At 32.0% G+C, this 288,358-nt stretch overlaps 1 protein-coding gene across 4 annotated transcripts; it reads right to left on the reverse strand.

Annotated features, from left to right (window-relative positions):
* Positions 1–1,367: 1,367 nt before the first annotated feature.
* Positions 1,368–209,262, reverse strand: ct (homeobox protein, cut). Of its 4 annotated transcripts, none has more exons than XM_036371098.2 (8): positions 209,049–209,262; positions 205,961–206,804; positions 99,453–100,745; positions 33,735–34,318; positions 33,383–33,534; positions 27,606–29,336; positions 6,073–6,481; positions 1,368–5,983 (listed from the first exon to the last, which is right to left on the reverse strand). In XM_036371098.2, exons 2-8 carry the CDS (start codon positions 206,078–206,080, stop codon positions 2,857–2,859), a joined length of 7,416 nt encoding a protein of 2,471 aa, XP_036226991.2. In that variant the 5' UTR covers positions 206,081–206,804; positions 209,049–209,262; the 3' UTR covers positions 1,368–2,856. The 4 variants fall into 4 exon arrangements, with proteins under 4 accessions (XP_036226991.2, XP_036226992.2, XP_036226990.2 ...); XM_036371099.2 differs by having other exon boundaries at positions 27,606–28,424; positions 33,383–33,537; XM_036371097.2 differs by having other exon boundaries at positions 33,383–33,537.
* Between the last annotated feature and the right edge of the window lie 79,096 nt (positions 209,263–288,358).

Consider the following 288,358-nt stretch of genomic DNA (forward strand, 5'->3'; position numbering starts at 1 on the left):
TGGTTTTTATTAATTTTTATACTTCTGTTTTTCTTCTTCAGTTTTTTTTTGTTAGTGATGTTATTTTTCGTTTATTTATTTATTTTATTTTTACTATTTATATTACCACTTTTGATTGAATTTTATCATATTTATTTTTTATTCATTATAAGTATTATTTTTTCAATAAAGTAATTTTTTTTTATTTATTAATATATTATTTATTTATTTATCTTTTTATCACCATTTTATTATTTTTCTTTGTTATTCAATAAATGATTTAAATAATTTGTCTTGTTAAAAATTGATTATTATTGTTTTTGTTTATTACTTTATTGTCTTTTTTGTTATTTTATTTCTTTTTTGTTTTATTATCATTATTATTATTTTTTTCTTGATTGCTACTATTATTTGGTAAGGCTGAGCTCAGGCTACTACCGGGGTCACAGCTGGCGGATAGTGGACGGCCTATGCTAAGCAGGTCAGCTGCGAATAGTAATACGCAGCCCCCGACCAAGAGCTGCAGGAGAGGAGAGCTTGGCTGAAAATGCCTCACGCGGCCAATGAACCTCCGGCGAAGAGCCGAACAGATGCCGCCATTAAATAAGCGTCCACAACCCCCATCGGGGCTGCACCGAGGGAGAACCTACCCACTAGAGGTTATTATTTTTATTTATTTTTAATTTTTACATTTCCATGATCGAAGGGGGAGTGTTTTACATCACTCACATATGATGACGATCCCTATATGGTGCAAAGGCATTTTAACCCTCCTTACGGCCAAAAAAACAAAAAAAATTTTTACTTAATTTTATTGTTTTTCCTATTAATATTTTATTTATTGTTTTTTTTTATGTAATATTTTATTATATTATTTATTATTATTTTTTATTTGTTACTTTAGTTGTTATGTCATTAATTATTTAACATTTTGTTACCATTAATATTTTTTTTTGTTATTTGATGTTATTAATAAGTTATTTAAAATTTTTTTTTTTATTATTTAATTGGTTTAATTAAATTTTGTTATTTTTTATTATATATTTTTATTATTATTTTATTTGTTATTTTTTACTATTAATAAATTCCTTCCTATTATAACAAATATTTTTTCTTATCAATTATTTATTATTACTACTAATATTTTATTTATCATTTTTATTTTTAATATTATTTTTATTTTTGTTATCATTATAATTAATTTTTTCATTATTATTATGTTATTTTTTATATTTATATATATATTAATTTATTTCTTATTATTGTTAAATTATTTTATTATTTATTTGAAACTTTTTTTTTAGTTATTTTATAACTAATTATTATTTTTTAATTTATTTTTATTAATTTTGTCATAAATTAAATAATAATAATAATTATTTTTTAAATAATTTTATTTTAAATTTTTTCTTAGCTTTTTTTTATTAATATTTTTTAAGTTTATTAATTATATTTTTAAATTTTTTATCAATATTTTTGTTAATTTTTCATTACTTAATAATTTTATCATTAATTAATAATTTTTTTTATATATCAGCTTTTTTCGTTCATTGTCCGCATAATTCTTTGAAAGTGCCAAGGTTTCTACTCAATTACGTATTTCATGTCTTAACCCTAATTCCTCACAACTACTTATGCTATTTTATTAATTATTTTTATTTCTTTATTATTGTTACGTGTTTATTTTAACTGCTACGCATAATTTATTTAATTTTTTTTCACATTATTTTTAATTTTTTATTTTTAACTCAAATGCCTAACTGTAATGCCTTTTAATGCCGTACATAATATTTAATTAATAAATGTATAGTTTTTATTTGTATATGTATTTATGCCTGTACCTTTTTTAATAGGCCAAATACCACTTTTTTTTATTTTCTACCTTCATGCTATTTTATTTATACCTATGTCTATATGTATATATATATTATATATTTAGCGTTATCTCTGTTAGTTTACATGCTATATTGTAATGCCATTTTTGGTTTGCTATACTCTGCCACTCGCTTAATACAAATACTTTTTGTGGCGTTCAACAAATATGTATTTTGTTGTTTTTGTTTGTTTATTTTAATTTTATTTTTATTAAACAATACTCAGCCTAAATGTTGAATAATAATGACGCAGGCTTTTCATGTTACTTAGCGCTATTTTTCGCGTGCAAGGTTTCTTCCCATTTCTTTTTGTTTTAATTTACTTTGATTTTACCATTGAGATCAAAAAGATGCTTCCACAAAAGCGTCTTTTACATTTGTAATCTCTTTATAATTGTATATAATTTTTACTAAATTTTAATGCTTGATTTAATGTATATTTTATATATATTTATGTGTATATATTTTTTTAATAACTATTTACAGTTGCGGTGGCAGGGCGTTCACTACTACGGTATGTTATAATGTTATTAACTATTTACATTTTAAACTAAGTATGTATGTATGAAGAGAAGTATGTGTTAAAAATGCGTTAAGCGAATAGAGTTTATAAACTAAGCAAAACCAAAAAAAAAAAAAAACAAGTAAAAAAAAACAGAAAAAGACAACAACTACTACTAAACCTGCTTACAGTCTTTGACCACAAATGAAATTCCAAAAAAAAACAAAGGAAATAAATAAAAAAAACCACAGCATTTAAATGCCATTCATTCAACACAACGCTTCATTGTCTTTCAAGTTTGTAAATGAATTACACATTTTCTAAGCAAAACGCTTTGAACAAACGAAATAACGCTCATTCGTTCTAGTTTTGATGCGTGTGAACGCGCTTTACACCACAGATTGCACAATTTTAAGTTACGCATGCGCGCCACACGTTTTAGCATCCGCAAAAGCTGGTTTAGCTTTAAAAACAAACGCCGCCGTAAGCGCACATATTGTATTAATAATTCCAAGCGTTTGCTGCGCCTGTTGTTGTCGGCGCTGTTGCGTTCGTTGTTGGCACGCCGAGCGCCGTGACTTCGTCTTCGTGACTGTGCCGCTGTAGGCGCACCATGCGCAACTTGTCTTCGCTGATTACTTTTAGCTTCTCTTCGCTTGTTGGCGACGTTGTTGAAAGCGGCGTTGCTTCAGTGTCGCTGTCACAATCTTCCTGCTCCTGTTTTATGCGAACCTCCGGTTCCAGGAAACGCTGCTGCTCCACGTCGGTCTCGCCTACTTCGACGTGTTTGTGCGCCTCCGGATTGGCATCGGCGTTTTCGTCAGCTTCACTGCGATTAAAATCGGACGGTTGCATAACGCAAACACCATTGATGATGCGTTCTTGTTCGGCTGCTGACTGTGGGATGCCAGTTGCTGTTGTCATTGTCGCGCACGCAATACCATTGGTATCTGTGCTTAGACTTGGACCGGCGGGGTTGACCCATTGTGGTGCGGCTGGTTTGCGTCGTGAACTACGCATATTTGCATTCAGTCCACCCAGTAAATAGCTGGCTGCGTTAGATAGTGGCGTAGTGCGGGGCGTGCTTGAGCCGCCATCTTTGTAATCGCCGCTGAGGGACTTGTCATCGCCAGTGCCATCAACACCGTCTAGCGACTCATTGTCGCTAAGATGACTCTCGTCGAGTTCGTCGTCATAGTCGACGCTGCGTTCACGTTTCATAGAACTCATTGAGAGATCAAGTCCGCGCATTTGTTCTTTGAAAGCCTGATTGAGCGCGTGTAGGTCAGGCTCGCCGCCAGCACTGGCTGCTGCAGCGGCTGCGGCGGCAGCGGCGGCTGGCATGCCAGCTAAGCTGCGTCCAAGTAGCGCTGCGGCAGCGAAATAGGGCGGGTATGGTAGCGTTGGTGCCCCACTCAGTCCCATGCGTTCTTTGTGCAGTTCAAGTAGACGCTGCTGTAGTAGAATGCGGAATTGGACGGGATCGAAAGGCGTTGAATTGGTGTTCTCGCGACTGGGTATTGGATTGTCGGCACCGGGCTGATTGTGTGGCACCTGCTGTTTAAGACGCATGCGGTGATTATGGAACCAATTCGTGATGGTGCGCGTGGCGAGACCGAGCTCATTGGCAAGAAATTCGATTGTGGCCACATTTGGATATGGATCGAGTTCGAAAGCTAAACGCAAAGCTTGCTTTTGCTCTTCGGAAAAGAGTACACGTTGCTTCTTATTCGGGGGTGCGCCACTAACGGATGAGCCGACTGAGCCAGGACCGGGCGAGCTGGTATAAAAGTCGTTGGTGTCATTGCTAGATGTATCCGAACTGTTATCCTGTTGGTTGGGCCCGGTTGAACGACGTCGCTTGCTAGCTTCACGTCTTTCGTTCTTAATCACCTGTAGGCGTTCAACATTATTAGCGTCGGATAGCCACAATTGCATACGTATGAACGGTTCACGACCCTTAATGGAGAGCATATGCCATGGCTTTGGTTTGCTGAGTAATTCTGAGACCGAGCCTTGCGATAGGCCGAGCACAGCTTCGCCAAAGATCTTTTGGCCGATATTGTTGGCGAGTAGAGCTTCTTTAATTTTCGTAGTTATCACTTGTGTATCAAGATCCTGAGTAAGCGCCGCCATTTCGTAAACGGTCGGCGACATATGTTGGTGCATGCTGCGCATTGCGTTTGCTTGATGCGGCGAATGTATTGGCATCATCATTGGTTTCTTATCGCTACCTGGTGTGCCCGGGCCAACAGCACTGCCAGCGGCGCCAGTTGGTGGCAGGCTGATGGCGTGCTGTGGTGGCAGTCCGGGTGAAGTCAACAACATGCTTTGGTGGTGTGCCGCTTGTGCTGCGGCAGCGGCCTGTGCAGCTTGTACTGCAGCAGCTGCAGCGTGCTGTTGTTGACTTTGTGCCTGCTGCTGGTGTTGTTGCATTGCGGCGGACATGGCAGCGGCTTGCATTTGTTGCATGATATGCTGGGCTTGTGTTGGTTCCTGAAGCTTCAATTCGTTCATCATTTTTTGCATTGGTAGCGAAGCGCCAATTTTACTGGCCAATCCTTGCGGTATCTGTGGTGTACCGCTATAACTGCCGGTACGCATCAACTTTTCGGGCGCAATCTTGTATTGGCTGGCGACTAATTTATGTACAGCATTCTCGTCTTCAAGGAACATCTTCATGCGTATGAAGGGTTCACGTCCCTTTTGTGTCAACATATGCCAAGGTTTGGGGCGTGCCAATAAATCAGAAACAGAGCCTTGTGAGAGACCGAGTACTGATTCGCCAAAGAGACGCTGCGAGATGGAGTACTGCGAAAGTGCCTCCTTAACGCGTCGCACTATGTCCTCCGTGTTAAGATTATTGAACATATCGAATTGTTGTTGTGTGATTGGTGGCAAGACGGCTTTGGTGGGACGCTGCGGTGGTGTGTGGTGTGGAGGGACGGGTGGCTGTGTGATCAACGAGTTCGTGATAGATGCCATGCGCTGCAAAGGGCTTGCGGTGGCGGAGAAATCATCATTAGATGTCATCGCGGGGGGCAAAATCGAATTGCTCAATGGACTGGGTGCGGTGGAGTTGCTAACGCCATGCATGGAAACAGCCGCGCTACTAGTTGTTGGCGGCACTGGTGTATGGCTACTGCCACTGCTCTCCAGCTTGCGCGTATGCAACGGCATACTGGCGCTAGAATGGCGATCCAAGCTGTCGGTGTTCAGCAAATCTTTGGCATTGTTGTTGCCACTGCCGATGTTATTACTACCCGGCATGGTGGCCGTATTGCTGTTGCTATTACCGCAGTGTGAATCCATAGAGTTGCTGGAGTGCTCGATGGCACGCTGTCCATTGACTTTTATAGCGTCTTTGGGATCCTTTGTCAGCGTAAGGTCCTGTGCGCCATTCAATACTTGCTGCTGCAATGCCATCAAATTGGAGAAATTGGGGAAGTTTGGCAAGCTGCTAGCGGCGGCTGCGGCTGCAGCAGTTTGCTGTTGTTGTTGCTGTTGCAATTTAGCCATTTCACGCTCATAAGTGAGGCGTAAATTCTCATCGGCAGCCATCATGTTGGGTAGCCCACAACCGCTGGGCATGCCACCGGCAGCGCTGAAAAAAGGCGAAAGTAGAAGACTAAAAAAATTAATTGGTTTAGCCAAACATTGCTCTTAGATCAGGAAAATCAGAATGTTAGATTAGTTAACTGTGCTATGGGTCCATACCTGGGGAAGGCGGCTTCGCGTGGCGTACGCATAAGAAACTCCTGATAGATGCGCGCCATTTTGTCGGGCGTCAACTCCTGTTCCTGACGCAAACGATGCTGTTGCTGTTGCGCAGCAGCTGCTGCGGCCGCCTCCTGCTCCTGCTTCAATTGGCTGTTGCTCTTATAGAATGGCGAGGTGCATAATGGATGTGGCGACTTGGAATCCTCATTGCTGTGTTGCGACTCGTCATGCGCCGAGCGTCGATGTTGCTCTTGTTGCAGCTGTCGCTGTTCGGCCTCTTTTAGTTGCTGCTGTAGTGAGCCCGGTGTGGAATTTTTGATCATGCTCGATGCTTCGTTGAGAATGTGTGCGATGCGATCATCCGATATGGAGTCTTCACGTCCACCATATGGCGGCAAACCAGAATCTGTAAAATCGATAAAAAAAAAGAAATAAATAATTTATACCCCAAGCGTACGTACTATACATAAGGTATCAACGCACTAGCGCGATCATAAACAGGCCATTAGTCGACATAAAATGCACACCGCAATAAAACTAAACAGAAAGTCTTAAAGTAAATTCAACAAAAGGTTCAAACAACCGCTAGTAAATGACATATTGATAGGCGCTGTCAATCCTGACGACCAATGGATTTATTGGTCCATTATCCGTACCAACACTGCACCGCTACAAACCGCACGCAAACAATAAAGTTGCGCTCGGCTGCGGCATGGAGTTAAATGCGGTTTTATGAGTGCCGCCTGCGTTTAAGGCGCCAAAATGCGCCGCCGCTGCCGCGTACCGATCTGTTTGTCAGCGCATTTATTGTATTTATTGATACGTTGCCGCGTCAAATCAAGTTTGCCAACATTTGTAGCAGTGCGCTGCAAATAATCCCGTTCAATAGGTGACGTGCGCTGTAGTGCATTAAGATTTAGTGTTGGAATTAAGCCATAAAATGTCAATAACCCACCACTTTCGGTATAATTTATTTTCTTTCATCTGTAGTCCTCTGAAATATTGATGCAAATTAAATATCATAAAAACGCAATTTGCTGCTTCCTGCGATTGATAACGTGCTACGCTAGAAGTGCCTTCAGCTAGCTAATAAATTCACAGGAATAGTTTTCGCAATACTTATAAGCTTTAGATATTTCATCGCTGATTCGGTAAGAAAAATAATTTGTGAAAAGAATCATTGAGCTAACTTACTATTAATCCCAGTCTAGAATTTTCACTAAATCGAAACATAGTTCTTTTCGTTAACGTACACTTTAAGGTTCTTAAAATATAAAAACAAAAAAAAATGCTTCCCATGAGTGCTAATACGTATACCCTGAACAGGGTATATTAAGTTTGTCCCGAAGTTTGTAACACTCGAAAAAAAAATGTCGGAGACCCTATTAAATACAACATTTTCTTTTATATAATTTATATATAAAATATTATTTGGCGCGGAAAGAAAACAACAAATTTGCACCGTAAGTGCTGTCAGTCTGTTTGAACAACAGGAATTGCTTGTTCGATTTGCTACACTCTAACGCTTTGCGAAACGCAGACAGCTTATATTTGTTTCTTATTTTAGCTTGAGGCGTGCAGTGTGTATAGCAAATTATGGTAACGCATTGCAACGGTTTCAGCTGTCAAATTTATATTGTGGTTTATTGTTAGCTATAAGTTTGCGTTGCGTCCCGTAACCGTAATCAACTGTTAAAGTTTGATAGTAATTGCAAATATATATACACTTTTGCTGTAAACGTGCAGAAATTCTAATTTAAAACAAATTTAATTTGCAATTCATTAAAATTAATTGCATTCCGCATGAATGCGCTCTTGTTATTTTTTTGTCAAAACTCTAACCCAGCTTTGGTGCTTTAAATAAATATGCTTTATGCTCAAATCGTTTTAAATGACCAATTAACGCAGCAAATCCAAACATTGTACCATTGCAAGTGCATGAAAGACCATGTATTTGTATGAAAAAAAAAATGCTGCGAATTTCGCGCTATTTTATTTAACATTTGCCACCACCCCACCTAATGCTGATTGACCAACAATGAGCCACAGGTCAGCCACTCAACTGGCCAATCGGCGGTGTAAGCGCGCAGTACGCGACCTGCAACCGTTATTTTTCCAAATAATATCATCATTGAAAGCCCGCTCAGTCAGGCGGCAATTGCATGTCGTCGATGTGCTCGAATAATATTTGAATTGCCTGCATAGCGCTCCAAGTGCAACAGCAAAAATGTTTGCAGCGCGCATTGCTAGCGCTTTGTTGGCATGTCGCGACCAATGGCTGCACTTAACGCTAAAAAAAAAGAAAGTAGTAGAAGTCCACATCAAAGCTTAAAGGGCGATCTATTGACGGCATTGATGAGCGCGCCAAGCTTCAGGTTGTAAAATAGCGATTTGTCGCTCGCTATTGGCTTTGTTTTCGTGGGGCGCAAGTGCAATTTGCAAACAAACGTGTTGCCAGCGCGCAAGCAATTCATGGCAAATGCTACAATAATCGATTGAATCATAGCCACCTGGTATAAAAGGCTGAAAGCTTGACGAAATTATGGGCGACTATTTGCTGGTTTAGATTGAATAGCCACAATGCCTTCGTTGGACTTGATAAATATTAGTGAGGAGTGCAATGCGTAGTTCTATGAAGAGTCAACTGAGTGGATCAATAAAGAGTCAAATAGTTCTTTGAGGAGTGTAATAAGTAGCTCAATGAGGAATCAAATCAATAGTTCAGTGAGTAGTTCAGTGAGGAGTACAATAAATAATTCTGTGAGGCATAAAACTAGTGGTTCAGTGAGTAGTTCTTTAAATCAGTTCAGTGAGGAGTTTCGTGAAGAGTAAAATGAGTAGTTCAGTTTGTTCTCAGTGAGCTAAAAGCTATAAGACTATGTTTAGGAAAATATGAAAGGTCCAAATATTCACACAATGCAAGAAAAACTCATTCGAAATTTTTTTATTTTCAGCGTACGACAATCAAGCAGTTAAGCCGAAAAGCGCAAAAAGCAACGCAAAAAAGGCGTAAGTAAACACAAAGATACTATTGTAGCTGCCTCAAGTTAGCACGTTATGTTTTTCTTTTCTTTATTAGCTGTCAATCAGCAAATGTCATCAATGTTGCACTTGTTAAGCTGTTAGTGAACTAACGTACGAGTATGTAGTTCCTGCACGCCAAAGGACTCAAGTGCCGCGGCGCAACAAATAAAAGCACAACGTAGAAGCAATGCAAGAAAAAATGAATAGAAAAAATAAAAAGAAGAACACTCGGATGCTTTGCATCAAAAATCAAACGAAATAAAACACGTGGTGCCGTATGAAAGCAAATAGCAACAAATGAAAAAAAAATAACACACAAAATGCAGACGAAAGGAAATCACTCGCTTGAATAATTGAAAATCGCTTTACAACGAGATATAGCTTAAACGACAAACGGTTGGCTGGCCAAAGGAGCAAACACTTGCCTCCACTGAGTGGCAAGCAATAAATACACGCAGTTAAAGCGTCCGACACAGCAACAGTCAGGTAGTATGATGGAGCAAGTTGAAGCGTTTAGCAAAACAATAGTGGCTGCAAACCGCTGGCCATAGCACATGAGGCGGAAATCAACACACAAATGACAAATGGCAGCATTTTTTATTTGGAACTTTTTTACAACATAACTGTGGCAACGCTTTGTTCTAAAGCTGATTTCAAAAAGAAAAAATAATCGCTATTGGCAATGGAATTCAATTGAAAGACATCATTCAAGCGCAAAGTATTGAATGACGATGATGCTTTCCTGCCACATGCGCCACATAGAGCGATAACGTTGGCACGGAAGTGAAGTTGGTTTGCGCAAAGTTTGGTAGGAAGAGTTTGTTTGGCAAGACCGCAGGCGTTATGGATGTGTGATTTTTTCTATGTTTTTAAATGTTTTCACAATTCTTTTATTTGGCCACAAGGGCAAGTGTTAAACTGTGTGTTGACAGTAGTGTTTGATTTGCTAGTTTTTCTCTGTTAGTGTTTGCAAAACTGATTTGTTGCCTTAGTATTGCGTTTTTTTTTGTCTTATTATGAGTAAGCGGCTAGAGTTGCTTCCTAACGAATGGCGTGTTTAGAAAAAAAAATTGCAAGCAAAGCACTAGAAAATTGACAAGTAGATTAAGTTGATGAACTTGAAGTTGATCGATAGTGAGCAAAAGGAGCAAAAAACGTGAATTTGCAGTAATCAGAAGTGGCATAAAAGTGTGTCAGTTTATAAGCGCACACATTTTGTTGGTATTTTGTGCATTGTCATAGCAGTAGCAAATTCTAAAATTTAGATTAGATTTTATAGTTGATTCGCAAGCTGGTTATCACACGAGTAGAGCTGATGACAGCGCTTTCTGCAGCCAAAAAAAAAACAGCTTTAGTTAGACCACATCAATCGAAAAAACGACTTGAACTCAACACAGACCTCCTTAGTCGGTTCATTTCCTCTAACTTAACTGTTACTGTATGAAGTTGTGATATTCGAAGTGTTGTAGGCTTGATCCCACAAGAGTGCAACTCGCAAGAAGCAAAATGTTTGATTGTTTCTATATCGTTTCTTTTCAAGCAGCTTCCATGACTGGCATCTTGTAAGATATTTTAAGGTTTCTTCAGGTTTACCTCGAGTCCGAGCGATGTATCTATAGACGGCGTAAGTACTCCTAGTTGACTAGTGCTGTAGAACTTATGTGACGGCAAGTTAACTAAAAGTTACTATTGAAAGTGTAACCAGGCATTCCTTAATAGTAGTTAGCGAGCGCACAGTCAGCGGACTCAAAGCTGACATGCTTCAGTGTAGCAAATCTAATGACAGCATTAATCACTGGTGAAACTGATACTGCCAACCAATAAATAAATGAAAGTAATATTATATACACAATTTTTCATATTGTCAACAACAATGTTCAATCATAAATGCGATAGACGGGCTTGTATAAGCAGTCCTACCAGTTTTTGGTATGCACAGTAGAAAAAGTTCCACATTTATACACACATACATAAATACATAGCATTCAATACCGAGCAGTCAATTGGCACACACAGCAATATTGCGAAGAAAAAAATGCATATTTCCACTGTCTTTTGTCTGCGATTGGCAAGGATTAATCGTCTGGCGTGCACATACCTATACTCTTTGACCGTCAGATAACTGTTGTTTGACTTGCTATGGAACATAAAATATTTGATTTGATTACTTGCAAAGAGCCAGCGAACTTTTATGGATATGTTCCTTTGAAAATTTTATTTAAAATTTTTTTTTTTAAAATTGTGAACATAGCGGTTTGATTACAATCGAGAAAAAAAGGCGAATTGGCTCACCAATTTTTTTAATCAATCGCGTAAACAATACTATCAAAACAATTAGGTTAACAATTTTTTTTATTTTTTAAAACAACTAAAGCAACTTTTGTGGGGTTAGGCCAGTCTATAGCCTTGAAAAAGGCTTAACTTTGACCATTTATTATAGGGTTAACAAAAAATTAATTGCATTTTTTTTCAGGCTAATAAAATTGTATATTGATTTTTGATACAAAATGATAACTAAAAGGCCAATCTTTGGATATAAACTATTTCCAGATGGTCTCTATGGGCGTTGGTCCATCTAGGAGCGTTATCTGAAGCAAAATAAAAAAATCAGCACCTTATTCCACATAAGACTTGCTATTGTAGTATGTACATACAGTTTTTGCAAAAGGGTGGACCAAAAAGGTTAAATTTTTTACCTAAATATGAGCAGTAATTTTCGTTTCCATTTTTTTTTAAATCCTAACTTGTCTAACCTTGTCAAGATTAAATATTTATCGTAAATTGCTACCACAATATATTTCGCGCAATATATAACTGTAAGTACGTAGCAAATGCCAGGTGACTCTTCACTTAAAGTCTAGCTGCAAATTTTACCGTTAATTGCAAAATTTCCAATTAAAATTTGAGTAGCATAAGCGCCTAATGTTATGCAATATTGCAATGAAATATGCACATATGTTATAAGCACACGTGCAACGAGTGCACTCGATAGCGCCAACGCGCTTAAAGACACCTACGAAACGCGCGTCAGTACTACTTAGTCGAAACCTTAGCTGTCACTTTGATCTTAAGGTTTTTTGCAATCGTTTGTTCGCTTGCTGCTCGTTATATCCACATTTTGTTATTAGCAATAGTGTCAATTTGTTGAGCGCGCACATTTTCTCGCTGAAATGCCGTGCAACGAAGCATGCAAATGTCAAGTTGACAGCTACAAGTGGCGCTGCAAAGACACGCAGCTGAAAATGTTTTGTTGTAAATTGCTTGAAAGTATTTCTGCATTCTAATCAACTTGTGGTATATGCTATTGGAAATGCATTTGCTGCTCGCCTCTCCCATTATTGCTTGTGGCTTTTCCCTGACATTTGTATGATAGCTTCAGCACTTGTGCGGATTTGACAGCCCGCACATGCAACGCTGCATTGATGTTTGATTTGACAGTGGCAATATTATTTGTGGTTTGTAGAGGAATACAGTTGAAAATTCTAGGTCTAAGTTGGGCTAATTTTTAAAGATTGTGCAAAATAATAACTATAATGTGTTAATGGTTATGCAGGCTTCAGTTGACTGTTATTGGTGGTTTGTAAAAGATAGTAGCGGAATGTAACTGTTGTATATGGCATATGTGTGCTGTTATGCATTTAACACTGCCTTGATGTTTGATTTGACGATTGGAATATTATTTGCGATTTTCAAAGGTAGTGAAATGTAACTATATATGTACTATATGGCGAACTTTTTAAAGTTTACGATTGCAACGTTGAATTGATGTTTAAAATGTTTGTAGAGGAATGAGTATAGCTGAACATTTTATGTGTTAAGTTCAAATTATTATTAATATTTGTGGAATGTAACTGCTATATGTGGAATATGATCTGGCTGTTTTCATAATATTTTTGACCTTCAGCGATTTTTAAAATTTTGTGGAATCTAACTTAAACTTTTATTATGTTTTTTTTTTAGTTTTAGAATATTTATTTATTTTCCGAAAATTAATAATTATAATTCCATAACTGTAAATTTTTGAAAGCAGCGCTCATATTCCACAATTTTGCCATTTCTCGTGCCACATCTACTATTTTCTTCATTGAGTAGTCTGTCTGCAGTTCGTACATAACAGTTGGAAAGAGTAATTTCTCTCGGCGTTCCTTGTGGCATGAGTAATTTTTGCTATCAGCTGCGCAACTAACGGCATATGCACATGCATGTGTCAGTGTACAAACTTACATATGTCCTGCGCCTTACCCATTCGCATCCCTTCCCTCACCTGCCATTGCAACATATTTTAATTGCCATTGTCGTTGCCATTGGCTGTGTGACTTTTGTTGTTTTCGCCACACACCCAGCTTCGCTTTTCGCCAAGCGAACTAATGTCGCAATACCCTTCATGCCGTACTTAATTACAAACTAATTAGCTCAAATAAAATATTTTCGTTTTTTTGTTTGTTTTTTTTCGACTTGTGGCAACACACGGCGAATATGGCGAAATGCGGCAAAAAAAAATTGCAAACAAATAACGGTAAAGACATGTATGCATGCTTTGGATAAGGCGTTCTGTATGGCGGGCGTGCGGTAAAGAATGTGCCGGGCAAATCATTGAAAATGTCGAAGACAAAGTTTTCGCTGCTGGCGGCTGATTTGGTTTGTGCGATTGTCTCAACGACTGCGGGGCTGTTGACAGGCGCATATATACACACATAGGTAAGTATGTATGTGCTAAAAGAAAAAGTTTTCCACACATACACAAATAAAGAGACTTATATATAATAATTGTACTGCAGCGAAAAAGTTATTGTTGTTGTCAGAAATTAACTATAAGTGAAATTTTTTCCCCGATATGTGTGCGTGGATGCAACATATGAGAGACACACATGCATGTTAACATAAAATTGAGCGAAATATAGAAGCTACCACGGCAAAAATTACGAGCGCAACTCCTATATACATACATACATATAACATACACATATATGCACATATACATATACACATTCCCAGATTATCGTTACTTAGCGGCTCAACAGTCGGTTACTTAAATGAATCTTCGTGTGGATCTGCATTTGTCTGTGATTTTTGTTTTTTTCTTGTTTTGTTTTTTGTTCGAAAAAACTTTGCGTCCAATAAGTTTTTATTTGCGCTGTAATGAGGTTTGCCAAAGTGATTTGCATGTGTGCGAATGCGGGCAAAAGAAAAGGAATGCGGTATTTAATTCTCTTAATGAAGGAATATAGTGGCCTTTTAGGGGCGAAAATTTGTGCAAATTTTAATTGGAAAGTCATTAAGTGAGTGTTGCATGCATGCGGCAAATTGCGGTATGTAAATGTCAAAGTGCAATAAAGTTTTTGCGCGAAAAGGTGCAGTTGTTTTTGTCGGTGCGCGAGATAAGAAATTAAATTTGAAAAAACGAAATTACTTAAGTTAAGAAAACTTAAGAAACAAAAAAATCTAATTAATGATTGTAAAACAAACAAAATTAAATATTATAAAAAAAAATATATTAAATTTTAAATAATAAAAATATACAAATTTAATAAAAATTTAAAAAAAAATGAAGCTCAATATTGAAATAAAAATTAAATAATAATAAAAAAAATAAAAAAAAACATATTTATTCAATCAACTTTTTTTTAATTTTTACTTGATAATATTTTATTTTTAATTTTATTAATTAAATTTAATTTTTAAATTTTTTTTTATAAAATTTTTACGAAATTACGAAATAAAACAAACACTAAAAGATTCAGATATAGAAAATAAATTTATTTTATAAAAAAAAATTAAAATGTATAAAGAACAAGTAAATATGAAAGTCGATTAAAACAAAAATATTTCTTTATAGTAATATTAAAATACTAATATTAAACAATATAAAAAGGGAATAAATGGATATTAAAAAGTTAAGATATTAAATATAAAAATGTTATAAAAAGATATAGAATAATTTTAATTAAAAAAAAAAATAAAAAAGTTATATTAATTAAAAGTATGTAATTTTGTAATGCTGAATTTAAAAACAAATATAACATGAAAAAAAACTAAAATTAAATAAAACAAAATTATAGAAATGAAAATTAAACAAATTACAATAAAATAAAACTAAAAAATAATTTTTTTTTAAATAGCGCGTATGTAAATTAAATCAAATAAGTTATAGCATAAAATTAAAAAAAAAGGTAAAATAATTAAATAATTTAAAAATTTTAAAATATAATAATAAATGGAATATAATAAGTCAAAAAATGGTCGACGGAAAAATATATTTAAAAAAATATTAAACAATTAAATAAAATTAAGCAAATAAAAAAATAATTAAAAAATATGGTAAATAATAGCCGAAAAAAATTAAAAAAGATTATTTACTAAAAAAATTAAATACTAGTAAATTATATTATAAAAATATATTATCAAATTAATTAATTAATACTCAAATAAAAAAAATTAATTAATAATAGTTACATTTAAAAGAATCGAATTAAGAAGCAAATAAACTTTAAAATATGAGATAATAATATTAGCAAAAATAATGTCTAATTTTAATAAACCAAATTATAAAATTGAATTGAATAAATAAAACATTAATAATTAATAAAAAAAAAACAAAAACAACAAGAAAAAAGGTTAAATGAAAAAATGTAAAAGTTAATATTGTATAATTCAGAAAAATAATTAGTAAATAACATATGTATATTAAAAATTAAAAAAAAAAATTTTATACAGCAGAACCAAAAACCATATAAAAATTAAACACATAAAACATAAAAATCAAAATAATACAAATTACATGAAATTGTGATATATAAAAACACAAAAGAAAATTAAATTAAATAAATTTCAAATTATTTCTAATAATTATAAGTTTAACTTAAAATCTAATAATGACATCCGCAAAATTTATTTATTCGAAATGTAAAGCTTTTTCAAAAAAACTTCCATACTCAACTGTTACTAATTCATAGCTAAAAAATACAAGTAGAAATATAAATATAGAAAACATTAATGGGAACAAAAGCAAAACTGCCTGCATAAATTTCATTTGCAATAAAATATAAAATTGTGTTAAATAAAGTATAAATCTTTCGAAAATCGCTAATAAATCAGGAACAAATGAGTCAACTCGGCCACAAAATTTATCAAAAACTTCAAACACTGACCGCAGCTAAGATATATATATTTTATAGAAATATTTATAATATTATATATACATATATACAACGAACGACTTAGCACTTTCGAAAAGAAACAATTTATTTATTTTTATTGCTTAAGTGCTCTTGAAACAACAAAAGTGAAAATTATAGCATAATAATAATAAAGAAAGCAAAAACAATCGAAATAGAGGAAAATCAAATCCAGCTAGAATAAAAACATTTTATTGAGAATTTCGATTACCTTGCCATCGTTTTGCCATTAAAATGCAAAATTAAATATTTAAATGGACTCAATGAATTTCATATACGAGCATGTATGCATGTCACTGGCATTGTCTTTGTCACTGTGGAGGCCGGCAGCGCGACAACCTGAGCATAACAAAACAAAACAAAAAAAAAAAGAATAAAAACGGCGAGAAAGTGAAATTGACAAGCGCATGATTTTATGACTGCTGCTGCTGCGGCGGCGGCTGACACCCACATGTCGCATTGGTTGGGGGCTCAATGTGGAATTTTAATGGCTCAGTTTGGAAAATATTTAAAAAAAAATCGACATGCAAAGACTTGTGTGGGAAATTAAGCAAGAAATATGTAGCATATTGTTTTTTTTGCTACAATGGGAAAATAAGATAGAAAATAAGAAATGAATAAGTGGATTACATAGTACATAAAAAGGAACTGTTACTGATAAAACTATGAGAGCTAAACTTTCAGTATTTCATGCCGTGTTGTCAATAAGGTATTTTTTCTCATACACACTAAAATTCTCTCTACAATTTTCTGAAATTTCGTTTTGCGGCGAATTCATTTTGTCGGTTTCTAAAACATATATGCATACGTTAGTAACAATCTTGCAAACTCATGCATATTTCTGTTAATTTACAGCAATATAATATTGTGGCGAATTCAAAATTTTTCTAATATAAGCTACCAAAAACTATTTTCTGTCACACTGTGCAACTAATATTTGCGAAATTCGCGTTTTTTTTAACATTTTTATTGCATTTTGTTTTTAATAAAAATCATTTATTATTAGATTTTGTACGAACTTCCACGCTTGTGCTAGTTTAAAGCACATTCATTCTATTGTTGCCGGCAGCATATATACAAATTGTTGCTGTTATTGTAATACGCATTCTTGTACGCGCTATTTTTACTTAGTTTTTTTTTTGTTGTAGCTACTGCGTATGTGTCATACTTACAGTGACTGCCGCCAACAATATTCGATTTTTCATTTTTATACACTGCTAAGCAAGAATCAGGCCAACAAAATTTATCTATGTACTAAGTCGACACATATTACATAGGTGTGTAGACATGTATGCGTCTTTGTTGCGTGTGCACTTTTGTTGCTTTAAGTGGCAATGTCTTGCAGACACACATCAACTGACACGCATGCAAAACTGCTAATTTCTCTATTAACTGTTGTTTTAAGTACTTATTTCTTTGTGTTAGTCATCCGACTTGTTATAGATGAAAGGCAGCTAAAGTAGCGTATTAAGAAATTAAAAAAAAAAACTGTTTAAAAAGCCGTGTGCCTAGCAGCTATGCATAGCCCTTCATCACCGACCGACTCGTCTGAAGTTCTTTCTAATTTGTGTAGGTGCTATATGCACGCGCGTATAGGTATCTCACTTTGATAGTCATATTTCTTCTTTGCATTGGGTATGCTGTAGGGGGTCAATACACTTGCAGACCACTAATGCGTTTGCTAATTTATTTGTCGTCTTTGGGTCTCCTTTGTTGTTTCTATTTAGTCTTTTTTATATGCGTCTGCTGTTAATAGGTGGATTTGTGTTTATTTATTAGTGTTGTTGTTTGCAATTGGTTTGGATTATATGATTTTCTTAGCGCGAGCAGTGTTGTTTTTTTGTTTTCAAAAACAGAAATAAACTAGTAGATTGTTAATAAATTTAATTTTGATGTATGAATTTCGCTAAAACACAGCGAATTCGCATATATATAAAAATACAATTGAAATGCTTAGATGCGTCTAAAATTTGAAATTAATGCAACATTTTTACATTTATAAATTTTTATCATACGGCGAATTCAAGTTACTGTAAAAAATTAGCCACAACTTTACTTGCTAGCTATAAAGTTTTAAATGAAGACAAAATTTTTGATTACTTGCAATATTTAGAATGCGGCGAATTCAAGTTGGTGGCAAAAATTAGCCACAACTTTGCTTGCTAGCTATAAAGTTTTAAATTTAGGCAACATTTTTAATTACTTGCAATATTTAGCATGCGGCGAATTCAAGTTGGTGGCAAAAATTAGTAAAAACTTTGATTGTAGCTATAAAAAGTGTACATTTGTCGTTATGGTGTCATTTAATAAATTTTATTGTGCGGCGAATTTATTTTACCTGCTTAAGTTGGTTTAAAATTGTTAAAATAATTTCGTCTTTTATTTAAATTTCAGCATATTTTTTAAAACAGTTTTATTGAAGCAACAGCAGCTTAATAGTCAAGTTTAAACATGTATTTCTTTTTATTTTAAATGCGGCGAATTAAGCACAAGCGTCATATGTATGTGTAAGTTGCTTTTAAAACCAATTAAGTTAAAAACATACAATACTTATATATTTTTATGTCTGAAGCAGTACAAAATATTATTAAAAAAACTTGTTTCTAACACTGCTTCTCACTAATTGCGAGCAAACACTTGCATTTAATTGCCAAATAAGTTGAGTGAAGCGAATGTACAAAAGTAAACATATGTTGCAATTATCCTTTATAGACACAGACGGTCAACAAGACAAAGGGATTGATTCTCTTATATTCGTACAGAGAATAGACAGAATGTCTGTACGTATGTATGTGCCGAAGATGATTGGCTAACCTTTTCACTTTGAACGCCGTAAAGTATACTTTTACATATAACTTAAGGCAAATGTCAATATTATTAACAAATGTTGGTGTTAATACAATAGAAAAGCAAGGATATAGGGTAATAAAAATGTAGCAAGCAACAGTTATATGAAGAGGGAGCGAATTGTATGGGAGCACAAACAGCTTCTCCTTACAAAATAATAGAAACAAGATCTCTTTTATATAAAAAATATAAAAAAATGCAATGAAGTGTAGAAATGTCTTTGGTGTAGAAAAGTGTGCAGCGAACGGGCAAAAACCCTCAAATATGACATTCTGGGTAGCAGCTAAAGCCGGGCAAACAATGCCGTGCAACACTTACGCAATTATGTAGGCGGTGACTATGCTGGGGGCACGGCATGTGGCATGCGACAAGTGGCAGAAGAAGCGTGAAGAGAGTCTGAAAAAAAGGGTTCATTACGTGCGTTTGCAACGAGGAAAGTAAAAGTAAGCGCTTGCACAAAAAAGAAAAAAAGTAAATATCAGACATTCTGCTAAGCAAACGAAAGGACAACGAAAATAGCTCGGTTGACCGACAGTGGTCAGTACGGCTGTGATGTGAGTGTGATGGCGCATAACTTTTACATCCCACGGCATTTTTCAGTGCGTATCCCACGCTAGCCTGTATTTATGCTACATACAGGACAGTAGCATTTATTGCATACATGCAGGCGCGGAGCAGACAAAGGACGTAACATTGCGTGGCGCAGCCACTTGAGAGCCTGAGTTAGTCGTCGCTAACAATTTGTGTGACCTTTTTTATTGTGAGTGCAACAGAGCAACCCTCATTTCGTAGAGTTGTGTTTGGACTTGAACTTTTACAAAAATGTAAGTAGTATGGGTAAAGCGCCCATATAATAACAGCATGAGTATTTGGTCTGACCAACTATCGAGACTTTTGCCCCGGTCGGTCGAGTTGCAGCTTATAATTTGATGTAGATTAACAGCACCCAGCAGCTGTGCAGAGCTAGCTGGCACTTATTTGGTCCTGCAAAAGATGAAAGCGAAAACTCTAATAATTTGTTAATGTGTTGTCACCGGCTAGTAGTGTGTGGGACTTTAAAAATTACGTTTTTCTAGCCGATAGAGGCATTAAAAAGCACATGTGCGCATTAAGTATGTTTAGGCATTTTGGGTTTTAAGGAAGAAAAATGTGAAAAATGATTTGCGACACAAAAAGGGTTTAATTACTTAAAAGCCTGACAAGCTCATATGTACATATGTATGTGTTTATATATAAGGTATGGCAATGGCAGCAAGTATTTATTTATACATGTAAGGGACTTTCAGGCAAATCTGTTAATTAAGTTAACACATGCAGTCATAAGTCTACGCTGCAACTGTGTGTGTAAAAATAAAAATTAAAAAGCGTGTTTCTTAATCAAGAAAAATGGCACAAAAAAGGAATTGCTCCCAAAAATACTGTGCGGCGTATTTGTTAACTAGTTTTTAAAAGCTCTTTATTGTTTTATTCTTAAATATTTTTGAAAAAATAAAATTTAAAAAATTGTTGCAACAAAACTTTCGGCGAGTTCATATTTTTATTTTTGACAATTGCGCTCAGAAAACACCAGTAATGTATGTTGCAATTTTGTTGAACAATTATTTGCGGCAAACGCACACTTTTATTTGTGAAACATATTTAACAGTAGTGCTTTGATACAGATAATGCTTGGAGCAATTTCGCGTTGTTTTGCGGTATATTTTTGCACGGCGAATTTATATTAGCTGGGAATTTTTTTTAAATTTAAATAGGCAAGTAAACTGACTTGAAAAATTGTTTCTTGTATTTGAAAAAGGTCTGAAGCGAATTCATATTTATACTATACTTTGGTCTATTTTTTTTTGTTTATTCGTTTAGTTTTAATAATTTTTTTATCTGCCGCATATAATATGTACATATGCATTTTACGTTTTAGTAATTCCCTTACCTTTGCTCATTAAGGACAAATTTACGAATGCTCACAACTGTATTTGCTTTAATCAATCGTTTCGAATTGTGCCGTCATTTGCACACCATTTTAACTTCCAACAACTCCCTCACTATTTTCCTCATCACTGTTGCAACTTTCCGTCTGACTGCATAACACCACTTTAAATTGTTCAACTCTTTTGCCATTATACACATACATAGTATATATGTAAATATTATACACATACATACTTATATTTTGTTAAAAAATTTGTACCCTTTGCTCTTACAACAATTGCTGCCTTTGAAGTTATTGTTGTTATTGTTAGGAGCGCGTGATTTTTTTCTTATTTGCTATAGTTGTTATTGCAACGGGTGGAGAGAAACGCCAACATCTCAGCGCCAAATGTTTTAAGCGTCAATGATTTTTTAATTGTAATTGTTAGAAATTATAACAGTAAAGGGATGAAATGTTGGAGTTTGGACGCTACAGTTTTAGAAAGGTATATTATAAGCGCAATTTCGTGCTTAGTTGAGAACGAGATGGAAACAAAAAACACAAAAAAACGGTAAAGTGTGCGTTACGTTGACGTATGCGCTGATGTATGCATAATTGGCGTCAGCTGCAATGCCTGAAATAATTTTACTTAACAAATTTTTTTTTTCGTTTGACTTGCCACTTGTTTCATCAATTTCGCCTACCACTTTGCCTGCTTTCAATCGCCGCTATTAAACATTGGAGAGTTTGCATTTCATACCACTTGGTCTTAGGTTAGACGCATTGCCTTTATTTAAAGTATACTTAAAGGTTTAACAGCGATGTTTGTTGCTGTTTTTTTTTCAATTTTATTTCAATTTCGATTGCAGTTTGTTAGCTTAAGTGTGCATACACAATGACTTATCGAATTTACAATTAACATCAAAGTAGCCGAGTTCAAAGCAGCTGCAGCGCATAATTTTAAGGTGCGAAAATTTAACTAATTGAAGGCTGTCAGGTGAATGCTAAGTCGAATTTTGCAAAAATATTAATTTTACATTTTTTAAAAATGTCGATCTATGAATGTTGAGTCTAAATTTGCAAGAATATTAATTTTACTTTCTTTAATAATGCTATATCTGCTTATGTGCCTAAAAATTTGCGAGAAAAAATTAAAATTCTCAGAAAAATTTTAGGTGTGTATATAACAAAGAAATTGTATATTGGTATTGAGCTTATTGATATTCTAATGTAATAATCATAGATAATTATTTTGAAAAATGTTCAAATATTTCTTTTGTTAGAAATTAATAAATTATTATTAAATAGTCTAGAAGTAAAAAAATATATTATATATAAACAATAAAAAATACGAAAAAATTAAAAAATATATATTGTAGCAAAAAATTATAGTAAAAATAAAATATTGAAAAGTAAAAAAAATCATTTAAAAATATATAATGTAATAAAAGAATAATTTAAAAAAAAAATTAAGTTGAACATTTTACATATTAAAAAAATAAAGCAAAATGAAAAGCATATAAAAATGCAGTTTAAAAATATATAAAAAAAATTATGATAAAAAGCTCATAGGAAACAAATAAATACAAAATAACAAAAATAAAATAAAAGAAATTCATAAAATTAAGTTTCATACACAATTTTTTTCCTTTTAAATGTGTTTTATTTTTCCTGTTCAAAATATATTGTTTTTATTTTCATTATTATAAAAGCAAAACTATATGACAAAAAAATAATTGAAACTTAATGATTAATTTTTTTTTATTATTTCCTTGAAAGTCCTTGGTATCCTTCTTTAAAAAGTAATTTCTAATTTTTAAAATATTTAGTTTTTTAATAATTTTTATTTGAAAAACAACAAGCCGCCTCTATTTGGCTTTTAATATCACATAAGTCACTCTCTCTCTTTCTCTCTCTCTCTCTCTCTCTCCATCTGTCTACTGTACTCCCTTGCCCCCCTTCCTGCTCATTTATACACCAAATACACGCTCATTGCGTACCAGCACTGCTAGGTAGCCATAAATCCACTGTCAACTGTCAAACTATTAACAAATTTAAATTATTTTCCTATAAATGCGTACAGCACATGCCACTTCGGCGTGCATAACAATAAATATTCGCAACAATTGACGACGACAAACGAAAGAGCTTGTCAAGTTGTTGCAATCGTAGCTATAAAAGGTTGTTCAGGGTGATTGGAGGTTTATTGTTGGTTGAAAAATTGCACATTTCCGTTTGGAATGTGAAGTTAGTGCAATGACAGACGGGTGCATGTATATGTGTGTGCTTGTCTGTGTGTATGTGCTCGTGTGGTGAAGCCCTAAGGAAATTACTTGAAATGATAAATTTTGGTTTGGTTTTTATTTATTAGTGCCTTTTTTTAACTAAAAATGGAAAGGGAAGCAAACTTTTAGGCGCTGTATGCTGTAGGTGCGTATTAGATATATGTATATACTATAACTGTTAACTAAATTTTTTATATAAAAAATTACTCAATTTAAGCTTAACATTTCGGCAAATCTGCAGCATATGAAAAAAAAAAATCTGAAATAAAATTTACTATTTGCTTACTACTTCAATACAGCCTATTTGTTTCAATCTTTTTAACGCCACGTAACGGTATTGCTATGCTTATCTGTAGACATATTTGCACACATCTGCGTCGCTACAAGCGTGTCAACGTTGGCTCAACGCCAATTATTGGGGTCAGCGTGTGAAAAATAAAAGATATTGATGTACACACACACACACACACTTGCATACATGTCCATATGAAAGTTTATGGTATATGCCTTTGGCGTTAAAATTGCTTTATGTAAAAATATGTATACATACAAGTGTCTACTAACAGCACATTGCCTCCACTATATTTATCGCCTTGGAACCGCTATATGAATGCACATACATGTACATGTGTAAATATATATATGCCTATCTAGGTATGCACGCTTTGACACAAAAGATCAGCGACAAGGTGTTAAGTGTTGGTAATTAATTTAATTTGCTGCTGCAGCCAGTGACAGTAAGGGTCTAAATATCAAAGCGAGAGTAATGCAGATAAATATAGATATGTATGTATGTATATATGTATAAGACACCTATGTACATATTTATATAATATAAGTATATCTGGGGATACTTAGAGCCTTTACACATAAAATGCAAGGTAATATTGAAAAGTATTTGAATAAAAAATAATTTATAAACCAAAATATTATTTATATATATAATATGTTAAAAAAAATTTTTTTTAATCGGAGTTATTTTTATGAAAACAAATCGTTGCAATTAGTATTAAGCTACATTTTTAAAAAAGAAAAAAATTACATTTTTAATGTGCAGGTTTGTTTTACTTTTCTTATTTTTTGTAAATGTATATTAATGAAAAAAAGTAAACCAAAAAATTATTAAAATTCCAAAAACCAAAAAAAAATTTATAATATATTTAAAAAAAAAAAAAAAAATCGATCTTTCGTAAAACAAAGCATGCATGATTTTTAATAAAACTAAATTTAAACCAATATAAAATTAAATGTTTGATTTTAAAATTCTTTTTATGCGAAAATGAAATTATTGAGGTACGTAAAATAAAATAAGATTTTGCTTTAAGAAAAGTTTTAAGAAATTAAGAAGGTTTTTTTTATAAACCTTTTTAATTATTATAAAATGCAATTTTTACTTGAACATTTTTTTAAAGAAAAATTAAATATTACAAATTTGGAAAAAGTTTTACCGCATCTTAAAGTGTTTGTTTTTCTTAAAATCGTTTTTAAAAATATTATAAAATATTTTGATAAAAACCTGAATATGAAAAATATATAAATTTTTTTATGTAATTAAAAAAAATTCTAAAATTAATAATTTTGTAAATGTTTTGATTTTAAAATTCTTTTTATGAGAAAATGAAATTATTGAGGTACGTAAAATAAAATAAGATTTTGCTTTAAGAAAAGTTTTAAGAAATTAAGAAGGTTTTTTTATAAACCTTTTAAATTAATATAAAATGCAATTTTTACTTGAAAATTTTTTTAAAGAAACATTAAATATTACAAATTTGGAAAAAGTTTTACAGCATCTTAAAGTGTTTGTTTTTCTTAAAATCGTTTTTAAAAATATTATAAAATATTTTGATAAAAACCTGAATATGAAAAATATATAAATTTTTTTATGTAATTAAAAAAAATTCTAAAATTAATAATTTTGTAAATGTTTTGATTTTAAAATTATTTTTATGCGAAAATGAAATTATTGAGGTACGTAAAATAAAATGAGATTTTGCTTTAAGAAAAGTTTTAAGATAAAATGCAATTTTTATTGAAAATTTTTTTTAAAGAAACATTAAATATTACAAATTTGGAAAAAGTTTTACAGCATCTTAAAGTGTTTGTTTTTCTTGAAATCGTTTTTAAAAATACTATAAAATATTTTGATAAAAACCTGAATATGAAAAATAATAATATTGTCCATAAATAACAACAATTACTTTAATTAAATTAGCTGAAGGGCTTGTATCTTGTTAAAAGGCCGGCTGTTCGATAAAAAAAAAATTATTTGCTTGCCATACATTTTCTGTATGTACAATGGTCTGTTTGTATGTATGCAATAAAAAATCAAAGATAATAAAAATTTGCACAATTTTATGTTGGCAAACTGGCATTTGGCCAAAGCGTAGCCAATCGGTGCAATGTGCAAAACAAGTGTGTGCGAAAGCAAATAAACAAATAACATAACGGTAGTGTAAAAGAATCGCGTAGTACGACACTGCTTGCAGGGTGTGTGTTTTTTTGGTGCATGACACTGGGCGAAAATTAGCTAACTAAATGTATAACAACAACAAACGCAAAGACTTTAACAACAAATGTGTTGATGTGTGTAAGAATAGTGTGAAAATTGGCAAAAAAAAAATGAAAGTAATTTAATAATTTTTTCTTTAAAACTAAAACTTTAATGAATATTTTAATAAAGCTATGAAAAAATTTTCATACAATTTTTTTTAATTTGCTTTTTAGTTGTTTAAATTTTTTTAAAAAGTAATAAACTTTTTTGTATTAAAAATATTACAAATAAAATTACACCAAAAAATTAAAAATTCAAAAAAATTAAATAATTAAAAAATTTCAACAATTTATATAATATAACAAAAAAAAATTTAATTATTGAAAAACTTTGTAAATTAAAAAAAAAAATTAAAATTAAAAAATAATACATAAAGCCGTTATTATTACTTTGCAAATATTTATGTCACTGGGTGACGTTGTTGGTATTTTTCGTTTGCGCTCGGCATTTGGAGGTGGTTCCCAGGCGATAATGTGTGTATTTTTCTACTTTTTGTTGTTAATTTCATTTTTCTATCGCCTGGCTCATTAGAAAATCCATTTGAAATTCTACATAAATTTTTGTGTAATTATTTATGTCGAAATATTTTCGAATAGCGCTCAATGCGGCGCAACGGTCACAAAAATACCGTATTGAAGGCGGCACAATGCTTGTGAGTTTTATTAGCTAGCTGGCCAGCTAGCTGCTAAAGCTGTGAAATGTTTCGGTGTATTAAATAAAATTTATTGCACAATATTTATTTAGCAAAATTCGCATTTGACAATTCTTTTTTTTTATTTGTTGCTACAATTCTCAATTTTGATTTTATTAAGCATTACTAATTTCATGTTTGATTCGTTTGAGGCACGCAGATACATGTGTCTTTTTATATATGTATATATGTATGCACATATGTATGTACATATGTGTATATAAGCTTGTCTGCTTTAATGATGCCTGACATTTGCATGTTGTTGGCCTTCACTGTGTGTGCTTGCGTTTATTTTTTTGATTTTCCGTTTGATTGCATTTGCAGCTAAATTAATTAAGTCGAATTTAGGGTATATAATAAATAAGGTTTAGGTTGAGAAATATTCATTAATTCGCTATGTCATTTTTGTGGCGATTTGATTGGATTACTGCGCTGACAAGGACGCCGATAGTGAGGAATTTTCGGTTGGAAAATTGTATGCGGAGAGTGTGCAGTGTGAAGTGCAGTATATTTTAGAATTATTTTTAATTAAAAAAAAAAAAAAAAATTTTTTTCAATACTTTTTTTTTTAGATTTTTTAGAGCGCTTAGAAACTTATTAAATTTTATCTTCTTTAATTATAAAATTTTAATTTAAACAAAACAATTATCAATGCTACTATTTTTATTTAAATAAAAAAAATTCATTATAATTACAAAAAATTTGAGATATTGAAATTTTACCCAATATTTTTTAAATATTTAGAATACATTTATTTCGCATATTAAAATGTCATGTCTGCTTTTCCGCAAAAAATTAGTCCTCCGCTTATCAGTAGTCGGACAGTCAAAAAATTGTTTTCACACGCGTGACATGAAAATACCTGCGTGCGGTTGACAGCTGCCATCAGCAACTACACAAACACTAGCCAAGACACCTACCAACCCTACCGAATATGCGCTTACATGTGCGACAGCCCTATGCTTAGTACCTGTCATCGCGCTGTTGCGCTTATAAAACTTTATGCCAAAAGTATTATTTAAAATTTTAAAAATATTTCTAATGAACTCACCTTTTTTCGGTATGAGCGATTTGAGAAGCATCACAGCGTTATCATCACATCCCCAGGCGTGCATTTTGCGATAGCTGTCACGTCCCTTCTCGGTCAGCTTATCCCACGGCTTCGGCTTGGACAACAACTCCGATACGGTGCCCTGCGACAGGCCAAGTATGTACTTGGCGAACAGCCGCTGTCCGATATTGTGCACTGACAACAGCTCGCGTATGCGTCGCGAGATATGCAATGTGTCCAGCGGCTGATTGGCATACTTATCCATATTGTAGCGTAGCATTTCCTGTAACTTAGCCTCCATTGGATCGCTTTTGGGTATAAGCGATTCACCGAGGCGGCCAGCCATCGAAGCGCCCGGCGGCAACTGTAAGTCGTCGGCGAAGCGGAAATGACCGCGATCCTGAAACTGGAATGGTAACGCATGCAAGTAACCGGGCGGCAGGTGTGGATGTTGTTGAGCGGCCATTGCGGCGGCCGCCATGGCTGCGGCGCTAGACGCATTCGCATTGGGTGTGACGCACAGTGTATTGTTGTTGTCCTCCAATAACGACTTACCGCTGCCATTAAGCGCGGCGTGTTGTTCATCGCGCGCATCCTGCGCGTGTGACGCGCTTGTATTGGCTGATAACTCGTGATTGCTATTGTTACCGCTGTGTAGTGCTTCCATGCCGGACTTGTGATGCGCCTCAGCGCTGAGGTGTGGCTGATGCAGGTGATGATGTGTCGGTATGGGTGGCGGCGGCGGTACTGACGCGCCGCGCGTGTCGCCCTGCTGCGCATGGTGGCCATGATGTAGATGATGTGGTGGTAGCAGGCTATCTGTACGTAGAGAAGAGGAAGAAGAAGAACAAGAAGTGGGTGGTGTTGATGAGAATGTGGAATTAACTAATTGGCTGAGCAGCGCGGTAGACGAAGGTCCATGCTGTTGCGTAGCGGCGGCATTTTGTTGCTGCTGCTGTTGTTGCTGTTGCTGCTGCTGTTGGTGTAGGTGGTGCTGTTGCATGTGATGTGGCATAAGTGTTGCGTGCTGGTGATGGTGCATGGCAAGGTGGTGCTGATGTGGTGGCAACGGCGGCGGCAAACGATGCGACAACTGATTGGCAAACATGTTATTAGCGTTTGGCATTTTATTGGCAACGGCAACGCCGCTGTTGCTGCTGCCGGTGCTACTGTTAGGCGTAGACGTGGGCATTTTGAAGCCGCGCCAATAAGAGCTCACCAGCTCTTCGCCGAGCAATGTGCCGAAAGCATCAACATTATCGTCGAAACAAGCGACAGCCGCAGCAGCGGCGGCGGCAGCAGCTGCAGTGGAGTCGGCAACATGTTGTTGCAGTGCTTGCAACTCAGATTTCTGCACGGCAGCGCTGACATCATTGCTGCCTGCAGTCTCCAAAGCGTCCACGTCGATTGTGGGCAGTTGCACGCTTTCATGCGCTTCGGCAGTTACATTGTCGTATGCCGTTTTTAGGTTATCGCGCTCAAGCAACTCATTGTCGACCTGCGCTGGCATGTCAACTCCAAGCGCTTCTGCATCATCGTCATCATCGACTATTTCAATTTTTGGTATTTTTGGCAATTCGGCAAGTTTCGTTGCAGACGACTTCTCGTCGTCGTCGTCGTTTGCTATGCTGTTGTTGCCACTGGCCGCGACATCGTCGACGTCGGCATCAGCGTCAGCGTCAACGTCGGCGTCTGCGTTGTTCATTGGTTGGCTGACTGGAACGGCTGCTCCTGTGGAGCACAGAGCAAACAGACACAGCACACAAAAATGTTGTTGTGAACAACAAATTTTAAATTCTTTACACAAATGGTTAATGTAGTGGTTAAAGCATAACGACAATTGTTTATGGTATCTTATGATGTTCGGATATAAAATATTATATTTGAAATACATTGGCTTTGGTTGATTGAAATATGTACATTAATTATTGGAATAACGGGGCTTATTTTAAAAAACAATTTCGTTGAGAAAAATAATGAAAAAAATTTCGAAAAAATTATTTTTTTTTATAAATGATTTTGGTTGAGCGGAGTGGATATTGGTTTGAAGTACGGAAGGCAAGGGGCGAAGTTTTTCAATTTTTCGGCTTGTGTTTCAATATTTTTTAAAATAAATTTGCTGAACTTCTTTAGGTTTTGAAGTTAAGCTCCTATATACTTTTTTAAATTTTATTCATTTGTTTTTTAATATTTAATTTTTTAATAATTTTTATATAAATAATATTTTTATAATTGTTTTTTTTGTATTAAATTTTTTCAAACTAATTATGAATTGTTAAAAACCTAATTTTGATATTTTTGATTTATTCAAAAGAGGTGAACTCGTCGCTAATTTTTTAATTTTTTTATTTTAGTTAAAAATTTTCTAGATAAATATGATAAATATTATATATACTTTTTTATTTTTTTATGTTATAACTTTTGAATTATTTTCTTTTGATTATTAATATTTTTTTATTTCAAATAATTTATGTATTTTTTGATTTTTTAATATACTTTTTTTTATTATATTTTATTATTATATTTCTTTTATTTATTTATTTAATTTAATTTTTTCTTCTTGTTTGTTTCAATCAAGCAAAGCTCAATAATATTTCATTTAAAATAAAAGAAATTAATATAAATTTAAAAATTTTTGAATTTTATTGCCAGTAAGGAACGCCAAATCATTGTAGTATGTTTGCCAAATTGTTTCGCCAATAATTAAAAATTTTCGCTGTTAATTTCGCTAGATTTTGCCAATTCATAAAATTTTGCCGAATTGAATATGTAACTCTTTGCAACATGTTGCAGAAATATTTTTTAACTGTTCAAATTGTTGCGAATTTCCGACTGCTGTTTCGATTTATTTTGTCGCTAGCTATTTTTACATATTTTATTTTAAAATTATTGTGTTTTTTTCGTTTCAGACGCGCCAAGGATGCTAAGAAAAATACATATCAGCAACAAGCATGCACCAACAGCCATAAACTTATTCGATTATATTTATGTGGTAAGTAAAAAAAAGACAGCATTTGTTGCTTTTGTTGTAGTTGTTGTTTTTTTTGTCAATACGAAAATAGGTTTGTATAATTATGTTTGTTTGTGAAGTAGTGAAAAAGCAAAGCAGAGGAGTAGGAGTTGTTAAGCGCATATGTTTCAATGGTTATTTACTATTGTTGTTGTTCGATTTGATTTTCTGTTCTTTTTTTTGCTGATAAACATGTTTGCCAATAACTGTATCGTTTTATTATTGTCATTACGCTGGTTGTTAGCGCCAAAGTGGGGAGACCACAAATGCGCCAGTGTTGACACAGCACATAGTGACGGGCAATAAAATGCTTGGCGCCACTTTTTCACCCTTTTTAGTTGTACCGCTCGCGCTTGCGGGCCTTCCATGCCAGCGTTACCGTATCGATGCGGTTATAGCTATTGGCAACGGGCGCCAATCGGTCTTCTTATGTGTGTGTTTATTTTTAATTTTTTTTAAATTTATTTTTTGTTTTTTTGCAAGCGCATACTATCAGCACACAAGCACTTCAACACATGCGCACGCAACACCTCTGGGCCACAATTGAATTTTTTGTTTTCTCTGTGCTAATCTTTTTTTAAATTTTTTTAATGTGTTTATATGACATTAATGATTATATTTATATTAATTGTCAGTTTTAAATATGTACGCCTGTGTTTGTTTAACTTTATATTACTTATGTTGTGCTTGTTGTTTGCAAATCTCAATTTAATTGTTGATTTTTTCATATTGAAAAACCATAAATGTGGAAAATATAAATTTGTGTGGCTCTTCAGTGATTTATTTTCTTATCTACACATATTTGGTGTAAGTGCGAGATTAGAGTTTGCATGAGAATAGATTTTAGTGTAGTTGCATGCTACAGTGGCGTTTAAAAATGGTGCGATATAAGTATAAAAATAAAGAAATATACTAATAAAAATATAAAAAAAAAAAAAAAATTACAGAGTTGAGCGTGAAGGAACGGATTCGGTTACAAGTAAATATGAGACTTTAAAAAAAAAAAAAATTTTCAAAATATAATAAAAGTTTTAATAAATAATAAAAATATTAGGTAGATAAAAAAATTTTTAACAATCTTTTCTAGCTAATGAACATATTTTTATGAAAATAAAAAAGTTTCACAATAAGCATAAATAAATATTTAAAATAAATTCCAAAATATAAAAAAGTTCTCTACCTCAAACAAAAAATTAAAAATTAATTTTAAAAACCAAAATATTTTGTAATAACACAAAAATAAAATGTGAAAATCGTTTAACAAAAATAATAACAAAAGTTGAATTCAAAAATAAAATAAAATAATATAATTTTTTTTAAATAATATAAAATAAAATAAAATATAATAAAATAAAGAAACATTGATTTTTAAATAATAAATATTTAAAAATATAAAATATTTAAATAAAACTAAAAATAATATTAAAAAACTAACCGAAATAAATATAACAAATCAAAAATTTTAAATGAAAAACAAAACTAGTAATTCAAACAAAAAAGCAAATAAATTAAGAAATAAATAATACAAAAAAAGGAAGGAAATTCTAAGAAGTAACGAAAAATAAAAAAAATTATAATAAATATAACTTCAAAAATTAAATAAAAACTGATATGAAAGCCTAATACATATATGAAAAATTACCAAAGAAAATTAAAGGTTAAGCATTAACAGGATAGACAAAATAAAAATTTATAAACAAAATTAAAATTAAAAAAAAATTAATAAAAATTATAAAGAATAATAAAAAACAGTTAACAATTTTTAATTTAAAATACTGATAAAAAATTATATAAAAAATATTAATTTAATCTGATTGAATAAATATTTTGCGCTACTTAATTAAGGTATCATAAAAATTCTGAAAATGTGTAAAAACTGCATTAAAATTGATAAAAAAAATTAAAAGATAATCGTTTAATTATATAATTTTCGTATATAGAAATATTTTAAAAGCATTAAAAACGTTAATTTATTTTGAATTTATTACAGAAAATACGAAATATCAATAAAAACTTACAAGTGGGAAGTATAAAAAAAAATTTTTTTAATAGAATTTTATGAATGTTTTTTCAACAAATTAAACAAAAATTAATAAATTATGTAAAAATTTTAGCAATATGAACTGCAAATTTATTAAATAAATTGAAAAAGTAAATATAATAATGAAAATAATGGTACCAGAGAGACCATTTATTTTTTATTTTATAATTAAATAAATTAATATATTATTATCAAAATATATATTTGCAGTAAATAATATAAATAAATGTACTGAATTTTTTAAATTTAAATTTTTAATAAAATAAAATATTATATTTTATATATGTATAGCTGATTATTTTATATATAAATGTTGTCAAAATATCACAATATATATATATATTAAACATACATATATTATTATTCCTGAAAAATGTTTTTTTAAATAAGTTTTAAAATTAATCAGTCAAAATAATTGTTAAAGGCATAGAAATTTAAGCCTTAGTCAAATTTAAGCCTAATGCAAGCAACAACAGCCGACAAATGTGTAGAGCTTACAAGTAAAACAAACACCCACATACACATTTGTTGTATTTAAAATATGTATGTACTTACACATACATATATTTAAAAAAAGTGTAGTTGAAAAATAGCAATAAATAATAAAATATGAATGTGCAACAGATATCACCGCAGATAAGCGCAAGTGAAGTGTTAAGCAAGCAGCACAATAAGAAAATGTGTTACCACCACACATACAAACAAATAATAGACATGTAAACTTACCCTCGGCAGCACTAGCGGCGGCCGCCAACGCTTTGGTGCCCTCGAGCAGCAATTCCTGGAATTTGTTCGGATCATTAGCGCAAGCGGCAGCGGCGGCGGCGGCTGCAGCAGCTATGGCCGATTGCTGACTAATCACGTCCAAATCGAGTGGGCTGCTGTGCAAGTGCGAGTAGTGAGAGAACAAAGATATAAATTATAGATAACGGTTTAGAAGTAATTTTTAATAGAAGAAATATTTTCCACTAAGCATTTGAAATGTTGTTTTTGTTTTTTGGCATTTGAACAATTACTTTGCTTAGAGACAAATATTGAACGATTGAGAAACGCTGTCATATCAAACTTTAAGACTCACTGATTTTCCTTTTTGATTTGAAGCTCGCTAGCTTGTTGAGACGTATGCTGTGTTGTTTCAAGTGCTGTTGCTGTTGTTGTGCTGCCATTGTTATGTGTCGCTGTTGCCGTTGTTGTTGTTGTTGTGCTTGTTGTTGCATTTGCTTCCTCCGTCGCCGCACCGAACTGCGCACATTCGCGATCAGCGGCGAAATCAGTTTTAGCGTCTGTGGCGTCATTCGACTCAGTTGTTGCTGTGGTTGTTGTTGTTGTTAAATCAATTTTATCAACCGCCGCATCAGCGTCAGCAGTGGTGTCAACAACTTCTTCATTATCCTCATCATCATCGTCAACATCGTGCACAACATCGCATGTCGCGGGCGCAGCTGCGCTAACTGTTGTTGCTGCTGCTGCTGTTGTGTTGTTAGCGGTAGATGCGAACGCTTCGTTGTGCGCATCATTGATTTGTTGGCTATCGAGACGCGCTTCTAGGCGCATAATATGCTGACGCTTCACTTCTAAGTGATCCTCAAGTCGTTGTATTTGTGTGAGTTGTGTTTGTTCGAGTGTGCGCAGGCGTTGTACCTCTTCGATAAGTGCTTTAATCTGGAAGTAATTGAGGGAGAACAATTAGAAAAGAATAATAACAGTGGGCGATTTATGGAGAGGCTTAAGTGTATATTTTAGAAGTCATAAAGAGAATTGTGGAAATTTATAATAATATATGTATATATTATAAAAATATGTATGTATAATTATTTTAAAAGTAATCATTATTAGTTTACATGTAATCATATTTGATTACAGTACAGTGAAATCAGCTGAAAATTATGGTGTATATTTATTATTTTCACGTATTTATAAAACGAGGATTGTAATCGTTGCATGTCAACAGGTTGTAATGAATATATTTTTGTTAAAGCTAACCAGGTCTCAAGTTTTTTCAGTATAAAACATTCTCGTTATATGCACTTAAATCCTTCTTTTGTAAATTTATTTTTACAATTGTACCTAGCATATAAAAACAAAATACTAACAAACTATTATTTTATAATAAAAATAAAAATAAAATACTTAAAAGCTAAATGTTAATGAAATAAATTTGCTGCTACTGTTGCCTTGCTAGGTCGGAAGAATACTTGCGTTTCAACCGGGTTTTTTCGCCCAGCAGTTTCAACGAGTCTGGCAGCCTTCTCATTAACATGCTGTCTAAGCCACAGCTCGTGAGACTTTGCAATTTTCATTATTTCATTTACAACTGATTTCACTCCTTCATCACGGTGTAGGTCAGAAGATCTAACGTACCAAGGAGCATTAACTGAAGTCCTAAGTACCTTACTTTGAAAGCGCTGAATGCATGCAATAGTGATTTGACATAAGCAACCCACATAGTTGGACTTAAATACTTGACAAATTTATGCTGCAGTTATTACTGTTTGAGCAGTAATTATATAGTAATCAAAGAGTTTTTTTAATATTATATATTAAAATATTATTTATTTAATAAATGCATTGATTCAAAACAAATAAGGTTTTCTGTAAATATATTTCATTATTTCATATCAAGTGAATAAAAAATACTTAAATAACAAATTGCTAGTAATTTTTCTTTTGAATTAGTAAAATTCGAGTATCAACACTGTAGTGTATAATTTTCTAAGAATTACAGACATATTAGTAATTTAATTATTATTAATTGTTGTAGCAAGAAAATTTTTGGTATAGCATTACTTACTTTGCGATTTCAATTCATTTATGGTGATAATATTTTACGTTGATAATAATGATAAAAATAACAGATATATTATCTTAATAATAAGAAAATTGTAATCTCTAAATCTAATCAAATTCAATCATTACAAGAAATTATAATGTAATCATTACAAATAATTTTAATGTTATCATTACAAGTAATCATTAACAATAGTTATAATGTAATCATTACAAGTAATCAATACAAATAATTATAATGTATCCGTTAAAAGTTATTGTTTTAGTTAATTATTAATTTTTATTTTGATTTACCCTAGCCTTATTTTTGCATTCTTATCGACACAGCTGCAATCAGCGCAAGCAAAACCCCAAAACAGCACCACAAACGCCAATTTTTGTTCATCAATTAAAAACCGCCCCAAAGTAAAATAAAATTAATTTCAAGTACATAATAACAATCAAACACAACTACATACATATACATTCGCGTTGTATATGAGTATGACACTGCGCTTGTCATTAAAAAATCATGCACGCCCCGAAAACAACTACAATAGCTAGAGCTACAGCAGGCGCATAACAAAAGCAATAACAAGCACATGTAGCTAACATTCTGGCAAGTCGTAAACTCTGGCACACATACATATGCATGTTTCTTATAGAAACCGTTAAAAACTTTGTCTTGTCTTTGACGTTATTCGAAAATTTTCAATATCGCAGCTAACATATATGCATGTATGATTAATTATATGTATATGTGTAAGGATATGTGTAGGCAAGTGTGAATGTGTGTGAATACCACGGAAAGTGCGCGTATGCCGAGAATTTACAAAATCACATACCTATGACAAATATACCCACATATTTAAGCGCCTTGGGGCTTGTTTGGTACATTGTTGTTGTTGCTATTGCCAACTGAAGAAAAATTCCCCTGTCAAATTTGCCAATTATCATATTTTCGTCAACACAAAACAGCGGCAATCTCATTTAATGTTGCAGTACAGGCAGTTGCACATATATGTACATACATTATGCACATATAATATTATATATATGTATGTGTGCTTGTGTGTTTCTGTGCAAAACTTTATGAAAATTGCATCAACAAACAACGCACAAAGATTGTGGTTGCTAGCAGCCAGCAAAAAGGTGTACAACGGTGGCAGCTTTGTGTTGAGTGAGGTTTTTACTAAACTGTGAAAAGCTTGAGTGAATTTAATATCTAACTAAAATATTGAAGTTGAATATTTTTTAAAAGCCTAAAATTATGCTTAATAGCTTACACTAGTTAATATTAAAATGTGTGTTAAAAACTGAGTGTCTGAGTCAAACTTTTGACTTTTGAGTTTGAGTCAAAAACTGATGAGATTTATTTTTAGCCAAAAATTTTTTGCGTAACTTGATTTTGACTTAAAATTAAAAAATGCGTATTTGCAAAGTTTGAGTTAAAAATTGAGTGACTTATTTTTTAACTCAAATCCTTTTATGTAACTTTTGTTCCACCTATTAGTGCGTAAATTTGAAAAATGTGTTTTCTAAAAGGTTGAGTTAAAAACTGAGTGATTTATTTTTCATACACATTTTTCTGAGCGACTTTGGTTAAATTTTTTATGCGTATATTTTTTAAATTTCTCAGTAATTGTAGACTATTTAAGTTAAAGCTGCTGAGTATTTTTGTTACAATGTTATTTTCGTTTTGATGTTGTGTGATTTTTACGTTTGGAGTTTATTTTGAAATTAAGTGGAATGTTATTTAAAGATAGTGATTATTAAATTATTATTTCATAAATTTTTAAAGTCGTATTCTACAGTCGTATTAGATTAAAATGTGGGCGTTTTAAGTTTAGTTTGTATACTAGAATGAATATTTTGCTTGAGTAAACTTTGAGTAAAAGTCAGGTGTTTGAAATTTGTTTCAAATTTTTTTGCATACTATAAAAGATATACATGTATTTTTATGCAATGGTGTTTTAAAAAAATGTGTGCCTCTTTTTCGTCTTATTCTCGCTCCAACTCTTGCTTTTTTACATAAACATACATATATGCGTCTCGCTCTAACGAAATTCACTTGTTGTTACAAAAATTGCAGAAAAAAAACAAACAAATAACAACAACAAATGCTTGCTAGCTAGCCACCTTTAGTTTAATATGTCTCTGCCACATGCAACAATGCTACGCATGCCCTTCCAGCATATTTATAGACTCGTAAATTTCATATTGAATTACACCGCAAGTGCTTATTATTTGTTCAAGCCATTTTTACTACACGCTACACATAAGATTCTTTACATATTTTCTTATAACTACCACTTCCTTACAAAATTGAATAATGTTGTTGCCTTTTGTAGAAAGCGTTTGGCGAATGTTATGAATATGCATGCTGCCAACCCTAGAAGTATGCTAAAAAATTTTGTAACCCAACGTAACGCCGAAAATAGGTGGTGAAATTTTAACCTTTTGCTATGGCTCATAAAAATCTCTTTGCAACCGAAGATGATTTGTTTGCTGCTGTTGGCTGCATATGATTTCGCCGTGATTGTATTATTTTATGTTCCCCCCACACACGCTATCAATGCTACACCCGCAAAAATTTCGTCGAAAATACAAAATCATAAATTCGCTACAAGCACACACACACTCATGCAAACATATAGCATTAATTCTACGTTGTTGTTTTTGCGCCTTTTGTGTAATGTGAGGATGTCTAATCAATTAATTTATTATGCCTGGCGGTTGTTTTTCTCTTATATGCTCTTACCTATACGTAGATATGTGCATTTGTATCTGCGGCACATGTAGTTTTCAGCTGTATTTGTTGTTTTAAGCACACGCATTTTATATTTGGCTGTGACTGTGTTTGGGCGCTTGTCGAAATTTAATATTTTTCAATTAAAACTTTTTTGCCCATTGTTAATTTATATGAATTTATGGCAGATATAACCCATTTCATAAAAAATTTTGCGTGCGCCTTTTTGTTATTGTTGTTATTAACCATATCGATGACATTGAGATATAGTATTTAGTGCTGATTGCATAGCAATTGAGACTATTGCTTGTAGGTGAGATAACTGTGTGTTGTTGAGGTTTTAAAATTAACGTTAAACGTTAACGTTAAAGTACACCTACACTATAAAAATGGATACTTTTATTGAAATAAATCAGTTTTAAAATGCATTCAAAGCGACCAAAATAAGTTTCAACCACACCAACGTTATACCAATAGTGCTGAAACCTGTTTTAATATGCATTTGAAGCAACTGAATTTTATTTTAACTGCACTAATGTTTCACCAATGGTGTCAAACCAAATATATATGATGCCAAATAAAGCTAAATATATTGTAAAATACTGTTTAAAGAACAAAAGTTTATTTCAAGCACACCAACATTTCAACAATGTTATTAAGAAACGCTATAATGTGAACTTTATAATTTGATGTGTGTTAGGGAAGTTAAGCGCTAAAAATATAATGTTTTTTAGTACACCAACATTTCACCAATGGTTTAAGAAAGCAAAATAACGAGCTAAAGTGTGTTTCGTGAGTTTGTAAGCTTTTTCGGAGCGAATTATACTCTTTGACATATACCAAGGATACAGCAATGTTTCACCAATGTTTGAACAAAAAATTTATTTTTTTTCTATGAATTATATTTGTATTCCTATATCTTTTTGCACGATGTTTTTCACCAATGTTTGCAAAAATTATATTTTTTAACATGTGTTATAGTTGTATATAAAATATTTGTATTCCTATAATTTGTTTAACTATACTTATGTCTTCGATTCTTTTTAATATTTTTGTACTTTTACTAATTGCATGCACTCCTTATATTGCCTATGAAGCCCACAAACGCTTACACATTAATATTGGTAAATTACTTAATTTTGTTTGCAAACTTCTTAAATCATCTTAATGTTGCGCAAACACACACGCATACAGCACAGACAACGTAGCATTTGGCTCTGCACTTTACATATTTTCCAATGTCCCACATATAGAAAGCTACACATTTATTTATTTATTTATTTTATTTTTTTTACTGCTTTCTTTTAATTGTGCACGCATGTTGCTCCACCCAATTTTCGGTGGGCTTTCGAAAAATTGAAAGGCTCAAATCTACGCAATGTGCCGTCTCTGTTTTTGTGCTGTCATTTATTTATTTATTCTAAAGGCGAAGATGTGTGTGTATGTATGTGTCTGCTGTAAGCCTTGAAAGGATTTTCACGACACTGACGCATATTATCTCTGCGTATGCATGACTGTATGGGCAAATAAAATTAACAACAACAACAGCAATAAATATGTGTCTTGCTGCTACTAAAGTGCATGCGTGTGTGTGCTCTCGTTTTCTCTTTGTATGCGATTTTTATTCAATTAATTAAAGCCTTTTCAAAAATTCCAAGGCACATGTCGAACAGCTCGTTGTTGGCGTATTTTGTCTACACTGTTTACGATTTTTCGCTTTTTATTTATGCATACACGCATATGAAAGCAATATATGCATATTTGTATGTATGTTTGCAGTCTTTTTTAAGTCTGAGTTTGTTTGTGTGTGTTAGTGTCATTTGCATGTGTGCTACTTCTTCTAACTCTGCTTTTTCTTTTAACCCTTTTGTTTGCGCTGTGTACTTTGACAAACTGTCAAATGCGTGACTGCTAAAGCTTCATGCGTTTGCTGGGTAGCGGGTAGTAAGGGCGTTAAGTAGCAACAGCAGCGACAGTTTTGTCTTTATAGATGTTACTCCTGAAACGGACACACACACGCACAACTCTCAGTCTGCAGTGTTCTTCTCTCCCACTCCGACTCCACTCAAACTGTTACTCGCTTATATGCTAATGAGTTCATTTGTTGGTTGTGTCTTATTAGTGTTGTTGTTTTTATGATAGTATATGTCCGTGTTGCGCCTTGAAGTATGCTACATATGCCTGTATGTCGCTTAGTTAAGCAAAATAAATAGCAATTTTGCCTACTCCACCGCCGCTTTCGGCCAATTGCCAGCGTTCGATGGCACAATCGCTTGAGATTTTTAATCATGTTGGCGCTATCGTCTACTTAATGTTACCGTTGTATTGTTACCGCCTACTGTCGGGCACGAAGTTGTCTTCCTTTTTTAACTCTGCTTATAGTGGATTACTAAAGTATAGCGCAAAATTTATATTTTTAATATTTTTTAAACATTTTTCCACAGCGTGTAACGTAAGTATAGCACAAAATTAAATTGTTTTAATATAATTTAACCCTTCTCTACAGTGCATTACTATAGTGTGTCACATTATACTTTTTTACTTTTTTTTTAATTTTTTCTACAGTGCGTTACTAAAGTATAGCGCAAATTTTATGATTAAAAATTTCTTTAACACTTCTCTGAAGTCATTACTAAACCATAACTAAACCTTCGCTACAGTGCATTACTAAAATGTAAACCAAATTAAATTATTTTTTCAGATTTTTTAAATTTCTTTTTACAGTGTCCTACAAGAGTAAAGTGGAAAATTTATATTTAAACTTTTTTTACCTTTCCCTACAGTGCATTACTAAATTATAACGCAATATTTAAATTTTTTTCTTTTCTTTTTCTTCTTGGGAAGGTCAGTGTATTACTAAAAAATATGCAAACTTAATATAATTTTTATTTCTCCTAACATTGTGTTAGGAATGTATAGCGCAAAATTAGTATTTAAATTTCTTTAACCATTTCCTATAGTGCAGTATTAGAGTATAATTCAAAATTTATTTATTTACTGTTTTGGTTTCTCCTTACTTAATGTTTTACTTAAGTATAGCGCCAAATTAGTATTAACATTTTTTTAACCTTTCCATACAGTGCGCAACGCAAACTTTTTATTTAAATTTTTTTAACCCTTTCATACAGTGTGTTACATAAATATAGTGCAATATTAATATTTTTTATTTTTTTTTCTCCTGCACTACAGTGCCTTACGAAAATATAGCGCCCAATTTAATTGTTTTTTTATTGATATGATTTTCTAATAACATTTCGACTTCTTTCAGCAATATTTACATAGTAATATATGCATTTATCAAATAGTTTTTGACAGCTCAACCATAAAACAATAAAAACAACTGCATAGTGTCTAGTTTCAGCGTAATTTTCTTGGAAAAAGTCGATAAGTAACAGGCAACGGCTTATTGTAATGCCTTTTCTATGCGCTTTAAGTGTCCTTTGTGCAGGCACACATGCTCAAATTAATATATGCACACATATAACATATATTGCCTGCTTGACTGCCATTCATGACGCAGCACATGTGTTTATTATGCGCTTTTAATGCCAACTAATTATGTTTTATAGTTTTAGTAACATTTTATTGCATATTGGTAATAATGGCACTGCTGCTAATAAATGCGACGCAAGTGTAGTTACACATTTCTAGCAAAAACAATAAATAAATCGTATGTGTGCAACAAATTATCATAAATAAATTCATGGTGATTAGTTTAAGTTTGATTTTTGGCGCACATTTGCATTTCATGTCTACTATACATACATACAAGTATGTACCATATATAGCAAAAAAACTACAGACAACAAAACTAACAAAACAAAAAAACACACACACAAATGTACAATCATTCACGGCAATAAATATTTATTTAGTTAGTTTGCTTACTAGTTGTTGCACATGCGTGATTATTGGTTTTCTGCGGCGACTTTTAACTAATGTTTTGCTGACACGCGAAATTCGCATACGCGCATATATTAAATGCATGACTGTTGCTACTGTTGACTGTTGCATGTTACAAATCGCGCATTGAACGGGTTACTTATTGCTTGTAAGTTGTTTACATGGCTCAAATATATTTGTCATTTGCCTACGAAATGCATGTGTAAATAATGTTTATTGTAAATGGCGTTGGAGCTGCGTTTTGCTCACTTTGTAGGTAAAAACATAAATTTCAAATAAACATTACTATGCTATTTTTTATGCTACCAAATAGCTTATAAATTGGAGTTGTTGAAGCGTTGGTGTGTTTCAGGAACAAAGTTTCATAATAAAATATCAATATATTGACATATTATATGTTTCTAAGAATTGTATAATAATTTTCAGCACGTTGTTGAAACGTTGGTGTACTTTAAAATAGAACTTTACTACTGATATGCAAGTGAATATGCCTACAATGCATTTCTATGTAGTTCGAAAATATTTCTGCAATATTGGTGAAACATTGGTGTGCTTTACAATACAATTTTAACACTAATTTGTAAGTGAGAATGACTATAATGTATTTTAATATAGTGAGCGGATATTTGCGTTGATGAAACGTTGGTGTACATTAAAATACAATTTAACTGCTAATTTGCAAGTGCGATTGTCTAACATGCATTTTTATGTAGTCAGCGAAGATTTGAGTAATATTGGTGGAACGTTGGTGTACTTAAAATACAGTTAAACTGCTAATATTGAAGTGTACATGTCTATCAAGAACTTATATGAAGTTAGAAAACATTTGCGTAACATTGGTTAAACGTTGGTGTACTTTTAAAACATTGTAGCCATGAAAATCTAAATATGGAGATCTTTAATTAATTATAACTAATAAGTGGTTATGTGCTTTTTATGAATCATTATTAAGATGCTATGCATTACAAACCATTTGCTTTGCCACAAATGCTATTTATGAAATAGTTTTATAAAATAAAATGTGTTGGTGAAATGTTTTTGAAGTACTAACAATATTTGATTAAATTTTAGATAATATTAAGCTACTTAGGCATCAGTTGCGAAAAGTTGGAGTAGTTTAAAACATTACTAAGTTACATTAATGATTAAAAATAAGCATTACAAACACTAGCTATGCATTTCAGACACCATTGGTGAAAATTGGTATGCCATAAATTTGGTTTAAACATTTTTTCTAACCACTGTTACTAACTTTTTTATGTAGCAAACTTGAGGCGCTGTGAAAATTGTCAACATTTTATGATATTCCTTATGCCACAAAGCACTCTATCGCATTTCCGCTTTGCAACACACATCCGTTGCTTTTAGCACATAAACTCAACAATCAAAAGCAGGCGAATTCAAAAATCAATAGCATTGGACAAAGTTTGGCAAAATGCTAACTAAATAGTCCAATTGTTTGCATTAATTTCGTTTACAAATCAAAGACAACCCTTGTGCCACGAAACTCATACCTCACTGTTGCCACGGCCTCATATTGACAAAGACAACGCTCAGTGTCGTCGAAAGTCGACTATCAACCCCATTGCTGTGCGCGGTGTCGCCTCAGCTACGAAAATTTTAATTACAAAACTTTTAATCCAACGGATGCCAACAACAGCAACAACAAAAACGGCAAGTATTGTAAAATGACAACAAGTTAAATATGACTAACAACAAATACAAATAATATTTTATGTATTTGCGCGTAGCAATCAATGATTTCACCTACAACAACAACAAGTAGAACACCGCTTCTCGCTTTGCTCTGTACAACAATGCTGCTTGCAATTACAATTGTAGTATACTATTAGCAACAATTGTTGTATAATTTCGAAGTTCGATAAATAAAGAAGTAAGACAGCAACAATAAGTAGATATTCAAGCAAGCGACAGCCGATCAATTCAGCCTGAAAGCATTCGTGTAAATATTAAAATTTTGACTGCTTTCAAAGAGGTAATTTCCAACACACATACATACATACATATGTACATACTTACAAGGCAACAGAGTACAATTGTAAAGTAAAATCAATGCGCAAAAATACGAAATATCTAACCCTTTCGTTAACGGTAGATGCGGTCGTGAGTGTGCGATGTGCGTGTGCGGTATCTCTTGAGTTAGCAAGCAAAGCGCAGAGAATCAAGACTGGCGTGGCGCTTGGGAGGCTGCTGGCGTTGCCTTGACTGTTGATGAAATGGAAAAAGGAAATTTGCGGCTTAGGCGACGACAGGTGTGGGTGCAGCGTCGTTGATGCGCAGTGAAGTGTAGGCGCTTGGGTGGTGAGGCGCTTAAAGAATTGGCTGGCATGCAACCACCTCTTTTTTTTTGGAGGTAAAAGATGGTGCTGAAAATTGGCTAGTGGAGAATGGGCGCGAACAGTTTGGTGGTTGGGTAAGGAAGGTGTTGTAAGCGCGGTAGGGGTACGCCATTGTTTTGCAACACCACATTCAGTAGTCTAACGAAATATTTTATTTTGAAGCATTTTGTTAATTAATGCACGTTCGACGAATTGCGAAATCAAGGGTGCAAATAAATCGATATTGCGTACACAAGGTGGGGATATTCTATGCATTTGCATGATTTATTGAAATATTGAGTTGTTAGATGAGAAGAAAATGAGGACCACACCACCATTATCAGTATTGGTGTGCGCAATATTGCATAATTTTCACTCGAAATTGTCTAATAAGCAATTTATTTTAGCTAAGATGAGCTTTCAAGTGCTTCATATAAAATTTAGACATCATTGGTGAAACCTTGGTGTACTTACAAATGCTACAAAAATTGTAAAAATGCACTTTCTTATTTAATTGAGCATATTGCAGCATATACATAAAATTACAACTTATTTGTGAAATGTTGGTGTGATTAAAATTGCTACAAAACCAATTTTTGTTCAACAATTTTTTTACTTTATTCTATAATTGAGCATATTGCAGCATATAAATGAAAATTATAACTAATTGGTGAAACGTTGGTGTATTAAAAACTATATCACACATATTAAAAATGCATAAGCTGCTCACGAGTATGTATATGAGTAATGTATAGCGTTCAAGTAGGTAATTTTGTTGCGTAAGACTTGTAAGGCGAGCATTGGTAAAGTGTTGGTGTGCACAAAAATGTTAAAAAATTTAGAAAATTACTGCTTGTTATATAAGACAGTAAATTGCAGTACTTGAAATCAAATTAACATTTATTGGTGAAACGATGGTGTTTTCTAAATGCATAAACCATACACCAGCGTAGTTAAACGCGTTCAAAATAACAATTTAAATGTTTAAAATATTCCATATTCTATATTCTAAACATTGGTGAAGTGTTGGTGTACTCAAAATTATATGCTGTATATGTAAAAGTGTTCCAATTGAATTGTGAGTAAGAAATAATAGTAAATATAGTATCTTATGTATGTATTTGTTTAAACACGATATTTTTTAAAAAGAATTCTTCCCTTTTTTGTCTTAACCAACTTTTTCATTGCACTCGTCGGCATTCATCCACATCAATTCGAGGTATTAGCTGGCATTCATGTTTCTAATCCATATACATACATGAATTCCTTCATTTATCCGCCAGCTTGATGCTTTATATTTCACGTTTTGTTATATTAAAACGATAAATCAACTTGGTTTGAATATTTAACCCTTTTTAATGTGCGCAGAGTATGTTCCAATGATTGCATGCTCAACTACTAACGAACAGCGACGCTCAAGACCATCTAACGGTGGTTGCCGAATAGTTTAGAGCTACTTGTTACATGTATACCATATATTGGTAGTAGAGTATTTGTAATGTGTATGTGCAAGAGAATTCATAAAATGATGTCAAAAGCAAACAAAGCACAGCTAGAGCGAAAGACAGCTTTTCAATACTGTGTGATATAGTTGTTACAGACTTTTAGGTGTATAACTATACAAACACTCGTGCATATTTTCACAAGTGTTTGTGTTATGTTACGTATTGGTGTCGAATATTTGCCAAAAATTATAAAACTGCTTTGGTAAAAATTTTCATATTCAACAACACTTGGTTGTTGTATCCCGAAATGATATAGCTACCAAGCCAGCATATTTGCAGAGCAATGTGTTTGTGTGTGTATATAGGTGTGTGTGTACGTTTATAATTACATTTCATCAACAAAGTTTGACTTTGTGTAGATTCAACTTTGACTGATTGGCTAGCTAGAGCGGCATGGTACGTTGTAGTAAATGTTGTTGTTGCTATTACTGTTGCTGTTTTATGTTATATATAATATTTGTTTTCTCCGCAACTTGAGTGTTGTCTGCTTAGTAGTTTAGAGCTTGAGTGTGTTGTTACAGCTGATTTTGCTGTAGCTGCATCGGTTATATAGCACATTTACGGGCGCGCTTAGCTGTACTGCTATTTTATTAATGTGCTGTTATATGGCGTTCATATTTTACCAATAAATTACAATTCAGAGTAGGATTTGCACATGTGGAACAATAAAATATTTGTTTATATGTGAAAAATATTGCATACTTTTAGGCGTTCAGACTTGCGAGTTAATTTTTAGTGATAAAAACTTTATTAATTCATATTTATGGCGAATGTGATAAAAAAAATTTACAAAAAGTGCGTGAGATGCTATTGTATACTTTTGGGTGTTAAGACGTACAATAAAATTAATGTTAATAGAGTAATGTTTTTAGGCTGTAGCACCTATTTAAAACCAGCTGTTGCCTACTTTTATGCGCTCATACTCATAATTTTGGTTAATCAAATCTTTTACTGGCGATAGACCTGCCAGCTAAAGGTTTTATAATATTCTAAACGTTTTCATTGTCTACTTTTGGGCGCTTTAAGCCACAAAACTGCCCATATGCTCGCTCATAAACAGCGCAGCCGTTATGTATCAGGTGTAAGCGCACCCACAATCGACATTTCGTTATCATTAATAACAAAATAAATGCCAAAGAGAAGTGAGCGCTGGCAGTGGGCGTGGTGTGTTGATTTTATAGCTTGAGTAAGAGTTAATGACAATTGTTTGGGATGTATGGGTGATGTGTGTGTGACTGCCTAAGACCTTCATTAAAATTTATGCAAAAATTATCAATTCTGCAGGCAATACAACAAACACTCGCACAGACATTAACGTAAAGACATAAGTTGTATAGCCAACTAACCGCCCTTAGCTATATGTTGAGAAGCACAAACCGAAAATATAATGATAAGTAGAGCAACTTCCCTGCCCCCACAGACGTCTGCACATTTTTATGCAAGCATTGTCATCAATAACTGGGCGTGTAAGTAAGCAGTTCTATGTATGTGTGCGTCCGCGTGTGTGTAGGCCAATACTTATACACATATCTTAATTAAGCTACGTCTACGGCTTCGCTTGCGCCATGCGAACTGCTTGAATATTTTGTAGCCGCTAACTCCCCACACGGTCACGCGCACCCCAGCCAATTGTATTAGGCAAAAAGGACACCAAATGCTGTTATGGCAGTGTGCGTTTGCGCGCCTTGTATGTCTGTGTTTGTTGTTGTGCGGCAAGGGCAGCAAATAACAACAATACGGCGCTAGCACGGCACATATCACACGCACGGCGCGTTCGCTATGCATCTTTGTTTGTGTGCCAACAATATATATTGCCTGCTTTTAGGCTTAGACATTAAAAATCATACACGCGTGTAGAGGCAAAAATCAATGGCATTGTCACGACGACTTTTGTCTTTAAACCCTTTTTTTTGCCTATGTGCGCTATGTGATGTGAGCGTGCGTGCACTTAAGATACACACATTAACTCAGCAGGCTGACGCCGGCACGTTTTGTGTGTGTGTGCCGCATATTGCTGCCCGCCTTTTTCAAGCCAGCCAGCAGTTATATTTTAAAATTTTTCTGCTCCAATGAATTTTAATTCCTTTGACATACGCTGCTGCTATTTGTTGTTGCTATATGCGTCGTGTACGTCGCTTTTGGCGACACATGACTTGTAGCTGGGACGCCGCGCATGTCGCTAGGAAATTTTTCGTCAGCGCCACACACCCTTTTGCATGACATTTGCTGCTTGACTATAAATTTATATTTTTGGTTTGTGGCTATATTTGGCGCGATGCCTTGAATGACTTCCTTGCGCGCCTTAAGTTATGTTTGCGCTTATCTTCATTGTGGCCGCGCTAAAGTGCGCGTCTTAGCATTCATCAATTGTTGCCGCGCTGTGATTAGGTGGGTGGTTAAGCGCGGCATTGGTGGTTGCGGCTTGACTCTTTGGGTCTTCGCCGAGGCTGCTTCTCATTCTTGCCAAAGCGCGTTTTACCTGCCGCGCTCTTTCTGTACTTCTCGCTGTCACGCGCCTTGCCGTATTGTGTCTTGCTTGTTGCCGCGCGTCTCTTGTTCTTTTTTGCTAGCGCTGCCGCTGCTGCTGCCGCCTGTCAGAGTTTCAGTTTCAGCTTCAACTCTTCGTTGCGCTCAAAACAGCTGGTGTGAGTTGGCTGCTTGGCAATTTTGTTAATTACAAATCGTTTGCGATTCAAGTTGCCCGCATGAGTGCGTATCCTTTTTCAATCAAATGTGTATGTGTGTATGCAAGCTTGTATTATTTGTATAGTGCTGGATTTGCATGCGCGCACATATTCTTTTTACCAAATTTTCATACTCATATGTCAAAAAAACCCCGGGCGCACAACAAGGCAGCAAGCGAAAAAAGCGATTTTAATAAATAAATAAATGTATCGCTATACAATGCATCGCAAAAGGAAGTTGTTGGCAAGAAAGGGTTACGCTGTCGTGGCAATAAATGAATTGCAGGTCGTGTCTGAGGCAAATCGAAGTATGTACCATACATAGCGCGCTGATTGCTCACACCCAGTGCTTGCGGTGGTCACTCATACGCAGTGGCACACACATACTCCGACAACATTCGTTTTGTTTCGTTTTTTCTCTGTTCTTCGTGCTCACAATCCAAATACTTCTTTGACAGCTACTTGTGCACATACATACTTCAAATACGTATCTGAAATGTGGTCACCAATAGCTTTTACTCCGCACATTGTCGCGTTATGTCAGTTGTAATATTTGTTGGCGTCGCTAAAAAAGGTTCAATTCGTAATATATTTCATACAAAAAATATCTACATAAGTATCTTTGCTACCTCTTTTTTTATTAATAATTTTATTTTCGGTTATTACAACGGTACTCTGATGTGGTTGCTTTGTGTTTGACGGCGCGCAGGCAGTGTGGGTATTCACAAGCGTGAAGAGGAGCAACCTTTTTCGAGCAGATAAAAGCAAATTGCAAATAAATCAATGATTTGCGCTTTTGTAACTGTAAAATAGCCAGTCGAAAAATTAATATGTATGCACATAAGTTTTTTTGTAACGTGCGTTGGTTTTTTGTTTTTTGTTTGGTTTGGTTCTTTTTTTATATTTAGTTATAATGCGCACGTTTGCAATTATTGCTTACACTTGAGGGCATCGCAGACAGTTGAGTGGTGGACGCGTGATGGTGAGCATCATGCTTTGAGCAAGTCAACTAATGAAAGTGGATTTTTGTTGTTTGCGAGCAATAGATGAAGCAAAGGAATGGTATTTTTTGAACTTGCGGCCGCAAAGCCGACTTGGTGACTTACAAAGTTTGAGTAAAAATTCACCAAAACAATATTTGGAGAACTTTGCGGGATATATAACGGTATAAACATTAATATGCAGGTTAACAGCTCACAGAAAACGACAATAGTTAATTTTTGTAGTAGTATCTGAAAGATACTTTTGTAGCTAAGAAACATATTGAAAATAAAGATGATTTGCTAATTTAAGCTAATATTGCATTTTTATAAACATTTCTGCTTACATTTAAATGTATCTTAAAGATGCAGTACAAATCTTTGCTGAAAACTACGGTTATATCATACAGATATCTTGTAATGTGCTTTTGAGCTAGTTAACTTATTATAGTAATGATTCTTTTAGCTGAAAATTACGTCAATATTATCTGAAAGACAATCTAGTTTTGCAGTTGTTGTGACAAATACTCGTATATGGCGGTATGTAAGCTAAACTGCGAAAACATGTACCCAAATAATATGATAAGGATTTTGCAATAAAACTATTTCAAAGGTACCAATAGTAGCTAACAGATGTAATACAATTTTATGTTATAGGTGTACATACTATGTACATATGTGCATATATAGTAGGCTAAGTTTCAAGTGTTAAAAAACTATGTTCCGGTGCAAAATATAAGTAATTTGTATTTAAAACATGTGCTAAATACGAAAAAAATAAGAGTTTTTCAAAAATAAAAAAATGTATCTGAAAGATACAAAAGTATCTCAAAGTTGAAAAGGTAACTCAAATAAGTAAAAAATTGGAATTATGCACTCTAAATAAGTTTTAAGCATATATATATATATATATAATATACATATATCTGAAAGTTGCAAAAAGTATCTGTAAGTTTAAAAATGTATCTCAAATATGCCATAACTTGACAATGTGCATTTTAAATATGTGCTTAGCACTTAGATACAAAAGTATTACAATGTTACGAAAAGAATCTCAAAGCTACAAAAGTATCTCAGAGTTGCACTTACAATTTTTGGTTGAAATATATATACAATCAAGACTTAAAAGCTAAAAATTGTAAAATACATAAATTTACACGAAAATATTTGTTTTCAATTCATACTAAGAAACGATTTTTGATAACTTAACGTTAGCGGTATATTACGTTTTGAATATTTGTTTTAGTACTTTTTTGTTGTTACAAGACAAATTTTTTTTTAAATTTCCTAAAAATAAATGCACAGCAGCCGCTTAAGCGGCATCACTTGCAATGCACGCGGCTAGGAGAGTATTGTTCGTATCAAGTGTACCCTTGAGAAAAATCTATAGAAGCAGAAACGCAAATATAAATACAAATACTGATATAATTTGCTACGGTAACAAATGATGACAACAACAAACATTGTTATTTTTTTCTTTGTTCTTTTTTCAAGTAATACAAAAATACATACAATGCAAAATACCCCAGATGACAATTGTCTATTAAAGAAGAAATACACAGAAGGTATTGCAAAACCGTTAGCTGTATGCTGAAATTCCAACAGGAACATTCTAGGACCAAACAACAAGCCTGACAAGTTTTTTCTGCTGCACACTCATTGATAGCATTTTTTTTTGAAGTATATATATTTATATGCCAGTATCTATGTACATATATTGAGCGAAAAATATGGGTACTAAAAAAATGCTGGCAAGAAAAAGTAGCATATTTGCTTATTATTTTATTATTTTGCAGCAAATAATTCCACAGAGATGCACAAGTAGATTCCTTTCATTTTTTATACCCACATATGTATGTATGTATGTATATATATGTATGTGCGACAAGTGATACTAGCGTAAGGGAGGGGTAGGCAGCAAGTCAGTCGTATTTGCATTCCAAAGGTAGCGAGCGAGCGCAACGTGCAAGCATTGAATGTATGCATGTCCTTTTGTTGTCCTGCTGCGGCGACTGACGACTAACTTGACATGACATTTCCGATATGGGCAAGGGAATGCATAAGAAATAAACAAATAAATAAATAAATGAAGGCATAACTGAAAGAATGAGTTGCTTGAATGAATGGCAAATAGCTGAGCACAGAGTGTGAGCACATAGCGGTGAGGTGGCGATGGCAAGAGTGGAGACATGCAAAGGAATGAGTGAGCTTAGTTGAAGAATGCAGCTTGCACGGTTTGGTGGTGGGACAGGTGGTGCATTGCGGAGCTTTATGTGTAAAAAATTGTGCAGAAAAATGAAAATCTCCAAAAAAAAAATAAATGAAATGTGAGGAAAATTCGAAGCGGAAACTTTTTTCGACATATCGAGTAGCTTGGCATGCATTGTAGGAGCTTAGAAATGCCTTGAATTTTTACAAACGACAATTTTAGGTCCAACTTAAGTGTTATCTTAAAGAATAAAAGCTCGACAGTTTGGCTAGTATTGCAACCGTTATTGTTTGTAGTTAAGCATTTTTTGCTATTATATTATTCAAAGCTACATTTATAAGCGACAGATACTTTCATATCCATGAGCTACTTTTTTAGTTAAAATTATTTTTAGCATTTTGCATTATAACCTTTAGTTTTAAGTCTGAAGTTCATTAAAAAAAAAAACGCTAAAAAATAGTATCCGCAAGACGCTTTTTAAATTTCGGTTACTTTTGTAAAATTTATTTTACTTTAAAAGTAGTGAAACGTATGTCGTTCTATGACTTATTACTTAAGGACACCACTTTTTAATTGCAATGTATTTTTTTTACTGTAGTATGTTTTTTATCTTTAAGAAATTTGTTTACCTTTAAGATATTTTTATATCTTTACACTTACATCGTTTTATTACTCAAAGGACCTTTTTTTAACAACCATATAGTTTTGTATCTATAAGATATTATTTCTAAATGTTAGCTACTTTTTTGTTATTTATGAGATACTTTTGTTTCGCTATACATGTTTCGTGTTATTACTCAAAATATGTTTTTTTTTGTTTAACTATAAGATATTTTTAATATGTAGAATGCTTTTTTATCTATTAGATGCTTTTGTATATTTACACATGCGTTGTTATATTATACAACGATACTTTTTTAACAACAATATATTTACTTTTGTTTCTCTACATATAATATATATTTTATATGATAGATATTTTTTTTATCTATAAGATATGTTGTATCCACATGTATCGTTCTATGACTCAAAGATACTTTTTTAACTAGAATAAATTTTTTGTTTATCTATAAGATATATTTTATATATGATAGATATTATTTTTATCTTTAAGATACTTTTGTGTCTCTAAACATGTGTCGTTCGGTGACATAAACATATTTTTTTAAACTACGGTATGATATTTCAACTACAAAACATATTTTTATTTATAAAATACTTTTGTATATTTAGGATATTTTTTTTATCTATAAGATACTTTTGTATCTTATAATATTTTTTGCTTTGCTTTACTTTTCTGACTGTTTTAAAAGTTTTCGATACATAACATTTGCTTATACCATTTACATAAGTCCGTAAATTCGATTCCACTTCAAGTAAAACTTATGCTTAAAAATTTCCTTTTCGAATTGTCTTGTATGACTTTTATAATTTCGCTGCTACGCCCACATTAACTCGCTTTATTAGAAACATAAATATTTTTAATAATATTGCAACCCCATGAACCAAGCGCCTACACCCGTTCCCTAGCGTAGTCTGTAAGTTTTAGTCAAAGTTGTTAGATACTACAAAATTTTATCCCACAAATGTCTGCATATTTTAATAAATTTCAAGCGTAAGGGTCTTTGTGCACCTGCACTGCTATACACATATATGTATATGTTTGTGTGTGCGTTTACGCGTATTGAATTTAATTTTTGCATTTCATGAATCGCTCTTTGATTGCGTTGCAACTCTTTTCGCCAGCGCACAGAAGCGTATTAATATATATATAGATTTACATAATATATGGTAAATTTGTTGCTTTTATTTTGTTGCTGCTACTGCCAGCAGTTTTTATTGTCGGTTTATAACTTGTTGGTTGTTCATTTTTTGGTTTGTTTGAGCAAAAATTTTTGCATTAGTTATTTTATAAATCAAAAAGTAAGCAGACAGTTCGACAGTTTTTGCGTATACTCCTGCTTCACGCAGGAGCGCTGATTGGTAGTCGTGCAGTAGTGGGGCAATGTGCCTGCCTTTGCCTGGGTAAAACAGCTGAAGGACGTTAGCTATGGAAGTGGGAGTGTCAGTCACCTTGAGTGTGGCTTGTGGTTGTGTGTATGTGTGTGTGTAAAATGTTCAAATGTTAAACCGCATTTAAATAGTTGAAGGTTGTATGCGGACTATAGTTTAGTAAATATTGAAAGCAATAATTAAGATATCATTTTAATAATTACATTCACAATAATTACAAAATATGTATTTAAATGTTATTTAAGTTGGTAGTAAAAAAATTGGGTTAACGTTGTTGCAAAAAAATTTTTGTTGGAAACCAACTAAACTTAAACTCTACCCAATAAATAACAAAATTTGACAGTTTTTAGTAAGGTTGAAGTAACATTGGTATAATCTAAATTGCTTCAATTGCTTCAATAAGTGAAATTACTTAAAATTTGAGTGTTTCAATGTACATAGTTGCTATTGGTGAAACATTGGTGTATTAAAAAATGCTTTATTTGCGCATTAAAATGTTTCAGTACCAGTAAATATGCTTAAACATTTACACTTTTTATATTTTGGAAGTCGTTGGTGAAATTTAAAATTTTTGCAATACACAGTAAAACGTTGAAAAGTCAGAAAATAAATGTAAACACTGAAATTACATATTTTTGTTATCATTAGTGAGACGTTGGTGAATTTGAATTTCTCTAACTGCTAAAATTTTAGTTTCTAAAATAAGTAGTAAATGAAATTAAGCGCATTTTTATAGTCTATTATAATTTCTGTCACCATTGGTGAAACGTTGGTGTAAAATATTTTGCTGAAAATGTTGGTAAAACGTTGGTGTAAACTTTACTGCTTAAAAAGTAGTGGTTTCCGCACACTTAAACGTTAAAAAAGTCTAAACAACTTGATTTAAATCAATTTAGCTCGTATGCCTTAACATTCGAAATTTCATTCAACTCTTTACTTCCTGTTTTTTGCACGTCCTCTGCTGTAAACCTTTGCAGCCGCCTTAATTACAGCGCGCTTTTAATCTTTTCACTACCTTTTCCGCGACCACTTGGTCAACATATTCGCATACAATAAGTTTATTGATATGATATCTCACGCGTATCCTTTTTTATGAAACCCAAACCCACGCAAATCCGCAATTTTTTGTGTGCTTCTTTTTTGTTTGTCAAATAAAAATTGCGCGCATCACTCGTTCAACCAAAAAATCAACCAAGCACAAACAGCCAAATAAATAAAAGGCATGTTCGTATATCTATAAGATAAAATAAAAATGATAGGTGTACTCTACTGTCGTGTGTGACTGTATATACCATACATACATATGTGTGTGTTTGTGTGCGATTGGCATTTGTTAAGGAAAAGGACATACTGGTAACGGCCAAAAATTTTCAACAATCATAATCAAAAAACGTTAAAATCATAGTCTAGACAATAATTTATGAGTGAAGGATATCGCGTATGAGTTAAGGATGTTGTTGATGAGCCAAGCAAATACTAAGTTATACAAATTTATCTGCACATGAGTATGTAGGTGCGTGTATGCCAACTTTATTACATACAAAGTGCTGCAATGATGAGTGTGTTGTCCTTTTTTGGTGATTTCACTTTTTGTTGTTGTTGTTTTTTTTTGCCCACATGATTTGCGTTGAGCTATGAGTGGCGTAAATTTATGATAGCTAGAGTGCGCTAAAAATAAATATGAATATTGTGCTTTCAACACACACACACACACATGCACATATACCCGTATACATTTGCACATATGTATCTATATATATGTTCGTATAAAACTCGCAAGCATCTCAGTCTCAACCAGCCACTCAGCAGTGAAAGTTACTGCCAAAGCAAAAGGCAGTTCGATCATGAGCGCAAAAGACCAAAAAAATAAAAAAAAATAAATAGTAGCAACAACAAATATAAGCACTTGAGTCACATATTCACCAACATACATACGCTAAGCTCTGCTGTCATATGCGCTTATATTTGGCTACACAGCCAACACTCAAGCTCAATGCTATACTTCTGTGTCCTTTTTGGGTGTTTTTTTCCAACTCCAATTCGTTGTCTTTCGGTTTCAAGCAAGTCCTAAGCCAAGCAGTTGCCAGTTACAGGCTCGTAGGTACTTAGGTTGTAGTGGCAACAATGTGCGGCAGTCAGTCACACAATGCTCGCATATACAGTTACTCAATGCAACAATTCAAAAATATGCAAACTTCACCGCGCTCGCGTCTGCTTGTGCTCTCGAAGAATGCACGCTTTCGTCTGCCACAAATTTCAATATTAAATATGATTTTCGTACTCTTGAAGTGCGCTTCTTCCTCCATATTCGTTTTTTTCGGTCAATCGCAGCGCACATCTCAGCCTCTGCCGTGAAGCCCAACATACCCTGCCGCTGTGGGCGCCTGTTTGGCTCAGCTCGTTTTGCTATTATCCTTCAGCTGCCCCTTTTTCTAATGGATATCCTGCTTCCTTTATGGCAGCGCGGCGTTGATTATTCTTTTGTTTCGTCATACATGAGACTCATTGACTTTTCAATCAATTGTGGGTTTGGGTAGCGAAGGTGGAGCGACGAAGCAGGAAGCTTACAAGCATATGAATCGTGTGTGCAACAATAACAACATATATGCATAAATATATACATATATTTCGGTTGACTTGTACAAAAGTAATCAAATCGAATAGGAATAGCAAATAATAAAAACAATGGTTGGAAATATTTTAAACTGCCAAAAAGGAAGTTGGCTATAAAATAGCGCAGAAAACGGAAGTAAGTTATGTTGAAGTAGTGGTACGGAGAAGATAGGTTAAGTTGTTGCGCTATTGATGGACGAAAATTTAATAAAAAACAGATGAGTTTGCAGCAGTTTGGTTTTCATATTAAGGAAGCACTGCAATCGGGTTTTCAAAGCAGTAATTTTTAATAAAAATAACTTGAGTAGATATTTAGGGTCTGTATTAAGGAGCTGTGCCTGTAAGAGCCTAGAAAAAGCGCATTGTGGTATAATTAGTGGAAGCTTACTTGTACTTTATGCAAATATAATACCTAATGCACCTTAAAGTATGCTGAAGGGGCATTGGAATTTCAAACACGATATTTGCGAAAAATTTTTGCTACGAGAAATGTAATTTTTGGCGCTAATGTATTACTACACCATTTCTTAACTCATACTAAATCTTATTTATTAAATGCGCCTGAAAGTATGCAGATCTTGATTATTGATTTTTTTTACATTGTAGAAATTTATAACTTCTTCTAATATAATCAACGCTAACTATATTAAAAAAACTACGTTAGAAATATGAAAACCACAAAAGAGGTAATTAAACTGACCATTCATACAGGTTTTATTTAAAGCAATTGCTTATTGTGCCTAAGAATATGCTGTACTAGTTTTTGAATTTCGAAAACGACATTTTTGAAATTATTTTTTTGGTATTTTCTTTCGAAAAATGAAAATTTTCATTACAAAAGTTAGTCTAATATTTGAAAATTTAGAGTAATTATTACGCTTCAGTTCTCTAAAAATACATATTATAAAATATATACCTATATATATGCTCTTCAAATTTGAAATTTTTTAAAAATGTTATACATAATTAATTCATAACAAATCAAACAAACTTAATAAATCGGTATTTCACACTGCTAGACTAACTTTTCCTCACCAATTTAGTTTAATTTTCCAATTTCCGCACTAAAAAAGTATTAAGAGTTATTTTATCGCTTAGCGTTGCCTACCTCGCGGCGTTGCAGTACTTTCCCGCCATCGCTTGGATACGTTCTACTGCCTTTCTGCCACTACTTTCTCTATTTTTTTTTTACTTTGCGCATAAGTGCCTTTCCTTGCTTTGAAATTAATCATATTTAGCCACGCAAAAGCAAAGAGCGGTAAATAAAAATCAGAAATAAATCAAATATCTCACAAATAACCGCACAGAGCGCCATTGAGGTGCTGCTTATGCAGCCGAAAGCAGTTTGACGCGCATACAAGTAGTCAATATTATTACATGCGACCGAGATGGCGGCAAGAAAAAGCATACTTTACAGTTATAGTCGTGGTTAGTGGGAGTTTTCATTTATTTCTGCCACGCTGGTCACTCACATGCTGTCCTTCTATCTGCGGCTAATGACAAATGATGACTTATAGGCCGACGGTTTTATTTTTTTTTGGCTTTTCCTGCCACTTTTTAAACATGTTTATTAGCGCTCTTTTTTCTTTTGTATCTATTTTGATTTTTTGCTGCCGTGCCTAATGAAGTGGCACAACTGACAGTCGTTGTAAGTGTTTTTAAGTGAAATTTATGGCGAAGTTCTATGAAGTATTTGCAAAAATATGACAAAGTCATGACAACCTTCGTGGGCGACATATTCTGCTGCTGCCATTTTCGTAGAGTGGCTGATACAGAATATTGATGCTTACGGCCGTCAGAGGTAAAAATGTTATTGTAGGTTGATTGTAACTCATAGAACACGGTTTCTTTTCTTTTAAACTACTTACTTGCTGTATGGCTGATGTTTCAAATAATATTTTTTAGCTTTACATACCTGCAATGAAAAAAGAGAAAAGTGATTAGTATTTTTTTTTGTTTTTTTAATGTAAATTATAATTTTTAACTAAAAAATGCATAAATTATAGTATGAAATTTTATAAAAATAATACATTTTTTATTTGTATTAAATTGCATTGCTGTTTAATTTATTTATTTATATGTTTTTATTTCTACAATTTTTTTTTAAATTTGTTTATAGCTAACCTAAATATTTAACATTTTTTTGTTTTGTTAATTTTTATAAATTTTTTATTTTTATTTATAACTGATAAGTAATTTTAAAATTTTCTTTTATTTATAATTTTTTTAATTTTACAGTATTGCTGTTATTAAGCTTTTTATGGTTTAGTAATATTTTATTAAATAATTTTAGTAGCTGGTATTTTATAACTAATTTTTCTTTAATTTATAAAGTTAATAATTACTTTTGTATTTTCATATTAACTAAATCTGTTAAAAATTTGTTTTTTAATTAAAATTTAATATTTCTTTTAACAAAAGTATGCGAAAGCCCTAAATTATATGATGCCTTATAATTAATAATTTTTATACTCTCGCAACATGTTGCTACAGAGTATAATAGTTTTTTATTTATTGTGTTTGTATTTTTTTTGTTATAAAAACTAATTTTTAAATTAATTTTTGTTAATTTCTACAGTTATTTAATTTTAATTATTTCTTTTAATTTTTATTAATTTTTTTTTGGAAATTTTTTTAATAATTATTATTTTTTTTAATTTTTATTAGTTTTTTTAAATTTTTAGTAATGCTTTTTTACTTTTTATAAAATTTTTTATTTATTATATATAATTTTTTTTAACTTATATTTAATTGTTTTTATTTATTATTCAAAAATATTGTGTTTTCTAATTAAATTTAATTGTTTTTAATTTTATTTAATTTTTTTTGTCATATTTTATCAACTTAATTAATATTTTATATGAAATTTTTTTTCACACTTATTGCTGTTTTTCAGTGCATTATATCTTGTTACTTGGCAGCTGTCGTTCGATTTAGTAATAAAAATAATAAATGTGTGTACATAAAATATTGTGTATTTACATATTACATACACATCAAAAGGCGCTTGCCGCCAGACGTCGGGTTGCGGTCATTTACTTTGATTGTGTTGATTCGATTTTACTAGCAATTACGTGGAGAGCAGAGTAGTAAATCGAAATTGTGACAATTATAGGTAATGTATTTTTTTCTTTATTAATGAAAGGTGTGGCAATTTTATACTTATTTTTCATACGGCAAGTAGCGGAATTTGAGTGGTTTTGATTTTTGATTATACAATAATATAAAAAACTTAAATTTTCAATACACATATACATACATATATATATAAATATATGCATCGTTTTTTATTTTCTTGCTAGCTTTTATGATTTTTTTTAATATTTTTTTATTAGAATGTTTAATTTTTTTTCAATTCTTATAAATTTTTATTTTTTTGTATGTAAATAAATGCATATTTGCTTACACATATATAAAATATTCTAATTTTTTTTGTTTATAATATAATTTTTATGTTTAAAAATAGTAAAATATATATGTATTGTAAATTATTTTATTTTCCGGCTAAGTTTTATATATTTTGTAAGCTTTTAAAATTTCAATTCCTTTTTTTTGGTATAAATAGATGCATTTCTTTTTATTATATACGTATTTGTGTATGTTTTTTTGTTTTTTTATATTGTATAACCTATAATTTTAATAATTTTTCTTAATTATTCAAAATTTTCTTTACGTTAAACACATAAATTAAGTTTTTATTTAATTTTGCAAAATGAGTAGCCTCCCTAATGCGCTTCTACCTTACGCTTTTAATAACTGCTCTCGTTCCACCAACAATTTAATCATTTTGTCGCTAAATTTTATTGATTTCTTCATTATGTGTGACATTTGCTGTCAACAAAGTTGTGTTGGGTTGTCGACGGCGTGTAGAAAACTTCCCGCAAAGCAAAGCATGTGTGTGTGTATGTAAATATTTGCGTGTGTATGTATGTACACATGTAACTTTTTCTGCGCTTTTTTATTAATTTCATATTAAGTGTTGTTTTGCATGCGTCGCTGATTGACAGGAGTCGCATTAAGCGCGCACGCCGAGACTACTGCTTAGTGACTTAACCGTGTCAAATGCATGTGTGTACATATGTGAGTGTGTGTGTTTGTGCTAGCTGTGCCGAAACAGGCTAACTGCCTGCAAATACCCGTTTAAGCGTTCGACTTGCTGTGCTTTATGGCCTTTTTTGCTTGTTTTAATACACTCGATTGTTTTTTCGATTCGTAATCACAACATTTTTTTTTGTATGTGTATGGTATATATAAATTATTTCACACACTCATGTTTTTTTATTGTTGTTGTGGGTTATTTATGTATGTTCAGTTCAGAATTGTTATTTGTTTGAAATTGCATATGTTCGTTTGATTTGCTAAAATATAATGAAATGCTTTTAAACATGCAAATTGTTAGTTATATTTTTTGTATATTGAATATGTGTGAGCATGTGTATGTGTGTAGATCGAAAAGTGATTTCACGCCACCCAGAGTGAGTATTTCTTTAGTGTAAATCTGTGCATGCTTGTGTATTTTCACGTAATTTGCCAAATATTGATTTTCTAAGCTGTTCAGAGTTAATTTTATTAGCTATGGAAGTTATTTAATAAAACTACAAATTTTAGTTGCTTAAAATTTAGATTTTTTATTGCAAAAAATCGTGAACTTCAGCCGCATGTGCATATATATTAACCAATTTGGATGAAAAGTCTTTATTACACAAAAAAATTCCAGCGATTAATTGCATAAATAAAAAAGCTCAAATTGAGTGAAGTGTTTTAAAGCTCTAGAATTAAAATAAGCATGACATACATATGTACATTATACACCACAAATATGTGCATAAAAATAAGTAAAGTCTCTAAATAATTACATAATTCCAAAAAACTCAATTTGAATGAAATGTTTGCAAACTTAGGCATTAAAAGTTGATATCATATTTACTTCTGATTTAACACGAAAACTCAGTTGAAATCATTAAATTATGTAAAAAAAAAATCACGCAACAAAAATCGCTTACAACGAGAAGTTGAGTGATTTTTAATTAAAGCGAAAACTTTTAATGCTGCTCAAATTGCTACACTCAATAAATCTGAGTATTTTTTTTACTAAATGAGTTCTTGTTATATCAGTAAAACGCTATTTCTATAATATTTGAAGTTTTTCGAGTTAGAATTGTTTGAGTGATTTTCAAAAATTTTCAATCATATTATTTTCATATTTTTAGGCTAAATAGTTGAATGAAAATTTTTGACACCTAGAAAGCATAATTTTAAAAATTATATTTTCAGTATTTTGAAGTGCTTTTGGCTAATACTATTTTAGTAACTTTTATATGTAAAACTTCATGCATGTTTTCAAAAGACTATCTACTGGTATTCGAAAGATTTCTATCGAATTTTCAATTCGAGTCTTTTTAAATTTAGAGTTTTTTACTAGCTAAAGTTGTGTGAGTGAATTAAAAAAATGTATGTTATTTAACTTTTGCTGTTTTAATACATATACTATGTTTTAATACATATTTATATATATGAAAAGGCTAGTGCTACGTTAAATTTTTTAATTAAAAAAAGTTAACTTTAGTTAGTTTTAAAAAGTCACTCAAGTTAGGGAGTCAAGGGAGTTGTTGTGAAAGATATGTATTTGCGATAGTCTCAATGGACAATATGCAAGCTTTTTTTTAAATAATTTTATAAACAAAATTTTATAAATTTCAAGTTACTCATTTAAATTGCTCAATAATTGTGTAAGCACCAAAAATTTTTTGAGTGAATTTTGATTTTTTTTAATAAAGCCCTTAAGCTTTTTAATAAATTAATTTTAATTTTTTCGTAACTAAAAATATTTGAGTGAGCCTAAATATTTATTGAGTGATTTTTGAAAACTTTTAATAAAATTATTTCTGCAATTTTTATATTGATGTTTGTTGTAAATTAAGCTTAAAATTTATTCAATATTTCTTCTTTTGAAAGCCACTTGTATAAACTATTTATAAAGTTTTATTTGCGATTTGGCAGTAGTAGCTAAAAAATATTATAACTTTTCCACTTTGTGTTGAGTGGGTAAGTAAGCAGTCCGATAGATTTATGTATTGTATGTATGAGTGCAAAAGTTCTGCTGAAATCAATTGGAAACAGCGCTAATGTTACCTAACTAACTACAACTATATACGAGTATACAAATAAGAACATTGTGTGTATATAGGTGTGTATTGCTCAAAGTGTTTTCGAAAATCGTCTAATTTGATTGCCGACTGGCGACTAATAACAGCTTGCTGGCCTGCATCAAACGCCAAGATGAATCGCATTGAGCGCAAAGTCATTTAAATGTATATAAGTATATATGTATGGAGTGGGTGCGTTGGCTTGTAAAGATGATTGCGAGACAACTAATTGGATTGTCGTTTATTACTACACAAGCGAAGCAAGAAATTACCAAACGCTTGAAGGCGCAACGAAAGAAATTGGACTTTATCGATTTTGATAGAAGATTAGTTGGCCAAAGGGATGGACTACTGAGCAGGCGGTGTGTGGTGCGATACAAGTAATGATAGCGCGCGATAGTTGGAGTTACGAGAGTTGTGTGTCTTACTGTGAATGTGAATGTAAATTTAAAAAGTGAGGTTAGGTAAGTTTGTCGCAAAGAAAGGTATGAGTTTGAGTGTAAGTATGGTAGCGTCATGAATGTGAGTGGTATTTATAGTGTATATAAAAGCTAGAATGAAGCTGAGGCTGCGGTTTTGAGTTGATTAGTAAAACTTGAGAGCAGCAAATCGTCTTTCACAACATTTTTATTTATTTATTATATTTTTTTTTTTGATCAACAAGGTGGTCTTTGCTTTCGTGCTGCTCCAAATTTTCTTCCGTAGCAAAACATTAATGAATTTTTGAAATGATTTTTATGCCACGCAAAATCTAACGATAAAAGTTTAACGCTGGCGAACACATTAACTGCATTGACTGCCAAATTATCTGAGTGAGTGAAGCTCCCCATGCCCTGGTGAGTCTAAGAAATCATAAAAATCAACGTCGAAAGATTATGTTAATTGCGGCAGCGCAATTATTAACCATAAAAGTACAAAAAAAAAATCACCACCCCAAGCAACGTGAAACGCCGTGAAGCAGTTTGGCGGTAAACAATCGAAGAATTTCAGCACGAATGCGCTCGTATGCTGCGCTGCAAGTAGTAGACAGTCAAATTAAATTCACATCCCAATCGCGTCATTTCGAAATTAATTAATTGGTTCACTCTCTGTAGCATTTTTTCGTTGGGAGCGTGGTCAAATTGGTTCATTATTGCCGGCTGAAGGCAGCTTGGACTAGTAAGCATTTCAAATTTTCGATGAATTTTCGTCGTTTCACTCAAATTATTTTGTCATTTTACTACAATCAAATGGCTAACGCTTTGCTACGCGTCTTTGGCCACAACATTCTACAAACGCCCTTATTTTGCACCCCTCCTCAATAGTGTACATATACATTTTTTTTGCTTTCATTTGCGGCTACTCAACGGCGTCTCAGGATTTCCGCGTCATTTTCATCATTTTTGTGTGTGCGACGAACAACGCATTTTTACGTTATCCTTTTTAATTACGGTCTATTAAACCGGCGGGGTGACTGTGCTTGATGACTTACAGATTAAATGCAGCAGCCGCAGTCACCAGCGACACGCACACACTGTCGCTTACAACAATGTTGCTAGGATACTTGCGGGCTCGTTAAAGGACCGATGTTAAAGTTCTTGTTATATGGTCGATGTTTTTAGATTTTATTACATTTGCTCTATGTTTAAGGCGACAAGTACATATGCCTATAATTTTTTTGTGATTTAATTAGAGCAAATTTCGATTTGAAAATCTTGATTAAATTAATTGAATTGCTGTAATTAAAGAGGAGCGAGAAATGTCGGTGTCGGAAGAGGAACACACATGTGTATATTTATTTCAGAAATTCTTTAAAAAATATAAATAAATGAAACAGATTATAAATAATCAGAGAACAATTAAATACTTAAAAAAATTATGAAAATTTTAAAATAAATACATATATTCTTTTTTTTTTTTGTAAATTGAAAATTTTTTTTTAATTATTTAAGGTATTACATTTATTTAACATTTAATAAAATTGTACGAATAGTAATGAAAATTGGCTACGTTTTTGTTTTTGGTTGTCATTGATTTTTGAGTCGAACCGCACACGGCTAATATTTTATAATTCAATTAAATATTTCAATATCAGCCACACATACATTTTTTTGCTTTATGCTTAAAATTTAGAGAAACTATACACACACATAAACACATACATATATATGTGTATGTACATACATATACTTGTGTATATAATTGTTCAGAACACCACTCAAATTTGCGTTTGGCACGCCTTATTTTTTTTCATAATTTAATTTTATTACATTTTTGTGGCTTTTGATTTGTTTATAAATTAATTCGAAAATCATAATAAAGTTGTAGCAAGCAAGAGAAAAAAGATCAGCATATAAAATTCAGGAAAAACCTAAGAAAAAATTCATATAAATGCTATTTGTCATAACGGTATTAATGTGGAATTTCGACGGCACATTTTTTACGCCACTTTTTTTCTTAGAGAAATTCACGCTAAATAACAACACAGATGTTGTTGGCAAGCTGTGAACTACAAGCAACAACAAAATTTAAATAAAGTCAGCTATATTATGCATGTTTAGGCGTATTGAACGCTATGTGTATGTTTGTATGTATGCTAGAAGAAAAATAGTCAACCATTTGCAACTAAAAAACGCAACGTACAGCTAGTAGTTGTGTAAAAATGCAAATGAAACCAAAATTGCGTATTGCAAATTCATATTTGTAATAACAAGAGTGGCAGTAACATGTTATTGTTGTAAGAATTATTAAAGTTGAGTGCATTCTGACACTTTGTGGTAAATTAAACAAAAAACATATTTATAAGCTTTAGCAACATGTTGCTAAACATTTTATGTTGCCTGGTATTGAGCAACATTGTTGCCAAAGTAGTTTTATACGAGCATATTTAATTTAGTTGTACAAGTTATGTAAAAAACCTTTATTAGCCTCAGCAACATGCTGCTTGGTACTAAAATTATATGTATATATAAACGTAATAATTTAATTAGTTGCTGCAATATGGCATATAACGCATAACTTTTACTTAGTTTTTATATACTGATTTTTATCTAATTTTTCTATTATTGCTTTAATTTTTTTAAATCGTCTGCATTTCACTTTCCGACTTTCCATTGAATTGCATAATCAGTTGCGAAATATAAAATAAATTAAATTAAAAATAATCATGTGATTGCCAATTATTGCCACACGCTCAACTGATATCTTAGCCTCATTATCTGGCAAACACACATACATACATATACTTGGCTGTGTATGCAAATATTTCAACTATAGCAATGAAGTTTTGTTTTTTTTTTCACTGTACTCAGTTAAGTAATCTATTTATGACTTTATTTACGATATTTTTGCGCAGAAACGTCAAGTAATAAAATGTGTTGGTGTATTAAGGGAAGTATACGTGACGTTGAGAGGTATTGAAATAAGAATATACGTTAGTAAGACGTGAAGATAGATAATTAAAAATAATAGTAATTGTAGTAATGGCAATAATAATTGTTATTAAACCGGAAACTTTCAGACGTAGCGAACTTAAAGCAGATAAAAAATGTAATTTAGAAAAAAATAAGAAAATTAGAAATGACAAATATAAAAAAAATTGGAGAAAAATATACAAAAAAAAAAAGGTTTAAAGAAAACTGTTTAAAAAATTTAGAAAAATATATCAAAATTATACAAAAAAATTTAAAAAGTTAGGAAAAAAATAGATAAAGAAAATAATTTAAAAATAGTAGAAATTAAAATAGTTAAATTTTAACTAATTTTATTATGATCGCAAATATTATTTTAAAATAAATGATATAAAATCATAAGATTGGAGGTTATTTCATAATGAAATTAGCTTAAATTAATTAATTTGTTTATTTATAAATATTTTGTTTAATTATTTTCTATATGCTATGAATTTTGAGATATTTTTTTAATTTATTTGTAATTTTTTTATGTTGCAAATCCTTTTTTATATATCCTATTGTATAATTTTTTGTTTTACAAATCCTGAAGAGTTATTTTTTATCAAATTATATTCTAATTATGATCTTGAGCACTTTTGATTTTCAGTCCATAGCTGTCAAACGTTTCTAAGCAGTTGTTCTATTGTAAACTTAACATTTACCTCTCTTTAGCAGCTTACTTTTTCCGTATACATCAATAAAAAAAAAATTGTAAACCGATCATACAATATATGTTAACAATCATATAAAGGTGAGCTAATTATCACTTTCCTTTCTAATTTATATAATATATAATTCAGCTAAAAATTTATTTTTACCCTAATTTAGAAACTATAGTTATAGTTTCGTCTAATTCTCGGTTAACCTAACAAAAAATTGTAGTTACGTTTATATTTATTTAACTACACTAACCGTTAGTGTTCACAAGAAAACACTTCTGTGTAGTTATTTTTCGGAATTTTGTATAAAAGAGGCTCGAGCGAATTAAAATGTAAGTTGAATTATGTTGTTTTAACCAACTTGCCCTATTCTATATCATAAGTATTGTAATTATATTAAGTGTCCTACACGCATCAAATGTTGCAACAACAACATCTCTTATATTATTAGCAGTCGCTGTCTAGTTGGCTTAAAATTGTACTTTTTTTTTATATTAAGCATTTATTTGCCTTCAACTAGAGCAAACCCTTTGGCGAATAAATACCTAAAAAGTACAAAAAAGTATATTTATACAAATGTATAAACATATTAATGCCCAAACATTGTATAAGCAACTTCATTTCAACATTTTTATTTCCATTATTCTAAAAACTAACAGCAAAACACACATTTCACAACGACTTATTAACATATCCACTATGTTAAATATAATATGCCATATATTGTATTTCAACAAATCTATGTGTACGAGCTTCTAAGCACTTGTTTGCACAAATTTAAATAAATAATTAAACAGTCAACACATATTAGCGCAAGCACACAAACATACACATATACAAATACACGCAACAATGAAGCCGCGCAAAAATAACTTCCTTGCTCGCCACAGTTGCTGTTACAGCGCTCAAACATAATAGCAATAATGTTAATTAACATGCTTGAGAGTGATAGGCGCAAAAAAGTGTGGGTACGCATAAGTATATGAGCTGAGAGTGAGCAGGCAACTGTAGTGCAGCCATTGAGTGTCAGTCTATTTGCTGATCGGCGCAGTTGGTTAAGTAGCTCGCAGTACAGTTATCTACTAATGCATGCAAATATTATCACTGTGGTGGGCGTGCCATTGGCTGCTTGCCCTTTACGTTACGCCCTTTTGTAAACGTTGGCAATCGTTGTTTTTTGTGTGTGAGCAACTTTGTTGGCTTGCATATCCTACTTAAGCGCGTAGTTTGATTTATTTTATTTTTCTATCATGCTACTATGTAGTAAGCTGCCACATTTTTTTTGCGTACATTGTCGGACTTATCTTATCTATCAATTGCTTGCGCATGTTCGTTAAAGCAACAGATATAGAAGTAATATAAATAAATTTATATATGCATACCTATGTAGAAAAAGATAAAAAATTGTCTAATTTTTAGACATTTTTTGTTAAATATGTTTTTTATTATTTCAATTCTATACGAAACATTATAAATGTTTTTTGTATATCAAATTATTTTTTGGTGGCAGTATTAATGAAAAAAAAACTTTTAAAATCACTTTGATTCTATATAAAATTATCTTAGTTTTTTTGTATAATAAATTAATAATTATTAATTCAAATATTAATGAAAAAACAATTTGAGGAAAATTTATTTTTCTAATAGTTTTTAATTAATTTTTATTAGGAATTTTTATTGAAAATAAATATTATTATTGTGATAGCAATAACAGCAATAAAAACCATAACAAACAATGACACTTATAGAATATATAAAAATAATTGTTTTAATTATTTTGGTTTCATTTTTTGTATTGGATTTCAATTTACTTTCTTTCATCTCATATTATTTTTTAATTATCTTGCAGTTTATTGGATTTTTTAAAGTTTATTTTTTATTAGTTTTATTAATCATATTATATTAAATATATTAAACTTATTTTCAAATATATTTATATATAAAATTATATGTTTTACTTTTTTTTAAATATACTCCATTCTCACTTATTTTATATAATTTTTTTATTTGCAAATTTTTTTTATTCTTCTTTTGACTCTTTTTACTCCTTATTTTAATTTATAAAATAAATTTGTTTTGAAATTTTTTGAATGCTCTTTTTTAATTCATTATTTAATATTATATTTTAATATTTTAATACAATTTTTTTATATTTATATTGTAATTTATTAATTTTATTTAATCCTATTATGAATTTTTTTCATTATGATTAATAAAATTTGTTTTTTGGTTAGTCTCGTTAAAATTTTTCGTGTCAATATTTGTTAAAATTAGTATAATTTAATTTAATTTTTTCAATTAATTGTTTAATTAATTAATATTTTATTTCTTTAATTATACTTTGACTAATTTTTTTTATTATTATTTTTAAAGTTTCTTTATTATTAAATTTTTTTGAAAGTTTTTACTCTTAATTTTTGTTTGTACTTTGTATCAGAATTTGAATCCTCCTCTTAAATCTCGTAGTGATTACGCTTTTCTCAATTTCCTTTTTACATTTATTTTATTAATGCATTTTTATTATTTCCCGCTAACCCAATTTGTTTTATACTCTTTTTACTTGAAAAATTTTTTTCAAACAGAGATATCCATATATGATATATGTAATACATATACACATACATATACATATGTGAACTATGGTAAATTAATTTTTTTATTATATTTTATTTTTTCTTTCATTTCGATTTAATTTTTGTTATAAGTAATGTGTTATTTGGAGTTTTGTTTTTTAAAATTCATTTCAAAAATTAACAATTAATTGCTTATTTCATAAAAAAACTTTTATGTAACCACAGTGAGTCATCGTTGCAGCTGTAAATATGGCCTACGACAAAAATATGTTGTAAAATTTCTAAGTTTTGCAGCACATAAGCATTTTCTAATTATTTTTAATTGATAGAGATATCATTTCCGGGTAAAATATGAAAAACATATATATTTACCCAGAGACATATTAAATATATATGTACATCTGTATATATTTTTAAGCGCAAGCATATTGGGTACTGTAGTTGAGTGAGAACAGCGCGTAAGCTGTTGAACTTCAAAATTCTGCTGCGCTGCAGCCAGTGACCTCTCAGCTTAGAAAAACAAAATAACTCTGAACTCTATTTGACTGCATGGACAGCAGTGTATATAGATAAAATTTCTATTAAAACAAATGATGCGTTTCGTATGCACTGAGAAAGCCTGTGAAGAACAACAAAGTAATTATGGCACATAACTGCAGTTATGTGGGTGTACAAATACATACACACACGCACTAGCATTGGTCTGCTAGACAAGGCAGTCAATTCGAGCTGCCAGCGCTACTCACTGCTAAATTAAAGAAATTTATTACGATTTTGACAGCACTTAATTGAATATATCCGAATTTAATTGACAAAGCACGCACACACGCAGCGCTGTGAGTGTATGTGTATTAGCATGGCAGCGGCACGCAAGCACGGAGGAGTGAGTTGGTTGCCACATTGGGAAGCTGCTGGCCTAGCGTATTAGCGAACTAGCGTTAGAATATTGCAGTAAGCGCTGCAATTGAAATGACAAAAATATATAACTACATATTGCATGTACATATATGTATATGTTAAGGCAACCGGCCACAATTTATGCTTTAGCGCGCATATTTATTGATCTCATGCAATTTTGAGCTTAAGTGATGGCACACACGCATAAATATGTATATGTATGAATAAATGTATATAATTTAAGTACTTTGCACGTATCTACATATGTGTGTCTATAATTCAATGCGTATTGCGAAAATTTTGATTAATTGCTTACAGACGCGCGGCTCCGCAGCAGCAGTGTGGCAATAAAATTCGCTGCAGCCATAACTTCCAACATATGTACATATCTTTATTTGTGTCCATGTTGTAGCTACATATGTAAATGACTAACAACATTTGCTATGAAGCATGCATAATTTTCTTAAATCAATTAAGTGGCAGCGCAAGCATGCCGTTATGTTATGTATCTATGTGTATGCTTGCGACGCGCTTTGAAATATTGAATTATTAGAAATTTGAATGCTATGAAATTGATGTTAAATTTTCAGAGCATTTCTAAAGGCGCATATGCTGGTTGGGACGTTGGGAAATAATGTATGTTAAATAAAATTTTGGTAATAAATTAAAAAATTGGAGTAATTGAATTATGAGCGTGGCAAAATTGAAAGTGAAAGGGCGTTAGGCTGAATGGAATATAAATTTTGAATTTTTTGAAATTTTTTTATACTTTTTTTTAACTGTATGTAGGTATGTGTGCAAATAGTTTTATATAAAAAATGCTAAGAGATATGACAAAGTTTATGGAAATGACCTGTTATTGAAAATTTATGCAGATTGCTTATTTGTAAAATATTAAAAAAAATATATATATAAAATAGGGTTAAATTAAACTAAAATATAGTAAAATAAAATAAAATAATTGGCACTAGTTAAATAAATTAACTATAATTTCGATGCAAATTGAACAAAAAAAATGTTCACACGGTAAAACCCATCACAGGTGCCTTTTATATAGCATAAAAAGGGTATACAAAAATCTTTATCGTGATTTTGATCAGTTAGTTTGTATGGTATGTTATAGTAGTCTATTCTAAATTATTTGTTTGAAGACCGAAGCGCTGTTTTGAGTAATCATCTATGGCAAATTTAGTGAAGACACCTTGTCAAATAAAAAAGTTTTTCACACAGAAACATTGTTCTGATCGATCAGTTTGGTTCACAGCTATAAGCTGTAGTGGTCCGATATCGCCGATTGCGACGAATGAGCAGCTACTCAGGGAGAAAAGAACGTGTGCACTGACAGACAGACATGGTCAGTGGCAAAATTGATAATATACTTGTATATATGTATAAGGGTGGAGCGAAATTTTTTATTTTTTTGCTTAGCGTGGGAATAAAATCTGTAGATTATACAAAAAGGAAAATTTTGGACAAAAAAAAAAATTTTTTTTAACATTTAAAGGCGGCACACTCATTATTTTTAGTTTAAACTCTTTACATTTATATAAAAATTATCGAATATGACGGTTTTTGACTTAAAATTTATTTTAACGCTTAAGAAAAAATGTTGTCGTTTAAGCCTTTTTTTAAAATTCCAATAATGACCACAAAATTTTTTTTTAAGTTGATAACATTTAATTGAACAGAAAGAGGACTCTCCACAGCTTCTAGATAACTTATCAAAAATTTTTAACGCAATAAAAATTTTAACTCGAAAATTTTCTTTACAACTGAGTGTGCCTCTATGTGTTAAAAAAATTAATTTTTTTTGTCCTATAATTTGCTTTTTTTTTATAATCTACAGATTTTACCCACAGGCTAAGCAAAAAAATATTTTTTTTTTCGTTCCACCATAATATGAATTTATATAATTAATATAAATAAAAAAAATTCTTTGTAGATATAGTATATGTATGTATTGTACATATATTATATACATATTAAAAAAAAACATAAATAGAGGAAATACAAAAGTACTATTACATTTAAAAATAAATAATTTTCTTGTCAAAATAAAAAACTTTTATATATTCAAATTAATGAATTATATTGTATTTATAAATTCTAATCTTATTATGTTTAAATTTAATTAAAAATTGCTCAATATTTACTTGAATGCATTACCAACACGTTTAAATTAGTTTAGAAAATAAAATACAATAACAACAACAAATTGCAAAATAGCACCACTTCGCACCAGTGACAGACACACTTGTCATTGAATGCAAATTAAGCATAAAATTGACGTTTACACCCACATAAACACTTGTGCTGCATAAGCAGCACATACAGAACTAAATGTATTCGTATTGAAATAGAAAAAAATTTAAAAAAATATATATATACATTTCTAAGTTCTGCTAATTGAAATGTTAAATTTCCGTTCAAGCTTGTAATTGACTTGGGCGCACTATAAATATGTACACACATACAACGCATACAACGATAAATGGGTGGGTGTACGGGCTGACAGGAGAGCTTGTGAAAAGTGAAAAATTGACAAATTGACAGCTGTGAATGGGTGGCAGCCCAGGCAAACGAGCACAAATAACCTAGAAGCCAACCAGCTTAATCGTCTGTGTACATGTGTGTGGGTGATTGTGTGTCGTCTTGCAACACTAACAAATTGATTAAGACATTTTCACGCCTTGCCGAAAATCACCAAGCACTGAGCAGCAAGCAGGCACAGGCAGTCAAGCATTTGAGAAGTCAACTTGAAATTGTGCCTCAGAAGATTTGCTAACGACACACTATCTATAACGGCTGTGAGCGTGTAAGCATGTTGCGGCAGATAAGTGAGCTGCTTTCATTGCTATTATATACATATATTTCTATGCATGTGTGTGTGTGTGCGCTGGTTGCTCTGCCTATCGGCAGTCAACACTTTCACATGCTTTGCTAGCAACACTATGTAAGTATGTGCAGTGTTGCTGGTACCATAGCTGCTATTGCTACTAATCTTCAAATGTGCGCTTTTGTTGTTGTTTTGTAGCACATATGCGCACATGATTGAGTGGATATCAGCTTTGACTGCTGTTAGCTAGCTGCTGGTACACTGATTTTCTTTACTTCCTCGCACACACACACCCCAACGAGCACAACTACACGTTTGCAGTAAACTCCCCCCGCTACACGTTACATATGAGTAGTTGGCACAACTGGCAGCACTTCATCTTCATCAATTGGTTTTTCTGCAGCGGCTAGCAGCCAGCAACCGACAGCAGTGCTCAGCTGTGCTACTGCTATCTGCGGCAATTTTAGTTGTTGCATATACTAAATGTATACATATGCCTAGCGATACAAATTTGATGGCAAGTGTTATGCGAAGTAACCATTACTGATTTGCTATAGACAGAAAATCATTAGTATTAGAAGAAGATTGACTTTAAATGTTTTTAATTCAAGCGCAATAAATCTTCTCTTTAATAGTTTTCGTGCAATTACATGCGCGATTTTTACACCTCCTTCAGGATATACGCCCTTTATCTTTTTGTTTTTAGTGTAGTTTACATAAGAGAGCTTTTGAGCTTTTTTAGACTTTCTTTGAGCTTTTTCGTAAAACAGCTGTTATTTAAATTAAGAAGAAATATTTATAACCTATTTTGAGAGCTTTTTGCTATAATAACTGTCTCTTAAATTAATAAAAAATATTTTTAACATACAGAAAATAATTTTTAAAGCTTTATGGGCATGCGAAATATGCTTTCACCACTTTTCAAACAATTTTGCTTTCAATAATATTAAAAATTGCTGTTATTGTTTCAAAAAGTAATGGAACAGATTTAATTAACACAAAAAAAATAAATATTGATAACCCGCAAACAATTATTTAAAAACCTTTTTGCGCATGTAAAGAGAGCTTTTAGACTACTCTGTTTTCACTGAAAATTAAAACTCAAAAAAAAAATACTGTTTCTAAAAGCATTACTCGAGGCTTTTCGGGTGATTTCGAGCATATTTGGAGTATTTTCGAAGCTTTTAGCAGCGTTTTGTAGAATAGCTGTTTTTTAAATTTTATAAAATACTTTCTTTGATTCTACTATATACGGAATGTATTTAAAGCTTATAGAAACTTTTTTGTTAAATAACTGTTATTTTACCTGTGTAAAAAGCATTTACAGCCATAAAAAAATAATTTTCTAAATTATTTGAGCATGCTAAGCAGTGTTCAGAATGTTTTGAAACATATTTTTTTTCAATAATTTTTAAAAAGTATCAAAAATTGTTCATATGAATCAAATGTATGAAAATAATTTAGTTAATATTTTTATTATTTATTCTTTTTGGTTATTCCTACACCTTAAACCACTTTTCGCTAAAAAAATATATATTTAATTTTTTTTTGAAAGCTTTTGTGACAGATTCCTTTCCAAAATGCTCGTTTAAGCGTCTCGCTCAAAGCAAATAGTAGCAAAAACAAGTGCACAGTGCTATTTTCATTGATATTTATTGGGTTAGAATATATTTGTTAGCTTTTTGCAAACTCTAACCGCTCTATAACAAGCAAGCTAGTTGGTCATACTCTTTTCAAATCACACATACGTACACTCAAAAGCGCCAGCTCGCATATAAATGAGGCAGCATTTTCATTTACTTAGCTGCATTTAGGCAAATATGTATATATTGTAAATATAATATAACACATAACTGTATATTGCTATATGCGAACACTTGTTAAGCAACTCCGCTTTCATTACAGCTAGATACTAGATAATTTGATGCGTTCTCTTCATTATTAATAATATCTCTGTTCTTTTTTTTTAATTTTTTTTTTCTTTTGTGTTTTTTGTTTTATCGTCAACCGCTTCACCCTCTTGCCAATTGTATTATTGACAGTGATTATTAAGTTGATTAACCGCATATTTTCACAAACACACACATACACATACTGAGGCTCATTAGACACACATGCATTTATAGTTACAAAATGCAGCACGAGAGGATGACCCCGTACTAAACAGCCCTCTACTAGATAAATACATACATACACACATAAATACATACACGCATATATACACACATACACAAAAACAAACACGCTATTGACTTTTCCCACTGCACTCGTCACAGCTGTGTGTCTGCAACAACTTTTTGCCCCTAAAGAACTTCCTGCTGACCATTCTAATACAAGTTTACGCGTGTGTGTGTGTGTTTGTATATGCCGGCCCATCTGCGGTTTGCTGCCCATCATTGTCAGTAGTTCTTACTGACGTTGATTTTCGTTATAGTTCAATGATTGATATAAACTATTTGTGATTATTATGCATACGCGCATGTGCAGATAACTATATACTTGTATGTATATACGAGTATATACATATGTAGTATGTATGTTTATCTGCAAGTGCGAGCAGTTACGTTTCATCAAAAGCTGTTTGTGGTATGTAGCTTGGTTGTGCGCTCAAAGCGGAAATGTCAAATAAATAGTAGAGTAAGGAAGTAGGTAATCAACACAAAAAAAAACATTAAAAATAATAAGAGCAATGAAGAAATGAAAAAACCGCGACACGTGTTTGCTGCTTTTAAACAAATCTAACGAATTCGATCTAAATTACAAAAACACTAATTTTTGTTGGCAAATAACAGCAAAAATAAATAAAAATGTTGTTTAATAAAGTGAAAGCTGGGCATAATCTACTATGTACAGATGCGCCATAAAGAGTTGGTATATAGAAATGCTAAGAAATTTTAATATAGAATAAATATAAATAATTATATTTTTAAGAAGTGAAATTATAGAAAAAAAAGTTTAAAAACTTAAAAAAAGGAACAAAAATAATGACAAAAAAAGTATTAAAAACATAATAAAAAAGAAAAAATACTTTTTTTAAATATTAAAAACATAATGAACTACAACAAAAAAAATTTAAAAAGAAGAAAAATAATAAAAAAATTTAAGAAAACAATTTTCATTACAAAGACAATAAAAAATGATAATGTTACAATAATAAAAAGGGAATATAAATGAATATATATGTATTTGTACATACAATAATATAATAATAAAGATATGTGAAAAATATAATATGAACGTAATATACATACATATATAATATATAAATGATGTAAAAAGTTATGAGAATGAAAATTGATCAAATAAAATGTAAACCTTTTTTATGAAAATAACAATAAAAGGAAATACAATAAACGTAATAAATATTTATTATTGGTGCAAAAAAAAAAGAACTATGATAACATTAAAGAAAATAATTAGGAATATTGAAAAAAATTTAACACGCAAAATTTTAAAAGATACAGTAAGAATAACAAGTATTTAAGAATGGAATATTTATTTATATATGAAATATATACGAAAAATATATAAAAAAATTTTTATCAAAAAAGAATTAAAGAGTATATTAAAAACTTTAAAATATACAAAAAATATTAAAAATTATTATTAATAAAAAATGCGCTGAATTACATATTAAATATATAATTAAATAAAATATAATATAATAAATTTTATGAATATTTTTATTTTATATTTAGAAAAAAGTTATTATATTAATAAACAAATTTTAGAAACAGAAACAATTATGTTAAAGCATGGCTTTTTATTGATAACAATATATTATGAAATAATGAAAAAAATATTAAAAATGTTAAAAATGGTTTTGTTGTTGTTGCTGCAGATTTTATGAACTAATTGTCTTATATCATGATTGCCATCAGCGATCGTGTGAACGAAATAGGGAAATCGCTGTTAAATTAACAGCATGAAATTAAATGTTGCTTACAGAAAAATGTTACAGTTACTTTGATTATCAAAATTTTGCAACTAATATACACAAATGTATGTATGCTTTTTTTCTATATGTCGGCAGTTTTGTACTTCTCGTAATAATCAAGCGAAATCAACCACAAGCTGCGCGCATTATTAAGCCATTTGCTTAACCCCAAATCAAAGCTTAAATTGCATGAAAAACCAAAAAAAAAAAAAACTCGCTATGTGACTTTTCGTCAAGGCAGCTGGCTGCCTGTTGTCGTAGGCGAACAAATTAAATTTCAACAATTTCTTTAAATTATCAAGAGTCACTGCTGATTCGGTAGGAAAGTTGGCAATTTATAAATATGCAAAATAATATTAAAATGATTGTAAATTCATGCGTATATATACATTTATAGTTAGCTAGTTAGCTTATATATATATTTATATAAAAACATGTCTATATACATACATATCTGTTTATGTATGTAATTTAAAAACAAATAATATTTACATTATTTTTATAGAAAAAACGAGGCGTGGCACACGCACACATATACAAGCAAACATATCAACATGCACACGTATGTATGTATATAAGCGCATGTATGACGTTTGAAATAAGGAAATAATCAATTTAAAAATATCAAATTTTCGCTGTTTGCGATTAGATGTGCCGTTATGTGTTTTTGTGTTTGCATATTTTATGTTAACACCCGTTGGTATGTGTGTCGCGCCTATATTAACAGCAACAATAAACTAACGAATTGCCGCAGCAAATTGAAATACGTTGACATACGTGTACAAATTGGATTGTAGTATTGTAAACAATGATAAAAATCCTAAGCAGAAAAATTGAATTTGGAAAAAAACAATAATAATGAAGGAAAGACGAAACACGGCGATTATGGTTGATCGCAGTTGCTCGTGGTGGATCAGTGTGGAATGCAGCGGATTGAACAGCAAATAAAATAATGCTACATGTAGGTACATATGTATGTATGTTTGTATGGCATTGCAAAAAAAAAAAAAACAGAAAAATTGAGCACAAGTTGTTGCTGATGATCGCGCCGATCGCAGAACGCAAACGCGTTGAAGTGACAAACAACTAAAAGCTGTAAAGTTGACTAACAAGTTACATATGTATGTACATATGCATGTAATCGAAAACCATATAGCTGTACTTATATACATATACATATATACTTTTATATATTAATACACATATATATATAGGTATTCATATACTTATGCCCTCTACTAGCCTTGCCAGCGCACTTTTAAATTGAATTGAATTGAATTTATCCGCAATTGGTCGAAGTAATCGTAATTCGTAATTCGTAAAACTCAGTCCGTCCGCTGCTGTGATTGCCGTTGATGACACTTGTGTGCTTATAGAATTTATTTCGTATGAATTTGCGATTACTAGGCATGACTGTTGTTATGTTTATTGCTACTCTTTTTGTTGTTGTTGTTGACCGATTGTCGTTTACAACGGATGCTGGTACGATCAGCGTTGATTTGTTGATCGTGCTCTCAATTCTCTTTAATACAACTCAAATAATAATGTGTATTTATTTAGTATCTACATACATATGTACATATGTATGTTTGTGTGTATATGAGTTTTATTGAAGCAAATCCAAACTGTTAGGCATCTAAGCAATTTTAAATTGATTCCAATTGAATAATTGCAATGACCGTATCGCATTGAATCAGCTGACAACTTAAAAATGCTGTTACTTAGAACCGAACAGGGGGTCACTTTGATTTGCTTCGCATTTGTTGGCGGATAAATGGAAAGGATTGAGTAATTTAGTGGGTTTTTAATGATTTTTAGTGGATCAGAAATCAAATTAAAATGCTTATATGAGTAGAAAAGGGAATTATTAGTGCTTTAATGCTTTAATGCGTCAAAATGATGTAAGAATAAAAAAATATGTTTTAAATATATTTATAACTCCGACCAAGTTTTTTAAACCTTAAAAATAATAAATTTTTAAAAAACCTAAAAATATGTACTTAACAATAGTGAAAAAATGTCAATATAATTTTTAAAATAGCTTTATTAACAACAAAAGCAGTTTAATAATTTAAACTTAAACAAATTAAAAAAAAAAAAATAGTTAATTATAATTTGAATTAAAATTATTTATATGTTTTATTTTTTATTTTTTTTCTAAACTCAGTGTTCTAATCTTTATTTTTTTCTTAAGTTATAATATATTATTTATTTTAGGTAATTCTTTGAATTGAAAAAAAAAAAATTTGTTAATTATAATTTAAAATAAAATTAATTATAATTATATGTTTTATTTTTTATTTTTTTCCTAAACTCTGTGTTCTAATCTATATTTTATTCTTAAGTTATAATATTTTATTTATTTAAGGTAATTCTTTGAATTTACTAAATAGTTTCTTTTTTAATTTTTTCAAATTTTTAAATGAATTTTAATCAATTTAAAAATTTTTCTATTTCGTAGTTTTTAGTTATAGAAAATTTGTTGATGCATTTTTTAACTGTAATGTGTAAAAATTATTATAATACTCTTTTAATTGTTTTAATTAATTTTTATTAATTTCTGTCCGAATATGTAATTTTCAAAATTTTTAAACTATTAAAAGTTTGTTCATTAAGTTTCTAAGCGTTGTATTTAAAACTATTTTTTTTACGTGTGATATATTTAACAAACAATGTTTTTAAATATCAAAAAGTCAAAACTTTTTTAAATTATATTTTTTTTTTCTTACAATTTATTCTCACAACTTGTTTCTTTTGCAATTATTTTAACTTTTATTTTATTTTTTGTTTTAATTTTTCTTTTGCTTTCATTGCTCATATTTAGGTTCAATTTCGCTTACCAAGCCCATACACTCCATTGGTGTGTCAGTAGTATTTTCAATATTTAAACTCTGCTGTAAAACCTCAAAAGTTCTTTCAGGCATGTAATTTGTATTCAAAAACACTGTGAAATTTCCAACTGCCAACATGCTGCTGTAAGTTTTTTTTCGCAAGTTGAAAATCGATTAAAAATTTAATTTTAATTTACTTTAAATCTTTTGTTTAAATTATTTTATAATTATTTTAGAAATGTTAAAATAATAATTTTTTTTTTAACATATTTAAGATATTACTTAAAAATCAACAATTATTATTAGTTTCCACTTTTGAGTGATATTTTTAAGAATTTGAATTTTCATATTTTCAATAATTATAATTTTGTATCTAATACAATTTACATTTAGTTTTTTAACATTATCAAAAGGTGATCTTATTTATAATTTTATAAAACAGTTCCGTCATGTGAAAAAATTGTTCAAACATTTTAATTAGTATTAAAATTATTTTTAAGATAAATTATTACCGTTATATTTTTACTTTGAAAAAAGCATTTGTTTCAATATTTTTTTAAACCATTTTTCACTTTATTATATTTGGTAGTTAATTAATTTGTGATTTTTGAATTTTATAGCAAAAAATTTTTTTATTTATTTCTTGTTGCAGTATTACTTGTGCTTACTTATACTGAAGCAAATACTTAAAAATTTTGAATTACTAATTTTTCACAATTTTTGCTTCGTAATTGGGCTTGTCAATTATATTTTCAATAAATATATATATATTTTTAAAAATTACATCTATACTTTTACAAACACCAACTAGTTGCACTTGAGCCGCGAAGCGTCGTCAAGTAATTATAAGCAAATTACCGGATTAATGACAAATCGAAACTAACGAAATTTCAGCAATATATTGAAGCCAAAGTTAAAAACAACTGCCGTTGATAGGCAATTCGTAAAAGTGGTGATAACTTTGCAGGGAGAATTTAAAAATAAATAAACCAAACAAACAAATGAAAGCAAGAAACATATTTATTTGGTTTATTTAAGAAAAAATATTAAACCAACAAAACACGGTATTTAAAATGAGAACAACAAAAAAAATTAGAATTATAGAAAGAAAAACAAATAAGCTAATAGTTGAACGGCGAGGCCGAGACTATTAAGTGGGTGATTAAAATAGAATATACCAATCGAATTTTGATAAAAATAAATTATATGTGTTAGTGATTTTTTAGTTTTTTTGTAAACACACACTCTTACAAAAACCAAAATCAAAATTCTATTTTCGCTTAAACCAAAAATATATACAAATACAACAAAAACCATCGAAAGAATCAACAACAAATAATCAATATTTCTAAGAAATAATCAACAAGTTATGAGCGCTCTATTGATTTTTGAGCTGACTAGCTTACCAACAACTAGCTAGCTAACAACAGCCTCTAGTTCATGTGCGGCAATAAACTTTGACTTTTGATAGCACACAGCATTAATTAATATAATATAAGAAAAAAGAATCAGTGCAGATTTAATAATTAAATAACAAAAAATTAACGAATACACGCGTAAGACTTAGGAGGTGCGTTCTTTGTGTGGACAAGCGCAGAGCGGAGCGAGAGCGAGATTGCGCGATAGTGGAGATAAGCGATCTTGCGTGCCGCCAAGAGGCTCGTACCGAGTAATAGACGGCTAGTGAACTGTGTACAGTGGTTGCGGCACAGAAATTGATATGAATTTTTGAAATAAAATTAATAAGATTGGCTACTGGCATAAAATGTGAACTCAAAATGAACGTGTTGATCCTCTACTGTCTTCGAACTTCCTTGATATTGAAAATTTTGGGAAATAATAGTGATTTTTGAAACAAAATTAACACAATTGTTGGAAATAAACAGTGACCACAAAGTGAACGTGTTGATCCTTAAATGGTCCTTATACATTCCTTATATTTGAAAACTAGAAAAAATTATTGTTTTAGTGCCGAATCAGCTACTTGAATACACTTTTTTATTTATTTTTTTATTTTTTATTTATTTATTATTTACAATTATATGTAAATTTTTAAAAAATATATATTAATGTTTTTTTTTGTTGTTAGCGGAGCACTACGCGTACTTGTTTTCTCCAATTTGAAACAAATAATATCAATTATATTTGCACAACTGCTTGTCATATTGAGCAAATAATGGTGCTATTTTCCACACATAACATTCGAACTTTGAATAAATAAGTGGGTATTCGTATTTAATAATTGAGTTATTAAGCCAATGACGTTAGAAAAAAAATTTGTTTCAAACGCTATTTAAGCAGCTGAAAGCAATAAAACTCTCAACTTCTTCATTTGAACATCAAGGTTGATTTTGAATATATTTGCAATAACGAGCGATTTGATTAAAAATATAATTTATTTTCTGAAGAGGAATTAAACTTAAAAAAATTATATTGTGCGTGTTCGATTCGCCGAATGGAAGCGAGCTCTGCGTTCACTACAAAAAATGTGCAATTCGAAACAATAACAAAGTTTTCTGGTCGAATTTAATATAAAATATCTCTTTTTTAAACCACTCTATTTGTTTTATATTAATTGTTTGTTCGATTCGTTAAACTCGTATAATTTCCAGCTTTTATAACTCACAGACTATGATCATTTATATTATATAATTCGTATTTTTTTTTTACGTTTGGTATTCTCCAAAGTTTCGCCCATCCCCAAAATCTTCGATTATGCCAGTTTATCTAATTCGTACCGTTCATTTTGTTACTCTCCAAAGTTTATGCTATCGCTGAAAATTTTTAATAGGCACGCCAGTTTAACTAATTTATACCAGTTGCGCATTTGACTCACTAATCTCCAAAGTCTGGGTGTTTTTTGAATATCATATTTATTTATGTTTTATAATAAAAATACTGAAATTCTAAAAAAACTCTAACAGCGAACTTTAACCCCGAAAAGGACTACCTTAATATCTGATACGGACAAACTGTTCAAACAGTTGGAAAAATATTCATTAACTGCCACAATATGCTGTCATTTATTGAACAACAAGCAAAAATCAATCATGAAATTAGAAGAGAAAATGGAAAAAACGAACTCTAAAGCGGAAAGGTGATCAGCGCACGCGATCGGAAGCCATAAAATTGGTTAGTTGGTAGTTCTTTTGAGCAATAAATGACGTGAACAAAGCAATAAAGAGCAAATCAAGTCAATAACGTAGGAATAAAGTAAATAAAAATATATATATTAAAGTTTAAAAAAGTGTAGGCTGGGCTTACGGACATTATTCGACGTAGAAATTCTAGCAAAAAGTTAATGAGGTGCACTGTTTCAATTACAGCTAACGTTATTTAATAAAAAACAGTTCGAACTGCGGCCAATAGTTACCTAACAACGCTGATATATACGTCATAAACATTAATTTTGGTAACCACGCTCAATGGCACGATCAAAATAAATTGACAGCATATTTTTGTAGACAGGTAGATATTATGGGTTTTTGAGTAAAATCGAACTTATGAATGTACTTATATTTTGTTGTTGTAATGTATGGAAATTATAAGCGAACAATTTGTAGCGAACGCACTCAATATTTACTCTCTTATATGTATATGGTACTTCTTCACTACTTCACCACTTACAACTATCATTTGGTAATCAAATCAAGACGAATATCTGGCGTACCTGGCGCCAAGCAAACCGGTGTTTTCATAATCAAATTTGACAGCTAACGACGCACAATGAGCAGCGAAGGGTAGGTGTGCGTTAGCTTGTGCAGCGCATCGGTAGCTTGATATGCGTACAAGCGCGTGTTGTTTGAGCGTTTGTCGTTTTTGGTAAATAATTTGATGGCTTAGTGTTGTAACAAGAGTTGGTGGCGATCGCAAGCTGATCGTTCGGAGCGTTGAAACGTCGTTGGCACGCTTCTGTCTAATATTCTTCTAAATTTTTGTGTAATTGATTTACGCAGCATTTATTGGGCCCACTGCTTGTATTACCGATGTTAAATTGTTGTAGCTTTTTGTGTACTCGCGCACGACAGTTAATTAAAAATTATGACAATGATCGAGATTAAAATGTTTAGATAAAATGATGAAGATGCGCACTGACAATACGACACTCGACACAAGTGACCGTTATTGCTAGAGTATATTTCATTTCAATTCGATTCAGTTCGATTCAATTTAATTCACTACGGTCAGTCAACGATCAACCATCAGTCATGCAATTTTTGACATTTGATCGGTATTTGATCGCCAGAGCTCAATTCGATGCGCGGTCATATAGACAGATAATTGTTGATGATCATATTTAAATGGAATTTGAATAAATGTTTGTTGGTGTGTGTTTGTGTGATCATGCCATAATCACACACACATACACATATACATGCTGTTTAATATATTAGAGTCTCAAGTGTGAAATTTAAGCGAGTCAGTGATGAATTGGTATATTTATTTATAGGCAATGTTGTTGTTGATATTTTTGCTCGCCACATGTAGGAGGGTTAATTAAAATATTGAGAAAAATCGGTTATTAAAATTGCAAACGGTTTTTGGTCGTGAGTTGTTTTTCTGATCGTATGGGCTGCGTTTAAGCGAACTTAATTAAGTGTTGCTTGGGTGTTAATTAAGTGTGAGTGTAGTAAAGTTATAAATTTTGTTGTTAAAAAATAGAATCTTTTTAATTTTCGTGACTTTTTGATATTGAACTCGCAACTAGAAACATAATTTTTTTTATAAAAAATAGCAAAACATATATAAAAATAAAAGAGGAATAAAAAAATAAAACAATATAAAATTTAAATTACCAAATTTATAATATTAAATATCTATTGTTATTTTTTTTTTGATATCAAATTTCAAAAATAATAATATTATTAAATCATTATGGTTATTATTTTTTTAATTTTAATATTATTTAGTTTGTTCCCTAGTGTATGTTGTTTATTGAAATCTTGTTGTATTTGCAATATTTTTATTTAATATGTGAAAAAGAAATAAAAAAAAATTTAAATATTTAATTTAATTAAATTTATTTTTTTTGGAATTGTTATTAATATTTGATATAAAGATATTATTTATTTTCATTATTATTTATTTCTTTTATTATTTATTAGTTAAAAATAGATAGTAAATATTATTATTTATTTTAAATTATTAAAAATTCTATATTTTAATTGTAATAAATATGCTTTGAAATTAATAATTTTAATATTTAATTAATATTTTTCAACATCAAAACCGATTGTTTTCTTTTATATTCAATATAAATAGAAAATATAATTTTTATTCTCAAGAACTTCAAATTTTATTTTTTCTATACTGCCCTACACTTATTTTAACCCAACCAAATTACTTCTTCAATACCACACCAGTTTTCTTCCTTAAATATTTCCAATAATACCTTAAAATATCATCCTATGTTACACCTTACTCCTACTCAATACTTTTTGCTCACCATTTAATTCACAGTTCTCACCCACACTAATTTTGCGCACTTCCAATAACTCCCTAAAACTCTTAAAAGTAATCAGCCTAATGAGCTGTTTGTTTTTATGCTCACCACAAGGCGAGCCAGATGAAATGTAAAAAAAAAGAAAAACGAAAATATAAGCGAAATTTATCAGCTTAAGTACCTCGAAAAATTACGCTTATAACAAAAACCGACACATTTGATATAGAAATTGTAAATTCGAAAATGAGAGTGGGTGTGAAATCATTGCAACACCACGTTGCAAATAGAAGTGGGCGGCGCGAATGTAAGCTGAGAGAGGGATATTGGTGGGAGTACATATTTAAACATATTTCTTAGTAAAAAATACTTTGTAAATAATATATTATATAAAAAAATATCTGTTATCACTTATATTATTACTTACTTATATTAATGGACTAATTTTTTTTTATGGTTACATACCTGTAATAGAAAGAGATATATTAATTAGTAGAATGTCACGGAATTTTTTTAATTTTTGGAATACATATACATATTTCTTGACATGAAATGTGTTTTATAGGAATATACAATTCCTGTAGAAACATTATCATGTTGTAAAGCCCTCTAGAACTTTTTTTCGTGTCGCCGCTGTCGCATTGTTCATTTCATTGTTCGGAGTCGTTGCATTCGATACTCGAAAATTCATAAAATTGAACAACGACAAATGGAGATAAAATGTAATGGGTGGCAAAATTTTGAGAGATATGATATAAAAAATGAATGAATAAAAATAATAATAACAATGAAGGAAATTAATATCTTCCTTAAAAAATGCGAATTATTAGAGCGCATTTTGTCATTTGCATTGGTTGATGATACAAAATATGAATTGCGAATAGCATAAATATTCGAGTTAGGGGTTTACCATAGATACATAACTACTCGGCTGTGTCAACCAAAAATTTAAAATAGATGAATTAGCATAGCTGCTGAACTAGCATATTTATGAACAATAACATTTGTCTCATTAATTGTTAGCTTATGAGTTGAAGAGAAACTGCGCGATTTGATTGGTTGAAAATATCTACTGATGTGTGAGTGAGTGAGTGTGGAAGGTAGAGAGTGCACTTAGCCAGCTGGTAGCATGCAATGTCAAATGAGTGAGAAGGAGATTTTTAAGGTCACTAAACTGTAACTATTTTACAGCGAACACTTTACATTAACTTGTGCGTCACTGTAATTCTCAATAGGTTTATGAAATATCAAATAAATTGTTTAAATTGTTGTACACGTGTATTGCGTATATATGCTTTTAGATAAATCAATTGCCTACCTTTTTCTATAAAAATCGATATTGAAGTTTTTTACAGTAAATATAAACAAATTTAATATATGTTTTTGTAGTTTAAAATATATTTATAAGCATTTCTGTTCAACATGTCATGCTATATATTCTTGAATACTACTTCTAGTACTCTGTTCTCAAATTGTTCAACATTTTCGTGAGTTCTCTTATTTTTATATTTATTAATTTAATTTTTTATTTTGGTGTTCCTTTACTGCTGTTCTCTTTCACATTATCTCCCTCTCTCTCGCAGCACAGCAAAAAAGAGAGCACAGCGTAAGGAGCGGGTAAATGTTTCGCCCATTAACAAAATGCTGTGGCAAATAAGTGGAAAAAGAAAACAGTACAGCTGTTGTGTGTCTAGCATGTAGGGATAACTGTATATGCTAGCCGTTTTATTCATTACGTGTATTATTGCAAAAATAGCATTTAATGGATTTGCAAATGCATTCAAAACCAGTCATTATGTGGTATCTGCTATGTGAGATACATCGTTTTTTTACGACTATAGAGATATTTATTTGAACGTGTGGCAGCTTGTTGTAAGGATGTGGCAAGGATACGCTGCTGATAGGATAAATGATTTTTTAGAGCATACAAGCAAGCGGCAACAACTAATGGCTTTGAGTTGTTTTTTGTTTCGCATTAGATGCCGTTATGTGTGTGTAGTCAGGTGTGTGTGTGGTTGGAGGGGGAGGGGGGGAGTCTGGCGCTGAAATATGTGTGCTGTATTCACATCGCCCGTCTACGCCTAGTGGAGCGGGGTTGCGCAAGAAATCTCACTTAAGCTTAAGTGTTGTTGTAAGTCGCATACTTTGTTGAGTATATATATGTAAATAATACCCAACTACCCATGCGATTATCAACTGTCTGCAGTGGCTGTTGCATGCATAGATAAATATCAGCGTTGGCAAGGGTTAAAGTGTAAGTGAAGGCAATAAACGTTAAATAGTAGTGTGTGTGGCATGAAGGCATGCATAGAAACGTGCGGGAAAAGGATGTAATAGCTCTAATATTGTATATAGCGCTCATTATACCAGTTGTAAGCAGCTAAATATTAGAAAAAATTTCAACAGATTTTTAACTTCTTACGCTTTTATGCCCTCACGCCTTCACTACATCACTTCACCACTTTGGGGGTCGTCCACTTTCGCAGCTTATTGCAATAAGCAATCATTCAATGCACTTCTTTTAATCTCTATATGTATGTGTGTGTGCTTATTTTGTATACATCTGCAGACTGACTGCATTTCTTTATTTTCTCAAAATGCACTCTCAACGCATCTATGCTATACCAAACACCTTTGTATTATGTCTTAAAAGCTTTTGCATACAAATTGCAAGTGTGTGCGCGTGTTTATTAATATTTTTTACATGTTTACTTCTTTCTATGCATAATGTTTGCATTAAAGAAATTAAAATTTTTTGTGATAAAAGTGATTTTTTTTTTGCAAATGGTGTAAATGTTTCGATGGTCTTCCTTTAACCTTTAAGAAGGTGTTCAGTCAGTGGCAGAGTGTTGAGGTATTGAGTCCACACTGCATAGACATTTATATAGATGGCTGCAATGGAGGCGTGAAAGTGGCACACATGCAGGCGAGATTACGCATAATTACGTACATACTAACATAACAGATACATATAACTAAGAAACTACGTTTCATAAAACAATTTTCAGCTCATTCCATTATATTTTTATATATTATATATTTTTAGTATTTATTTATTTAGCATTTTTTATGTCGTTTTGTGTTAATATATAATTTTTTTCATGCAATTTTTTTATTATTTTATTTTTAATCAAACTTTTAATTTTTTAAAAATATTTTTAAATTATAAGTCTTCATCTTTTTTCTTTTTTTTGAACTTTAAGATTTTTTTATACAACTTTTTATTTTTGTTTAGTCATTTTGGTTATTTATTTAGTGATGTTTAAAATTAACTTTTATTATTATCTTATAGCTTTTTAAATATTTCAAATTTGTATTTAATTTTTTTTACTTTTTTTACTTTAGATATAAAAGATTTTTTTTGTAATTTATTATAATGTTTTTATTTTTTTGTGCTTCTCGTCTGTTCATTTTTTTTTAATTCATTTATAGCTCTAAGTTAAATTTAAAATTTTTATACTTTTATTTTTTGCTAATATTTTCATTTTATTTTTTGTTTCGAGTTTTATTTATTTGACATTTTTTTATTTTCTTTTTACCGATCATTTTGCGGTCTAAAAATTAAAAATACAAATAAAAATTTTGCTTAAGAGTAATTAATATTCAAGCACTTTTTTCCAATATTTGCAATATACACTTTTAATGAATTAATTTTTTTCTATAGCTCTCTCTTAATGCCTATAAACTACGCCACTGCCAGTTTAATTGCCATGTAGGTATGAACATGTGATTAAACTAGATAACGCTTAAGCAAATATGCATGTGTGTACGCATAATATGACTTCCGGTACATAGTCAATATGATTTCCGGCAATAATGCGTTTTAAGCAGCGAAAAAATTAAGAAATAATAATCTGAAAAATTCTAAAAAAATAAAAATAAAAAAATAATATCATGCAACAAATCAAAGTAAAATTAAACTACAGTAATAAGCGGTTTAGTCGTTGTAATTTTTTAATAATCTATGCGTTTGTTTTCATGAAAAAAAGCATTAAAATGTTGAACATAATTGCGGTCAGCATTTGTGGTGCTACGTCTCTTTTGTTTCAAAGCATTTCAGGCAAAGTGCTGAATATACATAGATATACACACATGTATATATCTGTACTGCTATAGAGAATATCTCTAAAAATTGTCGCTGCGTCCACCAGCTGCATCTGTATTTGTAACAGTTCAATGCATTTTGTAGCGCTAATGAATGCGCTGGAGCATATAAAATCATACTAATCTACAGTTATTCATTTATTTATATAATATATTGGACTCCATATATATATATACAAGTGCCAGCATATTTATATTTGCTCATTGCCACTCTCGAGTTATCATTTTTCCAACATTTTGTGGCATATTTTCTATGTTTTTCATTTGTTGTTGTCAAACAAGTCGAATTATGTTAATTCGATAAACATTTGCTAATTATTGTTGAAATATATTTTGGTTCTGTTGAGTGTTGATAAACTTTGTGGTTTGTTTGGCGCGGAATTTGTGGCCGCTTTTGATAATTATTATTATTATTATAACATTTATTTGTTTTGCTCTATCGTTGATTTTGTAAATTTGTTTATCTGCTCTCATGTGTGTGAAAGTAGTCGAAGCGGAAACTGCGATTTTTGTAAATTTTGTGAATTTTTTGAGTGAAGAGTGAGTAAGAAGTAAATTAGGAGAACAAATGTAAAAAATAAAATGAAATTTATTATTTTTATATTATATAATATTTTGTTTTAGTATTTTTCAACCTAGAACAATTTAAAACAAATTGTAAAATTAAAATATAATAATGAAATATTAAAAATGTTTTAAAATTCAAGAAATTTATTAATTAATTTTAATAAAATAGTTTCAGAGTTATTTTAATATTTTTTAATTGTATTGAATTTTAATTTATTCTGTTTTTTGAGTAGAAAATGTTAGTTATGTTAACAAAATACATTTTTAAATTTTTTTTTATAGTTATAATAATTTAAAAAATGTTGTAAAATCAAAATAAAATAAATAATAATAATAAACAAAATAATAAAAACTGTTGGCGAAATCAGGAAACTCAGGAGTTAATTTTAAAGAAATTATTTTTGAAAATTTTGAATTTTTTGGAAATTTTATTAAATTTGTATCTTTATATATTAATTTTTGGAGATGAAAATGCTGTTTTTGTTGAAAGAAAACACATTTTGTTAGTATTTTTGATTTTTTTTCAAACAATAACAATTTAAAAAAGAAAAACTAAAAAAAATATATATAAATAGAATAATAAACAAGTAAGGAAGGGCTAAGTTCGGATGTAACCGAACATTTTATACTCTCGCAAAGTCAAATGGTAAACTCGTTTGAGATTTCTTTGTGGATTGGCTGATATTTTCGGCAGAAGGTCAATTATAGGCACTGGGGTCCACATATTTAGTACTTAGGGGCTTGAACAGTTTTGGTTCGATTTAGACAATTTTTGGTCACAAGCTGGCATTCTTTAAACGTATTATTCACGCAAAGTTTTACCCCGATATAATCATTGTTGCTTGATATGCATAGTGGAAAGTGAAAGAATCAGATGGAATTTAAAATGGTGTTATATGGGAAGTAGGCGTGGTTGTAGTCCTATTTCGCCCATTTTTACACTATAACATAGAAATATGAGAAGAATGTTACGTACCGAATTTGGTTGAAATCGATTAAGCAGATCTCAAGATATGGGTTTTCACCTAAAAGTGGGCTGTGCCACGCCCACTGTCTAATTTTGAACGCGGTTCCTATAAAGTCATCTCATACTATCACAGAGATAAAATTTAATGTCTCTGGCGTGTTAAGTGCTTGATTTATCGCGCTTTTAGTAGTTTTTAACAGTACCGTTATATGGGGAGTGGGCGGAGTTGCCACCCGATTTCAACTGAATTTTGTTATTATAACATTAGCGGTTTAGCAGATATGCACATTAAACCTATTAGAGGCGGGACCACGCCTACTTTTTAAAAAAAATTTTCACTGCAGATGCCCCTCCTTAATGTGATCCTGTGTACCGAATAACAGTCTTATATCTTTTTGCGGAGCTTAGTTATGGTAATTTATTTTTTTTTGATTAATGGCGTTTTGTGGGCGTGGCAGTGGTCCGATTACGCCCATCTGCAATACCAACCGTCTCACGGTACCAAGAAGCATGTCTACCAAGTTTCATAAAGATATCTCAATTTTTACTCAAGTTAGAGCTTGCACGGACGGACAGACGGACGGACGGACAGACAGTCACCCGGATTTCAACTCGTCTCTTCATCCTGATCATTTATATATGTATAACCCTATATCTAACTCGATTAGTTCTAGGTGATACAAACAACCGTTAGGTGAAAAAAACTATTATACTCTGTAGCAACAGGTTGCCAGAGTATAAAAACAAGAAAAAACGTTAACTTCGGTTGCGCCGAAGCTGTAATACCCTTCACAAAAACAAAGGCCCTTTTATAAGAACTTGATTCCGAACGTTCAATTTGTATGGCAGCTATATGATATAGTGATCTGATCTGACCAATTTCTGTAGAGAATAATTTGTTGCCTTAAGTAATAACTCGTGCCTAAGTTCGTGAAGATACCTCGTCAAATGAAAGAGTTTCCCATACAAACACTTCATTCCGATTGTTCAGTTTGTATGGCAGCTATATGCTATAGTCATCCGATCTGAATAATTTCTTCGGAGATTACATTGTTGCCTTAACTAATAATCCGTGCCAAATTTCGTGAAGATACCTCGTCAAATGAAAGAGTTTCCCATACAAACACTTGATTCCGATTGTTCAGTTTGTATGGCAGCTATATGCTATAGTGGTACGATATCGGCCGTTCCAAATTTCAGATCGATATCTCAAAAACTGAGGGACTAGTTCGCGTATATACAGACGGACAGACGGACGGACGGACAGACAGACGGACATGGCTAAATCAACTCAGCTCGTCACGGTGATCATTTATATATATACTTTATATGGTCTCCGACGTCTCCTTCTGGGTGTTACAAACTTCGTGGCAAAATTAATGTACCCTGTTCAGGGTATAAAAATAGAGAGATAAAAAAAATGGTTGGAATTGTGGTAATAAATTATCTTCAAAGAAATAATTTCAGAGAAATGTTTACGTTTTTAATGTTGACGAATTTGTATTTTTTTATTTATTTTCTGTTGTGTGACTAAATTTTTTATTAATTATTTAATTTTTTTAAGCGGAAATGGTATTTTTGTTAAAGAAAATTTTTTTTTTGTAAAGAATTTATTATTTATTTATTTTTTTGTAAAAATAATATGTTTATATTAATAGATATTTATTTTATTTTAAAAAGAATTTATTATTTATTTATTTTTCTGTAAAAATAATATTTTTATATTAATAGATATTTATTTTATTTTAAAAAGAATTTATTATTTATTTGTTTTTCTGTAAAATTAATATTTTTATATTTATAGGGGTTGCATTTTCAATATTTTTTATTAAGAAAATAAAATTTTTTATTAATTAATTCTTCAAAAATAATATATATTTTATTACGAAATTTCAACGAAACATTATTTTCGTTATTTCTACAGACTATTGCTCGTCTGCATTCAAGAAATCACTTCGTTTGCGCTTCTTAAATGCACCCAACCAATCATTTTGCTTAGAAAAATCAGTGCAACACTCAAACGCGCCGCTCATAAATCATTCAAAGTGTCAGCGCACAAAAACCAACTACTTTTGTGCGAAAACAAACACCATTAAAGCAATGTGCAACACACGCTGCGGCAGCGTAGCCAATAAGTGGCGTGGGGGAGTCGAAAGTGCTCCAGCGTTTCTATTGCATTTCCACGAAATACTTTGCTGTTAAAAGCGTGAAAAAATCAATTTTTAGTGTGGCGCACACAAATGTGTGGTTGACAACAAAAACAACAGGCAACAACTTGTGTGCAGCACTAAAACAACAGCAGTAAAATGTCAAACAATAAACAGTTGGCCCGCGATGAAGATTTCGCAAAGCAAAACATAAGCGCGAGCGCAAAAATGTTGGAAAAAAAATTCGAAAATTAATTTTTGCAAACATAAATTTTGTAAATTTTCAAACTGTCGATCAGCGTGTTGCGCAGACAAGGCGGTTGAGACGCCTAGCGGCCTCAGCGTTTATTAGCTGCAGTTGCTGCCGTTGCTTTTGTTGCTTTTGTTGTTGTTCTGTTTCTGTTTTTGTTGCTGTTTGTTGGTTGTCGTGCTGTTGTGCGAATTGTTGACGCATATTTTTATGAACATGTGTAACAAATAAATAAATATTTCTGCCTAAACAAATAAACAAATCGGCTGCAAGTAGCCTGCAACGTCTGTCAGCGAAATGTGACAAACTGCGTATCGAACGCACTTAAAAGCGACTGCAAGTGATGCTTGGGGCATCTGTACAAAAGTATGAGTGCGTTTTTTAAGCACTTAATTGCGTGTGTGTGTCGGTGTTGCACGTGCATATGTGTTTGTTAGAAACTTATTTTGGCGTAAAGTTCATGTTGTTGTTATTATTGTAGATAAGTTAAAAAAGTATATATGAATATGTACTAATACAAATTTATTGTATATTTCAGCAAAAAAGTTCAATATTGCCCGCAATTTCACCGACAAATCGTCAACGAAATATTCTTAATTCTTTGCTGCTGCTTCTTCTTCCACCAACCAACGACATATGTTGCGAATTTGTTATGGTGCGCCGCAACGGTGTCTGGTGGCAAGTTGCAACAGCACAGCTAATAGATTATTAGAAATTTGTTATAAAATCTTGAGTTGTGGCAGCTGTGTTCGATTTGCCAGCCGCCAAGCAATTGGCGTTGCAACGCGCGCAAATGCGAAATATGCCAAAAGTGAAACCAGAAAGCAACAAAAAAGTGAAAATTTGAAAATAAAAAACTGCTGCTTCTTTTCAGCGTCCAAGCAGCAGACAGGTCTACTCTATTAGCGTACAAATGTGGCTAATCGCTACACTAGCTCGCTGGCTGTCTGCACTGGTTCCCCAAATTTGCAACACTAATGATTTCTCACTTATTTTTGGCAAATCATTTTTCAATGTGTTCGCAATTTTTACAATGTTTTTTTGATTTTTATTAATTAGTTATTTTTTTGGATTTTTTTTCAATGTTTGTAACTTTTTTTTCAAAAATTAAAAATAAAATTTTTTCTTTCAAAATTTTTCTTTCAAACCTTTTCAATTTCTTTATTATTAAATCTATTTTTTCAAAAATTTTCATGCCTTTTGTAATTTTTTTTGTTCAATTTTTTTTTTACTCTTTCCTCAAAATAATTTTTCAACACAATTTCTAGAAGCAGTGAAAAATTGCTGACAAAATTAACGCAGATTAACATAAAGTTGTATGGCATTAATAATTTGACTTGTTCCCTCTACATACATAACATTTTTTCATATATTTTTTGCTGCTCTTCGTTGGGCGCTGAAAAATTGCCTTGCTTTGGGGCAATCATAATTCAATAAAAATCGCAATTGCTGCGCCGCATAAATTTGTGTGTGTTGATAAATTTCGTAGACAAAATATGCGCGTTGTGGCGCATTTAAGTTTTTCGAAGCGTTGCAAAGTATGCAAATTTTTGCTGGCAAATGAAGTGTAGAGTGATTTCTGTTGGGGCTTGGGCAATTTGTGGCGGTGGCGTTTAAGAAATAATTATCATTTTTATTTTTGTTGGGTCTTGTAGAATTGTAGGTAACTTTGGATTTATTAGGGTTATTTGACAAAAAAATTTTTTTTTTAATTTCAACTACCTAACTAAGCTGTTTTTATTATATAAGATATAAATAAATAATAAAAAAAAAGCAAAAAAACAAAATGTTTAGCGATTGAGATAAAAGTTTTATTTTTTTTAACACGAAATGCTTTTTTTGAAAACTTTTTATGATTTTTATTTATCAAGAAACATATTTTTTTTGTCGATTATGTTGATACGTTTCTTCAAACCAAGTTTAAGCAGTTGCAAATATCAAATTGAATTTTTTATATTGAGACTAAGGAATATACATATCATATATGTAAATATAAGTATGATTCTTTAACTTTTAAATATTTTGGCTTCTAATAATTTTTTTTAAAGTCTTTTTTTTTTAATTTTAAAATTTTTTTTTATTTTTTAATGTTTGTTTGGTTTTTTTAAATTTTTTATTTTCGAAATTTTTGGTTTTTATGCTATTCAAAACTGCTATGGTGATATTTTTTGATTATTTTTATGATGTAAAAATATTTTGTTTGAAGTTGGAAAAAAAATATCTTATTCATTATTTCCGTTCTTTTTTATGTTAGAAATTTTAAATTAAATCTTAAAACAAAATAAAAAAAATAATTTTTATCTAACCTTTGCAAAAAATAACGCGAAAATTATAACGATGCAAATAATTTTTTTTTAATTTTATTTAAAAAAATACTTTCCGAAAAACGTTAAACATATGCATAGTAATAAATAGTGTATATTTGTTACAGGAATTCAGCAAATTTATAAAAAAAAAACTTGCCATAAAAATTTGAAATATTACTATCTTATTGTTTGCTTTTGTAAATACTCTCAAAGTTTCGAACTATAAGCATCTGCAAAACATTCGTAGAATCATGCAATAGTATTTATTTTTTATCTACGCGCTTGCTTAGCTGTAATAAAGGCCGCAACAAAGCTGGGAAAGTATGTAAATAAAATGTTGAAACAAAAAACAAATATGGTATTGAGTTCAATGATTGCTTGACTGACAACCAGCGCAGAAATGGCGTTCAATACTCCAAGCAAATAGTAACATATACATATATGTATTTGTGCCTATCATGTGCTCTAGTAGCAGCTATAACGGCGCCCTTTAAATGCCTGCAATTTATTACTAATGTCTGTTGCTGGCGCTGTCAGCGCTGCTGCTACATTTTATTGTTGTTAAATAGTACAAGAAAATATTGTTATTGTTTTTGTACTTAAATGACATTAATGGAAAAAACAAACATATGTAATTAACACAGGCCAAGCAGCGCAGCAGATAAACTTTTAACTTCCCCCGCCCGCTGCATTTATAACACACACACGCATGCACACACACATGCAAGCAAACACAGTGTCTTTCTCCAATATCGCGGAAAATGCGGCGTTTTTTTTGTTTTTGTTTCTTTTTTAACCAGCCTATTTTCACACCAACCCACCAATGGCCGTATCATTTCCAGGCCAAGCGGCAAAATCGCGCGCACGCCATTTAAAAAATGCAAAATATGCTTGTGAAGTAGAAGAAGAGTTGTTGCGGCGATGGGGACACTGCGTAGATGCGCCGAGCGTTGGTTTATGGGCAGGACTGCGCGCTGAGCGGCCTTAAAGGCGCATATGAAGTCATTAAAACTGGCAGGCAAAGTGATAAATTGTGTAGAAAAGCGCGCAAATATGTGTGCGTGGCTGTGTGTGTGTTGGTGTAAGAAACAGATACTCGCGCTTGTTAATGTATGTGTTGCAAGCAGTGAAGTAAAGAGTTTGTAGCAAGACTGGGTTGACTGACTGTAGTCTACTCAACAGTAAAAAAAAAGAAATAATAAACAAACAACAATAAAAAGCCTACAAGCGCAAAAACAAAAACAAACAAGAGACGTAAAAGAAAAGAAAAAACACATAGTTAATGTAAAATATATCTTCAAGTGGATCTGCAGCTTGCAACGTCAGCCAACCCAGTACGCGTGGCACATTAACGCACAAACTGCATTTTAACACAGCCAACTGCGCCTTACAGCGGCCGCCCTTTCAAGCACATACTCAAGATCAATGGCATTTTTGACATTTCAAACAAATCAGAAGGTCACAAGTGCCAACAATGTAACAGCGTTGTTGATGTGTGGATCATATGGGGATCATCCGAGTTGGTTAGCAGATAAACAGATATTAGATGGGAAAATTGTTGGCGAGAATAGCGAAGGGGTAGAATAGAAAGTGTCTCAGATGGAAGGGGATAGTGAATGTTCTTTGTATTGCGGAAATTTGTTGATGATTTTGACAGAAAGACTGCTATACTTTTGTAGATTTGATGAGATATTAAAATTAATGCTGCTTAGGAAGCTTGTGAAGCCTTTTCAGATGCATACAACTATGACAGAGTTAATATATTAGTAATATTTTTGACAGATGAATATTATATCTATACTGAAACGTGTCGAATCGCATATTTTTCGTCTCAATCACATACGTAATTTTTGCTTCTTTATCTAGCGAACATTTGCTTTAAATGAAATATTTTGAGTGCACTAATTTTATACTAAATTTAAGCTTGAAATTTATGTATAAATTATCTTCCTAGCAGAAGAAACAACTTCAGAAACTTAAAATATATTTTCCACATAATTTACGCTCTACTTTTTAGCTTGAAAAAATTTTTGCGAACATATGCTTTGAATGATATCTTTTAAATGCAATAATGATCTTCTATATTTAAACCTTTATTTAATGCATTAATTATCTTTCTATCATAAGAAATAGTTTAGAAACTTAATAGTTATTTTTCAACAAATCTTAGCTCTATTTTAGAGCTTTAATCGCATACGAACTTATAGAATAGAAATTAATTGAGGTTTGCACCGCAACCTAGAATGAACATATGCTTTAAATTAAATATTTTAAGCGCCATAAATATCTATTAAATTTAAGCTTTCATTTAAGATATTAATGATCTTCCTCGCACACTGAAGTATTTTCAGTAATCAAATATTTGGCACCTAATCAAATCAAACAATGCGCAAAAAAAGTGTTAAACATCGCAAATGCTTCTTTTCTCACACCTTCCTTCGTATCATAACATAAGTGCGCCGATAATATTATGTAAAATCAGCCTGAATTATGCAAACAAACTGTAATTGATATGCTATCAATGTGGCGAAGAAAATATACAAAAGTGCTCTAGTCACACCTACAAAGAGCACTTAGCAACCACCCAACAACAAAACATGCACACAACGTTACGGCATGGAAAAAGAAGAAAAGTGTGGAAAAAGCTGAAAAAAATTACCGACAAACGCACAACGCAAATGCAAACATCTTTGAACGTATTATTTACTGCCACAAACACCCGTACAAATATGAGTCATCTTAAGACCGCCCGATTTTTTTAACGTTCATTGAAATGTTAAGCGCTAAGTAAAACCACAGGCAGCAAGATGGTCTATTTTCGGGGGTGGTGTGAGAACACACTGTACGCACAATTGGTAAGCAATTTTTTCCGCTATAGGAAAACGTTTCACAGGCAAATAATACTTTGAGGAAATATTGAAAGCGTCTGCTTGCTTGCAAGTAGCCAGCCAGCAAGTTAAGATCGTTGTTTGGGTGTGCGCACGACCTTTTCGTTGGCGTCAATTTTTTCTGGTTGCCCTTTTCAGTTTGCTTGCTTTGTATTGATATTTACTTTTGACTTGTACAAGCGCTTAATTTTTCCGCACAAACAAAAAGGAAAAGGAAAATGAATGGTGAAAGGGATTTGCTGGCTTGGTTTGTAGAAATATTGTAACTTTGCTGACTTTTGGGTTTTCCTCAGAGGCGCACAGATTTTTCTGCGTTGCTTATGTTTTCGCTTTTCTTCTGCCATTTAATAAGTGTTTGCTGTTTTGGTGTGAGTTTCCAAAATAAAGTCATTCGAAAAATAGGTCTGCGTTAGGTCATAACATTATAATATTGACAAGACAATTTTTACGCCTTCAATTGTGTAAAAAGTTTGGCAATTGCGTTTATTATTTGTTTAGTTGTCAATGCCTCGAAGGTAGAAGAGTTTCCCATATATTTTTTTTCATTTTACAAATTTTTATTTGAGTTGTTTTCGTGCGGAAAGGCGTATATTAGCTGGGGTTCGAAGGGTTAGCTAATGTTAAAATGGCTAGTAAATTGTTTGACTTTGATTGAATTAAGTTTGCTATTGGATGCCTTGAGAAAAAATTATAAAAATATTATGGATTGGAAGCAAACTTGAGGAGTAAGGGTTAGAGATTAAATTGGGATGTTTTTTTAAAGGGGTTAAAAAATGTAGGCGCTTGTTTACTGGCAGAAAATGGTTTTCGTAAGACAAATGTCGATTAATAGTATTTTTAATTAGTGGTGAATTTTTTCTTAAAAATATAACAAATACAAGTGAGTTTCTTCTTGAACTTATCTGATCTTTAGTGTAAAGTTTGTGTTAACTATAACAAATTAAATTCAATGAGCATATTTTCAGCCGCAACTGAAGCCTTTACCTAACCATATTCTTTAATTACACACCTAATCTCTTTGAGAAAACCCTTCCTCAAAGCGCTCAGTTCACTTACCTCTTTATCTTTGGCAGCTAATAATTCAGCATGATTGTTTCCTACCGCATGCGACTTAATTGTTGCACTTCCACTGTAGTAACCAATTGTGGCATCGATTTTCCCACTCTCACCACTTTCACCGCCATCAATTTCCATGCGCTTGACTTCCGCGGCGGACATTGCATGTTCATTGTCATTACCATCGCCATCCTCATCATCATCATCATCGGCATCTGTATTATCAATGCAATCATCGCCATCCGCATTGGCTTTTGTTTTTCTTGTACAATTATTTTTGTTTACACTACAACTAGTTACTTTATTGCTATCGCTACTGCTAACATTTACGCTAGTATCATCAGTTCTTTGACCACATACGCTCGCATCAACACTTTGCTCCATCAGATCCTTTTGATTTGTTGCATTGTGACTACGCTTACGCGCATTCGCATTCTCATCGGCATCCACGTCGCGCTCCTCTTCGTCCAACTCTTCGGCACGCTCACTGTCATGCACGCGCTTCACCAATTTCATTTCCGCTGTGAGACTGGTGATCAATTTGCTAGCATCTACAGCGCTAGCGCTACGGCTGCCATCCTCATCCATATCATCGTCGTCTATATGTGGCGCGGCATGCAACGGCGAGTGCAGCGGCGATTGTTGCTGTTGTACGGCAGCTGCTGCAGCAGCAGCGGCGGCTGCGGCCGCAGCTTCCATCATCATTTGTTGTGCGTGATTGAAGAATAGCTTGGGATTGAGGCAACCGTTGACGCCGTTCAAAGCGGCGCTCAGCGGTGAAACGCTGCTATTGCCACACCCGGCAGCAGCTGCAGCGGCAGCGGCAATACTACAACCGTCGGTGGACAGTGGTGGCGAGGGAGAAGGTGTATTCGTTGTGGCAGCCAACAAATTGCCACCGTTCTGATGTAATGTTATTGCCGCAGCGACGCTATTCAACAGCTTCGTGTTGTTGTTATTATTATGATGCACGCTATTCGGGCTGTTGAAGCCCGCGGCAGCGGCAGCGGCTATGCTGCTGTATGCAGCGCTGGTGGGCGAAAGCAGTTTGGTGCTTGGTGGGATTGTTGTAGTTGTTGTGTTGGTGGTGGTAATGCTTGTGTTGCTGTCTGTGGCGGAGGCGCTGCAGTTGGCGGCAAGTGCGATAGCGGCCGCTGCGCTCAACTCGTCTATGTCGGCCGGTATGTCGCTGCTGTTAGCGTTGGCTGGTGTGTTGGTGGTGGTGCTGGTGTCTGTGTTGGTGGTTAATTGATCCTTCAAGGTGTCAACTTCCTTATCCGCCAAGTTAGCGCGCTGCAAATAAGTTAATAGAAAAAAAATGATAAGTAAGCGTTACTTAAAAGACAATTAATAATTTTTAGAGAGAAAATTATAGATATAAAATAGACTTGATATGTTTATTGGTTTTTCTAGGAAACGCCTAAAAATATAAGATTTAGCTACAGTTATACAAAATTTGTATTATTTTTCTTAACTTTTACGTTGTTTTTTTAAATGTTTTACTTAAAAAGTTAGTTTCAAGAACATAGCTGTAATTCGAGGACATATGCTACAAATAGCATTGCTTGAATTTGATAAGAAATTACAGTTTTTACCCTTTCTAATGAGCGTTTAAACATGCAAATGGCATTAGAAACACCAGCGCTATAGTTGACGAACTTATCGATTGCTAAAATCAACTGCATGCCACACATACTATTATTAAAGCCTATTCGTATAAGAGAACTACACCAAATATTTTCCAACACTCCACATATAAATCCCTAATTTAGTTCAGTCATACTACGCTCAATGCATTTCTATTTCATTTTGGTGCTGATACAATCGAAAGCTTATTGCTTCCGGTAAACAAACGTCAGCCAACTTAGACCAAAAAGTGGGCACATACTTTTAGTAACACAACAAATAAATTTTGCTTAACTTTGCGTTATTTGCCAACGCCTTTTGCTCGTCGGAGTGTGGGTCACATTTGGGTAGACTAATTTGCCAAATATTTAAGTAAAGCCAAGGGTTTAATCGTCGGCTGTAACATTACCTGCTACTCATACCTTTACGAAGTAAAAATAGTTTTTCGAATTGTTAGGTTTTTTGGCAATTTGACCAAATTTTATAGTCAAGCTTATCGATACGAACGATAAACTATAAGTTTCGTAGTCAAAAAGTTGTAGTCGTGTGGTAACAGACGAAATTTTGGTAGGCACTCGTAATTACGGGGGTATATTGCATATGGATAGCTTTATTTGTTGGCAGTATTTGTAGAAGTTTATGCGCTCTTCACTTTACTTTTGCGGCCGTTTTTTTGGCTATAGTAAAAGTTGTAACGTATTAATTTGGCCAAATTTAACCCGTAATGACTTTAAAAGTAAAATTAATGAGGGTCGCACTGGTGCTGGTTAACGGAAGTGGTAGTAAGGCGCCAGGCGGTATTATGCCACTTAGTATGAGTTTACTGAGCGTTGAAATAAATTGACAGTAAGGAAACTAGTAAATGCAGTTGATTTGTTGTTGCAAGTATATGTGTTGGTTGCTTAACGGAACAAATCGAAAATGTGAGTGAAAAGAGTTTGTACATAAGTTTTTGTTTTTGGGCGTCTATATTGTGTGTAGGAGCACAAATAGCAGCATGTTAGTGAGAAAGAGCGGCTTCTATTCTTCTTCTTTTTTCTTACTTCTATTTGTGAATTTATTAGTGTTTGCAGTCCTAAAACTATGCTACATATAAGTCTATTTGGTCGGTTATATGCCCAACTTCATGCTTTACTACAGCTTTTTTTGTTTTTGCTGGTTTTAATGTACAAAAGCCCGCTCGAAACTTATGCTGATTTCAATACTACAACATTTTACTTCACCGATTTTTGTTGTTTTTGCTATTACTTATTGCTGCCTGCCGGCAGTGACCAAACAACAAAAGTCATTAGGACGTGTTTGTTCCCACTGGCGATCTTTTTTTATGATATTATAGTTTTTCTGTGCGATATTGGTTGTTTTGGAGAAAATACAGAGTTTATGTATACATATTTATTTATAAAGTAAATAAAATTTTTTATAGTATTTTTAAATTTTAACTATTTTCATTTAGGTATTTATTAAAACTAAAAATTTTATAAGTGTTAATTTCAATGTAAAAGATAAAGTAATAAAACGGAACAAAAATGTTATTATTATATTTTTTTTTAATAGGCTTGTTTCCGGTGTAAAAAATCTTAATGAAATTATTTAAAGTAGTTTTTTTACTAAATTCAATTCAATTAAATTTTTATCATTTACATATTTCTTAGAATTTTTTTTTTATATAGGACTTTTTTGTACAAAAAATAATATATTTAAAAAATTATTTCCAAAAAAATATGAAAAAAAAATTTTATTTAAATTTTAATTACTTAAACAGCATTATATTTTTGGTAAAAAAAATTTTTAACAATTTAAAAAAAAAATTATATATTATAAAAATAATATTATGAAAATATGATACTATAAAAATAATATTTTTTAAATACAAATTTTGTTATATATACATTTTTTTACATAATTTTTTTTGGAAGTTTAGTTTTGATAATGGCAAATTTATGACAATACTTTTTTTGAAATATATATAAATATATTTGAAAAATTTACTACATAAAAAATATAAAATATTATAAAAATATTATTGTGAAAATGTAATATTATAAAAATAATATTATTTTAATAAAAAATTTTACTATTTAAATGTTTGTATATACATTTTTTTTAATTTACATTTTTTTAACGATAAATTTCTGAAAATATTTCTTTTGAAATATATATATATTCTTTTGATTTACTATTTAAAAAATGTTTCTGATTTTTTTTATTGAATTTTCGCTTTTCATTTTTTGAAATTCATCAATAATAATAACATCATTAAGATTAAAAAATATGTATATATATTATATATATATTTATTTATTTTTTTTTTGTAATTTTCAATAATTTTTAGTCAGAAACCATTTCAACTTCTTTACAGCTACATAAGTCCGCTTTAAAGCCATTAGACTGATTTATTTTTCACTTTTAACTTCTCTCCAACAGCCTCAACCCGCATCTCTTTTTCTCCCGCTCTCTAACTTACCCGCATTATATACTTGGTGGTCGAACTTGTAATCTGGTGATTAAACATTATCGACTTTGAGCAATGACAATCATGAGTCGGACGATGCAAGCAGACAGCTCGGCGAATAACTACCCAAACAAAGTATATTTAGAGAAGCAAAGCGTCTGCCTATATCCTTGTAGAACTTGTGGGAAAGGATTTTATTAGCAAATTTCTTTGCATTTCAAGCTGAATGTGCTACAGGCTATTTTCCCAGGAATGCGTTGGACAAAAACAAGCAAGCCACGATGAAAATTCGAAACCTGAAGGAGCAAAAAGTGGAAGTGTAGAAAGAGTAGAGACCAGAGGAAGTATGTTCGAAATAGAAGGAACATAAATATATCTAAATATATATTTATATATGTGGGGCAAGTAGCGCAGCCGTTAACTTGCTGTAGCTGATGACCGAGTAAAAAAAAACACACGAGTTTGAGGATTAAGCGCATTTGAGTACGAAGTTGAGGATAAGAGTGTAAGTGTTGCAGCTAGCCGATGCTGAGATACAGGTATGTGGACAGTGTATATATTTGTATATAGTGAAGGCATTTCGAAAATTGCACAAGCGCTAGGGGTCTAAGAGAACTATGAAACGCGCTAACCACGACGGATGTTGCCAAATGCTGGCCAACTGTCGGCGTCATGTATTGGTTTGTGGTATTAAAAATCCATTTGTAGAAATGACGGCGACGCAAGCGAAGTGCCTTGAAATGTTGCTGGCATTCAAAGAGACAGACAAAAATTTCAATGAAATTTTCATTGTACAAACGTATATTACTCGGTTTGTTGTTGTTATTTTAATAGTTGACGATTGACGATGACGTGTACTACAACAGTTATGTTGTTGATGCTTTGACAGGATATGGAAGGATTTTACATTTGGTCATAACGCCAAAACTCTTGGCATTCCCTCAACTAGCGCGCGCTCACACTCCAGCATTGCTGCATATTTGTTACTGTTGTTGTCGTCGACGATGTTGTTAATGCTTTGTTTTGCGTTTGTGCCCACTCGGCGCTCTGTTCCGTTCTGAAACGGGCACGGATTTGTAGCTTTTATAGCGCAGGACATGGCGGCAGTGGCAGTAGGACGTGCGTATTTGCTTTTGTTTTTGCTTGTTTGTGTGTGTGGCGCGCTGTTTTGCCGTCTAGAGTAGCCTTTGGCAATATTTGTCATCATAAATACTTTTCGCTTTTACATTTATTTATAATATTTAAGCGCTGCTTAATGCGCGGCGCTGCGCGCGGCGTGAGCCGAGTAGTGATAAATGAGTGCGGGGCTCTATCGACTCTCGGCTGCGTTTGTGGGTAAGCGAAACAAATAGTGGTCTAACAACAAAAATGTCAATATACCGAATCGCTGCAAGTTAAATATGCCAGACAGCTACAAAAACAATAACAACTTGTAGAAATTTAGCGTTTGTAAACAACCCAGACAGGACTTGTTACAGCGCATCGCGCTGTTTTCTCTTGCCGCGCGCTTTAATGGCTTAAGCGCGCAAATTATTTTACGAAAAAAATTAAGTTCTACTCAACAGTCTTATTTACAGCTTGTGGTGGCGGGGCTTGGGCGACACGAAAAACACTTGAAAATCGATTATTATTCTATTTAATAATTCATAAGTTCTAATGAGTGTGGTAATGTGGCGATTGAGGGGTGTTGCGCGCGCTTTGTTGCTTGTGAAGTGAGTGGCTGACGGGTTGTGGGTGGCGAATGAGTTTGATTAAGTTGTAGACGAAATGCAGTCGTGGAGCAAACGCTGAGTGGAAGGAGTCTAAGTACTTGTGTTGATAAGTGTTGCAATTTACGTTTGGAGAACAGGAAAATAATTTAAAAGAAAGGCAGCAAAGTTGAGTTTTTGTGAATAAAAAAAACTTATTCAAAATAAAAAAATTATAATACACAAAAGCTGTTGCAAATATTAGACAATTAGACAAAAAAAATATTAATAAATAAAACTAAAAAATATTTTCAAAGTTATAGTTATAAAGTCAAGAAATTTAAAAATGAAAAACAAAAATTGGAAAAAAAATATATTATTTAAAACTAAAATTTGTTTAATAATTAATTAAATTAAAACAAAATATATTTTTTTTTAATTGAAAAAATATGAAAAGTCAAATTTAATCAGAAAAAAATTCAAAAGCTTAAATGTTTTTCTTAATAAATTAATTAATTATTGATATTCAAAAATATTAAATATTTTCCAAACAGGAATGATAAAATAAAAAGTGGGAAAAACTTAAAAATGCTAATTAAATAATTAAAAAGAAATACAATTTAAATATCAACAAATATAGATATTTAAAGAGAAAAACTTTTAATATATAACTAAAAGACTTATTAGAAAAGGTCTTAAATAGAATAATAAAAAATTTAACAAAAAACAACAACAAAAAAATTAAAATAGATTAAAATTTCTAATTAAAAAAATTTATGTTTTTAAATTTTTATAAATATTGACTCCAAGAAATACATATTAGAAAAAAATTAAATATAAGAATATATGTATAATTATAAAGAAAAAGTTTTAATATATAATATAATAAAAATATTTCGAAAATGTGTCAATTATAATTAGTTTAAAAAGTTTAAAATTACTAAAAAAAAAATTTGTATTTTTAAATTATTACATCTATTGCTAAAAATTACTAATTAATAAATAAATATGTTTTGCTTCTTAAATTTTTATTTTGATTTGAGTCAACAAACAATTATTTTAGATCATTTACATAAACAGATGATAATATTTTAGTATAGGCCACACTTTTCAAAAGTCGAATTTTTTAAAATTATTATTCATTTAAATTTTGCTACTACTGCTGCATATTAAATAAATTTGAATTTAATAACTACTACAAGCTCACGCTGTCTACAACGAGCACAAGTCCACAGCGTCTATTTCTAAAAATATTTTTTTGTGTTTTTTATTTTCAAATTTTCATTTCCTTATTCCAAACAGCCTCGCCTTTTGTCTGCTGCCTTTACTAAGTCGCCCTACACACGACACGTCTCCACTCGTCTCGTCTCGTCTTGCTGCGTCTCGTCATTTCTTTGACACACGCTTTGTGCTCTGCCTTGTCCGTTGCTCCACACAGTAACGTAGCTGTAGCCTTGGTTGGCACTTGTTGAAATTCAATCCTCGTGAGAATGCAGGCACTTGTGCGACCAAGAGCTGATTAAGCGCGAGTTTTGGGGGCAAGGATCCATGCTGTAATGTGTGGGTGTGAGCAAAAGGCTTGGACATTGACTGCTGCGATGATGGAGCGAAAGCTGTGAAGGTAGTAAAGCAGGAGTTTGCTTTTTTGTTTGTTTTTTGCTTGCACAAGAAGTTTTGATTGTCAAACAATCGAAACAATGCAGGTGAGAAAAGAAAAAATAGTTAGAAAGCCTTAAAGCAGAAGTTGCTTAAGAAGTTAACTCAATATTTGAGTTCAACGAAAGGCTTGTTTAACAGTTTCTGTTTGAAGTTTAATTGTCTTAAAGCTTTTGCAGTAAAAAGCTATGAATTAAATGAGTTTAGAGCACATAATCTCAAAACAAATGTGAAGTCTATTAGGCAATTTTAAAAGTTCTACAAGTATTTGCATAGCGTGCTACCGATTGAACACTCCTTAATGCTTTAACAATCTCTCTTTCTCTCTCTCACGTGTTCATACATATTTTCACAATGAGCTACAAATATTTAATAACTTTTTTTTTATAAAATCGTAATAATTTTCGCAAAAATATATTTCTTTCTATATATACATATATATTCAGAATGTTACCACTGAGGTATCACATAAGCTTTCTCTATGTTACTGACTTCTATTTACTTCAAATTCTTGCCACATACTTGCTCTACAAATCAATTAATGTTTTAAAATATAAATTTCAGCAAACTTCCGGCATGTGATTTGCACGCTCATTACATTTTCCTGCTACAACTTTAATTTTTTGGCGCTCTCTTTTTAATTCACAGACCTCTGCGCCTTTGTAGCGCTTGAAAAGCGTAGTGAATCCAAATGAGTTAATTAACTAAAATGCGGGCGGATTTTCAACTTTTACGAATGTCTTTATACAAAAAAATATATAACACTATATATACATACAAACAACAACAACACATGTGCTGACTATCTAGGAATTTAAGCTTTCTGGGCGCTTTTTTGCGTTTATTTGTAATTTTCGGCAACCAAAAAGGATTGAAAATGTGGGCGTTGCTGTGCGGGAGCAAGGTAGTAGCTGTATAGCGGTAAATTTGTGCGCTCAATGCAACCAATGGAGCTAATATGAGTGTATACAAATATAACTGTGTTTTCGTTACTTTTTTGTGTAGGCGTTCTGTACCTATACGCCGATAAAAGCGCTGGAGTATGCGGCTCTTGACTTAACCATACGCTACTTATGTTTGCCGAGCACTTATGCCAACATATTTTTTCATATAAGTGCATACCTATAGACATATGCCTTTAAACACGCTTTATTGGCCTCTTCAGCGTTAATATTTTTCGCTATTGAATCGTAAAATATTTGTAAGCGCATAAAGTAAGTGGTTGGCATGCTTTATTTGCCTAATTTTTTTTTTTAATTTTCTCTCACAGGACTTATAAATAATACTGCTTACAGTTTTCAATGCATTGTAATTGCTTAAAATTGTTGCTTCTGTTGTAATTTTTATATTTGTTTCTGTTTTTGTAGTTGTTTTTACTTTTATTAATAAAGTATTATCCTTTTCACTTTTGCGGCAGTGCAAGAGTCAAAAGTTAAGTGCTCGCATATGTAGTTGAGTGGTGAGTGTAAAAAATATAGCATGCGAGAAAAAAGTTAAGTAAAGCAATTAGGCGAAAAATACTTGAACTAAATAGGCACGATTTGAAGGGAATACGATTTTTAACACTGGGTAGATGATGTAAATGGGTTTTATAGTATTGAAAATATATATATTTTGGTAGAGAGGGAAGTCAATTTTTTGAGTGAGAGAGAGAGAAAATTAACTTGATAGTAAATAATAAGAATGCGATTGTTTTCACTTGAGGTAAATTTTAAATGTATTCTCTAGTAAGTAACTAAAAGGAAAAAATATTTTTGTGAACTGAAATATTTTTAGAGAAAGAGAGAGAGCAAACTAACTGCGCCCGATTTGAAAGCAAGTCAGGTTAAAAAACGATTATTTGGGAAGAAAGTATTAAAAGAAAACACAATTTTTAGGGAAAATTTTTCTTTGGAGAAGGAGGGATAGAGAGTAAACTAAGTGCACAGGCTTTGAAAATAGTAAAGTTCAAAGAAAACAGTTGTTTTGAGAACTGAAATATTTTTACAAAGAGAGAGAGATTTTTAATAAGTTTTGAAAAAAAAAAATAAATTTAGAGAAAGAGAATTTTTTAAAGAGAAAAAAAAACAAATAAATTGAACACGGTTTGGAAGCAAGAGGGAATTTAAAAGTTGCTATAAATTTTAAGTAAATTGTACCCTCTTTTGATTTAGAAAACCACAGTTTTAAAGAAAAATTTTTAGAGATTGAGATATATCTTTAGAGAGAGCGAAAAATGTTTTAGAACGAGGGAGAAATATTTGTAGAGAAATAGCTTGATGTTTATATTAAAGCAATCAAATTGCTTTTTTTTTAAACAAATTTCAATACTTTTTCGAACTTCAAAAACTGCAACAATGCCAGCGCAAGCTGAAAACGCGCCAAACTTTAAATACCTATGTACATGCCTATATACACATAACGGCTGTCCCCAGTCTCGTGCCAGCCACATGTCACCAAGAAACAATACTTTGAAGTACCCTTATTTCGATATTTTGCCTATAACAAAAGCAAAAAAGGGCTACAGCCAACGCGTAGCGGGCTCAAGAGCTACACAGCGCGTTGGGAAACAAAGAAAAAAGGTACTTTTGCCACACAAACACACGCACGCGCATACGTACATACGTTCGAAGGAAGTCAGGCTTACCCCTTGCACTTGAAGTTTCTTATTGCAGTGTTGCGAATTGTTTACGATTTTCAATACAACAGCGACTTTTTGCAAAGATTTGCGAATGATATAGGAAATGCTTGTGTGTGTGTATGCGTGTTGCCATATTTTGCATATGAGAGGCTGCGTCTATGCCTATGGCATGCAGCGCTTTGTATGACATCATGCAATATGCTGCTGCGCGGCATAAATCTATACATGACGTATGACGTATTATGCTATGCTTTCTTAGGTTTTTGTATGTATGTAGGTGTGTGTGCGTGTGTGTTTGCATGCAGTTGTCACGAGTTCATTGTGCGCCTTTTTCCATTGTAATTAGTATGGAAATTATTATTTCGATTGTGGCGGTACTTGAAGGCAACAACAAAAAAAAATTACAACAACAATAATAATAGCAGCAGCAGCAGTTAAAGCTATGTGGAGGGCCGCAATAATTACGCACAAGCAGCCTTTGAAGCACTTAAAAATTGTGTCGGCATGTGCTTATGCCTGTTTGTATGTATGGCTGTGTGTAGGCGTACATTTGCATTTACTTGCAGTCTGTAGTCTGTATAGGGGCGGTTTTTTAGCACAATAAATCAAAGCGAATCAATGAAGTGCGGGTTTGCATACGTCGCAGTTTTTATTTTAATTTTGTTTGCAAAAAAAAAAATATTTTTTTTATTAAGTTTTTTTTTGCAATTTTTCTTTTGCTTTTACATTTGTCAAATATGCCTTCAAGTGACAGTTGTGACAGTTGGTTGTGTGCAGCAGACGGCTTTGTTTTTATATTTTTCGCATTGCTCATTGATTTCTCATTTGCGCAAAAATCAGCATAGCGCTTGGTTTATACAACAAAAAAAAATTCTAAAAAAGATATACAAGTCGAAATAAAAATAAAAAACTCTTTAATATTTGAAGTGTGTCACAAGCGCGCTGTCAAAGTACTTGTCCATCTAGTCAAAGGCGAACGCTTTTGTTTTTATTGTTGTCGTGTGTTTGAGGTTTTTAGCATTTTCTTCTCAATTTCTATAACTTTTCTTTGAGAAAAGCCTACATTTATTAAATTTTGCTAAATTTGAACAAATTATATAAAGTGTGGTTAGCAAGAAATCTTGTTAAGTTGCTCTGGAACAAAATTATGTTAGACTCCTATGCCGTTAGTACTGCCAGATCCATATGAACATTTTTAAACTTCGCAAAATTTTAATTAGAAATGTCATGTGATAGAAAAAAACATAACTTTAACCCAAAATTGAGACCATTCGTTTTTTAACGGTTTGTAACTTTACCAAGCTAATTTTATGAGTTTTTTCACTCCTGCAAATCTTTCTGGAAATTTGATTAACATTATGTATTCTTACAAATCTTTGCGTGAAATTTTGTACAGTTTGAATTACTTTATTGCTTTATTCGCTTTTAACTGAAGAATTTGCAACTGTGTTTTACGTTAAGATTGGTTTGGAACATTGCTAAGTTGCTTTAAACATATTTTTTCAAATTTATAATTAATTTATTTGGTTGCGATCGTTCTGCCAAATTTATTATTGTGTATTTCAATTCATTAGTCTTAATGTATTTAGGCTCTAAATGTGTACTGTGGTTAGAAAGCCTTGAAACCTTGCTTAAATTGTTTTTTAAAAATATTTATGATATTTAAGATTTGTTGTTTTTTATAATTTTTAAGTTAATTCAGAAATTATGTAATTTTATAATGCTATTTTTGGCATAATAGTTAGTTTAGTTCTCAATGTGAAGTGAACCACTATAAAGGTTTAAAATAATTATAAGAACAAAAATTTTTATTTTAAAAATGTTTAAACTATATATGCGTAACTTTTTTGAACTTCGGCAGAAAAATTATATGAAATTGTGGGTTTTCAATTTTGAAGTTAGTTTCATAAAATTAAAATATTGTATTTTATTTCAATTTAATATCCAGCGGGTATGCGAGTTTAACTTTTATTTACACAAATTAATGCTTTAAAATACCTTTACAAATAATTTTGAAAATATTCAGAAAAACGCTGCTTCCACCATTATGCTTATATTGCCTACGTAGGCTGCCATATATTTCACGGCAACATTTAAAATAATTTCCAATTACACACACATTAAACAGTAACATATCAAAAGAATTTTAATAACTCCCGCCACTGACACGAAGCGATTAAAAGTTTCTTAAGAGTACGATGAATGGCTGCGAAGTTGAAAGGCGCGGGGTGGTAAGCATGTGTGACATAAGACAATACAAAAGAGGTGGATGTGAATCGGAGGAAGGAGAGGAGCTGATTACTAAGAAGAAATACTGACAGCAGCTAAAGAAAAGAAGCACCAACAGTTGAAGCCAAGAGAAGAAAGCTGCCCTTTAGATTTAGATATACATGAACAGTTATTTTTATGTATATATATATGATATGAGTATATGTGTATATAGATCGGCTTTTCAAAAAAAATTTGAATCGAAGTTAACATATAAAAGCAAGTAGAAAATGACTTGAGCAGCGCGTTTGTTGGTAATTTTAATGCAGTACACGCCTTTCGAGGGGAGAGAGAGTGACTCAGAAGCCATCTTCATATGTGCATATGTATGCATAACTGTCACATAACCTTGGCAGCCTTGTCTTTGACTTTCTATGCACGCATTTCTGCTTTGGCAACAGCTCATCAGCTTAGAAGTTGTTTGATTACAACAAATGCTTTGCCTGTACATGCTGGCGGCTGGGCTGCCTGATGGCTGTTTGGTGGTGACGTCGACGCAGCAACCCTTTACATTTTGTAGTTGTTTTAAAATTTATACACATTTTTGTATGACAACTTTTTTTTTATAAACATATATTTATATGGGTATACGAGTCATCAACAGTGCTCAATAGAAGTATGTAACAAGCAGGCAGGCTATCAAAAGTGAAAAAGCAGCGCATAAAAATGTAAAAATACACACCCTTGTGTGTGTATGCGTTGGAAGCAAAAGCTTGATAGGCAAACATATTTGTGGGTGTGTGTGTTTGCTAATCATTAAACGCAATTTTCCTCAGATGGCAATTAGAAGAAATTGTCTAATTTTACGCAGCCCATATGCAGATATATACAGATACACACAGATATGCTAATATGTGCCTACAGAGTCTTAGCTAAGCAGCAGTAAGTTGCTTGTGTAGTAAAGGGTTTGGCAAACAGTTAGCAGCACTTAAAGAAATGGAAAAAGCAGAAAAGTTGTGGTATTGTTTATATTTCATTTGTTTGCAAGGCATGTGAAAAATCGAAGCATGTGCTTTAAATAAACGAAAAAGTGGTACAGTTGACAGCAAAACATGCATATATGCTTGTAGCGCTGCCATATATTTAATAAATAATGAAATTTTTATTGCAACACTGGCATCCTTGATGCTGAGTTTTAGAGAGTTAGAGACTTTACTTTTTGTTGTTGTAAAAAAAAAGAAAATTTGATGAGAACATGCTCATCGTTACTCAAAAATTCCTTTTACATGCTAATGTACGCCTTTCGCCCACTACTTTGCTTTAGTTGCCTTGTTTAAGCGAGATACCGTAATTTTTTTTGCATACATTTAGGCGCTGTGGCTTTGGGCTCGCATATTTGAGTATATATTCGCGCTTTATGTCTCTCAAATCTCAAAAATTTTAAACTTCGTGTACTTATTCGTCAGGAAATCAAATTTTTTAATGTTTTGCATACTTTTATGCGCTGAAGTGAATAACACATATGCTCAATCGTGCTTGATTACAAGTATGTGTATTTTTTTAACAATATGTGAGGGAAGCAGAATCATTAACAAAATGTAAATTTATAATGTACCAAAATTAACAAATGTGTGGGTATATAAACTTCGTCGCACAAAAGTATGCAAGGCGCTCATGGTTATTTTTATTTATATAAATACTAACGCAGACCACAAAAGCAAAGTCGTAAAAAAGTCGACGCTTTCAATATACATCAACAAACGTCTATCTTTCTGTACACCTGCTACATATGAAGGTATCCTTGAATGTGTTATTAGTAAATCTGTATCCTTTTTTTGTTGCCAATCATTTCGTTTCGTTTTTCAAAGCATGCTGTTTACTATCTGAATAAATAATTAGTCCAACAGAAGATGATGTGCTGGAAAAAAAAGGAAATATATCGCTTCCTACACATCCGCTTTGGTCTTAAGTCCGCGCTCAACCCCAAAAAATTTGCTTTGATGGATATCTACAGCACATATATCCATGTTTACACATACCTTATAAATGTGTGTCTGCATTTTTGTGTGAAACAGGTATGTCTGGGTGTTTGCAAAGAAATGTTAATGATGTTTGAAATTCAAAAAGCAAATATTGTTAAAAAAGGTTGTATTTAAAACATGCATTGGTGTTGTTGCGTACAAATTGTATATATATACATTTACATACATTTTGTGCATAATGGTATGTGTGCTGAATGCAGGAAATATGACAGCTAGCATTTTAATCAAAGAATTTGCTTCGTTTCATATCATTTAAGCAGCAAGCTCTAGGTTTGTGTAGGGTACTGTACCGCTTTTATGCTTTAAAATATATATTTTTCCAGTATTTTTTCTTTGCTATATATAGCAGAAGATGCACCTATGCTTTTACCACTAATAAAGGTTGTTAAAAAAAAAAACTAAATTTTATGATTTCGCTTGTTATTTAAGTAAATTTGGCGTTTATCGTTGTATCGTTTAATGTTTTCTGCTTGCTACATTAATCAAAACTAGTGAATGCCTTGTAGTAGAAATGAAATTTGAGCAGCCTTTCTAAGCTAGAAATATATAGCATGTTTTACAAGTGATTATACGCTTGCAGCTTAACATGTTCTGTAGAAAAGGTAGATTTTATAACAGTTAACACATTTTTGACTATTTTTTCAGGTTTTTTTTTAATAAAATGCGTTCTCTAATAAGTTTTTTTCTGAAGATCTTCAATCAAATATTAATTGTTTGGGCATTATCATTTGTATTAACAACGATAGTATGTAGTTATAATAGATTTAACGCCTAAAATCTCCTTAAAATTATTCAACAATGGTCCGGAAGTATATGGTAACGCATTTTTGCCTCAAATATTATGCATAAATTTATATTTTATATAATTATTAATAAAATATGCACACTAATTTTATTTCAATTAAGCTTATTGCTTCAAATATTAAGCTTTTCTAGCAAATTTGCGTCGCCACAAGCCTGTTCTTTCACTTTTCATTAAATGTTTTCCTTCCGTACCGCGTTTTAGCTACACATCTATTAAAAATAGTCAAATAATCCTCATGAATCAACAGAAAAAGGTCACTTATTAAAAATTTCTATTCAAAACGTGTATATGTCTCTAGTCTTTTTTGCAAATTTGCGCTGAAAAAGTAGCTTACATTCCTTCAAAGTTATACGGCAGCTAATAATAATGCATATTTAATTAGTACTAATTAACCTAAAGGCTAAAATCGACCAAGTACCAACACAACCACATAAGTTAAACAAACACACATGCGTGTGCTTGTATGCATGTAATATAAGGATACCCAGCGTTAAGGTAGACGAAGATGTGCCTGAGTGAGTGACAGCTGGCTGGACTGCAGAGCCGAGACCACCAACGGCAGTGGCAAGGAACAACAGCTAATCATGGTATTAGTAGTGATAATAATAGTATGTAGTAGAATATTTGCGAATAAGATGTATGTAGCTAGGGAGGAAGTGTAGAGGGGGAGAGAGTCATATTTGCTAAAAGGAGTGAATTCAATTTCCTAGCACACATATGTGCTCAACTATGTGTTAGTAATCATTACACAGCGTTGTTTGTGTTAGTTTTGCGTTAAGCGTAATGACTCGCATGCAACGCGCCTATAATTATGCTATGTACATAGATTACGAGCAAACAATAGCCTTAACGGAAGGTTGTTTGAAGTGTAGTGCATTGTAATTCAAGGAAAAGCTGCTGTACGGGGTTTCACTTATATAAACGCGTTTGTAGGTTATAATTACTGCTTGTGGAAATTGTACAAAAAAGTGTTTTGTGTGAGAAATTTAGCTGCTACTTATACAGGTATTTAATTTCTAAAAAAGATTAAGAAGCTTAGTTTTTATTATATATCATGCTAGCCAAGCTTCCTTAAACTTCCGATCAGCTTTTAGACACTTTAAAGCTTTTTAAAGCTCATTGATACTTAATTTTCATAACAGCCTAAATATAGGCAACAATTTTAATTATTTTATTTTTGTGTACATGATACCATTATTTTTATTAATTTATCTACGCTCTTATAAAGCATGATAGCACATTTTTGTCTATCTTTCGGCATCCTCACTTCTGCTCCTCTATTTACTACCCTCCCCTCGCCGCCATCAAACAAAACAGCAATTTCGTTTATTAGTTGAGTTTTGCCATTACCTTTTGAGAAAACAAAGCGTATATGCCACGTAACCCTTTTTTATGCCAAATGTGAAAGAAAGATAACCCCATACTTGCTGCGACCACAAGCACCCCCATTTCTATTTGCACATAACCTCAATACTGAAAAATGTTATAATAATTTTTCGGCTTATCCTTATTATTACATATGTATGCGTGTGTGCTCGGACCATATCAAAAATATTTCGGACGCCATTTTTTGACCATTTCATTTTATAAGCTGCTACACATCAACAACCCTCCTCCCCAGTACACCTGTAGTATACGCATTGTTGTTTTAGACAAACAATAGTCGATGTTGCTGCTTTTGTTGTTGCTATTGCTGTATGGGAATACATCAAAAATTAACGCGTGCACACATGTGAACCTTTTTTCATTTGCCTAAAAGGCACACGAAAGGATGTCAGTACCATATGAATATGTGGTCAAGGAAAATTTTAGAGCAAAAAAAAAAAAACGCAGGCAGTTTAGAAAGCACATTTTAAAATTTTTGTTAGCTATAAAAGCTTATTAGAATTTTTCAAATATTTGTATGAAACGGCCAAAGGACATAAAAAGGTGCACACATCAAGTTGATTAAGGTAGCAAAAATGGAATTAATGATTAGTATTTGTTATATGCTAAGCGGGGGGGAGGGGGTAGCAGCCGATGTACGCTGCGTTTAAATATTTGAAATGCTTCTAACTGTGCCAATGACTAGCGTAAATTGATAATTTTTTGTGTAGGATTATGCGCCGGATTACACAAGGTATGAGTAACAGTTTGTATAGTTTTTTGTTGTATGCAAACGTTCCGTTACATGGTCAGATAGAGGCTTTGGATAAAGGCACGTGGATTACATTAAAGCGTATTATAATCATAATGATAATGCCATGAAATGTGCTGCTTGGGGTGAATTTATCTATGAAGCAAAACTGGTTTTAAAATCAGCAATATATGGGATGATGTTAGAAGAGCTCTACTGTCAGAACGTAGCTTTCAAATGTTTAAAAAATAAGCTTTAAACAATTTGTTTGGATTGTACTATTGGAAACTGTAAGAAGTATTGTTTCGCTTGAAATTAAACATGACTTAAAGACAGCGCAGCAAGCAATAAACGATTTTTTATAATTCGCCTATGCTTTAAAAACATAAAACAGAGCTCTACTGTCGGAACGTAGCTTTGAACTGCTTGAAAAATGCGCTTAAAACAAATATTTTGGCTTGTGCTATTGTGAACTGTAAGAAATATTGTTTGGTTAGTTATGGAACTTGAGTTATGGACAACAAAGCAAGCAATACGCGAATCATTTTAATACAAATTGCTTTAAAAAAAATTGTTTTTTTAGTTTTATATTTTTTTTATATTTTAAATGTCAAGTCTATATATTATTGATGATTTTTTGTTTAATTTCTACAATTTTCTTTATTTGTGTTCAATGTGTTGAGTTTTTATAACCAAACGACTTATTAGTTTGCTTGGAAAGCATGCTCAGAATAAGTAGTTGAGTCTTAAATGAAGAGCACTGAAAAAATATGTATAATCTCTAAAGACAATTATGTTATGTTAATCGAAAAAAATGTTCAAAGTAGCTTCTAGCGTTTGCTAGAATCTATAACATAAGATAGCATTTGCTTTAAGCTGTTTTATTAGCTTATAAATTCCTACAAAAAACTTTCTTTGACTGGTGGTGTACATCGAATGTCTTCATTAAAAAGTCATTCGATAAATTTTAAGTTTATATATGTATATAAACAATTACATATATAATATATACTTTTGCACTTTCTGTAACCGAAATCCCCAAACATTTTATTGTTATTAATATTTTAATTAAATTGTCTATTTTATACCGTTTAATTCTCAGTCGTATATTTTCTATCCGAGACTCAAACCAGCAACCGCATATTTAGTCTACCAATTTTAACTCAAAATGTTAAGCTGTCTCTACTCGCGTTCACTTCATCAGTTTGGTAACCCCCAAATTCCCTTTTCACATCTCTCGGCTGTTGCAACTTTTATTCATTTATTTGCTTAATTTCTGCTATCTTTAATTAAACAACCAACAAGGTAAGTTTGAGAAATTCCAATCAAAATTTCCAATCAATGTCAATTCATTAGACAGCGCCAAGTACGCCCAGTATTTACCGCCACCTTGGGTTTTGCGACCCCGCAAAGGCAAGGCATTTCTTAACTGATCCTTAACGCTGGCTACACGTGAACGGTAATCAAAATCGACATGCCTTAAATCTCTACAAGCATTTAAATACAACATAAATGACATTGAAGGTCGCTCTATACATACATACTGACAAACCTATATGTATATATGTATATATATATGGTACCACATAATAAATCTTTAGCTTATAGGCTTGGATGTAAGGTTTGTGCGCCTAAAAGCAGATATGTATAGCGTGTCTCTCCCTCACTTCAATAATAGTTAGCTGAGTGAGAGAGTGGGAGTTAGCGGGCTTCCGAGTTAGAATTGTGTGCGAGAAACGAAAAACATTTCGTGTATTAAAACCGAAACGAATTAATTTAATTAATTACAATCATGTCTTATTAGGTTGCAAGACGTCGTCTTCGATTTGGTTGACTCAAATACACTTATACTGGAGTGTGTAACACTACATAAGCCCCACTGCCACTGAAAGCACTTGTGTCACGTCAAAGAGTTAACGCAAATGTGAGTGTGAGGGGAAAATACACTTGAGTACTCTGTAGGGAAAGATGTGTGTTCTGTGCCAATAACGGCATATTTTATATGCGCACATCATTTATAAATGCCTGATTTGTTATTTACAAAATGTTGCGTCGAAATTGCTGCAACCTTACTCTACTACTATGTAGTACAACTCACACACAAATAAACACATTTAAGCGTCCTATTTGAGTATACAACCACTTTGAGTGTTTGAGTTGCTGCTGCCAAATGCTCCTTGAGGACTTTTTGATTATAAAGCAACAATTTTCTGTTTGTTTGTACGCAAGTAAGTATATATGTAAATGTGTGTGTATGTGTGTGTCTATCCTATAACAAGTGACAAATGACATTTGCTATGGGCCTTTGCTCACTGCTTTAGCCAAATTATTGATTGGGGGTTGACGTTGGCAAACAGTATCGTATTTGTATATGTGTGTGTGTTTGGCTCAAAAATCGAAATGTAAAAGATTGTCACATCAATTTGCTCTGTCAAATAAATGACAAATGAAAAGGGTAGAACTGAATATTGGAGCTGGAAGCAATAGATGCTAAATGGGTGCAAATGAAATGGGTGCGCAAAAAAAAAAAATAAATAAATAAAAATGTGTGGTTTATAAGAACGGCTCAATTATAAAAATTTTAAAATTTCGTGTTTTCATATACATTTTGAGCAACGCATAAGGCAGATTTGATGATTTTGTAGATACATCAGTTATTATACAAGTTATACATTTTGTTATAAATATTTATATAGCACGATCTCATGTTAAACTTTAAATGCCGAGAGCACATATCAAGCGTTTACGTTAAAAGTTAAAAAGTAGTAAGCTATAGGTTTTTTACTTACAGAAAAGCAAAATATTTTACCTCGGGAATAAATACCAACTGTGCCAGAGTCAAAGTTGTAGCGTAACTTATATAAAGCAATTTTAATATTAAAAAACTCAACTATACTATACATATGTGTATTTAGAAAGAAGTAGTAAGGAAAGGTCAAGATGGTTACAAGAAATAAAACACAACAATTCATAATTTAGATGTTAGCAGCAATCTCTCGTTTTGCGCTTTCTAACTATAGAACATAACCATGGAATGTGTTTAAATGTTTTGAAAAATTAACTAGAGGATTCGAATTTCAGGATTCTTTCAATAAATATTGGTTGCTTAAAAAGACAAATACTTAAACAAAAACAAAGAAATGTCTTATAATCAAACAATGCGAGCTTGAACAGAAACACTATCTAACAAAGGCTCAACTGAAAAGAAAAATTTCATTTTAGTTAGCGGAAAGTATAGTTTAGTAGGGAAAATTTAGCTAAAAATAATGTCACTTAATTTTCAAGTTATAAAAATCAAGTTAAGAATAATATAATTTACCTTTTAAACAATAAAAGTAAAACATATAATCATAAAAATTTTCACTTAATTGTTGTCTCCCTTTTATTTACCCATTTCTACCTAAAAATACAATACTAAATTTTTCCAATTCAACTGCATGTCTTACAATTTTCTGATTGAAATTTTTGAAAATAATGCAAAAATATGCAAACCATTAAATTTGCATTGCGTAAAATATGCCATAAAAACGATGCATATAATTTAGTGTAGCAATAAAAACGAAAACACGCATTTTGTGATATAAAGCTTGTATGGCCATATAGAAAACATAAAAATTTTACAATTCACAAGTCATACAAAAAATAATGCATAGCAATTATTGGTGCAAGAGTATAAGCAGCGCAACGAAAAACAATTGAAATGTAATGAGCGCTGACAAAAACAGTATAGGTATGCAAGGAAAGCGTGGCAATTAAAATTGTAGAAGAGTGCAAAAGAAAAAATTGAAGAAAAAATTAAAAGATATAATAAAATTAAAAAATTTGCGAAATACAAACAAATAATAACAATTAATATTTTAATTTTCCAAAGTTCAAAAAAATCTTTTCTAAGACTCATAAAAAATTGAAAATTCGTCTTAATTTTTACTTTTTTAAAATCGAAAATTGTTACTAATAATTTTTCAAGTATTTCAATACTTATGTATATGTAAATGCCATAAAATATAATATATTATTTTAAGTTAAAAAATGGTTTTGCGAAATTTATCGAAATTTCGAAATTAAAAGTTAGTTTAATATTAATAAAATCTCAACATTCAACCCAATTTTGTTTTTTTAATTCATACAGTTTTTAATTATGAATTTACAAAAATATTAGAAATGGTAATTTCTAAAAAACCAACATCAATGTTAATATTTCATTATTTAAAAAAACTTAATTTTGTGAAGCTTAAAAGAAAAAAAAATAATATATTTTCATAATTAAAAAAAACATTAGCTAATTTGAAAAAATTGATATTCGAATAAATAAAAAGTTTTTTTTTTCAATAAAAAAATCAAAAGTTTTTAATCTGTTCGAAAATATTTAATTTTTTTAGATTCCAATAAAATCGAATTCTTGAAGTGAAAAAAAGAATTTACAAGTTTCAAGAAGACAAAATTTTTCGAAGGGTCAATTATTATTTATAGGTTTCATAATTAAATAATTTAAATCTACCAAATTTCGAGAAAATTGATTTTGGAATTGGTAAAACATCTCTATTTTTAATGTCCAATAAATCTTTAAATTTGTGTAAAAAAAATATCGAGTAATAAATACTCCAAATTCAACCAAAATATTAGTTTTTTTATAATTCAAACAAAAAAAAAGTTATTATTAAGAAATAAAGTTTTTTCATAATTTTAAAATGATATTCAAATTATTGAGAAAAATTACTTTAAATTATCTAATAAAAGTTTAGTTCTAGAATTTAAGAAAAAAAAACACAATTTAAAAACTTTCAAAAAAAAATTAAATTTTTTCACATAGAAAAATCAATATTCACCCAAATTTGTATACAAAAATAAAAATTTCGAATTTCAAAAAAAAAAAAAAAAAAAAATTATTGAACATTACATCATTTTGACATATAGAAGTTTAAAAAAAAATTACTTAAAAGATTTCAAAAATATGCATTTACTCCAAGTCATTGCGCCGAAATACTGGCACAGTTAACAACAGGCTGTGCAAATACCTTTAGCTACAAATAGCAAACGTGTCACTAAGCGCATCTGCAACATACACAAGCAAACTTTTGGCGGCCTCAGGCGGCGACGGGCATACTAAAACATTTGGCAGCGCGTCTACGCTACACTGCCAATTAATCAAGAAATTCTTATATAATTATTTGCCTATTTTTATTAACAGCCAGACAAAAGCGGCTACAACAGAAATCGTAAAAACACAACAGCAACAATTATACAAAAGTTACACACAATTTTCGTACGATAGTTGGAGTGCATAAAGCAATGAAGTGATTTGCAGGATATTCAGCTATTCAAGTTATATGGAGCATTGCATATAGATGAGGCGTACAAGCGGCCCCTACTAAAACTATAGATAGGCGGTCAATGCGGTGGCACTTACGCTTAAGTAAGCAGATTTTAGTGAAACAGCGTGAAAAGCAACAAAAAAGCAACAGTTGCATGTATGTGTGTGTGGATATGGCAAGCGCAGACAACAAAGATTTTTATATGAATTGTTTTGTGTGCGACAACAACAATGCTGGCGTATAATAATATGCACAAAATTAATTAATGAACTGTATATAGAAGCAGCGGCGGCAGCGTCTTTGCCGACGCAAGCGGTGGCATAACAAATTGTATAGCATTACGAAGCATGTTAGCGCGTCGCAGCGTGAGGGGGGAGTGTGGTAGTTGGCGGAACGCGACACAATAAGTTACATTGTTGTAGTGTACTTTATTAGCGTGTAAGAATACGCATGTTTAAAAATACTTATTTACAGCAAATCACTTTATTGGCGGCGCGCAGTTATTGCGAGTGAAGAAGAGGGAGCGGGAAAGGGAAGAAATAAAAACAAGCACTAAAACAATGAAACTAACAAAAATACATTTTTGATTATTACAAGAGTATTTGTTGTTTTAGGTTGCATGCTACATTTTGTGGCGTGTATATATAGTTGTTGTTGTTGTTGCTATACTTGTTGTGACGAGCCACAATAAATTTGTAGTTATGCCGAAGTATAGTGGAAGTGGCATACAACACACACACACACACGCACAAGCAGAGTGCGCCACAAAGCAGTCAGTAGCAATAAGAAAGGCATGCAACAACAATGTCTGGTCCAATAAATTGTCGATGACAAATGCAACGCAACGCATAATAAAATTTACAAAATGCAACAAAAAGTTGTAAGTAAGCGAAATAGAATGCATAAATACAACAAAAAGCGCATATCAGCTGCTCGATTTTATATAGACGATACTCGTATATATAGACAACGGCAAAACTAAAATTTAAACAGATATGCACACACATAGAAATCGCGCTGTACAGCATTATTGTTGCCACACAGCTAATGGTCGTCGCCATTTTAGTATGCAGTGTATGCTAAATTGCTACAAAAACAAAAAAAGATTAAAAAACATAAATTATTTAGTAGAAACTTTGATGCCTAATCCATTGCTGTGGCAGTGTGTTGTTGCAGCTACGCAGCTGCGCTTGTCAATCATAAATTGACAATAGTTTCGAAATGCTTTGTGAAGTCTCTTGTTGCCCTCACATACATATATTTACATACTTAAATGTATGTAAGTAGTTATATTTGTGCCTGCTGCCTATTTTATGTGGCAAGCTGTTTGCCTAATGACTGCGTAATGTGTGGGAAAGATCAACGCAATTTAGTGGCATGCAACAAACATGCTTTAAAGAGTTAAAATATGAAAGAAGGTCACAAAAAAAAGTGGCGTAGTGAATAAAAGAGAAAGCTAAATAATGTAGAGGAGCTAAAAATGGAGATTTCACGCATTGGAAATATTTTTAAAATACTTAGAAAGGAAAAAGTCAAGTTGTAAATTTTTTTCTTTTCTTCGTGAATATACATGTGTATGTATGTATGTACATATGACTCTAAAAACGTTGTTTTGAGAAATATGTTTACAATACTTAAATTTTATTTTCAAAATTTAATTCAAAACTATTTTTGAAAAAAAAATTATATATATTACATTTGGAAATTAAGTTTTTTGACTGATTTCTTTTAACATTTCAAAAAAGTTGAAATTATTAAAATCTATACAAAGAAAATTAAAATTTTTTTATTAAATATTTTGCATACTTTTCTTAATTAAGAGTTCTTATATTTTTTTAGTGTTCATTATGTATTGAAAATGTTTTTAAAACAAAATATTACTTAAACATATTTTATATTAGTTGGAAAACAAGGTTTTAGAAAATTTTCTGATTAATTTACCAAAAAATTTTACAAATTTAAAATTGCACCAATGAAGCTTAAAATTTTTTTATAATGCCTTTTGAAAATTTTTTTAAATTGATTTTTTTTAAGATTTTTTTAAGATTTAGGTTTTATTTTTCAAAATTTAATTTATTTTTTTAATTTTTCGTTTAGTTTTTTGTTTCTGTTTATTTTTAAATTTTAGCATAAGAGATTTTCTATGGCTAAAAGACTTAGTCTTTTTGGAAGATAGTACTTTGCTATCAGAATAACTCGAATTATAATAAACATATTTATGTACTTATCCAATTGAATGCCTAATTTCCTTGAAGTAAGGCTCTATTTGTAATTTTTTTCGAAGAATACATGCTGTTTTAAAATAATTTGTTCTAAAATTTTCTTTAAATTTTTTATTTAATATTATTTTATTATATTTTTTTTTATTTAAACTTTTTTTTATATTATGTTTTTTTTTTACTTTTTTTATGTATTGAGTATTAAGTATTTATTTTTATTTATTTTATCTTTTTTTTTATTTATAAAACATATTATTTATATATATTATATATTATACATATATTTTATATTATATTTATTGTTTTTGTGTGAATTGTTATTTATATATATTTTTTTTTAAATATATATATTATATAATAAGTTTTTTTTTTAAATAATGCGAAATTTTATTTATAATTCACACAAACCATAAAAAAGCATAGTTTTAGTATTATAGGAAGTATTTGGTAACCCAGATGTGAAGAAATGAGACATTACCGGCTTATTTTCGCATATATCCGAATATGTGTGTATGTAAATATACACATATTATATATAGTATGTTGGCATGTTACAAGTATGCCTTTAAATACACAAGTATGCAGAAAAAAATTAACTCGCTACATAAATACATGCTTGCAACAACGTCTAACACTCCACACTCTGCGACTATTTATTACTGTAAAGCTACGCAGTCCACATATAAACCGTTATTTGTTGTAACTGTTGCGGTTTATTTGTTTGCTTGCTTGTTTTGTTTGTTTGCCTGCGAATTTCGACTGTTGGCTGCCTATTTGTCTACAACAACACACACACACGCCGCAACAAACAGCACGCCCACGCCCTTGAAACAAACACCCACACACCCACACATACACACACAAACACACTGATAACAGTGGCGATGTGTTGCAAATGCAAAAACGCGACGTGGCTGTCATTAACTTTGGCGGCGTTGGCCAGCAAACTGTTGCAAATGTGGCGGAATTGTTGTAGGAAGTGGCGTGATGGCAGCCATTGCTAGATCCGCTGGGTCTGGTTGTTTGTTGCTTACGGGCTACGAAAGTGTTTGTGTGCTTGTTGTTGGTGTGAAAATCGCATTGTTGCTCGCACACATATAAGTGTATATAAAGTTGCCTACTTGTCGCCGGCTATTAACGCCTGCCTGTTGTCCACTTCATATCAATTGCAGGTTTAACGCAATAGCAACAACAAACACATACATTTGTATGTATGTTTATGTATATATAGCGTGTCACTCACACTACAACAACAAGCGAGAATGCGTAACGCGCCGCGTTGCTGTCTGTTTGTGGTGTTGTTACGGTTACGCCTGGACTTAGCCTTTTGGCTGCATTGATTACGACTCCCCTTAAACATATACACATACATACATGTGTGTGAGTGTGTGTGCTTTAGGCTTGCTGTTGGGTGGTGAGGTCAGTTGCTGGTTGCTGCGTTATTTGGGGCAGTCTCAAATCACTCTTGTTGTTGTTGTTTTTGCGTGAAATTTCGCGGTCATTGATACAATTTGCGGCTTTTGTTGCGGCGCGGCATGTACAACATACGCTACCAGTCACTCACGTCTCGGTGTGTATGTGCGTGGGTGACTGAGGTGGCGCAACAAAATTGTGTCAATTGCATGCAACACGCCTGCTGTGCCGTGCTCTAGGCACTTGTATATGTTGCTGTGGCTGCTGGTGGGCGGCATGTGGCAGTAACACGGCATTTGCACGCATTTACGCCGATTTCAATGTCAATTTTTCGTGTGCCGCCTGCTATGATTTACCGTTTGCGGCAGGGTTTGAGTGCTTTCTAGCGTTTATTTGTCTTTCTATGGCTGTGTGTGCTTTGCCCTTGGCTGTAGTTGGTGGCACACATGTTTGTGTTTCAATTAAAATTGCATTTGCCGGCGCATTTAATTGAATTTATAGACTTAACAAGCCAAATGATTATTAATGTGGGAAAATTTGCGTTTGCAGGCAGTCATTTTTCGCAGCAGTTTGGGGTACGACGAAATGAAGTAAGTGTCTATTAAATCTGCATTATGTGCGAAAAGTGAAAGTGTGTTGCAAGTATGATTATTATCAGCGCTAACGATTTATTGCGTTTCGCACAATCTTAAGTGGCAACAAATTTGTAGAAAAGAAATATTTTTAGCACTTTTAATGCCATATACATATATCTTTCTTAAAAAAATACAACTTCTACCAATAGCTTGCCACAATGCCCTAATGAAAAAAGTGCCTTGTGGCGGCAATAACAACAATAAAGCATATATGCATATACCTTTTGATTTATAAACTGTTGTCTAGTTGATAAATTGACTAAATGTTGAAGAGAAGTTCACTAACTTGCCACACAGCCAGTGGCAAGTTAGTGAAGTAGTAGCTTTAGCTGGCGCTGCTATAGTCTGCTTACAGGCGCAGGGCCAAAGTACAAACAAAGACGTACATAGAATGAGTCAATTGCAATGTCTGGTCGCTTGACATATGCAGCCTGACATAAAAAAGCAAAAACAATAAATAGCGAAGAGATGTGCGAAGCAAAAACAACAATAGTATTGGCTTATAAGCCAGCAAGCCGCAAAGTCAGAAGCAAACATATGATAATATGCATTATATGTAAGCATTTATATAAAGCTATATGTGTATATAATGTTTTCGAAGCAACAACAACAATAACAATAACAAAATATATTGGGCATGCGTTGCCACTAGACAACAACAAGCTGCGTGTGGCAAGAAAACTGTAACTGCAGGAAAACGTTGCTAACACACCATGCATAGCAACAAAAAATGCTTCACAATACACCGTTAGCTGCTAAACTTGGGGTTAGTTTGAGTTGAGTTAGCTTTTCAAAGCAGTTATAGGTGTCTTTCAAGCCTAGATATCTACATAAAAGTTACATACATATAATATATACATTATTTGTTGTTGTTACTGTATTTTTTTACCTAGCACAAGCATTATTTTTGCACAAATCAGTATTTATGCAACTGCGTTGAATGATGCGTCCGTATTCTTATTACATATTTTATATGAATATAGTAAAAGAAATTGTTGTTGTTGTTGTTGTTACTGTCGGCTAGCTTTTGTCGTTCACTGCAAAACCGCAAATGTTACGCAAAAGTAGTTTGTGTTGCATATAGCATTGTGTTGGTAGACAGACAGTATACTACCATAGTTGCAACAGTTGAGTTTGCAACCTTTTCGGTTTGTATGTATGTAAATATGTTTGTATGTGTAAGAGCAAAATATAGAAATGGAAGAAAACTGTGCAAAAGTTGTTGGTGAGTGCTTCCTGCAGCAATCAAAGCCAAAAATGCCAAAAACAAGCGCCGTTGCATGAGTATGTCGCATGTTTTTGTTGTAAGCGGCACTCAGCAAATAAAATACAAATAAAAATACGGAAAATGCCATATAAGCACACACTAAAATACCAAACAAATGCAATATTTTTTAACTAAATGCAAGCGGACATATAAAAATGTGAGCAACAACCGCATATGAGTGCAACTAATACATATACACACATATATACACACAAGCTCTATTTTGTATATGTGCTAAAAACTGGCAATACTTTGCTACGTAATGGTAGGAAATGCCAACGCGCTGCGGCTAAGCTGCACTTGAAGCAGGCGCACACACATGCAGGTATTCGTATGTGTTGTACCGTTAGATAGAAATGTAAAAGACAATAAGCGCCAGCAGACAAATAAACCGAAATGCGAAATCTGCTTTACCAAATAGCTTTCATATACACATGTACGTATATAAGGAGGACGTGTGTGGACGACTGACTGCTTGCGCAGGAAACGGAAATCGGATGTTGGCAAATGCATGTATGAGTGTGCTGCATGCAATCCTTGCGCTGATGAAGTGCCAGTTGCCGGTAGAGTGAAAGATTGAAAATGCGTATAATTTTCGCCAACTTGCAACGCAATGCATACAAATGTTGCAAGTATGGTTGCTATATACAATCTTATGTGGCGAATAAGTTATGCTTATATACACAGAAACCCACAGCAAACCAGCAAATTCATATAATAATCCAAATACAAGCAAATACTTGCAACTTTCGCCGCTTGAACTTTGTATTCACTGCAACAAGCAAAAACCGAATCTTTGCGTAGTTCCGTAAGTTGTTGTGGCAAAGGCAAAAAATAAGAAAAAATTGAATTATCCATATATTCACACATATTCCTACATTTGCCTGTTAAACATGCGGTCTCTCCACGCTTTTGGCAATCTATATGCTTGTTGCATGAAACAATTTACTTACAACAAATATCAACTTTTTCGCCAGAAATAAAATCAAATATGTTAATAAATACCAATGCATTTTGTGGCATAAAAGTTTTACATTAGTGTACAGTGGTGGTGATAATAATTGAGAAAGATAATTTAAAATATTAATCTATTTAAAGAAAAGTTTAAGTTTTAAATATTGTTTTTTCTAAAACATATAATTTAAAATTAATATTAGTTAAGTTGAAATAAATATTTTACGTTAGAATTTTCAAAAATTAAATTTATGTTATAATATTTTTAAATTTGAAGAACTAATATAATATTTTTTTGTGAAATTTAAATGCCAATTAATGCAAAAATAAAAAAGAAACAAAAAACAATTGGTTAAACAATTAATTAAATGAATTATTTAATTAAATACATTTTTTATAAAACAAAAATTATTTTAAATTTTAAATTTATTAACTAATAAATTATTATTAAAAAAAAATCAATTGTAATTAAAAGAATAATTATTTACTTTTGTTAAATGATTTTATTGAATTTCTGTTAAATTTTTTTAACTTATATATAATTTAATTTAAATATTAAATATAAAAAATATTTTTAACATAAAATATGAAAAAATAAAATTTAATTAATTAAAAAAATTTAATAAAAATTAAAAAAACTATTACACAAAAGCAAATAGTTATTTTGAATAACAATAATTATATTTTAAATACAATTGATTTTGTTATAAAATGTTTGAATCAATAAATTAAATTAATTAAAAAATGTAACAAAAATTAAATAAAACTTTAAACAAAAGTAAAGAATTATTTTTCAATAACAATAATTATTTTTGAAATACATTTCGAATTAAAATAGTTGAATTAATTTTCTTTATTAAATGGAAACTAAATTTTGTTAATTATTTTTGAAAGTGATTTAATTAATTTCAAATTAATCATACTTAATTCATTTTAGTTGATCAATATTAATAACTTTTTAAATTATTTTGAGTTAAGCAGCTATAGTTATTGAACATTTTTTATCGCAAGTATTTTGAAATTACAATTAATAAAATTTAAATTACTTTTTGCAATCATTAATTAAGGATTTAAATGTTTTTTTATAGCATAAATTGAAAAGGAAATAAAAAACTGTATATTAGGCATTGCATTAAATTTCTGCTATTTAAACATTTCGTCAACGCTTCAAAGAATTAACCGAAATCGTAGATAAAAATCTGAAAACAAAAACATTTAAGTTCAACTTAGCGGATGCAGATTCTCCCACGCCATTCAATTCAGTTCAATTTCCTCTACAAAATTTCGGCGCAAATTTTTTTATTTGTGATATACATACATATATATGTATATGCCGCCAGCATAACCGCAAGCGTGCAAACTTTTGGGCATTCATTCATTTAATAAGCAAACGCTAACCCTTCCATCTCGTTGTTATTGCTGAAATTCGATCGAAAATTATAATTAAATGCTTGCATATCAATTGTGCGAAGATGCGCAAAGACGCCAAGTTCAAAACTCGACTATATAAATATATGTACATATACAAGTATGTGTATACACGCCAACGCAACAGGCCGCAGGCAGACAGGAAATCATTTTTTGGGATTGACAACAGCGTTGCTGGAATAAGTAGTGACAAAAAATGAAAGATCGAAAATCCAAAGCGAGCTAACATATAAAGTATTAAAAAAATTTGCAAACATTCAGCGCAAATTTGTGTTTTTGTACAACGAATGATGCTGCATTGTCAACGCCTGTCGATCGAATTTTTTTTTCCTCTTCTTTTATTGTGCTTATCGCAGGCCTTAATGGCAGCTAAATTTTTGGTATTAAAATTAATGAAATCAACGTTACGGTATTTCAATGAAGAGCATTGCGAAATGATAAAGCGTGGCGACAATGAAGCTTTGCTTATGAAGGTTGTCGATATTTTATGGCGAGTAGAAAGCGTGCAAGCAGACAAAGGCGATTCAGCACATTTGCGGCATGATCGATGTAGACGCTTGCTGCTCAATATATTTTATGATATTTAATACACAATGAAGGGCTTTATTGCGTTTCCTGTTTGTTGGTAATTGAAATATAATGCAAATATAAAGAAAAGTACAAAAAAAAAACATAGTTGAGCATCTACGTTTTTGCGCATTTGAAGTCGTTGTAAGTGAATACGGAGCATAAAATAAATTTTCAAAATAGCCATAAAAATGTATTTAAAAAGTTATTTTAATTAAAACAATCATAAAAAATTAATTGACTAATTAATTAAAAAAATTAAATAAATAATTAAGTAATAATTAAATTCCAATTAGTTATTTTGTTAATTATTACGAATTTATATTTAGAATAATTTAGATAATTAAAAATTAATTTAACTAATTATTTTTCAGTTATGTTTTGTAATTATTTATTAATTTTAAATTAATTATTTCTTAAATTTTTAATTAAATTGTCAACATTATTTGAACATTAATTGATTACTTCTCTAAGTATTTTTTAATTTTAAATTTTTTTGAAGGATATAAATGAAAAAAAAAAAATATCCAAATAAAATACCGCCTCAGCTTTGTATAAAAATGCCATGCTGCCAGTCATCGGTCGCAGAGATTGGGTTGTGGCGCATGATTTAAACTACAAATTGCATGCAATCGAGCGTCACATACAAACATGAGTACATATGTTCAAGCAAACAATGCCACAAGATGCTGTTATTAACGAAAATAATATCCGAGCCTGCGTCTGAGCGCTGAATCTGTCGCTTGAGCTGTTCTCCCATTGATATTCATGAATGTCAAAGGTAGAGCCCACAATTTGCTCGATACTGGTGACAAAAACAGCAAGAAAAAACGAAAACGGATCAAGATCGGCTTGTTGCCACGACGACGCGTTGTCTGCTATTGTTGCTGAGTTGATTATCGAAGTTAATTGAACTGTGTGTAGACACTCTATACATATATATGTGTATGTATTGCTGTGTTACGGCAAGCAAATAATTTGCATAAGATAAATGCTTGTTGAAAATGTTAAGAAATATTTGTTTATTGAAATATATTAAGTGGGCGTTAAATGAAGATTAAGATAGCAAGAAAATGGAGCTAGTGGTATTTAAATTAATTTTAAGCAATTATTAAAGAGAAAATTATATTATATATTTTTTTAAATTATATTTTTATACTGCAATTTTATACACATTTTAATGTATATATTTATTAATTATAATAAATGTTCTAAAAAATATTTTTTTTATTATATTAAATTATATTTTTTTGGCTATACTATTTAACATTTTTCAATTAAGAAATTGTTTAATAATGTTGTATTACAATTACGGTGGTTATACGTATTTATTAAAAACTTTGTATATGGAAAAATTTTGATATTATTTTGAAATCACTATATTTATTATTTTTTATTACTTTTAATATAGACATTTTTTTTATACTGGTGAAAAAAGTAAAAAAAATATGTTTATACAATATATTTTTCTTTTATTTTTTTCGACATCATTTTTCGAAATCAAAATACATTTTCTTGCTATTTTACTCTTCAATATATGTGCGCACATACATTCTATGCAACATGCACGCTCATCATTCCCCCCATTGTATCTGTCTTTTATGACTTCCGCTACTCATTAGGCCTTTCCTTTAACAATCGCATTTAATTCAATGTCTGCGCGCATGCGCTGTCAACTGCTCGACTTACGCGCGCAAATTGTGTATGGCTGTTGCAGCCCACACAGTTGAAAGAAAGCAACGACAGCCGAATTGTTGTCACAAACTAACCAGAAGAAGCATATTATGTACGATCGCCCTTACGTGGGTTGCTAAAAAACGTTGATTTCTTTTATGCTTTTTTTTGTAACTTTAAATTTGAATTTGAAAATGATTAAAGTGCCTGCTGGCTATTGTGCAAAGTGTAATAAATTTTATGCAGGCGGCGCGTAAATCAGTGGTGATTGTGTTTAGCATGATTTTTGTAAGAGGTCATTGCAAAGTATGGGCTTTAGTTACATTTTAGAGGTACTAAGAGGAGTTGAAGAGCTGTGGAATATGTTTAAAAGAGATTTAAGGATATTGTGTGCATTATTTTCAAATATATTTTTCTTTAACTGAAATTAAAAATAAATGAAATTTTATAGTTTAGATTATACACTTTTGTGAAAAATTGAAAAAAAAATTTATAATTAAAAAATTTAATAATTAATGAAAATAAAGAAATAACATAAATTATAAATTGAAGCTGACTTTTACTTAAATGACAAGATTAAAAAAATATGGTATAATTTTTTTTTTGAAAATTTTTAATATTTCTATTTTTTTAAATTTCTTTAAATATTTTTTTTATATATAAATATAAGATTATAAAACTTAAAAACATTTATACTAACACTTTTGTAACGTTTAGTATTAATATTATTTTTTTGTAAAATTTTATATTATTTATTTTATTTATTAATTAAGTAAATTTATAATCAGTCGCAAAAGTCTTGTGAAGGCTTGAGCTCTTTTTTTCGATTCTATATCCCCCAGTAGCAAAAGATTTGTTCAAATATATTAAGTAGCTCCACGAAAGTGTTAAATTTCGTCCAACAGTGCGCTCAATCAGCCAACAAAGCATGACTAAATTTTCTTTCTTGCCTATTGTAGCCGCAAGGCTACGCAGCGTCAACGCCTCTGCGCAAGCATAAATTACATACAAGCATTTTTTTATTTCAATTAAAGGCAATTTTCATTTCATAAACGTTGCTGCGCCTGATTTACACCTCACAACATTTGCTGCTCACTTAGTTGTCTGGGCAGCTTGGCGCAAAGTGTGGCTTTCTTCAAGAAATCGTACGCTTTCATTGATTTTGTGCCTCACTTTTTTGTTGTTATTTCTTTTTAAATTTTTGATGCATTTTGTATGTTTTTGTGTCCCTCTTCACCAGGTTCGCCCGTGCGCTACATAATAGTAACTTAAATTTGCTTCATTCATAAGTACGCGTTGCATGCATGTCCCCATATAAATATTTCATATGTGTATGTATGTTTTGCTTTTGCTTTTGGTAAGCGTGTCGCAGACCTACAGCATAGCCTTGAATTTAGAGCAGGTTCTCGCTGGCTTGAACTCCACTCTAATCTACATAATATGTGTTGTTATTATTGTCGTCGCGGCGCCTACAACATGTGACGTTGCAAGCACGCAACACCTTTGAAAGTTGTCCTTTTTGCGCGCACAGCGTTCAAAAGTTACTAACAATGCGTTACAAATCGGTGACTAAGGGCGACGCAAAATTCACAAAGCTGCTAAGAAAGAGGCGAAGGTGACGCAAAACGGTCGCGTATCTCGAAAAAGCAGCTCAGAAGTTAAGTTATGCAAAAGAGTGCGCAAAAAAAGCTCACAGCTTGAGCATTCTTCAACGAGCGACTTAAAAGACGCAGCGCACCTACTTTTCGGCAGGCAGACGGACTGCCTGGCTGGCTTTGTTACTTCGGAGCTGGTTTTGCTAGACGCGTGGGCGGCTTGTCGTGCGCTTATAGTTGGCGCGCATGTGTTTTGTGGCACGAAGCAAGCGCTTTTTTATGTTTTTAATTTGTTTTTTTGGGAATGTCTGTCTCTGCACAAAAAAGTGGCTAATTTTTTTTGTTGTTGTTAGTTGTTACTAACTCTAGCAAGCCTTATTCATGTGTATGTGTGTGGTGACTTTTGCTGCCTCTCTTTTGAACATTTTTTGATTTACACTTTTTTTTTTAATTTTTGTTGTTGTTAATTTTTTGTTATTGTTACTTTTGTTCTTTTTCATTTTTGATAATGTAAATTTTTTGTTGTCAACTTTTTATTGTGGTGCATTTTTTTTTTACTGTATATTTTTTTTAGTTCACTTTATATTTATTTATATTTTCTTCTTATTTTTTCTCGCATCCATTGCATGCTTGTTGATTGCAACAGTGTGTTGCCTGCTTGTTGCTTCATTGTTGCCAGCTGACAATCTGGTTGACTGCCACGCTGGCCTTTTCATGAATGAATGCCAGGCGATTTGTTTATGTACACATTTTTTAGACATTTAAACCTGATTTTTTGCTGTTGTTAGTCGCCGCATTGAAATGAGCATCATTAGCGCAGTGACAATGGGGCAAGTATGAATGGGAGACACCGAAAGAGGTATGACGTGCCGAAGCAAGCGTCTGAGCTGTATGAGCGGTGTTGGGGAATTAGTGGAAGAGTTAGCAAATAGTAATGATGAAAGCTGGTTGAGCTAACAAAGCTCATAGTTTAAACGAAACTATTAGTATACATATGTATATTATTAGGAGCAGTAGTAGTTTTAACCCTAAAATTGTTTATGAAAAAAAAGTTTTAAGCGCAAAAAATATTAATTTTAGTTTTGAAGTAAATTATTTAAATAGTTTTGAAAACAAAAATAAAACGATTTTAAAAAAATTATTCCCTTAACGATAATAGTTAACAACAAACAATCCATTATTATACTCGTACTAATGACATGCCCTCTTCCACCTACCATTACCACGGTAGAAAACTCACGCAAAAACTCGAAAAATTAAATTATTGTGTGGTTAGTACTAGTTGTTGTTGTTTTTAGTTGAATCCTCTTATAAGCGAACAATTTTTCTATTTTATATTTTACTTTCGTATCTCTACCGTCGTTAGTGGCTAGTAGTTCGTGTTATTTAAGCATTTTCTTGTAGTTTTTACAAAATCATTTCCTTTATATCCCGCTAATCGGAACTTTTTTACTTTTCTTTTGTGTTTGCGTTTTCTATACATTTCACTCATGTTGTTGTTGTAATGTCCTGTATTTTTTTTAATATTGTCACCTTTATCTAAGAGACAACTCTCATTGTCATTTAAGAGCGCCGTTCGCGCTTACGCAGGTGTGGTGAAATATTTAGGCATTGTAAGTGTTGAGTTGTGGCATTTTAAGGGTTGCCAAGTTGGTTTGTGTATGTATTGTGTATTTTTTTTAAAATGGTAAAGTAGAAATAAATGCTTAGAAAAAAAATTTGAAGGGCTTTTCTCGATCATTTTTTATATCAAAAAAAGAAAATTTTACGATACAATTTGGATCACAAAATGAAAAAAAAATTTCGTATTATTCTTTGATGACAAGCATATACAAACAAGTCAATTAAGCAAAAGCGGGCTTGACAATTGTGCTATATATTAAAATATAAATTATTCTTACTGGCTTTTGTTGCTACTTGCGAGAAAAACAACAAACATTTATTTTGGTTGGCTCCGTGATTGCTTTAATTGAAAAGAAGTTATTAAAAACATGTTTTTTTTATAACTTTTACGATTTACATTTCTTTTGATTAAAAAAAAATAAACTTATTTCAAATTAATAAAATTAAAAATGTGAAAACAATATTTTTCTAAACTAAAAATACAAAAAGTTGTAATTTAATTTGAAGTATTTATCTGTAAGCTAAACTCAAATTTTGGTGTTTGGAGCTCGTAGTTCTATAAGCTTATCGGGGCTTAATATTTATGCTAATTTTCGTAAAAAAATGTTAACTTACTCATATCCTGGCATATACTGATAAAGGAAATTATTTTATAGAATGTCATAGTTTTTTACCTGAAAAGATAATGAGAAAAAACACGGTTAGACATTTTTCTTTGAAAAAGAGACGAAATTTTTATTAAAATAAGTAATTTATTTTTTCAAAAAAAATTTGCATGAGAGCCTAACACTACTATTTTGAAATTTCTATTAAAATTATAGCATAGAAAAATTTCACCTTTAAAATTATAGGTTAGAAAATTGTCTTTTTTTTCATAGTGTATAAATATCAAAATTAAATAATGTATATCTCTTTCGGCACGGCTAGTTCTCTGTTATATTTAGAGACTTCGATATATGTATATATATTTTTGTTTTTTGAAATTATTTTGAACGATTAGCACGTCATTGTTCTCTTGTAGCCATATGAGCGAGCTGCATTCGAAGTCACTTGCATATGCTTTTGATAAAAGACTGATTGACGAACGGTAGCAGCTCAAAATTTTATATCGGAGTAAAACGGTGTCTTTTAGAAGAACTTTCTGATTTTTTTTTAAGTTTAATAATTTTTTTCGAATTAGTACTCCAACAGACGCATATATTGCTAAATTTTTTTAAATATATAAGCTGAATTTGCTGGGTATATCTATATATAAGCGAATGAGCTGCTAAAAACCTAAACTCATTAATTTGTTTTTTTTTTACAAATTTGAGTTATTATATATAATAAATTTTACACGATTTCTGCACTTGCCTTCCAAATTCTACATGAAACACACCAAAATTGGCATGTGTGATAATATTTTTAGAATCAACGCGCACATAAGACACGATCTTTACACACGCTTTTCAAACGCATTTATATGTGTATAACTTAATTACTTTATATAAAAAGCAAATTTTTTGAAATAAATATATGCATATTCTTATTATATAATATATAACCACTTTTTCTTTGTAGATGTGTGTGCTTTTTTATTATATACGCACACACATATACAATTTTTGAATTCACTTAAGTAAATTGCAACACTTCAATAAGCAAAAATCACTACTACGAATTATACGCGCATACACACATGCATACGCATATATGTGTGTGTGTTTATAAGCCGCGTTGTCGTCAACAACGCTTGAACTGAGCTTGAAATTAGCCGGGCTAAATATAAACTGCGCAACGCAACGGTGATATGAAGTGATGATGTGATCTCGGTGTTGTGTCTTGTATGGTGTTGGGTATTTAACTCGTCAAATAGCAATTAACAACTGATGCAGATAATGATATTTCATCGAGCAGGCGGCGGTGGCAGCGATACACGATAAATACATACATACAGACGTACAGACGTACGGATGTAAATATGACAATGCGCTGCGGCGAACTACTACTACACAGTAAGCTGTGACAGGCTGTGTGCTGCTGATGAGCGTTAAATTAAAGCAACAACAACACAACAACAATAAAATATGAAGTCAATACAAACAAAAAAGTGGCAGTTACTAAGCTAAAAGCTGTCATTTATATGTATATATGTGCTTATTTCTTAACAAATGTGTGTGTGTGTTGTTTGCGCTTGTATGTGTATTTGAAATAATGTTCAAAAATTATTATCAATTTTATTTGTATGCAATAATAAAGTAGCTAAAGTCGAAAATAACACATCAAGCGAGCTGTAGATAAAATATATTTATGTAGATGGATGCGTATGTGTGTATATATTGTATTTGTGTAGTAAAAAATATAAGCAGCTAGCAGTGGCGACAGTCAGCAGACAGGAGGCGGCAGTAGGCATAACGGAAAGATACAATAATAATTTTTATTTGTTTTAAGCAAGAACTTTTTGTTGAATATATCGGTATATAAGGCTATAACGGCATGCATGTGCATGTATATGTTATAAGATCAGATATTTCATTTATATATATAAATATATGCATACTTATTTATAGACATATGCTTATATATATGCATATATATACATACATACATCTATACATACATATATACTCAAGACGTGGCAGCCATATATATAAAAATGTCATACGAATACATATTTACTTACATAAATAAAGATATATAAATATATATATATATATATATATATATATTACACACGTATACATAGCTTTACATATGTATATACGCAAGTTACTTGCTCAAATTCGTATAAAAATTACGCCTGTATATGTGTGTAATATATTGTATGTACATAAGCATTTAACTGTTTATATGACTTTGATTGCATGACTGTCATGAATTTGGATTGGTCATAAATTTGAGCAGCTTTCCAGCTAAATCGCTTACAATACAAATGAAATTATAAGATTTTTATTGTTTAAATTGCTTCACAAAAAGTTTGACGCGTTGACAAAAGTACGAAAATACAAACGAAAAACAACAACAAACACAGCGAAACATAAAAAATTATTTACTTATAAGCATGCTTAAGCAAGCAACTAAGTAAGTATTTTTTTTTTAACAGCAGAAGCTTAGCGTTTGCGTGCATTAGACGTGTACCTAATCTTGTATAAGAAAAAACGTTGAATTTGGTTGCACCAAAACTATAATACCCTACATACATAGATGCATTTTCACAGTATAAAAAGGTATAAAAAGATCTTTTTCTTGATTTTGAGCGTAAAATGGCAAATTTCTAAAAGATATCTGGTCAAATAAAAAAGTTTTTGCTCTTGAACTTTCAGTTTGTATGGCAGCTATAAGCTAAAGTAGTCCGATATCGCCGGTTTCGACCAATGAGCAGCTACTTATATATATATAAATAGCGTGTGCCAAATTTCTGATCGATATCTGAAAAACTGCGAGAATAGTTGGCGTTTGCACAGACGATAGACGCTGATCATTTGTATACATACCTTACATACATAAGTATATATTATATAGGGTCTACGGCGTTTCCTTTTAGTGTTACAAACTCGTGGCACACTTAATGCACCATGTTCAGGGTATAAAAAACAATATCAACCGACAAACAAAGCAACTTATGCATATTTATTTAAGTAATTTGGTTAGTGCACATATTTTGGGAGCAATAAAAGTTACTAAGAAATTTTTTGTTGAAAAAATAAAATATTTAACGCTTATTACAGGCCTACCTGCTCGCCACTACTTATTGGCTGTAAGTTTGAGTAAAGAAAAAAAACAAAAAAACAATAACAATGCACACGTTTGTCATTAAATGTGGTGACTGCACTCGTATGCCGACGCACACTTTACATGCCAGTGGACGCGCGATAAGATAACGTATACGCCAGCGCGTCCCTACACCAGCGCCCGTACGAGTATATGCATGTATATGTTGTGTGTACACAAGTGCTTGTCTTATTTTTTGCTGTTGATAGATTATTGCGTTTAAGCATTATTAACGGCATATTATTATTGTTATTATTATTGCTTACTGCTCCATTTAAATAGACTTGAAGCTTATAGATAACGCAAATAAAGATATAACTGTAGCTATAGATATCTAAAATGTTGATTAGATACAGTTAACTGACATGCTATTGTTAGATATAAACGTGTGTGCAGTAGAAGCCATAGCTACGCATATACACTCATACATGCGTGTAAATTTGTGTGTATATGTAGATATGTGCATACATACAGGCAATACGCTGTTATCTAACATAGTCTCTGGCAATAATTATAAACAATTTTGAAAGATTTATTGTGCCATTATGGCGTTTCAAAAGGCAGCACAACAACAATTAGAAGTTATACTCATACAAGCATACACACATATCTATGACGTATAATTATTAGCGCGGCATCATTAAAAATATTTAAATATAAAATTAAAATATTACTTTTCTGCTGCTTCACTATTATCAAATTTATTTCTGTTTTTGTTTTGGTTTTTTTGTTGTGTTTTTTAGCACTTTTTAGCCACTTGCTGCCTGTGTGTGAGCGAGCGCCAAATATCTCATACGATCCGATAACACTACTGTATACACTCTATTTGTTATTGATAGGCAAAAGCGAGTGAGAGACAGTGTGTAATTGGGTAGCCATTATTATTCAAGCTGATTTTTACTAACTCAAACATGCATACATACATTTGCACATTTATATGAAGGTATGTATGTGTACTGTGCTGACGCGCTACAAATGAGGCATTTCTAAATCATTGCTTTAATTAAATAATCAGTTCACTTCAAGAATTTTTAGTATGCGCTTAAATGTGTGTGTAAATTTATAAGGATTTATTGCTTTATTTGTTGGCATGTGTGCATATGTATGTATATTAGAATGAATTACGCAGCGCCATTTTTAACTTCGTATCCATTTTAATGAAGTGGAACAAGTCAAAAATAAAGATTTATTAAATAGGTAGGGGATTTCGACAATGGAAATTTAGTAGTATTAAAAATATTAGTATTAAAAACATCTATAAAACTGAAATAAGTGCAAAGAAGTTTCTTTGACTGCCCGCTATTATTTTTATACAAATTAAAAACGGCCTAATGCATAAAGTGTTAAGTTGGCAAGTGTTTAATTTTTCGGAGTAACTTTTTGGTAGTAAAACGGCATTTAAAAATGCGTTAAGTATTGTTAGTGGATGCAAATTCAAAACATATTACCAAACATTTCAAAAACTACAATAAAATTTTTCGGAGTAAAATTCGGAGTTACAAAAAGACAGTTTCTGCAACGTTGTTGATGTTTTTAGTTTCAGATATTTTGGTAAAGAAAATTTTCGGAGTAAAATTCGGAGTCACAAAAAGAATTTTTTTGCAATATTGTTGATGTTTTTAATGCATTTACTACATATTTTTGATATTTTTTGCTTTTGAATGTAGTGAAATTAGTTATTTTAAAATTCCAATGACCTTAAATGAGGGCTGTAACTCACATATTAACATTTATTCTGGAAATAAAAAAGCTATTGTAAGTAAAATCTCAAATGAGATTTTTATTTTTATATTTTTCGGAGTATAGGTATGGATGATGTCCGCAAAAAATAACTATAAAGTAATGCTGGGCATGTAAATGAAACAGCTGCAATAAAAAGTGTTGGCGAACAGGTTTAAAAAATTTTCGGAGTAAAATTCGGAGGCTTGAAATTGTATTATTGCTTATTTTATGTTGTTACATTTACAAATAAACGTATATATTGTTAAAATGTCAGTATAACTAAATGAAGAGAAGTTTGTTAAAATTTTTTTTTTTTACTAATTTTAGCAATCCTGATATTTTAATCCGGTATTATTCTATAAATTATTTTTACAATAATCGATAAAAATTTAAGCAATATTCACGTAAACTTAAGCTACATTTTGTAGCTGTTAGCGCAAAGTAGGGTTGGGAAGCAACTACGCACACTTACACACAATTAACAAATGAAATCAAGATGCGGCACACACATTGGTTGAGAGCAGGTATTTGGTTGAGCATGAATTTTTGCGTGTGTCTGTACGCATTTCCAATAAAAGCCATAAAATAAAGCTGCTTATACATATGTATGTATGTATGTAGTAGATATCAGCACATGAGCGCACAGTTACATATGTGTATATGTGTGTATAGTATATGCGAATGCGAATAAAAATGTATAAAATAAATGGTATATAAATAAGCATCGGCCATATATATATATATTGAGATTTATTCAAGTGTATGCTGGCGGGTGTGAGAGTATGTATGTGTGTGTGTGCGAGCGCATGTTTAAGTGTTGAATATCGTACATGAAGAAAAAGGTAATCTTCTCAATGATGGAAGGCAAAGGTGGTTGGGCGCTAGAGATTAAAAGAATGCTGCAGAACATGCAAAAGCAGAAAAAACGAACAGATATGCTATATAAATTTATATAAATATGTATATCGTCCTATGCGCGCTAGCACATAAATCAGCAGCTACAGATTTCGCATATAAAGTACAAGAGCACCTACCGAAACTCTCCACTATTGAGCCGGTATAAAGTAGAATATAAAGAAATAGAATAAAGCAACATAACGAGTATTTATATGCTATTCAATACATACAAAAGCGTACACTAACAAAGCACCTGCAATGCATACATATAAACATACATACATACGTATATGTATGTGCATGTGTTGGCGTGTGCGCTGTATCGACCAACCGACAGCTCGCCCATAACCACTTGCAGACAGATCAGCGCCGAACGTGTTGGCGGCATACGCTTCAGCACCTAAAAGTATGCTGCATATGCGCACATACTACATACGCACGTTCTATATATGCTGCACAACAACACCGGTATTATCATATAACAACATATACATAAGTCTTTCATGCACGTATGCGTGCTTTCTACAAGCTCCTACGTGCCCGCCGCCAGCTATGTAATTATGCTGAAAGCTACCAACGCGCCATCTTGGGAGCGAGAAAAAAATGCGAAAAATAAAGCAAACACATACCTATATGGTTAAGTGTGAAGCAAAATATAAAAAAAATACATAAATATTTATTTCTTTTGCACTTCACTGAAGCGCACTTGAGAAAATCAAGAAAATGCTGGTGGGGCAATAAACGGCATACACACACACATGCTGCCGCCAAGCAATGAGTTATTGTTTTTGGAGTGGGGTGTATATGGCGGTAGGGGGCGTAAATACACTTCAATTGAAGGAGTAAAGGTGGCAAAAGTCAGGGCGAAATCGCAAAGTAGTCGTAAGATAGGATGGCAAGAAACAATTATTTTAAAAGTAGGTGTGGTGGAAATGTAAAAATAAACAACAAAAAATTACAAATGAGAAATAATATAAAAAATTAGAAATTAATGTAACTGGTTTAAATTATATTATTTCTGATAAGCATAAATAACAATAGTTGCTTAAAATAATTCTTTTCTGTACTAAAAATGTTAAAAACTCTTAAAAATACTTGTACAAAATTTCTTTGCGGATTATTTAAAAAAATAATGATAATAAATGAAACAAAAGCAGAATGGCTAAGTAACTACAAAATATTGGTAAATCAACAAATTCTAGTATTATATATAAAAAAAAACCATGAAATAAATAATAACAAATTTAATAAAAAAAATTAATATATATTTTGAAAGCTTTAAAAATCATTTTAAAAATATAACTTCGGTTGCATAAATACAAAAGGTACCTCAGAAGAACTTGATTCCGATTATTCAGCTACTGCCTTAGATAATAATCCGTTCCAAATTTCGTGAAGATATGTCGTCAAATGAAAAAGTTTTCCAATCACTTGATTCCGATCGTTCAGTTTGTATGACAGCTATATGCTATACTGATCCGATCTGAACAATTTCTTCGAAAATTCCATTATTGCTTTAGGTAAAAATATGTTCCAAATTTCATGAAGATATCTCGTCAAATGAAACAGTTTTCCATACAAGAACTTGATCCCGATTATTCAGTTTGTGGATTGTTATGTTAGTTGTCGGCCATACCGACAAATGTGCAGCTTCTTGGTGAGAAAAGGTTACATGCTAAATTTAAGATCAATATCTCAAAAACTCAGAAACAAGTTCACGTATATACAGACGGACAGACAGACGGGCATAGCTATATCAAGTCATCTGATAATGCTGATCATTTATGTATATATTTATATAGTCTCCGCCGTTTTTTTCTGCGTGTTACAAACTTCGTGGCAAACTTAATATACGCTGTTCAGGGTATAAGAACACTGACCAAATAAATAAAAAAGTTTATTTATATTTACAGGAAATAAAGAATAAATACTATAAAAAATTGTAATGAATAAAGAATAATATAAATACTATTATTATAAATTGAGTAAAACTTAAAATTGGTTTTTCACAAAAAATAGTATTATACAATTTTTTTGTTTTTGTATATTAGATAAATTTTTTTTTCAGAAATATAAATATTTTTACATCAGAAATTTTTTAGACTTTTATGCTATAATGACAAAGGAAAAAAAAATTATGTAGAGTTCGTTGGAAACAAATGTTTAGCATGTTTTAGAACCAGCTACGATTTTTTGATATTTTCTCTTATTTGATTTTAATAACTTCAAATTTTTTATAAACTTTATGATATTTAAAATTTTTTTAAATTTCATATGTAATGAAGATTAACATATTTTGCAATGAAAATTTTTCCATAAAATTCTAATTTTATTGTATTTGAAAATTTCCAATTTTATAGTATTTTACTGCCTGAAAACAGATACAATTTGTTTTAAAAGTAGCTCAAAAATTTTTGTAACAACAAAAATGGCGAAGAATATTTTATGTCCAAATTCTTAAATCCTTATATTTTATTTTTCTAAAATATTACCTATCGTTTAAAAAAAAATTAGACATATTTTTATAAAATTTTAATTTCCCTGGCAAGTGAAGGTTTGAATAAAATTTTGCTCAATTATTGAACTTAAAAAATTATAATCTTTATAAAAATTATGATTAATTTCAAATAATCATTTTTATTTTAGAAAGAATATTCTATATTTCTACATTATCCAGAAGAAGTATTTGAGAAATATTATTATTATTTTTAATTTAAAAATATGCAACAAGCATTTTATTAATTTTTAATGCGCTTTATCTATGCCTTTCTAATTTTTTATTGTGCTTTTTGAAACTTTAGATTTTTTCTCAATATCATTTTCAACATTACATTTATTCTTATATAGTTATTTTCATATTTAAAAAGCAATTTCTTATCCTAAATCGCGATATCGCGAACACCACAATTTCTCTTCGTTATCTGGCGTTATTAAAATCACGCTGTCACCAAACAAATCTTAGCATCATATGTCTTCGCTAATCCCAATCGTCACTTAAGCGAGACACACTTACTTTAATTCGTAATATGCAGCTCCCGCGTCTCTCTCCATACGATAAAATAAGCAAAGAAAAAAATACAAAAACACAGCACAAGCACGCTTATTGGATTTTTCGTTGAAGAAACGCTACACACATACAGCCAGCCAACAACAAAGCGCTTACAAGGCTTAGTGGGTGCACCTACCATATGTTAGCGAGCGCTCGCACCCATGTGTACTTCCACTCGCAGCGCCGTAGAGTCCTTAGCCCACTCAAGTGTGCTGCTGCGCTGAAGTGTGCTGGTTTGTCACGCGAATCAAGCGCATTCGTCGCTATAGATGGATTCCCAATCGAAATCGATGTTCGTATGTACCGATGTGGCGGTCGTTTTTAGGTATATGCGCTTATTTTTATAACGTTTCTGTGTGTTTGTATGTGCGTGTACGTGCATGCGTGAAGTATATAAGAAATGCTAGAAGGTTTTTTCGATATCTTTTTTGTTTTTTATGTGTTATTTTTGCCACAATTTGGGGCAAGTAGCGGGGGTTTTCGTTAATTTAAGAGGCTGTCACCACGTGTATATACTTATATACATATATACAAGTATAAATCGCTATATGTGTATGCGCGTTTAGCGCTTTACAAGAGGGATGATAAGCTCGGCTCGAAGTAAGAGCAAACATTTGCGATAGTCGTATTTTTATGTATGCATGTGTGTGTGCTGGCGTCGCAAATCGAAGCGCTGAAAAATCGACGCTGAGCAGCACAATAAAAGAAAGCAGCCAGCGCACAAGCACAAGAAAAATGTTGTAGTAAATAGAAAGAAAAAATGGCGGGCGACAAAAAGGAAACACACATACACACACATGCGCGCAAAACGTGAAAGGAAATAAAAAGAAATGTAAAAAGTAGCAAGGATAACGCTGGTGGGAGCGCAAGTCGGAGCGCGTGCAGCGCTGTGAGCGTGAGTGAGCGCATGAGTATGAGTTGGGGCGCGCGTGTGTGTGAGTGAGAGCGCACGTGTGTGTGTGGAGAGTGAAAGACTTTCGACTGGCATTCGATAGCTTTCAAAGCGCGCCGAGCGTGAGCGTGGGTAACAGGCGATAGCTGGCAATAAGAAATATGAAATCGTAAAAAAGGAAACGATGGATTTTTTCCATTCGAAAATTTTCAATACATAAATACTTGCAAGCGTATGTGGCTGTGTGTGTTGGAGGGTGGGTGTTAGGGTGTTGTTGGTATCGGGAAAAGGGCATGGCATATGCTTAATGAAATCCACTTCAACATCAAGTGGGTGGTTTGGCTGATAGTGCGAATGAATGTTTGGTGAAAAGCAGCAGCAGGCGGGCGGGGGGTTAACGATTGGGTGGCGTATATCGCTATGGTTGGAGGTAGCACGTTAGGTGGCACAGGTCTTTATTTTGTTTTTCTTTCTTGGCTGCTTCAATGTTTGGGCATTGCGCGTTGGCGCTACTGCTGATAGGTCGTTTGGGTGGCGTACTACATACTACATATATACATACACACAAAGTTGTTAGCACAGATCGACAGTTCGCCTTAGGTTGGGTGACAGCCTTGCATGTATGTATGAGCAGATGAGCGAGAAATTGGTTGGGGTGAAGTGTCACCAATAGATTCCTCAAGTCCAATAAAAGCGCTACAGTTATGCTATATCACCGACACGCACACATATACATCTTTATATAAAAATTTTATACACATATATATTATAGCAGTTCCGGCGCATTTGCTGTGCGCATTTGAGCGCACCAACGAAAATAAAAATGAAAAGGAATTCAATAATAAATAACACAAACGATTTTTTATTATATTTCAGCAACAACAACAAATATAACTGTGTCCTGGTATGTACCTAAAATTTGTTGTGTGCTATATACCTTGCGTGCAGAGCGCAGTGTGCCTGTGTATGCGCGCTATTATCGAGTGTTATTGGCGCCTGGGCGTATGCTTTGATATGCTGCATCGATTGGAAAGAGAGTGCATATAATTTTGGGTGGCACATAAGCTGCGCTATTGGTATGTACTTTTCATTTTGGGTGGGCTTGTTGCATGGATAACAATAAAATAAGCGACAACGCAAAGCACAAAAAAAAAACAAAAACAAAACAAAAAAAAAACGAAAAAAATAGAGAGTCAATTGAATTCGATTGGGCGAGCGCCAACACAGTGGCGGGAACAACAACATATAGCTGTTGGTTTGTATTTGCTAGTATTGTTGTTGTTGTTGTTTTTGTTGTGACAATGTAGTACGGTTGGTGTATAGTAGTGCAACAGCAAATCGTAGCATACTTCAAGGCAGCCGCAGCCAGGGTGCGTCAAGCACAGCTTCAATGTGATTATTTTTTCTCGCAGCAGCAAACGGGAAATCAATTTTTATGTGCTTGCTGCTTTAGCGCTTTCTCTGTCAGCAAAAGCGATTTATATTTGCACAATTTCTTTATATACATGCGTGAAGTAAATATACTTTTTTATAAACTGATTTATATACAAAGGATTATTTTACAGTCTAGCTTATTTGAAATAGCTTTATTATTTTTTTAGAAGCATTTTCTACAAATTTTAAGCATACTTATGTATTTATGTCAGTGTGTGCATATGCATACATTTAATTTTTCGTATATCCTCCTAAAATCCAAAGGTTTATCTCATATCTGACTGGCTTTTGTTCGAAGCAAATGAAAATTTTCAGCCAGAAGTGGGCGGGCTTAATGAATTATGCTGAAAGTGGCGCTACTATAGATCTTCTACAAGCTTAAGCGCTTGGATGTGAATAGAATTTATTGTAGATTTTGCTTAGTTATTACTGTTATTTGTTTGGTATTTTGTGCTATCACAATTTTTTACATAGTTTTCCAATATTTGTTTCAGTTTTTTGAACTAGTTTTAACTGTATTTTTACTAAACTATTTTTTTTTTACATAATTTTACTATATTCAAATAACTTCTATGAACTGTTTTTAATTATAATTGTAGTATTAAGTTTTTTTAAATACTTTTTTATTATTGGAAACTTTTCTTTGAACTAGCTAACTATGAAAAATTTCTTAATTTTATAAAGCCTTTATGTTTGATTTTTATTTTTTAGCCAGTAAAACATTATTGGCAACTTTCGATCTATTTTTTATTGCAGAATTATTTTGTTGAGTAATAAAAATCCTCTTTTATTAGCACATAAGCTTAATTTTCTAACTTGCACATTATTTAATATGTATGAAAAACCAAAGGTCTGAACAATATTTAACAAAAAAAAAAAAAAAATTTTAAATAAAAATTGAAGAAAAAATTAAAAATTAAATTTGTTATCAAATTGTGCTAATAAAATATTTTAGAGTAAATATAAAATTTAGGCAAATGCTTTAAAAGTTAATTGCTAAAAACCTATGCGCAGTAATTTTATGAACAGTGACCTTTGTTAGGCACAAGCGCTTGAAATTGGTTTCAAACATACATACATATATACGTACTTAGCAAAAATAATAATAGCGTTTGCTTGTAGCTAAAATTATATAGATACTTATGAACATACATATATACGTACATAAGTAGATTTGTGCCAGACTTGCCCACTAACTTAGCATATCTAAGGTCACCAAGTGTTAATAGCTTTATTTTAAATTGGTTTGAGTGTTGAAAGTGCACACAGTAATATTAGTTAATTTGTCATGGACTTTGAGTTATTGTTATTAATATGTTGTTTTATTTTTTTTGGTAATACATATTTTAATATGTTTTTGAAGTTGATTTCTAATGAGATTTTCGCACTTCTTTGGCGATTAACTGGCTTAAAATGATAACCAAATTTTTATACTAATTTCTAAGTATTGAAGCCTTATAAAATATTTAAAAAAACCAATTTCAAGGATGGTAATACTAAATTATTGTAATTTTATTGTTGTCTAAAAAAAAATGAAAATATCTAACAAAAACAAAAAAAAAAAAAAAAAGCAAAAACGAAAAACCGTCAACTTCGACTACACCGCAGCTATAAAACCCTTCGCAGATGCAGTTTTTATAGCATAAAAGGGCATACAAATATCTTTATTTCGAATTTGAGCGGATAGCTTTTATAGCAGCTATATGCTATAACGGTCCGATCTAAGCCATATGTTCGAATACTGTTGCCTTGTCTTGGATTGTCGTAAAGATAATTTGTCAAATAAAAAACTTTTCCATAAAGAACTTGATTTTGATTGGTCAGCTTATATGGCAGCTATATGTCATAGTGGTCCAATCTGAAAAACATAATTGTAATATAACATTGTTTTTGGCAATAATTCATGCCAAATTTAATGAAAATTTTTTGTCAAATAAAAAATTCGATCGAATAGTTTGTATATGCTATCGTGGTCCGATATCAGCGCATCCGACAAGTGAGCAGCTTTTGAGGGAGAAAAGGAGTAAGCAAATTTTCAAATCGATATCTTAAAAATTAATAGCTTTCACATGCACAAAAATTCAACAAAAGTCTATACTTATCATACATATAGTTATGTCTCCACACCCACCTGTCTGACCAAGTGTATCGCATCAGCGTCGCAATCAAGCGACATTCAATTCGTACGCTATTTTACCATAATTTTATTATATACACGCGATTGCTATATAAAATGGCAGCAGCAACGGCGATAAGCGAGCAAGCAAAAATTACAACAAAAACTGGTGAATATATTTATATGCCCCTGCATATATCGACAAATATACGCTAACATGTGTATATATCCACTTTATTCAATATATCCACCAGCTTTTATATGCATACATACATACATACAACACGCCTCACCAGCTAGTCGGCTAGCAAGCGAACTCAGCTCAACTACCGAATCATTGACGTTGCGCGCAGAGCGCATAGTACCTACTACCTATATATATAGTATATGTTCGCTAAGCAACAACAACAATAACAATGTAATTGCCAATAACAACAACAGCAAGTACAACAAAAAATGTCGTTAGCACCGCAGTCAATAACATCCAATCAGGTTTGTTAAAAATCTATCTATACTTGTACATATGCGCTAGCATTATTGTTTTTGTTATTGCTTTGTATTTGTTGTCATCGTTCGTCGAAGACACACACATAGATATTTGATTTGAGTGTAGCACCACCACCACCATCATCCGCACTGAACAACAGTGTATAAGCGGTTGAAATGTGCCAGCTGCTTGCTCGCGTAGCGGCACTCAGTCACCACCTTCTTCAACTACCATACGGCCATTTCGTTGAGGTGCTCGCTGTTGCCGCTATCTCAAACTGTAAGCGCGTATCTCAGTAAGCTGTCTGTCTGCTCTTGCGAAGCCAATATTTGGAGTCAGCTCCAACGAGCTGCTGAGTAACTGAGCTGCTTATGCTCTTACGCTTTCATGCTGTGCGCTTTGAGCGCGCTAGTGCCTGTGCTCTCGGCAGTTGCTCCGTTGTATTGAACAGCGTCGAATATGGAAAAAATATGTGATTTTTATGGCCACTTGTATTGTTGTATTGACTTCTACGCGTGTTGTTGTTGTTGGTTTGTGATTTTTTTTTTGTCTCTGTGGCACTGCCGAAGAGCGTTGATGTATGTATTGGTAGTGTAACTTTATTGTAATTTTTTTTCCTGCTATGCACGCTCTCTCTCTCTTTCTCTCGTATTTTTTGTAATATTTATTGCTATTGTTTCTGCTTATGACCCTCATTTATCTCGCTCTCATACATTGCGAAATATGCATGCATATAGGCTACGCTTCAATTCATCTCTTTCGCTCTCACACTTCCCAACAAGCGCTGGCAATGCATGTAACGGTATTATTTATGTGTTATTTTTTTGGCTCCCTACAAAGGTTGGCTCGGCGCTGCAAGTTGCACGAAAATGCAGGTTGGGGCGCAAATGACCGGCGCTCTTGCTGCACCACTAGCGCTCAGAGAAAATGCTGTTATTTGCAATCTTAAGGGTCCGTGAAAACTACTACTTTTTTCTTAGTTTAGTATGAAAGTCTTTGCTACATTTTGTGATTTTGCTAAAAATTTACTGCTATTATTTTTGACTTTTTAAAGTGTAAGAAAGAAAATTTTGAAAGTTATTACAACTTAAAATTTTAAAAAGTTTTACTTTTAAAAACTAAAAGTTCTAATTTTTTTAGTTTTTATTTGTATTTTTGTGCGTAAGAAGTTTTTTTTTTAGAATTAAGAATTTTGCAAATTAAAAAATTAGTAAAATATAAATTTGAAAAAAATTGTAAGTACTGTTTTCAAATTTGAACAAAATATAAACTTTTCACGTCAATTTTGTTTTTGATATTAGACTTCTGCTTTAATTAGAAAAATAATTACATTTTAAATTAAGTAATATAATATTTTTTTTCTATACCTATAAACAATTTATATTAGAGTGAGTTTCAAAAAGTCAAAATTTTTAAAATTTGAAAATCAGTTGCGGGAACAAAATTACAGTATAAGAGATGTATAGAGGGGTAGGAGAAGTGTTCGTCTTTAAATATTATACATAAAAGTGATAAATTTGTAGAATTTAAATAAGTTTTCAATCCGCTTCGATTGTTGATGAGAATAACTTGCCAGATGAGCGCTTAAAAAGTAACTGAACAGTATTTAAAAATTTTCAAACAAAAATCTTTTTAATTATGAAAGTTGTTTTATAATTTTTTTTTTTAATTTTAAATCCATAATTTTTATTTTAAAAATGTTTATTTATATGCCGAATATTCTCTTATTTCAAGATTGTTAATTTGTGTACCGAATACTCTTTTTGAATTTTCTTTTTTTATTACTTAATAGTCCGTCCGTTTTAAATAATTTTTATTATTTAATTATCCAGAACGAATTGTTATCTAGCAGATGACAGTGCCTGCAAAGGTCAATAAATTCCCGAATGACATTGCAACTAAATTCACCACAACTCTTGTTGAATGCAAGAGCGCGATACTCTTGTGAGAGCATTAACAACTCAAATGAAGCCACTCATTAGCATACGCTCAAATTTGCTCACCACAAGCCGTTAGTTTCGCGTGCGCTATTTCCTTTGTTTAGTAGACAAAATTCATGACATTGCTTTTTTTTCTTTTATATAAAAAGCAGGAAAACTAAAAATAAATTAAGTTGTGTGGGAAATTTTATAGAGAAAATGGTGCAATCAACCTTTAAAGCGGACAATTAAAGTTGCGGTTTCACTGGAAAACCCGCAAATATGCACATATGTATATACATATTGTACGTATGCTTGTAGGAAAATAGCACAACCGTTGATAACTGTTATGGAATTTAATATATGCATGAGTCAAACAAGAAAATTTGTAAAGGCTAAAAATTAATTGGCTTGCATTGGCAATTAATCAAAAATATGTATGTATGCAAATATATATTTACAATGCAGAAAAGAGAAAAAATATTAACATTAAAATATAAAAATTGAAAAAAAATATTAAAAAATTTAAACAAAATATATTAAATTTTTTTTGAATTTTTCATAAAAAACATTATATTTGACAAATAGTTAGACAACTTTCTGGTAAATATACAGAAAGTGCCACATTTCTTAACATTTTCGAGATACTATTGAACGAACAAAGTAGTTGAATGCCATTATATAAATAAAATACTTGAAATTTGTTGCTATTAAAATAACACAGACTCTAATTTTTGTTTTATAAGCGTATATTTAAGTACACATTATTAAGCGTGCTCGTGCGTGCGTGAGTCCCATATCTACTCTTCCTTCACATAAGTAAAAATTATATTTATGTGCATTAATGTAATCTTATTGCGTGCTCGAGCCAATCGGTCCAACGAAATACTAAACTTTATATATAAAAGCACTTATATGGCCACACACATACCTACGCCCACATCCTTTTGCGAAAACTTCAACATCCAATCGAAAATTCCCATAAATCAGCAGACCGCACATACACACATGCACGCACGCAACCAAGCGAAAAGTGAAGGCAAAAGAAGCAACAACAATGCCAAACACCAAAAAGAAAAATCGAGTCCTTAATCCCTTTTCCAATAAATATGTACATTGGCATTGGCGTAACGACGACAAATGACAAACGAATAACGGCAAGCAGCAATAACAACAAATCTCGGCATGTTTATATGTATATATGTGTCCCTACATGGGAGTAAGCACAAGCTCTCGCATCGACATTTTCAGCCCATCGATAACGCCACTTTAACTCACCTCAAATGCGAAGAAGCAACACACACACTCGCAAGCATTTATATACATATGTATGTATATGTACAAGCATTTTTTCGGCTTTAGGCAACAGCATCCCCCACCCAACATAAGGACGTACCAATTTCAATTTCGATATAAAATAGTTGCGCCGCATGAAACCCACACCATAGACACGCTGAAAATATAAGCGCTACTACAGTTAGCAAATGCATAAACACACGCATACAGACACATAGATTTGCAGTGGAATTGTGGTGCAATGAAACAGTCCAGCCCCGATCAAAGTTCGATGCCATGCAGGAACTGGGCGACGTAAGACGCTAGCAGCTGCACCTAGAAACATGCACACACACCCAGTCGCTTTTAGGGTAGTCTATAGTGTTGCTAGTACCGTTACCATTGCCTCGGTATGTAGTAGTTGACGTCGTCGAAGAGTCGGAGCCAAACCGATGGATGCTTTGCGCAACTGACATATTTCCAATATCATTGGTCGATAACGATGCCAGCTAACCAACCATCCGACCGTTCGACCGAGCTATCGAGTGAGCGTAACGTCAAGTATGTAGTAAACGAGCGCAATGAATGTGGAAAAGAGTAATACCATGGACCGCATATATGCATGCTGTTGTATATATATGGATGTGCATACATAAATAACTACAAAGATGGGCGCTGGAAACATATGAGCATGTGATTGAGTTCATATATTGCATATATATTGGCAGTAATGCACATATGTATGTATGCAAGTGTGGATAACTGGAATGAATTCTTCGGTGAAAAGGGCAGTACGAAAAAAGTAACGAAAAAAGCGAGTGGAGTCAGGAATAAGTGTTGTTAAGCGTTAGTTGCTGACTGCGTCTTGGGTATGAAGGCTTTTAAGCTTATGCTGAGAGTTTGGGAGGTTCCATATTGGGTGTTGGAGATAGCGGTGGATAACGGAGAGTGAGTTTTTATAATATATATATATAATAAAAATAAAAAAAAATATTGATGTTTAAAAATATACATACATATAATACAAAATTATAAAATAATAACCTATGAAAATATAAAATAAAAAATAGTTTTTGAAAATATAAAGATCAAATTCAAATTATTCAAAAAAATGTATGTTAAGAAAACAAAAAATTCCAATAGGTATATTAAATTTTAAAATATAAATTTTTTAATTCAAAATAAGAAATAAATTTGAAAATAAATGTACTCTAAATTTCGAAAATAGAATTAATACTTAAAATTTAATCTTTGACTATATTAAGAACTTAAAATATATATATATTTTGAAAATAGAATATATTCACAAATATTTAGTACTTGAAAAGACACTAAATTCAAAAAAATATAATTCTCGAATATATAAAAACCACAATATTAAGTTTTGTTTATATTAAGAAGTTTATGTTATGAAAATACATTAAACCAAAAAATATTTGTTTTCAAAATTTAAAAAATTGGTTTAGTTAATAAAAAAAACAATAAACATTAATATTATATAAAGAAATTAGTTTTGCAAAAAAAAATTAAAAATTTCCAAAAAAATATATTCAAACATTTTCAAAAATATTGATAATTCGAAAACATATAATATTTGACGTTATAATTAATCCAAAATTTAAATTTTTAAAAATATCAAAACTAGCTAATAAAAAAAAATTTATTTTTCAAAATATAGAAACTTGGAAACGGTTTAATATTCGAAAATATTATAATTCTAAACTATTTATGGTGATTGTTAAAAATATATAAATTTCGAAAAATTTTATTTTGAAAGTATAGGAAAATCTTGTATAAACAAATACATATATGTACATATATACGGATATGAAATACCTACATACAGATATTTAATTCAGTTCTTAAATGGGGTTCTTACCTTTCCCCACACTATTCCAATTAAACAGCTAAAGCCTAAGCATTACTAAACTTTGAAGCGTTGAAATGTTTGCACAATAAAAAATAAAAAATATAAGAAACAAAAGAAAGGAAAACTACATTGAAATAAATAAAATAAAATGGGCGCTAAGGAAAAGCAAGAAAAATAGCGTAAAATTGCGGCACAACCTCAACCTTCAGTCCGTGTAACAGCTGTGTGTGGGGAAAAGCGCAAAGGAAGGCGTGAAATAGGAGCAACAAAAGCGTGAGTGAGTGAGCGGCTGGGTGACTGGCTGGATGCACGACGTTAGCGCAGAGTTTTCATGTGTTGCCAGCTCGGTGGTAGGGTGTGAGGACAATGTCCTTTCAAACATTAAACGTCTATCCCGCAGCGTTCATGTTGGGGATGACACTGAACTGTTTGACGCGGTGTGGCAATGTGGTGGCCAAGTCAGCCAGCCGCGCTTGATAGAATGGCTGGAGTGTGAAAAGAAAAATTCGCTACTCCCTACAATTTTTATTTTTTCTTACAAGCACACAAACAAACCTACATACATACCTATGAAATATAAAAATGTGTATATGCTTATAAACGTTAGCGCAACATTTTCATTTTTATAGCAACGACTGACGATTGTATTTGTTAGTGCTGCTGCTGCTGGTGCTTGATTACATTTACTTTGTATATAACGGTTGGACTATATTATATAAATGTTTGGCTGTGTGTGTAAACAATGTTGTAGCTATACTAGCGGACGCAATTCAAGGATAAAGTAGGATATGGCGGCTTGCAAAAAAATATTAAGAAAAGAAATGAAAAGCAGAAAAAATTGCCAGCAATAGCAATAAATTGGTATGGTCGCGGCGTAATCGAGTAGGATACCAGCAGCAGGCTATAAGCGAGTATGTTATTTCTTTTTATTTTATATACATACAAATTTAGTAAATATGTATTTATAGCATTTTATTTAGCCACAGAATTGAATTGCTTTACTAGTAAAATCGAAATTCAGTTTGTATATATATACATATATGTATATATGTACATATATACACAAACTACTTACAAGAGTAGCATACTCTGAAATGAATTGCTTAAATATGCCACAGCAAAGCTCAGTAGCAAAAAATAAAAAATAAAAATAAATAAATAAGTAGTAAATAAACAGTAAATAAGACGCCGAAAAATTGCTTTTGCTATATAAAATAGTAGTCAGATATAAAAGATGTGAAAAGAAAAACCCTAAGCACAAAATGTGTGTATGTATGTATGTATGTATGTATTCCATGAGAAGCAGCTCCTGCGCCGAGGATGAGCTGTCACAGATTGTAGCTAGAGCGCATATATTATATAACACAAAATACATGCAACTACATAAATATGTATGTATGTATTAGCAGCAGTAATTCATACAGTGATAAGAAATTAAATGGCAGCCATCAAAGAGGCGCACCAAAACTTGGTTTGGTATGCCACCCACGCTGCAGCATACCATTAAGTGTGTGTACTTGACTACCTTGCTGCGCTTGTGTGGCATGCTGGAGAATGGTGTATGCATTGACATTAGATAATGATGCGCATGTTGTTGTTGTTGCTAAAACGGAAATGTTGAGTATGGCGTGCTGTTATAGAAATGAAAATGTTATAAGAATAACTATCGGTTGTACAGCATTGCTAGCTGGCTAGTTGATGAGCTGCCGGAGGCGTTAATGATGATAACAAGTGTGGTTGTGGGGAAACTCAATTTTTGTATTTTTGTGGGAAATAAGATATACAAAATATGTTTTGTAGGTGATTACCATCAGTAATCAGTTTGTATGGCAGGCGTTGTTTTTTTTGTGTGTTGTGTTTGAGGGGTGTTTTAGAAGCGTATTTACAGATAAAGAATTATGGAACTTTACTTAACAAAATTTTTAGAAATATTTTTTAGAATTATTTTAGTTATAAAATAAATTTTTTTTTGTTGGAAGACTGTCTTAAGTGCAAAAATTAATTTTTTTTTATAATCTACAGAAGTAGTGCAAGTTTTATGCCTTACTTTGCAACAAAATATCATAACGATATTTTTTAAGCGCTTGCTGTTGGTTAATGCTCTTAACATAGTTAAGTTCGTATAAGACAAAGTTTATTTAGTGTGAAATATATTAAAAATTTTAATCTGTTTTCTTAGTAACAAATGTTTGTAGATTTTCTAGTGTTTATTTAATATTAATTGAATAAGGTTAAATGGACAAATGGAGTATTTTTGACTTTCAGATCTAGTACAAATATTTAGTAACTAGTTTTTCTAATTTTTAGACCGAAAAAAATATCTAGTAACGAACTTTTCTGTTTTCTAGGTCTAGTGTATTTATATACTTACAACAAAATTCATAATTACTATTAGACTAACTCAAAAGTCTTTCGTCATTAGTGAAAAAAATCATAAATCATCTTACGCAACTCGGAACATAATTTATGGTTTTCTGAACTACCAAAAATGTCACCGAAAACTTCATAGTTTTTCTATTTATAAAACAAAAATAACTAAAATGCATAAATCCTTTCAAATTAAGAGTCTTTTCAACCACAAATCCTACGAAGAACCCACAAAATCTACTACATTTTCTCCACAATGCACTGAGTTAACCCACCTGAGGTGGCAAGCCTGCATTACGCATTTACATACATATACAAATGTGTTTATATACATGTGTGCGAAAAATATGAAAATAAATTCAATAAAATATTGGTTGGTTTCCAGTTGGCTCCTCCCTTTTGCACGTACACACACGTACAGCGCTTGCACACATATAGCACTAGCGAAGAAATGGAGCAATAACGCATAAAGTAGATGCAGAAGCCAAGAGAATGGGAGTAAACCAACAAAATCGATGAGGCCAAATAAAGCAAAAACAAAAATGAAATAAAAATGCGGAAAAAGTAATATTCATTTATGTATACAGATATAAAAATAATACAAAAATAAACAACAACAAGAAGAAAGAAGAAGTAAATTATAGTACCTGCCCAGTGCAACAAGGAGAGCAAACGAAGCTCAACTAAAGTACTACAATTGATAGATGCTAAAGGCATTGCGTTATACATACATACATACATAGCTACCTATATGGCGACCCATAAGGATGGAGGTTAAGAGGATGAGAGAGCGCATGAAGTAGTTTTGCTGGCAATCAAATTGCATTGTAATAGATAAGCTAGCAGTGGCAGCCTAGCAACGAGGCCACTTGAGTGTATCTACCTACTAGGTGACCATAAAACTGCTGAACTGCACAATGAATGAGATAAAATTGCAAGCGATAAAATTGCGTGGCAACTGAAGTGTGTGGTTAAGGTAAATGATTGCAGCAATTGCCAATGTTTGCTTGCCGATGTATGTATGTGTGTGTGTGTGTATGTGTGAGTGAAAAGGTAATGATGGCAAAGTTTTTCCGGGAAATTATTGTAACAGGCTAATGATGGCATCGGTATGAGGCATTCACAATGAATTATTATATTGATAAGAATTTTAATGAAATATTTACAATGTTTATTTTTTGCTAATGGAAGAAAGTAGCGTTGGGTAATGCGAGAAAATGGAAATGAATTAAATGAAAACAAATATATATATAAAAAGTGGTGAATAGCAAATCGAAAGGCTAAAATAAGTGTAGTAAAGTAAAGAGAAAATAAAAATGTAAAATAATGATGTTTGATAATTTAATAAAATAAAATTATTTATGAGTCAAAACTTTCAAAAAAAAAAGCACAAAAAGAAGCAAAAGTAAGAACCAACATTATTTTAGACTGCACCAAAGCTATGTATGGACGTATGCAAAATTATGAGGGACGGCGAGTACATCTAACATTGAAATCCTCCAAAGATTTCAATCTAAGACTTTAAGAAGCATTGTATAGCAAGTGCTTCTTGGTATATAAGCAACTTCGAAATCTACAAAGCCTGTCGTAGATACCTACATAGATTTTCTAAATGAAAACTTACTGGCAATAAATCCGAACTGAAGCTATAATACCCTTCACAGGTGCATTTTTTATAGCCTAAAAAGGTATTTAAATGGATTTTATCGGTCAGTTTGTATGATAGCAATACGCTAAAGTAGTTCGATCTGAACGATTACAAATTATGTCTTTGCTGTGGTCAAATACCCATGCCGAATGTTGTGAAGCTTTCTTTTTAAATAAAAAAGTTTTCCATACATGGACTTGATTTTGACCGGTCAATGTAGCTATAAATATGCTAACATCACTACCAGCAGTTAAACAAAGATTTTTGGCAAGGGTTTTGTTGATAACCGATAAATAGAGCGTATTAAAATTGTTCTAAGTCACTTGAAAATGGCCACAGGCTCTTCTGAGAAGATTTTTCTGTGATAGAAATATTCTCGCTAGTTAGAAAATAGACTTTTTCTATGAATTCAAATTTTAGTGAGAAGATTTTTCTAGGAGAAACACCTAACCCCACTAAGTAAAAATTCTTCTCACTGTAAATTAAAGTCTTTTCTCAATTATGTTTCGATCCCTGCACTCAACAGAAAGATAGTCGCGCACACAACACACTTAAAAAATGTTCAGCATTACAAAAATATCAAATTTACATAAGCTCAATAGCTCAACGCCAAAATTGAGCGCGCTAACCAGCGCCAGTTAGGTCTATCCATGCAAGTGCGGCAAATCCACAATATTAGCTACAATCAACGCGTAATCTTTCAATCGTTCAACTTTACAAGCGCATAAAATCCAACAAATATTGCGATTAATTCGTGCAGCAATTCACACAGCTAAAAAGCCTACAATCTCACTAACACAATGAAAACATCCTAATGACTACTAATACACATATATAGACAGCCATATGTACATACATCTATCGGCAGGCAACAACAAGCATGCGATACAGACGACTACAATTACCAATTCGAAAGCAACCACACACATCCGGTTTAATTTACAAACAGAAGCGCGAAGAAATGAGATTTCATTAAGACAGCGGCTCAGCTGAGCTATAAGCTAGCAGCGATAGACTGGATGCTGCTGACAATGCGACTAAGTACGGCTGGTGGGAAACGTTGCAGCGCTAGATGCCTGGCTGACTGGCGACTGTCAGTGGCAGTGTGATCAATTGCTAGCGCATAAAGTACGCTAGCTAACGCGCTAGCTAGCTGCATATGTGACTGCGGCTGGCGTGTGGGGTCTTATCGCCGCATATGTGCGCATGTGTGTGTGTACGCCGCCGCATCTTTATACACTTTAAAAAAGTGATGATTTATCTGCGCGGCTGCGCGACTGCGATGTGCTAGCGATATGCGGCGCATTAAACTCAGGCTACTAAAATGCTGTTAATTGAATTCGATTGATGCGAAAAAAAGCGTGCGAGTTAAATCGTTTGCTTATTTCAGCTTTTTAGTGATTTTCTGGTATTTTTGTTTTTGTTTTTATTTCTGTTCTTGTTTTCTTTTTTCTTTTTAGTAATATGTGCTGCCGTTCGAGTTGATTTGATTTGCCTTCAGCTGTAGCAGAGCGGAAGCGAAATTAAATTAATGTCAGACGGTTCGCGGTTTGGGGCGCAGGCAAGCTACCCACACACACAAACGCACACACACATGGCCATTACAAGCATTTGTAGTGGAGCATATATTAAGAGTCTGTCATTTATGCGCGGATATATAAAATCAGTGTATCTAAAAATCACTGGAAATCCGTACAATAAAACAAAAAACAAGCAGAAAAAACCAAAGTGCTAATACAGTAGCCGCAAATGGTGGCACTGATGGGCCGTTGATCAAAAATAGAAATAAAATAAAAGTGAGCGTAAGACTCTACTTTTTTTGTATAGTTTTTGGGGAGCGTAACTGACGAAATTGAAATTGTATGTCGTCGATTATGTTGCGAGTAGACGCAGTGACTTCCTGTCATTTAATTAAACACATTAAATTAAAAAGAAATACGCTTGCGTGTAAGTGCGCGTACAATTCGTAAGGAAAAAGCTTGGCCACGTGAAAGGGTTGTGAGAAATTACGCATCTTTGGCGGCTGCGAAGCTTATGTGACTAAGAGAAAATGAAAGGGTTTTGGGAGAGCTAGCGATATAAGATCAACTAATAGGAAAAAGACGGTACTAAAATATCTTATGAACATTCGAAAGTCAATTTGGCACAAATTTCGTAGCTGCAGATGTGTTGCCATATCAAATAATTTTGAACAACAAAATTTTTGAGCAATGAATAAGTTTCAAAAAATTTAAAAGAAATATGAGTAGCTTTTATAATTATTTTTATATATAAAATTATTTATATATTATTAGTAAAATTTTATTTTTTTACAAAATCCCGTACAAAAAAAAGTGTCAAAGAAAAGATTATAATTAAAGAAAATGTATAGAAAATTTTAAAGAAAGACTGAAAAAAATTTACAAATAATTTTTTTTATATAAAATTATTTATATAATTAATTGTAAATTTAAAATTTTTTTTTTAAATATAAAAACAAAAATTTTAATAATTTACAACAATTATTTAGTTTATTTTACATTACCAAAGAAAAGGAAAGAGTGAATTTTTTGAGGTTTTTTTTTAGACATTTTCAGTAATAAAACTACAAAATAAATTTTTTAAAAAAACGCAACATTTTTTTGGAAATATTTATATTTTAATAAATTTTTTTGGTAAATATTTATATTGCTTTAAATATTTTGTTTATTATACTAGATATATACTATAAAAAGTTGTAAATTAAAATTTTTATAATAATGTTTTTTCATAAAATATTAAATTGTATAGAAAAATTTAAAATTTTTTGCATAACCTGTAAGTTTTTGACTTTTTAAATAAGTAATAGCTTGAAATGGGTATGTTTTATTGCAAAAAAAAAAAAGAAAAATTTTCTATTTAAACTGTTTATGTTTAAACTCCAAAAAAATGTATTGAGTTTTAAAAATTCAATGCACAAACAAGTTTTCAAAACTTAATATCAAATATTTTACAGCATATAATTAATATGTTTTCAACTTTTTGATTTGAAAAAACAAAGAGAAGTGAATTTTTTGAAATTAATAGAGTGTAAATCTTTAAAAATACGACTAAATTTTCAAAATATTAATGCCCATATTCTGAAAAACTTAAAAGAAAATTAAAAAATGTTAAACAAATGAAAAACAAGAATTGAAAACTAAAAAAAATTAATTTTTTATGAAATTTTTCCAAATTATTTAAATACAGTGCTCAATAAAAATTTAAAACAAAGTAAAAAAAAAATTTTATGAAACTTTTCAAACTCATATTACTACAATTTCAAAAGAAAACTGTGTTCAGCGATTGAAATAGCTAGTAAGGCTGCTAATAATTATATTATTACAAAATCTGTTGAAAATATTTTTCATTTCAAAAACTGTAGAGTCTTAGTAGAAGACGTGAAGTTATTTCTTTTCGCTATGGTGCATAAAGAGTTTGTTTTTTGTGTAAAAATAAAACTTCAAGCTAATTTTGTATATAAAGAATTGTTATACAGTAAAATAAATATATATAATTAATATATTTCAAATATTAAACACACATTAAGCCTTTTTTAAGTGCATTTTGTTTTAAAAGTCAAAGGCGCATACTAAAATGGTTACTATTTATTATCAATAATCGCTCTAAATCTTGCCTCATGTGTGACACATCAATTGTTTGCTGACTATGAACATATGTATGCATGTATTTTCACACAAATATCTATTATGGTGAGCGAGAGGTGATGCTACCCTTGCTTACGCACACATTAACGCCATGAATTAATTTTTATTGCAGCAAGTCAAGTAGAAACGATACTTTCTCAATGCTGCGTGCAACTTAATTTAGATTTATGTGCAACACCCGCACGTACAGGAAAGTGGAAACCGAAATAAGCGATGAGAAACCAAATAAATGTATCTTTTTTAATGCACTTCCACAAAAAAAAAAGTCGAAAGATGAAAAAATATGAGAAAAAGTGAAAAAATATGAGAAGAAAGAAAATATTTACGAGTCGAATTTTCCCCAACGCTGCGCTTGCTTGGCATTGCACTAATTAATGTCTTTAAAGCATAATAAAATGCAGAAAAAAAAGGCTGTGCATGTGTGCGTGTCAAGAAGTTATGCTGGAAATATCGGAAATATGCGGTGCGGCCCTTTTCTTATTGAAAAATCATCAGCGACAGCAGCAGCCATAGCGACGGCATTGCGCCCTTCACATTCTCGAAATATGAAATTGTCATTAAAAAATGCGCGCAGCTGTCGTAAGTTCACGCACACACACGCATGCATGCATTTCCGTCAGCCGTAAGCTTGTAAATCAACAATGCAGACGTGATCTATATGAGAATTTTCTACTTTTTTAGGTTCTTTAAGAATTATACCCTTTCGCGGAAAGCGCTCGAAACGCTGAAATTAAATATATATATATATATGTATATACAAGTATACACGTATGTAAAGTATGCAAACGTTGCAAGACGCGCTGCCGTACGCTGCGCGCATGTACTCCTTAGGGGACATATTTGCAGCTTGCCGTTTGTAGCAACTTCTTCAACTGCTTTGCATACTTGACATATTTTTATTTTATTTTTCTTTTCTTTATATTTTTAAGTTTGTCTTTCGTATTTTTTTTTTGTACTGTCGCGTCGATCGTGTTTTCATTAGCGCACTTTATTAATGCCAGCTCAAGTCAGCTGTATGCGCGTTCGAATGTATCTTACGGATAATTATTAACTTCGCGTCAATGTAGACGACTCTTCGTGTCTCTCATTGTGCTGCGCGGAGAGCGGTGACTGAGTTTGTGTTTAATTTAAGGCATAAGCATGCGCGCTCCGCTTTCAACTAAGTCAAACTGAACGTGTTTATTGTTGTTGTAATCTCTTTTATAATAGTTTTTGTTGTACGTTTTTTTGCTGTTCTGATTTTTTATCATGCTTTCATTGCTCATTGTGGCGTTCGCATAAAGGAAATGCATTCGATTTTAATTTGAATTTCCGTTGCTCCAATATCTTTTATTCTGTAGCTTCGTGCTGTCGCATATATGTATGTACCCATTTTGATTTTATGATTTCTTTCTGCCTTATTATTCAATTGTTGTTTTTGGTTTGCGTTTTGTGTCATCTTAATGCGTTTACTTACACGTTTATTCAATAAATCCCGTTGCTGTGACAATGATAAATGCAATGCTTGTTGTTGTTGTTGTAGCGGGATGTTTAGTTGTTTTTAAATGTCAGAAACTTGGGGGATTCTGAAAAGCATTTAAGTATTTGTGCTTCAGTAATATCAGGGAAAGGATTTCACGTTGTATCTAATTTGAAAATTTACCGTTGTCCTAACTAAAATGGAACTTAGCACTAACATGCGAGTTGAAATACTCTAGCATATATTATTTTTTAAAAGATTTCTGTTTCTTATTACAAGACTTACTTACGCATGCTAGCCTAATTTTAGGCGCTTGAACCGCTTAACTTCAAAATAGTTTCATGTACTCACCTGCAAATAGAAAAATGTAAAAGAAGTCGTTAGTAATGAATAAAATTTTAAATTATGAGAAAATGCTAAAATATAGCATACTTTTCAGCGCATCTAATTTTTTTACCTTTAGTAACTCTCTTATACAATAATTAGGCTTCAATATATTTTATAGTTAGCTATATTTAAATCAGAAAGTACAACGATTTCAAAAAAAAAAGTTGTAGCATACTTTCAAGCGCGGAAACAATATTTTATGTTTATTTTTGAGGTTAAACATTTTTTTATTAGACATTTTTCAAATATTGTTAATATCACATTATTTAATAAAACCTATTAAATTTTTAGCATAATAAGTTTAGTTTTAACATATTTTTAGGTGTTAGGCTATAATTTTCAAAGCGGCATTAATATTTCTCTAGTTATTTTTTAAAAATAATATTCAACTTATAAAATACACGCAATAATACAAAATAAAGACAGTTAAAACTCTTCTTAAGTGAAAACGAGGCATACTTTCAAGCGTCAAAAGCAATTTTCAGAATTTGTACTAATTTAAGAATTGAAATATTGCGTTAAAATAGCAACATGATGTCTTTAACAGGTTGTATTGAAATAAGGCATATAATATTTGGCATGATTTTAGGGGCGTACATAATATTCTTCAAGTCCTATGTTTTTACGTTTAACAATTTTGCATAATTCTTAAGGTTTTATTGCCTACGGACCACCTTTAATATGTACTCAGTTAAGATGTCTATTTTATGAGGCCTATTATTTTATGTGAAGTGCAAACATGATATTTTCCTGCAAACTGAACAATAAAATTTTCACTTTAAGGTCTTATTTACAACCCTACTTAATTTTCAAGCAAGCTAATTTGATTTTTGTCGGCACCTCACACAGAAATCAATTAACTTAAAGCACAAAATGTTGTAGGCAGACTTCTTGGGAGCTTTAAAATTTTGCCTTAGCCTACATTTAGGTGCACGTGATACTAGTTTCTGCATATATGTATACAGCGTACCGTCTGTCTAACATAATGCAAAGCCACAAAACTATGTGGATACTAATTGTTTATACAGATATACTTAACTGCTATGTACAAATGTGGTAAGTATGTATAAGCGAGTTGACTGAGCGCCTAAAAGTATGCCGACAAACTTGTTGTATAAAATATTTTTGAGTATATGCGTTGCTGTTTTTATTGTTTGTTGCTTGCTAGTTTGTTTTGTTAAATGCTAAATTTTGTTATTGCTGCTCTTACTAACGCTTGTATGTAAGAAAATTCTGTCTGTGTATGGCTGGCTTTTGTTTTGTTGTGTTTAATTTTTGATGAAATTTGCGCCATAACCTTAGACAACACAGAATTATGCCTGCTTAGGTTTTTGGCAGTGAAAGCGACAGCCAACTTACTACATAGCATGCTTTAAGGCGCATGCCAGCAGACGCACAGCGTTACTTTAAGAATACTCAACTTTCCCCGAACACAAACGCTCATATTATATATGCAATAGTAACTGTATAGTTTCACTTGTAAATGTATTTGCTGTACAGCTGTCTGCCTGTATGTATGTATATGTGTGTGCGGGCGTGTTTGTCGGCGCTCGTGCGCCTGCACGTCTGCAAATTATCTTAAACTAAATTAAGCACAAAACAAAGAAGGGATGTTGCTGTAGCTGCTGCTCTTCAAACTGACTGCGGTTTGTTGCGCATTTTGTTGCCAGCGGCGCGCGGGGGGTGCAAATAAGACGAAGTCGTCGCACTTTGGCAGCATTTTTTTTCTGCTTGTTTTTGTTCTGGTGTATTTGTCTAGCGTTGTGAAAGCGTTTTAACAATTTCAATGCCAGCTAAAGTATGCTAAGGTGCCGTTACATACCGACAAGCATGCCTGTATGTATATAACGGTAACATTAAGTTACTTTTGCTTTTGCCGCACGGTCTTAAAGTGCTCAAGCATTTGACTGTGTCTCTTTGGCTTTCACTGTGGCCCGGCTGCAGCTCAAGCATGCGGCCGACCACAGCAGCAGGCAGGCAAGCAGGCAACGCCTACTACTTGTGTAACTACAAAAACAACAAGCGCAACAAAAACCAAAAAAACTGTGTTTACAATTAAGCCGTGCTGCTTGCCTGACGCGCTGTGTGTATATACATTAGTTTTTTTGCCTGCCTGCTGTTGGCCAAATGTATTTCAAGCGTGTACTTGTCGCTCTGCCCGTCTGTCTGCCCATTCAAGCAGCATTTGTCCGTTTGTCTGCCGGCTGGCTTACGGCGTCCTTGAGCTACAGCTGTTTTGCAACTTTAACTGTAGTCGTATGTATATATGTATATATATGTATCTGCACATATAAAAATATGTATGTTTTTTAAACAGGAAGTGATGTCATAACACGCCCTCGCCACCAACTAGCGCTAGCTCGCCAACTCCGGCTGTGGCTGTGGCTCTAATGCTTGAAGTGGACGCCAACAGCGCAGTCATCAGCTTGCGCTAAAAGCACATAGTGGTGCTTTTTGTGTTTTTACTCGTCTTTAAACAACTATTTATGCTGCTTTTGTGCTTTTTTGCCCTTTTTTGTTGCATACTTTTTTGCGCACTTCCTTGGCCTATATACGGCGTATAGCAGCAGTGTTGTCGCATGTAGCGATTTTTGTCATTTCACCCTCGCTTAAGTAATATGCTATGTATATAGCAATAGACCAACGCTGTCAACAACCTTATGCGCCTGTATGTATGCTACGATGAGCGCTTTAAAGCGTTTTACATAGTTTTTAAAGCCAAACTACAGGTTTATAGTTGTAGGAAACTGATATATAAAGCATGTGAAACTGAAAATTTTACACTCCTGATATAAGCTAGCTTTAAAACTATATGTTGTGCGCCTAAAAGTAGGTAAAATGAAATTTTCGTGCTAACCGCAGCATTTCAGGCGTTGCTATTGTTCCCCCATTTGTTTAAGTATGGTTTTAGCAATGCCTGCAAGTTTTGTTGCTGTATCTAAATATATGTAGCATAGTTTTTGGCGCTTCTGCAGTGCTATTGCGAAAATGAGACAAGATTTGATGAGCCAGCTTCGACGCTTTTAATTACGCGCCACACACTGTATGTAGTGCTGCCGCCCGACAGCTGGCAGCGACATAAAAAGGAGTTTTAAGTGTCTATTGGTAAGTAGTTGTGCTATGTACAGCTGTGTGTGTATGTGCTTCCTTGTTTGCGCCAGACAATCATTTCATGTTATTTTTGCGGCAAGCAAACAGCTGACACACATGCAATGCACAGCAAATAAGCACATGCACGCACATTACAACAAAAAACAACAACAACAAATACTGAAAATTTACATCTGAAAATTGTGTGCGTGTGTGCGCATTGAAAATGTGTCCTTGAAAGTTTTTGGCATAGTTTTGTTTAGTTGAAGGCGTGAGCGGGAGTAAAAGAGAGCGCCAGTGTGTGCGTGTGTGTGAGTGAGTGCGCTACACGTACACATGTATGTATGTTTGTAGCTGCTTTAAGGCCCACCCAATATGGCAGACAATTGCGCACAAACACATTAGCATAAGAACAAGCTAACCAGCAAATAAATTCGCTTGCTAATACTACAACAACTGCTGAGTTATACGTATACTCATACACACAATACTATGTACGCAAATACCCGCAATCAGACACCGCTGCTTTTCAGCAAAATTTCGCCGTATATTTTTATGTTTTCACTAGAAGCATACTTTTAGGTGTGTGAGCCCGAGTAGGCGCCGAGTGCTTTGAACTTGATTTGCTAAGCGCATATACTGGCTATGATAGTGTCATCAGTGTGCGGGATATCTATAGATGTGTATACATAGTGGCAGAGGGTTAATGACACTGCGGAGTTTTGCGGTTTAAATCTTGAAATGAAAATTCTGATACGACGAAATGTAGCTGTGGGCTTCACTTTCTGTGCTGTTATTTGAGTAAAGTTAGTGAAAACTACGCAAAATATAGGCTTAACCGCCTAAATATAGGCAAGCATTGAATGAAAACTTGCAGAGAATATTAGTATCTGTGGAAAGGCCAGTATTTGTTGTTGTTTTATAATAAAATAGGTTGTTGATGAATACTGCAGAGAATTTTCAGCAATTTTTATACTTTTTAAGGTAAAGTAAAATTTTATTAGTTCAAAATGCTAGGAGAAAAAGTGCTTCGTGTGAAAATATATGTTTGTTATTGTTGTGCTTATGAAAATTCAGTTTAGTAGAAGCAAAACGAAAAATATATCGACAGTTGTTGTTGTTCTTAAGAAAATTAGTTACTGTTTTGTAAGCAAACTAATTTAAGGCAATAAAAAATATTAGCTCGGTACTTGTTGTTGTTGTCGATAATCATGAAAGTGATTATTAATTTAACAATATACAATAGTTAATTTTGTATTTTCGAAAATATTGGATATCAATTCTCATATTTTTGGATTTGTTTTTTTGTTGACCAAGAGTCAATTGCTCTTCTTATTTCTTACGAAAATGGCCTATAATATAACAAAGAACTTAATTTTGTGCGAGAACATTTGAGATAAATTATTTTTTTAGAAAAAACTTTCGTATGTATAATTTTAGCATACACATTAACTAGTTGAAAATAATATTTAAATATTTAAATAATATCCAAAAATTTAAAAAATATTCACAAAAAATTTAATTTGTTTATTGACATGAATATTTACGCCATAATGCATTAATAATAAACTGAAACACAAAAGAAAAATTTTTTTAGCTTATTTCAATTTTTAAAATGGCACTGGAAACAAAATAAATATTTTAATATATGTAAAAGTATTAAAAATATTTTTTTTTATTTAAATTTTTTGTAATATAAACATTTACTTATATTTGTATATATATATACAGTAAAAGTTAAATATGGGCACAATAGACTATAGGTCGCGGTGCATACCTCAAAATTAATCTAAAAGTTAAATATTTTGAAATATTTAAAAAAATACTAGAAATTTTCAAAAATAATTTATTTTTTTATAATATTAATATTTTTATAAACTCTATATTAACCACAATTGAAAAAAATTATTTCAGCTTTTTTCAATTTTTCTGATGAGAAAAAATTAAATATTTTGAAATATTTAAAAATATCAAAATTATTTTTAAGAAATGTAGTTTTTTATAATTTTGTATAAAAAAAGCATATATATTATTAAAAAATTAAATTTTGTTTTATAAAATTTGTATTATTAATTTTTGTTATTATAAATTTCAGTTAATTATTATTATTTTTTTATGATTCTAAAATATGTTTATTTTAAATATTTATCAAATCAAAGAAAATAATTTTTCCCACACCTCACAATCTGCCACATGTGTCGGCAATGCATTTGCGTTTCATCTTCCTTAGCAGTGCACACAAACACATATATACACAAACAACCGAAATGTCTACACGCCATTCAAACTATTTTTCATCTTCAACTCTTGCTACTCTTACTTAATCTCTAACAAATATTAACGACACTTATTAACGCATTTCTGCCGCCCCTCTTCATACCACACGCCTCACGCACAAGCAACCGGCGAAGTCATTTCCACATACAGAGACAGGGAATTTAATGAAATTCACATTTAGACATTTATCAAAGCTACTCACATACATACCGACAACAAAACATATATATACATGCATACATAGATGCATACGCATACATACACATACATAGACCCGTATAAATATGTGTACATATATGCATAAATGTACCACTAAATAACTTTATTAGAAACAGCAACTGTACTGCAACAACAATAAGCGCTATTACTAGTTTATCTCTATATAGTTATAGATGTGTGCGTGTGTGTAGATTTCTTCGCAATAATTGGTAAACACTGATAATAGACACTTAAATATATGACTCTAATGTCCTTTCATAACTTCTTGCAGCCTCAGAGAAATAGCGCGCATGTATGTGTGTGTATGTGCGCGTGTGTTTGAGCACGTTGCCACTTATCGCTGTAGTTATAGTTACTTTTCAGCACTTTGAGCTGCCACTTTTCTGAACTTTGTCAAGCAACAAGCAACAAATAAACGGTATTTATTTATTTTTGTTGCGTAAAACTATAAAACTTTACCCCCACACCCCTTACCACACAGCAAAAATGTCCTTTTGTACGTGCTGGTGTCTTTGTAGTTTGCGCAAATATTATTACATAGGCACATATGTATGCGTATGTGTGTCTACTTTTTGAAAATTACCCCCAAAAATTTTGTTATGAAATTTTCGTTAATAATTTTCTATCACATCAACGCAGCAGCGCTGATCGGTCGCATGTGATAACAACTGTACACAAAACTATTATGCCATAAAATATATTTCGAACGCTTCGACCCTTCGGCGTTGAGCACAACATTTCGCAAGCAAGGTTATGTTCTACGAGTCCTTTCTAATTGCATGATTTTCTGTCGCTGCTTCATACAACACACTTTTCTGCCGAGTCATCTTCTAGCAGCCGACTACTGTTTGCGGCGCTTCGGTGGGCGCTACACCCTGAAGTGGCGCATATTTTCCACTTGGAAATCCACTTGTGTTTCGTCTACTTATCCTTTATTTTGTGTTTTGAAACATTGAACCTATTTATGCGGCATCATTGTTTGCTAATGAGCATCGTTGCCGATAGAGCAGTCCGCTATATTGAGGGAGTGAGTGAGTGAGTGAGTTTTCAAGTTGTTAAGTGGCTCAATGGGTTTGGGTAATTATTGATGGCTATCGGTAATTGTCAATGATTGATTTTGTATTATTTTAGTAAATGTTGTTGTTGTAGTGGTACTTGAGTATTTTACCGCGACCGGAGTTGGAGGACGGCAAATTAAATTTTGTTAAAAATATTTCGGTGAATATTGATCTTTTTCTTTTGTATAGAAATAATAGTTTGGATGAGCTTAACATTAAAAAAAGAAATTTAAAAAAAAATTTATTTAATGTTGAACTTTATATTTTAGAAAAATATTTTAAAATATGTTTAAATATTTAATTATATTTTGCTCTAATTTTTACTGTTTCTTTAAAAGTACTAATTGGGGAGGAAAATATGCTTTTTTCATAATTCGATAAATATTAGATTTTATTACTTAAAATTTTAAAATTTTACATTTTTAGTAAAAAATTTTAAATCAAGTTAAGCCGGATATTTTTCAGGAAAAATATGTCAGATATGGTTGATGTTTTTTTTTGTATGACTTCAAATTTGTTTTTAATTTTTTCTCAGTTTCCAAATATGTTAATCTGTTTTAATATAATCAAACTTTTTGGAAGTTTTACAAATTTTTGAAATTGTATTTTGTAATTTTTTAGAAACAAATTGCGAATATTTTAAAAATAATTTTATTTTTTAAGGCAAAAACATAAAGATTTTGAAATTTGAAATAAAATAAATTTTATAACAATTTTTTCCTTTTTAAATTAGATATATTCTTATGCATACAATTTTAGTTTTTAAAATTTTGTAGTTGCAAATTCCTATGAAAATACATTATTTTATACGTGCCTTCTCAGAATTTTATTTAAATTTTGATTTTTAGTAGAACAAATTCTAATAAACAGTTATGCATTGTAAAAAGGTTTTCCATTTTTGAAAGAAAAATATTTAAATCAGTTTTAGCTTAAAATATTTTTGTATATATTAAAGTATTGTACATACATAAGTATTTTAGTGAATTTCAAATATTTTTAAAAAATAAAGTTTTTCAAAGGAATACTAAAAAAAAGAAAGAAACTTGCTCAAAATTTAAAATTTTTTTACAACGTAAATGTATATACATACATATACATAAGGATATATTTCTACATATACATATCTTTGTATATGTATATACATTATTTAATTTATTTACAGTATTTAAGGCTAGGTTGGAAAAAGGTTTGCATACCGTTTTGTTTCATCCTGCTGCGTCAAGCGACCATAAAACACCAAAAGTTTAATGCATTTTTTTTAAATGTGCCCTAAAGTCAAAAATTTATTGAAGTCACAAAGTTATGTATATATATGTGTATATGAATATGTAGTATATATACGTATATATATAAGCGCGACATGTGTGTATTACTGCGTGTGCAGAACACGTGTGCGACAAGCGCTGCATGCACCCGATGTGCCATTGGACCGCTATGGGTGGTCGGGTTGCGTTCGTACTTGCGAGGTGTGCAGCGCGAATAGCCTTCAAGCCGATATGATTACTTTTTCAATTTTTTTTTCATTTTTTTTCAACCAAATTGGCGCAAGGTATTTACTTTAGGTTGGAAAAATATATAATATATTGATTAAGAAATTTTTTATATTTTTTAAATTTTTTTATTAAATTATTTCCACGTGTAATCGTCAACTTTCACATTTTTCATTGAATTTTTGCTTTGCGCCTTATTTTATAATTTTTTATTGAAAATATTGTGTTTATAATCTTCTTTATTTTATGATTGGGTTATTTATAGGTAGGAAGCTATGTATGTATGTATATTGAAATATTCCGCATATTCTTGCTAATCCTGATAATCCCAAGCAAAATAAAGCTGTGCAGTAAATAAGGCGCATTATAAGATTTAATAATGTTTATTAGCCAAAGCTGAAAATTAATATTCTTTAAGAAGATATATAAATAAAAAATAAATAAATAAATAAAATTGTAACAATATCAAAAAGTAAAAAAGATTAATTAAATATTTAATGATTCTTCTTTAGTTACTTTTCTTAAATTTTTTAATTAATCTTAACTTTCTTAACTTTTTAAATTTTTTTAATAATAAAAACATATACTAATAAAAACGGCAGTAAGAGAAATAATTAAAATTATTGTAATTAATATCTTTTTTAATTTGTTTGTTTAAATTGTTGTTCAATTCCGTTTTCTTTACAGGCGATAATATAAATTGCTGTATTTATTCTTAAAAAAAGTTTAATTTTTTAAATTGGAAAATACAGCAAACAATAAAATAAATAAATACCAGATAATAAATAATACTAAACAAATCGCAAAAAAAAAAAAAATTTATTGAGTTTCGTAATCTAGATGAATCAAACAAATTTTCTAAAAAATTATTGCGCTATCAAACGGCATAGCAGCGTTGTCATTTACCCGCTTAACGGCAGGTAAAAGCTCGTGTTGGCTTATATCCGCCATGCAACTGCGCTTCCTTAACATATACACACACATGCCAATAAGAAAGAGAAATTGAAATTTTATAAATTCAGAAAACTCAATGCTACCGTTGCTGCCCAACCGGCTGCACACGCCCGCTGCCTTAATCTCTGCCCACCAACGCTGGCGCACACATTCGGCACAGCTACATACTACATATTTTTTATACGATCGTAAAATACTAAATACAACTACAATGTATATTTGTACACATACAACAACAATATAACGACAACAATGTCATAGCGGCGCGGCAGGCGAGCGCTTTACGCTTTTGGTGATTTTATAGCGCATACTTGCATATACACATCTACATACATATATTTGTTTGTATGTATGTAGTTCCCTTTATTTCTTCGTGGCTTGTTCAAAAATTATTAGCCGCATTTGTTTATTTTTAAAACAACAACAGTATTAATAAAAAATGCAAACAATAAAGTTGGAAATGTAAAACAGTGAAACAAAGTAAAAGCACAAAAAAAACAACAAATAAATCAACAAGAATAAAACATAAAATTAAATTAAGAATATTGTGAGGGGAATAGGGGGAGTATTACAACAACAAAGTAAAGCAATTTTTATGTCATTTTTCGTTAGTAGAAGGCGGGCGGTAGGCGGGTAGCGGACATGTATGTATGTGTGTGCATATGTAAATATGTGTTATATAAGCATGTATGTATGCACTTTTACTTCTGTAGCTTTGTGCAACTGCAAGTTTCTTATCGATTCGGACACATTGTTGTTGTTGGCTTGTCATTGTCGCCTGAATACGCGACATTTTAAGCTATTTTTGTGCATTTTAATTTCGCTTTTATATTTTTTTACGAACATACATGCATACATATGTATGTGATTAAAAAACTGCTATGCGCTTATTTATACAAGAGCGACGCATGTGAGTAGCCATGGAAATATAAATACTATAAAGAAGCGGCTGATTCACACGCAAATTCAAAAAAATAAAAAATTAGCACAAATATATACCAAATAATAAAAAATAAAATAATAAGAACAAAAATTAATAAATAAATAAAAAATAATTAAATTAAACATTTAGAAAAACACAAATAAAATAATGTAGAAAAAAAACTAAATAGTAATATAAAATAATAAGCAAAAGAATGTACAAAAAAATAAAAAAGAATAATATAAAGACAAAAATTGATAAATTAAAAATAAAAAATTTAAAAATAAAAAACAAAAAGTAAATAACAGAATATGCATACAGAAAATATATAATAAAAATAAATAATGTACATAAAAATCTAAAAAATTATAAAAAATAATTTAAAAATCAAAAGTAATTACTAAAAAACTGAAATACAAAATTTTAAAATAAAAAAGAATGTATACAAAAATGTTTAAAAATAATAAAATAAAAAAACTTAAAAAGATAAATAAAAAATTAAATAAAGAAAATGTAAATAAAAAAATAAATAAAAAATTCAATAATAGATAAAAACTAAATACAAAGACAACAAACATACAAAAAAAAGTTTTGCTTACCAAATACAAACAAAAAATAAAACAAAAACTTTAAAGAACCTTTGCACTGACTACAAAGACAATAACAACACACAGCGCTTTGCACGCGTTCAGCGTTTAAATGCGCGCGCCTGCAATTGCACCGCTGTCACACTTCAACCCAGCAACACCCAACTGCCACTTGCGCCCACAACCTACATTCCCATGCCAACAACCTTCAAGGCGCTCTGCAACAGCGTGAAACAACTTTATTCCGCAACAAGAAATAAAAAATAAATTAAATAAATAAAGTCAAAAGTAGCGCGTGTGATATTTTTATCAATGCCCTGTCAGCTACCGATAGTTATGTACTACAAATATATTTCATAGACACTTGAATTTAATGCGATCGCTTGCTGGTCTGCAGGTCTAGCTATTGCAACGGTGTCCAATACTTCCCCACGCGCGCTTACTCTCTACTAAGACAGCTCATACAACAGCCGCTTACCGCCAGCGCCTCTCCCCTGCCACATATTTAAATATATAATATTTTTGTATGTCGATCACTGCGCGATCGCTTTTTAATGCCATTTAATTTAATATGCAACTGACGTACGACAACGACAGCTTCAAACTAGCCGCCACCGATATAGTTCGATTTTTTTTCAGTCTTGCCCCCTTCATTTGTTTTACAATAACGCGTACGTACTAAATATAGCTTAAATATAGCTGACAAGCAAAACATTCTCACAAAATATACAGACTTCAGTGTACAAATAAATAAATACTACATGCATTTAGCTAGGTAGCTACATATGTATATATCTGGTGTAAGCACTACCTATAAATATAGTATAGTACACATTTAAGCAATACAATAAATCGAAATGACAGATCGTTAAATTTAACACGATCTGTATTGCTTAGACATACTTTTTCGTATTTTTTTCTCATTTTTTCTTCTACCACTTCTTCATTTCTGCTTTGCATATGTGTTTGCTTGTCTCGGCTGCTTGCGCGCGCTACTAAAATGCGGCTGTCGATCAGCCGGCAATAGCGCGCTACCTCACGATCAAACAATCGAACGATTCCTCAACGCAAGTTATAAAAAAAAAAATTAAATTAAGAATGAAATAAAAGTGAAATATATCTGCCGATACAACTGTTTGGCTCATTGTTTGCGTGTTTCTTTAAAGCAGCTACTCATTTGTTTTCGGCATTATTGTTGTGGAAGTTCCCATAGTTTTTTTTTGGTATTATGTGCGTTTGTATTTGTTCCTCAGCATTGTTATTTTGGGACAAGTGTTTCGAAATGTCAAAAATGCTTATGCAAAATTGCTATCAAATACAACGCATATTTTTCAATAAAATTGCAAATATATAGATTTAAAAAAATTATACAATTTATTATTGTTGTTGTATTTTTTTCACTCATATTTTATGCGCGATTTTCTTAAAAAAACTTTTAAAATTGAATTCAAACCGATTTCATATAAAAAGACAAAATTTGTTTTGACAAGACCGCTGAGGATCGGTCATAATATGTTGGAAGTATGCGTGATAAATTTTCTGGTAGCACACCACTCACACTTTTGACGATAAAGTCTTTTAAAATTGTATTCAAAACGATACCATATAATAATAAACTATTTGTTGTGGCAAGTTCGCTGAGAAACAGTCAAAATATGTTCAAAATCCTCTTGCAAGTATGCGAGATCAATTTTTTGGTATACAAGTATAAAGACTTTTAAAGGTGAATTCAAGACGATTTCATATAAAAATGTATCATTTGTTTTAGCAGTAGATCGCTGCAGATCAGTCAAAATTTGCTCAAAATTCTTCAAGGCCTTAATCTGTCATATGAGTAGTGCAAACGCTTAACTTAGAACAGATGTACATGCTTAAAGCGCTACAAGCAAGAGTTGAGCAATTTTGCACAAGCGAAGATCACTTTATAAGCAAGACACAAACAACAATTTTCATGACAAAATTTGTCAATAGCCTGTTCGCTAAAAATGAGCTCTACTATCTTCAAAAAATATTTACCAGAACGACAACAACAATGTTATACAAAAAAGCCCATACAAGTTCTTTATATAATATAATATTATATATCTGAACTGTCCCAAACACTTAAACTACTAATTTTATGTCTTTATACCTGTTATTACTTATACTAGTTGCTTAGTCGTTTCATCACTTGCAAATTCTGTCATATCGCAGACTGCTAATATATTTGTCGATCGTGATCAGCAAGTTCGTGCAAGATCGCACTAACTCACATACGATCACTAATTTGTTCGTCACATTTCTTTTTTGATACGTTTGACGCAATTTCTTTTTAAATGCTTTGGCAAATGAATTAATAACATTATTGAACGGCTGCGGTGGATTAAAGCGTGTTTTGTGAACACTTTTTTTTTTTAATACAAATACTTTTATTTAATTTTTTTACGAGATTTTTTTTTAAAGAATTTTTGTTTTTTAATTTTTTATTTTAAGATTTCGCTTTTGTTTTTTTTGGTTTCCATGCGCGCTTTGTGCCACTTGAAGCGCATTTACTTATACAACCCACATACATGTTCTACACACAATTATGCGTAGCCATAAATATCTTCGTATTAGTGGCTTAAGCACTTTGTTAGCAACGATCAGTGTTCAATTGCTAATAATCTTTGCGTGTTGCGCAAAAACTGGAAAATAGGCATAGCATATTGTAAAAAATCACTCAATTGCTTGTTTTACTGCTTTCGTTTGTTTTGCTTTTTTTTATGCCTCAAGTGCTGCCATCATTCAACAACATCATTAGCTATTCACAACTGATCATGTCATTCATATCATACAAATGAACATATTGAGAAATGACAAGTTCTTCAGTTTCGAGTGGGGATGTACGTCGTTATTGACACTCAAGTATGTATGCTTCTACAGCAGCAGTTGCTATAAGTAAACTCGTTGATTAGGGTATTTGGAAATCGACGGTGAAGATCGGTTGCGTTGTATAGGTTTTGAAGTGCATAAACGAAGCTTTCTAGCAGCGTATGGAAAGTTTATTGAAAGCTAATAGATTTTTGGTTGATATATTAAAGATTTGTAAGTTGTTTTATAGAGTGCAATTTTTTTATTGAGTGATCGTGCTGTGGATTGTTTTCGCAATTATTGCTTTATAAGCATTTTATGTGGCTAATTAAAGCTTGCTTATCCATATCCATAACTTTCTAACTGTAAAATTTCGCCACCCGATAACTGATCGTGCAACCTCTGTAAGTCTGCAACCTAAAGCAGACGCTTTCAATTAAAATTAGCCGCAACAAATCAACTGTCTAAGCGTCTTCCCATGAATTTTATGTTGTCTGGATAGCTGCTGCATATAGTGGCATGGATATCATGTGTGCTGAACGTGTTGCCGCCGACACGGTTGTTAATACATATGAAAATCTCAATAATAAATTTTCGAAAATTTCGTTTTTTTCTCACAACATTTCTTATATTCATATGCCAAGTTTTATGCATCTGTCGCATAAACGAATGTCTTCGATTTTATATATCATTTCATTTTTCACATGACAGTTTCGGTTGTGCTCTATAAGTGCTGGCTGATCGTGCTGCGCTTTTTGCAGTAAATCGCTATGCTGACGAACGCCTTCGTGTTGATGATGATGACGCTGATGTTGATCGTCAACGACATTATTGTCGCTCATCATTTTTTTACGTCTGTTGCATTGCAATGAGCCGCAAAGCAATGCGTTCGACTCGCAGGCTCAAGCGGGTGATCTCCTTCACAGTGGCTGGCTGCAAGCACACAAACATACATACATGCAAACACATATATATATATATATGCCTTTCTACTTCAATTCGATGTGACAAATATCGAGTAGCATTCATTGCATTCAACTGCGACACATTATGGATTTGCTTTATTTGCTGGCTGGCTGCAAGTCCAACTGTCTATTCACAATATGTACCGCTACAAATCGCTTGAGTGGCGGGAAAGTTTGTCTGTGGTGCATATACTTAGTATCTATGTGCTATACTTTGGCTACCGTTCTCTATGTCTATATAGTTTTCATTTAAATTTTATTTGCTTGCGGTTGTTGTTGTTGTGATCATTGCTTCAATAATCAGCCATGAATATGACAAATTCTGTATAGACGCATAACTCGTAAAATTTTCGCTTAGAAGCTGCAGCGTTTCGCAATGCTTTTCCCATTTGTTGTTGTTTTTAAAAATAGTCAGATCGCAGACAGTTTTAATAATTCAGCGCGCAAAAATGGCAGATTAGGGCGTTGAAGTAGTTTTATGGGGTGTTAGTATGCTTTTCAGTATTTTAGGGTTGCTTTGTGTTGCGACAGGGTTGATATTTTTGCAATAAAATTAGTTTGTTATATTTGAAATTAGTTTTAAAAAACCTTTATTATTCAAAAATGCGTATAAAACTACTAAGTAGTAAAAATTTACAAAATAATTTCGAACAAATTAATATAATATTAAAAATTAATTTCGTTAAAAATTTAGTTTTTAATTTTATTTTTTGAGAAATTTTTATATGTGAAAATTAAGTTCGTTAATATTCAAAAAGATGAAAAACATTTTTAAACCAATAAGTGCTTAAAATTTTCAAAATTTATTTGAAAAAGGCAATATTTAAAAAAAAATTCCGTAAAAATTTTATTTAAAGATTTTTATAGTATTTAAATTTTTCAAAGTTAAACAAGTAAGGAAGGGCTAAGTTCGGATGTAACCGAACATTTTATACTCTCGCAAAGTCAAATAGTATACTCGTTTGAGATTTCTTTGTGGATTGGCTGATATTTTCGGTAGAAGGTCAACTATAGGCACTGGGGTCCACATATTTAGTACTTAGGGGCTTAAACAGTTTTGGTTCGATTTAGACAATTTTTGGCCACAAGGTGGCATACTTTAATCGCATTATTCACGCAAAGTTTTATCCCGATACAGTCATTGTTGCCTGATTTGCATAGTGGAAAGTGAAATAATCAGATGGAATTTAAAATGGTGTTATATGGAAAGTAGGCGTGGTTGTGGTCCGATTTCGCCCATTTTTGCACTGTGACATAGAAACATAAAAAGAACGTTATGCACCGAATTTGGTTGAAATCGGTTGAGCAGATCTCAAGATATGGGTTTTCACCTAAAAGTGGGCTGTGCCACGCCCACTGTCTAATTTTGAACGCGGTTCCTATAAAGTCATCTCATACCATCCCAGAGATAAAATTTAATGACTCTGGCGTGTTTAGTGCTTGATTTATCGCGCTTTTAGTAGTTTTTAACAGTACCGTTATATGGGGAGTGGGCGGAGTTGCCACCCGATTTCAACTATTTTCACACCGTCAATAGAAGTGCTAAAAATATTTGGTTCCAGTGAATTTTGTTATTGTAGCATTAGCGGTTTAGGAGATATGCACATTAAACCTATTAGAGGCGGGACCACGCCCACTGTTTTAAAAAGAATTTTAACTGCAGATGCCCCTCCCTAATGTGATCCTGTGTACCAAATAACAGTCTTGTATCTTATTGCGGAGCTTAGTTATGGCAAGTTATTTGTTTTTGATTAATGGCGTTTTGTGGGCGTGGCAGTGGTCCGATTACGCCCATCTGCAATACCAACCGTCTCACGGTACCATGAAACATGTCTACCAAGTTTCATAAAGATATCTCAATTTTTACTCAAGTTAGAGCTTGCACGGACGGACGGACAGACGGACGGACAGACGGACGGACGGACAGACAGTCACCCGGATTTCAACTCGTCTCTTCATCCTGATCATTTATATATATATAACCCTATATCTAACTCGATTAGTTTTAGGTGATACAAACAACCGTTAGGTGAACAAAACTATTATACTCTGTAGCAACAGGTTGCGAGAGTATAAAAAGAACAAAGGGTCGATATTTAAATACAAATATAATAGAAAATATTTATTATTTAATATTTTTTTTAAACTAATTTTTTGTGTTAAATTTTTAAAATAAAATGGAATGGAATAAAATATTTTATGTTTTTTGTATATATTTTTTGTATAAGCCATTAATATTATAAATTATAATTTTCCATAAAAAAGTTAAACAAAATTCCAATTGGATTTCAATTTATTTCGAAAAATAACTCTCCTAATGAAAAAAGTATTAAAAGTGGCAAAACCCCGTTGTTTATCTAAAAAAAATTTACAATAAATCTGGATTTCCTGCAAGCAAACAATAAGCAATAAATAATTTCCCTTATATTTCTAAAAAAAAATATCATGCAGATGTCATTTGCTATAAAAATTTGAAATATGAATATACAAGCGGGAAAAGGGATACGTAAAAAATGCGAACGAAATTAATGCTATTTTCTCAGCAGGCGAAGGGCGACAGGCAGGCTGCTCATTTGCATATGTATATCAGATAAATTATCAGTAGTGCACGCATACATACACACTTAATAGTTATTTAGAAAGCGCAAATATCACCAAATTTCGTATTGAATCGCTTGCTTGTCCTGTATTGACGCGGCAGAAAAGATATGTGCGCGATAAGGAAGCAACCCCTTTACAACATAAATACTTATATATATATAGAATATATGTGCATGTGTATGTATATATGATAAATATATGCTCTAGCAATTGAATATTATTTTCGAACTGGACGCGCTTTGATTCAATTCTCACTTTCTGATGCTTCTTCTGCTTTTTGCATAAAATAAAAGTTAAGTTCAAGTTTGTGCTTTGTTGTTGTAGGCCATAATGAGTAGTAAAAAGTAATGGTCAACTCTAAAAAAAATTATTGCATACACACACTTACATACATCTTTGCATCCAAGTTTGCTATGGTCAAGAAAAAAGCGCGTCGCTTAATAATGGGCACACAAATAACAACAAAGCGACATAAAAGTGCCGAATGGCGGCAACGACGTCGTTGTCATATGACTTACATAAGTATGTATATGCGCATCAAATTAATCTATAAAAACAATAAAAACAACAATCACACTAATGCGCTGCATGCGCGTCTGTGTTGTTATTGTAGTTGTTGTCATTTGAAAATTTTGAAATCGACAAAAAGCACAATTGTTCGAAATTATTGTAGTGCACAACAAATACTCACACCACACACGCACATATGTACATAAATTTGCATATGTAGATATACACACAAACATATGTATGTATATACGCTTCTATAATCATTTATGCAAAGAAAGGGTTAGAATTGATTAGTTGCAAGGACATAAACACAAAGGCTGTTTATTAATTATTTTTTGGTTTCTGCGTGTGTGTGTGTTTGTTGTTTTCTATAGCTAAAGGGTCGCTATGCTAATGACAAACTGCACCATTCACACAAACACATAACTACATGGATGTATGTGTATATATATGTATGTGTGCCCTCAGTGACATCACAAAAATTTTGCGTCTGTGGGAAAGTGTCGTCTTTTATCCTGAGACAGTTTTAAGATACAAACAATACATGTATTGAATCTTTAATTGAAGCTTGATTTCAATACAAGAAAAGGTGAATGGACAGCTGGTAGAAGCCGCAAATGAAAATGAATGTGTGGTGCATGTGTAACAAACAAAAAAGAGGATAAATATTTACATACGTATATATGTATGTACATACATATATAAATATTTTGAAATAAATTTTATACGTAAAAAAATATAAACGATGTTTTCAAACTAAAAATAAAATTTAATTACATTTAAATTGAAAAAAAAATATTTAATTAAATTACAAAAAATAATAATTTGTAATAAAAAAAATATATATGTATATATATGTAAACTTATATATTTTTTATTCGAAAAAATGTTTTCAATGATTTATTTATGTGTACAAAAACTCCACATTCAGAAACTAAAAATAGAAATGAGGTTTCAATATTAAAAAAAAAACAAATTAAAACCAAAATAAATTTTTTTTTTTAATCCTGAATAAGTAAAATTATATTTATTTATTAGAAAACATTATTTTCAGTGCTTATATATGTATTTAAAAAAATCCCCATTCATTATTCGCCTTCTTGCCGCTACATAAGCAATTGCATAATGCGCTAAAATTTCACCGTAATGACTTGAAACTTCAAATGCTGAAAAAAAATTAAAGCAAAAAATAAAAATAAAAACAAAATCGAGTTCTTAAAAATCGCTTGAAAAAATCAGCACACCAGCTAATTTGGGACAAGTTTATGTACTCATTAACTGAAAGCAAAACAAATAAGTGCCACAAAAACAGCACCTAGCGCAACAGCAACAAATAATAACAATAATATGCATAAAAACAATGAAATTAGCTTGGCCATCGAATATTTTTTAAACAATAAGCAGCAAATTTTGATTATGATTTTTCTGCAAGCTAAGTGGAAATGGAAATTAGGTCAAGTCCACAAAGCTGAGCGCTTAGCCCAGTTACAGACGTTTGGTAATGTGTAACGGATACATTTTTTTTTCGCTTTCTAAGTGAATTTTCGCAATACAATTTTTTGCGATTTTTTATATTTTTCGCTTTGATTATTTTTTCAATTTCAGTTTTTTTTTTGTAATGATTTACTACTTTTGATTCTGTACTATTGCATAAAAAGCAAGTGATTGCGCAAAAGTAAACCAAGTGGCAACATTTTTCGTTTTTAATTTGCAATAACAATTACAGCGAATTCATATAAGCCAAGAGCACATACAATCATTAATTATCGCCTTAAAATGCGGAAATGAAATTTAAGCAATTTTGAATTTCGCGATTTTGTTGTCGTTGCTTTTGATTTTTGTTGCATTTTTGATAATCTTCAACGCTAGTGCAGAAGTGCCAAAATGCAAAATGCCCATACAATATTTAAGCGGCATTTACAGAAATTCTCGTGTATCAGGCATAATAAAAAATGGACGCTGAAAAGAAATTGTTTTGATTTTTAGTTTTTTTTCATAATTTTTCTGTTTTGATTTTTTTAATTTGTATAATTATAATGTTTTTTAATTGTTATTTTATTTTTTTTGACTATTTAAAATTTTAAAAGAAATTTTTATTTTTTATATTTCTGTGTGAGCACTGTTTGAATTTTCCATTATCACGAAGAAAAGACTCTATCAGTTATCTAATATGTCTGTCTTCTTTTCGTTAAACTAAGGCGGGTGGCCAATTGAACAAGCAAGTAGCATAAATGCAATAGATTTTAATAAAGGGTCTACTATAGACCAGCTGTTGATGTTTGTACTCTTGTATTTAATTGATGTTGTTGTGATTTATTTGATTAGAGAGTAGCGCAGGTCTTTTTAAAAAGGGAAACGGTTAATAAAATAATGTAAAAAAATCTTTATAAAAAGCCCTAGAAAGCCAAATATAAAAAATAGCGCTTGACACTAAGATGACCATAAAAATGCTTTAAAAGCTCTGGAGAATTTTTTGTATATTAAATTTAAGTCTACAGACAAATAAAGCACTTATTTATGTAACAAATAATTTTTCAACAGTTATCTTGAGTGGGAATAAGAAAAAAGCTAAAAAAAACTATATATCCAGAGAAAAAAATTTAAATATTTTTTAAAGTTTGTAAAACAAAACGTATAAAAAATACACACAAGATTTGCATGGTGGTGAAACGATAAAAACCTAAATCATAGTGTTTGTTCTCAGGTCGATGCGGAAAATTTACAGTAAAAACTCCATAGCATTTACTATAAGAAAATAGTTTCTACCGCTAGCAGCCATTTTTGATAGCTGTATATCTGAGTTGTCAGTCACTTGTGAGCCACCTTTCAACTTATAGAGGCTTGACTGTGCAAAGCATCAATTTAAATGCGCATTTGTTAAACATAAAAAATAAAGACTTAAAAGGGCGAGACACAAAAAAATTAAAGCAAAGTTTAATAAAAAATTCGTAAACACTTTGAGACCGCCAACCCTAAAACTAATTGCGACCCGCAACTGCGCAAACGGTTTAGCATAAAAAACGCCAGTTTTCGCCTCAAATGCATTGAAGCGGAATTATCGCGGCAAAAGCAAATGCAGATAGACAAAATCTAAATATTGAGAGAATAAGAATATAATCAAATCTATGTGTTAATCAAATTGAGCATTGAAACACACGCACATACTTAGCTTTATGCGAACACATAAATCATATATCACACACACACTTGCATGCACACGAACTCTGCACTCATTTGCAGCTATCGAATTTGAACCGGTTTAGCGCGTTAATAGTTACCCTATCGAAGGCAAATCAAAGGCAAAATGCCAATAGCAGCAGCCAAGCGACTGTGTGTGCGTGTGTATGCACATATGCCGAGCAGCTGTGAGCATGCGACGACCCGAGAGCGCAATGGCAATAGAATTCGATTGAACAGCAGCGCAAAATAGCGGACACTGCCGAAGTGGGGTGGCGCTTAACGTGTGAAATAGAGCAGCAGCACTGCACTGATAGCCACCACCAATGCGGGCCTTTGCATATGCATAGATGTATGTATATGTACATGTAGAAACATTAAAATTTGTAGCGCTGCTGCCAATTTATATTGAAGATGGTAGCGTTTTTGTAGTTCTGTCAAACTTTTCGATTTTTTTTAATTTCTGCATTTAATGCGACTTTTCAAAATGGCGCTTACATATGTATATGCAAGCGCTGTCAGCCATATGTGCCAATATAAGATAACATTTTGTATGCTTTAACCCTGCATAAAAATTTGTCTCTACATGGAGTTAGTGTTCATGCTGGCAAAAAATTAGTATCCCTTGGCAGTAAAAAGCGCAAACAAACAACTCATCAAAACTTTGCTTCGGTATCGAAATGATGCCTTGGTCAGACAGGATTAGGTGGTGGTGGCAAGCGCGCAGTTGGTGGCATGTGTGCATATACATATGTATGTATTTATGTATATGTGTTAAGGTTAATTGGCGCGTCAAAATGTCACATATACCAAAGTATTTGTTTAGATAAGCATTTAACGCCCCTGTTTTTGACATACTAAAAGGTGGTGTTGTATAACCGAAATTAATTTTCTGTGATGGGTTTCAATACATTTTCTAAATTTTTAAAAGCGCTCAAATTTAACATTTTGCGAATTGCAAACTATTTATAGCGATAAAAATTATATTTTTGCAAAAGGTTTATGATTTTTCACTCGAAAAACTTGTTGTAAGGTCACTATATACTTATATTATCTATACACTATATACTTATTATACATACATACTCGTCAGAGCTTTGTTTTTGCCAGTAAATATATTTAGTTCATTCAGTATAACAGTTATTTTGTTACATATTTGGTTATTATTAATAGTAACAATTAAGTTTTCAATAAACTTTTCATAATTCTTTTTTCTATTTTGGTTTTTTTTTTAATTTTCAAAACAAAATGTCGGATACCCTACAAAGTACATCTATAATTGATTAGCGTGACGAGCTGAGTCGATTTAGCCATGTCCATCTGTCCGTCTGTATATATGCGAACTAGTCGCTCAGTTTATGAGATATCGAACTGAAACTTCGCACACGTCCTTTTCTCCCCAATAAGTTGCTCGTTTGTCGAAACCGTCGCAATCGGACCACTATAACATACTTGTATAGCTCGCTTATAAACTGACTCCAAATCAAGATGAAGATTATTTTATACACATTTATGCTACAAAATATGCACCTGTGTATTATAGCTTCGGTGCAGCCGAAGTTAACGCTTTTTCTTGTTTTTAATTTAAATATTATTATAATTTCTTTGTTGTTATACTCTCGCAACCTGTTGCTACAGAGTATAATAGTTTTGTTCACCTAACGGTTGTTTGTATCACCTAAAACTAATCGAGTTAGATATAGGGTTATATATATATAAATGATCAGGATGAAGAGACGAGTTGAAATCCGGGTGACTGTCTGTCCGTCCGTCCGTCCGTCCGTCCGTGCAAGCTCTAACTTGAGTAAAAATTGAGATATCTTTATGAAACTTGGTAGACATGTTTCTTGGTACCGTGATACGGTTGGTATTGCAGATGGGCGTAATTGGACCACTGCCACGCCCACAAAACGTCATTAATCAAAAACAAATAACTTGCCATAACTAAGCTCCGCAATAAGATACAAGACTGTTATTTGGTACACAGGATCACATTAGGAAGGGGCATCTGCAGTTAAAACTTTTTTTTAAAAAGTGGGCGTGGTCCCGCCTCTATTAGGTTTAATGTGCATATCTCCTAAACTGCTAATGCTATAATAACAAAATTCACTAGAAGCAAATATTTTGAGCACTTCTATTGACGGTGTGAAAATAGTTGAAATCGGGTGGCAACTCCGCCCACTCCCCATATAACGGTACTGTTAAAAACTACTAAAAGCGCGATAAATCAAGCACTAAACACGCCAGAGACATTAAATTTTATCTCTGAGATGGTATAAATTGGCTTTATAGGAACCGCGTTCAAAATTAGTCAGTGGGCGTGGCACAGCCCACTTTTAGGTGAAAACCCATATCTTGAGATCTGCTCAACCGATTTCAACCAAATTCGGTGCATAACGTTCTTTTCATGTTTCTATCTCATAGTGTGAAAATGGGCGAAATCGGACTACAACCACGCTTACTTCCCATGTAACACCATTTTCAATTCCATCTGATTCTTTCACTTTCCACTATGCAAATCAGGTAACAATGATTATATCGGGGTAAAACTTTGCGTGAATAATGCAATTAAAGTATGCCACCTTGCGGCCAAAAATTGTCTAAATCGAACCAAAACTGTTCAAACCCCTAAGTACTAAATATGTGGACCCCAGTGCCTATAGTTGACCTTCTACCATAAATATCAGTCAATCCACAAAGAAATCTAAAACGAGTATACCATTTGACTTTGCGAGAGTATAAAATGTTCGGTTACATCCGAACTTAGCTCTTCCTTACTTGTTTTTTTGTTGTTTTTGTATTATATGAAATTTTTTGGTAATATTTGTTTCAATGTTTTTCATCCATATTTTTTTATTTTTACTCTTTTTAAATATGCTGTAAATTTTTTTGTGTAATAAAATATTTCTTAACTGTCGTTTTGCTGTTTTTGTATACTACAAAATTTTTCGGTAATATTTTTCAAACTTTGGCATTGTTGCATTCATATTTTTTTATTTTTATTCTTTTTAAGTAAATATTCTATTTGGTTGTATTTGTATATTAAAGTTATTATTTTTTTTTCATTTTGCACAACTTTGAAATCTGTTTATTCATTTTCTTTTATTGCTATTATTATATGATTATTAAATATAGTTATATATATAAAATTTATATTTTCCACAATAAGAAAGCCAACGCCTTTACCTTACTTTCAGCAACAGTTTCTTTTACCAAAAACAAAAAATAACAGCAACAACAGATTATGTCTACATTTTTCACTTACTTTCCTCTGCTCACTAATTACCGCTAAATGCAATCATTTACTTTCCAACAAAATACTATTTAATAGACAAATAGACAGCTAATCGCCCATGGAGAAATGGTTGTATACATGTATGTCTTATGTGTATTTTGCACTAAGCGCTGTGCGATCTATCTTTTGTTGTGTTGAAAAGTGATAAAAAATTACCAAACAATTGGTCATTTGGCTATAACTTAATAACGGCTAATTGCCATTTTATTTCCACGTAGCTGCGAGCTATGATTGTGCTGTGTATATACATATACATTTGGGTGTTGTTGTAGATATATATATATATGTATGTGTGTGCTGCATTAGCGCATAAACGGTAGAGCTTGATTTTTCTTTAAAAGTTACTGTGAAACTCTGCAGACTGGCAACCGCTTGCATATATGTATATAGGTATATACACTCAGTTGAGATCTACGAAACTCTTTTACCTTTTGGGCCTTTTGATTTAATTGTATTAGCCGCGCATTTCATGCCGTACACGCTAAATAACTTTATATATCTATACGTATATGCATACAGACATATACATATGTATGTATATACATACAAATATATTTCTGCCTTTGTCTTGTTGTTGTTGTTGCTGCTGTTGGTAATTTGTGCTGCTCAATATATCAGTCGATATCTTATGAGTTTTTAATTTTAGGTTTACTCAAAGCAAATCAACAGAAAAAAGACCACGTCCAGCCACATGTTTGTATGTATGTATGTATGTGTGGGCTCCTTGCCCGCTAGCCTCATTTTACTTGGCTTGTATGACAGCCTTGCCGGCTGATCGACTACTTAGCTGACTGCTGACTTTGCACAGGCTGCACTAGTCACTGCATGCATATATATATATGTATATATATATATATATATGTATATATTCACACATATATTACATATATGTTGTATGCTCTGGCGTCTCAGCGCACTCACCTTCCGAAGTTGGCTTTAGTTCACGCTCCTCAAATGGCATTTAACTGCCATAGCTCATCAATCGTATTTCCTACAGATTTTTCACATTTCGTGCGTAAAAAACAACAACTACAATTACAGCAGTTAAACTGCCTGTCCGCCAGTCATTCACGCAGCTCTGCACTCGTTTGTTTGTTGTTGTTTTACTTATGTTATATGTATGTATGTTTTTGTTGTTAGTGTTGGGGAAAAAATGCACCTTTTTGATTGTGAAAAGGACAAATCACTCTGCGTGTGTAGGATATTGAATAAAATATCATTTTGTACACACCCCCTTTTCGTTCATGGTCACGCGGTACGTGTAGAGAGGATATGCGAGATCAACTATATACTTGTATATCAAGTGCATATAGATATAATGCTGTTGTTGCTTTTTCGCATGTGCTGTCAATATACATATACAGGGGTGATCAGCAGCAGCTACAGCAACGGCGACGGCAAAGACATATTGCCTGGCTGCCGTGTGTGTGCTTTGAGTTTTCATTTTTGTTGTTGTCGTAGTTGTCGTGCTTGTTTTAGCTCCGCCGCATGCACTTTTACTGTTGCACTATTTTTATTTTATTTTACTGCTCACTAGCTCTTGCTTTTGTTTTTGCATTCGTTTTATTGCCCGCACTGATGATGATGATCGCTGCCCAGCTCAAGCTATAAAATCTGAAGCTTGCTAAGTATAAATATAAAATTGTAAAGATCTTGCTATATGGCGCTCTAGTATAAGGCGCACCGCCTAAGTGATCGATAAAAATGTGCGAATTCAAGAGATAAAAATTTTAAAAAGAAATAAATGCGAAAAGTACAAGCAGTCCTGTCAAAGTGGCCTCAAGGTTATAAGCATACGTAAGGGTTTCCTCGGCAGTTTGATTGATACATTTGTTTCGTCTTACTTCATTTTCACTGGCAAGCAGCACATTAAAAAGAAATCATCATTATTGGCAGATTTGTTTTTACGCATACTTTTTTGATAGACTGTTTTTATTTTATTTTTTATTTTGTAACTTTTTATACTTGCCAGCACATTTAAGGATAATGAGTAGCCTTTCGATGAAATATTGCCGCTCATTTGAGCGAAGGAGTGTCGGTAAAAATGAGAGAGATTCGAAGATATAAATATATATGTATATATGGATATATTGATATAGACGCATAAAGTATATACATACTTACATATATATATATATATGAAAATAATATATTAGTTTGTTGCTATGCCTCATATCGGTTTCTGGCGTTCGTTTATGCCTATGGGTGGACTCAAAGCGTCACTCACTTTTCTTAGAAACCCGTAGAACTCTAATATACTATATATTTATACCCTTATCTGAAAAATATTTATTTTCAAATATTCAACCAGCTTGTGTGTCAGTACGATAAGAACATAACAGTTATATAGCTATCGACGATAAACTATTTTACAAGGCGAATTTTAAAGAAATGCACAAAAAATATTTTACCAGCCGAAAACGAAATAAAACTATCTACGTAATATAAAACAACAACAATAACTTTGATCGCTTAAGGCCAAATAAATTAATTTTGAGTATCGAAAAAATATTGTCGTTAATAATCAATTGCTGATTTCGGAGCATTAAATTTGGAAATATATGTATGTATGATATATCCATTTATAAGAAAAGTGGAAAGAGGCAGGGAGTTTGAGAGTGAGAGAGACTTTACTTTGGATACCTTTTTTATATATAGAAATTTATTTGAATAAAATAAAATAAAGGCATGTTTTATCTACTTAATTTTATTTCTTTTTTTAGTTTAGTTTTTGTTTTATTTTATTTTTGTGATTTAATTAAATTTAATATTATTTTATATAGATTTTGTATCTACTTAATTTTACTTTTGCTTAGTTAGTTTTAATTTATTTTAATCTTTCTTAATTAAATTAATTGTAATGTAATTTAATATTTAATAATCATTTTACATTAAAATAATTTTAATTAATTTTTCTTAATTATTTTAATTATAACTTTTAATTTTTTTTCTTATAATTAATTTAATTATAATTATTTTAATTCTCATATTAGAGGCAATTTAAAAGTTTGTGAAATACATCTGCATTTAATTTGGTTTAATTTATTTTAATTTTGTAGTTTTAATTTTTTCATTAATATTTTTTTAATTATACTTTAATTTAATTTTGTTTTATTGCATTTTTTATGTTATTTAATTTAATTTTATAATTAAAATAGTTGTTTATTTTTTATGTTATTTTATATATAATATTTATGCTTTTATTACCTTTCTTCTATATTGCCTTTACTACTGCTTCGTGTTCCAAAAAAACACTGCAAACACATCTGAACACACAAAATTGATATTTAAACTATTAACACTTTTATTAGCCAAACGCCAAGCCAATTTGTTCACAAATTCGTGCTGCATTGTTATTACAACAAAAACAATGAAAATTTATATAAAAGCAAAACGGCGTACAGCCACTAACAAACAAAGCTCAACAGAAAATTCATCAAAAATTTTAAATTTTAGTGTTTTTTATTATAAGTTAAAAAAAGTTATCAAAATTAATTTTATAAATTTAATTATAATCAAATTCATTATTAAAAAAATTAATTAAAATTTATTTTAATTAAAAAACTATTAAATCACATTTTTAAGTTTCAAGATTTACTAAATTCATTAAAACAAATTTTACAGTTTTTAAAATTTATTAAAGTTTAAAACATTTTAAAAAAGAAAATTTTAAAAAGTGCATAACTGTAAGTTGATTATTTTGTAGATCAAATCTAAAAACTTTTAAACATTTTTAACATGAGGAAAAAGTCTTATTAAAACTAATTTAAAAAATTGTAATTTTAATTAAATTAGTTATTGATTATATTAATTTATTAAAAAAAAATAAATTTATTGTTGGCTTAATTTTTTTTTAATAAATTAATATAATCAATAACTAATATTAAATAAATTTATTTTAAAATATTAATGTAAAAAAATTGTAAGTTAAATAAATTTATAATTTTCAAAAATTGTTAACTAATAATACAAAAAAAAAAACAGTTTCAAATTATTTATTTAATATTAAAATATATGCTATTTTTTAAGCATATAGGCGCTATCTGAGCATGTTAAGTTTTCCAAAGCGTTTACTTGGTGCACGTAGAAATAATTAAAAAATCTATTATGCCAATTATTTTAAAAATGTGTGCAATTTGTTTGTGCATTTTCAATACTGCTTAAGCTTTTATTTATTATTAATAAACTTCTTCTCTAGCATGCACCACATTTCTGATTTATTTTTAATACTACTTCGCTTTATTTATTTATTTTTTGCTCGCATGTATAAGAAGCGCCTCAAAAACGCGCTTTAACAAATTATGAATAATTTAAAAATGCAACAACAGCAATAAAAATGCACAAAACAACATTGCATATCTTATTTATGAATTGGAAACAAATCGCTTGCAACAACAAGGCTATTCACAGCCCAATACTATTACAACAAGAACAAATTTTAAGAAAAAAAACCTAAGCAAGTGTCTAGACATGCTAACAAGCAACGCATTTGTAGCTACACTTGTTAAAGGCTAGCTGCAGTAAAAGCGCCAACAACAAAAGCAATAAAAGAAAAAGCAAACAAAAAATAAATAAATAACATTTGTAAAGAAAATATTCCGAGCAACAAACACTTGTGGCTACTAAGCGTGCTGTAGGCATACATACAAACACACAATATCCATACACACACATATGTATTTTTGTGGGTGTAGCGTTATAACTGCAAGTAGTTGCCTGCCAGCTCGAAACTAGAGCGCTAATTAAAATTCAAACCCGTCAATAATCGAAATAATTAAAATATTGTGGCAAACTATATGTGCTTACAAATGGACAAATTTCAATGCATAAAAGCAGCAATAACAATAACAACGCACGGCATAGACATTGTAGCAGCAGTCAATGGCGCGGCGGGCCATATAGCAGGCACCCACATGTGCGCTTTTATTAGCGCTGGAGCGATCGAGCGTTCGATTGCTTGATCATTAAATGTTATTGCTACTATTACTGTTGTTGTTGTTGGTATTTAAACACATTTTTCCATATTTATTTATGCAGTATTGTATATGCTGGGATATTCAATTGTTGTTGTTGTTTTTGTTGTTCTTATTATAAGTGTTGTTGTTTTTATTGTTGTTGTTGTATGTTGCGCTCTATTATTAAATTAATTTGTCAGCACGGAAATTAAAAACCATAAAAATTTATACAGTTGTCATTCTGGTGGTCTAATGTGAACATGCAGCACTCTAACACTATAGCAGGCTGTTGAGCAGTAGCGACATGCATACACACATATGTAGTATGCTTTGTGGAGCTAACTGTTAGAAGCTTATGAATTTTCAATTGCGGGTGATAATAATATGCTTAATATGCTGCTGCAGTTACATTACATACATACAAACACATGTACATATACACATACATATGCATAACCATATACACTTGTTCGACAGCTGTTATGCATATTATTTCTATGGCAGCGCGCTACAATGCTGCTGAGCAAATATTTTGTTACTTAATTTTTTTGTTTGTTTTTGTATGTTTGTATTGCCGCTTTTTTTGTGGGGGCGCGCGTTCATCAGCATCAAATCAACATCCTCATCAAAATTTGTTGCTTTAATAACAGCTTCCCGCATCAATGAAAGCGTATTAAAAATATATATAAATATCAGCGCACAGCAAATTTCCAAGCGTTTTTAATCAAAAACTGTCCACACTCGGCAGCTCAATCGTATGCATGTGTGTGCGTGCTGTGTGTGCACTTGCGGCCACCACTAACTACCACCCATGCACATCCGTTCTGTGAATTTTGTTTTCGAAAATTAATAACAACACAAACACACACTTATACATACGCGCTCGCAATAATAAAATAATAACAATAAATGCCAAGTCAGTTGAGTGAAAATATTTCGAGTTCATGATCTGTGCGCTGAGGGCGATCAATTTCGATGGCTTCGATGACTGATTCAGTTGAAATTCATTTCAGTTTTATGGTTATTAATATTTTTAATGTCAGTATTTATGTGTGTGTATTGCTGTTTAAGCGCATGTTTTCATTTTCTGCTGATGAGTATTTTAAATGACAATGTGTGTGGGTGGTTGTGTATGTATTCAGATTGAGTTAATGTCATGAGTAAGCGGGAAAAATCATTACGTTATGCAAAAATATTAATTTTAGGTTAATAATAATAAGCGAATTACAATTTTAGGTATTGATTGACACAGAACACAGAAAATTAAACACTAGTCTAAACGAATAATTAATAAAAACTGTTAGAAAACTAAAAAAAAAAAATTAAATAGAATTAATGAATTAAAAATCATGTTTTTTTAAATATTTTTTGTAATATATTGTTATGTTAAAAAAAATTTTTAAAATTTTCTTTAATATTATTAAAAAAAAATTTAAAAAAATTGGATAAAAATTCTTTATTTCAAAAAACTTTATTACAAATTATTATTTAAAAACATTGTATTTAAAAAAATATATTTAATATTATTAATTTTAATATTATGCATTTTCATACACCAATAATTTTCACTATTAAAAGAGTTACATATAAAATTATTTTTTAATATTTTTTGTAAATGCAACGGTATTATTAGAATCCTTTCATAATATATATATTTTTTTTAATCTTCATATAATAATTATTTTTCAATATTTCAAAAACTTTTATACATTCTTTTTTTGATATTTGTTATATATTACATATATAACGAAATTGAAAAAAAAATTGCTCCGAAGCAAACAACTTCAACTCTCAAAATAAATTTTTTGGATTGAAAACGCTTTTCTTAAAAATACAATAACCATTCATACAATTTTACAAGCCATTGTCGTGAATATTTTTTTAATTAGTGGAAAATATTTTGAAATGCTGACTAATAATTAAGAAAAAATAAGTTCAAAAAAGATTTTATAAAAAAAGTCTTGAGAAAAAATGCTGCAATCATCAAATTTTGCGCACAAATTATATTTGAAGACAAATTTCGAAAGAAATTCAAATATATACAATTTTGACCAAAAAACAAAAAAATAGAAAACAAATTTGGAAAACATTTTAGTTCTGTCCAAATAGTTTGGAAAATATCTAAATATATAGATTTTGGAACCAAAACTAAAGAGTTAGAAAATATTATATTTTGCAAAATCAAAAATATTAAATATTATATACTATTAAATGTTTATAATGTTATTTTCGAAAATATTATCGCAGAAAATCTCAAAAACATAAGAAAACTATACATTTTTGAGTAAAACTAAACAAGCTATAAAATAGTACATATTAAAAAAATTACTATTAAAAAAGTAACGTAGAGAAAAATTGATTTCAAATAAATTTTCAAACACAATTTTGGAAAAAGCCACTGTAAAGATTTTGAGAAAAAATAAACCAATTTAAGAAAAATTAATTTCGAAAAAATTTGCACACAAAAAGTTTCGAAAAAATCCAAAACCATAAAGTTTTTGAATTAAAATAAACAAGTTATAAAAAATTATTAATTAAAAAGTTACTTATAAAAAAAATTATTTCAAAAATTATTCGCGCGAAGTTTCGAGAAAACTAGAAATGTTAAATTTTGGTGCAAAAAGAAAAGCAAAAAACAAGAAACTGAACTTTACAGGAAAATCACACTTAAATCAGCTGGCCAAGCGTGCAAAGTCAATGTTTTCCTTACAACACCAGCAGCAGCAGTAACAACAACCACGCGGCTTTAGAGGCAAGCACGCTCTTTATCTTTACAAAACAAAACAAAAAAAAAACGCGAAGAAGCTGAAATATGGCACACCTCCCAGGTAGCAACCGCAACAACGCAGCCACAAAAACGCCCGCCACAATAGTGGCACGACAATGGTGACTATTTGCACATAAGCGCATGCAAGCAAACATCCATACACATACATACATATGAATGTACATAAGTAAAATACGTAGCAGCGCTGTCATGTACGTTATTAGCGGTCTGCTACCATTATTTCTATTGCCACAGTCACTGCTACCATTTGGCTTGTTACAGTTTCACATTTTTTCCACAAGCCAGTCATATTTTAACTGCTATTATTGCTGTTAGTGTTGTTGTTTTGCTGCCACAGTCGCGCTTTTTGCCAGGCACTTTGATTTCATGAGGTCTTAACCAGTTACTCGTAGTGGTTGTTGTTGTTCTTTTTATATATTTTTGTTGTTGCTTTTTGTCTTTCGCGCTGACTTTGACATGCTATGGTTTTTACAATACAGCCTGTTGTTGTTGCTGCTTTCGCTATTGCTGCCACCAACTGGTGGCAGTTTGGTTCCACTGCTTGAGTGCGTTAATGACGGTATTGGCTGATCGGAAGGCATTAAGCCATGCCGGTGTCGTCTTCACTTCCCTGCAGTTATTTTCCTTGCTTATTTTTTTCTACTTATTTTATTTCTGTACCCATACTAATGTACATAGGTGTATGCGCCTTTGCAGTGGCGCTGTTGTGCCTATTGGCGGTGTCTGCAGCGGGCGTTGTGTCACGCTTTAATATATAATATTATTGTTGTAGAGTAATGTTTTTAAAATTTTTCAATTTTTTTTCTACTAAATTATTGGCATCGCTTTTGCGGTGGCCATTACAAGTGGGCGATGATAAAGTGGCTGGTCAGCGTTATTGCAACTAAATACTTGTTGGCTCTGTGGAGCATTGAAATTGGATGATAGATGTTGTGGGGAACAAGTTGTCTGGCGGAGAGTTTTTGTATGCATGTTTGTTTGTATGTATGTATGTAGAGAGTTGTGTTATCTATTAAAAACCTAGCACTGTCTTGTCTACTTACATGGGGTATAGAACAATAGTTTCACAGTTTTAAAAATAAATTCAAACGGAGAAAAAAGATGGAAAATAAATTTTAATTAAATAAAATTTTCGTATGCTTTTTCATAGATCCTAAAATATGGCTGAGTTTATATAATATTTGCTATATTATTTGTATCAATTTACTCATAACATTTTCGAAGCTTATTGACATGTTTTTACAAAAACAAAAACATTAACGTTGATTAAGTTATAATAATATTTTTGCAAAATAATATTTGCAAAACTTTGCAGAATTATTTAGAAGAACTAAAAAATAACAAAATTTTAAAAAATTAAAATTTTCAAACTTATAATTTTCGAAATTAAAAGATTTAAAATTTTCAATTATGAAAATGAAATTAAAATGTATTAAAAAATGTAATTGTAAAATGTCCGTTATAATAATATATTTGCATAATTTGGCAGAAATATTTAGAAACACTAAAAAATAACAAAAATTTAAAGAATAAAAAATTTTAATTTTTCATAAATAAAAATATAAAATTTAATTGAATTTTTGAATAGCCGAATTTTTTTCGTATCATAAAACACAAAATTTCGCTCAACACTCCAAAAAAAATTGCTTTCTATTAACAATCCAACAACTTTCGCTCAAACAGAAAAAAAACTAAAAAAATGTAAAAAAATTTGTATTTGAAGTCGAAATGAGCGGCTTATTAGCTTAAATACCTTCAATATTCCTAAAATATATATACAAAAATATTGTATCTAAGGCCAATTAAAGGATTTCAAAGCTGAAATACCGTTATAAAGTGCATATTTAAGGTCTGATAAAATATGTCAAAGCTTATTTATGGCTGCATATATTTACTGAAGGCGGGCTAAATTAAATTAAAACTATAATAGGGGCCTAAAATGTATAAATAAAGTTAACGCAGGTATTTCAGAACTATAATCATGCTATAAAAAATATGTTTGAGGGCAAATTCACGCTATCAGAGCATTCGCATTAATAAATGCAAGGTAAAGATAGTTTGAAAAAGTTGACAATATTAAAAATGACAAAAATAAAAATCATATTGGAATCAAAAAGCGATGCTGCACTCAAAAAAAGTTTGAAGATTACCTCAAAATCACCAAAAAGATGATTTCAATAAATTTAGAAACTTAATTTTCAAAAAAAGTTATGAATATACTATACACTTCTCTTCAAAATTTAATCGTAAGGTGAAATTTGTGCGCATTTATCAACTAAAAAATATCGTATTCCATATATATATATGCATAAATACAATATATAATATATCTTTGTACTACTTACTGCTTACAAATGTACTTTGTAGCAATACTTCCGCGATAATTACTGGCATTTGAGTGCATTTATTGAGCAAATAATAAATTATACTAAATTGAGCATACAAAACTTGCAATAAAAATGGCAAAAGAAATGAGAAAAAAAATTCGAAAAAAAGCAAATAAACAACAAGCAGAACAAAAGCAGCTTCGGCTGTGCGCTAAAGCTCACATACAGACACTTGTATGCGTAAATATAAATATATGAGAAACGCATTGTAAAATATTTTTTGTGTGCAATTTCCAATTATTTTCGAAAATAGCGCATCAACACCTACGCGTTAGTGATAGCGTACAAATGTGGCAAAAACAATTTTGTTTTCAGACAAAATATTGTAAATTGTTGCATGCCACGAAGTATTCCAAAAAAGCGCATACCAAGAAAATAAAAGTGAGCAAAACTAATACACATATACATATATAAATTTGTATTTAGTTGCACGCATAGCGTTTAGTGTGCGCTAATGTTGCAGCAACAGCGTGAGCAAGTGGCAATAAACAGCTAGCCAGCCGGTTGAACTGCTGCTAATGTGTTTGCCATTGAAGGAGCAACTGCCGGGCTCAGTGCAGCGGCTGCTGCAAACTCTATGAATTCCTAGAAATACTTGCCAGTGCAAAAACAAGTATGCAACATCCACAAACACACAACAACTACAAACATACATATATATAAAATATTATACGTCAGTCAAATTGTTGTTGCATTGCATTAACAACTCTCTAGCTGCCGCTGCCTCTTGGCTTACTGCAGCTACGATTGCGCTTGCAATTTGCCGTCGGCAATTTTCGCTGTCATGCTTGCATGAAATTCAATCTAAAGAAAATATTTTGCGCAAATGTGCAATCAATGCGAGCTGTAAGCTTCAACTAGCTGCTGTCAAAGCAGCCGCGGCGTGCGGCGTATGGGTTTCACTGTGGTCCACGGATGCCCTTCGTTTTCGATAAAAAGAATTAAATATATTTATTAAAAAAAATTGATAAAAATGCTTTTAAATGTCTTGTGTGCCACGAAATTGATTGCAACTGTATTTTTAAGCAGCCGTTGGCGGCAAAATTGTTGTTGCACATAATTGAAAGTTGCTCAAATGCAGACAGCAAGTGAATTAGAATTTTTGGTGTGTGGAGCCGCCTATACAAATGATTACTTATTAAATTATTTACAATATTTATAGAATTCTATTTTTTTTAAATAATTTTTTCTAAAAATTTTTGATTTTAATTTAAATTTTAACAATTTTTGCGCTTAATATTAATCATAAAAGTAATTATTTGCGGACTATTAACTTTTTGTAATGTTTTTTTATTTTTTATAATTATTGTTTTAAATAACCTTTTTACATATTGTTTATATTTTGTTATATGTGCTTTTTAATATTTTTGAAATATGTTTTTTTATTTTTTAAAATATGTTTTAATTTTTTAATATTTTTTTTTTAATTTTATATAAATATTTTCTCATTATTTTCATAAATTTGGTTTTTATAATTCTATATAATAATTTTTTTAAATTATTTTAATTAATATTTTACTTAAATTTTTTTAATAATTTTTTTTTTTATAATTTTATATAAATATTTTCTCAATATTTTCAAAAATTTGATTTTTATAATTTTATATAATCATTTTTTTTTTTTAAATTAAATTAATTAATTATTTTACTTAAATTTTTTTATGATGAAAAAGCGCTAAGTCATTGAGATCTTTGATAAAAATTTGTTATCTGTTCTTATCATAATTATATGAATAACTAAACCATCCAGCCAACTAGCTTTTTTAATAATTAGTTGAAGATTATATTATTAAAATAAGTTGAATATTATCAATAACAATAAGCGCCAATAAATATCAATACTAGCAATGAACTCCGTATAATATTTCACAGATTTAATGATCTTCCAATATCTTATCTTCTTATTCTTGCTTCACCAACACAGCTTTTCGTTGCATCTATCCGCTCTTCACTCTGCTATTTAGCGCCGTCAGTCATTTCGAAATCGCCTTACCACATCACTAACTTTATTTGTTCTTTCCAACATTATAACGCTTCCCTTTATAACCATCTCCGCTTTTCTTACCTACTTCGCCACAGTTGTTGTTGTATCGCGAGCGCTTCATTTTCTAGTAAATCAGCTCGCGTGTTGATCAGCGATCAACTGCAGTTCACTGATCACTTCCTTGGAAATCATTCAATAATCATAATATAAACAACAACAACAACAAGTTTAAAAATTTTGTTAACTTCGTGGAAGCGTTCAATAAGAAAAAATTAAGTTTTCAAAATGCTGCCACTTATACAATTATACATAGATTATGCATAAATATTTACACAGACAACAGCATACATACATATGTACATACATGAGGAAGTTGTCGTCAACTCTGCGCTTCAGCAAATTATCGGCGTTCGGCTATATGCTTATGGGATAAGCGTCATAGCAGTAAATGTATATAAGTATATTTGTGGCGCGATGTTGCTTCAGAAAAACTTCGATTCGAATCTTGTTACGATCTATGAGATCTCAAATATATATACATACATATGTATGTATATATGTATATGTAACGCTTTATGCATGCTGCACAGCTTTCAATGCGAAAAATTCGAAATCAGCAAAATCGCTGGTGTTACGGTTTATTACCGCTTGTAGCCAGATATAGTTGTTGTTATTTTTCTTGTTACTTAACGAGAATTTGATTATTTATTAATGACACGATTGAATTGAACAACAAGCAAATATCGAAGCTGCGGCAGAGATTGCAAGCAACGGCAGCGAGTAAATATGAGAACACACACATACACACAAACAAATTTTTTTATGAAAAAAATATTGGAAAAAAAGTGTATACGAGTATTCTAAGAAGAAGTAAGAAAATAAATATAAAAATATTTTTTATTTTTATTATATTTTTTCTTTTATTGTTGTAATTTTGATAAACTTTTAACTTGACTACGTAATATGCTGTACATAAAACGTATATATTACTGAACTAATAGTAAAAAAATCTAACTTTTGAGATTTATATTATGTTTGCCTTGATCATTATGCATATTTGAGTTGCATTACTGAAAGTAATTTAATGATTGGAGACTGTAATTAGCGCTCGATTTTCAAATTCGAAAACTTTTATGAAGTCAGAGAAAATAAATTTTCAAATATATTAATTTTGGTTTAATATTTATGAATATTTTAGTTGCATTACTTAAAGTAATTTAATGGTAATGAATAATTACACTCATTGTTCTAATAAAAAAGCGTTGAATTCTAAGAAAATAAATTTTCCAATATATAAAAAGTTTGCTTTAATCATTATATATTTGAGTTGCATTACTGCTGGTAATTTAATGGTTTGGAGCTAGTAATGTTAGTTAATAGCATCAGCATACGATTTTCTAATTCGAAAACGCTTTTAAAATTCTAAGTTAATTATTTTTTAAATATATAAAGTTGTGCGAATATTTGAGCAGCATTACTGTAGGTAATTTAAGAGTTGAAAACTAGTAATGTTGAATTGTAAAAAATATTCGATTTGCGTATTCGACAGCTCTACATGAGTTCAGAGTAAATAAAATTACAAACATTAAACTGTATTTTGATTATTATGAACATCTGAGTTGCATTACTGAAAGTAATCTAAGAGTTTGGGACTAGCTATGTTGAAATTACCAATCTATTTTCAAATTCGAAGCGCTACATGAATTCAGTTAGTATATAAAACTTAATCGAAATATTTTAGAAGCTTTTGATATGGCCGAGAAATTTAAAAAACAAATTACAAAACCAAAAATTTTAAAAAAAATTACAAAAACCAAAATTTAAAATAATTTTGTAACCGGAAACTTTTTATTATATGTTTTCCAATGAAATTTTCGAATAAAGAGAATTATAAAAGTTAATTTTTTAATTATTATAAGATTTTACAGAAACGAATGCGTAAATTAAAAACTTAGAATTTCAAATTTTTTTGTAAGCAGCAGACTTTTATTGATTTTGTTTCCAATGAATTCAGTGAATGTATGAAATTTATCTATAAGATTTTCAAATCCTTATAACAGAAAATTACAAAAATTAACGTTAATTCAGTAATAATAAGATTTTTGCGTTATTTGGCAGCCATATTTACAAAAATTTTAAAAAAGTAGTTTTCAAAAATAAAAAGGTTGTAATTTTCAAAATAATAAAAATAAAAAAGTTTTAATTTTCAAAATTAAAAAATTAAATTTTTTCAAAATTAAAACATAAAAATATTTCAAAATTAATAAATAAAAATTTTCCAAATTAAAAAGTTGTAATTTAAAAATTTATATTAAAACGCTAACGTTTGCGCAACATTCCAAAAAATTTGCCTTTTCCATTTTTACGCCAACAACTTCACTCAAATAGACAAAAATTTGAAAAAATCAGTTTCTTCCTTGGAATGCTTCAATCTCGCACGTCTTTCCGCGAAATCGCACACTTCGCCACACAGCGCCACAATGGCTTCCAATGTCACAAAATTATAAAATTACCACAAATACATATAACTCATCTGCGCTGGCATGCACCATGACGGCAACAACACTGCCACCGCACAAGTAATCTAGCCACCACTTGCACGGAAAATCTTTCATTTGCAACTTCAAAATCAATATTTGCAACGTAATTAACTTCAAAATTTGAAATTTATGCGATCGTTTCAAGTAAGAAATTCTAATGAAGGGCTCTTAAAAATAGTTGCACACACAAAACGACCGGCTGGAGCAGCCAGACACAAGTGGCAGCGGCGCATGCTGTATGCGTGTGTGTGTGCGTATGTGTATGTTTGTGGCACTTTGTGTAAATAGAAATGCATTTATGTTTGCATTTTGCAGCAAGCGAGGGTTGCACTTGTTTCTTGTATTTTCCGATTGGCGCACGGCCAAATTGTCTGTTGCGGTTTTTCAACGTGCAAAAATGCCCCGTTTATTGCAACAAGCAAGTATTATTGTGAATTTGTAAATGAAAAGTGTCAACCATATAGGCAGACGTATTTAAGTCAATAATATCTATATGCTGGCTATATATAATATATATATATATACATATATATGTAACGGTGCGCTAAGCCAGCCGGGTTTGTCTAGACGCTTGCAACACTATTTTACATTTTTTTGCTACTTATTAACAAAATTCCTTTTTATTTTTTCAAACAAACTTTCTTTCACACATTTCGCCAGCTCAGCGCTGATGCTCATATTGCTGTCCTGTGACGAAATCACAAAAATTTACTGTAAATAATTATGCTGCGTTCAAAGTGAAAAGCTTACGCGTCGCCGTCAGCCAACCGGTCGCGTCTATAAGTCGCTGAATTGAGTAATTACATTGGAAAATGAATTGAGAAATTGCATTGAAGTCACTATACGTCTGTATGTGTGTGTGTGTGCGTGTGCGGCAAACGCTAATTGCGGCACAGAAGTGCGCGAGCGGCTGTTAGACAGTTGCAGTGGCGGCAAGCGGGCAGCAAATTGTGTGGTTTTTATTTAAGTAAGCAAATTTTTTTTGCTACTTACACATACACACAAATACGTACATATGTATGTAACGCGTTGGCTTGCTATGAATTTGCATTTTTCTATTGCCAATTGTCAATTGATTGCATATTAATTTATTGTTAAGCTAACGTTTGTTGTAATGATATAACGGTATTTTTTTCCAACTGGTACTTTTTCTACACATTTGCAACGCTTAAATACTCAATAAGTCAATCAATCATCATTTGCCAAGCGGCTGTAATTATATTGAATTTTATTATTGGAAATTTTTCTGTGAGATTATGAGTTACAACACTGCAACTCTGGTGTTGTAATGCAACAGAAAATACAAAATTCAAGTGCACGATTTGCATGTGACAGCAAAAGTTGCTAAAAATAAATATTTTGAAGTGAAAAGCAATAATTTATGGTATGAAGTTAAATTCGATCAGTAATATTTTTTAAATACGAAATTAATTTTTTGAGCTCGATTTTGATAGAAAATTGTTAAAATCAGTCAGATTTTTTTTTTTTGAATACGAAGTTAATTTGAGATATTCGAAAAGTGATAGATCACCAAAATTAAATTTTTTTTATTTTTTTTTTAGTCTACAACAACAAAGACAAATGCAAGATTTGCATATAATAGCAAAATTTTGCAGAAAATAAATGTTAGGCAGTGAAAATCAACCAGAAAATTTTTTTAGGTACGAAGTTAGTTTGAAGACCTCGATTTTGAAAGATACAATGGATATTCGAAATTAAAAAAAAAAATGTTTTGTTATTTGTGGTCAACTTTAAAAAGTTTTCCACATTTTCTTTCAATACTTTTTTTTCGTACCAGTTAGGTATATTAGGTGTTTATTTTTATTATGCTGAAAAATTGCAGTAATTGTAAATTTAAGAATTGCAACAACTTTTTTATGCAAGGCAAGCTTAAGTTGCCTTACAAAATTTCTTTTTAACGAAATATTTTACAAATCGCTTTGTAAAATTGGCTTCGAAATATTCTTGGAAAAAGACAAATAACAATATGCGTTGAATTTCATTTCAGAAATAGTTTTTGACACGGTTATTTTAAACAAAACGTTAGGTATAATAAATTTTATATGTGCAATTTGAAAATTAAGGGAAGATATTAAGAAAATATCTTTCGAAAATAACTAACATATTGTATTAAAACACTTTCCAAACTTCGGTTGGAGAAAGTTTTCGAGAAATAAAATCGACAATATTTGATGTATTTTATTTCAGAAATAGTTAACACGGCAATTTCGAATAAAATGCTGGTTATAATGAATCTTATACATGCACCTTGAAAATAAATGCAAGAAAATATTTACGAAATTAATTAGCATTTAAAAAAAATTTAATTAGCTTGGAGATAGTTTTCAAAAGAGTAACGGTTTAAGTTGTCGTACGAAAGTCATTTCCTAACCAAATACTTTTCAAAACGTTTTGAAAGTTTAGTTTCGAAAAGGGAAAGTAACAATAATTGCTGAATTTTAATTCGAATTTTTCGAATAGTTTTGAATTCGTTGAATTTAAATAGAAAGCTAGATATAATACATTGCTTCCATTTTAAATGGCGGAAATGAAGCAATAATTTTTCGAAAATAACTAGCATGTTAATAACGCTCTGTAAAATTAGCTACGAAAAAGTTTTTAAAAAATACAAATAACAAAATTTGGTGCATGTTATTTCAGAAATAGTTGTTAACACGGTAATTTTAAATAAAAAGCTCGATAATACAGTTTTTGCACTTTAACATTTTTTGCCAGAAATAAAAAAAATATTTTTCGAAAATATCTAGCATATTAAAAAATTAATAAAAATCCAACGGAAAGTTTCTAAGAGAGAAGACAATTGGTTAATGCAGCTCTCGCAGTTATTAATATCGTAGCATACAACATTGCAACAAAAAAAATCCTGAATATATATATCTGCACTGAGCTATATTTAACACTGTACTTTATATACCTTATATGTATATAGTATATACATACTATACTCTCTGTATTAGTGTACTCTTTGCGCTTTCCCCCTTATATACATATATAATTAATAAAACTTGCTTGCATCACTCACCTGTTGTAAAAATTGTGCCAATAGATAAAATTGCTCCTTTTTGAAAAACCAATCCATCGATTGAACAGCCGTCAAATCCATATCGGCTGTCCCAGCGGCTTGCGGCACTTGCGGCTGCATTCGGTGGCTGCTAGCTGCTAATAATAATTCTGACGATTGCAGTTTGTTGTTGTTTTGATTATACGTATTATCACTGCTTGTAAATTTACTAATTTGCGTATTAGCTAATGTTATATTGTTGTTGTTATTATTGTTATTATGCTTATTGGACGCCGTTAAGCACGCAGTTGTATTAACTAAAATTGTATTAGTAGTAGTTGCTATTGTTGTTGTGGCTGCTGTTGTTGGTGGTATAATTGCGATTGTTTTGTTTGTTGTTGTTGTTGTTAATGATGGTGGTGTTGTGGGTGTACCAGCACCAGCAGCAGCTGCAACATCCGCCCTGGCACCGGCAACACACGCTGTTGTCGTTGTTGTTGCCGTTGTTGCTGGCGTTTTGGCACGCGTTGTTCTTGTTTTATTAGCTGGCGTTGCCGTGTTTGTTGTTTTTTCGTTGAAATGTTGTATGATGTTATGCTTACAGCTTTTTTGTGGTGTTTCTAAGCAGCTTTTTCTCACTGCCGCTCTTTGCACTTTTTCACTTTACCGTTAACATTTGTATGCCTGCGTTTTTATTTTTGTTTTTTTTTTTTCACCAATTTAATGCACTTTCATTGATTTTTTTTTTAATCAATTTAGCTACCGGTTCAAATTTTCTTCTTCATATGTCGTCTCACTACAAATTTTAATCTTGGTCTGATTTTAGCCATTTATAATGCGAAATTTTGGAATTTTTGATTTGTGACTGAAAGAAAATTGTAAATTTTTTAATTTTTGTATAGAAAATAAACACTGTATCTGTTTTTATTTCATTGTTGCACATAGAAAAATAGTATGGTAATGTTATATATTTAGTTTTGAAAAGTTTAATTTGGTAATAATTGATTTGAGTCTTATTTTGTACATATTTATATTGTTTTTGTCTCTTCTCACTCACTCACTCACTCACAGTTCTTAAGTAATTTTTTATTTGCTTTAATTACTTATGCCTCTTACCTCACTCATGTTTTTTCAGATATGAAAAAAAATATATTTTGAATAATAATTCACTTCATTAAATAATTGTTTTGTTGTTCTTTGCTTTATTTTTGAAATAATAAAATTTAATTAAAATTTTTACGTAGTCGCCGCATAAGAAAATGTTTTTTTTTTACTAATTTCTTCAGTAGTCGCTGAATGGCAGTCATAGTTTTTTAAAGAAACGTTAGCATGTCTGCATAAATAAGTACATTTTTGATGCTTTATAATTTTCTTAAAAAATAAAATAATTAGCGTAAGCCTTAGAGTTTAAATTCTTTTAAAAGGTCTGAGCATTCACCAAAGCCTAAATTTTTGTAGTTTAAAAGCAACAGTTTTGGTTAAGTTCTGATTTTTAGTTTATGTGAAACAAAATAATTTTGGTCTAATATTATATATTGCCACATTTTTGTATTTTTCATTTATTTCTTTTAATTTTTCAATAATTTGTTTAAAGTTTGTTTATTACAAAATAAAACGTCCCTCAAGTGTCTAACGAACGTGATTTGTAATTTTTCCTTTGTTCACACAGTTTCTTTTAATTTCTTTTCGTAGTTCACTAGAGTGTTTTGCCGTCGCTAATTTCACTTTTTGTTTTCCTCTGAGCAAAATACCTAAGCAATATTTCTTAATATCTTAGGTATTTTCAATTAAATTGTCTGCAACAAAATGCTGCGCTAAAAATCAGTTAATAATTTTTAATTAAAAAACCGCGTTAATTTTTCCAAATCAAACCTAAATTTTCCAAAAACAAAACAAAAATATTTAAATTTAATATAAGTTTTGTAAAAGTTTGAAACTATCACTTATTTTTGCTTGCTTAAAAACTGTTAAATTACCGTTATCAAAATATCAAGCACGATTTAAAAACAATTTCAACTACTGAATAAAAACGTTTGATTGACAAATAGTTTCTTTGCTTTTTCAGTAAATAATAATAAAACTCTGTTTAACTTGCTTCCTATTGCTTAACGGCTTTAACTTCCAACTTATTTTGTATAATCGGGATTTCAACTTTCTTTAGCTTAGTAACAAGTGTTTAGTTTCACGTTGTAAGTTTTCACAATATAATTTTATTATATAATATATTATTATTAAATTTTTAAATTATAAAAAAACAAAGTTTAGCAATGCTCCACAGTTTCAAAAATATTATTGTCAAATTCCAAAAAATATTTCTCATATTCTCAAATCATTTTCGTTATAGCGCCAGTAATTATTATCGCTCCATTTTCTTATTATAAATATTTAAACTTAAAAATTTTTAAAACTTTTACAATCCTCCACAGTTTTAATAAACTTATTTTCGAGTACAAAATCCAAACACATAATTATTTATAAATAACTTTGTTTATGTTATAGTGGCAACATTTAGTTTCTGTCACAGTTATAAAATGTTTTCTTGCAGTTTTAGCGCTAGGTATTTAACACTACTTCCCTTTTTATTGGAAGAAAAAAAATATTTATGCGCTTTACATAGTTGTGGTAAGCACACGAAAATTATTTAAAATAAATTCGGTACATTATTTATGTAAAACCGCATAACAAATTTTTACCGACGCGAAATCAAAAAAAAAAAAAAATTATGTGTATAAATTATAAATATTTTTTTTTATAAATAGCCAGTTGTTTTTGTTGCTACTTTGTTGCATTGCTTTGTTTTAGTTACCAACACTCACGTAATTACACAAGCACACACCTGTATATAAACAGTGTTTACTAGATATGCATATTTATACACGCCCACAATTTAGCATTATTGTTGTTGTTGCTGCTGACATGCAAACATTTGTTGTTGTTTATGTAATATTTTTTGGCGTTCATACGAAATTGTTGCTAAAAATGTTTTATTTTTGTTACACTACCGTACACGCAACGCGTCGTGCTGTTGTTTATTGTTGTCACCGATTTGTTTTTGTTTTTTTTGCTTCACAGTTATTTATGCATTAGTTAATTAATGAACCTCTTTTACCGTATATCGTACTGCCAAAAAAGCCCGTTATATTTTTTTGCGATTTATTTTTTCATTGATCAATTTGCCATCGATCGTTGTCGCTGTCCGACCAGGCCAGCGGCGTAGTACTACACTAGGCTATAATAATAATAATAACAAACAAGCAAGACAGACAGACAGACACACACGCAGACAGCGCAACTATAATCTAATAAGATGTTGCCTGTCACGAATTCGGCTGATGACTGAACAAATCGAACATTAACGAAGCGCGCACAACCCTCCCGTGTGTATGGCCCAAGCGACAGCGCTAACAGCAGCGACGTCGACCGCACACAAGACACTAGCAGTGTGGTACAAGCGCAAGGCACATACATGTATGTATGCATGTGTGTATATGTGTATGCGGTGCGGTGTGGCGGTGGCGGTGGCGACTGCATGTATGCAGTGGAGTATTGGCCAACATTCGTTCGAAAGTCGTCGATGTAGTGGTGCTCTTGTTGCGCGCGCTGTTTAGCACTGCTGTGTGTGTTTGTTATTATCGCTGTTTGTTCTTCTGCTCGATTCTTCGAATGCTACACCAAGTATGTAGCGCTGCTTGCTGCTGGTGGCTAGTGGCTGGTGGCTGGCGGCGTTGGTAGTATTTCTTGTTATTGCTATTCAGTTTGGCGTTGCCAATCGTTTCCATCATCGGTTGTTCCATCGGTTCATTCGCACAGCGCCCACCATCACCAGCATTACAACAACAGCAACAGCGCTGCTGTAGCTCTTCCTCACTTTTGGCTCATTTATTGTTATTGCTTTTTACCCATTCGTTGTCGTTTTTATTTTCTTAATTGTTGTTTTTTTATTTTATTATAATTTTCTGTCTTTGATTTACTTTACACATTTGCTATGTATGTGTTTTTTTTTATATTATTCTTGCAATTTTTTTATGTTTTTTATTTTTCTTGCTCATCCACATTTCCATGTGTACGGTTTGATTACTGTAGTAAATGCTTACTCTTTGCGCTCAGTCGGCAATGGCGGCAGCGACGCGCGCGTCAATGCTGACTGCAGCAACTGCGGAAGTATGGCGCTCGCATCGGCTTATTTCGGCTCATTTGTTGTGAGTGCCGGTGTTTGTTGGCTCGATTTATGATTGCGCTCAAAAGAAAAGAAATGAATGCCGTTGAAAGTTGTTAAAGAAATAGAGTGACTGGTTAATGAAGGGTTTTCAATGTAGCTGGAATTTTATGAGAGTCGGTACAGGTCGCAGAAGAAATAAGTGGTGGGATTATCTTATTTATTAAATGTATGTATTAATGTACATATTTATATATATGTACATTTAAGTAAATAGCTGGTATATTAGTTATTGTTGTGCTTGGGAACAGTTGAAAGGCTGAGGGTAGAAGATTACTACTAGAAAACTAAAATTACTATTAAATGTTATTAAAATGTAAATTATGAAAAAAAGGCACATGCTGTTAAAAAATATTTATTAATATTAATTGTGGCTCAGAATAGTTTTTAACCAAATCTAAAGTTAAAAAAAGAACACATACCAATTTAAAAAAAATATTTTTAATAAAATATATACATAGACATATATTAATATTAATTGCAGTTCAAAACAAGTGTTCACCAATTTTAAATTATTGCAAAAAGACACTAATTAAACAAAAAAGTTATTTTTTATTGTAAAACAAATTATTATTGCAGCTTACACATAGTTAGAAATACTTGTACTTAAATAGTTGCATTATTATAATCATAAAGTCGTTGCCACTTAAATAAATTCTCTGAATAAAAGTTTAGGAAAAAAACTAAAATTCTGTAGTATTTATAGTATATATTTAGTACAAATATTATTTACTTCAAACTTTTATTTGCATTACTTATATTTACATATTATTTCGACATATTTATTAAAAGCGCAATTCGTTTGTGGTTTAAAATTTAACCACAATCTACAATATTTCAATAAATGCTTATGGCAATAGTAAGCATACTCACATATATACATACATATATACACAAATATAAATGTTAAATGAAAACAAAACACATATATACTATAACAAATGGCTTGGGTCTTAAAAAATAATAGAAATTAAAGTTTTTTTTAAGAAATTATTTTTTATACAAATTTCTACTATAACAATTTATTAATATTTTTTTTTTGAGAACTTGTTATAATTCCTAAATTAGTTTGCATTTTGAAAATTTTATAGCACAACATATAAAGTTTTTTTTATATTTTTTTGTTGCAAGTGTTATTTCGTATACAAATTTGAACTACAATATTTAAATAAATATTTTTTTGTAAATATATTTTGATTTCTAAATTTTTAAGCGAAATTTAGAATTTTTTTGGAATCTGATAATAACAATTTTTGAGAAATCTACAATTTTTTTGTAGCTGAATGGTTTAGAAGAGTGCGAAATTTTATTTATAATATCTATTAATATTTATTATAATTTTCTATTTTATAATTTACTAATATTATGTAATTAATTATATAATTTTATGTAGTCTTAATTAATAAAAATTTCTTGTCTATGGAACTTGAAACCACAAAACAGTCGTAATCTATCAAGCTTTGCCTTGTGCTGAATTTTAAGGCTTTGAAATGATTTCAATATTTTATGTGTATAACAAATATATATTAACAAAACTTATTTATCGTTATATAAATTAATTATCATAACATTGGGCAGCTCCGTCAGTCTAAGATAAGCGCATGCAGATGATATGTTAGTGCACAGGAATTGGTTGCTTATATTTTTCCAAAGGACTTGCTTCTTTCTGCGTTTGGAATACAGCGAAAGAATCTAGAATTTATGTAACTTCTGTTTATCAGAGCTATAGAGTTATATATTTTTAAGTGTGTTCCGGAGTGCGAAAACGATTTTAATGATATACATACTAATTATAAATAGTATATACTATTCGCCTGACAGTCGTATGTACATATGTATATAACCGAAGCGGATCCAGATTTTTATCGGCTGAAAGATTATTACTTCAGTAGCATTTTCCAAGAAAAAGTCATGTCTTATAATTTTGAGCATTAACTTAAATCATTCTTTAACTTTCTTGATTGGCTAAATCGTGGTCCTTCGTTAAGCAGAACCTCCATAGTGTCAAGTATAACATTTTCGGATTACTAAAAGGAATTTCATATACTTCTTCTAATAATTACTTATTTTTATTACTTCATTCCGTATGGAATGCATATGCATATATTTCAATAAATCAAGAATATAAATATGACTTTCCCACTCTCTTTCAAAAGTATGCCCCTCCTAAAACACCATCGAACCTAACCTGTATGCTACGAAAAAAAATCCTTAAACCACCTTGCATAAAATGCTCAAATCCAATCAGCAGCAACAACTAGCTATCCTTCAAATACATACATACATATATGCTGTTCAAAAATCATTTGGAAAAAGTAGAAAAATCATAGGGAAAATGCGCTCTCAAACCGGAACACACTCATTTGCTGCCTTATAAACACGCTCTCACCAACAACTAACCACTCAATTCTGTGCCAGTGGCAGCGGCGTTGACCTATGCCACAGCCGCAGTCGCCGCCGACGTCATGCAAGACTGGCAGCAGGTTTGCTGCTTTATTCCTTCGTTTGGCTGCTTGAGTGTGTGTGTGTGCTGCGCTGCTGTTGTACTCACAGTATATTTGACTGCTGTTGTGTGTTGTTTTTACTATTGTTTGCTTTTGATTTCTTTTAACTGCATTGAATTTGTCATTGCGTTACGCTGTTGATTTTTCTGTTTTTATTTTGGACAATAAGCAAGTAAGTATTACTTTCTATTACAACCCCCACCTACCCCGTTTGGGTGAAAATCCGTATGTGCGCTCTCCTTCATACTCTCAACGATAGTGTGCTCGTTCTTCCAACTACTCATACACATGTTTTTCCTTTTTAATTTTTCTTCGATCTCGATTTGTGAGCGGTCATAGTGGATTTTTTAAAGAAATTTTAGCATTTGTATTTGATACAACGTATATTTATTTTTTTCTTATTTAATTTGCTCTCATGCGCATTCACTCTCTCCAAACGCAAACTCAACTCGCTCTTCGGTTTTTCTGATTACACATTGTATTTGTGTGTTGGGTCTTCGATGGCTTCGGCAGTGTTTTCTTTACTGGTTTTTTATCGGCTTTTATTTTTTGATTTTTTCTCTGCTTACTTATATTTGCTTTGCATCACTTGAGCACGTTTGATTATTTTTCAAGAGCGTTGAGTCTCTCAATTCCATGCACATGGCAGTATATTGTATAGGTGAGCTTATGCGCTGACTTCGGTCATGCGAGTGGGTTGCGTCGAAGTCGTCGTCACTGCCATTACAGCTGCCGCCAATGTATTGAAATTCATTCATTCACTTCAATTTGTTTTTATTTCTCTCTCGGCCCATTATTTCTTGCTGTTGTCATTGCCGCCATATACGCTGTTGCTGTTGCTTTTGTTTTTATTTTATTCTTTATTTTTTTTTTCCTTATAGCTATGTATGCTCTTTGTTATAACATAGTTGCTGTTGTTGGGTTTGGGGTTCGTTTGGGTTCGTCCGTTCGTTATCGCCTGCTGCTGCTGCTTGACTGCCTGCCCGGTTGACTGTATGTACGGCTGGCTGTCTACTTGCTTGGTTGCTTTGACTTCGGTTCTTGGCTTCGTTTGCTATTTCATTCTGTCGCGTGTGTCTCACAATTCAATTGAAATCATTTCATCGTCGCATTTTTTATTGCTGTTTTTTCTTTTCTTTAACTTTTTCGCCTCCTTTGGGGGGCTGGGTGATACACCACTCTAGGGCGTACTGGCTTTTGTAAGCACGTGCATGTGTCTGTGTGTGTGTGTGTATGTGACGAGCACAAATCCGATTTTTTCTCGCACCGGCGCGACGCTGCTTCTTATATGCGATTGTTGTTAGTCTTTTGGAGCATTGTCGTTGCTGCTGCTGTTGTTGTTGTTTCGTGCATCAACTAGTATTCAATACGTTTACGATTTCTTTTCCATTTATTCTGTCGTCTTTTTCGACTACTGTCCTTCAGTCTTCGTCTATAATGCTCCACAAGACCTCACACTCGTCATGTTTTTCTGTTTTTGTTATTTACAACCAACCACTCTCTTTTCTCTCGTACGTAGTTGCATGTGTGTGTTTGTTTGCTTGAGGTGGAGCGCCATCGCCGTTGTCGCGTATGTTATACATATGTATGTATGTTATTGTTATTGTAGTTTTGGGGCCGCACATCTTTCTTGGCTGCCCTGAGCGGCAGGCTGCTGATTACTTTTATTCGCTTTTGTCACTCTGCTCAAATTTTTACAGTTTTTATTTTATTTTTAAATGCTACAGTAGTTGTTGTAGTTATTGAGCATCGTGTAGATTGAGTTTGGTTGGTTGGTTGGCTGGGCGTTCGCTTTATTTGATTGTACATCGATGATAGATATGGACGGGATTCCTGGGATAGAACGAGAAGATTTGAGTTTTTTTTAGGCATTTGAGTTTGTATTTAAGAGCATATATCTGTATGCATACATAAATATACATACTATATATGTACATATATGAATATATGTATGTACATACTGCGGGCTATATAAGACTTTGAGAGGATATGACACTTTGAGGCAATCATAATTATTTCGTACCTGAATAACTTTAAATTACTTGATAAAAGTTAAGAAGTATATACATACATATGTACATATGTATACATTGAATGTTTGCCAACAATTTTCAAATCCCTTATTCATATTTCAATTAAATGTATCATTCAGGTATTGATGTAGTAAATTTCTAATTTAAGTAGTCTTTATAGTTTTAATATAAGGGCGAGTATAAATATGTATGTATATCTTTCTCTTTTTCAATATGGACTTAGTTAATGTATTAAGCTTTATATTTTTTATGTTATAACCTAGTAGGGGAACAGATTTAGTATATACGTATATACTATTTAAAGAAGACTTAAGAACAAACTTTTATTTAAAAGCATAAAGATCTTTCAAATCATATTTTTTTGAGTTTCAACACAATTTTAGTTTTGAAATTATGAAAAATATTTTTTGATCCAAAATATATTTAGTGCATCTACTTAATATTATTATTATTAAATTATTAAAAAATTACTTTAAAATTAATATTATATGCAAAAACAATTGCATATACTCTCCATTATTTATTTACTCAAATAATATAATATACCGTAAAATCATTACTGCCAATCGTCAGCAGCATAACAAAAAATAGCCGCACTACCAGCTAAACCAATCACTTCACTCACTCACAGCACTGCAGTTCATCGATTTGATTGGCTTTGATTGATTCGCCATTTACAGGCGATGGTCATGTAAACTGCTCTGCCAGCAGCGGGAAAAAGCAGTAAGAACGAGAGAATCGACAAATCATACCACATTCACCAGTATACATATGTACATACGTACAAGCAAAGCCGAATGCACCTAACAGACACCTAACAACAATAACACACCAACGTCATTAATGTACGTAAAAAGTAACAACAAATCCGACAACAAACTCACTCGTGTCTGCTGAGAAGCCAACAAGCAGCAACAGCAACGTGTGCACACACGCACGCACATGCTTTTGCACGTATTGCGGTAGATGGTGAGAAAAATGTAATTTTTCTCTGTTGCACAAAAGTAAACAGAATGTAATGTGAAAGGAAAGAGTAAACCAAAAAAGTCAAGAAAGCACTAAAAAGAATTTTGATAGTAGAATCGCATAGTCAAAACAAGCGAGATAGGGAAGTGAAGGGTACTTACACATTTGTACAATTGTATGTATATACATATGTACAACAACTGCTGATAGCTTTGCTCCAGCATGCACCTACACCTTCTCAGCTTATAATTTTTTCATTTTCATACACTCTCCTATTTTTTTTGCAATTGACTGCTGAACGCTGCGCCTCTTTCGCTTACGATTTATTAAATTTATTATGTTGCTTGCTTGGCCCTGAAGTCGGCAGTGATTAAAATAGCTTTACTGTAATTTTTTAAATAAACGAATGCCAAATAAAAATGTTAAAAGCAATTATTTTTGTTATAATAAATTTTTAACAACAACAAGCATTATAAATAATTATAATATGAGAAAAATGGTTCTCATGCTTTCTCTGTTCTGCATATGTGAATTGAACGCTTGATTGACAACCGATGGATGACAGTGCCCTGCAGTTGTGCATACGTCACGGCATCGCTTGCAATTATACACAGAAATTATTGTACTGCTGATTGTGATAAACAACAGCAATAATACACATAGGCGTATGGATTTATGTACATGGTCGACGCGTAGTATAGGGGTTTCGTAAAAATGGGTGGAATTTTGAAAATGTTTAAAATACTTTCTTAGTCATACTATTTAAAAACTTTTAACTTTTGTGAAAAATAATTAGCAATAATAATTAAAATTTTTTTTTCAAAACAACTCTGAACGAAAGAGAGAGACAGAAATATACTTAAAGCTTTAAGATTGCCTATGAATTGATATCTACTTTCGGGTTATACAGTTAAGTGAAAAAAAATTATTTTCCAAAATTTTGTGTCTCATAAGTAAGAGAAATCTTAGGTTTTTGTAGTTTACGACGAATTAAAAAAAAATAAGACATTTTTTTATTTAAATATAATTTACCTACGCCTGTGCTTGCAAAAATCAGCACCAACTCTTGCAATCAAGCTACATTGGCAGCTGTGTGCAGAAGGAGATAGTTACTGTGGAGCAGATGACAGTTAGGGCAAGAAGGGGTACTGTATGCGTAGGTATGTACGGGTTAAAGCTCATTTCTGGTACACGAAGAGTTGCAGTAAAGCAAAAAAAAAAAATTATAAAAAATACAAAACGAATATGCACAACAAATACAAAATAAATCAAAATGCCGAGAGAAAGAGAGATGAACTAGCGTTGGAATCTGTTGAGTATGAGAGTCGCTCTACCATTAGTGGCACCATAGACATCATTGGAACATTCGCTATAAGATGAGCGTATGTGCAAAAAGAAACCAAAAAACCATAAATAACAACAAAAAAATTAAAAAAAAAAAACATAAAACAACAACAGTAACATACTGCGATAAGAAAAAGTCGAATATAAAACAATATGTAGTGTGTGTGTAAGATTAGTGGGTGGGTAGCTTACGTCAAGCTGCTGACGCTTCGGTTGCATTAACAAACATATATATCCATAACTACGTATACAGATATTGAGTTTAGTTGAGAAAGACAGTTGAAGAATTGTATAAAAGCACAGAGTTTCGAGGACTGGAAGGAAAAAAAAAGAAGGCATGTGTGCAGTATTGGAGAGGACGTGCATGAAATAGGAGTTGGAACAAGTGAATTTTGGTTTTCTCTATGCTTGTCATAGTAAAGTGAATATGACGAGCGAAAGAAAATAATGAAAGGCAGCTGAAGTAATAAAAATTACGAATATTTAATAAATATGTACACCTATATACACATCTATGATAAATACATATATGTGTACATATTTACACCGACTCGAGTGTACATATATTCGCAGCACTACTGACAATACCTGCCAACAACTGCTACAACAACAACAGCCGTTTCATTAAAAGCTCATATGCCACACATGCCAGCGCCAACAAATTGGAAAAGCATTTAAAAAACTCTTACGATTGGTGCTTTGAAGTGTTTGAAACGATTGGGTGGTCTTTGGCAATGTCGTCGTCACTGTCATCGTAGCTTCTGTTTGTGCTTGCCTGGACGGTTGGCGTAGTTTTTCTTGGATTTTTTCACTTTCGTTTCTCTTACCAGCTTTTTTACTCATATGCACATATATAATATGTATAAACATATGTACACACATATGCATGTATATTAAATGTTGTCAGTTTCTTGTATATTATGGCTTCAATAACGGCACCTGCAATTTATATACATGTACATATGAATATTTACAAATATATTCATAAAATACTAGTTGAAGCAGTATATTCATATACATGAACATTTACATAGGTACATACATACATACACGCATATATATATATATATATATAGTATAGATATATTTCGGTAGTTTGCTTAAGTTTGGCCATTATTGTCACTGTTTTACGTTGACAGCTGTATTGCTCTAACGTATAATCAAATAAAAGTGGGTGAAGGTTTGTGATGCACCACCTTGGCAATTATAATTTATTTAAATTGGAAAATTCGATATGGTGGGATTAGAAAATCAAGGATTTAGGAATTTGTGTGGCACTTAAAATTAATTGAAATTTGTTTCTCAATTATTTTTTATAAATAAATATATGAACTTATAAAAATATGGAAATTAGAAATTATCAATTTTAATAACATTTCCTGTAAATAGCTCACTTATCATCATACTTAAAGCAACAATAAACTACAAAAATAATCGTAAAACAAAAACTGTGCTGTAAACAAAGAATTTGTTCTTGTACCAACTTCTCTGTTAAAACGTTTTCACCTAACATTACCGTAACAGCAAACACAATTTAACTCCAGATATTGGCAAACGCAAAATTCGATAACTGTAAACTGTATCCTGCTTTGCATTTACTTTTCTGTTATAATGCGGCAGCCGTCTATCAGACAATTTTCGAAATTCGAACTTAACTCTAGCAGCTGTAAATTTTTATGAACGGAATTACGACATCTAACAGGTCACGTGGGGAAATATGAATATAGGGGAATTAGCAGCTGGTTTAAAGTAACATCAACCACTAGGAATGAAAAGTGGAGTTGGAATTTAAATTTCCATAATTTTAAATTAGACATTTTGACGGGGTTACATTTTTTGAGATATCAGTATTTTATAGTATGTATGTGGGTATATCATTAATAGCATGTTTGATTGTAAAATATTTTAAATTTGAGCAATAATGATACTGACTAAAAATACTGATATTATTATATTACATATTTTTAACTGTTTAAAATATCCTCTAATAACTGAATAAATTCTTTATATTTTAAGTTGACCCAAATTGTTTTATTTATTTTTTGCAACAAAAAATATATGAAACGTCAATAACTTATAGAATTAGCGAAGCAGAAGCATTTCTTAACTATAAATAAGCTACATTTCAAGAATTTATGAGTTATGTGGACATGTGTATGGAAGTATATACATATGTATGTACATATACACATTTCTATTTATGAAAAAATTAAATATTAGTTTAGAACAACAATTTTACATACACACATACCCGCTTATGTATTAACGTAAACCATCTAAATTTCGTTTATAACTCATTGACTCAATCCTCATACATTTATTTCTTGAAAAACCACTCAATAATACTTATACTCATGTTCATCATAAGCGCTCTGTCAGCTCGATTTGTATTTCGATAATTCGAACAAGGAACCGTGCCACTCAACAACGAGTAAAACGAAAAAAAATACTGTAGAAATATAAAAAATGAAAAACTTTTGAAAGTAGCCGACGGCATATGAGTGGCCGTCAATGTCCACACAACAAACACACACACGTTAGGGCAAGCATAAACAGGTGGACGCACATATTGATCGCATGTGCGTAAATGTATGTGCATGCGTTGGTGTGACAAAATGTATAACGAACGAACGAGCGAACGAAAACCGATTTAAGCCCCGCCTCATTCGATTGGCGCACCATTGCCTGCCGTGAGCACACACACGGCCATTGCTACCATATGGCTGCGTGCGTGTATGCACGTCAACAGTGTGCTGTATACGTATAGGCGACGCTAGCTGCGCTGTATACGACAGCCCACCGCATGTGGTCGGTCGTTTGGTCAGTTAGTGTTTATGTGTTTGTGGCTTGATAGGCAGGTAGGTAAATGATGAAGTGACAATTGCTTCGGTTGATCAATGGAGTAGTGTGGAGTATTATACATTATATACTAATGTGCGGGTTTTATTGGGTTTTTAGGGAAAATGTATAATAGAAGAATGTATTATAGGCGAGTAAATTCTGAGAAAACGTATTTTATATTTAATCAATATGTTTTTATGAGTGCAAATTGAAATTTTTATTGATTTCAAAGATAAAAGTTGAATATTGAAGATTTAAAAAAAATTTGTATTTACAGTAAATGAATTGAATATTTTCAGATAATTTAAAAATAGTAACAGTAGCAGTGTTAGTACTAGCATGTAGTATTGCTAGCTATTAATGTATATAAAATAATACATACTCGTATTGTATGCTCATATAATATATGTAAATAAGCCGTCAGTTTTATTAAATCACAGTATATAAATTTATGTGCAAGATCCAAGTTTTAAATTTTTTGGTTTGTAACTATTAACATACACATGTGTATTGAAATTTTTTTCTATTCTTTGGTATGAGTTAAAGTATTATGTACCTAAGGTATAATTGAAAATAAGGGCCTTCTGTTCTAGTATATAATGCCGCAATTCTTAAATATATGATGATTCGATATATGTATGTATGTACATATGTATATGCAAAAATTTGTTTATTTGTTTTTTAATCCGCAAGTGATATAACCCGTTAAGCAGGTTTGATTAAACAAATTTACTTTCGAAATCCAAATTGATACCCATTATCGCTCTAGTACTTTTCTTCGACAATTTAGAAATTTTCTACATGTGCTACTTTTAAATTATTTAAGAATACAATATTAAATCTGTTTTGATGTAAGGTTTAGCTACTTGTAGTCCTTGTTTCATTTATTTACAGAAACATTGGTCAAATGTCTCTAGTACTAAATTGTAACCATCTGTAAAGTTATTCAATATGAAAAGTGATTATTTTTTATAAATTTTTTTTTGCAAAATGCAGTGCACATTATGTACCGTTATTTATCAATGGTAAGCGTTACTGCTTTATTTTTATTTAATTGTCACATTAGATCAAATAATTTCTGTTATTGATTATTTTTTATAAATTTTTTTTTGCAAAATGCAGTGCACATTATGTACCGTTATTTATCAATGGGAAGCGTTACTGCTTTTTTTTATTTAATTGTCACATTAGATCAAATAATTTCTGTTACATCTTATAATTTTTATTAATTATTTTTTTATTCGTCTATAAGAAGAAATGGGCATAAATGGCAACTGTGTTTGGTCTACTTTGCAATGCAATTACTTATGTCTGTGTTATACGTATGTATATAGAAATAGCTGATACCTGCATATTCCTGTTTTAGTCTTTTATCTATTTCTGCTCTAATTAAAGTGTGCAGCTTTAATAATGACTTAAATAAAAATGACTACAAATTTAAGTCATATGCGTACTGTCGAGATATAATAACATTTAAATCTATCCAAAATGCTATCCAAAAATTTCAAAAAAAATTTTATACCCACTGTGTAATCGGCAAAGTCATGTCATAAATTATTTCGTTATCAATAAAAACACTTTCTGGATGAATCTTCAAAATTTTTAATATGTTATGTTTATAACAGTAATAACGTGGCTTATCATATTTTTATATTATCACAGCAGTAAGCTTTTCAAAGCGTTTACTGAAGAGATTTGGATAGACTTTTATTCAAAGAAATCAGCTCAAACTGTCGCTTATCAATTATTCAAATAAAAAAAAATATGCGAGTTTCGCTAAATTTAGCACAGTTACTTATAATTATGTATATATGTGCATACATATATATATGTTTTGTGAGCACTATTTATAACCAACACTACTTATGTATAAAGCAACAACCTTAAGTACTTCCAATGTAATAAGCAATAATGTATGTAACCTATATGTTTGCTGTTGTTATAATTTTTTTGTTATGTAATTGCCTTTGCGCAATTGGCAGCTGAGTGTCGACCACTTGGAGTGCGATGACTCGCCCTCACACAGGCAGGTGTGCTGGCTTTCGCGCTGTATTTGTGCACTGCAAGCGTTCCACTTTGTGCGTGTATTTTTCTACTAGATAAGATATATTAGCAAATAATAATAAAATGTATACATACAAGTGCACAAGTGCTTATGAGTCTCGGTACGCAGCTTCTTAGCTAATTTGCTCAACACTCTTTACTCTTCAAACTCTATGCTTCAGCTTCGCTGTCACATCGTTTGAGTGCGTGAAGTAAAGCCGCATGCTGTGCATTTGTTGGTGTCCGAAAATACGTTGAACAATAGCCGAAATGGCATCAATAGCAGGAAAGATCCGAGAGTAGCACTCTATAATGCCACACATCACTGTCAAAGCGGCAGTGGCAGCAGCAGCAACAAACAGCAGGCAGCGTTAATTGCATGCAAATGGGCGCCGGCGTTGCGGAAATGTGTGAAATCGTTGCACTTATTGTTTGCAACCTGTGATTGGTGAAAGTGCATGACTTCAGGCATATTCCAACTCTTTCTGTACTTTGCAGGCAATTTTCGTATGCGTCAAAATGCCACCTGCGGATCGATCTCGCTGTGAGTGGCATTGAATGAAGGCTATATTAAATTAGATTTAGACAATGGTTTGATAGTTATGAATTACCTTTCTAAAAGCTATGTGGAATGTCACTGAAAATATAAAAAAAGAAAAATTCGTGGTTTTTGAACTTCGAATTGTTAAATTGAATTAGGCGTGCAAATATTTCAGAATTTAGATTTTTTTAATATATTATTTTTAAATATGTACCTATGAAGTACATATAGCCTTCCCTTATCGAAACAAATAAAATTTCTCAGAAATAAGGGAAGAATTGCCAAGTAGCCAATAGTGTTAAAATACCTAAGTTTTCCAACAACTCAGAAGCTTCCGAAACGTAAGAGAATCAGTAACAACTAGCAAATGTTACGCTTAAACGAATGTTAGTAGATATCTTAGCGGAAAACTTAGTCATATAATTTTTAAATAAATTAGTAGAAGAAACTCAAATTAGAGTACCACGAAAAATGAAAAAAAATATGAACAAAGTCGAATACTCATTTTGATCTCATTTCTGACGTGGTTCTACTACTTCGGAATTTGTAGGAATTTTGAGGTTAGGTTTACCTCCGTAAAAGCTTCAACTTATGCTCGCGATATTTAGCTAAAATATCGTATCTGTGAAAGAACTTGAATCCATACCCTGTTCATGTGCGTCTAGACTAGATTCATAAAAGGCTTTGGTATATTCTATGTCTGGTATTTTCAGAAGCAGCGGCTGTATCAATCTAAATTTACGTTATTGCAAGATGATAACATATAGAAACCAAGAGTCTGCGCATTATTCCTAAACTTTCCAAATAAGAAGTTATATATAATTGCCTCTACTTTGGATGCCGTACTGACCAATAATGGTTTCATATCATTGAGATCAAATTAAATTTATGCTTGCCAATAAGAGCCCGTTAAAACTGTCAATTGTAGCAATGAGAATTTTCGATCTTGGTCAAAAATATGCAAAAAATGGAGTGATATATAGGAACACACAGATGTATTCATATACATATAATAATATTTGTTTTTTGTTTTTTATACTTTTTGGAAAGTGGGCGTGGCTCTGCCTTTAAATGGTTTAATGTACACATCACTCAAATCGCTTAAGATGTATTAACCTAACTTGCTGAGGAGAGATTTTATCACCACTTCAAACTCTGTGAAAATAGGTAAAATCGGATAATAACCACGCCCAGGCGGCATAGGACTGGTGCGAAAATCGGACAAAGGGCGTGGTACCGGCCACCTTTAGATGAAATCCTATATCTTAGGAACTACTCGACTGATTTCAACCTAATTTGGTGTGTGAGCTAACCCAAACATTCCTATTAGACACTGCAAAAATAACTTAATTCTCATATAACAAATTTTTTAATTCCGTCAGATTCTTTCACTTTACAGTATACACATAAAGCATAAATAAAGTTGTCAGAATAAAACTTTGCACAAATAATGCCTTTAAGGTATTTCATCCACGTCCAAAAATTGTTGTAATCGCACTTTAACTTGTGTCGAAAATATGTAAACACTTTCCTTAGCCCTCAAATAACTAACATAAATATTTTCGAACCTCCGCATCTATCGGCCAAAATGTAATAATGAAATTTAGAAATAATCTTTTTCTAATAACAGAACAAAGTAGATACTTTTCTTAAATGTATGAAATCACGGCGATGCTTTACTTAGTTTGATATAAAGTTTTGTCAAAACCTGAAGGTGTTCCTCCGCCTTTGTTCCTGGCAAGTTGCAAGAGTATGAAATGTTCGGTTACACCCAAACTTAGCGCTTCCTTACTTTTTTTTTTAATGTTTTCATGATTCAGATGATTTTAAGCAAACAAATCTTGTTCGGCGCGAAACACCCTTTTTCGAAGTTTCTCCTTCAAGTCGATAACGGAAACAAGCAAATCTAAAAATTTTAAAAATAAAACTACGATTATTAAAGTACATGAAACACTGTAAATGCTTTTCTTTATTATATAATATGCCTTTTAAAAAAATTCACAAAAAACGCGTTTTTCTGACTTGCAAGTAGATATAACCCATTAACAAAACTTCATTGAAACCGACTCTGCAACAGTCTATATATTTTTTGCCCGTTGATTTCTGCAAATGCTATATATTTGATTTCTAATTTTATTGTTTTTGTAACGCGCTAGACACTCAAACTTTACATAATATTTTTATTGCATTTCCAACCAATTATTTTTGCACCAAACAAATATCTATACAGCCATTGAAGCTCAGTGTTGGACAGAAAAATAGAAAAATAGAATTATGAAAGCAAACACATTGCACACCGATACTGGCAATTGCTGTTACACCACATTTAGCCGCCGTATATTTTGCATAAATTAGTCGACTGTATTTTCAAATTTCATGCAGCAACGCAGGAATGCCAAGAAACGCTAAGACGCTGCGCTATGCCATGCAAAACTCGGGCGAGAATTCAAATGAAATCGAAACTGCCAGCCAAAGCAACAACAACAACAATTGTAGCACCCTAAGCAATATGTAGATTTGTAACAACGAGTGTGTGCATGTATTTGTGTGTTGTTATTACCATCTATAGGCAGCTGCATGTCCTTACGAGGCACAGCGAAAGGTGCCAAGCAGCCAGTCGATCGACGCCGCCAATGATTACTATGTGCCAGCAACAATTTTTGTGTTTGTTGCTTTTTCTTATATTACTTACTACATTCTTTTCTTCTGCATTATTGTTATTATTATTACAATTTGAATTAAAATTTTGCCACTGCAAGACAACCCCTACACGACGTCGCATTACGAAACGGGCCGAGTCCAAGTGCACGGCGCCGCAAGCGAAGACGCAGATGTGTTGAGTGGCCAAAGAACGAAGAGGCGTTGGCAAGAAAGCGGCGCATAACAGTGGGGTGGTGTTAATAGACTTTATTATATACATACCACTATGTGTGCATTGATGTGTGTGTGCGTGCAAGTCAGTGAAGGCAGTTTGGTAGGCGCTACCGAAGTCGTGGACTCACACTACGCGCGTTTGTAAGTTGACGCTGTTGAAAGCTATGCAAAAAAGTATAATGAATATAAGAAATACTTGTACATGCATATACACATATATATATTTGTTTGCACACATGGACACTCGCTGAATGCTCGTGGCTTGCAGCGCCTGCAGACGCTACGAAAAAGTAATATTTCTTTCGACGAATACGTGGCGTTGACTTTGGTCGAAGCGAGTTGATAGCAGTAGAAGGGGTATAAAGTAACAGTAATCACTCATATGCTTATATACATATGTGTGTGGGTGTGTACAAAATTATACGAAATTATTTGTTTAAGTATAGATTTATATACTTATGTGTGTATGTATATACGCATTACCAAAGGGTGCTTGGCACCAAGGTCCATTACGTGCACATATCCTGCGTTAATCGATCGTCCATGGCATTATGTGTTTTGCTAATGCTTTGAATAGTTAAAGGTGTCTGATTGCCAAGGTGGCTATTGTAGTTGAAATTGTGTATATGTGTACATACATACACATATGGATATAGTTGGATATGTATGAATGTATATGCATATTACGTAAAAACTTGAATAATGACAAATTATAAAAATTAATTACAATGCTTAAATTGTGCAAGCAGCTGGATTTTTTCTTTTTTCTATATTTTCTTCTTAAAAAAAACTTATGAGATGTGTGATTAGAAAGCAATGCTATAACATATCTATATATAATATTATATTTATTCATATACTTGATTAGAGAGTTGTATATAAGTACTTTTCTCCATTATTCCACTATATTTAATGGAATTTATATGTAGATTTGATAATGACATACATATACACACATAAATGTATATGTTGTTCAAAAGCCAAATGCTGTGGTCTAAACTTTTTCAGCACAAAAGTATGCTACGGATAGCGCTTAACCCTTATGTTAGTAACCGGTTACCCGGGTACCCACCGCGGTGTATTTGTGTGAATAGCTTAAAAAAAATTCAATATTTAATTTTAAGCTCTCAAATCGTCGTTTTTTAACTTAAAATAAAGCTATTTGTGAGTTAATTTTTTTTTATTTTTTTATTTATTATTTTTTCTTTAAATTGTCACTGACTTTTAATATTTGAAGAAAAAATTTTTTTTCTAAATATAAACAAAATAATAATACTACTCAGATCGTTTCTAAAAGACGTCGGTAAAGTTAGTTACTAACATAAGGGTTTATAAGGCGCATACTTTTAAATGTAAATCATAAATTTCTTACAAATTTATAATTGTTTTTTAACAAAATTGTGGTTTTTTATATGTCTGCTGTATGGTAAGATTTCTTGTTCTGATAAATTATGTTTTACGAAGGATATCTATAGACTACGTACTGGACTCTTTATAAAAAGCATATCTTAGAGCTACGTACCGGGTTTTTTAGGTAATTTTGCTTTCAGCACGTATTTCACTACACGAAAATCACTACATGAAAAAACATTTAGAAATCGAGCATATAACCTCTAAAGTCACTTTGGTATGCCGAACTCAATAGAAACATATATATATATATGTATGTATTAACTTATATATAAGTCACTTTGCATAAAAAAATATATATTTTATTAAATATGTATTTTAGTATTTTTTATATATAAAGGATGCTATCAATACACATTTAAATATAAATAATATCATTAAATAAATATGTATGGAGAAATTTACATCTTCTAACTAAGCTAATTTTGAAGCTTATGAGTCCATAACACCACAATGTCGCTGAGATTTATATTACTTCAGATTTATTTAGAAGATATTTTCATAAACAATGGCTCAGCTTGTTGCAACGACCCACTGCGCATTAGGTATGAAGAACTCACCTAATTTTTGATTGATACTCAGTCAAAACTTAGTTACAGGGCTCTATAAAGTACAAGAACATATTTCGATATCATGCAGTTTAAAAGGTTCCAAAGATAGATAGTGTACTGTCAGTGAAATAGAGATGGCAACCGTTAAAGCTGGTAGAGGATTAATATATGATGAAGGTGCTGACAGAGAAAAGTTTTATATCATGCATATGTGAATTTGAAGATATATTGTAGGTAGCGGCCTCGATATAACCTGAAATAGGTCTAATTTGAAGTTTTATTTAGTATTAAAGAATATATAAAATTCTAAATAAGACCACGTATATTTTTTTTAAACTTTTTTAAACACTATTTATCAGCTGTTGTCAGATTTTGCACGAATTTCGATGTAAATACTTCAGTTAATCACAAGTCAGGCACGCTGACATCAGCACGTGAAGCAAGCAAATTCAAAAACGATATTGGTATTAGTACTATGAAACTACTCATGTGATTGGGGGTATGCTCAAGTCTGTAAATCATTCTTTAAAGCTAACAAAGCTGGGTTTTAGGTGCGTTAAAGTGTCGAAAATATGTGAACTTCAGCAAAAGCTAAGCAATACAGTTGATAAGGAGACAAAAAATTTAGTAGAATTTAAAAAATGTTCTCGGTTTTATAGTGAAATCTATAATGTCAATCTTGATTGTCGAGGGTAATTCTGTTCTGAATGTAAAATTATTAAAAAGAAGAAAAAACGTTAACTTCGATTGCAGTGAAGCCATATTACTCTGCACAAATAAAAAAGTTTCCATACAAGAACTTGAAAAACTTGTTCAGTTTGTATGTCAGCTATATGTTATATTGGTCTGTTCTGAACAATTTGTTCGCAGATTGTGTCGTGGCTTTAGTAAATAATCCATACCAAATTTCGTGAGGTTTTCTTGTCAAATAAAAATGTTTTTCATACAAGTACTCGATTTTAATCGTTCAGTTTGTATGTCAGCTATATGTTATAGTGTTGCGATAGTGGCAGTAGCGGCAAGGAGGTGTGCAAAATTTTAGATCGATATCTCAAAAACTGAAGGACTTCTCGCCTATAGCCAATACCCCAACAAGCTATTAGACTGCTATATAAATGACAAGTGTTTTTAACTTGTTTGCCACCGATTACATAAGTCAAGTAACAAGTGTATTAATAGAAACACATGTACACAAGTGGGCAAAATTACATAACACACAACACACACACGTCCACTAAGCACAAAACAAGCCGTAACAGCGCTTAAGCGCTTTAATGCGCAATTTAACGGTAACTGATGCAGGTATATATGTGTGTGCATAATTAAATATTAACCCCTACATAGAGGCATACATGTATGTATGTAGCATATGTATGGTAGAGTACTTGATGTTCAGCGTAATTTAGCGAAAAATCATTTGCATATATCGGTTATACATTTGTACTTATCATATATGTATGTAGGTATATCTGTTTATGTGTTTGTGTGCGCATTTGCGCTGTGCCAATTCGCAATTATCATTAAATTGCGAAACAATGTAAATAAACTGCATTCTGTGGCGTGCATATATCATTTTACAAGGATACAAGAACTTTTAACGGCACACACACAACACACACACACACGTATACATACTAATAAACAGTGGCGAACTAGCGCGTGCAAAAATAACCCCATGTATTCGCAACAGACCTTTGCTGGCTTGTTGTTGTGGCAAATGTAATTATTACAATGACAGCAACAACAGCAGCCGCCGCAATAATTGCCAATACAACAACAATAACGGCAATAAGGAAGCGCAAAAACTGCCGTGCTGTCATTGTCACTTTCATGTAAGCACTCCAGACACCCTATAGTTGAGTGTTGCTGCGTTGTTGTTGCGTTATTTTCGCATATGCTTGTTGTTGTAATATTATTCCCTTGTAATGCCTAGCACCTTTAACACTTCGGCACATTTTTGCGTCTTTTGTCTTCTGCTCATATTCTTTTCACTGTTTCCTGTATTTTGACGGCTTGTTAATACGGCGGTTTATGATCCTTCCTGGTCCTTTACGCCGCCGCTACTGTTTATACCGTTTATCCCAGTTGCTTTTGTTGTTATTCGTATGTTTTGAGTGCATTTGCGAAAATCGTCGCATTGCAAGCATGCTTAGTTGTGTCTGACAATTGTTGAGGGGTAAATTAACCTTTGCACATTTTTCTTTTTGTTGCAATTTATTTGGAGAATCCAAAACTTTCGGCGTTCATCCCTGCTGTGTTACGCTGCTGCAGTCTTTTCACTTTCGTTTTCTAAAGTGTTTTCTTTAAGTAGTTCTTTAATTCAGTTTGCCTTTGTAGTTGGATTCTTAGGTTCCGGTAACGGTGTGCAGGTGTAAGACAGGTTATTTTGTCTGAAGGAAATCATTTACACTAATAGAAAGAGAGGATGCGGGGTTATTCTTTGGCCTCAGTACTATCTCAAAATCCCAGTTGACAGTTATGTAGAAATGACCTTGACTTTTAGATCTTGAATATTAGATCACAAAATAATACGGAAAGGTGGACTTATATTCAGAGAAGTCACAAAATGCTCTGAAATCGTCCTCAGTAGGTTCTCTTTGCTTAGATGACTTCTAGAATTAAATAAAATTCTCCACAAAAGTTATAGTTATTAACAGTTTTTGAACCCGACACTTTTTAGCATACCTAAGTTTATGTTGCAACTAACCTTAACTGCTTCTATTTCGTAGAGTTGAAAATAAGTTAGATTAGGTAGCTTGAATATGTAGCGGGGAAATGCAAGCCTGCCAAAGAACTTAATCGCCGTGAGCAATGGCGGAAATAGTACTAACTAGCCTACATTTTTCACCGAAATTTCAAAATTATTCGAAATAATGGAACGGAGCGAACTAATAAATGCTTGACTTGAGGACCACGAGCTTTCTTATAAACTTAACTAGGTTTTCATCAGCAATTATTTCTGGTAGAACCCGAATCAGGCAGAATTATCTTCAAAGCATTTTATAGACACTTAGCTCTTATAGTTGAATATTAAAGGCTCTTTACCTTTTTTTTCTCACCAAAAAAAAATAAGAGCTCTATAAATCTAGCTGTAAGCTCTAAAAATCGAGAGATTATTAACGTCATGGTTCTATAAGTCAAGATTTACAAAAAAGATAGGTGTAAACATATTATTAAAAATTTTGGTGATACCGAGGTTGAAATTTAGAATTATGCCTTTAGATTTCGAAAAAGCGATATTTCAAAATTTGCCGTAAAATATCGAAGTCAATCAAAATGGAGCTAAAATATTAACAGTGAAATGCTGTTAGGTTTCGAAATTTCTTGCTTTTACCGAGAATGATGCTTTAAAATATGCCGTTAGGTTTCGAAATTTTTGCTGATGCCGATATTCTAAATTTGTCGCTAGGTTTGAAATTTTTTGAAAAAGTTGTTTAAAACAAAAACGACGGCTTTCGAAATTTTTGAAGACACCGAAATTGAAATTTCAAAATATTCCAAATTAAGTCAGAAAGGTGCTAAAATTTAAACAATTAGGTTTCGAAATTTTAGCTAATGCCGACATTTTAAAATATGCCGTAAGGTTTGAAAATTTTTGAAGATGATGTTATAAAAAACGCCGTTAGCTTTCGAAATTTTTGAAGACAGCGATATTAAGATTTCAAAATATTCCAAATTCAGTCAAAAAAGTGCTAAAATGTTATCAATACGATGCCGTTAGGTTTTGAAATTTTTGCTGATGCCGACATTTCAAAATATATTGTTAGGTTTGAAAATTTAAAAATGATGTTAAAAAAATGCCGTTAGTTTTCGAAATTTTTGAAGACAGCGAGACTGAAATTTCAAAATATGTTATTAAATCTTTTGCGATAGCGCGAATGATGATTTGAAACATGCTTTTAGCTTTCGAAAGTTTTATTGCTACCGAGAACGATGTTTTAGAATATGCCGTTTGTTTGATGATGTCGGGATACCAAAGGCGCGAACTCTTGTGAAAAAGAGTGCTAAACTATAGTCCGTTGAAAAGCACAAATACTCGGTAAGAAAAGAGTCCTTTACGCTTTCATGTGGCATATTCACCATTCCAATTAGTCGTATGTACATATATCGGCTAAGTAATAATTTCAATTACTTTCGCGAAATCAAACAAATCCATAAAGAGAGTTCGCTGAGAATTACTCACACTAAAATGCCTATGCCTTTTATTTAATCACCAATTTATTATTTACACGCAAAAAACGTAATAACAACAAAACCTCCCCACCAAACATAAATGGAATTTATCGAATTCGAGCTATTTGCATAAATTTGCCGTAGATCATCATCAGCAGCAGTGTCAGTAGCAATAACATTAATACAACAACAAACATACAGTTACTCGTATTGGCGAGAGAGTGAGTCACAGTAACTGTAACGGTGGCAATACGATTGGAGTTGTGAATACTTTTTTCCCGACTTGTCGAATACATTGCACAGGATTTATGGCCACTCCATATGCCAGCGAAAATTGTTGCTGAGACACAAACAAACACACACATACATGCATATATAAATATATATATATACTGCTACTCATATATTTATAGCACACCTTTTATGCAACATTTATAGCGAAATCCTTGCAGCCATCCGCTACTCTTAGGCTGTTGTTGACTACATACGATCCGGTGGACGGGGTTGTTTCAGCGAGCAGGACTCTGCGAAGCGAGGTTTCTGTGGCGAGATTTCAAGTGCAACGAAAAGACTGTAGGCGCGCATACATATTTGGCGGGGTAATGGCAATTAGTTTGGACTGGTTTGGGTTCTCTGTCTCGGCGCATCTCTTCTTGGATGGAGTCGGTGGTGGCAGCATTGTTGCTTGGTTGGGTTGCTTGTAGCTTTATGAGCCTCATCAATATCGTCAATGGGCAAATGTCAACAGCAGCGCTAGGTTGTGCAGGGTGTTTATATAATAATTTCACATACTTTTTTATATGTTGTAAATGTGAATATGAAAAATTTAAAGGCAGTTAAAGTGGGAGATTTCATTACCATTGGGAATTGTTTTTGTTATTATGAAAACTAGTTTTAAATGAATGCCAAATGTTTTATTTTTCCACTATTCACTACCACATAGATATAAACATATATACATATATATAATATATACAAGCTTGTAAAATAGTGGCTACTGTGTTGCTGACAGGTAACGTGTGATGTGTAAGAAAAAGTCGAATAAGAGAGCGCTGAGGTTGAGTAAGTTTATATGTTATTTAAGGGTTTCGGTCAGAGATTGTCACGTCCCATGATTCACTAGTACGCGACGAGGGTAATCTTTAACCTGGTTTCAGAAAGTGTTGATCACAATAGTATCAATACTCGAACAAGCTAAACTCTCGATATAAGCAGAGCCAGTACATTCTCCGGCGACGAACAGGATGCAAATATACTGCACCCAGCACAACATACCGATTCGAACTGTGGAAGGTCGTTTCCTAAATTAGTCTTAATTGGGTACAAACGAGGCTCGTACTAACGGTCACTGACTTCGCGTGCGCTTAGCAGGCGTTGCTCGATGAACAGCTTCTGCGCGACTACCAGCCTAGCCTAGAGTAGAACGCCTAGAGTAGAACGCAGGAGACCTACTAAACTACTTACCATTATACTAAGCAAAGTTCATCTTGCCACAAACGTGGGAATTCTTCCTGGATATTGTTCAAAAGGTATTATGTTGTAAGGTTAAAAAACCAGTCGTACGCAAATAGTCAAAGTGTTATGGAAGACGTGTGGTGGAAATATTCAAGTATTTTTTCCTCCATTGTTCAGCTTTTCGAAGACTGTGGTTGAAACATTTCAGCAGTCTTACCTTCGCCAAACCGGGAGTCATACCCGTAACTGACATTAGTCGCCTCAATAAATTTGTGATTGGCTGAAGGCTTCATCGTTGCATGAGTCATAATGATCAATTTTATAGCAGTCTACCATAGTTAGCACAACAGACCGGCGTCATAAGCTGTCCAAGTGAGATGCCTGTTAGGATCGATTATTTAACCTTACGTAACCTAATGGTCAATGAGTATAGTGTTATACTTGGAAACAAAGTTAGCTTCCAGGAGTAGTCGAAAGTCTAAAATGTCTTGACTTATAAAATGACAATTGACATTATTAGAGTTGGAGAGTGCAACAATGTCATCTTCAAACTTTTACCTTTATATTGTATCGTTGCAATCAAACGCTTTCCTATTTGAAATAAAATATATACTTCCATACTTATAATATGAACCTCTTTTGAATTTAACCAAATTTTTAGCATTCCGTTAAGAATTCATTCACCACTCCCTCTCTATTTGGTCTAAACTCGTCGAAATGAGTGCTTGCTACGACAACACTAATCACACATAAAAACCACTTGAAGATGGGGCCAAGTAATTACTACAACCAAAATAATATAATTATTTGTTTTAACTAAGCACTCTGTGTTTTTCAGGTTTGAGGCAAATAATATAGTTAATAGTAGAACAGATCTGAATAAAGTGTGTTGACTTGTGACCGTTAGAAGGAGCGTATACATATGTCGGGTCTATGTTCAGCATATAAGATACAGTTCCTTTAGTAACTTTCCAAGTGAGTAGAAAGGTCATGACAGTCGGACTTTACGGTTTTTTTAATGCGAACAAATAATTAGTGGTTATCGGGAGAAATGAGTGTCTGCTATTATATATTTCTTTTAAAAGAGAGTAGACCAATAATGCAGGATTGTATATTCTTAATAACTATACTCTGAATAAGTAATATTAAGTTTGCCATAAAGTTTATAACACTCAGATGGAAATGACCAGTGTGACTGGCTGAGTCGATTTAGTCATGTTCGGCTGTTTGTACAAGCGCAAATAGTCTCTCAGCTTTTGAGATATCGATCTGAAATTTTGCACACGTTCTTTTCTCACCAAGAAGCTGTTCATTTGTCGGGACTGCCGACATCGGATCACTGTAGCATATAGCTGCCATACAAACTGACCAATCCAACCAAAGTTCTTGTATGGAAAACTTTTATATTTGACTAAATATCGTATCGAAATTAATCGTAGATTATTGTCCAAGGCAACGCTTTAGTCTTCTAAGAAATTGTTTAGATCGGACCACTATAGTATATAGCTGCCATACACACAGCATGATCAAAATCAAAATAAAATTTTTTTATACTCCGCTTCGTTGTAGTCGATGTTAACCTTTTTTTTTTGCTTAAGAAAGAATTAAAAAAATATTAAAAATTATCTTAACTTATTTTATAAAAAAAAGTATAATACAATCTACACTCAAGATTTATTGTGACCCACACTGGTCCATATCAACTGCGTGAGTCAATTGAGTTGATAAATATTTTTTTTCTAAATTTTTTCTTTCACTATGTCAATTAGTGATTCATACAGATCTTAGTGTGTAATAAAAGTATTTAGTGATGCAAACTAACCTAAATATACTACAAAGTAGATCGATGGTGCTCACTTTTAACTAGCAAAAGAATGTCTTTGAATAATGCAAAAATTCTGCCGCCAGCCGCACGAAGCACACGCGACTACAGTAAAATAACAATCGAACCCACCTGTAGACGGTTCTCAAGCCAAGCCGAAAACAAAATCAACGCTGCTTAATAGACCATAACCATTGCTGGCTTGAAGTAACTAAACGCTTCGCATACGCTTGCATGACAACGGCGCTCGACAAAGCATTGTAACACGAGTTAACTTTAACGAGTGGTCTTAGCTACCTGCATCCATGTGGTTAAGTAGTTAAGAACACAGCGCCGAGCTGTTATTACAGTACCCACCGCCCTACAAACCTTTGAATATTGCGCAAAAATTTCCCACACTTTAATGGGTATTTTATTTTACTTAACTTTTTTCGAATTTTTTCTGAGGTATTTTCTGTTTCTATATATGTTTGTATGTATGTGAGACTAGTGCATGTGTGTTATTAGTCAAGTGCGTGATTTCAACATTTTCACAAGCAACTAAAAATATAGTATTAAAGAAATATAGCAGTGTGTATACATATATACATAGTATATGTATGCATTTATATGTACGAGTATGTTTGTGTCGCCAAAGTTTCCGTTGCATGCAACGCATTTTTCCTACGTTTCAATTCTTGCATGCGTTTCGCTCCCGCACTCGCTTGCATCTAATCAAATAACTATTTAATGGCAAATAAATATTTGTCCAGCAATGTGACCTAGTTTTTTCTTGCAAACTCTTGGCTTAAATACCCCCCGCGCTTATACATATGTAAACGGCAGGTGAGTTCGTATATCAGTGTATTACAAGCATGCCAATATTTATATAAATATATGCTTAAGCACATGTATATATGCGTATGTAAGTATGCATGTGTGCGTGTGCTTCCCTGCATCTTTAAACATCCATTGTCTTTGCAGATTTTTGTATGAATTTTTCATACGACAAAATCCAACCAGGCATAGCTGCTGGGTGAATTGCCTTGATTATATTTATTGTTGCTTTGCTGACCTCCATCAGCTTCTGTGAAAAAAATGCTTTGATTTGATATAATACGTATTCGATATATCGCGGCACTGAAGAGCAGTTATAGGTTTTGAGTACGTGAAAAATACCATTGACTTTTTCTTGTAGTTATAGCCGACTAAAGAAACTCTAAGCTTCGATTAGTGCAACAATAATTTTGAAGTTAAGTAGAAGTAGTTGACGAGAGTGAAAGTTGAATAAGAAAAAGTGAGGAAGCTTTCAAAGTTACTAATAAAAGAGTAAGATAAAGAAGGAATAGAACTATAATGTCTTAAAAAAGAATATACCTCATGTTGATACTAGTAACCACTTAGCATTTATGCCCGTGACCTTTTCATCAAACAAGATAATTTACGACCCAATAGAAGCTCTGCAGGGAAATGTTCAATTTCAGCTCACTAACCCCAAATTTGTTGCAGAATTCTTTCACAGCAAATCACTATCAAAGCGATGTTCTCAGAAAGTTCGTCAAAATCGCGAATTTTGTGTTATCAAATGCTTTTTAGGGCACCAGTACTGCCCAGATGCTATTAGAACTGCTTGGACTACAAAATACATCAACCCAACAGTTTGGAACTGCAGTGACAGGAGTTTGCTTATTTATTGAGAATGTTATATAGTGTATAATATAACGAATTTATCTAAAAGCGAAGAACTGAGTTGCTATGGTTTGGTAGCATTTTAGTTCGAGCACTTTTGCAGAGTCTCTTGGGATACAACCGAACTGTTGTTAAAGTGTTCTTCAACCAGCTGAAGCAATCTATTGTTGTCCATTCTTTTCCATACCACAGTTTGGCTGATGTGCTTTTGTAGTTTTAGTAGCACCATAGAGACCTAGATATAGTATGCTAATCCAATAACTTTACTCTAACAGTTAGAACTTGCGTCTTTAGTGAGTTCTGAAATACTTATAAATACTTATAGAAAACAAATTCTTCCACATTCTTTCTGTGTTCTTTCCGGATATAAAATGAAGTCTAAACGTCTTTGGAAATACTTATAAATAATTATAGAACACTAGTTCTTCCACACTTTCCTGCCTTAAACGATCATAGTGCTTTCTGAGTTCTCTCCGAATATACGATGAAGTCTCAGTGAAGAGTCAGTACTGTCGTTAGAAAGTTCGTGAACCAGTCAATAATATAGTGTCGCTGATTCGCTTTTATGGTTTTATCTGTATCAAAGATAACCAAGTCCCTAGGGTATAATAACGTTATCCTCCAATTTTAATCTATTTTAACTGTGGGGACAAACAAACAGTTTTAATAATAACGAAAAGAATACCAGATAATTATGTGTAGTACCTCTATCCACTAACTCTAATTCACTTCAAGAGTAGGGACAATCAGTTTGAATTCGCCTCTCTAGTGATTTCTGAAACACTCATAACTCCTTTAGGAAACAAATTCTTACACATTCTATTATATTATATTAAACTGTGATAGTGCTTTTTGCACTCTCTTCGAATATAAGAGGAAGTCTGAAGAGTTCAATTTTTCGTACAGTAAGTTGTCATATGTTATAAATAATTTTTGTACGTAAAAATTTTCAGAGACCAAACCTTGAACCCATGATTTGTCGCAAATTAAACTCTATCGTTGTTGTTTTTGTTATTGCAACGGCTTTATTATATCACATATAGTTTTGGGAAATCGTAATATGTGACCATGCTTGACTGGATATAAATTTCATTTCTCTCTGTTTACGAAACCCCGTCTGTTGTGAGAGCGTTTTCTTCAATCTTCGCTTTGGTCATTGAAAGAGCTTTCGGATAAAGCTCTAGGAGTTTACTCTTAATTACCTTTTACATATATTTTTGTTTTTTTCTTAAACTTTTTCATTTCACTTTATTTAAACTCATCCCACCTCATAGTTTTGGTAATCGCTCACAGCTTAACGTTATACTAATTGACAATGGTGATTTTTTCCATGTCTGCATTGTTTTTGTGTATTGCGAAATAAGCGCTTGTATGTATATATTAAAATTTATTATTATTCGTTTCTTTTATTATTACTTTTTGGCAGTGGCATAATCTAGTAATTGAGGTTAATGGGGTTTCCACCATATAAATATTTGTATGTATTGTATTTGTATTTAATAGTTAGTTAGTGTGTATATGAACATAAAAACTCCCATACATATCTACATCAATCTGTATTTATTTGTATCTAAGTTCACATTAAAGACCTCGCGTGCGAACTTTTTTCGGCTTCGACTTTGAATTTTATTTGCAAACAATGAAGTCTTAAAAATTGTTTGACTGGCGATTTTTTGTTGGTTTATATTTTTTACTATTTTTTTAATGAATATTGTCTCTCAAGCACGCGTGTGTGTACATAAATCAGTTAATGTGAAAAAATATCAATTCACAATTCGTAGCTATAATTATGCATATTTTTGTGCAATATTTCAAGATCATGACACACAATTATTCTATGGATCGAAATACAATGCGAGTATTTGCGTATATACTGGTAATTAGTAATTAAAATGTAAACATAATATTATTTTTTTATTTTTTTTATTTTAGTTTTTTTTTCATAATTAAATTAAGTTAATTTGATCTACTTTAATTTAAATTAAATGATTTATTTTATTTTTATTTTTATTAATATTTTTATAGTTTACTCTGTTTTGATTAATTTTATGATTTATAATACAATATTATTAATTAACTTAATTCAATTAATTTATTTTAATTAAATTAATATCATGAATTAATTAATTAATATCATGAATTAATTAATTAATTAAATGAATTAATTAAAGTAATTTATATAAAAAATGAAATCAGTAAAATAAATATAAGACTCACATATTAATTAATTAAATTTAATTAATTTAATTTGGCATAATTTTTTTTATTTATTTCATTACCTATTTTATATAATTTTTTTTTAAAATAATTTATTTTAATGTTATTTAATTTAATTTCATTTACCTTAATTAATTATTTTAATTTAGTTTAATTTTTTATCCATTAAATATATATTTTATTTTATTTTAATTTATTTTGTAATGTAATTTAATGTTATTTAACTTATATCAAATTAGTTTAATTTTTTAAATTTTTTGTGTATTTGATTTCATTTTTTTTTATTTTTAATTTTTTTAAATTTAATTAATTTTACTTTAATTAAATTAACCTAATTTATGGAAATGTTAAACTTTTATTAACTTGTTATGTATTATATTGTAAATTATTATCAATTATTTTATAATTTTTTTTAATGTTATTTAATTTATGTTAAATTAATTAATAGAGATCATTTTAAAATTAATTTTTTATTCATATTTCATAATATTCATTTTATTTGAATTTAAACCCTCTACCAATGCAACAAGTTTAAACCTTATGCCTTTAAAAAAATACAGCTGCTCTCACTGTAGGTATTCTTCAATGGCTAAGATCCAGTTAATTCTTTAAAGACCACTTATCTAAAAGTATACAACATACAGTTAAAGAAACTCTAAAGTACTTTCTACAACAAATTTTTTTTTCTAAAGTGCACTGTTTTGCATATGCATCAGCTTTATTAAGTCACTAATCGGAAGATTACACTTCTGGTAAATTACTGAATTACCATTGTTCTACTGGCAGTGACTGATCTGACTAAAAACTTTATTGCCCCTTGACTCTCAAAATAAAATTTTACTTCAACCGTCAGTTGCAACGCTCACTTAAAGGCTTTTGGGAACATGTTGCTGTGAGTTAGCCTACAGCTTGCATATAAGTAAAGCTCGCGATAATAAACTCGATTTCTGAATTTCTCGGCCATGGACGAACCATTTGTTACGAAAGCCCACGTTTCCGTTCACACGACAGTCGGGGCAAAAGTCAGTTTTTCAGAGTTCAGAGTAAACTCTCTGAAAGATTTAGCTATATATTCTTTCGGGTTATTGTGGTTCGTCAGCGTTTGTTCTAAGGACCTTACTGATTCCCAAAGAGGCCATAGGTCCAACATTGTTGGAGCTGAGGCGAAAAATATCCTAGCAGTAAATTTGAAAGTAAATTTTGTTTAACCGTTATGCTTCTCAGTGTCAAAAGTTGTTGCACACAGCTCTTATTGAATTGCTACTATAGAAGAATAGCCGCACGTCTAAGTTGCTTGGCAGCTCAGCAGTCTTCTACATACTGCACAGCTCAGCAACACTAAATTACAACAACAACACTAGATTATGCTTAGCTTTACAATAAAAAAAAATTTCGCCTTTTTAGGGTAATACAAAACTGATCTTGTTGCTGATCCAAAATGGGCAATGCGCTATCGCGGCCAATGGATCACAACAACAACGCAAACGGCATAAATACTTTTCAGGTATGTATGTATATATATATATATTTATGTTGTTAAATATTTGCAACCAGAAGCGGCTAGGTTGGCGCAACCGCAAACGGACTTTGACTACATTGGCGTGTAGCTTTTATTACTACTTGTTGTTGTTGTTGTTTGATCATGTTAACCGTTTGTATGTGACGCGTATCTAATATCTTTTGTATCATTTCAATCGCTAACTGCGCATTCGTCTCAAATCTGTTAGCCATCTATAGAGCGTATAGCACATGCTGTGTTGTTGTGCATTGTTGTTGCTTTTATTGTAGGCTTTTGCTATGGTGGATATGTAGCTTAACTTCAGCTGCTTTGTGTTGGTTAGATAGAGCGTGTAGTAACAGCCTTTGTGTGGCACAATAGTAGCTTCTTGGCAGCCAGTATCTATTGCATATTGTTGTAGATAAAGTTTTCAAAGCGATAAAAAAATAGTATTTGCTTTAATTTATATATTTTTTATTTTTATAAATTTTAATATCTATTTACACAAATGCGCGGCTATCCAATGACGAATGTTTTTATTTTTGTGCGCTGAGCTATTAAATGGCCTCATTTCGAGACTTTGCTCGCATTTATTGCTACATTATCTTAATAAATTGCACACACATACACACATGCTAGTAGCTGTGATTATTATATATTATCTTTATTGTTTTTTCTGCTTTTTCGCCCCACACATTTTTTGTTGTTTTATGCGATCACCTTCAATTGTTGTTCATCTTTTTTTAGATCTTCAAAGCGCTGCTGATGATTTGTGCTCATAAATGTGTTGCTATTGTAACTGTAGCTGCAGGCATATACCATATATATATATATTTATATAAATATATGGTGTTTTCAGTGTGTGTGTGTGTGCCAGAAATAAATCTTTATACACAATCGTGAGTATCTGCAAAGGTGTTGCGCAAATTTATCGCAACGCATCGAATTAACTGTCTGTTGTGGCTTGCTATATTTATACGTATGTATATACATACATACATGTATATATATGTAACCGTGTATATACATATGTATGCGCACATATGTGCACTGCCCACCTCATTCGCCGCCCAGTCATTCGCTTCGCTAGGCAGCTGTCCAGTCATTGGTTATTACAAACTTATATCCATACAAACATACGCACATACATACACACCTACTTACAAATATACATATACATAAATTGTACATATGTGCCTTTGCAGGTATGCCGTAACTTATTATAGTATTTTGCGCATCACAAATGCGTCCATATCTGTCATGTTTGTATCACATGTCACATTGTCATTCTTGTCATTCATTTGTGTCTTTTATTACAATTTTATTTGGCACGCATATGTATGTGTGTATATGTGTAAATGCTTATTTTTATATTTATGCATTTAAATGGATTTTTATTTAAAATTTATTTTTATTTAATAAAAGAGTTTTTAATGTATTGTATTAAATTCGTCAAGTCGACACTTAATGGAATGTGTTTTGAATGTTGTTATTGTATAAATATGTGTTATATCAGACGTAATTGGAGCGAGATGTGTTGCTGAGCATACATCTAGAGGCTCGAGAGCTTCGATATATTTACATATGTACATGTGTATGCTATATCCATGGCTGCAAGCAATAACAGCTGAACTCGATTTAGTAGATTTTGAGGTAATTTGAAGCGAGCGTTTAGAAGCTTATGGACTTTTAACAGCAAATACCCAAAATAATTGCTAATATGGTATAATTGAGTAGAAGTAGTTAACTCGCGATGAACAACAACTAGCCGCTAGAATGCTTGGAAAAAGCGCTTATTCAGATTTCTAGATTTTAAAGACAATACTGGTTATGGTCACAGTCGCAAATAATGCATTAAAACAATATTGGAATTAACATTTAAATAAAAATAGTTTTTAATTTTTGTAATTCCAAATACGGGATTAAAAAAAAAAATTAATTATAAAACAAAAAAAAAATGTTTAATCCCAACTACCGGATTGAAGAATAGAAAAGAAAAACTTTAATCTTAAACATATAATTTAGAATTAAAAAAGAATTTGCATTTAACATTTTTTCGCATTCATTCAAATCAAAAAGTAAAATTTTCAACTTTTAATCCCAAACATTTTGGATTCAAAATTAAAAATTTTAATAATCAAATTTTTAATCCCAAACTTTTGAATTAAAAAATTCGCAACTCTGGTCAAGGCAACTAAACTTATACGAGTCGAGCTTGTTTAAACTTAAACTATAACAAACGCTCCTTAAAAGAGTAAAGAAAAAAATTAATAATTAAATGCAACCCTGCGTTATTCGTTTACCCTCTTTTAAAAATGATAAAAAAAGTGAACTTCGACAGCACCGAAGCTATAATACCCTTCACAGTTGGATTTCTTATTGCAACTATCGTGTTCTCTAATAAGAATGATTGTTGTTGTTGTTGTTTCTGCCATTTTTAATAATTTACTGATAAGGAAAAAAAGATCTTATATGAAAACATTTGCTTACATTTTCAGCGGTCTGTTTGTATGACAGTTATATGCAATAATAGTCTGAACTAAAAAAATTGTACGAAGATTGTAGTTTCGGCTTGGCCAATATCTATATAAAATTTCGAGAAGTTATACTGTTAAATGAAAAAGTTCTCCATACAAGAACTTGATTTTGATCATTCAGTTTGTATGGCAGCTATATACATTAGTGGACCGATTTCAGCGGTTCCGAGAAATAAACAGTTTCACAGTTTTCATTCAGGAGTAGAGGACCTGTGCAAAGTTTCAGATCGATATCTCAAAAACTGAGGGACTAGAGAGAGACACGATTCTATATTTCTCATTGATCTTTCTTATAACCTTTAAAATAAGATTTAAAGACTAGCCGCTTATACTTGTATATATATATATATGTAAATATGAAGCTCTTAGTGCTAGGCTCTCTCATCCGCAGTGTGACATTTCCCATGCAAAGATCGACGAATAAACCAGGATTTCTCTCAATAAACCTTTCTGGCTTAAACAAAACTCTTAGATAGTGTTGTTTACCATTGTCAGGGTAGCTTTTCGATAGCAAAAATTTTTTACGTCACAGGCTGCTCGATGTATTGTATTTATATAGGCGTCTAAGTAACTTTATTGTCACAACGAGTGGTTTCGATTAAATAGTGGTCACTCGGGAGATGTGTTCGCATCTAAAATATATACGGATATGCCTAGAGCTCAGCCGAAAGCGTTGAAATTTAGAAAGTTAGCTTAACTTTCGTCGAGGATGTTGATCCGAATCCGGTTCTTTATGACTAGGTTATGTGTCTGTATCAATATCAGCTGCAGTCAGCAAAGACTGAATTTATGTTAAAAATGTATTTTCCCACATATGGATCGTATATTCCAAGTTCATGCATCCTACTTGCGATCTGGAGATTGTGTTCAAATGATGTGATTCACACCTAATACAGCTAGTTATTAACTCTATGCACATCCTTGGTGCACTAGATCGTCGTCATTGATGTACATACATACATTTATATTTATACATTCAGAGTTTCGTTTGTTCTGGAGCCATTGTTTGTGGATAAATGCTTAGGTTGCGTGAATGAGGAGGCAGAAAGGTATTCAAAAAGCAAGTAAAGCATAATTTTCTTAAAATAGATAAAATTCCGATAAAGCCTCTCGAGTCAATTCGTACTTTGTGTATTAAAAATCTTTATATATTTTTCTTATTTTTTACGCTGCGAATACGCAAGGGCTTATGGCAAACATGCCAATGCATACTACATAATAAAATTTCAAAATAATTTTCTATTTAATAGAATAACAATATAATGCAAAGCGGAATATGAAATTGATACTTAGCATATTTTTATACGCTAAATTAAAAATTCACGCACTTCAAGGACAACGACACCGAGCAGAGCAGCGCTGCTAACACAGTCACAGTGGCAAACACTGCAGCAAGGTGAAGTGTGAGGTAAAGGCAAGCGCGCCTGCATAAATTAGAAAATGATGCGAGACAGTGCATACAAAAACATATATACATATACACACACATATATGTATATATAAATATATATACGAAGGAGCAAAACAAATGCAAAGCGATCCCATGTGTGTGTGAGTGTTGGTAAGTGAAGCAAGCAGTCAAGCGCCTAAGTATTTTACAGCTGAGCATTATGCAAATGCAATCGAAGACGCGCATAGTTGCACAGCCCCAAGAGTGGCAGAGCGCAAGGAAGGCAGCGCTGATATCACGACACATGAATGTATTGAATTGTATTTGATTTCCGTTTAATTTGCATAATTCATTTATTCTTTTTTTTTCAATTTTAGTTTTGCTTTGCAAGCAAACAACAACACGAAAATAGTTTATGCATGAAAATGATTTAATGATTTTTCGGTTTCTCAGCAAAATGTTTGAATACTACACATCCTTTGGTTTGAATGTGGCATGTTAGAGAGAAGGTGCAGTTTGTGGCTGCTACATTTTTCCCACACTCCATATGCTGTTAAGCACATAAATACATACTTGCAACAGTATTTCACTTTTAACAAATGCAAATTTGCTTTTTGGTGTTTCGAGCATATCAATGAAATATTGTTCCTCGGCAAAGAAATACTTCGATATCTTTTATTGATAGAAATTAGGTTCGATGGTGTTTTCTTTAAACAATTATATAAGTAACTATGAGAGCGAGAATAATTTTGTTTGCAATATTGTCTTAATTTTAGAGATTAATAATTTTACCACATCTTCAAGCTGTAGGTAACACAATTGCAGGTGTACTGTCTAAGTACCGTTTCGTAAAATTTACTAAATATACCATAACTGGCTTATGTTCCTGCTAAGTCTTTTAATTTGGTAAAACTTCTCTTCCTATGATTGGATGTATATATATTGTAATATTAAGTTAAAAATAAAATTCAAGTAAGAGCGTTTGTTCAGTAGTGAGTTAGCAGATTAACATAACCTAAAAAAATAAAACTAAATTACTAATACTCAAAATTGTCAATAAATCACATTCTGCGACCCTCCTTCTTCTCAACTTTCTTTTAAATACACACATGAGTAAAATATATCAAATATTACAACGATTATTATGCTTGTGTGCGTAAGGATATGTGTTCAATTGCCACTTCACTTGTCAACGCGATCATTAATTTTCCTTAACCGCCAACAAACTGCACATTTTTTCATACAATCGCCTATTTCCGTATACCAAGTGCTTTGCACTTACGCAATTTGGCAAATTTAGGAATTTCCGCATGTGAGAAACATTTTTCGACAACACATTAAAAATCGATTAAATTAGGTTTTTAGTTTTAAAAAATTGTTATGCGGCGAACCTGTCATTGACAGGGTAAGTGGCGATGAGAATGGTAGGTGAAGAAGAGTTATTGCGAAAAAAGTTAGAGTTGCCAGTGTTTTAGAAAAGCAAAGACATTTTAAAGATTTTTGTTTTGACTTTTCGGCGAAGAAAAGAAACATCTTTTGAAGAGACACTAAATTGGTCTCTTTATAAATCTTGAATATTGTTGCGTTGGTCTTCTTCAACAAAAAAGGTATTTTTTAAGAGCAGATTTTGTAAGTTCGATTATCCACAGAATTGAAAGAATTTAAGTTTCTCGAAAGACTAAATCATCGGTTTAGTCTTTGGTTATCCAATTAGACAGTTTCATGCCCACGAAAGTCGCGTCTACGTAATCGAAACGGAAACGAATTTTTATTTGGTCAAGGGCTATCAACTCGGCAGCATTGCTCAAAATTATTCGAGGAATGTATTCTGACAACAAGAACAACAACAACAACAGTCTCATATACAGCGATGCGTTCTGGCTTCTAAGATGAAATTCTGATTTTTGCTCAAAAACGAGGAGACTTCATAGGATTTTCTGTGTACCTGGCTAGACCCGCTATATTGAATCAGCTAAAATATATTTGTTGTCAATTTGGAGTTCAACTATTAGGCTGCTGAGGCTTTGAACCGCATGACAGCTAGCATATTAAACCATAATTATCTGCAATTTGGCAACTCTTAACTGTCACTTGTGGCTCCCAAAGTACTAAATGATGCATAACACCGAATGGGAGCTGCGTATGAGAATACTTTTCTTTTCAGTCATTCATGTTTACAAGCATTCACCACAAATACCCATTTACTAGCCATTTTTATACAAAATGTTTCCCACACACTGCCGCCGCTGTTTAGTACAGATGTAAATGTCAAATTCAAAAATGTCATTAAACTTATTTTTTTTTGTCATTCAATCTTGTCACATACATAAATATATCATTTGAAATCCTTTCCACGCCATAACAATCCTTTTTTCATAAATCTTTAGAGAGAATTGCTTTTCTTCATAACATTTGTGGTTGTTGCCTCCAGAATAAAAGTAAAAAACTAGATTTCTTGATTTGGAATTAATGCAAATTAATGATGTGAGTGTATTGTGCACATATATACATACGTGCATATATATATACATAGCCTGAAAGGATTACGGTATGCATGTGTTCGGCTCATATGTGATTTCATTGCATATGTGTCAGCTTGTTTGTCGAACGGATAACTGTTCGTTTCGAATGCCTGTTTCAAATGGTTTGCATCACAACAACAATTACGTTGGCAAACATCATTTTTCATTGTGACATTAAAATTTTAGAGTTTGGCAATATGAGCACTGAAATACAACTACGCATATCTAGGTTCTTAAAAGACAAGGACATGGCATTCTTATGTGTTCTTTGACGAAAAAGGAGATGCAAATCGATGAGATTACTAAAAGCTTAGTTAAAGGTTTTGAGAGAATGTCCATAACAGCAGACGAACTTCAAATATTAGCCTGATTTTCGATATTTTAGTATGTTTTTGTTAGCGTTGAAAATGCTTCGGTTTAGGCAAGTTCACTAATTCATTCGTCCTCTAGTACTTACAGAACCTATATCTCTCAGGTATAAGTATAGAAAGCTTCCCAAGATGCTGTAAAAGTTATTGAAAATTAAGTTTTAGCACAATTTCTTTGTACATGGACGACTTGTGCTCAGCCTGCGGATCATTAAGTCTAAAAGGCAGTAATCAAGACATTTTTCAATGAGAAATCAAAATGAAGCCTAAAAATGTACGACAGCGCCTCCTAGCGTAAGCTTTTGGAGCACTTTTTTTGTTAGAGTTGTAATTTTTAATTTGGTATTAGTTTTATCACAAACTGATACAGAGAATAATTAATTTTAACATTACAGCGATGTTAGTGTCAGAAATCTATATTGAAGCTGTCTTTTATTGGTTAGGGTAGTGCAGATTACGTTCGTTGGAAACAGAACTGAAGTGTATCGGAAATCTCTACTCCTATATATAGAGGTAAGTAAATGCATATATTTTATCAAACTCCAGTTAAAATTAGTAGACAGTGTTGCCAATGTTAAACCTTATTTTTGCGGTATTTGATTATATGAAGATTATTATGACGGCAGTCGATGAAAGTTTCAAACTACTATCGATCTTGGCATCCAAAGTAAAAATTAGATTTTTTATGGAATTAATTTATTAGCAGATATCCTGAAATATTTACTTAGTTATAAATTTGTAATTCTTGCAGGATTTCAACTCCGTAATTTACGGATTGTGGTGCTAAAGGATACAAAAAGCAGGTCAGCGAGCTAAAGCAAACAAAAACCAAGAAAGATTTTCCAGTTTGATATTTTGTTTTTCCAACATATTCCATATTTTCTAAAAGCAAATCATTTAATGATATTTGTTGGATTGAATGCAAACTAATTTGAAGAAAAAATATATGCAGAGCACCGAGATCAGTCTGATACTACTGAGATGCTGTAAAAGTTCTCGCTGCTAAAAAAAAAGCTTAACAATATCCTCTGAAAGCAGCGACTGTAGTAAAATATTTAATCCGATTTGTTGAACCACAAACGGATTGTGGTGTGGGTAGCGGTCCGAGGTGGTAAACCTCAGTCGGTTCTCAAAATTCTACAAAAGCTGTGATTTGCAAAGAGAAAGTCAGATTATATCTTCCAAGCGTTGATTATATGCTGCTCATTAATTGTTTTTTTCCTAGAAGGAACAAGGTAGTTTATATGGGTTTGGAGAACTCTACCTTTGCCATTTAAAAGGTCATTTAGAACAGCATTCAAAATAAATACAAAATATAAAAGTCTAGTTTCAAATACAGTTATATAGAAACATCAATCATCATCACATCTTGGCTGCTTAATGGGGTTTCGGGTATTCTGAAACTTAGTCTGCATAACTTTTGGTGCGTTTTTCATTCTACACTGGGTGCATTCTCATATCTAGAATGTGAACTTATAGACAACAATTTTGATCGATAAAAGTAATTGAATTAAATCGATAGTAATAAGGTTTGTTGCCGATTTTGAGTAAAATATCGCATAATATTTAGAAACCAAGCCCGCTTTCCTGCCATTTATATATGGTAGTCTTGAAAAGTTAGCTTAACTTTTTGATAGTTATTGTTGTAGAATCAAAAAACATTTCGAAAATAAATTTCAAGAACTCTACCGATTTTTTACGGTTCTTGGCCGAACAAATATCCGGGACGACTGTTTCGTCGAAACATTTAGTTTTTATGAAATTATTCGACAGAATTGCGGTCTTTTGGTAGTTAACTGTCGATTTTCTAAATTCGGCGTTCAACACTCTGCTGTCTGAAATATAATATTATAGAACATCCAGTGTGAGAGAAATATTCTCTCAGGCCAGTACTTAAAAACATTCCAGACATACTTCATGCCCAAATCATACTTTCAAGGGTCTACGACAATAGTGAGACTGTCAGCAATATATCAAACGTAATACAATAAGAGATCGGTCAACGAAATACTCGCAAGGATATGTAAATTTTTCAATGTAGAAGTAAAGGAAGAGTGCTACAGCACTTTGCATTAGCATATGAAAAACCGCTGATGAAAGTTTAGGTATTGTGCAGACTAAGGTAAAACCCGAAAGACCACGGCAGCTGAACCGGAGTGCTGATCGTATTAAATGATACGGGCAACAAAGCAAAATTTAGATCAATCAATATTTTTCTAGCTGGCAGCTAAAGAAACGATTGATTAACATTAGTGCTAAGAAAAAGTGTGTATAAATTATTGAGGTTATGTGCCGCAGACAAACGCAAGATGCACGAAAGTGTTGCATATTTAATTATGTGAACCGATCAAGTTGTGATTTTATAGTGTGTTTGTTTGTGTGTGTGCGAAATGCATGCAAATGAGTTTGATCGCCGACATCTGGAGCACAAGTAAAAGGAAATTGAAATTAAATCTTCTGCACCTTGAAAAACTGTATTGATGCAACTCATGCAACAACCATAAGCAAAGTATTGATATGCAAATTTACTGCTGCAAGAAATATGCGAAGGTTCAGGCTGTAAGCTGAGTATCTTTTAAAGGTAAAGAAAAGTGTGCAATGTTAGAGATAAAGCAACCCTCGCGCACGCATACACGCTTTACCACCCTGCGCTTGCTTCGGGTAGTGCGCGCGTCTTTGTGTTGTCTGCTGCGCATGCGCGTATATGTAATAACCTTGAGCGCCTCAAATTTCACATCGAAAAAAAAAAAATAAATAAAAAATTAGGGACGTGAAGTTGCAGTATGCGAAAATTGCTTTACGCTGTGCGGATTTGTTATTGATCGCCGATTTGACGGTGACATTATTGGCAATTTGCCAATTGTTATTGATATGCGATTTGCTAAAAGTGTGCGCCTTCCTTTGAATTATGTGATTTTTTCCCTTTCTCTCTTTACTCTTAAGAACGCATAAGTAATATTGTGGCAACGCTTGCCGCGTATTTGCAAACTAATCTTTTCACAGCAAATAAAAGCGCATGGAAATAAAAAAAGTAAAAAAGCAAATTGTACTCGAAACACTGTCTAAAGCTAAGTGATCTCATTTTGCAAACTATTTAGCTATTCTTTACCTTACAAAGCGCCTTTTGAGGGTCGGAGGGATAATTCGCTGAGCGCGCTGCGGTTGCGCTCAACACTGAGTAAATGGCAAATTTCGCAACCCTTTGTCGACTTGACATGTTGACAGTTGTTGTGCCGCTGCTTATTATTAATAATTCTTTTTTCTGTGAGACAATCCATATATTACTTTGTATGCAGAGACTTTTAGCTTTTATCTGCAAATATCAATCAGCCGCGCATAAGTTAACGAGCGCTTCCCATAAGCCATGTGAAAAGTTAATAAAGTTGCAATGCTGCACGCTAGGCCTAGATCGCCGTGTGATCAGTTAGCGCTACAATGTGTGCGCGCTCAGCTGCAGCAGTGTCCTACACCAATTAGCACAACAAAGTTTAGTAAAAATCAGCGCGTTAACTACTGCGACTAGCTGCGATCGGCCAGCGATCTGGCCAATAGTTGCTGTTCGTGCGCGCTTACATCTTATAGTCTCATCTTAATCTATGTATGTGTGCGCGCACAGCCGTCACTCTTTTTCACTTCCACTTTCTTGCCGTCTTGTCAACGCCTTGCTCCCATTCTCGCGCCGAAGCCGCCGTAACACTTTACATGTATGTCTGTGCGTTGCCGGTGTACGCCGACCATTTGTTGCGAGAATTTATTGAATGCGTGTTCGGTGCGTTTGTCACGTACGTACGTGATCGCCCATAAAGGTGTAATAATTTTTATTAAGTTTATATAAAAAAACTTATACACATATTACCCTTTGTGTTACTCATTGCCAGCCGAGTCAAAAGGGAAAGATAATGAATGTAGATCGCCGCCGTATAGTGCCGTAACGCCGAGTCAGCAGTGCAGCTCATTCTCGACAATATGAGTTATGTTATATGATCTTCACTTCAGCGCTGCCTAGCTGTCGCGTTTGCAATGCCTCAGCGCTCTCCCGCGCCATCAAATGACTTGTCATCTTCCAAATGCACTGCCATCTTCAGCTTCACGATCATGTCGTTCTCATCTTCGTCGCCGGCCACGTGTAGATCGCATCTTTTCAAAGAAGTTGGCAGTTGGAAGTAGGCGCTCGTTGATCGTTTGCTTTATTAAGCGCGTTCGCGTGTTTCACAAAGCCATGAAATGAAATGTTATATCTACTCTTGTTACACTGTATGCTGCTGTCTGTTGTGCCTACTCGTATGAAATTCGTTTTATTATTGAAATTTTACGAAATAAGCCGAAAAAAGCTATTTAATGCGCGTCGCATTGAATACTTATTTCCTTTTAACTTTGTTGATTGTCTCTTTGTGTATTTGCTTGAGTTTTTTTCCATTAACTTATTTTGAAATCAAGTACAGATTTTATTTCGATATATAACGATAAGTGTTTGGATAATTTATCGTTGATCTTTTTGGCACACGTACGCGTCCAATAAATGCGTTTTATTGCGACGATCTTTCAGCGTCCTGAGAAAATATATCAGTTAAAGCGGGCAATTTATATACATTGTTTGTATTAAGTTATTATGAAACTCTTCCACTTCATTAAAAATTAAAATGGAGAGTAAAATATTTAATGACTTTTTGGGCGCAGCACTTGAAGATCTATAAAATATTTCCTAAATAAAATTTTATATTTTTTGCCCTTGTGTCGACACCAAAGAGAGGATTCTTCAACTTTTTTGAGAGTGGTTGAAAAGAGGTTTATAAAATAGATCTTAAATAAAATTTTATTTATATGTTTTGTTTTTTCAAAGAGAGAGTTCTTTCGTTTTATCCAAACTATTTTAAAAAAAAACTTACTTTCAAGGCGGAAATTTACATATGTATATATTTTTTCATAAACAATGTCAATCATACGAGCACATAGCGGTCTTGCATGGTTACACTATGGTATAATAAAATACTAAATATTTCACTATCTCGAATCAAAACCTTGAACGACCATTTTGCAGCCTAACACATGCTTCCAAAGATCACAGAATTAGAAGGAATTTTCATAAGCATATACGAGTATTTCTTAACCAGTTCTCTCTTATTGCCACGATGAAAATTCTAAAATGTATCGAAACGAGTTCTACAGAAATCGGCTTATGATTACAAAAACAATTTTTTTTTTGACAAGATAAGTCAGTAGACCTGAATGCTACATATATAAGCCCGTAGTAAGTTGAAAATCCAATCTTTAGTACAATAAAAATCAAATTCCATCTATTGTAAATCAGTTCTCCACAAGTTTAAAAAATTCCTTAGTTTTTGCTGACGTCACACTAGCGAAAGTCGTGTCATGAACCACTCGGACCATTTTAATTTCTGTCATCAAGACTTTTCACTTTTACCTTGTCGATTATTCTACTAAGTAGTTCAAGACAAACTTTTGAATATGTCAGCACATTTATCGAGTTCACGAGAACTTACCAGTAATTCTTTTAACTTGCAATTGATGCCATTTGAAAATACCGACTCGACTTAAGTTTTTCTATATTTAAGTATGTAGGTTGCGTATATTTCTGATGACGCGTTCTGGTCTTTAGAAGGCACATTGCGAAACTACCGAAACTAAAATCAACTCACGATACAAGCAGGACACAAAAGTACTTCCATACTATGGTTCCTTTTTAGCATAGTCCGATAAAATTTGAAATTTTCTACAATTTTCTTTCAAAAAGTCACTTCCAAACGACTATCACTAATTCTTGTTACACAAAATCTCTTCTTAAACCACCTTGTATCTATGTCTAAGTTCTCAGTATAAATAAGGGTGAATAATTCCCAAAATGAGATGTTAAATACTAGAGCCACGAATGGGACAGCTGCAGCAAAAAACCGTGACAGGACACCGTTGGTCACATTTGCCTCGCTTTCTATACTCCTATAAGTTCTTCACAGTTGTGTTTGCTACCCACTAAATTGGGTCCTTAATTATACACAATTCTAAATGATTTTCTGTCTTCAATATGATGTCTTCTTGATATCACCCTGTAGCTCTATATAAGCTTCATCAAAAAAAGTAAATTATTCCGTGAAGGACTGGATGTCAAGTATGACAGTTCACTAATATGACGTCAGAAAAAAATATGTTCGCCCTGAGATTCACATATGAAATCAGTAAAAAAATTTGTTGTGAATTTTTCTCTCTGAAAGCATCTTTCTATGGTTCTCCCTGAGAATCACATACTCTAATGAGTTAAAAATTTTGTTTTGAGTTTTTCTCTCTGAGACCAATACAACTCTCTCTTTGATGATGCCTAATCACAGAAATATTTGCGCGGTGGGTGGTAAAAGACCTTTATGGATTCAGAATTATTAATTTCCTTCTTAGTGTTAGAAACACACTTGGAAACGTGGAACAAATTGTTAAGTGAATTTAGAAGGTTCAATTTTGCCTGAAGCATAGTAAGTAGTTTTTGAGGTTTCATTACTTTTGAAGTGGCAGTTTCATTGCAAAAGCAGTTTGAGGTCTGTTCAAAGCCGTTTTTGTTCATCAAGAGTATACTCCGTGAATTTAAGAACTGCAAAGACTTCGAACTGATAAACCATATTTTAAACTGACTTTGAGATAAATTTTAACTCACCAATCCTAATTTACTGCATAAACACTCAATATGTGTATTTTGAGTTAGAGTCAATTTTAATGCCGGGATAGATGCTGTGTGTATATATGTCTCCTTAGAGGAAGCGTTATCTAGTGTCAGTATAATCATAACTGCATCAAAATATCCATTTCAAAAACACACATGTGAGTATTCATATATGTACACGTGCATGTGTATGTATTTTTGGTCGTAATCAAGTACTTCCATTCCCAGACTCCTTTACAATGAAAATCCGCTACTAACACATCTCAACTAACGCCGTTAGTGGTTCTCACAAGATCCGGTTGCAAGAATAACAATTTCTAAAATTTATGTTGTCTGATAGTGTTGTGTTGCAACATGCGGATGCCGTGTGCAACAGGCACCGCCAAACAGCATAATAATTTTCGAACTTTTGCAGCAGAAAATAATATTTAATTGTCAGCGAAAAATTTTGCGAAAATTCTTGGCAGATTTGCATGCAAAAGTAGACGTCGTCGAAGAAGCAGCTCGCGCACACGAGTCGTTTGAGTAGTTGGTATTGTTTTACACAAACAAATGTAGTTGAGCTTAATATGCATATGGGTGTTAGGATGGTGCTTAAATGCAAACTACGAAAATTTTAAGAAATCAAATTTTTTTTTATTATTATAAACTAGACCATTTGTGGTTAAGGTGATATGCTCTACTATAGTATTATATATTTTGAGTATAAGTTGAGAACTATTTATTATTTTTAGTTTTTTTTTAAGTATACTTTTTACCATTTAATAGAACTATTTTAATAGAAATATTTATTTGACCGAGCAATATCGATTTTGGGCATAGGATAAGATTAAATTATATATATATTTTTACCATATGTGGGGTAATCTGAACCTAGACTACTATAAGACACTCCGTAACAGCTTCTGATCGAGAAAAAAGTATTTATAAGATTCGTTTGACCATCGTAAGAATACTATAACCGATTTTGGACATAAGATATTAAATAAAAATATTTGTTTGGTTATTTTTATTTAGCTAATCTGATGTTTGGCCATTAGGCAGTTTGCGTTAGCAGTTTCCGATCGGGTGGAGCTGTGTATTTATGTCATCCTCGAATATGGTAGTACCATGTTGGCACATTAGAGAAGAAGCAATAATGCTTTTTTGAGCTTTTTTTTAGCTGAAATTGAATTTTTATCTGGAGCAACACACAATAATTCTCTCCGATTATCTTTGGAACCCAGTTCGACATAAGAAAAGGAATAATTTAAAAATTTTGGGTCGTCATATGGTAATCGTAACACTGATCGATGTTTTTGAAGCTTTCACAGTTTATAAACTGGTTCAAAATTTCTCTATGTTTGAATCAACTCTGCGTAGGAGTTCCGTTTTAAAGAACCACCCTAATATACAGTTTTGCATCTTCGTAGCGCTATAGGTATGCATGAAAAGTGCCGAAAAGCAAGATGTGAATAGATAAATTTATAAAAAAATTGTAATAAAATAGGTAAGACACAAAAGGAAACAGAATAGAAGTTTCCATGTACGGCAACATGCTCATTATTACCTACTAAATTTACGCTGGTGAAAAACAACAACAACACCGCACATGAGTATATGTGGCTGTGTGGTTTCGAAAATTAATAGTACAAGCAACATATGTGACTATTGTAACTGCATTTACATATTAATACATACGTATGTATACGTATGTATATGTATGTACATGCGTGTATGTGTGCATCGAGTCGCAAGTGTAATAGCTTTGTTGTTGTTAGTTTTTGCAAAATGTTGCACGTTTTCGGTTGTTGTAGTTGTTGGCGTAGCATGCGGGCAAGGGCAAGTCGTTATTGCTTGTTGTTGTTATTGTTGTTGCGGTGTGGCAGCATGACAGAGCAGTGTTGCGGATTTTCTTCTATACACACCTACATCTATTGATGCACATGTGCCTTAAGTAAAAATGAAAACAATAAAAGCAGCCAGCAAGTGTTATAAAAATAATTACAACAACAAAAATAATAACAACACATGGAAAGCAGATCAGTGTAAGTTTAGCAATTGCTGCGTGTAACAAAGCAACGATAATTGCAACTGCCACATTGGCGTTGCGACGTGCTGACTGTTTGCATGCCCCAAGTATAACGGTACTTTAACACCGCCCACGCATAACGAATTGATATTCTCATTGTATACATATAATGTGCATATGCATGTAAATACTTACACACACCTGTTAAAAAAAACAAATTGTATGTAAGTTATAAAGTTCAGTTGATTAACGGGATCCCGTTTTCGATTTCGATCCCGATTCCGTGTTTGTCTAATTATGCTTTTGCAAAAATTTGTGATGCAAGATCTCAGACGTAAACTCCAAAGTACGCATTACCAGGCCTGGTAAGACTAGACCATCGCCGAAATACCGTTATTCAATCCCCTACCCCAACTTGAGAAGCGCCTCTGGAAGATACTTTGTTATATGGTACATCATTTCTTCTTCTTATCCACTGAAGTTTTATATTGTACCTAAAGGCGTGATTTTGTTTTTCCGATTTCCCATTAAAGCCTAACTTGTGCTGACAGACGAGATTACGCCCGTGCTTCAAGTCCAACATATCTCACTCTCAATGTGTATATCAGGAAAATGCACTCTGCAGCTTAAGGTTAATTGAAAGCTTCATAGAGGTTTAATATACTCGTGTATGGATTCAGAAAAAAAGCTTTATTTCGACCATGTAAGATCGTACAAGTTCGGGTGTATACCGATGAAATCAAAATAATTTATTAAAAGAATCGTGTTGCTAGGATACATATATGTAGCTGTGGATTAGATTAGGTAATTAATTAAAGGAATCAGGTTTGGGAAAAGGCATGACTAAGGATCGTCGAAACCGTTAGTTCGAAATATTTTACGAGTTCGGCAGCCTTAGAAAAAGTATTGGGAAATGAGCTCTGGAACTTCACGTGGTTAGGTTCAAGTTTGATCAATGTAACCAATGATAAAGCCTAATTATATCTCTAATCAGTCTGAAAATTTTCAGAATCTATAGATTGTTTTTCTGTAAATAATAAGAATCGGTAGCAAAAGAGCTATGAAATCTGAAATGTAGAGCTGTTCTGTTTTTCTTAGACGAGACTCTTTGGACGGAGTTTATGAAAGATAAGGCTTGATGGTTTCTAAAGATGGACAGTATGAGCATTAAGGTCAAATCGGCAGAATTCCGAATAGTGAAAAAAATATTTTGCTTCAATTAAAGTTCTGAATTGTTCTCAGAATGTTGGACAAAGAGTTTAGCGATACACTGTCGTGAAGACGATTAAAATCGCTTGGGTCCAGCAGAAGGTTTAATTTGAGATTAAAAGAGAGTTCAGACGCACTCATGGTTGCGCGTTGCAAGTTCTGGATTCTCAACTAACTCTCTTTATTTGTTTTTGTACTTTTACTCTTTGATAAAATGATGATTTTTAAACAATTGAAACAATTTTGATATTATAACGGTATTTACTCGTAATTTTAAGCTTTATAGACCTATGTATCACAATTGAACTGTTCTAGTACGCATTCCACCTTCGTTTTTTTCGCTAGTATTCGTAATATTCATGCTGGTTACGCTTATCAGCCAGTAAAAATCAAAGTTTCTCATATTAGCCCATCGACAATTATTATTTTTGAAGCAGAGGGGGGTAAGTGCGTAGTAACTTTTGCAAGCGGTTAGGGTTTGTGGCTTGCCACAGCGTTCTTTTTATACTCATATGTACATTAGGGTGGAACGAATTTTTTTTTTTTTTAAACACCTAGTTTTAAAGTAAATTTTCGAGTTAAGCTTTTTTATTCGTAAACAATTTTTGACAAGTGTTCTAGAAGCTGTGGAGAGTCTTCTTTCTGGGCAATTAAAATTTATCAACTTAACAAAGTTTTTTTGTGCTCATTATTGGAGTTTAAAAAAAAATCTTAAACGTTCACAAGGTTTCATTAAGCGTTAAAATAAATTTTTAGTCAAAAACCGTTAAATTTGATATATTTTATATAAACGTGAAGAGTTTAAACTAAAAATTATTTTTTTGTCCAAAAAAATATTTAACTCGAAAGTTACTTTAAAACTGAGTGCGCCGCCTCTAGGTGTTAAAAAAAATTATTTTTTTGTCCAAAAATTGTCTTTTTTTATAATCTACAGATTTTACCCCCAGGCTAAGACTAATAAAAATTTTTTCGCTCCACCCTAATGCACATATGTATATATGTTGTATGCGCATTAAATCTTCGCCGTGGTAATAATGTAATAACAAAAGATAATGTCGTTAAATATGCAACAAATTCACACCAGCAACATGTTGGAAGAACCATGACTGCTAGAAGGCATTAGTGCTGCCAGTAAGTGTGCGTATCGAATAATATATAAATTGCGAGAGTATATATTATAATTTATAGTTTATGTACCAACGCGACATATTTAATTTTTCAATACCTTTAGACGTTTGCTTCTCGCATCTAAAGTCTATTGCATTTAATATACAATATTACATAACCTCAAGTGAAATACGCAAGCCCAATCTATTATTCTTGCTTTCTTCAACGAGCGGTGACTAAGCGATTGATATGCAGCTTGTGCGGGTATTTTTGTTAAAAGTCATCACTTATATATGTTTCTCTATTAATTCCGGGACTCCAGCATCCACTCAAGAAACAAAGTAAAGGTTTATTATTTAGATTTCTATACCCTGAATAGGGTAAGTATGCCACGAAAGTTCTTACATACAAAAGAAAACGTTGGTGACTCTACAAAGTACATACGTACGTCATACAAACTGTACGATCGGAATCCTTGTATCAAAAACTTTTTGATTTGACAAGATATCTTTACGAAATTTCACGGCTGTTATTCAATGCATCGCTACAATCTCCGAAGAAATTGTGGAGATCGGATCACTATAACATATGTATAGCTGTTATATAAACTGACCGATTATACAGAATTTTGTCGAGTTGACAGTCCTTGGCCGGAAAAAATCCGGGTCTGTTCCAGTTACGTAGACCCAACTGTTATGGGAACGGCTCCTCGTTTAATCAATGAATTCGCTTACATATCTGTCTAATTTTGCAGACGTTGTCACTTTTTTTTTTAAGATCTGTCGTCGCGCATGCATATTTGCCTGAAAAACCGGACAAAATTAGAATGTGGTTGATCCAAAAATTATTTTTTATTTTTATAATAAAAAAAATTAATAATAAAAGCTTGTGTTTATTTAATTTTTTTTTTATTTATGAGGGATATAAATTGATAATATAAGAATTAAATTTAACATTTTGAATTTTTTTAAAGAAATTTACTTCCTTTTTTTGGATTTTTTTCTTTGGTGCAAATCAAATCAGATGGGTCAGATATTAATAGCATATTAAGGATATATCTGTTACACTTCACTGTAGAAAATTGTATAAAAAATCGAGGCGGTATCTTCGAAAGTATTTATTTCTGACATCTGCTGCTGAATTGGTAAATTGGGATAGGCGATTACTGTGACACCGTGTAATAAAACTTTATGAAATGTGGGGGACTCTGGGTGCCTCTTATACAAGTCTCTTAAGTGTTGTGATTGTTACGTCTCTAACGAGTTTCGCGTCATAGAGGCAGCTCTAAATTCTCGTACTCTCGTAATTCAAGAAAAGGTTCCTAGATCCTCGATGTCATTATTGATGTTACTGAGAGACCCTCAAAATTATATACTTTCACTTTCAGAACTGAAAAACAAAAATGTGAAGGCAATTTTATTGCAGCTTACATTCGACTTGGTACCAAATATTACAATCGCATTAACAATTTGTTTTAAAATACTACTGATTGACATTTTTTTTAAATTGAGTACAGTCACTTAAAAATCGTGTCCTGAAGAGCGCACGTTATAAACAAATAAATTGCTATTACATATAAAGTACATATCGAATGATTTAATGTGCAGAAAAAATCTCTTTTTAATTTTGACTTATGATCGGAAATTTCTTTTGAATATTCCTATGTGCATTGTCGAACTGATCATTTGGCATCCAGCGCTTTTCAGCCTGCATTTTCCAAACACTGCTGCGCGTTTTTTCAGTCAATCTCCCTACCTTTTTATCTCTCTCTCTCTCTCTCTCTGCCTATTCATTTATCCTTTTATCTATCAGTCCCTCTATCTGTATGTATTATTCTATCTCGCACCTCTAATTTTCTATCTCTATCCTTATATATCTATCTATATCTCACTATCTCTTTATTTATCGGCCGATATACTCTTTCTCTATTTATCTATCACATTTTCTTATCTGTCTCTATCTATCTCAGTTTTTCTTAACAGCTTCTCATTTTAATTCTTCTCATTTTCTCTCCCGCTCCTCGTAGTTTATCTAAGACAGCAGGTTTCGGAATACCACACGTAACCCCACTTTGAGATAATGTGCTGGGTGACAGAATTCTACCAAGCTTTAGGAAAAAGTTATCTTACCTGTTACTGGAGAACCTCACTGAAATCTCACCTCCATTGACTAAGCAAATTTTACAAAATCCAGGGCAATCGCTGATTATATATCGCACTATGTGTATATGCGAATGTCGAGCTTTCAGTCGTCGTTTAGTTCTAGTTGAGACACACTAGAGAGCACAATAAGCTTAGTTATGGCTTATATGCGTCATCTTGCTGATGCTACCTTTCCTTTAACCAACCATTCAATCCATTTTCGGCATCCTGCTTTAGCATTCAATAGCGTGCACTTGGGTTCTGTAATACTTTAAAAACCCATAACTCTAAGAAATTATATCAATTTATAAAGTATTAACAATATCCTCCTTACTCCTAATCTCTTATTAAATTCTACTTTGTTTATTCTATTGAAAAGGTGTTGTTTTCATGAACACCTTCGAATCGAGAAAAAAGTTAATAGATCCACATAGAATTTGTGTAATACCACATTTGATCAGTCACATACGGACTTAAGGGTTGACGCTACACTGCCGACAGGACACTATAATATAACCAAGGTTAGTTAGCCTTTCACTTAGCGCTCGTTGCTTCTTTCCATACACGTTGGACGAAGGCGATATATCTGTTTGTTTGTGAGTGTGCCTGCAGGAAGAAACCCTTTTACACGCTGGCGTGCGTGCTGACTTGAAGTGTTTGCGCTGGCCAAGCTACAAAAGAAAGCAAAAAACCGTACTTTCACGCACTTTTTCTCGCATTTTTCAAAACGATTGCGGATATAGGAAGTAATGCATGCGTTTTTTACCATTTACATAAACATACATATCAGCTTTTTATCTAGAAATAACAGTACAAGCACTTACCAACATTATGCGTGTGTGCTTATACATAGGCATATTTGTGTGTGTGTGTCTTTATGTAGGTGTGCGCTCGTTACAGTTATTGAAAGGTGATAACATCCCTCTTTAGCGCCGGTTAATGTGGTCAATGAAAGTGTTAAATGGGGTTAAGGGAAAGCCATCAAGTTGTATGCACACACACATACACATATATAGTATATCGTTAAGGTGTGTGAGCCAACGATGACCCTTTATGGACATTATTGCTACGACTTTGTGTGATTTGTAAGTGATAAACTGTTTTAGCCGTTGCTTGTGGGTGGCCATATGTGGATATATCAAGCGCTTCGTTCGAAGCTTATGTCCGCATTTGAGTGCTCAAGTTTTTTATTTTCTATTGCCAACTATTTATGTGTAAAATTGATGTAGGAAATTAGTAGAAAATTGCTTAATAAATGCGTGAGGGGTTGTGCTGGCCAGGAAAGTTTGCATGTAAGCATGAGTAGGGTTAATTTTGCGGTTAGATTTTCTTATCAAATCGGTTGATGATTATTAATATAAGATTAAACATTGATTTTTCACTCGACTACACTTAACGATAAATTCAATTATAGATTTGTTTAATGATTCAGAAAAATATAAAATTTTAGGGTTTATAAGAGCAAGAATAAAGGTTAACTTCCGCTGCACGGAAGCTATAATACCCTTCACAGGTACATTTCCTATAGCATGGGTACAAAAACTTCTTTGTCTAAATTTTGTTTGGTCAGTTTGCATAGAAATTTAGCTACAATATCTGATCTGTCTATCGCATATACAGATGGATAGAACATGACAAAATCGGCTCAGCTCGTCACGCACATCAGTTTTATATATTTTTATAGAGTCTCCGAAAATTTCTTGCTCAAAATTTCTCACCTGCTGCTTGTTCAACGGCTTAATAGTGGTTTTTGATTGGTTGGTACAAGGCCATTGATGCAAACTTTGCAAATCTTAAAAATTGTACCTCATTTGAAGTTTATAATATTTGACTTGAAAGAATCCATAATTTTGTTTTAAATAAATACCCTGTCGTCTTTACTAAGATATTAATAGTAATTTGGCATAAAAATGAAAATTTTTCGTCGCCTTTTGGCAGACATTCCTAAACTTTAAACATTATTATATTATATTATTATACATATTGATGTTTTTTACCGACTTCATATGAGCGGTAGTAATATAAATATTGCACTAAAAATTATATAATTAATTTATACTGCAGTTACAATTTTAATAATCTTAAAGCCTTCTGAATCGTTTTGACCAATAATATGGCTATCCGTTTTAGTTTATTCCAAAATAAATACAAAAAAAGAACGATTTCAAATATTAAGAGCTGCAATAAAATGAAATTTTTACAATAAAACACTGACTGTATATTTTAAAGTCACAAATCTTCAAACTACAAGTAAATGTGGGTAGTCCTTAGCTAGCAAAATCTAACCGACGCCTTAAGGATTATATGTGTTTTGTCAAGTAAAAAACGAATTATTTTCAATAATTATTTTTTTATATAATAAATGAAATATTTTATTCAAACTGTTTATTCTTCTGAAGATACATATTTAGCAAAGATTTTGTGAAATTTTCAAAGGAAAATATTCAAAACTCGGTCATTACGACGTCATTTCCGGCAGTCTTTCGGAAAAAATCTGCTTCCGCATTTACAGCAGAACTTCCGACAATATTCTAGAGATGTTGTAGATTGAATAAAGTAAATACTGGACTTCAGAGAGCATGAAATTTATTTGAAATGCTATAAATAAGTGTTTGCCGTATATTGGAGAGTAGAGAATGGAAAGATTAGTTTTATATAAATTATAAGACTCAGACAAATTTCTATATCTTGAAAGATAAGTTTAATTCGGTCAGCCGACATTCAGAAACCATGATTGCGTCTCACATATTGTTCCAAGTGATCTTCAAGAATCGTAAATCTTCAAAAAACTATTCTTCTGCTAACCGAGTATTCTTAACTCGACTATTCTTGTTCAGGGGATGGTGTATTTATTTAGATGTTATGTTTTTGATTTTGGATTTTGAATCTATTTTTTAGGGTATTTGACTAAGATGACGCTGGCCTTAGCTACTTCACTTTGCTTTGTGAGGCAATGGAGAATGATTCTATGCAAAAAGTTCTTAACTCCAGCATCCAATATCGTCAGCTGTACCTTTATGAAAGAATATTTGAGTTTACGCTAGCTGTGGGCAAAGGTAGAAATAAAATACCTGCTCTCATCTAAACAAAGTTCGAAAAAGTTTCCACAGACTATATAAACTAAAATTTAACGAAGCATTGTTAAGATAAAAAGAGCTCTAATACAGAAGGTTTTAGTAGTCCTATTAGACAATGAAATTGATCGGCATCTTGTTAGTTGATTAAAGAATCTTTGTTTATTTAGTACTGAATTGACACATAGAATATATGTATGTATGTAGAATATAGTCTTTTTCGAACCAGAACCGACATTCAATCTCAGATGACGGACTTGGAGATGGCCTATCAGATAACCACTAAGCAACGTGATATGTCATGCTCCAGAAAGATTTATTTCGACCCTTGGCGATAGACTACTGGAAGGTGTTGTTTGTTGTAGATCTTCTCTTACACTTTAGTATAGTATCAAATATCAATTGCTTGTCTTGAACTCAGTCCAGAAAGAGGTTCTGGTTTTTTAAAGGTGGATGCAGAACTTTCTTGGCTAATCCAACGACTCTTGACAATAGACTACTGGAACGTCTTTTCTGTTCTAGACCTTTTCTTATACTTTAGTATCGAATCAATTATTAATTCCTTGCCTTGAACTCAGTTCAGAAAGAGGTTCTGGTTTTTCAAAGATGGATGAAGGACATTCTTGGCTAATTCAACGACCCTTAACGATAGACCGTTGGAAGGCCTTGTTAAACTCAGTCCAGAAATGGGTTCTGGTTTTTCAAAGATAGATGAAGGATATTCTTGGCTAATCCTGGAAGGCTTTGTTTGTTCTAGACCTTTTCTTACACTTTAGTATCGAATAATTTATCAATTACTTGTCTTGAACTCAGTCCAGAAAGAGGTTCTGGTTTTTTAAAGGGGGATGCAGAACTTTCTTGGTTAATCCAGCTGCTTCGTTGGTTTCGAAAAGGCAGTGCTCTTATATTCTTGCTCTAGAAATATTTTATAAAGAAAACATGTTCTTAATGTGGGTTCTGAAATTTACATTCATACAAGTATATGTATATACATATATATATTTTTCCATAGACAACTCCATTCTTATAATATAGAAAAAATATTTTATGTTTTTCACGAACCAATGCGTTAAACACGAAAGTATTTCGCTACTTAAACCACTTTCATCATTCGAAAACACCAAAAATATACCAGAAAGACACCCTTAATACAAGGTTAATAAATATCACTAAAGCTACTAACTACAAATACATAGTCGCTTTCACTTATTGTTATGTACGAAAAAATTAATTATTCGTCAAATAACCGTAGTTGTGAAGGTGCACCACCTTTGTCCACACACATTTCACGTGTACTGTATTCGTATATGAAAATGAGTTGACGTTTATTTTAAGCTGGTAATTTGAATATTTATTACATTATTAGCATTACAACGGTCAGTTAGTCAAACCATTGACCAGCGCTCGGTATTGACCCGTAAAAATGTGGCAACAATGTAGCAATGTGTGGCAGTTAAAAATAAAATGGTGGGAAATTCGTTTGAAGGTTAGAGGGAAGTTGACAAACATATTGTACTAAAAGAGAATATTTACTGTAAGGTTAGTGATGCATATTCAATACATACATTCATATATATATATTATATAAGTAAATATATGCCCATATTAACTGTTGGTTAAAACTACTTAGCGTACTATAAACTACGAAACTCAAGAGTATTTGTATATACATGCCTATATATCTGTATATTAGTTTCATTTAAGTGTATATAAGTACCCTGTTTGTGTATATGTATGTGTGTGCCTTTAATTTATACATTTATAGCCTATAACTAATACCAAAAGGCATTTATTAATGAAAGATTAGTTGACCCCAAAGGAAATGTATTTATGTCGAAAAATTACTGGAAATGACTTAAGTTATTTGGAAATTGCATAAATTATTTAAGGAAATTGTTGCAAGTTAAATAGTAGTGTATGTGTTATGTTTAAGCAAATATCTATCTACAATACTTAGAAAGTTATAATTTTTAGTGAGAAACAAATAAAAGAGTTGCCTGAACTTCACCTATTTAAGAGTATAAAACCTCTGACTATTTATTGAGTTATAGCATCTAAAAAACTTACTTTGTATTTTAATTTTTTTTTGAACTGCACCGGAGGTCTTAACTAAGTATCACCACTTTATGCACTATCTGAGCTGTGGAGTCTCTGAACACTTGGAGCACGTATCTTAAACGGCGCGTGTTGTTCTCCTTATACTCTTCATTTTACTCACAAAAATAACAAAATCTTTTTTTTCGAAAACCCCACAATTTAGCCCATCGGATCTTAACCTCATCCACACTTCTTTAAAACAGAAATGATGAGAGTCTTTTAATGTTTGATGAGAGGTACTTGGTAATTTTGTTTTTCCGTTATATTCTAAAACATTCTACTGTATCCATCATTGTAGATATTGATGAAGGCAAGTCTCTACTATTTTAAAGTCAACTCTGTGGTTTTAAAATATATGTGGGACAAGTCGGCACTATCCTTCGATGATTACCAACTATTAATGGTTTATATGAAGATTGGAGCTGTGTCAACCAGATTTGTGTTTGTGGGATTGGAATAGTACTATACAGCACCTAGTTGGGATCCTTCACTTTTAGAACAAGAAGAACAGTTATTATAGTGATGGTCACTCGGTAGGCAGAGGTAAAGCTCTGAATGTAATTCTGTCATACAATTAACTATATATGTATATATATTCGCACTATTTGCATTTTTATATAGTGTCAAACAAAGCACAGAGGACGTTGTTTCGGGGTTCTCAGTTTACGTTCACAAATCCCTATAGGTTTCCCGTGGATATCAAGTTTAGATAAGTATTCCTAAAACTAATTTCATCTGAGTCAAAAATTTTGTCCTCGTACTAACTTCTTTTTGGACACAATGAAATCCAGATCCGCATAGAGTTTTAGAGATTTATTCGATTTACTTCTGCACAAGCAGTTAATGTCACGTTTTAAACGTTTTAAATTATAATAGCTGATAGTCTGCCATATGTGCAATTGAAACCGGGTTGTTTTGGAGTATGTGGAATTGGAGTCACTCATTTAGCTTGGTTTCCCTCGTTATGCTGACAGCTCCTTAAACTCATTGCGGTCCTTAGAGTAATTGTTCTGCCTCGTTCAATTTTTTGACATTATAAAGGATGATATTACATACTTATATATACTGATCAGGATTGGTAAAATTCAACGTTTTTTTTTTTTCATATGTAATATTAAAAATTGATGAAAGTGTTTTGTGCTTGAGCTATCTTTTGCATTAACAACATACAAAAAAATTGTGGGGTGCGACTGACGAATATTTATTTTAATGGGAAATATATGGTGATTGAGGCTATTAGGTACGTTTGAGGCAGGTGGTAGTTTTAAATAAATATAAATTTTCGCAATTTAAAGTGTAAGACACAAAGCGTGGTCACTGAAAACTGGCTTGTTCAGCTTTTTGTGGAATGTGTATATTATTCTGTTTGGAGTAGACAAAGCAACTTGGTCAATAAAAGTGGTTAATCTTTTAGGCTTCCTTAATAATTACTGATATCAAAATTTTTTAATTAGAAAACTAAATTTTTAAAAATTATCATCATATTATATAACAAAAATTTTTTGTTAATAATATTTTTGTAATAGTTTAAAGTATTTTTATTGCACAAAAAAAAGTAGCTTCAATATGAAACAAAAATTGTTTTTCTTCAACTCAATATGAAATAAAAAAAGTTATGCAAATGTTTTTTATATTTTCGCACATACTTCGAAATCAGTTACACCCAAAAATAAAGTTTTATTAGGTTAGAATGAAACTCAAATAGTTGAATAAAAAATACGAATATCGAATCAGACAAACAAAAGTATTAGGAACAATTCCGCACGCATTTGGGACGTGAATAAATTAATTTCGAATTTTTTTTTATTAATTTTGTAGGTATGTATATATACACACACTTTTTACATATGTACATTTCATATATGCCTGAGCAGGTATAATTCCACGAAAATATAATATGTACATATGCTCTGTATAAATTTATAGGTATTTTGCGCTTAAATACATACATATATATATACATTATAGACATATACTTATACTTATATATATGTAGTCACTTACATATTTGCGTATTGAATATGCAATAGCACGCGCATAAATTAACCTGCTCGAATGTGATACCGTCATTTACGAATGTCGAAAGTGAATACCAAAAATAGAATTGTAAAAACCACAAAAGTCGTGGTACGCGCCATTCGCTATGCCAGGGTGCTTTGGGAACGCCAAGCGCGTCGATATAATCAAATATAATAAATATGCTTCAAAATAGCAGACATGTCAAAGGGTGTGAGTAAGAATCGATTGCGGGTGAGTGGTGCTACAACAAAAATAACATATGTACTTGTTAGCAACCACCGTTAGTCCACCATAGTGGCCAACAGCTAGTTGACCTTCTTTACCTTTAACTGTATATGTAAATAACTATATGCATATTTAAGCTATATGCAGGAGCTCACCTGCCATGGAGGCTTATATGAAAAGCAGGTATGTATGTATATGTACCTATATATTTATACATATGTACATATATGTATTTGATCGCTTAATACCTGTATAACTGTGTAACACCCCCCACAAGCCGCTAACTAAAACTATTGGTTATATTTTTTTTGTTGTTATTGTCTTTGCTTTTGTTGTTGATTTTTTGTAATTTTGTGGCACCAAAAGCGTTAATGGCGTGGTAATAAAATGCTAATGAATTCGAAAAACTAATCTATTAAACTCAGCTGTCAGAAAAAAAACGCAAGAACAACAACAAATTACACAGAAAAAAAAATACAAATAATACAAATGACCAAAACGAATGAAAGAAACCAATAATCAAGCATAGCGCTTTGCTTATATAATACATATAACATAAAAATGCGCACATACATATGTACACATATGCATGAACTACCTATATTTTACATGTGGACATGTATATGTATGTAAACCAGCAAATAAATGAATTTACATATGAATAGCTATTGATATGAGCGAGAATGAAAGGCACTTCCGTCGACAACATAGATATAATATAAACTTATATACATACACACCTGTACACGCATTCATATAAATACATATAGATTAATAATTTCAGTAATATTGTTAAATGATAGGCCCACACGAAGAATTCAATTAAGCTCGTATGCATATCGATTTGTAAATCGGTAGCTATATTAAGAAGTATATACGAACACATGTATACCATATATACTTGTAGGCAACACGAAAGCCAGCCCAGCGTTTGTAGCAACCAATAAAAGCCATCGGTCAGCGACTGGTGTTTATAGACATACACTTCATTTTCGAAAAATTGTTATTTGTTTGTTTGTATGTGTTAAAGTACACAGCACATATTATTCCACCTTTATATTCATATATTTAACACGTATGCTTGTATGTCATGCCATTAGTTGGCCAGTTGGCGTGTAAAAACTACAAATCCACCTTTAGCTGGTGTTAACGGTAAATGCAAATGACATAATTATTGGGGCAGACATGGATATATTGATGCATATATACATATACATATATATAGCAAATACTACTCATTTTATAAGTATATTTAAATATATACAAACATATGTATGTATCGGTGGTTTTTCGTGTTCGCTAATACCTTTCCCAACTAATCGACTGACTAAGCGAAATATTTATTAGAATTTTATGTCAATGCATAGCGCTGGATTTGCATAATACTAGGCTTGCCTCAATAGAAAGCTATAGTAGATCAAACCCGGTAGGAAAATATTAGGTCTAGGTAAAAGTTTAGTTTAGGTTAGGTCAGGTTAAGATATCGCTTCTAACAGGGATCTCACTGGGACAGCATAGAGCGCCGGTCTGTTGTGTTACCGAAAACTACTACACAATAATTTATAGGACTCTTACAAATCGACAAAGCGCTTTGGACCTATCAAACATTTTTGGAGACGGCTAATGTCAGTTCAGGCTATGTCTACTGGTTCAGCGAAGGTAGAACTACCGAAGGGTTTCATCGTCAGTTGTGCAAAGGCTGGAAAATGGAGGAGAAAGTGCCTGGATGTTTCCACCTCTATATAAACTTGACAACTTACGTTCGTCAAGATTTTTAGCCTTACTGCATGAATGCCTGTTGACTTTAACTCAGTTATATTCCGATGTAAGCGTGGCAAGAGTACTCGTCGGCTTTGCGCTTGCCAGCGATTCCGTTATGACCAGGTATCCAAACGAGTCTGATGATGAATTAGCTTGATGCTATTTTTAGTGAGAATAGCTCCCTACAAAAAACTCCCCTTCCAACCTTCCCTCCTAGCTTTGGAAAAAGCTCACGGCATCTCTTCTCTAGCGACCGCTTCCCATCCACATATCACTCGTCGGTATGTGAGCAGAGAAGAAGCTTCCACGAGTAGCCTCTGCGACGCAGTGGTTCAAGTTTTTAGGAATGCAATTGAAGTTGGAGGGAATTTCGGCGTGTCTTTGTTCGAAACCCTTCATATGCTCAGTTTTCCTTAGTCTTAGAGGGCACTTCGCAGCAATGCACCTGTTGGCAATGTCCACGTGTAAATTGCTGTTGTTGGTGTAGTCCGCAGTGCACCAAAGATGCGTATGAGAGCTGCTCTTTGGACACGTTCAAGTTTCTTAGCAAGTGTATACATGAAGATACTAAAAAAACAACCAAAACAAACTTCCACCTTGTGGAGTAGTTATAATTACATCGTAGTATTTTGCCGTTCTTAAAATAAGCGGCGCCATTTTGAGCCAGAAAACCCTGAAGCAGTAATGATTTATGTTAAATTTTTACGCTTATTGAAAGTTAACAGGGAAATATATTGTAGGATATTCTGTATTTTATGTTGGGTATTTAATGCTTCTTTGTACTTTTGCCTATGGGTATTTCATATTTGTTATGTGGTATTTTGTTTATTTTTTGTTGGGAATTTGGTATTCGTTGTTTGGCATTTTATATTCTTTAAAGGGTATTTTTTTTGTCGTTAGGTATTTTGTATTTGGTGATGGGTATTTAATACTGCTTGTAGGGTATTTTTGTGTTGTGTCTTTCTTTATTGGTATTTCATATTTATTGCGGGGTTTTTCAAATTTTTTGTTGGGAAGTTTGTATTTATTGGTGAGTAGTTTGCATTTGTTGTCAGGCGTTTTGTTTTTGCTAAAGGGTATTTTGGTTTTGTTGAAGCATATTTTTTGGTCCTTGGGTATTTTGTATTTGTTGTTAGATATTAATATGTCTAGTTATTTTTTGGAGGTATTTTCTTGATTGAGTATTGTGTATATGTTGAAATGTATTTTTTTGTGCTTGAGTATTTTGTATTTGTTGTCATAAGGTATTTTATTTAAGGGTATTTCTTATATGTGGTTGGGTATTATTTATGCATTAATTTATACACTGAAAAATTTTTGAGGTTATTAACTCAAATTTTTTTTATATTTAAGTAGTAATAAGCATACTTTCACACACGTCGGCTAATAAGTATGATTGCAATGTGGTGGTTAGTAATAATGTCTGTAATAAAACTGTCCGTTACTTTTACTAACTTCACACGTCATCTTATAATTCATATTTTACTTCACAACTGTTGGCGACCTTATAAGGTTTGTCTCTCTTACTTTGCTAAAAATAACTGCAGAGATATATGTTTATATATATGTATATACATACATGTGTATATGTGTATTATACTGAGTCGCTTATTTTTGGCACTTAATTTTTTTTGGTTTATTAAGTTTTATTTGTACATTTAATTTAATTGGTTTTTATGTTATTAGTTGAGTCATGTGAAGATCTGTTCCGGTACGCTACAGTCGGTATAGTTAGTGATGGAAGCATTGAGGTACTGGGAGTATTTTTAAATTGCCAAAGAAGCGGTCTCCTCACGCTCTTTCAAGCTCTTTGATTCTGAAATTTTTGCTTCTTTATAATTTTTTAACTCCTATGTTAGCTCTAACTCTAAGTAGCTTATGTCTACCATATTTTACTTAAAGCAATCAAATTACATTTATCATTAAATTTATATTTTAATTAATATTTTGAAGATTAATTTCATCCAGTCTTGGCTCATTGTTGTTACAATTAAAAAAAAAATGTATGAAAAATAATATAAAATCAGTGAAGATGAAAATATCCTCATAAGTCTAACAAGATTTAATGCATGTAAACTTTATTAAGACAGACAAATCTGACTCGTTTTAACAATTATTGTCTCAATTAAAACGAAAATAAGTTAATTGTTCACTGAAATCATTCCCAAAATTTTTTTTAAACCTCAAAGATTTTTAGTTGTTTTGAACATATGTACGTGGAAATTTATTTATACTTTTGTCAAGACAATCATACTCATATTATGTGTGAAGATTCAGCCTCGGCTTAGAAGTTGACTGGGATCAGTAGTATTATAAAGTACAACTCGTAAGTATGTAATATAAAGTACTGCAACCATGAGTGTATTATATACCAGTTGCCTTACAGACATATACAAATAATACCCCCCTTAAAGTTTTCGGAAATTTTAAGGAATTTAAAGTAAGATGGCTCTTTTCCGATTGAAATTTTGATTAAAATCTATGTATAAGATGTCTCCGAATGAAATAAACCTTTAAGCTCATGTATTTCTAAACTGTTCCCGAACAATGAGTTTAAAGAAAACAAGTTTTAGCCAATAAGAGTGAGTCATTGTACTTGATTCAAGAAAGCTTTTGCAAAGAGTAAACAGACATTGGCATGAATAACACTGATGCCTCACGTTGGCATACGAGCTGCATTATTAGAGGAGAGTAAAACATCATCTCGCGATCGAGCTTAAGAACTCAATGCTTACAAAATCCGATTGACTCTTCATTGTTAGTCGTCGGCTCTTCGTCCAGCGATTTGCTCGATTTACATATATTTTATGTTTTAAAATGCTTTTGCATCTGAGCTTTGCTAGATCCGCATGCAATGATTGTGCGATAAGAAATAAAAGTACGAAAATGTCAAATAGCTCAAAAACTGTGTAAGAAGTATATATGCCTTAGAAGCTAGAGAACATTTTTCTGATTATTATTGTACTGATTCGGCCTTCACCATCTACTATATATTACTAAACTATAACTCTGCATAAGCGCTTTGACTTTCAGCGTTGTATTCAGCTAATATTTCCTTCAGCTGAATAAGTGCTGAATGACAAAAAGGTATAAAAAACAAGAGTGGCTTTTCGCTTTGGTTTTTAGTTTTTTATTCAGCAATTACTTTTCTAAGCAGAAAAACTGCATAACGCCAAAATAAAAAATAAACCGAAAAACATGATGTGAAGTTCTACCTTTAATTCACAAAATTTGGAATACTTTGCTTTCATTTTCCTTACTAAGATTTCTAAAGACCAAGCCGACTACTCACCTCCCCAATTTTTTGACAAATGTCATAAGAAATAGTCCATGACATTTTATTGAAATTTGATGAATTATCGTTCACTTTTGATGGCTTATAAGTAACTAGGGGGAAAATTCAGAATATATTCCACATTCATATTATTACCGTTTGACTTACCACGCGTATGTATGTATTTGACTAACTGCCACTTTGACCGGCTGACTGACATGTGACATTTCACCGTTGACTGTTAACTGTTAACTTCATTTAGTCACGAATTCCAATTAATTTCGTGTGGTTATTTAACGAAAACGCATATAAAATAGTATTTAAATATAATATAAATACACCAAATGCATTACGACGAATGACCTAAAAAGTGACTACTAATTAAAGGTTTCGCGTGTATGTTCGTGAATAAGTACAGAGTGTGTAATCAATAGGGTGGCTTGTTGAAGGAGATTAATATCTCCCATGTGTAGGCTTTTTTGTTTGGCAGGCAAATGAAGGTGGGTTTATTTATGATCATGTGTGGTGAATTAATTATTTACTATTATGAATAGAAATACGAAAACACGTTTAATAACTAGTATTTGAATTTGAGATAATATTGCCTATTAATAACGGTACTCTATAAAGTAACCGCGTATACGATAAAGGTCAAACTGACTCTGTCTATATTAAAAATATCAATTTTGGAGAGTTTTTTTTTGTTTAAATATTCTATCTCTATAAAGCTCGGAGGACTATCTCATAAACTATCGGTTCATTATTTTCCCTGTTAACAAGCTATGATATGTTTTGGACCAAAATAAATTTATACTCACTTATTTACATACACTTCTTAATTTACACCTCGTAAAGGTAACTGTATTTTTGATTAAGAAATTCGTGAGAGAAAACAAATAGATAAACTGACTTTTGGGAAGCTTTTCGTGGAAATTTGTTTGTTTAGCAGCAGAGAGAAGCTTTTCATTATTGTTGTGCATCAATTCTCTATCTTCACTGTCGCTAAAAAGCTTTTTATCTTTGTTTGAGGACCTCACTTAAATTTTTGATTAAATATTTCGTAAACAAACCAAAACAATGTATGTAGGTTAGGTTTGGTTAGGTAAATCGGCTGATTTTTCGAGAGACCACGAATAAACCCGAATAAACCCATTTGGACAGCTAGATATGCATGTTCGTTGCTATGCTCAGAACTTGGTATGGATCAAAAAAAAAAATCATCGCATATCGGCAAAGCGCCTAAAGCCTGTCGCAAACTTATTGAGACGGCTAATATAAATTCATAAGTTCCTGCCAAATCACCGGGTTCATAGAAAGTATGGCAACTCGGCTTCAACCTTGGTCAAGCGAAAGTTAGACAGTCGAACAGAAAATGTGTAGATGGTTTCATCTCATCTTCTTTCTTGTAACTCCGATAAGTTGCATGCTCCAAAATATTTAGCCTTACCGCATGAGTGCCAATGGGACCAGTTAGGACACCTATCATTTCGACGATGTGAACATCGCTAAAACATAGTAGTTCAATAGACCTTTACCATTCTTCACTGTAGCAGAAGACTTAATCGATCGGAGATAGTTGTAGTTAAAAAGCACGTCTTAACAAGAGTTACTATTATAAGGTGTGTTTTGCTATAGTTGGACCTCAATAAAACCTTGAAATTTGCATTGAAAATTCAGTGAGTTTCAATATTTAAGAGAGCAATAATGAAATAGGTTAGTGACTAACCAAAAGTATGCTCAACTTGATTGAATATAAATGGGAAGGTTAATGTCTAGATCCCTACCAAAGACATACAGCGCTTACTTGAACCAAATGAGATACATATGTAAGTGTGCAAATACCTTTCGAGTCTCGACAACCAGTTCCTGGTAATCTGAGTGCTTCTCATAAAATCAAGCAGAATTTTGAATGCTGCTTAATCTCAGTACTCCGTATACGATGAGTCTAGGAAAAATGTCTGGGCTGCTTATATTTACGGAAACATTTACACATATGTGTATGTCCTATATACATACTTATAGTATATAACATTATTTTATATTTTTTTATGCAGTTACTTAATAAAAAACTTGGCTAATTTTTTATGATTGATTTGATTGTTACACTGAATGACTGGAATCGTGTGAGTGTTGATTGATTGACTTGTTTGAGCGAAAGCATGCTAGGGGAGAAATAGACGAGGCGAAGAGAATTAACAACATTTCAATGCAGGGACAAATGTTTTTGTATGAGGGTGAAAATTTGGAAAAAAAAGTGTGCATGTTTTACACATAAAAAAGGTATATGAATATAAAAATTTGCATAAACATATGCACATATAAATATACGAGTACAGTATATAAGGCTTGTACGGCAACACAGCTATAGACACAATTTTTTTTGTGGTATAGCACAAAACCGGAAACTTCGTCTACACGAACGCATATCGGCGCGCTGTGCTGAAAAAAATGTTAATTTCCAACTGACAGCATATGTCAAATTGATGACATGCAATTTTTAATAAATATAAGTTATAGTAGACACTTCAGTTGGGGTGCTATGGGTGGAGGGGTATTGTGGGTAAAAAGTTTGTGGAAGTTTATAAAAAGTCGAAGATTGATCAAAAGCGCCATTGAATAAAGCGCCGTAAATAAATTAAAAAAAGTAAAAAATATTTTTCTTTCTTGTTATATAGTTTTTTTTTCTTAAAAACAGTAAGAGACATTTAAAGTATATACCTACATAACATATGTATACATATGGCACACCCTTATTATATGTCGGCATTCATGCTCGTCACTTAAAATAAAACAACTGCCTCTTTTTATCTTGGCGTGTTAACACTACCTTTCGAATTTTTTTTGTTGAAAATATCGATCGATTCAATCTTTCTACTACTTCTTCGATGGTTCGAATATTGCTATCGTAGAATTTTCTTTTCCTTTAACGCATGATACATGACGTTGATATAGGAAGATGAGTGAATTTTTGTTGAAAAAACGGAGTCATTTGGTTCACACTGGATCATTACGCGCCGTCTTGCTGAAATTAGTATTTGTAAAAAAACTTTTTTACGAATTTGCGGGTAGATATATTCTATTGATATCAATTTCTATCGACTCTTTCAATAAATATGGCTCAATGGTGATAGAAATAGTCACTTTCAGGTCTAGTAAAGGCGTTTCACACACTGTATTTTTTGAGAGTCACCTCCATTGTTTTCGTACTTTGTAAACTTTATTTATATTACTGCTGAAATACATATATTGAGCCTTAATTATCTTAATTAGATTCTTTAATACATAATTCTGTCCTCGAAAACTCGCCTGACCCAATTTCAGCGACAAATTTTCAATTAATTACGCATGTCTTAGCTCAACATTAGACGCCAGAATTGCTTATAAATCGAACAAAGCTTACAAAACTTATGACTTTATGTTGAACGTAATTGAAAATGAAAAAAAAAAAAAATTAATTAAGTGCCCATAAATTTATAGAAATTTCCGTTTCCTCTTTACTATTATTGAAAGCAAAACACAAAATTCAATTAACCGCACGCAGTCTTAACTTATCCCACATACCGACTTCGGAGTATGAAGCTAACCGTTAATGTGTAGTAATGCATTTTTAATGCATACTAGTCCAAGTCAATCGGTGTGTGTGGAAAATCATTTGTCCGGAGAGAAAGTGGGTACTAATACTTCAACCTCCAGCTTCCCTTTCGTCGACAAATAGTTCGATTCGAGAGATATGACCTCATTCTATCAAAGTTTAATAAATTTTAATTATATGGTCTCAAAATGGCTGCCAGATATACATACATAAAGTTCTTTTGTTAGTTAGTGAAAAGTAACTAAATTCTGGGTACTTGTAGACAAGGAATTCTTTCAGCTTGGTAACTAGCCTTAATTAAATTTGCTTCCAAAATCGCTGATACGTCGAATTCTTATGAATAAAAAAAAGATATGTACGAGTAATTTTTCAATTAGAAACAAATCAGAATAAATCGTAAATTATTATTGAAATTGAAACAAAGATCATTACTGTTCCTTATCGAATAGCAAATTTTAAAAAGAAAGAAGAATAAGAAAAAACATTAACTTCGGTTGCATCGCAGCTATAATACCCTTCACAAATACAAAAGGTTCCTTATAGCAATTCGACTTGAACAATTTCTCCTTAGATTCCATTATTGCTTTAAATATTGATCCGTCCCAATTTTCATAAAGATATCTCGTCAAATGAAAAAGTTGAATATGCAAGCACTTAATTCCGATCGTTCAGTTTGTATGGCAGATATCGGATATTCCGACAAAGGAGCAGCTTCTTGGTGAGAAACGGTTACAAAACACCCTGTTCAGGGTATAATCAGACGGAATATAGCCAAATATTTAAAGTCTAAGTATGTTAAGGTGCATTTTGAATAATTTCCAAACTATAATAATTTTAACGATTTTTTTTTACACTTTGAATTAGATTAATACAAAAAAATATCAAAAAATAGCGTTCTGAAGTAAAAGTTGATAGATTCGATAATTTTGGCTACTGCATAAAAATATTTTTTGATTGTCCTTCGGAGGGAAGAACTCAATTTTGAAACTCGAACATTTCTAAGCATTCTTTGGTTTATTCGAATCAGATTAATAAGAAAGCAGAATGGGAAAATATATTTAAAACATAGCTAATGTTGACTGATCTGTATGAGATAAAATTTTCAGAGGAGAGTTTTGAATAAATTTTCAAGTTGGAACATTTTTAAGTACAAGTATTTTTTGAACAAATCTAATTAATACGAAGGAAAACGTAAAATAGGTATTTATAACAATTTTCTACTATAAGATTTTTAATAATCGAATTAATATTATATAAAAGAATTGGAAATTATAATTTTATTTTAGTCAAAGTCAATGGCTCAGCAAACTTTGGAGACTGAAGTTTTGACGAATTTTCGAAGCAAGGAAGTTCGTAAGCATGCTTAGCTCCATTTACACTAAAAGGGAAAGAGGAATAAGATAAAGTATTTATAATCTAGTCGACGTTGATAGATCTATACTAAGTAAACTCTTCGAACTCAAATATAACATTAGCCAGATCTAACATACTAAAAGAAGATTTTCGAGCTTTGAAAATAAATTTAGAGTGAATAATGAATATAAGAATCAGTTGAACAAAAACTGATTGAAATGGATTCGACTAATAAATGGTATAAAATGTCTTAAAAAATATGCTCGAATGACTTTCACAGTGGTGGAAACACGGAGAGGTTTTCGTTTCTTCTTGAAGCATTTGATATTCAGTTAAGTTTATACTTTTAGGAATGTTCAAAAAAGCAATACATTTGGGAAGAATTCGGTCGTACTTCGTCAAATTGCTTTGATGTAAACAAATGTTTCCTATTGGGTCGTTGGGTAAGCAATTTTATGCAGCTTTCGCTTGGTAAAAGAAGTTAGAACTTAAAGTTGGTGTTATTGAATTAATTGATGGCGCTGAAGTTCCAAGTCTTTAAATGATATATACACATACTTAGACACATATTATATATAAATACATATGTACATATATCTATGATGACATTTTTCTTACTTACGCTGTTCAATGGAAAATAACAGAACAAAGAGCCAAACAATAGTTGCGACTACATTAAGTTTTTATTAGGATATACAAATGCTTTCAACATCACTTAAAGATGCGCTAAACGTACACACCCACATACATATGCATAAGTGTGAGTAATTATGAAGACTGCATAATAATAGGCGCTGTTCGCCACACACGTAGCGGTAATAAACGAAGACAGTGACAAAGTAATATAACAACAACAACAATTTAAATTTACAACAACAACTTGAATCTAAAATTTACAACAACAATTTATATAAAACTTGCAGCAACAACAACAACATAAACAAAAAATTTACAACAACAATAATAAAGCAATAGTCGTAGATAATGTCAGTAATGACAATTCGAAAACTTCGAGAACATATTTTTGATTACAGGGGGCGAAAATTGAAATTGCGTGCGTAGAAGACACGAGAGGCTGCGGGAAAATGTACACATACAGATATACATACATGAAAGCCACACTGAAATTGAACAAATAAAAATTATTAGTTTGTTTGCATGTGTGTGTGTAAGCTGAAGGAAGTAATCGCGTAAAGCAGTTTATATGTATGCATATATGAATGTGTATGCGTGTGTATGCGTGTGTGTGAGCGTATGTCTGTTTATCTTTAAGTAGTAGTTAAATTAAAATTACTACTCTACCGCCACTTTCACAATGTCTCAATGATTATAAAGCAAATCGAGGTAAGAGAAAAATAGCAGCAACAACAACAAAATAAAAACAAAAACAAATAAGTAAATTAAAACTCAATTGAAAAACAATGCGTTCGTAATATTTCTATGCTAACATGCGCCTGGCAACCCTCACCAATTCGTTGTAAGCTAGCCTTTCCACGCTTAAGTGAAAATTTCCCACAGCTTTGCGGCTAAGCAGAAGTACATGTGTACACGCAGCTGTTGGCTTCAGCTTAAGAAGACGCAACTACAATTTACTTAAAGTTGGGCACTATAAATACACATGCACACACACACACACATATATTTGTAGCCTCATACTTACCCAATCGCCTTAAGTAGCGGTTACTACTGTTTATTACATTTTTTTGTTATTGTTGCTTTTTTGGAAATTATTTTATATTTCACATGCACTGCGCTTGTACTTAGTACAGCGCTTTGTCTCTTTGTTGTTGTTATCACAGCGTAGTGGTTGCGCAGCCGTTGTCTAATTTAATCATAAAACCAAAATTTACAGTAAAACCTGTTGAGAAGTGTCACTAATAACAGCGCATTATGCGCTACAACAAATACAAGTACAACTGCATACGTACACATACATATATACACATACATACCAACCAGCAAACATATATGTATGCAGCTTTAAGAAAGGTCTAAATATACCACATTGTGCCTGAGTTCAGCAGCCTTTGTCTTTGTTTTTACGGAAGTTTACATAAGTGTAGACGCAACAAATACAAAAGGTTCACAACATACATACATATATAAATGGAAGCCGTTAAAAGTAATTGCGTTGAAAATGGAGCATGAACTTCCGATTTTAGTTATTATTTGCTTAACATTACTAATAATTTCACAGGCGTTTTTGAAAGAATGAAATTTGTGTGACTTTTGTTAAGCTCAAATTCTAAGCTGGAACCACAAAGCAAATTATTAGCTCCTAGCATTCAGCTTAGGATATTTGTAGCTGAATAAGACATTAAGAGTCAAAACGGTAGTGTACACTCGATTTTTCAGTTTTACTGGTTTATAACATATATTCAGCTTAATAAACTATTGGCTGAATGGGGTATTTAAAGCTAAAATGGAACTACCCTTCAATTTATTTAGTCCTATTGGCTTTCAGCACTTATTCAGCTTACAAAAATGATAGCTATGTTATAAAAGTAGGGATAACTTGAGCTTCCCCACTAGGTACTGAAGTTTTAAAAGTAGCTAAATACTGCACCGAAAGCTTAAGTTAAACTCCACATAAGGTTTAGCAGCCCTCTTGTCTTTCAGCTTCTACTCAGCTTAAGAAGATGATAGCTGAAGAAGTTAGCGAGACTCTTTATGAGCTCCCTTGACTTTCAAAACTTATTCAGCTTAAGAAAATGAAAGCTGAATTAGGTACTGAAGGATAAAGCGATACTCCTTGCCAGTTTGTGAAGTCCAGTTGGCTACCAGTTCCTATTCATCTTTAAAAAATGTTAGCTAAATGAAGCATTGATGTCTTAAGCAGAACTAAGCCCCAATTTTTTCGGTCTTGTTGAATTATGGTATGTATTAATTCTGCTTATATGAATATAAGCTGAATAAAGCACCGAAATGTAAAGTTGAAAGAATGATTAGGTGTACTAGTAAAACAAGGATTTTTTTTTGTTTTGTGAAGCTTCCAGACAGCAATTAAAAGTGAGATCGGTGCTGCATTATATCCAAATTATTTCAAATTGAAATGAAAAGAGAACTTATGCAACTCCAAGTCGCAGGTTGACTCCATTGATCTTCTGAACAGCTTTTCTACTTCACTTTGACTCAAATATTGTATTCCTCATTTACTATAGGTTCAATATTTATTTGTGACAGCAAAGAGTTCAACACTAATAAGTATTGCAAAACTGCAAAGCCGTACTGTTTTCGAATGTAACTTCTTACGGTAAATAAAGCCTTGAGTCATTTAACTTCAGGTTTAAGTAGAGAGTCATCTTTGGAGCCTCTGACGTGCGCCACCTATTGCTTTAGCAGTGTGTCAAATATCTGTCATCTAAATAACCTATGTATATTCTCAGAGATCCAATTTGACAAGACATTGTAGGTGGTGGATTTATTAGTTAATTTTACTTTGAAAACCAGCTTGAATGGCATTTCCGGTTATAGGTGTACTTCCTAAGGGTATACGTATTGAATTGGTTTTTTTTTAGCAGAAAGTTGCAGTTATGAGTTCGAATGATGTTTGTTTTTAGCAGGATATACCCTGGTAATGCTTCATTTATCTTTGATTTTGCTAAAGTATATATTTTTGGTAACTATATCACCAGTGCTGGCGATATTAATTGTATTCTTTACAGCTCATATCCGTCTAGTTCTTACACAGCTCTCGTCTTTAACACGAACACTGAGACAGTCATTCATGATAGCGGTCCACAAATATTCGCTGAGTTGGATAAAAATTTAGTTAATAGCTTTCAATCGGTACACAGTAGCTGCCACAAATGAAGTTCTGTTCCATATACAATGTGTAGAGTTTGTTCTTTTGAAACTGCGAACCAGATATAACTGAAACTGACATTAGCCGTCTCAACTAATTTATAATGGCCCAAAGCGCTTTGTGGATTTACAAGGGTCTTATGATCTATTATATAAGATTTTTAGGTACTACAATAGACCGGTGTTCTAAGAAGTCCAAGTGAGATACCTGTTAGGATCGACCTCTTAAGCTAATCTAAACTCTGTAGCTCTAGATTTGAGAGTCATCTGACTGTATATTGACCATCAATTTCAAACGAAAGTTTGCTTTGTTAACTGGTTCGACAGTTGATTTTACAGCTATCTCTCTATGAAATTGAGAACTTGTAAGTAGAACTATGTATTACTCCAGACCGATTTTTTTTAACCTAACTGTTACTCAACTAGATAATACTTATTATACCAATTACTACTTTCCTAGTATAATGTTTTGTAAAAAATCAACAGCCAATGAACTTGATCACCAAAGTAAATGACATTGGCAACTGAACTAAATAATATTTATAATATGTAGCCACAATTTCATGAAAATAATAATTGAAGTTTGAGAGTGTTAAAAGAAATCCATAAAAATTGAACTAGATAGAATGAGCAATGTGTTGACAAATAGTACAATTTTGTCTCTAATTGTTACACTTTAGTGTTTTTATAACTTACACAGAAACTCAAGCGGAACTCGATGCGCAAATAGGCAACTGAATAAATAGAAAAGATGAAAACCACAACAATAGTCTCATACTCACCGAGTTCAAATATGAAGTAGGTAAAGTAAAAATAAAACTTTGAACATATAAAGACAAGAAATTGTAACAGAAATGCACCGGATGTGGTTGCGTATGTTTGTCTAACTTCCTTTTATTGTCGCTTATGTTACGCAAACCTACACATACACAAACACAAAATATATATACGAGCGCTTGATGAACAAAGAAATGTGTCTCAAATGCTGCGTGGTGCGAACGAGTGGCAGATGAATGATGGCAACAAAATAATGTGAAGATAAATATTTCAAGAAAAAATTTAAAAAATATAAAGCATGCTTTCTTGCCTACATATTTACACAAGCAATATTTGCTTTAACTTTTATAGAAATTCTATTTTATTGAGCTAATTCTGGGAAGCGAGATTAAATGACTGAATTTGTGGTGCAAGGTGCATTTAGGTGAAGAAATAAAAAAAAAAAAAATAATTGGAAAATTATCTTATCTCTAAATGCTTTTGTTTGCGCTTTCCAGCAAATATTAGTTCTTTCTTTATACTCAAAGCATTTTAAAAGGGGCAGCTATTATGAAAGTCAATAAAATTTTACTAAAATTATGCGAGAATTTAAAGTATGTGGTTTCATTGGTAGTCATGGCTTAGAGGTATGTTCTTAAATAAACATGTATATAGTCTTAAGAATCATCTCCATTTTCGTGTCTGACTACTTCATACCTTATATTTCACTTGATTAGTTATTCTATTAGCTTTAGATTTTACAGAACAAAATATGAGCCCACTTGCATCTAATGATCTTCAGGTCGTCAGCTGCAACGTCCATTTTATTATGTTTACAATTTACTAGGCTCTTAATATTTTTGTATGGAGAGACTTCCCCGATTCCGATCCAAAATTTTTTGTTTTCAAAATTAGTAAGCAGAGGACCTCCAAAGCCGACTATGTTTTTTACACATTAATTATTGTTAAGTACTGTAAAAGAGGCTCTAACAGCACATACAAGTAGTAGGGAGTTTCGGCATGGATTCAAGCAGAAGTCAAAAATTTATGGTGTTCAAACTTCGGTATAGTCGTAGATATATTTGTGAATTAGGGTGAGACTGATTAGATAGATGGAATGGATTCTTATCATTTGTATAGCTAATTTTTAGATATTTTCATTTTCGAAGGCCGGGCTCGTGAATAGTAGTTTAATATTATTTGAAAGAAAATTATTGCATCTTTTTATATATTTAGTAAATGTTGACGTTGCGATAGAATCTATTTTTCAATGTCTTCTAAACCTGAAATTTGCTTAAAATTGCTATTCAACAGAGGTCGATTATTGCTAAAAGTATTTTAAGTGGATAGCTGATAAAAGACATTATCCAGTGAAAGTAGACGTCCGATGTAAGAGTTGTTATTTTTTAAATTCAATATGTAAAGATTTTGTAAGTTTGTAAGAATCAATTTGCAGTAAAAGTGGATATACAATTAGAGTCAATATTTGGTAAAAGTCAATATTCAATAAAATTAAGCAGACGATAAAAACCATAGTTTGTAATAGTCTATATTTTTAGAAATTCGATGTGCGGTAATGTCGAGGTTCGAAAAAAAAACGATATTTGTTTATGGTTGGTGATAGGCAAAATTTTATATCCGAAAGAGTTCGATTAATGTTAAAAGTTCGATAAAACTTTATAGATATCTGACAAAGTCGATATTAGCTTAAATCGATATTTACTTAAGTCGATATTTTCTTAAGACGATACTTGATAAAAGTCTATAACCATTAAAAGTAAAACTCCGATAAAACTATATATTGTAAAAGTGTATATATTTTTAAATTGGATATTCGATAACAGTCGATATTCGATAAAAAACGATATTTGGTCATAGTCGATATACTTGTATGACAATAATTTGTATCCGAAAGGGTAGATTATTGGCAGAGGTTCGATAATGCTCGGTATTTGATGACGTAGATAGGATATTTTTTAGAGCGATATTTGATAAAAATAATAAAATATCCAATAAAAATAATTATCCGATAGAAATCATATTCTGTAAAGGTCGGTCGGGTTTTTTTTATTATTTTATCTGTATAACGTGTCTATATAGCATGTTAGTCGATATTCGGTTGAGAGTCGATCTTTTGAAAAGTTGATATGCAGCAAAAGTAGACTTTCGATAAACTCTTAAACTCGATTATAGAATATAATCGATAATCAAATAAGCATTTTGCTGAAATGAGTATTATTGTTTAATGTCTTCTATTCCTTGTGATTTTAATTATTTCATTTTCACATTTTAGTCAACCTATATAACCCATCGAACCAAATTGGTGTACTGATAGGTCTGTGAATTTTTAAAAATTAGAAATGAAATATCAAACTTTCGACATAACCAAAGTTTTTCATATATATTTTTCTTTTTCTTCAACGTATAGATATCCTTACAAATTTATCAACCTCACCGCAGCATTTTTTTCCAACAAAAGCCGTAAAAAAAACTAAAAAACAAAAAATTGTAGCCAAAACACAGACAGCACAAGCCAACACGCTGTCGTGTCTATAAAAGGATTCAATATTAAAATTAATTTATAATCAGGCGCTGCTGGCACGCGAGCAAGTGAGGAAGTGGAAAGCGAAAAAGGCAAATGAATTACGATAAGCTGGGGAGCGAAAAAATCTCAAAGAAAATAATAATAACTTAAAGGCAATAAATGCAAAAAAATATTGAAAAAGTACGCGTTGCAGTCAAAGCAATTGGTAGCAGAGAAATCACAAGAGAATGCCGCAGGAAAAATCGACTGCGGAAAATTGGTGGAAGAAGTGATTTTTTGAACGGCAACAGTTGCGCCAGAAAGGGTTAACAAGTAGGCGGTTAAAGTATAAGAGAAGACGCTGGCCTGGTGTAGGTGTGCGCAAGTTTAAGACACATTTAAGTGTAGCAGCAGACGGTGATTTTTAGTGGCTTATGGCAGGTTTTCGATTTTTCGCGGTGCGCCGCGTTGGTTTTTACTTGATTTTTTTTGGAGTTTTTCTACCAAATGGCGAGCAATAAGTTTGACTGCGAAAAGGATACAAATTTATTGTGCTTTTGAGTTTTTTCTTCTTAGATATTAACTCTTATCGGTAAATGTTTGGGGTATAAAAGTATAAATATATATGCATTAATATAAAAAAATCTACGCTTGCTTCGTTTAATTTATACTGCGCCGCCACAAATATGTCTAGTAGACCTACATATATATATATCTACCGTTGCTTTGAATTTTTTTTTTTTTTTCTGTATTACTTTCTCTCTATCCGCTAATTCCCATGCCTCACCCGCTATTGCGCTTACTTCCGTTTCCGTTTTGTAGCGTATCGAAGGCGATTAAGTAGTTTGTTGCAATATGTGGTATACATCTAGGCGCGGAGACATGCGGTGTGGATGAAATGAAAGTTATTATTTTGATTTTCAATGTTTTACGTCGGCAAGAAAATATAAAGACTATTTGCTAAGAGAAGAATTAAGAAAGTATATGAAACATTTTGCTATGAGAGGAGTTAAAAATATTATAAATGAAGAAAAATCTAAAATAGTTAAAAAAACAATAAAGGGGATTAGATTCTTAAAATATTGATTTAAGTTACCTAATAATAAGTAAGTAACCTAGTAATATATTTAGAATAAAATACAATAGCTGAATCCTCAACTTTTGGCGTGAAATATGGGTTTAAGACTCGTTCGCCAAATCGTAAATTGCATAGGATGTTGGTTCAACTCGGGTTTAAATTTGGTCCGAGGCAAAATCGGAAATCGCATAAGAAATTTTTCCTACTGAGGATGTTCGACTCTTATGCATTAGGTTGCTAAATTGAGAATCGTAGAAAAGCACATGCATTCTCAGAGGATTACTTACTAATTAATATTTCGAAGCAGTGTCGGAACTGGCTTATTTCTTTTTAAAGATATTTAAATATACTATGCCATCGATATGATCAGAACTAGGAGATTTTCACTATGATTCGCTTTGATCAATGCAATATGATATGCAAGGGCATATAGTCCAGTATATATATAACTAAGCTCTCGATCTCCAAATGAGACAATTGTATCTTCAGACGCAATATTTTTTGATAACTTCGGAGCTCTGATTTGACGATGACTATTTGACTTCTGCGGTTTGAAGTGCAATGTCACTCAGTTACTGAGCTTCCTACCTCCAAGTTAGTCATACATGTGTTCAGACGTCGTGGCAATATCATTGGAACATTTCAGAGCTGGAATTCAATGCTATCTTAGTGATTTTTTTATAAAGAACGGGATTTATCTACGAACAAAGCAGTCTCTGAATATCGAGTAAGCCATTGGTGAGCTAGATCCAGATAAATGCCGTTTACACTTTCGATGAAGCTTGCCGATATTTTCGACCTTTTTGAAATCACTTTGACTTATGCGATTAGTGATGGGTTTTTAATTGCGTTATAACATCTGGTGGAATGGATATATATTCGAAAAAAAAATATTGAAAACCAAAAACTACAAAAATAAAACTGCTGCAACAGTTTTCCAAAATAAATTTTCAGAAAAAATAAAAATAAAATAAAAATAAGCAAAAATTCTCAAACATTTATAAAATCTTGTCTAGTCATTTTATTAATATCTAACCTTATCTCGTTCACCAACGAGATTATGGACCATCTTTTTTATATCGAAACTCACTTGTTTATTCTTTTTTCCATAGCAAGTAGAAGAAAACGCTAAAAACAGCGAAAGGGTTGCTTTCTCTTTGCCGTCTGCTGTTGCGCGGAGTGGGCTGCGTACATACAAAAGATTATTACAACAATAAAAACACCAAAAAAATGCTTCTTAAAGAAAAATCGCTGTTCGATTGCAACAAGGCACACATTTCCACTACTTTGAATGCCCCCACTACTCGGTGCTTATTATTGTTAGCATACAAATATTTCCTCAATGCATGGCAATAATGAAAAAATAACAATAACAACATTAATAGAAAGAAAAAATTACAGGCGCGTGCAAAAAATTAAAAGAAATTAAACAAGTCAATGCAACAAAGCGTAGCAAGTAAACAAACAGGCGACAGGGGTGAAATGCTTAACTGAAAAGTAATAAAAGAATACAAGCAAGAAAAACTTCGTCAAAGAACAGCAACAAAAATGGCGCTGAAAGCTTAGCATACTGCATGAGAAGTCGGGAGGAGAAGCAAGTCCAACCGACAGTCACCGTCTGCCGCTGATCCTTTTCATTTTTTTACCATTTTGTTCCATTTCTTAACCAACTGTTTCATAAATATACGCAACAACAACAAGGGGAATAAGTATATAAAGCTCGTATTGTAAAAATAACACGCAAAGCATAATTTTTCTTATATTTTCTGATGTTCGTCTTATTTTTGACTTTCAGAAAGGGCTACTTTTGACAACCGATTGTAATGAAAAATTAATTATTTGTGCAATATTTTGTTTTCTTTGTTGGGTAGGCACACCCCCAACACACCCGAAACGCGTCAATGCATAATTGTTTGATTACTTTTGGTCAGCAACATGTTGCTAGGTTACTTTTTTACGTATGATGGTGCCTGTTGTGAGTTGTGGCGTTGAGATTAATTTAAATGAAAATATTTTTGGTTTGGGAAAATTAAAGTACTCTTCTAAATTTGCAGGTATATTTGTAGAAATGTTTTATGCTTTAAGGAAATTGGACTAGATTCGTTGTATACATATATGCAGACAAAATTGAAATAGCATATCAAAACTCTATAAGATCCATACATGAATGTATATAAACCTTGTCGTGTTGACTATTTTACTCAATTATCTCTGGGAAATTGAATCTACAAAATATTTCGCTATGTGAATTAATGGTCATTCCTAAAATATCTATAAATAAAAAAAAATGTTAACTTTGGTTGCACCGAAGCTATAATACGATTCACAAAAACAAAAGATTTCATACTAGAACCGCTCAGTTTATGTGGCTGCTAAATGCTGTGTGTAGTCCAATCTAAACTATTTCTTCGAAGATTATACCGTTGCCTTGGATAATATTCCATGCCAAATTTCGTGAAGATATCTCGTTAAATGAAAAAGTTTTCTTTACAAGCACTTGATTTCGATCGTTCAGTTTGTATGGCAGCTATATGCTATAGTGTGGCTATATCGGTGATTCCTACAAATAAACAGTTTCTTGAGTAGAGAGATTCGTGAGCCGAATTTCAGATCGATATGTCAAAAACTGAGGGACTAGTATGTAGCATGTATACAGACGAACAGATGAAGAGATAGACTAAATCGACTCAGTTTATCACGTTGATCAATTATAAATTTTATTTTTTTTTAAAGTGGCAAGCTGAATGTACGCTGCTC

This window comes from Bactrocera oleae, chromosome 5 (genome assembly GCF_042242935.1).
Source record: "Bactrocera oleae isolate idBacOlea1 chromosome 5, idBacOlea1, whole genome shotgun sequence".
Lineage (NCBI taxonomy): Eukaryota > Metazoa > Arthropoda > Insecta > Diptera > Tephritidae > Bactrocera > Bactrocera oleae.

What these genes read in the sequence shown, in the direction of transcription:
- ct (XM_036371097.2), bottom strand. Translation starts at nt 206,080, where the DNA reads ATGCAGCCGCAAGTGCCGCAAGCCGCTGGGACAGCCGATATGGATTTG. An exon ending in CAAATCAAAAAGGAAAATCA is followed by an intron (nt 33,538 to 33,734) that starts GTGAGTCTTAAA and finishes GCACTTGCACAG; the next exon opens with CAGCCCACTCGATTTGGACG. An exon ending in CGCCGCTAGTGCTGCCGAGG is followed by an intron (nt 29,337 to 33,382) that starts GTAAGTTTACAT and finishes TGTGCTCCACAG; the next exon opens with GAGCAGCCGTTCCAGTCAGC.